The 221,627-nt window shown below is 43.4% G+C and overlaps 3 protein-coding genes across 3 annotated transcripts; all 3 read left to right on the forward strand.

The window, feature by feature from the left end:
* Positions 1–305: 305 nt before the first annotated feature.
* ZC3HAV1 (zinc finger CCCH-type containing, antiviral 1) lies at positions 306–55,905 on the forward strand. The gene is made up of 13 exons (XM_020878271.2): positions 306–1,108; positions 27,111–27,246; positions 32,074–32,326; positions 34,450–35,208; positions 36,263–36,361; positions 39,198–39,321; positions 41,199–41,373; positions 43,188–43,308; positions 46,298–46,400; positions 48,283–48,373; positions 49,947–50,077; positions 50,453–50,583; positions 52,570–55,905. Exons 1-13 carry the CDS (start codon positions 801–803, stop codon positions 52,830–52,832), a joined length of 2,694 nt encoding a protein of 897 aa, XP_020733930.2. The 5' UTR covers positions 306–800; the 3' UTR covers positions 52,833–55,905.
* Positions 55,906–59,656: 3,751 nt separating this feature from the next.
* Positions 59,657–73,503, forward strand: ZC3HAV1L (ZC3HAV1 like). The gene is made up of 4 exons (XM_020878276.2): positions 59,657–60,483; positions 61,613–61,748; positions 67,395–67,653; positions 69,277–73,503. Exons 1-4 carry the CDS (start codon positions 60,116–60,118, stop codon positions 69,411–69,413), a joined length of 900 nt encoding a protein of 299 aa, XP_020733935.2. The 5' UTR covers positions 59,657–60,115; the 3' UTR covers positions 69,414–73,503.
* A 21,764-nt stretch (positions 73,504–95,267) lies between these two features.
* On the forward strand, positions 95,268–218,535 carry KIAA1549 (KIAA1549 ortholog). Its single transcript, XM_070465181.1, has 20 exons — positions 95,268–95,663; positions 139,852–142,530; positions 143,759–143,847; positions 144,898–145,075; positions 147,188–147,318; positions 149,577–149,760; positions 153,143–153,202; positions 154,534–154,682; positions 163,489–163,666; positions 166,668–166,852; positions 174,886–175,082; positions 176,832–176,947; positions 181,366–181,568; positions 184,629–184,852; positions 185,721–185,874; positions 193,298–193,615; positions 200,642–200,688; positions 207,152–207,312; positions 210,270–210,415; positions 212,768–218,535. The coding sequence occupies exons 1-20, from the start codon at positions 95,504–95,506 to the stop codon at positions 213,017–213,019; spliced, it is 5,811 nt and encodes a 1,936-aa protein (XP_070321282.1). The 5' UTR covers positions 95,268–95,503; the 3' UTR covers positions 213,020–218,535.
* The last annotated feature ends 3,092 nt before the right edge of the window (positions 218,536–221,627 follow it).

Genomic DNA, 221,627 nt, shown 5'->3' on the forward strand with positions numbered 1-221,627 from the left:
TTGATGCGAAGAGCTGACTCACTGGAAAAGACCCTCATGCTGGGAAAGATTGAAGGCAGGAGGACAGAGAGGAGACAGAGGACGAGATGGTTGGATGGCATCACCGACTCGATGGACATGAGTTTGGGCAAACTCCAGGAAATGGTGAAGGACAGGGAAGCCTGGCCGGCTGCAGCCCATGTGGTCACAAAGAATCGGACTGAGCAACCGAACAACAAACAACTAATACCGGAGGCAGGGCGCGGGGCTCAGAGCAGGCGCTCTCTTGGGTCCGTTCTTTCCGGGGATGGGTGGGGTAGAGAACAGCGGGCTCCTCAAGAGGGCTCCCAAGACTCGCGTCATTCGCCGCTTCGTCTGTCTTATAAAAGCTCTGCCAGAGCCCAGAGGTTATTTTTTTCCCCCTCTTTTAGTTTCTCTTTCCGAAGAAGCCTCTCGGCGCCCAGCTGGGGAATCTGAGCCTCCAGGAGACTGGAGACGAGGGGGCAGCCGTCCGGTGGTCTCCACGGTCGCCTGCAGACAAGCTCTCACTTGTTCGCTCCCTTTGCACGAGGTGGCCGTCGCGATCGGCTTTGGCTCTGACGCAGGGACCGGGGTCGGTGAGATCTGGCCTCTCGACCCGAGCTTTTCGGAAACCGAAACCGCCCGGCTCGGCTAACGGGCGGCGGACAGCGCACGCTCGCTCGCTGTCCCCGGGCGCGCCCAGCCCGCGCGGCGCCCGCCCCCCGCCCCGGGGACTCTAGTAAGTTTCGATTCTCCCAGCAGCCGAGTCCCGCGCGGAGGTCAGGCCGGTGCAGCGCGCCATGGCGGACCCCGGGGTGTGCAGCTTCATCACCAAGATCCTGTGCGCCCACGGGGGGCGCATGGCCCTGGAAGCGCTGCTCCGCGAGATGCAGCTCTCCGAGGCGCAGCTCTGCGAGGTGCTGGAGGAGGCCGGGCCCGACCGCTTCGTGGTGTTGGAGATGGGCGGCAAGGAAGGGGTCACCCGGTCCGTGGTGGCCACCACTCGAGCCCGGGTCTGCCGTCGCAAGTACTGCAACAAACCCTGCGGGAACCTGCATCTCTGCAAGCTCAACCTGCTGGGCCGGTGCCACTATTCGCAGTCGGAGCGGTGAGTGCCCTGAGCGGGAGGGGCGGCTCCCCCGGGTCCCGGCTCTGGGAGGACCGCGGCTGCTGCTCTGGGAGGGGCGCGCCCTCGCTGGGACCGCGCGCCCTATGCCTCCGCCTAGCTTCTCGCGGAGCCCGCGCTTCTTCTCTTGGAGGTTTCCTCCCTTCCAGCGCCGTCGGACCTTTCCTCCAATATGGCTAGGGCGCTATTGCCCCGGTGAAGACTAACGATGAACTTCCCACTTCCATAAGGGTCTGTCTGCAATGCGGATAACCCGGGTTTGATCCCTGGGTCGGGAAGATCCCCTGGAGGAGGGCATGGCAACCCCCTCCAGTACTCCTGCCAGAGGACCCTGGAGGGGCTACAGTCCACGGAGTCACAAAGAGTCGGACACGACTGAGCAGCTAACACTTTCGCTTTTCTCTCAAGAATAAAGTTCTTTGGGGCATGCCAGTTTCTAGAGGGTTTGGAGGCAGGTTTGGGAAAAACCGAGAATGCCTCCACTCTCTGGAAACTAGAGTCTCTCCCTCTCGGCTACCTTACCCGCTAGGGGTTTTTGTGTGGTCTTCCCAGACCCCCAGGCGCGCCTGACCCGCGGGATCTGTCTCCATCTCGGCGCCTGAGGGGCTCTGCTTGGCCCTTCATTCCTAGCCGCCTCTCTCCCCTCTCTCATTATCCCTTTTCTGATATCTGAGTCTAGACCGCTCCACCGGACCAGAATGGTCCTATTCAAGGTTACCAAAGATGGGTCCGCTCAGAGATCCTTCCTCGTGGTCGCCACGGTGGCCTGCACTTTTGGCCAACCACCCTTTGACCAAACCACTCTTGGGACCACTCTGAGACAGTGCTGCAGTATCTCCCTGGCAGCCGCTTCTGTGTTTTCACTTGTTTTGTCTCCTGAATATAGTGTGCCCCAACGTTTGGGTTAACCCTTTTGATGGACCTGTCTTCCATTTCTCTCCCCGAAAGCCCTGACTCCATTGGGTTCCGTTGTCACATCTACAAAGATGGCTCCCTTGTGTACTTCCCCAGGCCTTTAGTAGACTCTAGGTTCTTCATCTCCAGGTGTCTGAGAAGTATCTGCTTCTAGATATCCTGCCAATTTGAGTCAAACCCATTTTCTTTCCCCCAGGGCAGGGTTTCTGACACTCCCCTCAACCTCTTCTTCCTCCTTCACCTTACCTTAACCATTAATCAGTAAGTCCTTTCATTGAGCACTCCTAAGCCTTCCCTATTTCATACTTTTCAATCTCACTTCTAAATGAATGTCTTGTTGAATTAGTGAATGATTGTCTCTGACCACATTATTTCTCCCCATCTTTCCTATCTGTATGTACTTCCGCTGAATTGTTTTTCTTGATGTAGCCCTTGTCACACTTCCTGCCTCCTTAAAAGCTTTTAGTGGTGTCTTAGTGTCCAAAATGGTGGTCTTCAAACTTTTCAGCCCGCACATATTCACCAAGAACTTTAGATTTCTCACTCCCAATATTTGTGTGATAAAACATACAAGACAGAGGTTGTAAATGGATGAGATTAGATGATTTTTTTTTAATTCGTTGAGCAGAATTTTCAAAATACACTCCATTGTTTTTAAAAAGAAATATTTATTATGTTGCGAGGCAACAATTTGAAAGTCTGTTTCTGAGTTTTAGGAAGGTATGAGTTTGGAAGAAGTCATCTAAGTCAGCAACAGATGAAACCAGGAAGGGGGAAAAGAGGGTAGAGATTAAGACCAAAAAAAAAAAAAAAGGAAGGAACATTCTAGTGCTCTACCAAATAACAACAGGGATGAAAGGCTTTGTGGTCTTTTCTGTTTTGTTGTGAAAAATTCTTCACCAGTTAGTGCTGGCTTTTAGTTTTAAATACATAGGCTTCTTGTCTTTACAATTTTTTTTACTATGAGTATTTTCAACATACACTAAAGTAGAGAAGAGAAAATGATGAACCCCTATGTACCCATAGTTTCAACAGTTTTCAAAGTAAGGCCAGTCTTGGCTCATTTATTCTCCCCTTCCCATCCCTATTCCCAACACCAACGTGTTATTTTAAGCCAAATGCCAGAGTTTAGTTGCTTTGTAAATACTCTAGTATCTCCACTAGTATCTCCAAAGATGAAGGACTCTATTAATATAACTGCAGTGTAGTGATCACTTTTTATACAATTATAATTTTAATATCATAAAATATCCAGTTGGTTTTCAAATTTCTCTGACTGCCATATATTCAGACTTGCATTTACAGGAAATAAAACCTGTGCAGACATAATCCATAATCATTTTAATGTTGCAATATATCTAATATATTTGAAACTTAGTTTTATTACACACAGTACATTTAGAAACTTTAGTTTGTTGCTTTATAATTATTATTCTTTGTTGTTTGAAACATCAAAACTGTTTTAAGTTCATAAGTTGGTTAGTTGACCTGCACTTTTCTATATTTTAAAGGGGGAATAGTATGTTCTATATAAATAATATGATCTGTAGGAATAATTTAGTTTATGCAAGTTTGGGTGGATTTTCTGGAGAATTAATGAAAGTCTTTTTTCTTTTTTTAGTTGAGTGATAAAGTCTTATTTCTTAAATGTATTGATCTAGTCATATTTTAAAATTGTTTTTATATAATTTTTGAGTTTGAGGATTAAAAAATTTTAAGCCATTAATGTAAATCATGTCCTCATAATAAGGACCATTGGGAGAATTCTTTTTCTTTTGCCTCAAAGCCTAGAAAATATATTATTCCCCCCAAGTATGTTTTAAAATATTCTCCTTTTCTTAGCAACTTATAAAACCTCATCTTCTAAAAGATGGGTTTGACACAAGGGAGTCTAAGGGCTTTCTTTGTGGATTACAGGGTGATGGACTCTGTTGACCAATTGATGCCCATGTTGAGATTACCATTCAGTTCAGTAACTGTTCTCTTTTTGTATGAGGACTTTTTGCCTTTTGCTGGACTTATAAATTTTCCTCTGTATTACTATTATTTATAGATTGGATTTCTCCTATAAATTCTGCAGTTCTAGTCTTTTCTTTTAAATTGGTTTTAGTTAGACATTTTAGTTGATGACAGGGCTTGCTTCATCGTTGGAAAATAGTTTAGGTCCTTTGTTGTGGATATTTCTTTTTGCTTTGCTGAAACAGACACCCACATGTGGAGTTCTAATCTCAGTTCTGACACAAGTAATAACCACCATGTGTTGAACAAATAACTGTACCAAGCACTATGATAAGCACTTCAGAGATGGTATCCAAGTCAGTCTCTGTCTTGACTCTTGAGGTAGGTGTTGTGAACTCCATCTAAATGTTAGGAACTTCCCTGGTGGCTCAAATGGTAAAAATCTGCCTGCAATGCAGGAGGCCCAGGTTTGATCCCTGGTCCCTGGAAGATCCCCTGGAGAAGAAAATGTCAACCCACTCCAGTATCTTTGCCTGGAGAATCACATGGCAGAGGAGCCTGCAGGGCTGTGGGCCACGGGGTCGCAGAGTCAGACGCGACTGAGTGACTAAGTTTCAGTTTCAGTTTAATGTAAGGAAACTCAGGCCTAGACTGTTTAGAATTTTACCAAAGGTCACATAGCAGCTAGCTGACAAAGTTAGTGTTGAACCCAGATCCACAGAACATCTTCTTTTTTAAAAAACATTTATTTATTTACTTTGACTGCAGTGGGTCTTAGTTGCGGCTTTTGGGATCTTAGCTCCCTGACCAAGGATCAAACCCAGGCCCCCTGTACTGGGAGCACAGCGTCTTAGCCATTGGACCACCAGGGGAGTCCCCTGTAGGACTTAACTCAGCTACTGGCATTGTCAAGTAGCTCTAGGAAGGGTGATCGTTCATTAATTCAGGTTCAAGGCATTTGTTTGGAAGCATGGTTTCTGTTTAACTGTTTAAACCAGGCTCTCCGAGTGCCTTCAACTAGCTTTGCGGTTTCTGCTGCTGTGGGTGTATCCTCTGGGCTCTTCCTGTTTGTGTGACTTTCCTGTTTGCGTAATTGAAAACTTTGGGTGGGGGTGGGTAGATAGGAAGAGAAAGAATCGATTATTTCATAAATTAAAAAAAATGCAAAGAATAGTATAACAAGCATCAGAGTCTATATATTCTGAGTATATTACAAAAGCTACACTATATAAAACAATATATAGTACAGTAAGCTTGTAATTCACCTCTCAGTAAATATTTATGATTTTTCATCTTTGCTTCTTTTATTTTAAAATAAAAACCATAATATGCCTAAGGTTATTGTTTTTTTTCTCTTCCTTAGTCTCATTTACCTCTTTCCCCAGAAACAATCTCAGTCATGATTTTGGTGTGTGTCCATGATTTTAAAATTTCCTCTCCTCTATGTTTTTATTCATAGACAAAATGTAGTGTTGCTTTATGTGTTTTAGAATTTTTACTCTGTTATGTTTTGAAGATTGATTCATGCTGTTATAAGGATCTAGTTTATTCATCTTAACAGCTGTATAGCATTTCATCATATGATTTGTACCTATTCCTGTAATAATGGACATTTAGAATATTTCTAAGTTTTTGCTACAAAGAAGCATGCTGCCAGGAGGCTACTTGTCTCTTGGTGCTTATGGCAAAAGCTTCATCAAGGTATATCAGTGTGCTGTGGTGTACTTAGTCATTCAGTCATGTCCGACTCTTTGTGACCCCATGGACTGTAGCCCACCAGGCTCCACAGTCCGTGAAATTTCCCAGGTAAAAATACTGGAGTGGGTTGCCATTCCCATCTTCAGGGGAATCTTTCTGACCCAGGGATCGAACCTGGGTCTCCTGCATTACAGGTAGATTCTTTACCATCTGAACCATGGGGCCAATTTACGTTTTCATGTTTGGTAGTCTCACTTTCCTGATTTTATAGACAATTAGCACTTGGTATTATCAGACTTTTTCTTTTCTTTTCCTGTTAACTTTTTGACTGCACCATGCAGCTTGTGAGATAAAAATCTTAGTTCCCTGACCAGGCATTGAACCTGCAGCCCCTGCAATGGAAACACAGAGTCTTAACTGCTGGACTGCCAGGGAAGTCTCTCTCTTTTTTTTTTTTTAACTTTTTGACTGTACTTCGAAGCATGTGAGATCTTAGTTCCCTGACCAGGGACTGAACCGCTGCCCACACTTTGTGCTAATCTGAAGGGTATACAATCATATCTCATTGTTTTAATTTTAAAATTATTTTCTTATGAAAGTTTTTAATATGTGTTATTTATTTGCTTATGACACTATATGCATACAGTGAAATATGCTTCAGAAATAACATATTACCAGTTAAAAGCCCCAGAATTCTCACCTTTGATCAGTTCAGTCCAATCGCTCAGTCGTGTCCGACTCATGGCGACCCCGTGGACTGCAGCACGCCAGGCTTCTCTGTCCATCACCAACTTCCGGAGCTTGCTCAGACTCATGTCCATTGAGTCGGTGATGCCATGGGATGGTTGGATGGCATCATCTTTGATTATCTCTGCCATTTTAGAGGTGATAACTAGTGATAAACATAACAGCTTTAAGTATGATTGACTAATAAACATTGTGCATATTTCGGGTGTACAATGTAGTATTTTGATATATGTATACATTGTGTAGTGATTCCCTCAATCAAGCTGATTAACCTATTTATCACTTCATCTATTTACACCCATTTTTAAAAAGTTTATTTATTTATTTGGCTGCACTGGGATCTTAGTTGCAGCACATGGATCTTAGATCTTCATTGTGACACGTGAACTCTTAGTTGTGGCATGAGGGATTCTAGTTCCTTAACCGGGGACTAAACCAGGGCCCTGTAAATTGGGAGTGGGACATCTTAGCCACTGAGGCCATCAGGGAAGTCCTATTTACCCCCAGTTTTTAAAATGATGAGAACATTTAACAACAACTCTTAGCAAGTCTCAAGTATGCCGGTATTTATTATCAACCATGGTCACCATGCTATACCTTAGAGATCCAGAACTTCTTCATCTTACAGGTGAAAGTTTGTACCCTTTGACCGATGTCCCTCCTCCTCCACTCAAATCCCTGGCAGCTACCATTCTACTCTCATATTCAATGTGTGTGACTTTCTTAGATTCCGTATATAGGTGAGATCATGCAGTTTTTGTCTTTCTGTGTCTGGCTTATTTCATGTAGCATAAGGTCTTTTAGGTTCACACATGTCACAAATGGCAGTTTCCTTGTTTTTATGATTGAATAACGTTTCATTTTATACATCTAAACCATATTTTCTTTATCCACGCATCTGCGGATGCTCACTCAGGTTGTTTTCATGTCTTGGCTATTGTGAATAATGAGGCGATCAACTCGGGAGTGCAGATATTTCTTCAAGATAATGATTTCATTTCCTTTGGATATACACCCAGCAGTGAGACTGCTGGATCATATGTTATTCTATTTTTAATTTTTTGAGGAACTCCATTACATTTTCCATAATGGCCATACCAGTTTACAATCCCACAACACGGTTCTGCGTTTGATATTTATTTTCCCCACGTTTATTGTCTTTCTACACATGTATTTATTTCTAAGCAATAGTTAGGATTGTTTTGCCTGTTTTCAAGGCTGTAGATTACATCAGTGATTGGGTATGCAAATATTGGCTTTATTTCGTCTTGTTTGCACAGTGTAATGTTTGAGACTCACTCTTGCTAACAAAGCCCTGTTTCTATACCACCTTGCGACCTGGGCAAGACAAATTTCTGCCCTGTGCCCTCTGCTGTATGGTCCTAGTTCTAGCCCAAGCGTATACCTAGTCACCTTTTGAGGAGTCGGTGGAGTTAAGGAATCGTGCTCATCTAGACCCTGTAACCTCCCTCCAGGGCCCTCTCCCGCCCCCTCATCGTTCTAGACTATGCTGTGGTTTCCAGAACCCTAGAATTCCCAAGCCCATTTCCAGGGCCTGAGTGGGCCTCTTCCCTGGGTCTTCCGCCATGCGGAAGGAATTTGGATGTTCAGGCTGGCATGTTCATTGCCTCTGTCTGATGGCACTAGCAATGTGGGACAGAGCCTGATGGGGAGAAGAGAAGTGATGGGCTGGAGGTGGGATCCAGGGCTGACTTTCTTCATTCTACTGTTAATATATTCTATCACAGAACTCAAAGGAGTCTGAGCATTCTAAATTTGAACTTGGCCTTCCAGGTCATTATGAAAGTGCATTTGTCAAGATAGGAAGAGGGAACATATTTTATTGAACCATTTCTTAGCTTGATTAATTACTTCTAAGTGTTTAGGTACTTGAGTCCTGGATTGGAAAGATTCCCTGGAGAAGGAAATAGCAACCCACTCCAGTATTGTTGCCTGGGAAATCCTGTGGACCGAGGAACCTGGCGGGCTACAGTCTGTGGGGGTCACAAAAGAGTCAGACACGATTAGCAACTAAACAACAACAACACTGGCCTCCAAACCCCATCATTTTAAGAGAGGGACTGCTCTAGTTCTTTCTTTTATAAACAATTGCTTTCTTTTGTACAAATGTGCACTATTTATGTATCGATTTTTTTGTTATTAAAATAGAGGTTGTTTTCAGTTTTTTGTTATTATAAACTAATAATTTAGAATATCTTTCTTTGTGTACACATGGAAGAATTACCTAGGTATCTAGTAGCAGAATTCCCATGCTTAAGTTTTAGGGGCCAATACCAAATCTCCAGGTGTGCATACCAAGTTTTAGTCCCACCAGAAAAATATGAACGTTCCTTTGTTTCATATCCTTGCCAATTGATGTCATCAGCCTTTTACAAATTGTGCCAATACAAGGAATGTGAAGTTGTACCTCATTATAGTTTCGACTGTTTATATATTGTTAGTCTCTAGCACTTTAAAGTCATACTGCTTGTTTCAAAATTTTTCTTAAAATTTTATGCAATTTTAAAAAGTTTCTTTCCCTTTATAGTTATTACAAAATATTGGCTCCGTTCCTCATTTTGTACAATGTATCCTTGAGCCTATCTTACACTTAATAGTTTGTATCTCCCACTGCTACATTGCTCCTCCCCCAACCCCCACGGGAAACCACTTGTTTGTTCTCTCTATATCTGCGAGTCTGCTTCTTGTTATATTCACTGTTTGTTGTATTTTTTTAGATTCATATATATGTGATATCATACAGTACTTTTCTTTCTCTGTCTGACTTATTTCACTTAGTGTAAAGTCCTCCAAGTCTTTCTGTGTTTCTGCAAATGGCAAAATTTTGTTCTTTTTTATGGCTGAGTAGCATTCCATTGTAGTATTCCAAAGTATACTAAATGTTCTTTATCTATCTGTCTGTTGATGGACTCTTTGGCTGCGTCCATAACTTGGCAATTGTAAATAGTGCTTCTAAATACTGGGTATGTGTCCTTTTAAATTGGTGTTTTTGCTTTTTTCAGATATATACCCAGTAGTGGAATTAATAGATCATGTGGTAGTTTTTATTCTTAGTTTTCTGAGATACCTCCATACTATTCTCCACAATGCTTGCACATTCCCACCAACAGTGTATGAGGGTTCCATTTTCTCCACATCCTTGCCAACATTTGTTGTTTGTGTTCTTTTTGATGATAACCATTCTGACAGGTGTGAAGTGCTATCTCATTGTGATTTTGATTTGCATTTCCCTGATAATTAGTGATGCTGAGAATTTTTTCATGTGTTTGTTGGCTACTGTATTTCCTCCTTTGAAAAATGTCTATTCAGCTCTGCCCATTTTTAAATTGTTTGATTTTGCTTTGATGTTGAGTTGTATGAGCTGTTTATATATGTTGGATATTATATACACTGGCCATTAATCCCTTATTGGTCATAGCGTTTGCAAATATTCTTTCCTATTCAGTAGGTTGTCTTTTCATTTTGTCGATGGTTTCCTTTGCTGTGCAAAATCTTTTCCATTTAATTAGGTCCCATTTGTTACTTTTTGCATTCATTCCCTTTGCTTCAAGAGACAGAGCCAAGAAAAATATTGCTATGGCCTAATGCTTGTTTTTTAAGTTTGTCTTATGTGGTATCTGATTCTTGGAAGTTGGTTCTTATTTTCATTTTTCTTTTTCTGTCCTCTTAGCAATCTATTTTTGCCTGTAATCGCTTTTATTGCATTTTATTTTTTATTGTAAACTGTACAGTTCAATGGCAGTAAGTACATTCATGATGTTGTGCAACCATCTCCACTTTCTGGTTCCAGAACATTTTCATCATCCCCCAAAGAAACCCCACACCCATCCATGGGCACACCTCATTCTTTCCTCTCCACAGCCTCTGGTAACCTCTAATCCACTTTCTGTTTGCATGGATTTGGCTGTTTTGGAAGTTTCCTATAAATGGAATCATACAATATTTTCCCTATTGTATCTGGCTTCTTTCACTTAGCATAATGTCTTCACAGTTTGCCATTTACTTCTGCATGTTACATGTCTTTTGTTGGGGTATATACCCAGGAGGAATCTCCCTGAAAGTTCCCTTTGTTACTAATTGTGCTCTGTCCATGGAGTCTTCCTGAAATTTTAAATAAGTGACAAAAAAAAAGTATCTGATAACAAAATATTTTCTGCCTTTTACTTAATGTAGAGGTGACAGAATTAAACATTTAAGGTAAGTATAGATTTGTTTACATAAAAAGGTTCTAATTGGATTACTACTCCTGACCACATTTATTTCCAAATTGGTATCTGTGACCTTTGGGCTTCTCTGGTAGCTCAGACGGTAAAGAATCCACCTGCAATGTGGGAGTCTTGGGTTCGATCCCTGGGCTGGAAAGATCTCCTGGGGAAGGGAATGGCTATCCACTCCAGTATATTTTTGCCTGGGGAATCCCATGGACAGAAGAGCCTGGCGAGCTACAGTCCATGGGGTGACAAAAGAATCAGTGATCTTTACCTACAGACTACTTTATTTTTTTATTTTTTAAATTTTTTTCACTTATTTTTATTAGTTGGAGGCTAATCACTTTACAATAACACAGTGTGTCTTGTCATACATTGACATGAATCAGCCATGGATTTACATGTATTCCCCATCCCGATCTCCCCTCCCATCTCCCTCTCTACCCAATCCCTCTGGGTCTTCCCAGTGCACCAGGCCTGAGCACTTGTCTCATGCATCCAACCTGGGCTGGTGATCTGTTTCACCCTAGATAATGTACATGTTTCGATGCTTTTCTCTAGAAACATCCCACCCTTGCCTTCTTCCACAGAGTCCAAAAGTCTGTTCTGTACATCTGTGTCTCTTTTTCTGTTTTGCATAAGGGTTATCATTACCATCTTTCTAAATTCCATATATATGTGTTAGTATACTAGAATGTTCTTTATCTTTCTGTCTTACTTCACTCTGTATAATGGGCTCCAGTTTCATCCATCTCATTAGAACTGATTCAAATGAATTCTTTTTAATGGCTGAGTAATATTCCACAGTGTATATGTACCAGAGATTCCTTATCCATTTGTCTGCTGATGGGCATCTAGGTTGCTTCCATGTCCTGGCTATTATAAACAGTGCTGCGATGAACACTGGGGTGCATGTGTCTCTTTCAGATCTGGTTTCCTCGGTGTGTATGCCCAGAAGTGGTATTGCTGGGTCATATGGCAGTTCTATTTCCAGTTTTTAAGAAATGTCCACACTGTTCTCCATAGCGGCTGTACTAGTTTGCATTCCCACCAACAGTGTAAGGGGGTTCTCTTTTCTCCACACCCTCTCCAGCATTTATTGCTTGTAGACTTTTGGATAGCAGCCATCCTGACTGGCATGTAATGGTACCTCATTGTGGTTTTGATTTGCATTTCTCTGATCTGAGTGATCTTTTCATGTGTTGAGCATCTTTTCATGTGTTTGTCAGCCATGTCTTCTTTGGAGAAATGTCTGTTTAGTTCTTTGGCCCATTTTTTGATTGGGTCATTTATTTTTCTGGAATTGAGCTGCAGGATTTGCTTGTATATTTTTGAGATTAATCCTTTGTTGCTTCGTTTGCTATTATTTTCTCCCATTCTGAAGGCTGTCTTTTCACCTTGCTTATAGTTTCCTTTGTTGTGCAAAAGCTTTTAAGTTTCATTAGGTCCCATTTGTTTATTTTTGCTTTTATTTCCAATATTCTGGGAGGTAGGTCATAGAGGATCCTGCTGTGATTTATGTCGGAGAGTGTTTTGCCTATGTTCTCCTCTAGGAGTTTTATAGTTTCTGGTCTTACATTTAGATCTTTAATCCATTTTGAGTTTATTTTTGTGTATGGTGTTAGAAGGTGTTCTAGTTTCATTCTTTTACAAGTGGTTGACCAGTTTTCCCAGTACCACTTGTTAAAGAGGTCTTTTTTCCATTGTATATCCTTGCCTCCTTTGTCGAAGATAAGGTGTCCATAGGTTCATGGATTTATCTCTGGGCTTTCTATTCTGTTCCATTGATCTATATTTCTGTCTTTGTGCCAGTACCATACTGTCTTGATGACTGTTCTGAAGTCCGGCAGGTTGATTCCTCCTGTTCCATTCTTCTTTCTCAAGATTACTTTGGCTATTCGAGGTTTTTTGTATTTACATACAAATTGAGAAATTATTTGTTCTAGTTCTGTGAAAAATACCATTGGTAGCTTAATAGAGATTGCATTGAATCTATAGATTGCTTTGGGTAGTATAGCCATTTTGACAATATTGATTCTTCCAATCCATGAACATGGTATGTTTCTCCATCTGTTTGTGTCCTCTTTGATTTCTTTCATCAGTGTTTTATAGTTTTCTATGTGTAGGTCTTTTGCTTCTTTAGGTAGATATACTCCTAAGTATTTTATTCTTTTTGTTGCAATGGTGAATGGTATTGTTTCCTTAATTTCTCTTTCTGTTTTCTCATTGTTAGTGTATAGGAATGCAAGGGATTTCTGTGTGTTAATTTTATATCCTGCAACTTTACTATATTCATTGATTAGCTCTAGTAATTTTCTGGTAGAGTCTTTAGGGTTATCTATGTAGAGGATCATGTCATCTGCAAACAGTGAGAGTTTCACTTCTTTTCCTATCTGGATTCCTTTTACTTCTTTTTCTGCTCTGATTGCTGTGGCCAACACTTCCAAAACTATGTTGAATAGTAGTGGTGAGAGTGGGCACCCCTGTCTTGTTCCTGATTTTAGGGTAAATGCTTTCAATTTTTCACCATTGAAGGTAATGCTTGCTGTGGGTTTGTCATATATAGCTTTTATTATGTTGAGGAATGTTCCTTCTATTCCTGCTTTCTGGAGAGTTTTAATCATAAATGGGTGTTGAATTTTGTCAAAGGCTTTTTCTGCATCTATTGAGATAATCATATGGTTTTTATCTTTCAATTTGTTAATGTGGTGTATTACATTGATTGATTTGTGGATATTAAAGAATCCTTGCATTCCTGGGATAAAGCCCACTTGGTCATGGTGTATGATTTTTTAAATATGTTTTTGGATTCTGTTTGCTAGAATTTTGTCAAGGATTTTTGCATCTATGTTCATCAGTGATATTGGCCTGTAGTTTTCTTTTTTTGTGGCATCTTTGTCTGGTTTTGGAATTAGGGTGATGGTGGCCTCATAGAATGAGTTTGGAAGTTTACCTTCTTCTGCAATTTTCTCGAAGAGTTTGAGTAAGATAGGTGTTAGCTCTTCTCTAAATTTTTGGTAGAATTCAGCTGTGAAGCCATCTGGTCCTGGGCTTTTGTTTGCTGGAAGATTTCTGATTACAGTTTCGATTTCCTTGCTTGTGATGGCTCTGTTAAGATCTTCTATTTCTTCCTGGTTCAGTTTTGGAAAGTTATACTTTTCTAAGAATTTGTCCATTTCTTCCAAGTTGTCCATTTTATTGGCATAGAGCTGCTGGTAGTAGTCTCTTATGATCCTTTGTACATCAGTGTTGTCTGTTGTGATATCTCTATTTTCATTTCTAATTTTGTTAATTTGGTTCTTCTCCCTTTGTTTCTTAATGAGTCTTGCTAATGGTTTGTCAATTTTGTTTATTTTTTCAAAAAACCAGCTTTTAGCTTTGTTGATTTTTGCTCTGGTCTCTTTAGTTTCTTTTGCATTTATTTCTGCCCTAATTTTTAAGATTTCCTTCCTTCTACTAACCCTGGGGTTCTTCATTTCTTCCTTCTCTAGTTGCTTTAGGTGTAGAGTTAGGTTATTTATTTGACTTTTTTCTTGTTTCTTGAGGTAAGCCTGTAATGCTATGAACCTTCCCCTTAGCACTGCTTTTACAGTGTCCCATAGGTTTTGGGTTGTTGTGTTTTCATTTTCATTCATTTCTATGCATATTTTGATTTCTTTTTTGATTTCTTCTATGATTTGTTGGTTATTCAGAAGCATGTTATTTAGCCTCCATATGTTTGAATTTTTAACAATTTTTTTCCTGTAATTGAGATCTAATCTTACTGCACTGTGGTCAGAAAAGGTGACTGGAATGATTTCAATTTTTTTGAATTTACCAAGACTAGATTTATGGCCCAGGATGTGATCTGATCTGGAGAAGGTTCTGTGTGCACTTGAGAAAAAGGTGAAGTTGATTGTTTTGGGGTGAAATGTCCTATAGATATCAATTAGGTCTAGCTGGTCCATTGTGTCATTTAAAGTTTGTGTTTCCTTGTTGATTTTCTGTTTAGTTGATCTATCCATAGTTGTGAGTGGGGTATTAAAGCCTCCCACTATTATTGTGTTACTATTAATTTCCTCTTTCATACTCGTTAGTGTTTGCCTTACATATTGTCGTGCTCCTATGTTGGGTGCATATATATTTATAATTGTTATATCTTCTTCTTGAATTGATCCTTTGATCATTATGTAGTGTCCTTCTTTGTCTCTTTTCACATCCTTTATTTGAAAGTCTATTTTATCTGATATGAGTATTGCGACTCCTGCTTTCTTTTGGCCTCCGTTTGCGTGTAATATTTTTTTCCAGCCCTTCACTTTTAGTCTGTATGTGTCTCTTGTTTTGAGATGGGTCTCTTGTAGACAGCATATATAGGGGTCTTATTTTTGCATCCATTCAGCCAGTCTTTGTCTTTTGGTTGGGGCGTTCAACCCATTTACATTTAAGGTAATTATTGATAGGTATGGTCCCGTTGCCATTTACTTTGTTGTTTTGGGTTCACGTTTATACAACCTTTCTGTGTTTCCTGTCTAGAGAAGATCCTTTAGCACTTGTTGAAGAGCTGGTTTGGTGGTGCTGAATTCTCTCAGCTTTTGCTTGTCTGTAAAGCTTTTGAATTCTCCTTCATATCTGAATGAGATCCTTGCTGGGTACAGTAATCTAGGTTGTAGGTTATTCTCTTTCATTACTTTAAGTATGTCCTGCCATTCCCTTCTGGCCTGGAGGGTTTCTATTGATAGATCAGCTGTTATCCTTATCGGAATCCCTTTGTGTGTTATTTGTTGTTTCTCCCTTGCTGCTTTTAATACTTGTTCTTTGTGTTTAATCTTTGTTAATTTGATTAATATGTGTTTTGGGGTGTTTCGCCTTGGGTTTATCCTGTTTGGGACTCTCTGGGTTTCTTGGACTTGGGTGGCTATTTCATTCCCCACTTTAGGGAAGTTTTCAGTTATTATCTCTTCGAGTATTTTCTCATGGCCTTTCTTTTTGTCTTCTTCTTCTGGGACTCCTATGATTCGAATGTTGGGGCATTTCACATTGTCCCAGAGGCCCCTGAGGTTGTCCTCATTTCTTTTGATTCTTTTTTCTTTTTTCCTCTCTGCTTCATTTATTTCCACCATTTTATCTTCTACCTCACTTATCCTATCTTCTGTCTCCGTTATTCTACTCTTGGTTCCCTCCAGAGTGTTTTTGATCTCATTTATTGCATTATTCATTTTTAATTGACTCTTTTTTATTTCTTCTAGGTCTTTATTAAACATTTCTTGCATCTTTTCAATCTTTGTCTCCATGCTATTTATCTGTAACTCCATTTTGTTTTCAAGATTTTGGATCATTTTTATTATCATTATTCTAAATTCTTTTTCAGGTAGATTCCCTATCTCCTCCTCTTTTGTTTGACTTGGTGGGCATTTTTCATGTTCCTTTACCTGTTGGGTATTTCTCTGCCTTTTCATCTTGTTTAGGTTGCTGTGTCTGGAGTGGGCTTTCTGTGTTCTGGAGGTCTGTGGTTCCTTTTTATTGTGGAGGTTTCACTCAGTGGGTGGGGCTGGACTATTGGCTTGTCAAGGTTTCCTGGTTAGGGAAGCTTGCATCGGTGTTCTGGTGCGTGGAACTGGATTTCTTCTCTCTGGAGTGCAATGGAGTGCCCAGTAATGAGTTTTGAGATGGGTCTATGTGTTAGGTGTGACCTTGGGCAGCCTGTAAGTTGATGCTCAGGGCTATGTTCCTGTGTTGCTGGAGAATTTGCGTGGTATGTCTTGCTCTGAAACTTACTGGCTCTTGCGCGGTGGCTGGTTTCAGTGTAGGTATGGAGGCTTTTGGATGGTCTCTTATTACTTAATGTTCCGTGTAGTCAGGAGTTTTCTGGTGTTCGCAGGGTTTGGGCTTAAGTCTCCTGCCTCTGGATTTCAGTTTTATTCTTCCAGTAGTCTCAAGACTTCTCCAACTATACAGCACTGATAATAAAACTTCTAGGTTAATGGTGAAAAGATTCTCCACCATGATGGAAACCCAGAGAGGTTCACAGAGTTACATGAAAAAGAGGAGAGGGAAGAGGGAGATAGAGATGAGCAGGAGGAGAAAAAGGGGGACTCACGAGGAGAAAGACAGATCTACGCAGTTGTTTCTTCCCAAAGTGTTCTCCATAGCCCAGACATCCACAAAGATTCACAGAATTGGATTGGGAAGAGAAGAGGAAAGGAGGAAATAGAGGTGTTCTGAGGTAGAAAACGGAGAGTCAAAAGTGAGAGAGAGTTATCAACACATTCCTGAGTAAAAATGGGAACTGAATATTGGATTCTTAAATGTCCAAAGTTTATATCACACACTGAAAAGCACAGGTTAAAAATCTAGAGTAGAGGTTAGACTCTTAAAAATACAATATTAAAAACAAAAACAAAAACACAAAAAATGTTAGAAATATATATGAAGTTCGGTTTAAAAATAGGGCTTCTCTTTTTTTTTTTTTTGCAAGGTTATAGTGAAATGAAAATCAAAATTAAGGAGTAGTAGAGGAGTAATAGAGGACTTTAAAAGAAATTAAGAGAAAAAGAAAAAAGAAAAAAAAATTTTTTTTCATAATTAAGAAAATCATAAAAATATATGAAAATGAAAGTTAAGGAGTAATGGAGGAGTAATAGGGAATTTTAAAAGAAAATAAAAGAGAAAAAATAAAAAAGAAAAGAAAAGAAAAAAATTTTTTTAATTAAAAAAAAAGGTAATATATCTAGGAATTTCTCTGGAGCTGTTGCAGTCAGTGTGGGTTCGGTTCAGTTTCAGATAGCTCCTCATTCCAGCTTACACTTCTCGATATCTATAGGTCCTTTCTGGTGTAGTCGGTGTTCCCTACAGGGATTTTAATCTGTTGCACCAGTCCCTTCTGAAGCGGTTCTCTTTGTTTATTTGGCTTCTGTTTGCCGGTCTCTTCAGTGCCTAATTCCCGCCCTGACACAACTGGGCAGAGGTGGTCTCTGGTTCAGGTTCGCTAGTTCCGTAGCTCTGCAGGGAACTGGGGGCGCTGTTTTCCCCGTGTATGCTGTTCAGGCTCCCGGCTGCTATATGGAGCGGGCCCTGTGTTGCGTGCGGTTCCAGTTTTCGGGTGTTCCACAGAAGTGCGGCCTCGGGTGGGCCCGCGTTTTGTGCCTTCCCCGCCCAAGCGGCTCAGGCAGCCAGGAGCTTGACGGGCGCACTCTCCCGGGTGCGGTGCGCCTTCTCCCCTCTGTGGTCCCAGCCTCAGTTTCCGCCCGCGCCAGTCAGGTGCGTGCGCCCTGTGTTTAGCCGCGACCCTCCCGGCGGATGTCGACCATCCAGAATCTCAGGAAGTCTTTGGTTATATACTCAAGGCCTGTTTGCAGTGCGGTAGGGGATGTGGTCCTTGGGGCCGAGCCTGCCCCTTTCCCCTGCCCCCTGTCTCCAGCCTCCGGCGGGGCTGGGTTGGTCTGCAACCTGCGAGGTCTTCTCTGGACTTGCTCGGTCCCTTTGTTCTGCGAACGGCTGGCAGTGTGTTCGGGCCGGTTAATTTTCTCTCTCTCTTTTGCTGTCCCACAGTTTAAGTTGGTAACTCACAAAAGCTCCCTCCGATTGTCCTCAGGGCACTCAGGCCCGGTCCTTACCCTAAGCAATGCCACCTGCTCCTCTCCGTTCCACCCCCACTTGCTGGTGGTGGATGCGGGCGTCTGGGGTACTTTTCTGCTGGGAGTTGCTTTTAGGCATGTAATCTGTGGGTTTTATTTATTTTTGTCCCAGTTAGGTTGCACTCTGAGATTAGAAAACTTCCCCCAGACCCGCCATTGCGAGGGTTTCCTGGTGTTTGGAAACTTCCTCTATTAAGACTCCCTTCCCAGGACAGGTCTCCGTCCCTAGCTCTTTTGTCTCTCTTTTTATCTTTTATATTTTGTCCTACCTCCTTTCAAAGACAATGGATTGCTTTTCTGGGCGCCTGATGTCCTCAGCTAGCGATCAGAAGCTGTTTTGTGGAGTTTGCTCCGCGTTGAATTGTTCTTTCAATGAATTTGTAGGGGAGAAAGTGGTCTCCCCGTCCTATTCCTCCGCCATCTTGGCTCCTCCTCCTACAGACTACTTTAGAATTAGCAAGGTCCCAAGATGGTTTTAGAAAAGGAATAAAAGAAGAACTTCAGATCTCAAGTCCAATGAGAAATGAATTTAACCAAACGGGTATAAAAGTTGGACTCAGTTTGGGAGAAGAAAATGGAGACCTCATTCATGATTTTTGAATGCTTCCTCACTGAGAAGAAATTTTAATATGCTTCAGACCTAGGACTTACCTGGTGGTCCAGTGTTTAGGACTCCCGGCTTCCTCTGCAAGGGGGAGCTGGTTTGATCCCTGGTCAGGGAACTAAGATCCCACATGCTACATAGTACTTCCTGCTCTTCACTGTCTTCACTTGCTATGCTTTTTCTTGGTCCTGATGTGGACTTAGGGCAATGATGCCAAACTTTTGCTGCACATTGGAGTCACTTGAGGAATGTTTTATAGATACTGGTGCCCAGATCTTACCCCTGGACATTCTGATTTAATTGGTATAGGGTATGACTTGGGCATTGGGTTTTTTTAAAAGACCATGGGTGGGGCTTCCCTGGTGGCTCAGTGGTAAAGAAACTGCCTTGCCAATGCAGGGGACAGGTGTTCAATTCCCAGTCGGGGAAGATCCCACATGCCTTGGAGCAACTAAGCTTGCGCACTTCAACTATTGAGCCCGCACCCTAGAGCCTGTGCTTTACAACAAAATCAGCCACAGTAATGAGAAGCTCTCGCACCGCAACTCAAGAGCAGCACCTGTTCTCCGCAACTAGAGAAAAACCTGCACAGCAACCAAGACCCAGCACAGCCAAAATAAATAAATGAAATTATTTAAAAAAAAAAAAAAAAAAAGGCCACGGGTGGTTCTAATGGGCAGCAGAGTTTGAGAAGCCCCCTAATTAAAAGGACCAGAGAAGTAGGTCAACCTGGGGAGCTGGTCTAAAGTGTTGTGGCACCTGTATGGTTTGCCTTGCTTTTGGTACAGTTATAGATTACAGTCAGTTCCTCCGCCCCGCACCACTCCCCTTCTGGGAAACTTGGCCATCTGCACCTGGGGCTCACCACAGTCAGCAGAAGGGGTGCCTCTTCTTTGCACCCAGTGTACCCTGCGTAACACGGTTGCGGTTAAAGCAGACCGGTTCCTTCGGCTCCACCCTCTCCCTTCCTGCACGCTGGTCCTTAGACTGCTCCTGTGTTCTCCGCTGGTCTACTCTGGTTTTCCCCCACCCGACTAGGGGTTCCCGATGTGGTGAATCATTCCTGCCTCTAGTAACCAGCAATCAAGTCTCAAACGTCAGAGGTACAGTCATATAGAGAATAGGAGTCTCATGACTTGGACACGTTTCAGGGTTGGTTTGATTGACGCCATTTTATTCTGTAGACTAATGTTCTCTAGATTTTTATCTTTCACAAGCCTTGGTTTCTTTCTCGCCTGGCTGGCATTGTGGTGAGCTATTTCCTGTGTTCTACACAAACTGGCTAGCTCTTTGATTCTGTCCACCCTCCCCCCATGAGGTGTTGGGGAGCAAAGCAGGTGAAAGGAAGAGGTATTTTGATACAAACAATAGTTGAAAAACAAGACTCTCTAGAGAGTGGACGTGTGGACACAGTGGGGGAAGGAGAGATTGGGATGGATTAAGAGAAGCACTGACATATATACACGACCACGTGTCAATTCGATAGCTAGTGGGAAGCTGCTGTGTCACACAGGGAGCTCGGCTCAGGGCTCCGTGATGACTTCCAGGAGTGGTCTGGGAGTGGGGCTCAAGAAGGACATGCATGTGGCTGATTCAGGCTGTTATACAGCAGAAACTAACACAACACTGTAAAGCAATTGTATTCCAGTTAAAAAAACAAACTGGGGCTCCCCTGGTGGCTCAGTAATAAAGAGCAGGGATCTTCCTGCTCTGGGAAGATCCCACATTGCCTCAGAGCCCCTAAGCCCTTGTGCCTCAGCTATTGAGCCTGTGCTCTAGAGCCCATGAGCTGCAGCTACTGAAGCCTGGGCTCTCTAGAGTCTGTCTGTGCTCCACAACAAGAGAAACCACCTCATTAAGAACCCCCCACAACTAGAGAGTGGCTTCTGCTCACAAGTAGAGAAAAGCGCTCGCAGTAATGAAGACCTACACAGCCCCCTCAAAAAAGAGAGAAATAAAGTTATTTTAAAAAGTAAAAATAAACTAAAACCAAGACTCTCCATAAGGTTTTCTTTTTCTCATTGGTCTGGTTGTGGAGCCTATGGCTGACCCTATGTTTACTGATTTGTGAAGTGCCAGAGCTCACACGTGTGAATATCTAGTTCAGGAACCTAGCTTAGAATTTCATCCAACAGGTCCAACCAGCAATTCTCAGCCCTGACTGCACACTGAGATCATCTGGGGTCCCACCTCTTGTCAAATTAAATAACCATCTCTGAGGGCGTGGCCAGGCTTAGGTATTTCTCAGCACTGCCCAGTTGGTTATTATGTGTAGCCAGGGATGAGAACCTCTCTGCAGGCTAGACCTCATCTGTGGTTGGGGGAGCACTTACTGCCAGGGTTAAAATAACCTTTCATTCCGTGGCTGGAAGAAAAGAATGAAAAGCCTTGTTTTTAGGCTTTTGGCTTGAGATTCTTGAGAGACCTTCTTGCCTCTCCCAAGGCCATCTTCGCTCTTTTTAGAAAAATTATCATTTCCTATCCCAACTCATGCTGTTTGAAGTTTATCTGCTCCAAGGGCAGGCAGCCTTCTGCAAATGCTTGTTTCCCCCTGGGCAGCTCATAAGGGCTTGTGGGTGAGCTTTTTTCTGTGCTGGGAGGTGGGGAGTCCCATGGTGAGTCAAACCTTTGTTGGAGAAGGTCACCTTGAGCATGCTTATCCAGGTGTGCTCTTTGGCCCAGCAGCATTAGCATCACCTAGGAGCTTGTGAGAAATGTACACTCAGCCCACATCCCAGACCTGCTGATCAGGAACTCTGGGGGTGGTGTCTAGCATTCTGTGTTCTAACAAACTTTCTCAGTGATTCTGATGTGAGCTAGAAAGTTGAGACTCACCCTGTAGGTCTGGGAGAGGGCCTGAGAATTTGCGTTTCTGACAACCTCCTAGGTGATGTTGATCAGAGGACTTCACTTCGAGAAACACTGGTTTTGAGAACCCCAAGAGGCCTTGGGGGATTTTCACACTGTTTCCTGGCTACAGCCTCGTAGCCAGTATTAGGGGCCTGGAACTGAGATAGAGTGATCAGAAGACAGTGAGAAGGAAGCTTCTGCATCTTAAACCTAAGCATGACCTCCATTAAGCCCTGACCATGACAGGTTCAGCTGAAGGTTGAATCAGTCAGCTGCTGAACTTGTTTCCTCAATGCCAATCATGAGAAACAGTTTTTTTCTTTTTAAAAAAATAATTTATTAAATGTTTATGTTTGCTTGATGAAGTACTAGACATAGCCTTTATGGATCTGGGAACTGCCATAGAAAATAGACTAGTATAAGTGAGTGTGCTCAGTCGTGTCTGACTCTGCAACCCTATGGACTGTAGCCCACCAGGCTCCTCTGTCCATGGGATTTCTCAGGCAAGAATACTGGAGTGCGTTGCTATTTCCTATTACAGGGGATATTCCTGACCCAGGTGTCTCAGTGGTAAAGAATCCTTCTAACAATGAAAGACAGTTCCTGCATTGGCAGGAAGATTCTTCATCAAATGGCACTACCTGGAAAGCCTGAAATAGTTTCATTTTTTCTTTTGGCCTCGCTGTGATGCCTGCAGGATCTTAGTTTCCTGACCAGTAGTTGAACCTGTGACCCCTGCAGTGGAAGCATGGAGTCTTAACCACTGCACTGCCAGGGAAGTCGCAAGAACCAATTTCTATCATTTATTGTGTTCCTTCTACACCATAGTCTTCCCTGGTAGCTCAGATGGTAAAGAGTCTGCTTGCAGTGCAAGAGACCCAGGTCCTATCCCTGGAGAAGATCTCCTGGAGAAAGAAATGGCAATATACTCCAGTATTCTTGCCTCCGGTGGACAGAGGAGCCTGGTGCGATACAGTCAATAGGGTTGCAAAGAACTGGACATGGCTTAGCTATTAAACAATAACAGCAACAAGGGAACAGTAATTGGGATAATAATCTAGCATGGCTTTCTTTTTTTTCTTTTTGGTTTGGAAAATTTTCAGTCTTGTCTGTTTTTATTTTTCCAGATTATGTTTTTTATTTTCTTATTTTGCATTCTGGGTTCAGTTATGAGCTCTTCCTCTTATTTGAGTAACCTTTTATCTCTCATTTTACCTAGCCTCAGTTTCCCAAAATGTAAAATATTTCCTCAGAGGTTATAAATAACAGATCCAGTTCCTGTCACTCAGAAAATGTGTGATAAGTGTTAGTGTCCGTACTTCTGGTCTTACTTGCACGCGCATGGGCTAAGTCACTTCATTTGTGTCTGATTCTGTGGACTGTAGCCCACAGACTCCTCTCTCCTTGGGATTCTCCAGGCAAGAATGCTGGAGTGGGTTGCCATTTCCTCCTTCAGGAAATCTTCCCAACCCAGCAATCCAACCCTAGTCTCTTATTATGTCTCTGGAATTGGCATGCAGGTTCTTTACCACTAGCGCCACCTGGAAAATCCTTGGTATTATTACTCCTCAGACAAGTGAGTGAGAACTGCCCCACTTTTTTGAAATTAAGGTGGAGATAAATCCTCTAAGAAGCTTGGAAAAGTCTAGGAAATGTGGGAAAACAGAACAGAGCCTCCCAGGGATGGAGCTGAAGATCAGAACCCAAGGCTAGATATGACATGTTGTTGACTGAAGCTGGGTTCAAGGTGAGGATATAGAATCGAGAGGAACGAGTAGTTTGCCTGAGGATGGAGATGAGAAATGAAGAGTGATCTGAGCCCTCAGACAGGCAGCATCAAGGACCCAGCCAGCACCACGTGTGCTGGAAGGGCCCCTCCTATGGGCGTGAGTGTCTTAGGGGGGCTGGGAAAGCCCAGACTCTTGGGACTCCAGGCAGAGGGCTTCTCCTTGGCTTGCCTGGCTGCCTTTAGTTATTTAGAGGAAATGCTGACTTCCAGGACCTTGGAAATGCCCCACTGTCCTTTGGCAAGGGCAGAGCAGGTGCTAGACAGGTAAGACTGAGGCTGTATCTTGGGCTGGAATCTGGAGAGGGGCTGGGTCTTCACGTATGACCGTAATCTGGCCATAGGTGAGGTATGATCATCTTGGCACTGTGACCACAGCATCTGGACTGAAGCTCAAAGGAAAGAAAGATTCTTAATTCCTCCCCTCTCTGAGCCAGAGGGTAGAAGCTGCCTAGGGGTGGGGTGTTTCAGTGAGCTCATTTTCTGCTCCAGATTGAGAGGGTCATTAGTGGCAATGCTCAGGGGAGTGAAAGGTCTAGAGAGGTAAGGAGGCTCACACATGTCTGGCAAAAGCTGTACTGGAGGGATTTCCTGCTTTGGGGTGGAGGCTGGGCCCCTTCCTGCTGTATAATCTCATCATAGATGCCCCCCTCCCATGATGGCTGGGAAAAAGATAAGGTGTAGTTTTGCTTAGCCGCTGAGAGCTCTGGGGAGTGGGGGCTGTGGGAGAGCAGTTATCTGAAACCACAAACCTCAAGAGCAAGCAGAGAGCTGATGTCAGCTCTATCAGGGAGTGCCAGAAACACACTAAAAGCCAGGACTCCTGGTGAAGAAAACCAGGAGAGTGCACGCCCTAGAAAATAGCTAGGATACAGGCTGTCAACAGAACCTGACCACCTGCCCTTGACTTTTGCATGAAGCAGGGAGTGTGGGAAGGCTGGCTGGGTTTTAAGGGCTCGGGAGGTGACTGCCATAGTGGTTGACTCTGACTTTTCTTTTGGGGTTCCTACAGTTAGATCCAAAAACAATGCCAGAGTGTTTCAGAAATGCCTTACACGCAGACAATGGCGTTTGAATAGTGACTTTCAAAGACCAATTCTTAGAGAATAACTTTTTGTAGGTGTTTACATTACAAAAATCAGTGTCAATTTCAATAAGATAATTTTGCAGTCAGTTGCATTTCTGTCTACAGTGACAACAAAAAACAGTAGTGACAACTGATTTATGTTTAATATTTGGGAAATGAAAGAGAACTGTGAAAAGAAAGATTTTAATTCTCAGTAAGAAAAATAGAATAAGACTTGAATAAATGAAGAGATATTTTCTGTCCTAGAATCAGAAGATTTAAAATAGTAAGATGACATAATATCTAATCTAATGTATGGAGTTAACACAAATTAGATTCCATATGATATTTTGTGGAAATTGACAAAACAATAATACAATTTCTATAGAGAAAATAATGGTTAAGCACATTAAGGAAATTTTTGAGAAGAAATGAACCAATAATAGGATAAATTATTCTGTTAATATTTAAAATGTGGTACGAAGGACATTTATATTGTATGGTATCAGATGCAAAGCAGAGTAGTAGATTGATAAAAACATAAGGATTCCCTGCATTCTAAATTTGCTAAAGAGTTAACAAACAATCATTCTGGACAACAAAATAGTAAGAAAGGAATCCTATTTAATAGATGTTACTGAGAAAAGATATAAAGCACTTCTCTCTTCCTCTGATGCTTGTTGTCAAAATGAGCTCCAGATATTTTAAAGTTGAAAATATCTCTTTTAAAAGTGAAACAAAATGATATATTATAGTTATCCAGCTGTGGTGGAGGAATTAATTCCTTGAGTATTAAAACAGTGGGCTAAATTACAAGTGGTGAATTGGAAGGATCTGATTGTATAAAAATTGAGCAACAGCAAGCTTAATAAGTTCTTGATAAAAGGGAAAAGTGCAAAACTATTTGAAATAAACAAGGCTGGTAAAGATTAGTATTAAAGATATAAAGAACAATTATAAATCTATAGATAAACTGTTAAAAGATATGAACAAATAGTATAAGAGGAAATACGAGCATCAAACCTACGTTCGGAATATTTCAGTCTTGCTAATAATTAAAGTGCAAATTAAAAGTATGAATCTATTTCTTAGTTAAGTAGCAAAAGTGGTAAAACTGTATGTTCATGTGCTTGGAGGGAAATAGACACACTCTCTAGATTTACGAGTATGTTTTCTGCAGAGCAGGAGATGAAAAATGAAACACTCACCACTTAGGCAGTATTCTCAAATAAATCTCAAGAAAATAATGTGAAAGAGGAAAGGCTTATAAAGATTATATAGTGAAATTCTGGCCATTACCTAACCACCTGACAATTTGTTAATGGTTGTACAAACTGGAAAATATTAACGTCCCATCACATTAGCAACTGTTAAAACCATAAACCTCAGGATGTTGGTGATATTATAGGGAACGTATGTATATAAGTTAAGAAGTAGAAGACATTTGTTAGGTGAACACTGGTAATTGTCAAATTATGTTTGTCTAGTGAAAACATCAGTGCTGTCAGCGTCTCAATGCTAGGTCTAATAAGTCAGTGCTTGTGGGATGTCAGTGTGATTATAATTTGGGGGTCTTATTGAAAGGCAGATTTTGATTCACACAAACTGGGGTGGAGCCTGGGATATTCTAAATTTATGATAATGGTAAAGTTACTCCTCCCACCTCAATTTTAAGAGCAAATGCTTAAATCTCTGCCATGCAGTCTCATGGACACTAGTCATATGAGGCTATTCAAATTTAGATTAATTGAAATAAAATGGAAAATTTAGTTTCCTAAGTCTTATTACCTATATTTCAAGTGTGCATTAGTCATGTATGGCTTACATCTCAGAAAGCTCAGATTATAGAACAAGTCCATCATCACAGAAAATTTTGTCAGACCTAAATCATCAGTCTTAAAGTGAAGGAGATTTTTATCAGTTTTTTGGTAAAGTTGTTTGAAATATGCGATTACAAGCTTGTTCCATTCCTTTGTAGTCATAAACCATATAGGTATACATTCATAGAAGTGATGAAGCAAGGGACAGTTTTATCTAGTTTAGTTTGATCAATGAAATTCTTTTATCCCATTGATTTTATTGTCATTCCATAGATGTGTTATCCTAATTATTATTTGCCTCTCAATGGGCAATCATTTCCACTAAATTGGTTTCAGTTTCTTTGCTATTTTTTCCTCATCTTACATAATTAACGTATACTAGAGGAGATATTTAAAGGATTGCAATAAATTAAAGTATAACGTGTATGTTGTTAATCAGCTATACCCCAATACAAAATAAAAAGTAAAAAAAAAAAGAATACATGTGTATAATTTATGAAGAGATCCTCACATTCTCTTTTCCTATCTAGGTGTTTCATCAATTTATATTTTTAAAGTGTATTTTTGAAGCTGGACCAACCTTGTGTTCGTTACCCAAGGATGTGGGCATTGATTTTCATTTGAAAGGTTTCCTGGATGGTTGCTTTTCTTTATTTTCTGTGAAGTGGAAACGCTGACCATTGTTATTTTCTTCCAGGAATTTATGCAAATATTCTCACGAGGTTCTCTCAGAAGATAACTTCAGGGTCCTGACAAACCATGGGCTCTCTGGACTGAACCAAGAGGAATTAGCTGTGCTCCTTCTCCAGAGTGACCCTTTTTTTATGCCCGAGGTAAGTTCTGATTCCTCAGTTGGAAAAGCAAGGAGAATGCCTCTGGCAGTGTGGTGTCATGTGTGTGTTGGAATGGGAGCAGAGAAAACCCAGCACCGGGGCTCTGCAGGTGGCAGTCAGCAGGTGGCTGTTGCTAAGTGATCTGGAGATTCCAACAGTTTCCTTCTTATTTGAAGTTTAATAAGTATTTGAGTCTGGAATGCCTCCTCCCCTGGACTGCTCGGGAACCCTGTGTGAGCAGTGTGATCTGAAGAACTAGCAATAAGACCTTACAGCCGAGTGACTTCCTGGAAGAGGTGGGCTTTGAAGCAAGGTTTTGGAAGATGTCAGGGTATATTGCTTGAGGCTAAGTTGTAGCAAAGAGATCTCAAAATGCAGGGATTCAAATAAAATATTACTGTTTCTCCATCTCTTGGTAGTCTAGATCTGAGGTCACTATAGTCCATGGACCACATCCCACCTGCCACCTGTTTTTGTAGTTTAATTGGAACACAGCCACACTCATTCATTTGTATATTGTCTATGGCAACTTTCTCATACAAGAGTGAGTTGAGTGTTCACAACAGAGATCGATGGCCTGCCAAGCCTAAAATATTTACTATTTGATCATTTATGCTAATAGTTTGCTGACTTTTGGTCTTGCCTAGAGGTAGGCAGGCAGGTAGTCTGATGGTCAGGCAGCTGAATTCCATGATGTCATGTAGGCACTCAGGCCAGCAGGTCAGCCTTGTTATCCTATATATAATAGATCTGTTTTATTACTGGATCAGTAGATATCTCTGTTCTCTTTTAACATATGGCTTCCTCCTCACGGTACGAAGAGGCTCTTTTCAGCATTGTCATTTTTCTAGCCAACAGGAACGTAGAGAAGGAGTAAGTAAAAGGCAAGCTGCTTCCTTTTTAAAAAGATGTGACTTGGATATTGTATCTCATTCATTGTATGCTCCATCTCATTCACCAGAACTTATCACGTGACTGCACTTAGGGAGAAGGCAGCCTGGGAAATGTAGTTTTCTGGCTGGGTAACTGCATGTCCAGCTAAAACTTGGAAGCTTCTATTATTAAAAGAAGGATAAGAATGATCTCAGATAATGAACAGTCTCATCCATATAGGAATATTGACTTGAAAATCAGAGGATGCTGCTTTAAAAATGGTATCTGAGAATGATCTGAGAAAAATCCTTGGGTAAAGAAGTTAGCCTAAGAGAGGCCCAGAAATGTAATGGAAGCCTCAAGTTGAGAGGATGGAAGGGACTGAGATAAGATAACAAGGTTGAAATTTGGTCGTGCTTTTATGTATGACAAGATAGCTATTAGGGACATCTGGAGGGTTAAACATCTTTTGACTCTAAGTTCAGTGTGTTTCCCTGAGGACTTAGGAAAACTTAGGACACGTGGGTTGATTTTGCGTTGATTACTGAGCTCAGGCAAGATAGGAATGCAAGACACTCTGTAAAAATGTCTTCAGAGAGGAAGGGTGGGGAAGGAATATTTAACTATATGTAACTCACTTCCCCAGGCATTCTTTCATTTATGTACTTGAGTTTCTCTCTCTCTTTCTCTCTCTGTTTCCAGGAACCCAAGGTTCAGAGGTCTTATCTTAGAATCTCTGTGGCCCTTGGCCTATGTGCCAGCCAGCCCAGTCCCTCCTGGCTACCAGTATGGGGAAAATGCCTTACACCCTAACTCTTTAAAGGTCCCATTGACTAACAGAGGCACCCTCTCCTTTCCCTCTCATGTGAAAGAATGACGACAGCTTGTTGTGACTCTTGAGAGAGTGTTGCCCGGGGTCCAACCTGGTGTTAAACTTGCAGGGTTGGAAACGTCACTTACCAGGTCAGCTCTCTGCTGCTGCTCTCCAAATCACCAAGGACTTGCTATATCGCGTCCCTGGAGAATAAGAGAAGTGGCGGCTCTTCCTTTCTCTAGGAAAGAACCTACTGGATGGTGCTGTTGCTGACTTAGCCCAGTAAAAGCCCATTGACAAAAGCGCTGGGAGGCTTCTCGTAGGAGGATGCTGACCTTAATCACACAGAGAGTCTAAAGTGTCACCTGAGGCTCCCTTACAGTACCCATGGATTTTAAGAATTTGGTACCCGTGATTAGAGGGTAGGGTGGAACGGTTTGTGCTTGAAGTTTATTTTTAGCTGATAACTTAATTGCCTTTTACCACATGTAGGGGTAGGATCACAGACTAGCAGACTGCACTCCTTCCTGGGACCAGAGGTCTGAGAAGCTGGTTCCTGTGATAGGAAATCAACTAGAGCATGGATGACATAAGTCTCTATTTGACCATTCTGGGCAAGAGTTGTCTCAAGTGTCTTAACTTGGGAGAGGAGGGTGGAGTATTTTCAAGGTTTTAGCAGGGGAGGGGAGTGGTCAGCCAGAGTTCAGCTAGTTCCAAGGATAGTTGATCAAGGATGGTCCCTCCGTGTCTCTAAGTTCTGTCTTTGCCACCAACTATCTATGTGATCTTGGACAAGGCATTTCATCTTTCAGGGTCTCACTTTACTTACTGTTTGCTTTGCAGTCATTCAGCTAACACTCAGGAGTGCCTGCAAGGGTAGCACTGAGTTAAATCCTGAAGCCAGTGGTGGGCAAGGCACACGCCTGCCCTCAAATACCGAACACGTTCACGCTTTTCCACTTTGCCTTAACCTGTGAGAGCATAAAAGCATGAACTTCCTGGTATATAAACATGGATAATTGAAGTGCATTTATTAAAAGGGAGAAATGGGTCTCATTTGTTCTGGCAGGAGCAGTCTTTCTTAAACATCAGTACTAGGAATGTTAACCGAAGTATCATCTGTGAAGTTGCTAATAATCCTTGTTTCACTCGAGCCTCAAGAATTCTGGGTCTCAAGCTTTAGTGTGGGTCAGAATCACCAGGAGTGATTGTAAAACCCAGATTGCTGGGCTCCTCCTCTGGTCATTCTGACTGTAGATACAGGGAAGGGCTCAAGGATTTGTATTTCTAGTTAGTTTTTGGTTGGAGCAGATGCTGTTGGTCCAGGGACCGCACTTTGGGAACTGTTGGCCAGGAGTCTTGATTCTGACTCATAGACTCTATCACAATGATATGTATTTGCGTCAGGTTTAGAAGTTGTTTGTATGGCTCAATCATGGTTTAATCCTTGTCTTTTCCACCTCAATACATCACAGAGGCCCATGTTGATCTGGTTTGCTCAGAGTCTGTTGAAACAACTTACAAACACTTTCGTGTTTAAGCCTCTTTGTGTAATGATTCAAACATTTGCATCACATTTTGTATTGTGCACATTACGCATTTTATTATTTAACCTGCTCCACAACATGCTTAGGTGAGGGGAGCAAATATTTTTGTCTTTTACAGCAAGGGCAAGAGGCTGGGAGTAAGTAAGTAACTCAGATGTGAAGTCACGTATAGCTGCTTCTAGCTGCAGACTTCAACCAACATCCCCTAGTCTTGTATCACAGGGTCTGGCCTCCCTGACGATGCTTCTCCTGCTCTCCTTTCAGTAAGAATTACATCTCCGTAGAGCTAGATATGTAGATACACCTGTTTACATATAAAAATGATCAACTATCAGTTGGTCTTTTGAGAAATTGCCACATTCTGCCTAGCTCCCAGCAACCGAAGGTAAGACCTCACATTGTTTTTTTTTTTTTTTTTTTCCTTTTTGACTGCACCACGTGGCACGCAGGATAACCCATGCCCCCTGCAGTGTTCTTCTAATTGAAGATGGTCTTTTAATTGAAGATGTGTTGATATCCAAAGGTGGGCCTTCCTCTTTGGGATTCCTTTATATGAAGGGCTCCCTTTGGGTCCTGTTTTGTTCTATCTATAGCCGGCCGTCTTATATTGATTCTTCCCAAAGAAATTAATAAAAGTCAAGTTTCTTTTAGTTAGTTTGTAGGCCTCTTCTACCCCAAATAAGTCACTGATCAAACATAACTCAACAAAGATTATAGAGTCATACACATACATTTTTTTCCTGAGATATATCTCTGCTTGTGCTCACGTGCTCAGTTGTGTCTGACCCCATGGACTGTATCCCACCAGGCTCCTCTGGCCATGGGATTTCCCAGGCAAGAATACTGCAGCGGGTTGCCATTTCCTTCTCCAAGGGATCTTCCTGACACAGGGATTGAACCTGCGTCTCCTGCAGCTCCTGCATTACAGGCAGATTCTTTGCCAGCTGAGTCATCAGGGAAGTTTATATCTTTGCTTCTGTTTTTTTTTTTCCTTTCAAGAAATAAGAAAATATGCATTTTTTTCTTACCAGGAAGTAAAAAAATGCATTTTTATTTATTTAATCAATATTTATTGGAGTAGAGTTGATGTACAATGTTGTGTTAGTTTCAGGTGTACTGCAGAGTGAATCAGTTATACCTTTACACAGATCCAAACCGTCCATCCTAAGGGAAATCAGTCCTGAATGTTCATTGGAAGGACTGATGTTGAAGCTGAAACTCCAATATTTTGGCCACCTGATGCAAAGAACTGACTCATTTGAAAAGACTCTGATGCTGGGAAAGATTGAAGGCAGGAGGAGAAGGGGACAACAGAGGATGAGATGGTTGGATGGCATCACTGATTCAGTGGACATGAGTTTGAATAAACTCTGGGAGTTGGTGATGGACAGGGAGGCCTGGCGTGCTGTGGTCCATAGGGTCGCGAAGAGTCGGACACGACTGAGCAACTGAACTGAACTGAACTGATACATAGATCCATTCTTTTTTAGATTCTGTTCCCATATAGATCATTATATTTACAAGAACTTTCCTTAACACGTGGCATATAGAGAAACATGTTTTCTTTCTGGCTCTTGTTTCTTTCTTCTGTAGATATGCAAGAATTATAAGGGCGAGGGTGGAAGACAGGTTTGTAACCAGCAGCCCCCGTGTGAAAGACTCCACGTCTGTGAACACTTTACCCGAGGGAACTGTGGTTATGCCAACTGCTTCCGGTCCCATAACCTGATGGACAGAAAGGTGCTGGCCGTCATGAGGGAGCACGGCCTGAGCTCAAGCGTGGTACAGAACATCCAGGACATCTGCAATAGCAGGCACCGCCGGAAGAAGCCCTCAGCGTGGAGAGGTAAGCTTGGGGGCCTTCTTAACAGGATAAACGGAAATAAACAGAAATCACAAGGAGAGGGAATCTCTACTTATACTCACTCTACCTCATCATGTAAAACTACTTTCCCTTTCAGACCTTGTCAATACGCATACACAATTTTTACATAATTATGATCATAGTATATGTGTGATTTTGCAATTTGATTTCATGCTATTCCATGCATCCACACCACACAGACACACTTCACACTTGGGCACGTTGCCAACATATGCACCTCTCACTAAGGGACATGTGTCACACACTATATGTGCAAACCTCACGTACACACACATACACCCCTCACATATCCACTGTGTATGCATATCACACACACACATGCACACACTTCATATAAACATATATGAACCCACATATAAACATCACATACAAGCACACCACACTTTTTGCACACATGAACACATGCTCACTCCATCCCTTCTCTCTGCTTCCTGGGGCTGTGACTTAACATGTTTCTAGAAAGAGGTCAATTTTTTTTTTTTTAATTTTGGATATCGTTGACTTAAGCTTGGGCATTTGGGGGCCAGATGAACAACTCTGGATAATTCCAAGCTTCAGTGAAATCAGACCTTTCCTTATTTTCTTTTTTTGTTGTTGTTTTAAGTATTGTGACTTCTTAGCTTAGGCACACCTGTGTCACAATATGGGTGAACTCTAAGTGATTTGGGGCACTCATCTCTGATGAGTCCTAGTCTGTCTCTCCAGACTTGAACTTGAAGTCTGTCTCTCTGGGACTTGAACTTGAGAAACGTGGACAGCCCCACCTAAGACAGCGGGCATTTAGGAGCTGCATCTAAGTCCCCTGAGAGAAGCCTAGAAGAGCCAGGGTTGGCTCAACCTTTATCCTAGGCCAAAGGTGGTGTTTTCTGCTGGGCTGGCAGGAAGGGGGGATTCTTCCATTGTCATAACAACCTTGTCAGGATTTTCACACAAATTGATTTTTTTTAACTTTTTATTTGATTTTGGAGAATAGTCAGTTAACAATGTTGTGATAGTTTCAGGTGCACAGCGGAGGGACTCAGCCTTATATATACATGTATCCATTCTCCCCCAGACTCCCCTCCCATCCAGGCTGCCGTATACCATTGAGCACAGTTCCCTGTGCTGTACTTGTTCCTTGTTGGTCATCCACTTTAAATACAGCAGTGTGTGTATGTTGATCCCAAATTCCCTAACCATCCCTTCCCTCCATGCTTCCCCCGCTGGTAATCATAAGTTCCTTCTCTAAGTCTATGAGTCTTTTTTTGTTTTGTCAATAAGTTCATTTGTATCATTTCTTTTAAGATTACCCATAGAAGGCATGTCATAGGATATTTCTCATCTATTTGACTTATTTTACTCTAGTATGAAGTAGTATGACACTCTAGGTCCATCTGTGTTGCTGCAAATGGCATTATTCATTCTTTTCTAATGGCTGAGTAGTATTCCATTGTATATATGTACCACATCTTCTTTATTCATTCCTCTGTCAATGGACATTTAGGTTGCCTCCATGTCTTGGCTGGGCTTCCCTGGTAGCTCAGCGGGTAAAGAATCCGCCTGCAATGCAGGAGACACTGGTCCGATTTCTGGGTCGGGACGATCCCCTGGAGGAGGAAATGGCAACCCACTCCAGTATCCTTGCCTGGAGAATTCCCATGGAGAGCAGCCTGGTGGGCTACAGTCCATGGGGTTGCAAAGAGTCAGACGTGGCTAAGCAACTAATCACGGCACAGCACGTGTCTTGGCTGTTGCAAGCAGTGGCAGCGTTTGACTCTGCAGGATTGCTGAATGATAGTGCCAGGTTAATTCACCGCTTCTCCAGCGTGAAAGTTTAGGGCTCCGAGGTGGAAAGAGTGAGATCCCTAAGAGTGGTCATGGGGAATTCCTGAAAAGAGATTTAGACCTCCAAATATACTTACCCACGAAAACGTCTGAACCTCTTTTGCCCGCTGACGAAGTCCCTCCTTTTCTTCTCTCCTGCTGATACTGTTTCTGCTTTACCCCACTCTCATTTCACCTGGCCCCTCTGAGTCCAAATGGGAGGCGGGTACAAAGTTAGTGACGTTAAAGCTAACTTTTGTTGTTTGGTTTTTCTTTCCCAGCTCCTCCTCCCCATCGTAGAGACCCGGCCTACAGAGGGAGGAGTAGGAGCAGAGACCGGGGCAGCGAGGAATTTCATCCAGCAGCTTCAGCTCCTGCCCAGAGGTCCTGCCCACCCAGCCCAAAGCCTGCCGGCCACCGGGGCTCTATCCCGAGTGATGGGCCTGTCGAGGATCTTGCCCACAAATTCTCGCATCTGGAGAGTCAGGAGTGCCCCCCACCTGCCTCTGTCCCGTCTGCAGCTGCCAGTCTTGGAGGAACCAGTCAAGGAGGAGGAAGCCAGAGTCTTGCAGAGAACGGCAGTGCAAAGGATCTTCTCTATGGGAATCATAGCCATGGTTTCTTCAATACTGATGTGAAACCAGCCTTCAAATGGGGGCTCCCTGCATCCTGGCAGAATGACCAGGACACCGGTAAAAAGAGTTGGATTTCCTCCAGTCCAGCCTTCTCCTTCTCTCCTGGTTCTCTGCAAACACCTGAAACCATCACCACCAGAAAGAGCACTGCTGTCCTTTCCTCGGACCATGTGAACGTGGAGCACAGAAGTGGGAATCAAGATGGCCAGCATTTCCAGCTTTTTAATAATAACACTGATGGCATGGCCATAGATACCACTTCCACGAGACTGGCGAATTACCAAACCCCAAGCAGTAGACAGAGAGAAAAATCGTTACCTGGGAATCCGGACACTGGAACACCTCGGAGTCATCTGCCCACCGCTGGCAAGATGACTGGGGATGCAGCCGCAGCCTTTGTTAATGGTAAACACACAGAAGAGACCTTCTGGGCTAGTCAGTCTGTCCACAGTGCCACTAGAAGGATGGATTAAGTGATGGATAAAACTACTGTTGTAGGTAAAACTGGTGCCACTGGGTTTGGCTTCATGGCAGCAGTCAAAGGGAAGAAAGATGTGTTACACTCTGGAATTCGGGGGTTAACAAGCAGGTCCTGCCCACACGTGGGGAACCCTCTGCCCCCACACAAGGCAGCACTTGCTCTCCCCAGGGTCCCTTCTTTTTCTTTTCTATAAACAAAATATTTTATACAAGGATGTTAGAATGTTATTATTAATTGATATTAATGTAAGTAAAGACACTGCAGTTAACATAAAGAAATGTACAATGAACATTTCATTTATATTCTTTAACAATTTTCTATATTTAGTTTGTTCATAGTTAAGATGATATTGCACAAGCAATTTTTTATGTTACAGTAAGTTTTTACTAATTTGTAATTTAACATGTCTCACCTTGATACAAGGATTCATAAACATCATTTTTACCAAGGTCCTTTCTTTTACACCTTCCTTAAGCAACAGGGCTGCAGCCTAGGGGACCCATGGTCAGAACTCTGCTCAAATCCTTGTTACCCCCTCCAGTGAGATGACAAGGGGGGCTCCAGGCTGGGTTCTGTGTGATCAGTGAGGGACAAAGAGGGTCTGCATGGAGTGGCCACGGCTGGTGGTTTCTCTTTGGGTGTTCCTTAACACTACTAAACGGTTTTGGTTAAGGAGTGGTACTGATGAGGACATACGAAGACAGAAGGACCAACCCTAGAACTGTATAGACTAAGTTGCTCCCCTTATTGAGAACAGGAATAGTTCAGCCATGGTTTAAGAAAGCAGCGTGACACTAAGGAACCCTGACTTCATGTTTGTTTTCATGTCTGGGCTCTCATGAGCAATACATGAATCGTAAGAATTTTCTTGAACCTGGCCCCCATTTCAGATATTCTTTCCCGCTGTTAGACCAGGTATCTTGTATTTTTGGTTTAAATGTTACAATTCGCTTACATGCATCCTCTTCTGTTTTGTAGATTCTGTACCTGACGTTGCGAGTCCCACATCTTCCACGATGAATGAACACAGCTCAAACGAAATTTGTCTTGACCATCTGTATAAGGGTTGTCGACTTAGTGAGTAACTACCTTAAGGACTTTCTAGAAGCAGAAACATTATTAATAGTAGTATGGCTAGCATTTATTGAATGTTTACTATGTGTTGAGTGCAGTGCTGAGAATCTTACATGCATCTTCTTTAACCTTCAAGTCAGCTTTAGGTTCTTTTGTTAATTCATTTTACAGATGCACAAATAGAAATTGAGTTTTCACCCCAAACCACTTGACCACTGCATGATATTATACTTTCTCCTTTTACAGTTCAGTTTTAGGTGAACCTAATTATTTAATTAATTAAATTAATTATTTACCTTTACACTTAATCAGGGACCCCTCTTTTTACATGTTATGTTTCACATAACATAGATTTTACCATCTTAACCATTTTAAGTATACTGCTCTGTACTGTTGATTACATCATTCATATTGTTGTGCAACTAGTCTCCAGAACTCTTTTCACCTTTTGAAACTGAAACTCTGTACCTCAGTTCAGTCCCTCAGTCATGCCTGACTCTCTGCGACCCCATGGACTGCAGCACGCCAGGCTTCCCTGCCCATCACCAACTCCCAGAGCTTGCTCAAACTCATGTCCGTTGAGTCGGTGATGCCATCCAACCATCTCATCCTCTGACGCCCCTTTCTCCTCCCGCCTTCAATCTTTCCCAGCATCAGTTCAGTTCAGTCACTCATTCATGTCCGACCCTCTGCAACCCTGTGGACTGCAGCACGCCAGGCTTCCCTGCCCATCACCAACTCCCAGAGCTTGCTCAAACTCACGTCCATTGAGTCGGTGATGCCATCCAACCATCTCATCCTCTGACGTCCCTTTCTCCTCCCATCTTCCATCTTTCCCAGCATCAGGGTCTTTTCAAGTGAGTCACTTCTTCGCATTGGGTGACCAAAGTATTGGAGTTTCAGCTCCAACATCAGTCCTTCCAATGGATATTCAGTACTAATTTCCTTGAAAACAACTCTGTACCTATTAAACAACAACTCCTCATTTCCCCCTTCTGGCAGGGAAGCCCCTGAAGACTGCCATTTTGCTTTCTGTCTACGAATATGACTTCTATGTCCCTCATATGAGCGATCTCACACAATATTTGTCCTTTTTCTGACACTGGCTTATTTTACTTAGTACAATATCCTCAAGGTTCAGCCATATTATAAGCTTTGTGAGGATTTTCTCCCTCACGAAGGTTGAACACTATTAGATTGTATTCTATCCCATTTTGTTTATCCACTCATCCTTCTATGGGCACTTGAGTTGCTTCTACCTCTTAGCTATTGTGTATAAGGCTGCTAGGAACACAGGTGTACAAATATCAGTTCTTGCTTTCATTTCTTTTGGGTATATACCCAGAAGTGGAATTGCTGGATTATGTGGTAAATCTATGTTTAAGTTTTTAAGAAACTGTCACACAGTTTTCTATAGCAGCTGTATCACTTTACATTTTTATCAGCAATGCACAAGGGTTCCAATTTCTCCATATCCTTGTCAACACTTGTAAATTTATTTTTGTTTATTTATAGCAACCATTCTAATGGGTGTGAGGAAGGTTATATTTTTAAATCAGTTAAATTCCTGGCAGTGACATTTCAAAATAATTTAAACAATGCAAATTGTGAAAAATAGAACTGTTTTCTGTCCTCCTGTATTATGAGCTTCGAACATTAATTCATTATTCAGCAAGCATTCATTGAAAGGGCATCCTTTGCATGCCTACCCCTCTGCCAGTGAAGCAAGGAGACATAAGCTAAACAATGATGCAGGCCTTTCTTCAGTAAGTTTGTCATTAAGTGAAAGTAGCTCAGTTGTGTCTGACTCTTTGCAACCATGGCCTGTATAGTCCATGGAATTCTCCAGGCCAGAATACTGGAGTGGGTAGCTTTTCCCTTCTCCAGGGGATCTTCCCAACCGAGGGATCGAACCCAGGTCTCCTGCATTGTGGGCGGATTCTTTCCCAGCGGAGCCACAAGGGAAGCCCAAATTTGTCATTAAAGCTGGGCATCAAAACATCCACAAATTCGGAAATTCCCTGGCAGTCCAGTGATTAGCCCAGTCTGTGCACTCTCACTGCCAAGGGCTTGGGTTCAATCCCTGGTCAAAGAACTAAGATCCCACAAGCTGTGCAGTGTGGCCCAAAACAAATAGAACATCCACAAATTAGAGAACTGCATAAAGTAAGTAAATACATAACTAATAAAGCACAAACTGTGTCCAGAGCACTGGTTGAGGGAACATAAAACACAAGTCAGGTCAGAAGAGCACGAGATCAGTGAGAGAATTCTGGCAGAGATGAATTCTAGGCCAGGGCTTCCTAGGAAACACACAGGCAGTTGCCTCCAGTAGAGAGCAGTTTGTCTCAATACATACATGTAGAGGGAGGTGCAGAAAGGATCGTTGTAAATTTCTAATGACCTCAGATTTCCATGTGGGTAATATGGCTCTTTTTTTTAAAGGTGAGAGGAGAAGGGGACAACAAAGGATGAGATGGTTGGGTGGCATCACCAACTCAATGGACTTGAGTTTGAGCAAGCTCCGGGAGTTGATGGTGGACAGGGAAGCCTGGTGTGCTGCAGTCCATGGGGTCTCAAAGACTCAAACATGACTGAGCGACTGAACTGAACATGGCTTTCGGGGGAGTGGGGAATTTTGTTTTTTGACGAGTCTCCATGGGTAGTAAATGAATCTGGAGATAGGAGCTTGAGACAATGCAGGTAGGGGCCGGCATGAGCACAGGTGTAGCTGGAAAATGTGCCTACAGGGCTGGCAGGGTGAGAAATGCAGGCCTTGATGGGGAGAGTCAGCAGTGAACTTGATCAAATTGCTTAGACCTCTTTTCTATCTTTGTAGAGAGCTGCAACAAAGTTCATTTCCACCTGCCCTACCGGTGGCAGATGTTTCTTGCCAACAGCTGGATGGACCTTCCATTCATGGAGGATATTGAGAAGGCCTTTTGTGACCCCCAAAACTGCAGGTAAGTTGGTGGTGGGTCTGGCTTGTGAAATCTACAACATCATCAAAGGAGACCCTAGTGCTGTGCTTATGGGAAGAAGAAAAAGCAGTTCTCCTTCAGAATCCCATTCAGGTTAACTCTTGAGATTAAAATGGCAAATGACTGCTGAGTTAATAAAGACGAAGGAATAAGTGGGGCAGATTTGAAGTCACCCAGAGCCTGGCTAATACGAGAGACTCTGGGAATATTTGCTAACTCAGGTGAAATAAACAGGGACACAAATATTTGTTCAGTTAATATTTGTCTGAACAACCAAATTCATAGGTTGGTTTGCAAACCTGTGAGCTCAGAAGAGCCTTTGGCTTAATTAATCTCATTGTTGGAGAAAATGATTTGAGTCATTTCATATAGTTCTAAGGCAGAATTTTGTTACATACTTTAGCATTTTATACCTGCCTCTATATTTGCTATTTTCTCTATCCTGGAGGTTTCTAAAAGGCTTCTTTATATTTCTGTTTCTGTTAGGGCTGATATGGGTGATGCTACCCATGACCATATTTATAAGCTGCATCCTACTTTATAAGGAAATACTTGAGGAGGGAAAATACAGACTTGTCACCGTCTTCAAATTTAGTGAATGTCTGGTGGAGAGTGTGTTGCTATATTTTGCCACTAGAGGGTGGTGTCAGCCATTTTGTTTCTAGGTGTGTTTCTCGCACCAGGTAAATCTGAAGCAGGGTTTTTCAACCTTAGCGCTGTTGACTTTGGGGCCCAAATAATTATTTGGTTTGCTGGAGTATTTCAGCATCATCCCTGGTGTCTACCCACTACACGCCAGTTGTGAGAAACAAAAATGTCTTTTGACATTGTCAATGTTTCCTGGGTCTAATATCACTCCTGGTTGAACATTGCTGATCTAGGAGGTATTTTGTAGAGCAGTAACTCAAACTTTTTGGTTTCTGGAGCCCTCGATACTCTTAAAATGTACTGAGGATCCCAGAGATTTCAGTTTATGTGGATTTATAGCTATTGATATTTACCATGTTAAAAGTCACAACTGAGAAAGACTATTTATTGATTCATTAAAAATAATGATAATAAACTCATTTGTGTTAACATAACATTTAAAGATAATTATATATAGTTACATGCAGACATGAGCGTATGTAAGTATAACTATAAAAATAACTTCTCCAAAACCAAACCAAACCAAATTCACTGAGAAGAATGACATTGTTTTATATTTTTGCAAATCTCTTTATTGTAAAATCAAACATTGTGTAGCCTTGAAAAACTCCACTGTGTACCTGTGAGGGTATGAAAGTGAAAAAGGTGGGTAATGTCCTGATATTATTATGAAAATAACTTTGACCTTGCAGGAGACCCTGCAAAGGAGACCCTGCAAAGGGCTCGAACTACGCTTTGATAATGGAATTCTCTGGGCAAGGATACTGGAGTGGGTAGCCATTCCTTTCGCCAGGAATTCTTCCTGACCCTGGGATTGAATCCCAGTCTCCTACATTGAAAGCAATTCTTTACCATCTTTGCCACCAGGGAAGCCCAACTATTTAAATAATGTATAATAATTGAAAAAACTGACCTACTGTGAGTTTCAGAGTTTCTGACATTGAGCTAATCAATTGTTTTCTTTGGGGGATATTTTTTGAGGGAAGAACACATTTTGTGATTCCATTAAATATGTGGCAGGTTACGTTACCTCTCTGTATTTCAATTTTTCTTTTGTGTGTAAGACCGTAAGCTGTATAAAGGGAATTCAGAGACCCCTTTCAACTCTCAGTTTTTAATTCTTCCCTCTTATTAAGAAGACCAGAGTAGAGAAAACAGAACCATTTTGCTTCAGAGAAGCATTTTATTAATGCCAAACTTTTCCCTCTCAGCGTTTCTGTTGGCAATTATAACATCAGTTTCCAGAAGATGATTTGTGATCTTAATCCTGTCCGACGTATCTCCACACCTTCATCCGTCACAAAGCCGGCCAGTTCTCTCTTTACCACAAAATGGATTTGGTATTGGAGGGATGGAACTGACAAATGGGTTCCATATGGGGAGAGGGTGAGTACCATTCCTTCTTGTGGATACTCTTGTATAAACTTGACAACTTCAGAAGAATCTAGTAGTACAGTGCCTGACACCTATGTGATTACCCATGGAGCATGGATGTGGTAGAGAAAGTGGTGTTTTTTAATATTATACTCAGCAAGCATGTATTCCGACTGCATTATAAAAAATAACTATTTTTAAGAAACTCCTTGATATATGAGCCAGCCAAATATCCCTCTTTCTTCATTACCGGGGACTGTGGCAGAACCTTGAGATAGCTTTCTATTCACTAGTCCATAAATGGGCAGAGACTACCCGTTTCAGCCAGAAAAGTAGGCAAGAGTGAGAAATCAGAAAACTGATACATATGGTTGCTAGGATTTAGTCAGAGTCTGTATTCAGATGAACTAGAAGGTTTAGACTAACCCCCACAAGGACATAGTAATAGGGGAGAGAAATTTAGACAGGCAGAGGTTCCGTCTAGTGTCCCTTCTTCCTTTTGATTCAGATGATTAAGCAGAGAGGGAGGTAGCTAATGTAGGCAATGAAATTTGAGTGATGAGAAAGAGAAAAGAAAAGCAAAGCAAGAGATGGAAATGAAGCCAAAGGCAAAAAAGGGATGAGGATATCCCAGCATAAGTTGCTGGGCCATACATTTGGTTCTGAGCTCCCAAGCTGCCAAAGCAATCAAAGAAATACAATCTATTACAAGATACCTGGGGCTTCCCAGGTAGTTCATTGCTAGAGAACCTGTCTGCCAGTGCAGGAGATGCCGGAGATGCCAGAGCTGCAGGTTCGATCCCTGGGTTGGGAAGATCCCCTGGAGAAGGAAATGGCAATCTGCTCCAGTAGGAGCTTGGTGGGCTACAGTCCATAGGGTCACAGAATCAGATACAACTGAAGCGACTTTGCACGCAGCACACAGTCAAGCTTAGTAGCACGCCTTGAGGGGCAGGAGTGTATGACCTGAAGGAACTGCCCAAGATCAGGGCGAGCCATAGCTCTAGAAAGCCAAAATCAAGGCTGTCATGTAGGCACAAGGCAAAGGTAACAAGACCTGGTTACTGAGACTGAGGTATAAATTCAAGTCTTGGAGAATATGTAATTGAAGGCTCTAGTGTTCAATCATTCACTCACTCACTCATTCAGAACTGGAGTTCTGAATGGGCTAGAGGAAGGTCCTGGAGATGGCTGGAGATTATATCTTTACATTTTGGGGGTGTTCCTTGCCCTATCACTCTCATTTGGACAGCGATACACCTATTGGATGGAGAAGGAAATGGGAAGCCACTCCAGTATTCTTGCCTGGGAAATCCATGGACAGAGGAGAGTGGTGGGCTACAGTCCATGGGGTGGCCAAGAGTCATGACTTAGCAACTAAATAACAATGCATCCGTTGGAGTTTTATGTGCCTTCACTCCAGCTTTGAACTGTTCTTTCTCATTGTGTGATGAGACGATAGCTGTGATGGTCTACTTCATGACAACGTTTTGGATGTGGTTAGACATCTTGTATTGGGTACAAGTTGCTCTGTACACTTGGGTCATATTTTATGGAATATGTAAATGGACTATTGCAAAACAGCTCTATTTTTCAGGCCTCCACCTAGGGTATCATCAGTTTCAGTAACATAGACTCCATACAGTGGAGACTAAAGAAGGGTGTGACTTGACTCCACCCAGGAAGCCTTTACAGTCTGGTTTGGGTGGCAGGATGCATTCCTGTCCAAATCCCATGGCTGAAATAAAGTTAAGAAATAAGATATCATGATAGGAGTTTCTTAAAACCCTACCCTGAAGTCTTTACCCTTTTATTTTTTTAAATAGAAAGACAATGAGCAGATTTCAAACATTGACTCTTCATACCTGGAGTCTCTTTTTCTATCCTGTCCAAGGGGAGTTGTGCCGTTTCAGGCGGGTTCACAAAACTACGAGCTGAGTTTCCAAGGTAAGTGTCTGCATTTGGCAGTGGTGCCTGTCCTTTGAATCTGGCCTGTGGCATCCGCGCAGGAATGGGAATAGAGCCGCGGGCATGCTGCACTCAGGACTGGGTTCTTTCTAGCACGGCAGGACCGGCAGGTGGGAGCCGATGGCAGTCCGAAGGGCTGCGCTCTAAGCCTTGACTGTGACACCCAGTAGCTGGGAACAGCACCGGGCACCCTGTAAAATGTGGGGGATTGGATTACATAGCCTCTGTGGGCACTTCCGGTTCTGCCATTCTAAATTCCTTATTCTAGGTGGGCTGCTTCCCTGAGACAGATTTTAGGTGTTAACGACTGCAGGAGAGACCTTGGGACTGTGGGTCCTTCAGAATTTTAGAACCATGCTGTTCCTTTTAGGCTTCATCATCTAGGTCAATGCTTTTATCTTTTCTAAAGACTTTGAGTTCTGCCATGTTTATTGGAGCCCCCATAAAAAGATTTGGTTACCTTCTGCCCATCTGCCTGTTGTGTTTAGTAAGAAACCAGGGCAGAAACTGCTCTCCCTCTGAATGTACTGTCCCATTGGCTGCCTCTGTGCCCCCTGCCCCCAAATCCCGCCCCCACCCCCACACCCCCGCCAGCCCCGTATATGGTCAGATACGTGCCCTTTCAGGACTATCCTTATAGATGCTTTGAAAGAGATGAAGGAGACTTTTTCAGCTCCTTGACATTCCCAGGTGGTACCCGAGATTTGGACCCTGTACCAATTACTGTGTTAAGTCACGTAACTTTTCATACCTTTTCTTTTTTTCTGGCTGTACCATGTGGGATGTGGGAGCTTAGCTCCCTAGTTAGGGATTGAACTTGTGCCCCACGCATTGGAAGTGCAGAGTCTTAACCACTGGACCATCAGGGAAGACCCCAAGTCACATAGCTTTGAGGGAGCATTATACTAACTACAGTGGAAAGCATCCTGGCAGTACATATCAAGAGATATTAAAATATGCTTACTATTTTATTCTCAGGAATCTTTCTAAGGAAATAATTCACAACAAGGAAAAAAATAAGCTATAGACATAAAGGTCTTTATTAAAGCCTCCTTATAGTACTAAATAGGAATAGCCTGTGTACCAGTAGGATTGTGACTGAATACATTAAAGTATTACATTTCAGTGGAGTATTAGGTAGTTGTTAAAAATTATGATTGTGAAAACTGTGCCTTAAAAGCAAAATTTGATACTGTTAAATGAAGAAGGCCAAACCCCAAGTTTATGTTTCTGTAATTAAAACAGAAATGAATATTTTTTCAGGAATGAATTTTTTAAAAATTTAATGTGTGTGGTACGTGCAACAATGTGTGCATATGGACCAAGACTAGAAAGCAATAGACGAAAATAAAAATTTCTTCTATTGGGTGGTCAAATTAAAAATGGACTTAAATTAAAATTTTTTGCAGTGGTATTCTATTGTTCTGACTGTTTAAAAAGGTGGTGGAGAGATGAAAACCAATATATCTTGTTCCTGAATCTGGAGAAATTTTAATCCCATATATTTGTTCCCTTGGTTCATAGAAGCCAGTCCAGAGAAGTTTTCAGTGTTCCAGCCTATTTCCTTTCTATTTCTAATATGCTGTTTGTTCATTAAACTAATATTTGAGCTGTGTTGCCAGGCACTAATCTGAATGCTGGCAAACCAGGCACCTTCTGAAAATAATAACAGCTTCATACAAGATGAAGCAATGTGATGAATCCCCAAGAGAATGGAGGGCTTGTGGGAGGGTGCCTGCTTTTATCTCAGGAGGACACTTTGGAAGGGAGTGGGCAGCCCATGCATGTGAAGGAGGTGTGTAAGAACTGAGAGTAGACATTGAAACTTAAATACTTTACAAGCTGGAAACGTCCAGAAGGTTTTGAGCAGAGTTGAGGCAGGATCTGAGTGTTCTTTTCCTTGTTGTTTGTTTTGTTGATGTGGATGTAAACCTATGGTGAGGCATAATTGGTACAATCAGGTATATCCATTTAAAGTGTCTAGTTGGATGAGTACTGACAAATGCATGCAGCTGCTATCCTAATCAAGATCTAGAACATTCCCATCAATCCAGAAAGTTTTCTCATGCTCCTTTGTAGTCAGTCTCCCCTCTGTAGCCAATTTACTTTCTGTCATTATAATTTAATTTAATCTATTCTAGAACTTCATATAATAGAACTTTGTGATGTGTACTTTTCATATGGCTGACTCCTCTCAGAATACCGTTTTTCACTCATCTATATTATTGCATGTAAAGTGGTCCTTTTTCATAGCTGAGTAATCTTCCATTGCATGGATATACCATAGTTTGTTTAACCACTCACCTGTTGATGGATATTTGGATTGTTTTCACATTTTGCTTATTATAATAATGCTACTAGGCACAGTGAAATGTAAATCTTTGTGTGGATGTAGATTTCTCTTGGATAAATACTAAGAAGTGGATTTGTTGGATTGTATAGGTAGTGTATGTTTAGCTTGGTAAGAAGCTTCCAAATTCTTTTCCAAAGTGGTTGTGCCATTATATACTTTTACTAGCAATGTATGATGATTTACTTTTTAAAGAACTCATGCTGCAGTGTAGACCCAGGTGTACAACCTGTTAAAAACAACATTTCACATTTGAGGTAGGAAAGTATATAGCTACCATGTTCCAACCCATAATCACTGATGCCTGGTTGAGGACAGTGGTCATGGGTGATGTAATCTGGCTGCCCTAGTTCTCTTTCCCACCTGACTTTGATTGAAAGATTTGATTAATTGCAATTTGCTCATTTACCTCTTTGTTTTCTGGGTCTTATACTAAGGCCAGTGAAGGATATTCATTTTTATCATGAGCAGTTTCCATCTAAAAGGATTTTCTTGATTCATGCATGTATAGTTGAGTCATGAATATTAGCTATGTTAGTAGTCTCTGAAAAATAATGATAAATCATTTCCTAGGACCAATTCATGATTTGTGTTTTCTCCTTGTTTTTCTGTCTAAAGGGATGATTCAGACAAACATAGTTTCCAAGACCCAAAAGGATGTCATAAGAAGGCCAACGTTTGTGTCTTACTGGGATGTGGAGCAGGCGAAACTCGGACAAGAGTGAGTGTCTGAACACTGCTTGCTGGCACACATAGCGATGTTCAAGTCACTCCTGAATCTGGACCCTGGTTTCTGAAATGTTCATGCTCACATACACTGCAATTTCCTTTTGCTTTGACTATGAGTAAGGTACTGGCTAAGTAGTACAGTGTGACTAAAAGCATTCTAGAGTAGGAAGTTTGTCTTTCCCTTAGGTTCATGAGGGACTTTGAGCAGACCTCTTACTCTGGGCTGTTTCCTCAGCTGAGAATGGCTGGCTGTGCCTAGGAAAGAATCAGATGCACCGTTAACTGTGTTTTTGTTCTGCTCTGGGTTCTTCTGAGTATCTTTAGTTTTGTGGAATGGATTTACAGGGGGTGGGAGGTTGAGGGAGAAATGGAGAGAAAAAGGGGATGTAGCAGCTGCCTAGTAAAGCCTTTGAGGAAAGATAAAGTTGATGAAAATGGACTTTTTGAAGGAAATTTTGTTATAAGGGATTCAGTGTGACAGCTCTGTCTGCTCATGAAATCCAGTCAAAAACTACATTGCTGGGACTTCTCTGGGGGTCCAGTGGCTAAGACTTATGCTCCCACTGCAGGGACCTCGGTTTGATCCCTGGTCTGGGGACTAGATCCCACATGCCACAGCTAAAAATCCTGCATGCCGCGACTATTTGGTGCAGCCAAATAAATGTAAAGTTAAATGAACTGAGAAAACTGTTTGTGGGTGGTTGTGGAAAGAAGTAGCTTGAATACAATACTTTGGCCACCTGATTCGAAGAACTGACTCATTGGAAAAGATCAAGATTCTGGGAAAGATTGAAGGCAGGAGGAGAAGGTGACAACAGAGGATGAGATGGTTGATGGCATCACCGACTCCATGGATGTGAGTTTGAGCAAGCTTCGGGAGTTGGTGATGGACAGGGCAGCCTGGCATGCTGCAGTCCGTGGGTCACAAAGAGTCAGACATGACTGAACTGAACTGAGCTTAAATCCCGCTATCACATACCCAGAGGAGACACATGGCTTTAGGATAGAATAAAGGCTGTGAGTGCTACTCTGAACAATCTGAAGAGAAGTGAATGATAGCATTTTTGATGAGCACCTTACAACATATTACTTGAGTCTGTTTTGCACTATACCAGTACAGTATGATGGAGAAGGCAATGGCAACCCACTCCAGTGTTCCTGCCTGGAGAATCCCGGGGACGGAGGAGCCTGGTGGGCTGCCGTCTGTGCAGTCACACAGAGTTGGACACACTGAAGTGACTTAGTAATAGCAGCAGCAGCAGCAGCAGGACAGTATGAAAATCAGAGCTTAACATATAAATTGGGACCAGCTTCTTTCATTCCAAAAGAATTTTCATTTTATGAAAGGAGGTTTTTAAAGAGTTTTTTTCCTTAAAGCATTTTTTAAAATGTAATTTTCTCATAATGGAAAATATCAAACTTAAAGAAAATTATGTGATAAACCCCTATGTACATGTTAGGGGTTTTCTATTTCAGGGTGGAGAACCCTCAAATGTATGGTTCCTCTGAATACAGTTCATACAGGAAAGACAGGATTCTTTTCCCTATACCACTAAAGTATTTAAATATTTATCATTTGGCAAAGAAGCTGTAAGACAAACTTTACTTTTTTTTAAATATTACTTTTTGGCTATGCCTCAGGGCATATGGGATCTTAGTTCTCCCACCAGGGATCAAACCCATGTCCCCCTTGTATTGGAAGCATGGATTCCTAACCACTGGACCACCAGGGAAGTCCCCTAGCCTTACTTAACGCTAACACATTAGGACTTAGAAAATTTCCAGAGGAACCTCAGCTTAATCGAAGCACAGAAAATCACTTGGGTGTGTCAAACAGGGAGCCAGATGAATTTCTTTCTCTCTCTTGTTTCTAGCCATCCGCAGGGGCAGACCTCGTCAGAACCTTACATCAAGATATATCTTCCCAAACCGGACACAAGCGTCTCATTCTCAAATGACTTTGAGGTACTGGCTTTTTACTTTGTAGTGGGTGAATTGTTTAAAGATGGAACAAAGTACTTCGCTACAAATGTGTGTAGTTGAATGAATGAATGAGAGAAAGAAGTGAATGAATCACTTCTGCAAAACTCTTGAAACAAGATTCAAAGGCTAACATCCAAATGGTGACTGTGTCATGTACCACTTTTCCCAAAGGAGAAGGGCACCTCATTGTTTCCAGAGTTCTGGCACACACGATCGCCTTGGGACAGATGCTCATGACAAACTTGTAAAATAGATATTTGCTTCTCTACCTTACAGACGAGCAAACTGGAACTCACAGTAAGAGCAACTTGTCCATTAATTGGAGTTAAAAAACAGGTTTCTATGGCACTCAAAGTGGGCCTCAGCTCATCACCGTACCTGGTTGGGGCAACTCTTTTTTAAAACATTTTATTTAGTTATTTATTTTTGGCTGTACTGGGTCTTTGTTGTTAGTTTTCTCTAGTTGTGGCAAGCAGGGGCTAATCTCTAGTTGTGGTACACAAGCTTCTCATTGCAGTGGCCTTCTCTTGTTGCAGAACATGGGCTCTAGGGCATGCAGGCTTCAGTAGTTGCAGCACACGAGTTCAGTAGTTGTGGTGCCCGGACTTAGTTGCCCTGCAGCATGTGGAATCTTTCTGGACCAGGGATTGAACCCATATCCCCTGCATTGGCAGGTGGATTGTTAACCACAGGATCACCAGGGAAGTCCTGGGGCAAGATTCTTCCTGGATCATTTCGCCACATCAGAGGCTAGCTTCGGGTGCAGGCAACTCTGCTTGGGTTCCTTGGGTACCTGCATTGCTTCTCCCCCTGCACTGCTTTAAACAAAGAACTCACCAGGTCACTGGACTGAATCACACACCTGGGGGTTGGGGAGGGGAGGAGCGTGTGCTCCGTTTGCCTTCAGGCAATGCTCTGTTAGCCTTGGACAGAGGGGCTCTGGGCCATCTAGTTCATCACTGGAATAAACTATCAGATGTGGAAACTCTAAGCCAGCTTATCCTACTTGATGTCAGAGGCCTGGCAAGGATACTCCATGGCATAGATGGCCACACATATGGACATGTGCTGTGCTAAGTCGCTTCAGTCGTGTCCGACTCTTTTCGACCCTATGGACTATAGCCCTCCAGTCTCCTCTGTCCATGCGATTCTCCAGGAAAGAATACTGGAGTGGGTTGCCATGCCCTCCACTAGGCGATCTTTCTGACCCAGGGATCGAACTCCCAGTCTCTTGGATCTCCTGAATTGGCAGGCAGGTTCTTTACCACTAGCACCACCTGGGAAGCCCACAGAGGGACATGATGTGAAAGTGAAAGTTGCTCAGTCGTGTTTGACTCTTTGTGACCCCATGGACTATACAGTCCATGGAATTCTCCAGGCCAGAAGACTGGAGTGGGGAGCCGTTCCCTTCCCCAGGGGATCTTCCCAACCCAGGGATCGAACCCAGATCTCCCGCATTGCAGGCAGAGTCTTTACCAGTTGAGCCACAAGGGAAGCCCCATCATGCCTTAAATATTTCCTGCTTCACATTTACATATTTTTTAATTTCTTTCAGTTGATTGAAATCCATAACAATACTCCAGAATATGTTGAAGTAAGTGATCATTTTAAAGCTTCCATGAGAAATTTCAGGATTGAAAAGATAAAGAAGGTCCAGAACCTACAGCTCTTGAAGGCTTTTGAAAGGTGAGTGGCCACCTTATCAGGCTTCCCTTGACATAAAGTTTGAAAGGATTAGTGAAGACCTGTCTTTGAAGATTTATATTCACTTTTTCATTGTAGTGGTCAACAGTTTCTTCAGTCTGTAGTTGTGTTTTTATAGTGTAAGCTCAAACGTCTCTCTTTCAGTTTTAGCTTTACAATTAATGCTTTCATGTGTCTGTCATTTAAAAGTTTGTATGTATTTATTTTTTTATAACTATTGCCTTAATGTTAGTAGCTCCATTCTGAAAGCTGATGGAATACAATTTTAAGATAACTAGACTTTAGTTGGGATTTACATTATTAACTGGAGTGGGTGAGGAATGTTCTCCGTGTTAAGTCTCATGTTTTCCATATTAGCAAGAAAAAGGAGATGAAGAGAGACGAGCAAATCCTATTTTGTGCAGCAAGACGCAGCAATGTGATGTCTATCTGTAAGAATAATTTTGACTGGCTCTCACATGGAAGTCATGATGCCAAATATGGAAAAGGTTTGTATGGAATAGAGAAACTTAACTAGTAGAGCCAACACTCAGCTCTACTATACACGATCCTATTATGAGATATATGTAATTATTTTGTATTAACCAGCACCTCCAGGCTTTTGCATTCCTGGAGAAAAATATGCTCATGTTAATCTGAAATTTCCAAATTAGAGTGGGAAATCACTGTGGGACTTGATTCCTGCACTTTAGCCCTGCTTCCTTCCTGTCTTCTGTGTTTTATGGGAAGGGTGGAGTGCAGAGACCAGAGCACCTCATATATCTTGCAGAGTCTTCCCTCTTGTTGATGACTTTGTCTACCATTGCTACTCAGTTCCGGCCATGGCTCTTCTTGACCTATGTCCATCCCTTCTCTTGCCACTGATGGGTTCTAATCAAAGATGGAGATGAGGTCTTTTCCCATCACAGGCCATGCTGGTTACACCAAATCTTTTCAGCTCCTTCTTTTTGTTCCTAAATTTCTTCATGCAACTCAAAATCCAGAAACCCAACCAAACAAAAACCAAAGAATCACTCACCTTAAGGCAACAAGTAATAGTTTATCAATTTCAATTAATTTTTGCACAGAATATCAGATTTTGCAATATAGACTCCTTTCCTTCAAAGGGCAGAAAGACATTTGCTGTTGTTCAGTTGCTAAGTCATGTCCAATTCTTTGCAACCGCATGGACCAAAGCATGTCTGGCTCCTCTATCCTCACTGTCTCCTGAAATCTGCTCACACTCATGTCTATTGAGTCGGTGATGTCATCCAATCATCTCATCCTCTGTCGCCCCATTCTTCTCCCTTCAGTCTTTCCCAGCATCAGGGCCTTTTCCAATGAGTCAGAGCTTCACATCAGGTGGCCAAAGTAGTAGAGCTTCAGCTTCAGCATCAGTCCTTTCAACGAATTTTCAGGGTTGATTTCCTTTAGAATTGATTGGTTTGCTTTCCTTGCAGTCCAAGGGACTCTCAAGAGTTTTCTACAGCACCACAATTGGAAAGCATCAATTCTTCAGTGCTCAGGCTTTTTTGTGGTCCAACTCTCACATCTATACATGACTACTGGAAAAACCATAGTTTTGATTATATGGACCTTTGTCAGCCAAGTGCTATCTTTGCTTTTTAGTGTGCTTTCTAGGTCTGTTATAGTTTTTCTTCCAAGGAGCAAGCGTCTTTTAATTTAATGGCTGTAGTCACCATCTACAGTGATTTTGGAGCCCAAGAAAATAAAATCTGTTACTGTTTCTTTTTCCCCATCTATTTGCCATGAAGTGATGGGACCAGATGCCGTGATCTTAGTTTTTTGAATGTTGAGCTTTAAGGCAGCTTTTCCACTCTCCTCTTTCACCCTTGTCAAGAGGTTATTTTGTTCCCTTGGCAATAATAAAAATAGGAAATTTTGTCAGGAAATGGTTGTTGCTCTGGTGAGTGTGGTGATATCATTGATTATCAGAGGTTGTCTTGTAGTTGAGGACGATAGATTGAGTGTCTGACCAGTTCTGCCAGGGTCAACTGTTGGCTCACGTCACATCTCTCATCTCTCCCTTTTCCTTTCCCCAGGACCTTCCCACAGTAGTAAATGTGTTTCTTCCTTAAATTGTACACAATATAAAATGGCCTCTGTTGGAGTATCTTTGGTTTATTAGTTACAACTCAACTTGCTTGCATGAACTGGACCACTGTGATATCAACAGTTGGTCATTCTACCCAGTGGCTCAACACTGTACCTGTGAATTCTGCAGAGTTGCAAATGTTTCTGTTAATTCAGTAACAGAATTAATTCAGGTTAGTTAATTCAGGTTATACACTGTATTCAAGTGTACTTGCATAATAAAAATTTTCCTAAGTACAAAGAAAAGTTATTAGTATCAGTAAGGTATTGCTGACATATACTTGGTCAATGCCTGTCACCTGATTATGTGTAAATAATCTTATAAATTACATACCTTCTTTTATAATAATTCTTAACCTTTTTCTTCTGATTATTTCTAGGAATCTACTTCACAAAAGATGCCATTAGTTCCCATAAAAATTGCCCGTTTGATTCCAAAAACATCGTTATGTTTGTAGCCCGAGTCCTGGTTGGAAATTTCATTGAAGGCCATATGAGTTACCAGAATCCCCCTCCGCGGTATGACAGCTGTGTGGATACAAGATTGAATCCCTCTGTTTTTGTCATCTTTCAGAAAGATCAGATTTACCCAGAATATGTGATTGAATATACCGAAACAGAGAAACCCTGCGTGATTAGTTAGAAATGATGGCTACAGCGTCATAAAGGATGCCATAACCACTCTGTTCACTTACTGAACCCAATCTCCCAGAAGGATAATAGTTAAACTTACGTCTTCTCTCCTCTAAATGCCTTGGATTAGTGGTTCCCAAACTTTGCTGCACATTTGAATCATCTGGTAAGCGTTAAACAACTCCACTGTCCAGGGGACTTCCCTGGTGATCCAGTGGTTAAGACTCCGCACTCCCAATGTAGGGGGCACAGGTTCAATCCCTGAACTAAGATCTGGCATGCTGCACAGTGCATGCAGCCTTTAAAACAAAAATTCCGATGTCCAGATTACACCCCACTCCAACTAGATCACTTTTTTGGGGTTGACAGCCAAGAAGATGATTGAAATGTGTCATAAGTTTGGGAATCACTCATTACCTTAGATGTAACTGGTCAAGACTCACTTCTACAGCTTCTGTTAATGCAGCAACCTTTCTCCCCCAACTACTCTTAGTTGATTGCATGATTTGGTTTTGTTTTGGTTAAATTAAAAGAAAATTTATTTGGGAAATTTAAGTGAAATCTAAAAATTCCTATTGAAATAAGGATATAAGACAGTACAGCCTTGGAAAATTGTGGAAAGCTGGGGGAAAATACATAGGAATATAGTTGCAGGGGGAGGAAATGTAAGGGCAATTTAAATGCTAGCAAGATATAACTGCAGTACTGTACCTTATCTCTGTGGTGAAACTGATTTGAGGGCATGCATTTCTTTATCTCTACGTTTATTTAGGGTACTCCATCCAAGTTGACGCTTTATGAAATGCAATAAAAAGAGCTGCTAAGTATGGCTCAGAGCGCAGCAACCAACTGTAATTAACTGCCCATTTGGGCAAAGTAGACATTTATATTCTAACTAACAGAGAAGGCTTTTTTTCAGGTCAGACATACATGAAGTGCTGGTATTTTGGGTGGACCGAGTTGCAGTAACCAGATTCACACAATCACGACTGATAAATCCGAGTGCTGTTGTAGTCGTTCGCTATGTTAGTTGAGGCTCACCAAGCAATTAGGGCCATTCTACTAAAGGATGGGCCCCCTAAGGAGGTGAGGTTAGTTTCCTAGGGAGACAGAATCAGAACGAAGGGAACAGTGCCGCAAACAAGCCTTGCGCCTGCGAGGGGCTTCTTTTTCTAAATATAACAGATTGTGTGGAATTGTAGCACAATCAGTTTTTAGAGCAGCTGAGGTACCTGGACCAAGAGTTCCTTTCTTATTATGAATGTGGGTTTTCCTTCCAATTTTCAACATTCCATACCAGTCGCCAACATTTCATGTTATAATTACTTCCAGCAGATACGTTATAAAAATTAATTAGCATTAGGGTTGATTTTATATTAGGTTTTAGATCGGTGCAAAGATCTCTACAACTCTCTGACTTAAAAGGGCTCCAACAGGGACTTACTTCCCTGGCAGTGCAAAGGTTACGGCTTCAAGCTTCCACTGCATGGGGCACGGGTTCAAACCCTGGTCAGGAAACCAAGATCCCACATGCCATGTGGCCTGGCCAAAAAAAGTTAAAAAACCTTAAAAAAAAAAAAAAAAAGGAAATCTACAGATTGTCGAATTGGAGAAAATGAGGAAGTACTATATTCTTGCAGGCGAGCTGTAGGTCATACACGAATGTCTAGTGAGACATTCTACATTCGTATAGGGTGCAGAGTAATTCCTTATTGTGAGCAGCTGCCCAGTACTGCCAGATAGTCAGCATACTTGGCTCTCACATACTACATGCCAGTATCGCCCTCCCCCATTATGATGGCAGCCACAAACCTTATCAGATCTATTCACCATTTTCAGAGCAAGTAATTTGTATGATAACATTCCCTTTGCTGTCCTGAGATGATTTAAATACTACGATCTACATGAATTTTTTTCTTAAGAAATCAATTTATTGCCCTCACTATTATAATGGAGAAACAGAAGGCAAGAAGTTTGTAATAATGATAAAATGAATATCAATATGTAAATGCTCCAGATGACCACGCTATAGGACATCATGAAATAGATATTTATTTCTACTGAAAATGAACAGGTTTGGATTTAAGAGTCGACTGGAGGCTACTTTCTATAAAGAAGTACTGGAAAGATTAGAAGTATAGGTGACACCAGAATGAAAACCAGTATTAGGGTAAGTCATAACAGGCCATATACCTTTTCTGCATGTAGTTAGGGGAAGAACGAAATTATCTTAATTGAAATAAGTTTAGCAGGACAAGACAAATGACAGATTGTCTAAGAGGAAAACAAGAATTATATTCTCTCAGGCGAGCTGTAGGTCCTACATAAGTGTCTAGTAGGACCTTAAAAAGTCGTATAGAGTACCGAATAAGTCTTCTTTGTATGGGACTAACCCATACACCATAGGGACATCTCTTATCCCTAGCCGGATCCACCCAATGCCAGTAAAAGTCCGCAATTATTACAAAACCAACAACCCATCAATTTCCAAAAGACCACAATGAGACTCACTCAGTTAATATCTAGCATCTTTAGATTAGCTTACTAGCCTTCATAAGGAGTCCTCCTATAGATTAAATTGGATGCTTGCCTCCCAAATCCCTGGTTTTTAAAACACTTTGCATCTTGCTTTGATCATTTTTTTTTCCATTTATTTTTATTAGTTGGAGGCTAATTACTTTACATCATTACAGTAGTTTTTGTCATACATTGAAATGAATTAGCCATGGATTTACATGTATTCCCCATCCCAGTCCCCCCTCCCACCTCCCTCTCCACCCGATCCCTCTGGGTCTTCCCAGTGCACCAGGCCCGAGCACTTGTCTCATGTACCCAACCTGGGCTGGTTATCTGTTTAACCCTAGATAATATACATGTTTCAATGCTGTTCTCTTGAAACATCCCACTCTCCCAGAGTCATTTTTAGCACCTGTCTGACTTAAAGTTGTCCGCTTTTCGCATTAGAGTGTAAGCTCCATGAGAGCCGAGTCAACCTGTCCTGTTCACTGTACCACGCATACCCAGCTGAGTGCTTGATACACTGGATAAATTTTGTTGAATAAAGCTCAGCTTCTTATAATTCAGCAGCTGAATTGTATTTCTTCTTGTTCTCCTCCCAGCTCCATTTGAGATTGTCTAATACAAGGAAATAAATATTAATTTTGGCTCCACTGCGTGTACTTGCTCTATTTCCAGGTATCTCCTAAAATGTAATCACCTGCAGACACCTGTTTTTTCAGTGGGGGGGTAAAGGATGTGTGTTGCCCCTTCCAGCTTCATCATTCCAGGACTCAATGACCAAGGAGCCTTTAGCACACTGCCAGGGGAAGACTGGGTGGTGGTGATGGAGAAGCCTGCAGTGGGTTGGTACATCTTGTTTAGGGGAGAGGGAGACAGTGGGAACTGCTGACACCCCTTAGGAGTGGGAACAGGGCCAGTGGGAGGCAGCTAAAAATGTAAATGATCAGCAGAGTTGTCCAATTAGTAACGCCTTCAAAAGTCCTTCTCCACTTTTTTTTTTTTAAGGAAGGAGTATTTGTATTTATTTTGGTGGCACTGGGTCTTTGTTACTGTGTGTGTGCCTTCTCTAGTTGCAGAAATCGTGGGCGTCTCATCACATTGGCTTCTCTTGTTTCAGAGCACCAGCTGTAGGTGCATGGGCTTAGTTGCCCCAGGGCATGTGAAATCTTCCTGGACCAGGGATCCAACCCATGTGCCCTGCATTGGCAGGCAGTTTCTAGGGCTTCCCAGGTGGCGCTAGTGGTAAAGAACCTGCCTGCCAATGCGGGAGACAAAAGAGACATGGGTTCGATCCCTAGAGAAGGAAATGGCAACCCACTCCAGTATTCTTGCCTGGAGAATCCCATGGATAGAGGAGCCTGGCGGGCTGCAGTCCAAGGGGTCGCAAAGAGTCGGACACGACTGAAGTGACTTAGCACTAGCACTTCCTAACTGCCAGGAAGTCCCACCCATTTGTTTTTAATCACAAAGCTTTGGATGGAGACAGAGAACATCTATATGGCAGCACGTGCTGCTCACTTGTGTCTGACTCTTTGTGACCCCATGGACTGTAGCTTGCCAGGCTTCTCTATCCATGGGATTTCTCCAGCCTAGAATACTGGAGTGGGTTGCAACTTGCTCCTCCAGGGGATCTTCCCAACTCAGGGACTGAACCCGCATCTTCTACACTGGCAGGCTGATTCTTTACCACTGAGCCACCTGGGAAATACGGTAGCATTCAGTTCAGTTCAGTTCACTTGCTCAGTCGTGTCCGACTCTTTGCGACCCCATGAACTGCAGCATGCCAGGCCTCCCTGTCCATCACCAACTCCCGGCGTTTACCCAAATTCATATCCATAGATATGATTAAAGTGAAGGTAAAACTGCCATTTGATTTGGACGTTAATGGAAATAAAATAATATATAGCCAACCCATCGCTGTTAAAGTGCCCACACTAGAATATATAGAAGTGATATCAAACCAAGCAAATGTTTTGAGTTTTTTCATTTAGATGTATGTTTTATTTATTTATTTGTCATAGCAGGCTCTCAATTTTTCAGAAATGTTTGATGTTGCTACTCCCCAAGGTTCGATCCTCCCACCTCTGCTTTTCTTTATTTGTGCTGAATGAGCTTATCAACTGTCAAAGCTCCAATTTCCTTATACTCTGATGACACTCAAATCAATATTCTCTTCAATCTTTCTTAAGCTCTTGACCTGTAAATTCAACTGCCCACTGAGCATCTTGCCATGGACCATCCACTGCAAACTCAACACAATAAAAATTAAGATAATAATCCCTCCGCTGTTTCTCTTCTGTTTTTTTCTTAATCCTGTCTTGGTTTTCTAGAAATCCATTCTTTATTACCGGTAGAGATCTTTCCAAAACATCTATCCCACATTAGAAGTGTTCAGGAAAATGACAGGTACTTTTGTTAATTATGAAAATAATGTTAGGATTATGTAGGGAAATCTACCATTTTTAAAAGTCATGCCTAACGAAATATTTAGGATTGAAATATCTAGAAATATCTACAAATTGAAACTTACAAATTCTCAGCCAAAACAATCAGGCACATAAAATAGGACAAAGTGTTGAGATTTTATAACTTGAGGAAATCGATATATATGGGTGCTTATTTCACTATCTTCTAATTTCCTGCTTGAAAAATTGTCTACTACTAATTAAAAAAAAAACACCTATCCTGGGACTTCCCTGGTGGTATAGGGTTTAAGAATCTGCCTGCCAGTGCAGGGGACAATGGTTGGATCCCTGATCTGAGAAGATTCCACTTGCCAAAAAGCAACTAACCACATGTGCCACAACTACTGAGCCTGTGTGCTGAAATTATTGAAGCCTGTGCTCCGCAACAATAGAAGCCACTGCAATGAGAAGTTTGTGCACTGCAACGAAGAGGAGTCCCGGCTAGCTACAACTAGAAAAAGCCCTTGAGTGGCAATGAAGTGCAGCCAAAAATAAGTATTAAATCAAATAACATTTATATGTAATATTATATATGATAATTTTATAATATAATATTAAATCATCATAAAAAACACATCCTACAATATAGCCAAGCACTGTTTTGTTTTGTTTTTTTTTAAAGATTTATTTATTTATTTATTTAATTTTGGCTGTGCTGGGTCTTCACTGCTGCGTGAAGGCCTTCTTCAGTTGCAGTGTGCAGGCTTCTCATTGCAATGGTTTCTCCTGTTTCAGGGCACAAGCGGTAGGCGCATGGGCTTCAGTAGTTGCCACATGTGGGCTCAGTACTTGTGGCACATGGCTTAGTTGCTCGTTGGCACATGGGATCTTCCTGGACCAGGGAGAGAACCTGTGTCCCCAGCATTGGCAGGTGGATTCTTTGCCATTGGGCCACCAGGGAAGCCCCTAGCCAGGCACTGTTTTTTTTTTTTTTTTCCAGGCACTGTTTTTAAGCACTGGGGATATAGCAAGGAACAAGACACACAAAATTCCTACCTTCAGAAGCTTGAATTCTACAAATACATGAATAAATAAGAAGAAAAACATGAGTTATAACTTCCATCCAGAGACCAGGGTGCTACTTTAGAGTGGGAGGTTAGGCAAGGCCTTACCGAAGAGAAGACATTTAAGCTCAGTGTTGAATGACAAAAAGAAGACTTCTAGATGGGGATGCCGAGGAGCATTCTAGCCAGAGGGATCACTCCCCAGCTGAGATTCCTTTAGTTGCTTCCCAGAGTCTTCTGGAAGTCCAACTTTCTTAACATGGCAGAAAAGATCTTCGAGGACCTGGCCAGTGGACTTCTCTTTAGCTTCTTCACATGCCATTAATTTATTTAATCTTCACAACCACCTTGCAAAACAGCAACTCGACCAGGTGAGATCCTCAATCATGTTTTATCCATCTCAGTACTGCATTAAGAGTTGGCTCAAAAAATGCTCATTAAATCAGCATCGCCTTGGGCAAAAAGCTCTTTAACAAACCTTCCCTGGTGGCTCAGACGGTACAGAATCTGCCTGTAATGCAGGAGACGAGTTCAATCCCTGGGTGGGGAAGATCCCCTGGAGAAGGGAATGGCAACCTACTCCAGCATTCTTGCCTGGAGAATTCCATGAACAGACTGTATTCCTGGCAGGCTACAGCCCATTGCATTACAAAGAGACACACAGGACTAAGCCACCAACACTTAACAAACCTACAGGTCTAATCCAGGGCTGTCTAACAGAAACATAAAGTGAGCCCCGTGTGTAATTTTACATTTTCTCACCGCTGCCTTAGAAGTGAAAGAAACAGATGAAATTATAACATTTTATTTAAATATTATCAGTTTAACATCGTTACTATAAAATTTTAGTTTCTGCATTCTAAAGCTTCCAAATCCAGTGTGTGTATATTTCACACATCCCACTTCAAACTGGTCAATTTCAAGAACCCAAAAGCCACCTGTGGCTAATGGCTAAGTCCTGAGATCACCTCCCTAAGGCCTCCAGCTATTCACCTTCTACCACATTACCTGTTTCATCTTCTTTGCAGCCTTTCCTAGTATCTCCCAATTCCCTCCGAGTATACAAGTCCCTCGAGGTGAGGACTTAACCTTGAAGGGTGCTGACGCAGAGCAGGCGCCGGATCAGGACTGTCCTCGCCTGATCTGCGCCCTGATGGACCCGGGCCCCGGGGCTGTCCTCTTGCGCGGCCGTCCCTCACCCGCCCTTTCTCAGGCCCTTCCCGGGAACCGGGTTTGAAGTCGTGAACGTGACTGGGAGGAGTCTGCCCGCCTCGGATTTCCGCACAGGGAGCCGGGCCGCGACCATGGCGGAGCCCACCGTGTGTTCCTTCCTCACCAAAGTGCTGTGCGCCCACGGCGGCCGCATGTTCTTGCAGGACCTGCGCGGCCACGTGGAGCTCTCCGAGGCCCGGCTGCAGGACGTGCTGCGCCAGGCCGGGCCCGACCGCTTCCTGCTGCAGGAGGTGGAGGTGCGGGAGGGCCCGTGGGACGCCGAGGCCGAGGTGGCGGCCGGGGCGGGCGGCGGCGGCGGCGGCCCGGCGGCCTGGCGGGTGGTGGCCGTGTCCTCCGCGCGCCTCTGCGCCCGCTACCAGCGCGGCGAGTGCCAGGCCTGCGACCAGCTGCACCTCTGCCGCCGCCACATGCAGGGCAAGTGCCCGAATCGCGACTGCTGGTGAGGCTGCGGGCCGGGCGGGGCGGGACGGTCTCGGCGCGGGGGCCGCGGGCCTGACCCGTCCAGCCGGGAGCGGGACCCAGAAGGAAAGGAGAACGGGGGTCGTCGATCCGGGCCGGGCGACCCCCTCTGGAAGGGCAGAAGGGAAGCCCCGGGAAGGGGCCCCTCCGCGTCCTTCGGGCGGAGGCCTCCCCCGCGCACCCAGCTGCGGAACGGGACGGAAGATCGTCTCAATTTGGCATTCTCAACCACCTCTCTCCGCCTCCCCCCGCCCCAAATTTGCAGCTTTCTCTCCTTCCCCGCCCCCCATCCTCCACAACGGGGCAGGGATAAATCAGGACTTTTGAGTTCGTTTCCTCCAGGGGCCCTTTTGCGGCCATTTGCCCACCCCGTGGAATTCACGGATCCTTTGTTGAAAAGATCGGCTCTTCCCACTTAAACACAGTTTTAGCAGAAGAGAGTCTGTGCTCTGTGGGTTTAAAACGCGCGATCTAGGTCGACCCCCGTCAGGAAACAGGGTGGGGTGATTTGTGTGAGGTCCTTTGAGTCTGCCTACTGACTCCAGTCTTCCTCTGTCGACTCTAGCGCCCCAAAGTGGGTGGGGGAGGAGGCAGGCATTCTTTTTAAGGTTGGGGGATGGTGGGCTGGGCAGCCGTTTGGGGTGGAGAAGGCCAGTGCAGATGTCTGCCGACACCACCCGCTGGGACCCTCTGTTAAAGCAGGTGACTGGGGGAGAGGGTCCCCTTGGCCGTAAAGTGTCTTTGTTCAGCGTGAAATGGCTTTGGGAGGGGAGTTACTTTATCCCAGCTTTTTTATTATCAGAGCTTACTAGACAATAAGGGGGTCCAGGGCTTCTCTTGTGGCTCAGACGGTAAAGAATCTGCCTGCAATGCAAAATCTGCCTGCAATGCGGGAGACGGGGATTCGATCCCTGGATCAGGAAGATCCCCTGGAGAAGGCAATGGCAACGGGCTACAGTCCATAGGGTCGGAAAGAGTCGGACACGACTGAGTGACTAACACACAGGATACACACACTAGATTGTAGTTGAAAGCCACCCTAGCATAGGGATTTGACAATCTGGCTCCATCCTCATCTGGGCCTCTGATCCAGACCTTTGTGGTTCTAGGTCTACCTGCACTCTTTCTCATGATATCCACACACCTGTCAACATCCAGGTTCTGAAAAAACAGGGACTGTTTGGTCTCAACGAGGCCCAGCTTCGGATCCTGCTTTTACAGAATGACCCCTGCCTTCTACCAGAGGTGAGTCACCAAGCAGTTGCCCTCATATTGCCTGAATCCATGAAAAAAGTCAGGGAAGAACATCAAATGTTTGCTCGCCCAGGGCGGCCTGAGGGGAAGGGGGCAGGTGTGGACAGTGGTGACCTTCCTGGACTCTCTGATTTTATTGGGCTTTAATACACTTTGACATGCAAGGAGTGATGGACCTGTGTGGGATAGAAATAATAATAATAATAGTTTATGGATTTTTTTTTTTAGTTCTTACTGAATGCCAAGTATTGATAGTTCAGTTGTCTTAAGCTATTAGTAACCAGTGAGTGAAGTATGCCTATCCCCGTTTTACAGGTGAGGCAACTGAAGTTTGTTTAAATAACTTGCCCAAGGTCACATAGTAAATGACAGATTTGAATTTAGTTTTGTCTGATTATGAAGCCTTGGTTTTGTAAATTACCTGTTTATACTTCTGCTGATTTTTCTATCCAGGCATTTGTCTTTTTCTGTTAATTCATAAGATATCTTTAATGACAAATCCCTTTTTGGGTCACATTTGTTACAAGTATTCTCCCCCATTTATTTTGGGCGGCTTTAGATATTTTAACTGCTTTGCACCTCCATAATGTAGTTTCAAATGCTTACAAAGTACTCATTATAACTGCTATAATGGCAAAATTAGCACACTTGTATCTGTTTAGCTATACACAAAGAATTTTCAAACAAACGGATTGGAATCACCAAAGAAGATATTACAAGAGGCCTCCAATTAAAAGTAGAGTTTTCTAATCTAGCCCAATGATTCTGTGATAGACACTTTTTATGTTGGTGGCGCTAGTCGTAAAGAACCTGCTTGCCACTTTAGGAGACATAATGAGACACAGGGTCCATCCCTGGCTTGGAAAGATCCCCTGGAGGAGGGCATGGAAACCCACTCTAGTACCCTTGCCTGGAGAATCCCATGGACAGAGGAGCCTGATGGGCTATAGTCCATAGGGTTGCAAAGAGCATACATAACTGAAATGACTTATCACGCACACACCTTGCCAGAAAGGGGATGGGAAGAAGGGAGGATGTTAGGAAAACAGAGTAGCTCATGGTTGTGGTCACACTTTAACTCAGAGAAATTTCAGTGTCTACAGGGAAGAAATTCAGAAGGCGAGGGGTTTGAGCTAGATACTTTGGTAGCTCAAAAATTGGTAGTCGGTAGAGGCTGCCCTCCAGGCAGCAGTCTATACTCAGAAGTCTGGAGTCAGCCTTAGGAGCTGACAGGCTTCTACTTGGCATCCATGTGCTTCCTGACTTCAGGTTCTGAAGCCAGGTTTGGTATGTCATGAGCCAGATTCATTCCAGCAATGTTGCCTGATGCAGTCCCAGCAGCAGCTGGAGCAGGTTCTTGGCAGGAAGGGAGAGGAGGATGCGGCACCTGCAGGACAGGGTCCAGTCTGTCCTGTGTCCGAGAGAAGGGACAGTGCCATTTCTATTTACCTTTAGTGTTCATGGATTTTTTTTTTTGACTAATAGAAACTTAGTGTTTTTATATTCTTAAACTTACTGAATTTTTTTCTTTGTGGCTTCTCCCCGAGTGTCCTGGGTCCAGCCTCATTTTGTCGTATTAGTCTGTGTCAGTGTTCTGTGAACAGGTGATGGGTTGGCTGCATTTATGAAGGGAGCCTGCCTTCAGGTTGATCATCTGAAGCTGGTGGTGTGTATCATGGGGGCTTCCCAGGTGGCGCTAGTGGTAAAGAACCCGCCTGCCCATGCAGGAGACATAATGAGACACAGATTCGATCCCTGGGTAGGGAAGATCCTCTGGAGGAGGACATGGCAACCCACTCTAGGATTCTGGCCTGGAGAATCCCATGGACACAGGAGCCTGGTGGGCTAGTGTCCATGGGGTCGCAAAGAGTTGGACACAACTGAGCAACTTAGCACACAGCACAGTCATGCGGCACAAAACACGGCCACTTAGACAGCAGGGACCGTGGATAAGCAGCTGGGTGAGGCAGAAATGGTACCTCGCGTCTCATGTGTGAAAATACATGATGATCCCTTTTACCCTTCTCCCAAAGATTCAGTACATGGTGCAGGTCCAGTGTATGTAAGACATCAGTAAGGGGTGGGACTTCCCCGGTGGCTCAGTAGTTAGGACACTGTACTTCCACTGCAAGGGGCGCAAGTTCCATCCTTGACTGGGGAACTAAGATCCTGCATGCCATATGCCCCCCCCCCAAAAAAAAAACAGGGGGGCACATATCACAGTGTGTACAGACATGCTAAGTTGCTTCAGTCATGTCTGACTCTGTACAGCCCTATGGACTGTGGACCACTAGGCTTCTCTGTCCATGGGATTCTCCAGGCAAGAGTACTGGAGTGTGTTGCCATGTACTCCAGAGATGGAGCCTGCATCTCTTACTTCTCCTGCACTGGCAGGCAGGTTCTTTACCACTACTGCCACCTGAAAAGTCCACATATTGTGATATTATGATTTATAATAAGAAATATATATTTGCTCTTCATCTCTGCCTCTGGCACAGAGTTCCTAAAACTCTTGAAATTTCCTGAATGTTGAGAGCAATGAAACATTACTTTTGTTCTGTTCATGTGATGACTTTTGAAACGTCCCTAGGTGACATGGGGACTGGTTCCCCTAAGAACCAATTACGTGATTAGAGGGTTGGAACTTTCAGTCCCACCCCCAGTCCTGGGAGAGTAGAAGGCCTCGAGATTGAGTTCAGTTACCAGTGGCCAGTGATTTAATCAAGGAAGCCTCCATAAAACCTCAACAGGATGGGCTTTAGAGAACTTTCAGGCTGGTGAACACGTGGAGGTCCTGGGAGAGTGGTGGCCATAGAGAGTCTGGAAACTCTGTACCCTTCCCCCAAGCCCTTTGTGTCTATTCCATCCAGCCGTTCCTGAGTTATATCCTTTTATGCTTCCCAGCTGGTGCTAGTGGTAAAGAACTGGCCTGCCAGGAGACGCCAATTCGATCCTTGGGTCCGAAAGATCCCCTGGAGAAGGAAATGGCAATTCACTCCAGTATTTTTGCTTGGGAAATCCCATGGACAGAGTAGCCTGGCAGGCTGCAGTTTGCAGGGATAATAAACTGGAAATTTAGCAAGCAAAATGTGTCTTTGAGTTGTGTGAGCCTTTCTAGCAAATTAGTTGAACACAGGCAAGGGGTTGTGGGAACTTCTAATCTGTAGCTGGAAGATCAGAAGCACAGGTGTCAACCTGAACTTATGATTTGTATCTGAAGTGAGGGCAGTCTTGTGGGTGGTAGTTTAGTTGCTAAGTCGTGTCTGAATCTTGCGATCCAATGGACTGTAGCCTGCTAAGCTCCTCTCTCCATGGGATTTTCCAGGCAACAATACTGGAGTGGCTTGCCATTCCCTTCTCTAGAGGATCTTCCCAATCCAGGGATCGAACCCGGGTCTCCTGCACTGCAGGCAGGTTTTTTTTTACCAACTGAGCTTCCAGGGAAGTCCTAGGCTTGTGGGACCAAGCCCTAGCCCTTAACATGTGCGATCTGATGCCATTCCAAGTCTGTCTCCTGGAGATTATGTCAGAATTGAGTTAAATTTGTGGGATGCCTCTTCAGTGTCAGCTGAGAATCACTTGGTGGTGTTGGAAAACACACACGTTGTAAATATGAAAATATACTTTGCTGATACATTTGAAAACTTTCATGAAATGGGCAAATCTCTAGAAAAATATTGCAAGTCAATATTAATTCAAGAATAAATAGGAAACCAGAATCATTTTTTTTTTAAATAAAAACATTCAAATAAAAATGTAAAAAACTCACAAAATCAGAATGTTCGGTAAGTCTTCTACAAGAGAGTATTAAGCTCTTACGGATCTATTGCTCAGCTTTAACATATCTTGAAGGAATAGATTATTCCGATTTGGGGGCTAGATCTGGGATCTGGGATCTTTGATCTCCTGTACATTCTGGAACCAGTATTACACTGTTTAATGAAAGTATGTTATATTTTAAGATATGGTGGTATGAGTCTCTATGCCTTTACTCTTTTTCAAATGTTTTCCCTTTAATCCATTCTCACTTGTTTCCTTTTTCAGGTAAGCTTTTACAATCATTTAAATTCCTAAAACTGTTTTATAGGAATTCTTTGGGGGAAGTAGGAGTTGCACTAAAATTGTGTGTTCATTTCAGAAAATTGGCATCACAGTGGCAGGTAGGAAGCCATTAAAAAAATTTATTGATTGAGATATAATTGATGTACAGTAAGTAGTATGTTAGTTTCACATGTATAATGTTTAAATACATTATGAAATGATCACCATGGTAAGTCCAATAACATCTGTCTCTATACAATTTTTGTTGTTGTTGTTCAGTCGCCAAGTTGTATCTGACTCTTTGTGAGCCCGTTTGCCCAAGTTCATGTCCAGGGAATCAATGATGTGTTGGATGGCATCACTCCATACAATATTGACCATATTTTTCTGCTGTATATTATGTTTGTGTGACTTACTTTATGATGGGAAGATTGTACCTCTTAATTCCCTTCAGCTATTTCACCCATCCTTCACCTCTCTGTCCTTGGGCAACCACCCCCTTGTTCTTTGATACCATTTGTGGTATCAGTCTCTGGTCATCTGGTCATTTGTGTCCAGTAGAATTGCCCACATTTTAGGTTTGGCTGTGTTCCTCTAGTGTCATTTAATGTGTTCCTCTGTCCCCTGAATTTACTGTAAATTGATTGATCTGGAGCTTTGATTGGATTTAGGCTTGAATTATGTAGCAAGAATTTTTTGTACACGTGGTATATTGTTAGGGTGACTAATGGTCCCCATTTGCCCGGGACTGAAGGGTTTCCAGCCTTGTCAGACTTTCCTGCTAAAAAGTCATATTTCCTATTGTCAGGAGGTATACAATGTCTGGTCCCAATGCAAATATTAATAGTGCTCCTTTAAAAATGCCCTTGTCTGGGTAATAAATTATCTAATCATGCTGCCTGTCCAGATTGGCTTCCCTGGAGACAGAGGCTGACATAGGGATTGAGGTGCATGAGATATATTGAAGGTTGGATCCTTGGGAAAAATCTGTAAGGTAAAACAGCGGGAGGGGAGAGCTACAGGCAAGATGGAATGGCCCTGACTTGATTCACACAGAGGCTTGGGAGCAAATATCACTAGCTTTCAGGTTCTAGCTTTGAGGCAGGGTCCGGCCTTTAGTACCTGCATAGAAGTCACTCATTGGCTACAGGCTTCGGGAGAGGAGGGCAGGCCAGCTGAAAGTCAAGGTCAGAGGGGGGCAGCTGAATGTTAGTTGCAGCTAGGAGAGATGTGGGCCTTCCAGGTGGCTCGGTGGTAAAGAATCTGCCTGCCAGTGCAAGAGACGTGGGTTCAATTCCTGGGTCGGGAAGATCCCTTGCAGCAGGAAATGGCAACCTGCTCCAGCCTGAAAAACCCCTTGGACGGAGGAGCCTGGTGGGCTGCAGTCCATGGGGTGGCAGAGTCAGACACGACAGCCCTTGAGTACACACAGGAGAGATGTGAGTGGAGGAACTATCACATACCCGTCTGCCTTTCACCCGTGGGGACTTTAACAGCCATCGATGATCAGAGGGTGCCATTTAGAGATACTGCCCTTTACTGTCTTGAGATACAGTGAAAACAAACATCCTGAGTGTTGCTTCATTTCTGTACCAGGTCTGTTTGCTCTACAACAAAGGTGAAGCCCTCTATGGTTACTGCAACCTCAAAGATAAATGCACCAAGTTGCACGTGTGCAAGTCCTTCGTCAGGGGAGAGTGCAGGCTGCAGAAATGCAAGCGGTCCCATCAACTCATTCATGCTGCATCCCTGGAGCTGCTGCAGGACCAAGAACTGGAGATCTCAAGTGTCGTTAATTTTCAGATCATTTCCACCTACAAGCACATGAAGTTGCACAAGATGCTAGAAAACAAAGGTGAGACTATCAGAGATGAACAAAACACTATCCACAGTGTAGTGCTGAGCTGGAAGTGAGTCTGGGGAAAAAGCACTTCATAGGTTGATGGCTCCTGGGTCCTTGGGAGGCTTCATCAGTCAGTGTTCTATGATATTGAGCTGTGCTTCTAACCAAAAGAGGGAGGATTGGGTTCGAGTTTATTTTCAGCACTGCCCCCAGGTGTTTGGACAGTGTAGCTTCTTGGTAAGTTGGGGATCAGGAAGTTGGAATAATAGCCTTAACCTCTTTGTTAGGAAAAAAGAGGGCTTCCCTTGTAGCTCAGTTGGCAAAGAATCTACCTGCTGTGCAGAATACCTGGGTTCGATTCCTGGGTTGGGAAGATCCCCTGGAAGAAGGAAATGACAACTCACTCCAGTATTCTTGCCCGGAGAATCCCATGGACAGAGGAGCCTAGTAGGCTACAGTCCATGGGGTTGCAAGAGTTGGACATGTCTTAGCGACTAAACCACCAGGAAAAAAGAGGAGGAAGGTGGGCTAGAAACATACATACTTATCCATACTGGAAACATAAGGATAATGTAGAGATGGCTTTCTTTTTTTAAATTGAATTGAAGTTTTTTTTCTTAAATTTTTAGGAAATTTTAAGCACGCTACAGAAGAGTTTGGAAAATAGAGAGTAGAAATAAAACTTACATATGACTCATTCTAATCCACAGTAATTGCTACCATTTAATTACAGGCCCTTCAGTCCTGTTACTAGAAAATACCAGTCCTGTGGTGGTCAGAGTCTGTAGCAGTTTAGTACCTTTTGTTCTCATGTTATACAGCATCATATATATCATCCCATATTGCTGCACAGTCTATCCTTTTTTAAGGTCTATAAAGTGTGGGCTTCCCTGGTGGCTCAGCAGTAAAGAATCCAGCTACCAATGCAGGAGATTTGGATTCAATCCCTGGGTCGGGAAGATCCCCTGGAGAAGGAAATGGCAACCCACTCCAGTATTCTTGCCTGGGAAATCCCATGGACAGAGGGGTGGGCTGCAGTTCATGAGGTCAAAAAGGAGTCGGACACAACTTAGCGACTAAACAACAGCTAAGTGTGGTTTGGTCTTCTTTTAATTATAGTGTGAGGGTATTTATATCATGAGATTTGCTTATAGCTGAAAATCAGAGGGTAGTAGGCTTGGAAGAATTGCTGACGAAAAAACCAGATATCCAAAATCAGAATCTCTAAGCTTTAACATGGAAGTTCCTTGTGTTGGGATGGTAGAGACTGACCTGACGACTGGTGGCTTGAAGGTAGGGGGGACTCTGTATGTATCAGTGTCGGAGGCTGTGTCGGTGGGTCCCTAAATGGTGGCAGGGACCTCCCAACCTATATGATGAGTAGGGCCTGTCCCTGTCTTCATCTGGTCTTATTTAATGGGTCTCTCCTAACTATGAAATGTGACTTTCTGCTTGCTGTTGAGATGTATAAGTACATGTGTAATTTTTTCAATCCAGAAGACTTGAACTCTCTAAATCCCCAGCGTTGGGAGTTTTATCACAGATCTGACTAGCTTGGGCTGATGCTCCCAACATGAAATTTTGAGTGATACAGGAATATCTTAGGAAACCTCGTCTCTTTCTTCTTCATTTTAGATGGTTCAGCTTCTCCTGCTGAGCATCCCCAGGGCCTTGAGAAACGAGGAGGGCACGTAGCTGGGGCTGCAGAGACCCGACCTCTGGTCTCTGGCCCTGCTGCGTCGGCCAAGAAGCCGTGTGCAGGCAGACCTTAAAGGACGTCGGCAGGATAAGAAGAGTGTCCAATCAGAAGGTCTGAAAACATGGCTTCTGTTGCCATTCAGTTTGTAACTGTTCATTCACTTAATTGTTGATTAATAATAGCCATAATAATACCTACCTCACAGGTTGTGATGAGAATGAAAGAAGATGGGAAAGGAGAAAATGTCAGATTGGGAGGATGAAATTGGGGCTGAGTGGTTAGGGGTGAGGTTGGACATTAAACAGGCTAAGAGAGGGTAAAACCTGGAGGGAGATGAGGTCAGTCCTGGGCAAATCCTGCAGTTCTGGAGAGCTTACCCAGGCTAGCTGGCCAGAGCCCTTAAAGAGACAGACTCCTGCTGACCTGTTCTGGAACCCACCCAAGTGCCTATCTACACGTCCGTATACAGAGTTCACCTTGTGGTGTTCAGAGAGTACACACACTTTATGCTGCTTTTTTTTTTTTTTTTCTAATAGTCCATTAGCATTTCTCCATATGTGTTCACATTTATCAAGCATCATCATTTTTATGCACAGATACACTCATATATCATCCTTTGCTTCACTAGTTCCATTATTCTGGGATATTTTGATTCTTCCCAACAAATTTTGAATACAACTCTTCTTAAAATCCACATAATATTAATTTTTAAGTTGTTCTTTGCTTTTGCTTCACCTATATAGTTGCTGAATGATACTATTGATTTTCATTTCTTTAAAAATATATGCAGGAATTCCCTGGTGGTCCAGTGGTTAAGATTCTGTGTTTCCACTGCAGGGGACACAAGTAAAAAATATATTATCTATATCTGTATGCCAGTAAATACTTTTCTGTGTGTCTTCTTTCTCTATGTCTTTATTTTGTACGGTTTGTATGTGCCCTTGAATTGCTGGAGCCCTCCTCTGTGCTGATGTGAGTTGGCCTTTAATTAGGCTCCTTAAAGTTTTTGTGAAAGGATGATGACTGTATATGATATGATATCCAGCCCTTGCGGATCCACCCTCAGCCAACTCCACAGAGAATTTAACTTTTGGGTGCTCACCAGAGATTTCTACCTCACTCTGTTTACTTTCCATTTTTTATTAAACTTTTACCAAAGCTCAGAATCCTATAGTGTGAAGGAAGTATAGCTCATACATTCCTCCTAGTTGTGTCCATTCTTTCTGTGATTAAGATGAACCATCAGAAATCTAAATACCTCGCCCATTCTGTACTGACTTCCTGCTTCGTCCTTTCTGCCCCTGCCTACCCAGCTGTCTGTTGAGTTACACACCATGTTTAATTCTTTGTTTTCATGAAGGGGTACCACAGAGATCAGCTTTGTGAATTTCTTTCCTGTGTTTGTTGTAGTAATAGCCCAAATATTGGTGTGTGAAGTTGTTTTCTTTCTTTTTTTTTTTTAAATTTAACTGTCTGGCAACAACATAACATTTGAGAAATAGGCCAAAGTGGTGCACTTTTCATCCATCTAAATATATTTAATTTAGAAAATTTTTAATCATGAAAATTTTTCTTTTCCATTGAGAGAGATGAGTAAATATGTCCTTTTTAAAGTGAGAAAGTGCTGTGTTTTCTTCTGATGGACAATAAGAGCCATGCAACTTATGCTAATCCCTTCACTTTGATTGCCAACAACAGTATTTCTGAAAACTCTTAGGTTTTGCATATCTAGTTTCTTTTTTCTTTGTTGTGATTTCTCCTGGTGATAACTTTTTAAGAAAAATCTTCACATTTTATTATCACTTACATTTTATTATTTTACTATTTCTTTTGTAAGCCATGTTAAATCCTTAATGGAAACAGTGTAGCATGTAAAAGCATATTCTTTACATCTTTGGTAGGTTTTTACATTATTGTGTTCTTTTTGTATATCTTTTTAAAATTTTATTTTTGTATCTCTTATAATTATGCCTTTATGTACGAAGTTATTGACTCTCTAATCTTTGTTGCAATATTTTATTCAATTCTATAATATTCCATTTTAATCTTTGTTCCATTAGTAGTCATTCTCTATAAACATTTTATGTACTCATACCTGTCTCTCTTATTTTATCTTGATGATTCAGCTGTTGGAGAGTTATCAGGTTAGAGTTTTCTTTGGCAATCCATCAGGGCTTATGAGATGAAGCTGCACATCTATAGGCTCCCTAAACTCCAAATACCCTAAATTGAATGACTGACTTTCCTTCAGACTTGTTCCTCCTTTTGATCTTAATTTTGAAGCGTCCCCACCAAATGACTTAAGCGAAAACCCTGCAAAGTGTCCTATACTTTTACTTTCTCCTTATTCCATGTCAGATTGATTACCCTATGTTGGAGAATTTTCCACCTTAAAAATCTCTCAAATTTTTGCCCTTCTCTACCCCTTTCTTTGCATCCCCAACCCACTGCCTTTTTCTAAGCCCTCATCACTTCTTGTATTTATTTTATAGATGGATAACTCCGTGGTTTTTAAGTCATGTCTTGTTAGAATTTTGTGGTAGGAGTTGGTAGCCCCATTGTAATGTGCACTTCGAGGATGGTAGTGCCATTGTAATTTTTCATATAGTAGGCCTTTGCTGATGTCGTTGAACTCCTTACCACCCTTCTCTCCCTTTGCTGTCTGGTTGACCTTTTGAAAATGCAGACCTAATGGTTTCGCTTTTTTCTGCCATACCCTTCATCGGTCCCCATCATGGAGGATAGAAGTCATAAAACTCAAATCCCTACAGGGACTAGACAGTGAAGGTAAATGGACAAAGTGAGATGGATGTGAGAGGAATGGGAGGAGAGAGGAAGTGCTGTGGCATATTGTCCCATCTGAAAGGGGCGCCTGCCACCTGCTTCCACATAGGAATGCAGGACCTAATTTGACATATCATCCAATTTGTTAAAAGAAACCAGAAATCCAGAAATTCTTATGAGCAGTTTGCTGATTTTTAAATATTGACTTTCAGTTGAGTTTTTAAAATGCAGGTCAGTATCGTGTGAATTGACCTACTTGCAGTTTTTGGAATGTGCCATTTTATCTTGTGATTCTGTTTGTAAGTGATGCTCCTTCTAAGTAACACTCTTTCCTTCCTCCTGCCCCCAAACCTGGCAAAATCAGGTTCTTTAAGATTCCAGTTAACCTTTCCTGACCCCAAGACAGGCAGTTCTCCTCGTGTTCTCCAAGCTCTAGTGCTTACTACATTACACTGCGGTGCTGGTGTTTTTATTCCCTGGCTTTGAGCAGACATTATTTATTCTTCTTGCAAATTATACACTTGATGGTTAAATATTTTTGCCATATAATGAGTTAAACTCTGCATTTTAATCTGTTGAATCAGTATCATATGGCTCTTCATTGATTCTCTTTCTCCTCACATATTTTTAATATTAAAAAAATATTTTTTCCCAAAAGGAATGTCTTATATAAAGTAAACATCCTTTTGATACTTCAGTTTGAATTGTCTAGGTCTAAAATTAACTCTTTATGACTTATGTTTATGACACTAATTCCTTCCTTCAAGGACTAAAGTCTACATTATTGACATATTTCTTGATTTCTTTCTTGATAATTTGTTCTTGTTTTTGTCTAGATCTTAAATATCCCTTATTGCATGAATTCTGTTCTGGCTAAATATATCAGTATTGCTACTCAGTATGGGACTCTCTATCATTAGAATGCTGTTGATTTTCAAAATATTTGTCTTTAGATGAATTGTCTTCATCCTAACAGTATTAGATGGTTTGTATTTATCTTTTCTTCTGTATTTCTGTTATATCTTTGGTGAAATAAAATTGTAATAACATATTTTGGATATTTCTTTATTAAATATGAAGTTAATTGCTGGCATTAAATAAATATTCTGTATTATGATAAGGGAAATAGCATCTTTTATTCTTGTTTATTGGAAGCTTTTGGTAGGAATTGGTATCTTTTGATATAATCATAATTTTAATCATTTAAATCACCTAATATGATTATATTAATGGTTTTCATGATATTAAAACATCTTTAAATTCTTGAGTAATCTCCACTTCATAATGGTATATATTCTTTTAATGTATTTTTTATCTTATTTGGTAATTTTCAAGTATACACATCTAAACATTCATAAATAAAGTTCATTTACATATTATGTGTGTGTAGTAAATTCCTTTTATTGCTTTATTCTGAAAAAAAATATTCTAGGTACTGTTTTGACTTTTTGTAAATTGATATGTAATGTTATTATAATTTTTATTAAAATTTTGGTCGAGCTTTATTGAGATGGAACTGACATATACCATTGTGTCAGTTTAAGATATACAAGATGATCTGATTCATCTGTATACATGTATATATTTCCAACTGTTTACCATGATAAAGCTAGTTAGCACATCCATCCCCTCACATTCATTATTAACTTTAAAATAATGTATTACTGTATCGTTGAATTACTGTATTATTATTTAGGAATATTTTTCCAAAAGATTTTTTGGGGGGAAAATATATCATTGTAGAAGTTTTGGAGAGTACAGGAATTGAGTAGTAGGAGAGAAGTCATAAGCACCCATAATACAACTGTGTAGAGACAATCACTGTTAATAATTTAGGATATGTTTTCAATCTTTTTTCACAAACATTTTTTAAAATAGTTGTTTATTTGACTGCCTCAGGCCTTAGTTGTGGGACATGGGCTCTTTGTTGTGTAGCAGGGGCGTCTCTCTAGTTGTGGCACGTGGGCTCAGCAGTTGTGGCTTGCAGCCTTAGTTGCCCTGCAGCATGTGGGATCTTAGATCCTCCACCAGGGATTGAACCTGCATCCCTTGCTTTGGAAGGTGGATTCTTAACCACTGGACCACCAGGGATGTCCCTGATGTACCTATTCTTAAATATTGAGAGTATACCATAAGTGTAACTTCATATTATGTACTTCTGGATTGATATTATTTTGTCCCCCACACAATTGAAAGCACTCATATTTGATAGATGCATTATATTTTTAAGGTATCATTTATTTAATCATAGTTCTATGGTTGGGCATTTATTATTTGTTACATTTTAGTACATGATTTTTTTTAGAGTAGGTTTATGAGAGAAAGGTAGAGATGTCTCATATACCCTCCACTCCCATACATGCATAGCCTCTCCCATTATGAACATCACTTACCAGAACAGTATATTTTTTAGCAAGAATGCACCTACTTTCTGGAAAAGGAAATAGCAACCCATTCCAGTATTCTTGCCTGGAAAACCACATGGACAGAGGAGCCTGTCAGTTTACAGTCCTTGGGATCGCAAAGAGTTGAAGACAACTGAACAACAACAAAATTTACATCATTATCATCTAAGGTCCATAGTTTACCTTAGGGTTCACTCTTAGTGTTGTATATTCTATAGGTTTAGATAAAAGTATAATAGCACATATCCATCATTATATTAATAATGTGTGTGTGTTTAGTCTCTTCAGTTGTGTGTGACTCTGCAAATCCATGAACTGTAGCCAGCCAGGCTGCTCCCTCTGTGGGATATTCCAGCAACAATACTGGAGTGGGTTGCCATTTTCTCCAGGGAATCTTCCTGACCCGGGGATTGAACCTGCCTCTCCTGCAGCCCCTGCATTGCGGGCAAGTTCTTTACTGTCTGAGCCACCAGGGGCCGTACAGAATATTTTTACTGCCTTAAAAAGTCTCTGTGCTTTGCCTATCATCTCCCTTCCCCAACTTGGCAAACACTGATCTTTTGGTTATTTCCATGGTTTTGCTTTTTCCAGGATGTTATATAGTTGGGATTTTACAGTACATAGTTTTTTTAGATTGGTTTCTTTCACTTAGTAATATGCATTTAGGTTCCTCCATGTCTCTGGGAGCTCGTTTCTTTATAGTGCTGTATAATATTCCAATGTCTGAAGGTACCACAGTTTATCTATCTACCTACTGAAGGACATCTTGGTTGCTTCCAATTGTAATTATGACTAAAACTGCTAAATAGGTCCATGTTGAGGTTTTTGTGTGGACATACTTTTTCAACATCATTGGGTAAATACCAAGAAGTATAATTGCTAGATCATATGGTAAAAGAATATTTAGTTTTATGAGAAACCACCAAACTGTCTTCCAAAGTGACTGTATCACCCTTGCCTTGCCTTACCACATTAGCAAGGACTTCAGTTCTATGTTGAAAAGAAGCGCTGAGAAGGGACATTCTTGTCTTAAAGCTTTGAATTTCTCACCATTTAGTATGATGTTAGCTACAGGTTTTTTGTAGACAGTCTTTATCAACTTGAGAAGGTTCCCTTCTACTCCGGTTTACTGAGAGTTTTTATCACTGAGAGGTGGATTTTGTCAAATGTTTTTTCTGCATCTATCGATGTAGTATGATTTTTCTTTTTTAGTCTGTCAATGTGATAGATTATCATAATTGATTTTCAAATGTTGACCCAGTTGTCTTGTGTATCTGTGATAAATCCCACTTGGTCATGGTGTATAGATTCAACTTGTTAATATTTTGTTGAGGACTTTTGCATCTGTGTTCACAAGAGATATTGATCTGTGTGTGCTAGGTCGCCCAGTCATGTTCGAGTCTGCAACCCACTGGACTGTAGCCTGCCAGGCTCCTCTGTCCATGGGATTCTCCAGAGAAGAATACTGGAATGGGTGCCATTTCTTTCTCCAGGGGATCTTCCCGACCCAGGGATCAACACTGAGTCTCCTGTGTCTCTTGCATTGCAGGCAGATTCTTTAGCTAATGCGCCATCCAGGAAGTTTTCTTATCTTTATCTGGTTTTGGTATTGGGTTAATGTTGGCTTCATAGAAAAAGTTACTAATTATTTTCTCTGCTTCTATTCTTTGAAAGAGACTGTGGAGAATTGGCGTCATTTTTTTCTTAAATGTTTGGTATAATTCACCGATGAACCCTTCTGGGTCTCTTGCTTTCTGTTTTGGAGGACTATTCATTATTGATTCAATTACTTTATTATCTATATGATTTAAAAAAATAATAACAATGATTACTTTGATAAACACAATAAAAGTGTTTTTTTTTTTTTAATGACATGAAATTGGAAAAAAGAAACCAAACCCAGAACAATGCCGGCAGTCACAGTCTACTGAGCATAATGAACTACGATGTTCACAAACAGGACACAGAGATTTATCTTAATGATTACCCTTCCACAGGTCAATAAGATCAGTCTGATATTTGGCCAATTACTGGTGAAACTTCTCAGTAAGGAAAAGCTCTTGTGCAAGTAGGTGGCACCAAGAGCTAGTTCTCTGGAACTAAGCCTGTTCTTAAAAGGAAAAGAGCTGAAAACATTTCCCTTAATATTTGCCTCATTCAAATGATGCTGACTGATAAACTGTGCTTCTTGGTTCATATTCATTTAGTTAAAATACTTTATAAATATATTGATAGAATTAATTATGTCAATATTAAGAAGAACAATACAGTAATGATTCTGTTTGTTACTATTTTATTTATTATTTTTTTGTTACTATTTTTTTTAATCTCAAAGGTTGATCACATGAACTGAAGGCTTCTAACATGGTTGATGCCCTAAATGTGAATTTACATTTTTTTAAACTTGTTTCTGAGATATAATGGGTGCCCTACTGATAAAATGCAAGGACACTTTTTTTTGTGGTATCTGCTGAAACTGACAAGATCTCCTCTAAAATACCAGTGAAAGCATTTGAAACAAAAACCTCAACATCAAAAAGCAGTAGAAAAACACTCAAAGAATGAGGGAAGGGAGAACATAGCCTGAGGGGAAAAAGTTATCTTACAAAAAGAACAATACCCAAACTAATTGTAGAAGTATTAAATTTTAAGCAGAATGTTAGATCTACTTGGGATCTCATGAAAATGCTAGAGGAAAAACAGATTAGGATGAAAAATATATGAATGTATTTGTAAGTGCTATAAAAATTAAGATAATACTGAATTGTTTTGTGCTTAGTAGAAGTATATAACTATATAATTAAACCTATACTATATCTAATCAGCAATGCTAAATATTAATTAAAAATCAAATTCAAGACACAGAGGGATTGAGTAAGAAGAGTTATAGTATGACTAGCAAAATTAGGCAACAGGACACAGAAATACAATTGAAGGTTCAAAAGAATTTCTGAGAAAGTGCTAGTCTAGCTGCATAAACAGCATTGTAATAGAAGAGCATTTCCTAGGACTGGAAACAGAAATAAGTTGTACTTGAAGTTCAAAAGTACACCTGGGGTCCTGTCAAGTATTATCATTTAAAATAAGAAACCTGAATAAATATTTTAACTTACTGAACTTATAAAGAATGCTTTAAGCAACCAAGAAGGGGTAGATAACATTGAAAGAAATATCAAATAGAATTATTTTGGGACTTGAAATCCAAATAAAAGGACACAGGGACTGAAATCAGGATCTTTAAGGTACATTGAGCTAATGGGTCTCATTGGTGATAAGAAATAGTGATACTTATAACAACTTCCCTTCATTGTACCTTTCCTGTGTGACAGGAAAGTCCTAAGTCCTTTTTAAAACATATTTAATTGATTTATTTTTTGGCTGCCCAGCATGTGGGATCTTAGTTCCCTGACTAGGGATCGAACCCTTGACCAAGATCGCCTGGAGGAGGGCATGGCAACCCACTCCAGTATTCTTGCCTGGACAGAGGAATCTGGTAGGCTGCAGTTCACGGGATCTCAGAGAGTCAGACACTGAAGTGACTTAGTGTTCTCACACGCCCTTGCTTTGGAAGTGCAGAGTCTTAACCACTGGATTGCCTGGGAAGTTCCCTAAGTTCTTTAAATAGGCGACCTTATTTAATTATCCAAACAGAGATGAGTTAGATCAGTACTGCCCTTAGACCTGGGCAAGGGGGTCTCTGCGCTGGGCCTCGGCTTTAGAAGTTCCTCTCTGCTGACGATTTACATCTTTTTAGGTCCCAGGAAAATCTTTCTCTACATCTGTTAAACTATGTCCTCAACACAAAAGGTGATCGCTGGACTTCCCTGGTGGCCCAGTGGTTGAGAATCCACCTTGTAAAGCAGGGGACTTGGGTCTGATCCCTGGCTAGGGAACTAAGATCCCACATGCCGTGGAGAAATTGAGCCCACACGCCACAACTAGAGAATCCGGGCGCTGCAACTAAAGATCCCTCATGACGCAACAAAGATCCTGGATGCAGCAACTAACTTGTCGCAGCTAAAACAAAGTGATTGCTTCTGAACACTGTACAGGTCTGTGGGTTGTATTCCTGCCAACAGTGGAGACAGGTATGGTTTTAGGCTTTGCAAAGGATTTCACTGGTGCAAACGTGCAGGTAAGCAAAAACAAACGAACTTGTCAAGTCCTGCTTGTCAGAGTGGATGCGATAGAATCTTTCGAAATAAAATAACATTTCCCAGTAGTTTCCAGTGTCCATTTCCCTTCCTCTTTGTGTTCCAATCAGCAGCTCTGCAGACACAAATTAAATAGTATTTGCTGCTAGTGCACACAGAGGTTGGGGAACATTTTGCATTATTAAACAATTCATACTACTCTTCAACATTTATAAAGTAGTTTTCCATGTAATATATGAGACAAGATATTGAGTCCTTAGGCATTACACGCACACTGAACTGGGTATTGAATAGTTTGATGTTTTATTTTTATTAAAGGATCCTTAATTGAAACATGTATATTATCAAGTGTGAAACAGATCGCCAGCCCAGGTTGGATGCATGAGACAAGTGCTCAGGGCTGGTGCACTGGGAAGACCCAGAGGGATCGGGTGGGGAGGGAGGCGGGAGGGGGGATCAGGATGGGGAACACATGTAAATCCATGGCTGACTCATGTCAATGTATGGCAAAAACCACTACAATATTGTAAAGTAATTAGCCTCCAACTAATAAAAATAAAGGAAAAAAAATAAAGGATCCTTAAGATTTAACTAAATTTAACTAAAAATTGAATGGGGAGTTTCACTTCACCTCATGATGCAGAAAGTCACAAGAAAAAGCCAGATCACCTACAAAATCATAACTTTTCTCTCTTTTTTTAAGTTTTCATTTCTTTTTTTGACTGTGCCACGCAGCTTGCACGATCTTGTTTGCCCAAACAGGGAGCGAACCTGGGCCCCTAGCAGTGAAAGAGCTGAGTCTTAACCACTGAACCACCAGGGAATCACCATAACCTTTCTTGAGCTCGTAAGAGAGCTATGGTCACAAGTCAATCAACTTCACTGAAACCCAAAGAGTGACAAGATTCTGCAAAGAGAGACATGACACAAAAACAAATTCACCTTTGAAAGAGCACGCGGCAGAAATGGCCCCCATACAAACGGGTAAGATGAAATCACATACATTTTAACAAATTCTTAAAGGCCGATTGTGGGCTAGCATGTCAGTTTATAGTAGGTGTAGCAGAGGGAAACACAGAAAGTTACATAAGAACAGCCAAAACAAACAGACTGGGATGATTAATAGGCAATCTCAAACCCCAACAGATACTTTCAGAGACAAGATGACCTCCATATTATAGAAACGTTTATGAATGCAGCAAAAGATAAAGAAATTATAATACCCAGTTGGACAAGGGGCTTGAAGGCTGTCACTCTCAGGCACTGCAAGGAAAGGGTCCACTGGAAGACAAGTTGGCAAGCTCATAAAAGGTCTTAAAAATACACATGTCATTGATCAAATAATTTCAGTGTCAGAAATTTGTCATGTGATAATAATAAAAAAATATGTAGAGGGATTTACTGACAAAGTTGTTTATGTTTGTTAGGGTCATGGTGAGAAAGACATGGCATGCTTAAACTGGATAAGTGGGGCGGATTTAGTGAAGGACTATTTACAAAGACATGGGTCAGGTGAAGGGAAACCTACCAGGGTTGGTGGGGTACATGGGCCAGCGGTGATGAGGGTACCCACCTGAGCATGAGGGTGCGGGACGAGGCCTGTTTACAGGAACCCAGGGAGAGTAGCCCCTTGAGAGAACCTCCCGCCGGGTACAGTCAAGTTCTTTCACTCATGGGCGCCAACAACTAGCAGCCCTTTAGGGAGGACCTGGGGATATAAATACCCTTGTCTCCCTTTCCTCTGTTGTCTAATTTCTTGCACCCATTGATTGAACCCACAAGAGGCCAGAGAAAAAGGAAAGTCAACGATGCAGTCTGGCAAAGGTCAGCTTCCTGAAGCAAATAGCATGGTGGAGAGGGAAGGATGGACACGGGCTAATAAAATATCCACCACAGTGTCTGATGCAGCATTGCCTATAATGGTAAAATGTTGGAAACCACCTATATGTCCAACATTAGGGAACTCCTGAACAACTTAGGTTCATATCTGGGAATACAGTGCCACCATTAAAAATTATGTCTGCAAGTATTTACTAAGGCGGGAAGATATTCATAATATACTGTTGAGTGAAACAAAGTTTTATCTACAGCATGATCCCAATTTTATATTAGTATTGTGTGTGTGTGTGTGCGCACACACATGTGCGTGCATGCACATATGCATTTGTAGTGTCTGGAAGAATATTTGGTCTAATGCTAACAGTGCTTCTTTTGGAGTGGTGAGATTACAGGGCATAACTTTGCTTTTTGGTATGTTCTGCCTTTTCTGCAATGTGTAATAAAAAATTAAAGTTATTTTTTGAAAAGTGAGAAATATGGCATAATCCCAAATTAATTCTGTGAGTTAAATAGGTGCTATTCTTAAAACTGATAAGGAAAATTCATTAAAAATTCTATTAGAAGCCAATTTCACTTTTGAACATGGTTACAACATTCTTCAATGAAATTCTAGCACAGACTTGAGCAACAATAATTACTGTATAAAATTAGATGGTGGGAACAATGCTCTCTATCTTTTTCATCCAACACTATGAAGTAGGTATTAACATTTTCATTTTTAGGCAGAGAAACCAAGGCTCAGAAAAGTCATTCTCAAAGTTATGTGGTTATTAAATAACAAAACAGTATTCAAAGTCAGATCTGTCTTCATCTAAAATCTGTGTTGCAGGGAGCCCAGCCTGGCACTCTATGATGACCCAGAGGGGTGGGATGTGAGGAGGAGACAGAGGTTCCGGAGGGAAGGGATATATATATAAATATTTATGACTGATTGTATTGTTGTATAGTAGAAACCAACGCAAAATCATAAAGCAATTTTCCACCAATTAAAAAATGAAAAAATAAATGAAATCTGTGTTGTTAACCACGCTATGACTAAATAGAACTTATCTTCAAGTACAAGATGAGCAGATCGCAAAGAAAACTCTGAATACATTACTTCATGGCAACAACAGAATGATTAATGAACATCAGAAGATTATAAACATTGCACAGTCATTGTATAATATTTAAAAGACTCTCCAAAGCTAAAACCAGGTAGATACTTCATTAACTTGGCATCTATATCTTTAAAACAAGTTAAAGAGAGTCACAGACTTAGTAAACAAATTTACGGTTACTGGGGGAGAAAGGATACTTAGGGAGTTTGGGAAGGTCATATACACACTGTTATATTCAAAATAGATAACCAACCAAGACCTACTATATAGCACATGGAGCTCTACTCAATGTTATGTGCCAGCCTGGATGGCAGGGGGGTTTAGGAAAGAATGGCTACATGTGCATGTATGGCTGAGTCCCATACATATGTATGACTCCCTTTGCTGTTCACCTGAAACTACCACATCGTTGTTAATCGGCTATACCCTAATGCAAAATAAAGAGTTTAAAGTTCGGAAAAATAAAAATAAAAACAAGTTAAGATGTGTGCATCAACTATACCTCAATTACAAAAAAGGTCAACATCAGATTAACCACAAATTAACTGGTCAATGTCATAATTATTTAGAATATTTTTAGGGATTATTGTCATTGCTTTTAAGATGGCAAGAGTAGTTAGGAAAAAAACCCAGAACATTCATATAGTATGGAAATTCAATCAGTAAATATTTACTGGGAACATACTATGTGTCAGGCATTTCCCAAAGAGTGTCAAAGGATAATAACAGCTGACATTAATGTAGAGTTTGCTATATGCTAGACTAGACTCTTTTCTAAGCAGTTTAGATACACCAACTCAATTCTTATACAACCCCACGAGATAATGACTGTTACTATTCTTCCATTTTATAGATGAGAACACTGAGGCAGAGGGGCTAATGCATCATATAGCTAATATGTGGTGGGGCTGTGACACAAATATAGGTAACCCTGGCCTAAGAGTCTGAGCAAATAACCATTATGTAAAACTCTCCTCTCTAGACATGGAGCAATTCTCTCTGTCCTCAGGAAGATTAAGATTTAATGGCAAATACAGGCATAAAACCAAATACAAAATTAAATATGTGGTTTCAAATAGTAAATGCTAAAAAAGGTAGACGAGACTAAGAGGAATGGCTTACTTAGATGGGGACAGGGCAGTCAGGGAAGGCTGGAGTGAAAAGCCCATCAGAGGAAGGGTGGGTGATTAGCCAGGGCCAGTGGGAGAGCCCGGGAAGGGGCCCTGGGGCGGTGCCTGGAAGGATAGTCCCAGACGCTGCACATCCCTGAAGGAGTCTGTGAACATTTGCTGGTCAGGCCAAGCAACTGGTTTTATTTGAAGAGTGATGGGGACATTTTGAAGTTTGGATTTTTTATTTATGGAGTGTTTTTGTTCATTACAGATGCTTCATCTGCAGGTGTCTTTTATTTTTTATTCACCTGGTGGCTAAGCCATCCTACCCATGGGACTCAGGCCAGCATCTTCTGTGGTCACAGGTGACAGTGGCTGAGTTCCTTTCTGGCCTGAGCCTCAGGCAGACACACATTCCAAATGTGGAACTTCAAATTGATTCTTAGAAGGTTAGAGAAGCAAAGTGCTGAGGGTGGTATGAGGTATAGTTACTTTTATGATTATTCCCATTTTGCAGATGAGGAAACTAATGTACAGAAAGTGGTGTTTGCCATAGATGTCAAATACCCGTCATGGACCAGTGAAAGTGAAAGTCGCTCAGTTGTATTTCACTCTTTGTGAACCCATGGATGAATTCTCCAGGCCAGAATACTGGAGTGGGTAGCCGTTCCCTTCTCCAGGGGATCTTCCCAACCCAGGGATCAAACCCAGGTTTCCCACATTGCAGGTGGATTTTTTACCAGCTAAGCCACAAGGGAAGCCCAAGAATACTGGAGTGGGTGGCTTATCCCTTCTGCAGCAGATCTTCCTGACCCAGGAATCAAACCAGGGTCTCCTGCAGTGCAGGTGGATTCTTTACCAACTGAGATACCAGGGAAGACAAAAAAAAAAAAATAGTGTATATCATGTGCTGTACTGTGCTTAGCCATGTCCAACTCTTTGTGATCCCATGGACTGTAGCCAACCAGGCTCCTCTGTCCATGGGATTCTCCAGGCAAGAACACTGGAGTGGGTTGCCATGCCCTCCTCCAGGGGGTCTTCCCAACTCAGGGATCGAACCCAGGTCTCTGGCATTGCAGGCAGATTCCCTACCATCTGAGTCACCAGGAAAGCCCATCATGGACCAAGTCCAGGATTTATTAGAGAATTTGAATAATGAGTTATAAGTTGGCAGTTTCTATATTCCACTTATCACACAGCAGTCAGTGTACTTCATTCATGATCGAGCTGTTTCATCCAATATGGTGGCCACATAGATATTCAACTTTAAATTCATTAAACTGAAATAACATTAAAAATTCAGCTCCTTAGTCACACTTTGGATGCTCATAGCAGCTACTTCATTGGACAGAACAGATTTATAGAATAGTTCCATCATCGCATAAAGTTCTTCTTGACAGCACTGGCCTAGGATTTCTTAATTTGCTCTTTTAAATGGTGGAGGAGTTCCACACACAGCTGTTTGTGGGCAGATAATTTTATCATCCAGTTTCTCACAATTTTCACCAGAGCCTATGAAATTCAAATTTTGTAAGCATATCTTATTGTTTGGAGATTGTCATCACCTAAAGGGCAGAGATTGTGTTCTTTCTCTTTTTCTGTGAAGAGCTTTTAAAGTCATTCACTAAATTTAATAAGCTTTTGCTGATGCCAATGACTGTAGCTCTACACAAGGCCAAACTAATGTCATGTCTGAAGTGAACTTTTATGTTTTTTAAGCAATCACTGGTTGACGGTTCATGGTGTAGAGCAGAGGAATCCAGCATTTCTTTCCTTTTTAAAGTTTTATTTATTTTTGGTTGTGCTGGGTCTTCATTGCTGCGCATGGGCTTTCTCTAGTTGCGGCGAGCGGGGACTACCCTTTGTTGCAATGAATGGGCTTCTCATTGCAATGGCTTCTCTTGTTGTGGAGCACAGGCTCTCGGCCCACGGGCTTCACTACTTGCAGCACGCAGACTCCAGAGCTGTGGCTCATCTGCTCTAGAGTTTGGGCTCAGTAGTTGTGGTGTGTGGGCTTAGTTGCTCTGAGGCATGTGGAATCTTCCCGGACCAGGGATCAAACCTGTGTCCCAATATTGGCAGGTGGGTTTCCACCCACTGTAGCACCAGGGAGGTCCCCAGCATTTCTTGATATACTTTGAAGTCTGAGAAGTTACTCTGTCTGTGTAAAGTTGGATAAGAAGATGCCCTGGTACATTTTTCTGGCTCTGGTACCCAAGGACCATGGACAAACTCATGCTCCCCTAATTAATTGATTAGGTTAATTGTTCATGGGGGTCAGGGAAGGGTGAGCTTGGAGCTTAGTTCTTGTACATCCAAGTATTAACTGAGCCCTACAACCTGCCAAGCACTATGCTAGGCGTCCAGGAATGAAAGAGGTGGAAATGAGCTGGTCTCTGCCCTTGAAGAAATAGCAGGCACATGTAGATTTACTCCACGTGGTCAGAGCGCTGACCGAGGTATCCCAGGGGCTGTGGGAGCACAGAGGGAGGGCAACAGATCCAGGTTTGGGGAGATGAAGGACCAATGAGTGGAGAAATGAAGGATACAGCTCAAGAGCAGAGATCTCTCCTAGGAAGGGTATCCATCTAGGGATGTGAGTGAGCAAAGAGTTTTTTAGAAAAGCAGGGAGATTAGGACATATCCACAGAGTGGGTTTGGCTTTCCTTACTCAGGTCATCGATTCTCACTCAGGCCCAGATGGAAGAATGAAGAAGAGAACTGAGTGATCATCATTCTCCTTCTCTGAAGTGGAGCCAGAGTTGATGAGTTCTAGAACCCAGTCATATGTGAGTTGGAGTTAGTAGAATGCCAGAGAAAGAGGGTGATTCTAAAAACAGCTTTTACCAACTGCTGCCACAGTTCTCCTATGGGTTTTTTGGCACGTCTTAGGGGAGCTGCCCGTGGGTTTGGGGCTATAGTGGGAAACGGCCGAGGAGAGCGTGGGCAGAGAGTTGAGCTGATTGATCTGTGGTTTGTGTGCTGTCGGGAGGGGACTGGGGAAGGAGGTAAGGGAAACTGCAACAGACAGGGAGGCGAGGCTGGGAAGCTTGCTTCAGGAACATTCTTATTGTCATTATGGCCAACAAATAGTGAGAGAGAGACAGAAGTCTCTGGCTCAGTCCATCTGAGACCAGGATCCTGGTTTTAAACCTTGTACCCTTGGTCACTGGCATTGGAGGATCTGTTTCTCCACTGGCTTCCCTTTAGATGGGCAGGAGGTCTTTCCTAGAGACTGAGGTCAATTTAGGTAGTTGTTTGGCTTAGACCATGGTAGGTCTAAACCCTGCTTGCTACAATCTGACCATACCTATTTGTTCTCCCCAAATTCCTCTAAATAGCTCTTCCTCCAGTTAGCAAGTGGCCCATCCTGTGTCCACATTCTATTCATTTCTACCTTCTTGCATTTAGAATTTCTACCTTGCCTTTCTTTGCCTTGTCTTCCTACCCTTGTTTTCTCTGCAATACCCTCTCTCCTTTTTTTAGAAAAACTTTTTGGCCACACTGCTCAGGCATATGGGATCTTAGTGCCCCCACCCCCACTCCCACCCCCACCAGAGGTCGAACTCTCACCCCCTGTAGTGCAAGCGTGGAGTCTTAACTGTTATTAGGGTTTTTTAAAAAAAAAAAAAACAACCAAAAACCCAAATTTATAGTCCCAAACCTGCCATGTAACACTGAGACTTACGGTGTTGGAAAGGGAGAAATCATGTTAAAGACCACCAAACCCTTCATCTGAACTTATCTTTATCTGTCCTTTCTTCTCCTCTCTTGGAGGAAGACATTTCTAAACCTTTTTTTATTGAAAACACAAATATGACAGCATCTAAAGAGAGAATACCCTTAATCTCATCATCTTAATGCAACAATTATAAGTATTATACCATTCCTTTCCAGTCATACTCATTGTTTTATATCATCTCATAAACCACTTTATATTTAGCTTTTCTCCATTTAACAACATAACCCAAACACATCTTTAGTTTCCTCACAGTTATTATAAGAGAAGCATAACATTGCCTCTTGTTACTGTAATGTAATTATATCAAGCCACTCTCCTGATACTGGACAGGGGTTGCTGGCTCATTTTGTCATTTTTTTTTTTAATCACAAATAATGCTTCTAATTATTTAGCTTCTTATAATATTCACATAACAGAAACTGAAAAATCTGTGCTGTTGTTTAGTCACTAAGTCATGTATGACTCTTTTGCGACCCCATGGACTGTAGCCTGCCAGGCTCCTCTGTCCATGGAATTTCCCAGGCCAGAATACTGGAGTGGATGCCATTGGCTCTATTTTTCAAAAGAATTACATGCTGCTCTTAATTCCATCTCCTCTGAATTCTGAGAATTTATATCAATTATCCTTCCCTCGTATTTTTTTTTGAGGTTAATTTGTGTTTTTATTTGCCAGTATAATTTAACTACTGTGGCCTGCAAAGTTTTTGACCTAAGAGATCAATTTTACATCACAATCCAACAAACACACACACATATAATGTATATACATGTGTAAAAGTGAAACAAAAGTTTTGCCAAAAATGTCTACCCTGAGTGTTAATTTTTTTTTGAGACTTTTTTAAAAAGCAGTTTTAGGTTCACAACAAAAATGACAAGAAGATAAAGAAATTCCTCATATACCCCCTCCCCTGGAAGAATAGCCACTATCAACCAGGTGGTACATTTTTTTTAAATCAAGAATGAACTGTATTGACACATCGTAATCAACCAAGGCCCCTATTTCATCTTAGGGTTCACTTTAATGAAGTCAGTAGTGTTAAACATTCTAAGGATTTGGACAAAAGCATAAAAATACATGAGCTTCCTCGGTAGCTCAGCTGGTAAAGAATCCATCTGCATTGCAGGAGACCTGGGTTTCATCCCTGGATTGGGAAGATCCCCTGGAGGAGGGCATGGCTACCCACTCTGGTATTCTTGCCTGGAGGATGCCATGGACCGAGGAGCCTGCCAGGCTACAGTCCATGCAGTTGCAAAGAGTTGGACACGACTGAGTGACTAAACACAGCACAGCACCATGAAAACATATATTCATAATTATAATGTCATTCAAAGTATTTTCCCTTGCATTTTATTCTCTCCCTGTTTTCAATACCTTCTCTTCCATCTACAGAGATGTTCAGGCTTATCTAACCTAAAACATATTTCAACCCTGCTGATTCCATTCTCTGTAGCCTCCAGTGTTTTCCAGTCAGCTCATTCTTTTAGTTACCCTTGTTATTACCCTTCTCCATCCCCATTTCAGCAGTCTCCTTTTAATGACCACATCATCAAGCCCAAAAAGATCTCAGTCCTCATCACCCCTGACATTGATCCTGCCCTTCTGAAACAGTCCTCCAGGCCCCTGGTGATGTCACTTTTCTGTTGTTCTCTTCAGCTTTCTCTCAGTCTTTCTCTGCTTTTATCGAAACCTCCTTTTTAGTTTTTCCAAAATGAAGGTCTTTCTGAAGCTCTTCAGCCCTCTTCTCTGCTTTCCCCTCTTCCCAGGCAGAGTCATTTACTTTCACATCTTTAGCTAATACTTCTGTGCAAATGATTTCCATATGTGTCCTTTTAACCCTACTGGCCTAATCCCCCAAGCCCGAGGCTCACCTTCACCACCCACTGCTCATGCTAACATCATTCCCTGTTAGCACTGGGTGCTAACCCAGCTCCTCGAATTTAGCTCCCAACCTTCTTCATCCCCCACCCCCAAGCTTCCTTTGGCTTACCCTTGCACATATGACCTCAAAACCTCTGAATCATCTTTTATTCTTTTCTTTCCTCATATTTCATCAGCTGATTTAACATCCAGAGTGGTGTGGGGTTGTTCAGTCACTAACTCGTGTCCAAGTCTTTGCGACCCCAGGAACTGCAGCACGCCAGGCTTCCCTATCCTTTACTATCTCCCAGAGATGTGTGTGTCTCATCTGTTTTCTAATCTCCACTCAAACACACAGAGATTTTAGTCAAAATACAAAAGCATTATGCTTGTGTTAAAAATGCAAGTGATCCAACTAATAAAAATAAATGGAAAAAAAAATGCAAGTGATATAATTTTATTATACTATAATCAGATATTTTAACATATAGAGTAACAAATGAATGCTCCTCTCTGTAAAAGTGAACATTCCTCTTCAAATATGTACTCCTCAATCCCTTTCCAAATATTATTTCTTTTCCCAGTGGGAAAGTGGATTTTCAATCAACATACTTTTTCCCATTAATAGGATTACACTATACTGTGTCTTGCTTTCTCTCCTTCATTATGAGGTATATAGATCTTACATGGAACAGAATAGAAGGTCCAAGGAAAGACCCACATATATGTTGTAATAAATTTTTAAAAAGTATAAAATTGGACTTCCTTTGTGGTCTAGTAGTTAAGATTCTACCTGACAATGCAGAGGACACGGGTTCCATCCTTGCTGTGGGACAATTCCACATGCTGCAGGGCAACTAACACCATGCACCACAACTACTGAAACCCATGTGCTCTCGAGCCTGTGCTCTGCAACAAAAAAACCAACTGCAATGAGATGCCCATCACAACTAGAAGTAGCCCCCAATCACCACAAAAAACCAGCATGTAGCATTGAAGACTCACTGCAGTAAAAATACATATTAATTAACATGGTAATATTATTACATTAATAAAATAAAAATTAAAAAAATATAAAATTGATTCTTATGGAGAAAGGATAGTCTTTTAACAAATGGTGCTATAATAACTGGACATTGTATGCGAAAGGTTAACAGCAACTTCTATCTAGCAAAATAAGTAGAAGTTGACTCAGATGAATTGAAGAGCTAAACATAAAAGCTAAGCATTATATTTCTAAAAGAAAACATAGGGGAAAGTACTTGTGACCTCGGGTTAGACAAAAATTTTCTTAGGACATAGAAAGCAAAAGCAAAAATATTTACAAATTGGACCTCATCAAAGTTAAAAATGTCTGCTTTTCAAAAGATATTGTTAAGAGAACAGAAAGACAAGTTATGGACTCAAACAAAATATTTGCAAAAATAGTTGTCTGAAAAAGAATTTGTATCCAGGATAAATAAAGATACTTACTACTTGATAATAAGAAAACAGTGCAATTATAAAATGAGTAAAAGATTCACACAGGCACTTCATCAAAAAAGAAATATTAATGGAAAATAAACACCTGAAAGGTGTTCAATAACATCAGTCATCAGGAAAATGCAAATTAAAGACCATAACAAAAAGTCACTACATGCCTACTGTGTGTGTGTGTGCTCAGGTCGATCAGCTGTGTCTGACTCTTTTTCGACCCCATAGACCATAGCCCACCAGGGTCTTCTATTCATGGAATTTTCCAAGCAAGAATACTGGAGTGGGTTGCCATTTCCTTCTCCGGGGGTCTTCCTGACCCAGAGATCGAACCCACATCTCCTGCATTGGCAGGTGGATTCTTTACCACTGAGCCACCTAGGAAGCCCCACATGCCTACTAGAATGGTACAAATTAAAATGACTGATAGAAGCAAGTGCTGACATGAACAGGGAACAACTGAAACTATCATACATAACTGGTGAGAATGTAAAATATTATATCCACTTTGGAAGACAGTTTCATGTAAAGTTAAATATATATTAGCCACATGACCTAACAACTCAAATCCAAGGTTTTTACCTAAGAGAAATGAAAACATTGTCACACAAAGACTTGGAAGCAAATGTTTATAGCAGCAGTATTCATAACAGCCAAAACAAAACAAAATTGAAAACAAGCCAAATGTCCATCAATTGGTGAGTGGATTAACAAACTGTGGTATGACCATTCAACGGAATACTAGTTAGCAACAGAAAGGGACAAATTGCTGATATACGCAACAACTTGAATGAATCTCGAAGTAAGCAAAAGAAACCAGTCACAAAAGGCTACATACCATATTATTCCATTTATATATGAAATTCTGGGAAAGGCAAAGCTATAGAAATAGAAATCAGATTGTTGGTTGTTAGGGGTTGGGATGGGGCAGGGGATAGACTGTGGGCTGGCACAAGGGAACTTTGTAGGGCAGTAGAAATGCTCTGTGTCTTAAATGTGGTGGCAGTTACTTCTTTGTCAAAATTCATTGAGCTGTAGGTATACTTTAAAAGAAGTGAATTTTATCTGATTGAATTATTTGACTGAATTTACCTGTCTGAATTAACCTTGATTAAAAAAAGGAAAAGCAATGAAGAAAAAGAAAGGAAGAAAAAGCAGCAGGAACAACAGCATATATATTCCGAGGTGGCTCAGATGGTAAAGTGTCTGCCTGCAATGCGGGAGACCCGGGTTTGATCCCTGGGTCAGGAAGATCCCCTGGAGAAGGAAATGGCAACCCACTCCAGTACTCTTGCCTGGAAAATTTCATGGACAGAGGAACCTAGTAGGCTATAGTCCATGGGGTCACAAAGAGTCGGGCACGACTGAGTGACTTCACTTCACTCTCTCTCTCTATAATATATATAAGATATATATAAATATATATAAATATTATATAATTATATATATAATTATATATTTATATATTAATATATATAATATATAATACTATATATTAATATATATTAACATATTAATATATAATATATATTATTAATATATATTGATATATTAATATATTATATATATTATATAATATATATATAGACGTATATATATATATAAAATTTTCTGTACCAGATGGTGAACTGATCTTAAATTTTGATAGATAAGGCTTAATCATCCTCCAAAATGGATATACCAATTTACACCTCCACCACTAGAATCTGAGAGTGCCTGTTTCCCTACACTCTGACACAAATGGATATAATCAATTTTTTTTAAAGGTCTATTTGATGGTGAAAAAAACCTATGATCCTTTATACTTGAGTCATGCACTGTTAAGATCTTGTCCTAATCAGTCTCTTCACTTGCAATCTTTTTTCTCTCCAGATCATCTTATATATTGTTAAATGAGTAATCCTTCTTGTGTTTAGTTGTAATACTACCTCAAAAAAAAATCATTAATGATACCCCAATTGCTTACAAAGTTAAGTCTAGACCTTCTAGCCAGGTGTTTGAGTCCTTAGTCTATCCCAGCTTCTCTACTAAGTTTCTGTCTTACCATTTTTAGTAGAAAGCTGGACTCAGACTTCTAGCTCAATGGTTCTTATCCCCTCCAGCTTTATTGAGGTATAACTGACATATGACATGGTGTAAGTTGAAGGTGCACAAAGTGATAATTTGACACTCAGGTATATAGTGAAATGTTGACTACAATAAAGTTAACACAACTTCCACCTCACATAATTACTGTTTTGTTGTTGTGTTAAGACTATTAAAGCTCTGTGCTCACAACTTTAAACTATTATTGATTACAATGACTTTGCCGAACATTAGATCCCTGCAACCACTCATCTGTTAATTGAAAGTCTGTACTCTTTGACCAACATCTCCCCATTTCCTTCAGTCCTTGGTAACCGCCACTCTACTGTTTCTATGAGCTCCGTGTTTTTAGATTCCACAAATAAAGGAGATCATACAGTATTTGCCTTTCTCTATTTCACTTAGCATAATGCCTGTAAGATCTATCCATGTTGTTGCAAATAACAGGATTTCCTTCTTTTTCATGGCCAAATAATAGTCCTGTGTGTGTGTGTGTGTGTGTGTGTGTGTGTGTGTGTGTGTGTGTGATTACTTTACCATTCACTTTTTGGTGAGTGCTTAGGTAGTTTCCATGTTGGGTCTTAGTTTTGACACACGGGCTCTCTAGTTGTGTCTTGCAGGGTTAGCTGAACCATTGCATGTGATGTCTTACTCCCCAACCAGGGACTGAATCCACATCCCCAGCAGTGAAGGTGGATTCTTTTTTTTAAAATTTTTGGCTGCTCTTCCTTGCTGCTTCGGTTTTCTCCAGTTGTGGCAAGCAGGAGCTGCTCTTTAGTTGTGGGGCAAGAGCTTCTCAGTGCCGTGGCTTCTCTTGTTGCAGAGCACGGGCTCTAGGGCTTGAGGGCTTGAGTAGTTTGGCTCACAAACTCCTTATCTACGAAGGGCTTGGTAGTCGTGGCACATGGGCTTAGTTGCTCCTTGGCATGTGGGGTCTTCCCTGACCAGGCATCAAACTTGTGTCCCCTGGATTGGCAGGCAGATTCTCAACTACTGGACCACCAGGGAAGTCCTGGAAGGTGGATTCTTAACCACTGAATCATCAGGGAAGTCCCTGAATATTGAGTTTTTTGCCTTCAGAGCTGGGAAACTATGGGACACTAGGAATCTCATTTTTCTTAGACAGTTGGTGACCTTGCCTCATTCCTATTGAAGTTGCAATTTCTATTTCCAATTGATGTTGATCTTTTCTTAATGGCTGGGCAAATATTTCATTTTTCTTGAATTGACTTGTAGTTTGTGAGGGCACCTCCTTTCTCTCACACCCTGTCTTCTGGGGTAGGTGGAAGCCTCCTGGAGGCTAGGGCCAGATCTGAAAGGTTGAACTTCTTCACTGGGCAGGTGGATTCTCTGATTCAAATCAACAAATGGATAACAAGGGTTGACTGGTGCTATGGGCAGTGCTAAGCAGGACGACATCATCTTTGAACTTCCTATTAATTTGGCTGGAGACACAAAGCATAAATTCATAAAAGATAACATTAATAGGACAAGACAATTTAAGAATCACCCAAGGCAGGGGTCTGTGGTTAAATGAGGTGAAATCGGAAAATGAACATCTAGGGCTGATATCCAAGGACCAGATGTGCACGGATAGGCAGTGTCTCCATCTGAGTACTAACCTGCAGATTATGAGCTAAAAGCAAGGTATGCAAAGCTCCTTATCTATGAAGGGAGGTGATCAAGTGCTAAGAACAAGGACTGTTTATGATCAGGAGGGATTAAAAAGTACAAAACCAAATAGGAATATCAACAAAAGTTATCTTTAACCTTTATTCTCAATTATCTTCCTCCCAATTTTTAGTATATGTGCTGCCAAAGCACTCAATTATCTTCCTTGAAACTAACAGGTAGGTACCTCAGCCTTATTCTGAGCAAGGGCTATTACTAATTCTCCAATACTCTCACCACCAGACAGGAAGCCTAGTTGGGCTGGAGCTGCAAGGCTGGGCCTTGCAGGGAAAGCAGACTGGAGAGCAACCTGCATCCTTTGCGGGTGATTCACACTCTCCACAGTCCATTGTACTTTCCCGGGGCAATACAGTGTCCCCAACTCACACCTTTCATAATCTGACTGGTGCAAGCATTCCAATAGGACGCCAAGATCGAAAACTGTCAATTCCCCGTTCCAAGACCTTTAGTCCACAGGGTGTCCTTGGAGTTAGACACTCCGTGCACAGCAGGCACCAGACAAATGTTAACTCATATCCTCGCATTCCTGATCCTCGCACCCAGTCCGAACTTTTCAGAAGTCTGGCATTCTCTTCCCCTCCCAAGACCACTGCTTTCCCTAAGACGGCCTGGGCGTGCTTGGTTCTCTCCCCAGTCAGTTCAGTTCAGTTCAGTCGCTCAGTTGTGTCCGACTCTTTGCGACCCCATGGACTGCAGCACACCAGGCCTCCCTGTCCATCACCAACTCCCGGAGTTTACCATAACTTATGTCATTGAGCCAGTGATGCCATCCAACCATCTCATCCTCTGTCGTCCCCTTCTCCCCCCGCCCTCAATCTTTCCCAGCATCAGGGTCTTTTTCCAATGAGTCAGCCCTTCGCACGAGGTAATGGAGTTTCAGTTTCAGCATCAGTCCTTCCAATGAACACTCAGTCCTTTAGGATGGACTGGTTGGATCTTCTTGCAGTTGAAGGGACTTTCAAGAGTCTTCTCCAACACCACACTTCAAAAGCATCAATTCTTTGGCGTTCTGCTTCAATTGATTCTGTAGGCGCCTTCTGCAGGCCTACTAGGTGCGCGATTTGCGGGTTTTCCGGGCCCAGAGCATCCTGTCTGTTCGTTTCCCAGTCACCTGGTCCGGAGGCAAGACCTGCAAGCGGGAGACAGGATGGGTAGGGCGGTGCGCGCGCTTTCCTCTACTGCACGTCGGACTCTTGCAAAGGGGCCGCTGATTTCTCCTTTGCTTTGTGCCCGCTGCAGCCCCGAAGGCTGTCCTACCAACGCAGGAGCCCCACTCACACCTGCAGCCCCGCACCGACCGGAGCCCGAGGAGGCGCGAGAGGCCCGCCGCGCTCGCGCGGGCCAGGTTTTCCGGCTCTGGCCCCTCCTCGCGGCGCCCCCTCCCTCCGGGCGCCCCCGAGGGGCTGGACGCCGGGCCACCAGGGCGGCGGGACCCGGCATTCGGTGCGGGTCGGGGCGGCGCCGGCCGCCGCCTGGTCCCAGGCCTCCTGCGTCCAGCGCGCCCCTTCCCAGGAGGCGGATCCCGGGGGCGGGCCGGGCCCCGGCCTTGCGCCGCGCAGCCCCCGCGCGCCCGCGCCCGCCGCCTGGCCGCCCCTCAGGCAGGTTCCGGGCCGGCCGGGAGGTGGTGCTCGCCTCCCCGCGCCCGGGCCCGCGCGTTGCTGGGCAGCGCCTCGGAGGCTCCGAAGTGGGCGGAGCGGCGAGGCCGGCGTGCGGCTGGCAGCCCCCGTCCGTCCGCGGTTCCGGCCCCCGGCCCGCCCCCGCCTAGCCGGCCTCTCTCCGCGCCGGTGCGCGGCGCCCCGTCCCAGCCGCCGCCGCCGCAGCGGCCGCCCCTCCCGGGCCTGAGAGCGCAGAGCCGCGAGGCCGGGCCGGGGCGCCGGCCGGGACTGCCGGGGGCGCGGCGCCGACGCCGAGGCGCGGCCATGGAGGGGAAGACCCGCGCCGGGGTCGCGCTGGTCCCGGGGCCGAGCGGCCGCGGGCCTTCCGCCCGTCGCGCCCGCCGCCGCCGCCGCCGCCGCTCGGGGCTGCTGCTCCCCGGCCTCTGGCTGCTGCTGCTGGCCCGGCCGACCTCGTGCGCCCCAGGTAAGCACAGCGGAGACCCTCCGGCGCGACCCTGCCTTTCCTTTATCGCTGCTCTTTTCAAAATCCTGCTTTCCCCGCCCATCTTTTATTCTCCACCGCTCCCTCGCCCTCCTTTCTGGAGATGCTTTTCCATTCTCGTTGGGCCCAACAGATAAAGGCACGGAAAAAATAATACGAAAAAGCAAGCAGATTCTGGCCAATCTTGCCAAAGGTCTGCAAAGCTTATTCTGCTATCCACGGAACCCGAGGCGGGTCTGGCGGCTTCATCTCAAAATGTGTCTTTATTTTTCCCTGCAAAACGCAGGCACTGGAATTGTGTTTGTGCATGGCTGTATGAATGTGGTTACAGCGAATTTGGGGAAATACTTGATGGTCGGGGCGAAAGGGTACATTCGGTGAGTGCTTTAAAGCAGTGTTGCATTACTCTGGGTGGCCCTGCGTCCCCCAGATGCAGGCGGCTGGCCGTGTCCCCCAGTGCACCAGGACACAAAGAACATTCAAAGAATATCTCTTGGAAAGCGCCCTGGCCATGGATCTTTCCAGGGAAATAGCTATTGCTATTACTTCTGCAAAGGCATTAGTACAATAGAGTGTGAAAATATTGTGATTCTTAAGTGTCAGGGCATGAAAGGAGTAAGGGTTGTTTTTATAATAGAGGCAGTTTAGTGACTGTTAGTCAGCGTGGAATTAAGAGGCATGATTTATGAAGAAGCATGTGGGCGGGTTTTGTTGTTGAGGAAATGATTTAATTCATATTGCTCCTCTGAAATGTTTATTTGTCCACCCTGAGCATACACGGAGGATGGTCTGCAAACCGTCTCGGAACTGACATGATGCAAGCCTGTGATTGCCCCAGCGCGTGCTCGTGCGCATGCACACACACACACACACACACACACACACACACACACACAAGCGCGCGCACACGCACGACCACTTTGGGGGCAGGAAAGGTGGAGTGAGCAGTGTGCAGAGCGGCTGAATGCTGAACAAAACCAGAAAGCTGTGGAAGCAACTCCAAACCTTCCCTTCTGGTGGGATCAGTGCCAGAGGACCGCCAAGTGGCTCTGGGAGGAAATGGAACACGTTTGAAGGTGTCCCTGGACCTCACTGTCGGAATTATAACCAGTGCCACATAGAGGATGGGACACAAAAGCACAGGAAGGGACTTGAGGGATCACAGACTGGAACTGCTCCTCTTACTGAAGAGGAAATTGACACATAAGTGACTTGCCCAAGGTCACAGGCTAGTTGGTGCAGAGTCCTCTGTTTTCCATTCGCATTATGGCGCTTAACCTGTGAACTTAGGCACACCTGAGACCACTTCATAGCTTTCCCATAGCTGGGTGGAAGCCTGCTCAGGGAGCCACAGCAGAACCAGGGGGACAAAATGGGTCTCTTTCGAGCATTTGGAAGAGACAGCATTGCCTGACCCAGTGCCTCAGCTCTCAGTCTTGCTCCTGTGTGTTCTAGCCTGTGTGTCGAGAGAAATGGAGATCCTGGGCTTTTCGTGAGAAGAGGTAATCATGGTAGGCTCTTGGCTTTAGCCAAGCAGTAAAGCCCATCTGATACTAATGGATTCATCTGCTAAGGGACACGGCAAACTGATTGTTTCATTTACTGAGTGCGTCCTGTGTGCTGGGTGCCACATTTTATATACATGATCTGTTACGCTGTGAGTTAGGCATTGTTATCCCCATTTTACAGATGAGAATACTAAGGCTGCAGGAGTTTGGGTTAGTTTGACTCCAGACTCCATGTACAGTAACCTCTGTACAGCTTCCTCATGTGAATATGGCCTTCTGGATGTGCTGTAGATGTTGTGGGTAATACAAGTAATTCTCTTCATAAATTTAAAGTAAATGGAGCTGTTTGTACTGTCCCTCCATAATTTTCTCTTCTCTAGTCTTTTCCTGTGCCGCGTAACCTCCATTAAACATTAAACGCAGAGACTTGAAAGTCGTTTTATATACACTCTAGAACCGAAATCACGGAAGCAGAGACCTCATCCTTTTCGCTGGTTGGTGTATTGGGCCCCTCAGGTTTGTATAGCTGCTTCTAGGCTGCATCATGGATGGGAACTGAAGAAGGGGAGGACACGGCGCCTGTCCTCAGGGATCCTGTTGGGGCCCAAAGCAGCTCATAAGCAGGAGCAGACCCCACGTGGGCTGTCCCCGGGCAGGAAAGGCAGCAAGGGAAACAGCTTCCCAGGGAAGATCTCTCTTTTTTGGAAGATCTCTTAAAAGGCGGCTCCGATCCTCTGGAAGGCTGAGAGAGTGATAGTGGCGGAGGGTGGCTTCCTAATGTAGGACCCCTGGGCATGGTGAGTGGCATGTGACCCCAAGGAGATGCTGCGTTTCAGCTGTCTGGCCCATGTCTTGTCTCTGTGCCACTGGGACCCTCAGGCTCCTCGTCCTGAGAGTTGTATTTTCCCCATTGGAGTGGGGCTTGAGGAGGCTATGCCAAGCCCTGCTGTGCTGGTTCTCTTTCTGAAGAGTAAGTGGCATTAGAACGTGTCGTGTCTTTCTCCTGCCTTGGGTCTCCTAGGTTAGGCACTTGTTCCTTCTGTGGCTGCCTGTAGACTCTCTCCTTCCACAGGTTTGTCTTTGCTTGGTAACTTTGTTAAATGGAGTCTGCCCTCCAGTTATCCCCATATTTCAGTCTTTATATAAATTTCTCTGTCTTATTGATTTCTTGTCTATTTCTGTTTCATTCAGCATTTTGAATGTGCCCCCCCCCCCCCCGCCTTTTTTTTGGTTTGTTTAAACATTTATAAGTTTGGTCTTGATAGTTCACTGTTGCGGAAACAAGTTGTAATGCTTTGGACTTGTTTTTAAATGGAGTGCTTTAGGAATCCTACATCAACCATGTGAAAAGAAAAGATTGTACCCCCATGTCTTCATTTTATTCAGGGGTAAGTCTTTCTTAAGATAATAGTTATTATGAAATTGAAACTGAAAATTATCGGAAGGTACAGATAACAGGTATCCTTAATCCCACAACCTGTAGCTAACTCTGTAAGTAACTTTGGCTTTGCTTTGTTAACATAAAAAAAATTTTTTTGAATTTATGTATTTACTTTTTCACTCAATATTTAACTTAAGCATTTCCCTATTCACGAAAAATTCAGTTTCCATCATAATAATTTACTCAATTATCCTTTTATTATTTCCAGCTTTTTTTTTTCCTGTTATAAATAATGCTGTGATGAATAGGTATATAGGTAAGGCTTTGTCTAGATTTCTTTGTGTGTGGGCTCTTTTCCCCCCTTAGAATACATTTCCAGAAGAGAAATTAGACTGCTATTTAGATCTAAATCCACCAGCCTGGATCTTTGCATATTTTGTTTGGTGTGCTGGGTGTCTAATACGTGTCTCGGTAGGTGGTTGTTAAAGGAATCAGCTTCTTACATAAAACTGTAATGCTGAAATTACCCCAAGCAGTCTATGCAGTTTACTGTTTTACTTCATCACTGCCAGCATTGAGTGTTACTTTTAAAACTCTAGTTAATTTGTAACACATTGCTTTAATTTTTTATTACTTTTGAGTTGAATATTTTGTGTTTATTTTGTATTTGTAGTCTGTGAATTTTCTGTTTTTTCTTATTTATCCATGATATATACATATAGTTTAGTCACTGAGTCGTGTCTGACTCTTTTGTGACCCTGTGGACTGTAGCCCTCCAGGCTCCTCTGTCCTTGGAATTTCCCAGGCAAGAATACTGGAGTGGATTGCCATTTCTAGGGGATCTTCCCAGCCCAGGAATCCAACCCTCATCTCCCATATCGGCAGGCAGGTCCTTTATCACTAAGCCACCTGGGAAGCCCTATATATATATATAGGGCTACACACACACACACACACACACACACACGTAAATTTTTTTTTAAAAGATAGCAACTGTTTTTTTCCCCTCCTTTTTGTTGTACTCTCCCCCTCCTAATGGGTTTTCCTTTAAATTTTATATAATCTTTAAATTTGATTATTTTGGTTAGCAAAATCTGCCATTTTGTTTTTTCATTGCATGTATGCTTAATGGCATGTTAACTTTTTATGTTATTTAATGCACTGTTTTATTATGAGTGTTTTCAGTTGAATATTTGCTATACTTCTTAAGTGGTGTAGTAGCCTATAAACAAGACTTAGGTAAACATTCTGAAGGTGTGATCCCTAGACCCCTGCAGGTGTGATCCCTAGACCCCTGCATCATCACCATCCCTCAGGGACTTGGGGGTGTTTGTTAAGAATTTAGATTTCTGCGGCTCTCCCTTCACCTACATTAGAATCTTTGGTGTTAGTAACTGGGAATCTTCTTTTTTTCACAACTTATTTTTAGGCACTTTGACCTTTGGAACTGCTGATCCAGATACCATAAACCCATAGTTGAAAGTTGATGGCATTTGGGGGATAGTCCACTTAATATCTTGCAATTGTCTTTTCACTGTTAGAACAATTGACTTAAAATTTGAAAAAAAAAAAAAAAAATTGAAACTGATTGGGATTCTATCTTGTTTGCTTGGTTGTCTCTGGGTTGAGAATCAAAGGGCATAGAGGAAATCATTTTAAACCCTCACCTCCCCAGCCCCTTGGGAACAGCTGCTGCAGTCTTTGTCAGGAAATGCCTCATTTAATCCTGAAAACAGAACCCAGCCAGGGGTTGTGAAAAGTCACGGGGGACCTGGGAGCCACAGGTTTTTCTCTCAGTGCCCTGGGTGCTAGAGGCAGCTAATTACTGTAATTATCATTACACTAGGTTGATTTTCCCAGCTAGAAAGATGCTGTTCTCACTGATCTAATTTGTTTCCAAGTTGTGACCACCCACCTTTCATCTTCGGGCTTGCAGTGACATGATTTCTCTTTCATGTGCTTAGGCAGCATGATTTGTTGGAAAGCACACCGAACTGTGAGTTAGCAAACCTGAGTGTGTTCTTCGCAGCCGATGACTGTGTCTGTGGACAGGTTACCCTGTGCTGGGTTATCTCATCAGTGTAAGAAGGGTTCGCTGAGATGATCTCTGAGTACCCTTTAGCTCTTACATTTCAGGTCCACAGGTTGGATGCATGTGTTATAGCAACTGTCCAGCTTCCACCGAATGTCTGTGAGTGTCACCGTCTCACTGTCCTGTAGATGTTCTAGCCCAGTGACCTACCGAAGGCCATTGTGTTCAGTTCTTAAAAAAAAATACTCTTTCCTCCTGCATCCCCGCCCCCAGTACACCCACCATGTTCATTTTCTCATGAGCCCCTGCATCCTAGGTCCCTACTCCCACCCCACCTCATAAACCTCCTACTGAGAGCACAGGCTGTGGACTTAGACTTAGGGGATCTTGAAAAAAACGGGAGCCCTACAGATGCAAGGAGGGCGGGAGGTGACCAGATTTGCCACTTACTGACTTCATGGGGTTGATGGAGAGTTTGAAAACATATATGTTGACTTGGTTATGTTCATAGGCGTCATGGAAGAGTCAGTAGAGCAGTGGTTGAAAATTTAAGAACGAGTAGAAGCACATAGAATCCCCAGTGGCTCAGATGGTAAAGCATCTGCCTACAATGCAGGAGACCCGGGTTCGATCCCTGGGTCAGGAAGATCCCCTGGACAAGGAAATGGCAACCCACTCCACTACTCTTGCCTGGAAAATCCCATGGACGGAGGAGCTTGGTAGGCTACAGTCCACAGGCTCTCAGAGTCGGACACGACTGAGCACACAGAAGTAACTGAAGGATAATTCTCCAAAGTGAGAAGTTCCTTTGGGCAGGCAGGCTTAACATAGCTTGCGTAGGAGAGAAATAATAATGGGAGAAGGAACTGGAAGGGACTGGTGGGAGGTTGGGAGTGAAGCCTGAGGCGACGGGAGATAGCTGTGGTCTTGCCAGGGCACAAGTGATGGCATTTGTCCTGTAGCATCTGACAGGCTGTGCGGGGCCAGGGGAGGTGGGCGATTGGCTTGAGCCAGGGTTGGGAATCTTGGGCAGACGTGGTCAAAAGCCAAGGGGAGTGGGGGGATTTGTGAAGACATGGTCAGGTGGTGCGGTGCAGAGTCTGGGCTGGATGAGGAAGGAAGGGGAGGAGGAGGGGAGAACGACTGAGAAAGGGGGTCTGGGGAGATCCCAGATAGCAGCGAGGTGGGAGGCGGGCTGGAGGGCTGGCAGTTTCAGAAGTGAATCAGCGCTGCTGTTGGTCTCGGTTAAGGGTGTGGGGTGTGGGTGCAGGAGCCGGTTGTCGGAGTGGACCATGAATGCAGGCTCTGGGTGAATCCTCTGTGGGTGCCAGATTCACCAGGAGTGAGGTGAGAGGACCGGGAGCTGGGCACTGAGTCTTCAGTAAATGAAGGGCCGTGACCGCCGTGGTGGGGAGGAAGCAGCCCTTTAGTCTCTCCACCCCTCTCTCCATCACCGCTGCCCCTGTCCAGGCTCCCGTCCTCTTCTCCCCCGTTACTGCTCTGGCTCCAGCCAGTTCATCTCCCCGCTTCAGCTGGAGGTCCTGTGGAAACCAGGCTGCTCACATCACATCATCACTTTTCTCGCTGACACAACTGGGGGGCTCCCACAGTTTCATGCTCCTTCAAGTCCGAGTCCACAGCCTGGGCGCTTAGGATGAGGCTTGTGCCAGGGGTGGGAGCTGGGATATGGGAGGTGGGCGCTCACGAGAACGTGGACACGGTGGGTGCAGGGTCTCCAGAGCACTTGTGCCAGAAAGGGCCAACGAGAGGGGGAGGTGACAGGATCTGACGCCTGAGGGTCGCCTTCCTCACATCCTCCATGGTTTCAACCTTGGGATGCACTTGACGGTGACTGGCTGGCCGGGGGTGGGGGGTGGCAGGGGGAGGCCGAGTCCTGCTTTGGGGGTCCTGTGTCTCTTCGGGGTGTTAAGTGGGCCGCAAGTTCGCGGAAGGCGAAGAAGGGGCAGGTGGGGGCCCCCGAGTGCCGGTGAGGAGGGGGTGGGCTGGAAGAGGAGATGGATGGTGCTGGGAGCGAAGACTCCAGGGCTTTGGGGGGAGGGGACGCAGGGGAGAGCGGAGGAGAGCTGGAGCTAGGTGGTGGGGGGACAGGGGTGGGCTGAGGAGCGGGTGACCATTCCTGGGGATGGCGGACGTTAGCTAGGTGGTGGGGGGACAGGGGTGGGCTGAGGAGCGGGTGACCATTCCTGGGGATGGCGGACGTTCTCAGCCCTCTGCTGAGAAGAAGGCGGGTGTGAGAGGGGACGGCGAGTGTGCGGAAATACGCTGGCTTGTGGAAGGAAGCCGAGAGGAGGTGAGTGGGTGAATTGTCAGGTCTTAGATGGTGTGGGCAGCAGTTGGGGGGCCATCTCGGCAGTGGGCGAGGCGGGCACCGTCCACTTGCCTTTCCTGGGAGCCCCGGCCGGATACGTGCGGTGACAGCTCCCCTGGGCAGTGGGTGGCCCGTCCTGCCAGGGGGTCGGGGCCGGACGGGGGCTCCCGCTCTTGGTGCCGGGCCGGTGTTGGCGGCCCTGTGGAGTCCTGGGGAAGCCCTCTAGCTCCTTTCTCTGCTCTCGTGTCGGGGCCGGTGGAGGGAGCCCTGCCTCACCGTGGTGCCGAGATTCACGTTGGAGCCACACAGCCTGAAGGGCCGTGTGAACACAGGACGCCTCGCACACACACAGCAAACGGGGAGCCCAGGAGACAGGAGTGAAGGGCGGGGGGGTTGCTAGGCCTTTGTTCCTGCAGGTTACGGGGCATGGAGCGGCCCCCAAAGCTCCCCGGGAGTGTGTGAGGAAGGCCCTCGCCGAGGTCTGCTTGGATCTATGGAGTATACCATTTAAGTCCAAGTGGTGCTAGTGGTAAATAACCCACCTGCTGGTGCAGGAGATGTAAGAGTCTCAGGTTCGATCCCTGGGTCGGGAAGATCCCCTGGAGGAGGGCACGGCAACCCACTCCAGCATTCTTGCCTGGAGAATCGCATGGACAGAGGAGCCTGGTGGGCTGTGGTCCACAGGGGTTGCAGAGAGTTGGACACGAGAGGGACTTAGCACACTCAGGTTTGAGAAGCTCTGGCCTCGGCAGTGTGTCCTTGAGGATGGGTACATTTCCCAGACCTGGTTTCACCTATCAGTAGGGAGTCTAACTGGTAAAGATGCAGGTTTTAAGTTGGTTGGGAAGCAGGGAAGGAGCAGCAGCAGGTTCAGAACTGGGCTGGTGTCTGGCAGGTCGTGTAGCTCAGAACCGCCCCTGCTCCGTGTTTCCCCTCAGCCTGGGCGAGTTTGGAGGCCTTTTGCTGCATCCTAGGTTGCCCTGCACTGATCTCGAACCCCAAGATTACAAGAGTGCCTGGAGGTAGCTGAAGCAAAGTGTCAAAAGCGAGGCAAAGGTGGAAGCAACTCAGATGTCCATCAACAGACACAAACAAAATGCGGTCTGTCCGTACAAGGGACTTAGTATTCCTTCTTAGAGCAAAAGGGAAGTTCTGACTCAGGTTGCAACATGGATGGATCTTGACATTAATGCTAAGTGAAATAAGACAGTCACAAAAAGGACAAAGTATTATGCGATTCCACTTGTATCTAGTTGCCAGAATCGCGGAGACAGAAAGTATAGTGGAGCTGGCCGGGGGCGGAGGGAAGGAGGGCAGGGGAGCTGTGTTCAGTGGGTGCAGTTTCACTTTTGCAGGATGAAAAGCGTTCTGGAGATGGGTTGTACAACCATGTGAATGTAGCAAACGCTATGGTAAACTGTATGATATGTGGAGTTTTTAAAAATTGCAATAAAAAAAAACCCTAAAGTGAGGCTGAATGGGAACTAACTGGTCAGGTAACAGGAGTGAACATTCGTCAGAGCTGGGATCCACAGTGGCCTGAGGGCAGGGCCGGAGCACAGGACGGGTGCTGGCTGTGGGAACGTGCCGGCTGACACAGGTGACCAGCAAAGGCCAGACCTGATGGGGACGGCGGCTGGTAGCTAGGACAGCAGTCACATTCCCTGCTCTTAGGCTTCTCAACTTCAGGACTGATTCACCTCACCTCACGTTCCTAGGTGGCGCTAGTGGTAAAGAACCTGCTTGCCAATGCAGGAGATGTAGGTGTCACCGGTTCCAACCCTGGGTTGGGAATATCCCCTGGAGGAGGGCATGGCAACCCACTCCAGGATTCTTGCTTGGAGAATCCCATGGACAGAGGAACCTTGTGGGCTTCGGTACATAGGGTCGCAAAGAGTCGGGCACGAATGCAGTGACTAAGCACGCACCTTCACCTTATACTTTATCTCTCACCTCACCTTTCACCTCTCACCTCATTTCACCTCACCTCAAAGCTTCTTACCTCACCTGTCACCTTCCTTTTTCACCTCACTTTTCACCTCTCATCTCACTCCACCCGTTTTGTTGGAGGATAGGCTGGGGACAGGGCTGGGAGGGGGTTGAAATTTTCAGCCTGGGCCAGGATAGAGTCTTTAAGAATTCATAAAACCAGATTCTTCTTCCTTGCCCTTGCCATTGGGCTTTTAAATATTTGGATGCATTTTCAGACTTACAACAGCTTTATTTTTTTCCCCCTCTATTCAGATTATACAAATGGTATGTGTTTATTGAACTAATCTGTACTTACTGTTCTCTGTGCCTGGAACATTCTTATCTCAGCTGTGATCTCCATGGCTTTACGGGCGCCCCTTCCTTCAGGTCTGTGCTCAGATCTCACGTCATCAGAGACGCCTTCCCTGACTCTTCCCTGACTTTTTAAAGAAACCGCAGCCCTTCCCGACTTCCTTGCGCCTGACCCTGCCCTGGTGGTCTCCACGGCGCTTGGCACCACCTTCTCCGTGTCTGCTGCTTCTGTCTCCCTCCGCTACAGAGTAAGCTCGGCCGGGCCAGCCTTGGTCTGCTTTGTCCTGTGTTGTTTCTCTGGGTAGCAGATCCTTCTTGAGTGCGTACTCTGTGCAGACCCTGCCCTGGGCCCTGGGGATGCCTCCGTGAACAAAGGTAATTTCATGGCCTGTTACTTGTTGGTAAATGCCGTGAAGAAATGGAGCAGGTAGAGCGCTTGGAGCGAGGGATGGAAGCGGGAGTCCAGTGGCGAAGGAGGCCTCGTTGAGCCCGTGGCTGTGTTAATTGCTGGGGCCTCCATCATGAAGGGCCACAAAAATGGCAGCTTAAACAGCAGAAATTGATCGCAGCCCCATGCTGGATGCTAGAAGTCCCCTGTCTGCAGCTCCGTGCTCCTCTGAAGGTGCAGGGTGGGGAGGATCGGTCCTGTCCTCTCTCCTGGATTGTCTCTTGGCTTGTGGCAGCACCCAGTCTTCACGTGGGGCTCTCCCCGTCTTCAAATTTCCCCTTTCTGTAAGGACAGACATTGGGTCGAGGGCCCACCCTACTCCAGTATGACTTCATCTTAGCTTCTTACATCTTCAGTGACCCTGTTTCCAAATAAGGTCACATCCTGAGGTACTCAGGGTTAGGACTCCAACCTGTGAATTTGGGGATGGGGGACATGGTTCGACCCGTGACAGTCGCATTTACTCTTAAGATTTGAAGGAGGCCAGGAGGCCAGCCAACTAGGTCTTTGGGGGACAGTGTTTCCTGTGGATGAAGCAATCAGTGTAAAGGCAGGAGTGTGCCAGTGTTTGGGGAGGGATGGGAGGAAAGCTAATGTGCCCAAAGAAGAGAGGGTGGAGATGGGGAGTTGAGACAGGGGCTCAGATGTGGGAGAAAGTGAGTGTTGGGTGGAGCATCATAGGTGTCATCATCACCCCCAGTAAGGTGAGAATTAGAGGAGTGATGTGATGAGGCTTAACACGTCAGATTTATGGCACATTAAATGCATTCTGATAGTACAAAAAGATGAAAGAAAGTGAAAACCACCCCAGATCCCTCTACTCAGAGATGACCATTATACCACTCTGGTATCTCTTCTTTCAGACTTTTTTAGCATGTGTAAGCACATACACGTGAAGAATGGTACTGTCTTCTATGTGTTGTTTACTAACTTCTTATCACTTCACACTTGCTCATAGAACCTTCTTGTCGGGAAATATAGGTCCACATCATGATTTTACCCAATGCTGTGGATGTTCTATACTTTATTTAATCGGTTCTCTGTTGATGGATAATTACATCTCTTTCAGCTTTGGTGTGATTAAAAAACACTGCTATGAGCGTCTTTGTGCGTCTATCTTTATACACTTTTCTAATTATTTCCTTAGGATAAATTCCCAGAAATAGAACTGCTGGACTAGACAGCATTCATATGTTAAATTTTAATATGTATTACCAAATTGGTCTCTCAAAAGGTTGAAGCAATCAGCGTTCTCCCTAGGAGTGAATTGAGTGCCGGTTTTACTCCACCTTTCTATAATACAGACTATTTCCAATCTTTATTATCTTTGCCAAAATTGTAGGTAAAAAACATCTTTAAAGTTGTACCTCCTTGTTTGTTAGTAGGCACTTAGGCCTTCGGTTTTTTGGTTTCGTTTCTTAAAGCCTTTTTTTTTTTTTGATATGGACCATTTTTAAAGTCTTTATTGATTTGTTATAATATTGCTTCTATTGTATGTTTTGGTCTTTTGGCCATGAGGCATGTGGGATCTTAGCTTCCTGACCAGGGATTGAACCCTCACCCTCTGCATTGGATGGGGAAGGCTTAACCACTGGACCACCAGGAAAGTCCCCTCAGGCCTTTGATTGAAACCCCCTTTGCGTTCCTTTCTCTGGTTTCCCTTGTAGAAAGCTCAAGGCTAACCTGGGAGTAATAATACCCAACAATTGTAGAGTGCTAGCTGCGTGCCAAGCATTGTGTTAGGAACAGTGTATCTTGTTTAATGTATATCAGAACTCTACGAGGTAGGCACTGTTATTATCCCCATTTTACAGATGAGGGAAATAAAGGTTAGAGATGGTCACACACTTGCTCAGGGTCATACAACTAGTAGCAGTCCTCCTCACCCTGGGGGTTTCTTTTGCTCAGGGTCTAGTTAGAGAATGACTCCATGATCTCTGCTGTTGAAATGCCGGCTCACAGGCTTTGCTTGCTTGGTCGAGTGAGCTCTGTGGACCCAGAGCTGCGGTCACAGCCAGCTGTGGCCCTCACCAGCCCCCTGCCTGTGTCAGATGTCCTGGCTCTGAAGGCCAGCCCAGGGCTCAGCACATATGGGAAGGTGCTCATCAAACAGTGGTTAAGAGAAATGAAGGAGGCAGGCTTTTGAAAGTTAGGATATTCTGTGAAGGTGCCTTTTTTTTTTTTACTTTAGCATATTAAAATTTTTTAAAAGTTTCAGAAAGTTAAAATTCACATTATGAACCCATATTCCGTATCCTCCAACAGAGAGGATAATTGTTTCCTTAATACCAAGTGACATTTTCTTACTGCATTTCCTTTTGTATCATGTCCTGGATCATATCCTTGTGGTTTTGATATTTCTACTTTGTTTTCGACTATACTATTTAGCTGTGGCTTGTTTCTGATAGCAGAGTGTGTGGGTTGTTATACATCCTCTTTGTTAATAAATTGGTGTATGCCACTGGTTTAAAATCAATTTCTCATTAACTTTGAAATTTTGGTGGGAGGAGGTCAATGCCTTAAAATTAATACATTTTTGAAACCCAATCTGTGCACCAAGCTCTCCTACTTTCATTGTTTTATATGCCCCCTGAGCCTTTTTCGTTCTTAATAAAACACAGTGTATTCATACCTTGAGTTCTTGTCTGGATCTGGCTTTAAAGTTTAACCTTCTAAATAATTTCCAGAAATCTTAGGCCTGAAACTGTTTTACCTATTTTTTAATCAGAGTTTATATTGATTTTGACCATTGACATCTTTCAAGTTCCTCTTCTCCTTCTTACAACTTAGGGTTCAGCTCCCCATGAAAACAAAACAACATATACTTGTAGAAAATGTATTCCGCCAGTCAGGATAAACTAGTTGCGCTGCAGAAACAACCCTCAAACTTCAGTGGCTTTCATTGACTCCACCATGCTGATTTTACCCTTTTCCTCTTTCCTGCACCTTTTGACTTTTGTCTGGTTCTAGAAATTTTGCTTTCTTGGTTCCTGTGTTTGTTTTCATCTTCATCTTGGGTTTTCCAGTGCATGTCTGGGGTAAACCAGATGTATGGAGTTTCCCTTTATTTATACATGCATACATTATTCAGCTAACTTTTTTTTTTTTTTCCGTGCCACACAGCTAATGGAATTTTAGTTCCTCAACCAGGGATTGAGCCCAGACACTCGGCAGTGAGAGGGTGGAGTCCTAACCATTAGACTGCTGGGGGAATTCCCTCAGCTAACATTTTTTTTTTTTTTTTCTGGAGCACTCACTACCACTTGCTGAATGTGCTAGACGTGAGGATGTTAAGAATAACATGACAGTCAGTCATGGCCCCAAGGAACTCCATCCAGTAGGAGAGCGAGTCCTATACATAAATAACTATCCAGCAGTGTGCTAAGTGCTATAACAGAAGACTGCAGTGGTGATACAAAGAAGTCAGTAACTGGTGGCAAACATAGGGTTGAAGAACTGTGGGATATTTTGTTTTAAGATGGGATGGACGATGGAACATTCTTTTAGTGCTGAAGGGGAGCATTGTTTCAGTTATCTCCTGTTGCATAACAGATCACCCCAACATTGAGTGGTTTTAGACAGTAATGGCATTTTATTCCTAGTGACTCTGTGGGTCAGGAATTTGGACAGGGCTCAGACGGGCGATTCTTCTGCTCCATGTAGCCTGGGCTGTGGTCCCTGACTTGGCTTGTGGCTGGTACTGGAACTTCCAAGAGACTTCCCTCCCCTGTCTAGTGTTGTTATGCCCTTCCACATACCCTCCCGCTCTCCTCCCATGTGGCTGTCGTGGGCTTCCTCAAAATGTAGTGGTCTCAGGATGGTAGGACATCACATTTGGCTCTCAATAGGGATAAAGCAGAAGCTACCAGTTCACTTCAGATCTGGGGCTTGAAAGTTCCCCTGCTGCATTCTTTTGGTCAGAGCAAGTCACAAGGCCAGCCCAGATTCAAGAGGAGGAGGGAATAGGAGCTAACCATTGGTGGATGGAATAGCATATGCTTATGAATTGATGGTGATCATCAAGATTATCTGCCACAAGCACAAATTGGTTGAGGATAAAGGAGGAAAAGGTGAAATCATCAGGGCAAGTTCTCAGAAGAGACACAAGTACATTATAAAAGCAATAGCAATTATAATAACTTGTTTGTTGTTCAGTCGCAAAGTTGTATCTGACTCTTTGTGACACCCCATGCAGCACGCCAGGCCTCCCTGTCCCTCAGTGTTTCCCAGGGTTTGCCCAAGTTCATGTCCACTGAATCAGTGATGCTGTCCAACCACCGTGTCCTCTGCTCCCCTATTATAATAACTAACTCAGATTTAATGTGCACTCACCATGTGCCAGGCATTCTTCGAGCCATTTGACATGGATTAATAGTATTATTTTGTCCTGGCAACAACTTTATCAGCTACAACTATTAACTCCATTTTACAGATGAGGAGACTGGAACACAAGAAGATGAGGAACCTCGCCTTAGGTCACACAGCTAATAACTGGGAGAGGAAGGATTCAAACTCCGGGGCACTCTTGGACAGGAAGAATGGTGCTGCTTCCACTGAGACAGATGAGCTGGAGGGAGTGATGGGTACAGGTGTGGGTGCAGGTGAGGGGTGTGGAGATGATGCTGTGGAGGAACTTAGTGTTGGATTGCCTCTTTTTTTCTTTTTGATGGTAGGATGGTCATCACTTCAGTGTGATGGGGCAGGGGCAGGTTGAACTTTGTGCAAAAAGTGGTTTTTAAGTGTACTGTCTGTGGATCACAGCAGAAAGAGCAGAGCAGGAAGCCATAAGGCACATTGTCTGTACTCTCTCTCATGCCGTGGAGTTCCAGGGGTCAACTCTGCTTCTCCTGGACCTGGTAGCCCCATCAGCCTTTGACAATTGAGGTTGGGACACCACTCTAATTCCTGCTTTGATTCACCGTATCCTGGATTAACTTTTGAAGCCTCTGACCAGACCAGATCTTATCCATGTCAGGGAACTGGCAGTCTTTTCCGTCTTTGCCCTCTAGTCCTGAGCACTGACCCGGTACAACACAGCCGTGATGTTTGCTGAAAATTGTTAGTACTGGAGTGTTTAAAGACGGGTCATGTCAGGCTCAGAGACACAGTTCCCACCCAGGTGCCCCGTGATCATCACATACTCTTTGACCCTGCAGTTTAGCTCTCTGGAATTTACAAAGTTATAATTCTTTGACAGTAACACTTACATAATTTATAAAGAGGTTTGTTAATGCATCCTGTAATCAAGAAAAAGTTTCTAATTTAACATAAGTTTAAGTCTTATTTTGTAAGCAAGCATTCAAGACACATTTCATGCTGAAATAATTGATAACCAATGTCAGGGTTAAAAATGGTCATAACAGTGATCACATTTTCTCCATTTATAAAATCTGGGTTCTAACTGCAGGCTTTTTATGGGAAATGAATACAAAGACCCTTTGCCCTGTGCAGTTTGGGCCTCTGGGCCACACACCCTCACTCCCTGTTTCCCACAGTGGGATCCCTGTTAGAGTTAGTCGTCTGTATTCCACAGGGCCAAGTATTAGTAAATGAATGAGGACTTATCATCAATAGTGCTTATTTATTTATTAACTTTTTATAAATTTTTTTTTAATCACTGGTACTTTTTCTAGTTGTTTATGGTCATGATTTCTGGTAGTCTTAGTTTTGGTAGGTGGTTCATTGCCAAGAGGGAATAAATGAATCTACACCAGGTTTTTTTTTTAACACTACTTAAGGTTGTTTGGTTAAAAAATAATGGATTAGAGGGACTCCCCTGGTGGTCCAGTGCAGGGGGTTGCAGGTTTGATCCCTGATCGGGGAACTAAGGTCCTACATGTCCTGTGGTGTGGCCAAATGGAAAAAGAAATATGAATGAGAACTTTTGGCCACTGAAAAAACAAGTCTGTATTTCTTTAAATAGTGGAAAGTGAATGTCTGCCTGAAGAGGAACAGTTTCTGAGCTCCACCATGTTGTTTGGGTCGTATCGGATTGTTGCTGAGTGAGGCAGAGTGTCTGCCGTCCACATTAGTTAGGGGCAAGTAGGCAGAAACTGGGTGTCTCCGGACCTGGGAGAGAAAGAGTAGCTGGTGGGACAGTGAGGCAGCAAGAAACTAAACCGGGAGGGAGAAATACAAGTTTTAAAAATAATTCCAGGCAAAACTGTTGTCATGGGTAGTATTTGTCAGGCTGTTAAATAGTTCCTGAATCATAGAACTTTGCAGCTGGGAAGGTGCGTAAATATTCTTATGTGTGTCAGTTTCTACTTCTGTGGCCCTGACAAGATGCTCTGGGACCTGCACCTTGGGGATCCAGGCTGTAGGAGACAGAGACTGTTCTTTAGGGCACAGCCAATTGGGTGAATTTCAGCCTTTATTATTTTTCTGTTCAGGATTCCAGTTCTGAGGGGAGAGCCTGGGGCTTGGGCTAGGTGCCCGTCCCTTGGCCGTGAGCAAATGGGCATCTTTAGTGACAAAGGCATCTTGATCACGGTGGAAGGATTGTTCCCCAAAGCCATACTGGGGGAGTGGGTGCCAGGTGGGCTGAAACTGCAGGTGTCCACTTCTGCAGCCTGCACGTGCATCACATCCCCACTCACGCTCAGCACATATTCTCATCTGTTTACATACATACATGTACTCACAGATAAATATGCATGTATGTACATCCAGAGGAAGACACTCAAAAGGTGAGGAAAGACAGAAGTATGTATTAACAGACATTTTCACAAATAACTACATTCACAGATGCATGAGTACATAAAAAAGCACCCTGTGTCCAGGTACATAGGTTAATAGTAGCACATACAGAAATACACATATATAGATACGTGGACATACACGACTAGTTAGACAGACTGGGGAGTACGTCCCTTGGCAGAGTGCCTGGGTGCTTGGAGAGTGAACGTGTGGGGCAGGAAGGCTGAATAGTAGAGGGCGGATGAGGGAGAGTAGAGGGGACAGCCGAGATAAGGAGGGGACAGCAAGTGACATGGCGTGTGAAAGGGTCCACAGTTAACATGCGTTAACAACGTAGTTGGCTGCAATTCTTTAGTTGACTTTGGGTTTCTGCTTGCCTTTTCACTCTTGGGGCTCTTGGCTCTGTTCCCAGGCAGCATGTTCACCGAGCTCATTGGATCAGAAGGGCAGTGGGAGGCCGCACATGGCAGCGTTCCTGGTTTGTTGTCTTTGTTTTTCTCGGTCTGCCTTTACCAGTGCAGCAGCCTTCCTTCGCTATCCTGCTTCATTTCCTGCCCTCTGTGACGCCACTCAGGCCACATGTTCTTTCCCCATAAGGGGACCTGTGTTGAGTTCTTTGTGTCTCAGCGCCTTTGCACATGCTGTCTCTATGCTGTTCCTTCTCCTGGAATGCTCTTTCTCTTCCTCATTTCCTTGATTTTCCTCCATCCTCGAAATCTCAGCCTAGATGTCACCTCCTTCAGGAAGCCTTCCAGAAATCCCGGAAAGGTTTCGATGGTCTATGTACACCATGTGATAGCACTGACCACTCTGTGCAGTATTTGTTTTTAATTAGATTGGAAGCTTCTTGGGGGTAGAAAAATGGTTCCTTTTCCAATTCGTGTCCTCACCACCTAGCCCTGTGGCTGACCCTCAGTGAATGTTTGTTGACTCATTAAGTGGATGATTGAAGAGAGGAGTGATCCTGTCAGTGAAAGATTGGATGGATATGTGATTGTGCTGTGTGCGCTAAGTCACTTCGGTCATGTCTGATTCTTTGCAACCCCATGGACTCTAGCCTCTCAGGTGCCTGTGTTCATGGCGTTCTCCAGGCAAGAATACTGGGGAGGGTTGCCATGCCCGCCTCCAGGGGATCTTCCCTACCCAGGGATCAAACCTATGTCTCTTACATCTCCTGCATTGGCAGGTGGGTTCTTTACCACTAGCGCTACCTGGGAAGCCCCATATGTGATTATACAAACGGTTGATTGTATGAGAATAATGACTCAGTGAATGTATCAGGTGCTTCTTAAAGCCAGACTTCCTTTTATCTTTCACTGCCACTTACCATCTTCCTCATCCTGAATCCTAACTCAGGACTCTTTTTCAGACCCTCTTTCCTTTCTTGAAGATTTTACTCAGTCTCTTGGCCCCAGGAGTCACCTCTATACTTTTGGGCCTCAAAACTACATCTTTGTCCTAGACCTTGACTTGAATTTAAACCCATGTGGATGTTAGATATCATTTTAAATTTAATCCTGTCAGTGCCTGAGTTTCCTGCATGTCATTGATTCTTTCTTTCATGGGGTAAGAGAAGTTTATGTTCTGATTATAAATAATACTTAGTCACAGGAGATGCAGGTTCCATCCCTGGGTCAGGAAGATCCCCTGGAGGAGGGCGTGGCAACCCACTCCAGTATTCTTGCCTGGAGAATCCCATGGATAGAGGAGCTTGGCAGGCTACAGTCTATAGGTTGCAAAGAGTCAGACACGACTGAAGCAACTTAGCACTCATAAATAATACTTACTTATATATTCTTTGGAAATATGGAAATATATTTAGATGAAAATAAGCACCTTTATTTTTACCATCTAACAATAACTATAGTATTTCATATACAGTTTGATATGTGTCTTTCTTATCTTTTAAAAAACATGTATACAGGTATATATAATAGACTGTTTTGTAAAATGTGGTCATACTATCTGTATAATTTTCCTTACTGCAATTTTCATTTGCAATGAAATGCAAAATATTTTCCAGGCTGTTACATATCCTTTAAAATATTTTTGATGGCTTCATCAGTTCAGTTCAGTTCAGTTCAGTTGCTCAGTCGTGTCTGACTCTTTGCGACCCCATGAATTGCAGCACGCCAGGCCTGCCTGTCCATCAGCAACTCCCCAGAGTTTACTCAAACTCATGTCCATCGAGTCGGTGATGCCATCCAGCCATCTCATCTTTCATCCCCTTCTCCTCCTGCCTCCACTCCCTCCCAGCATCAGGGTCTTTTCCAATGAGTCAACTCTCCGAATCAGGTGGCCAAAGTACTGGAGTTTCAGCATCAGTCCTTCCAGTGAACACCCAGGACTGATCTCCTTTAGGATGGACTGGTTGGATCTCCTTGCATAGTATCCCTTTATAGAGCAGAATTTTTCAAGCCACTCTTAGTTTGATGTCTACATTGATCCTCATTCTTGCCAATTTATACATTTATGCTCTGATGAACCTCTTCATACATAGATCTTTGGGCTTCAGGTTATTCCCTTTAGAGTTAGATTATAGGAGAATCACTGGGTCAAAAAGGGAAAACCTGTGTGTGTGTGTGTGTGTGTGTGTGTGTGTGTGTGTGTATGTGTAAACCAGAATAATTTCCAGAATAACTATCCCAAAATATGCCATTTGTTTGGGAATTTAGAAACAACTTTATAGTTTGTATGAAAGTGAAGAAAGTGAAAGTTGCTCAGTTGTGTTTGACTCTTTGCGACCCCATGGACTATACAGTCCATGGAATTCTCCAGGCCAGAATACTGGAGTGGGTAGTCTTTCCCTTCTCCAAGGGGATCTTCCCAACCCAGGGATCAAACCCAGGTCTCCTGCATTGCAGGCAGATTCTTTACCAACTGAGCTACCAGGGAAGCCCATAGTTTGTATAGTTCAGCAATTTTCCAGAAAGAGAATCCCTGGCCGGGACTAATATTTCTTCCCAGCTGTGTTGTCTGATTGTCTCCGGCATCTCATTGTGAACAGGAGTTTACCCATAAAGCAGTCACTACCCTGTGCACTCCTCTCGAGATCCAGAGCCCAAGAGTCAGAGGGTATTTGGGAATCTTGGCCACACCGGGGATGTGACCAGCCGTTGCCGTTACTTCCTGGGGAGTGGGTGTGGGGGTATGATCTTGCAGTGAACCGATGGGAGTGGGAGGAACACTTGATCTTTTGGGAGCACACTTTCTGCTTCTCCTTCAGGGTTCAGCCCCAGCTGTCTTTCCTTTGTTGAGCACCTCTTTCCTGATCTTACTTTGTGCCACAACTGTGTCCGTTGTCTCTATTTGACTGTCCTACTGTGTGTGTTACAGTACTTCACTGGCTGGTTATCATGGTAAAAATACCTAAGATTTCCTCTTTCGTCGTGGTTAAGCGCGTAGGTTTGCAGGGTATTACATGCATTCCCATTGTCATGCAGCCATCGCTCATCCTCTCACAGCGAAACCCTTACAGTGACTTATTTTTAGTTCTGTTTTTACTATCAGACTAGCGGCAACTCAGGAACAGGGACAGTGCCTGCAGCTCCCGGAAGCCTGGTGCTGTCTCTGGCACATAGTGGGGGTGGTGACTTGAGTCCTGGGCGATCTGTTGGGGGGAGTCTTTCCTGTGCTCAGCCTCTGGGGCATCGTGCCTCGAATGCTCCATGGCTTTGCTGTCTTCTTCTTGCCCTGGGTCGCTGGATCTGCCTTCCAGATGCCCCCTCACATCTGCGGCTTCTCTTCCCCACCTTCGTTCCCATCACCTGGTCCTGACAGTGCTCAGTTTCACCTACACTACACGACTCTTCCTTATGGTTCTTGCTTAAGGCCACCTTTCCCCGAAACTTGAGTAGCTCTGTATGATTCATTCCCTTCCTGGAGAGGCAGAAGCTTTAGTGAGCCAGCAAGGATGGCCGAAGACAACTTCTGGAGGGGAAGCCGAGGTGGGAAACTGACTCTGGCATCCTTTGGGAGTAGAGGGGCCCAGAGGCAGAGAAATACCCTGAAAGATGTAGGGGAGGAAGCAGACCATTTTTGGCCAGTGTGCAGGCACCCTGGGGAATTTCTTTTGGCTGTTGCAGAGAGCCTGCGCCTTGGCAGGGGGTGGATGTTCAGGATGCCAGGCCAGCTTGTTCGATCAATTTTTAACTGCTTAGTCTGGCAGTTCAGGTCCTCAGGAGTCTCATCCCGTTATCCACCTATCTCCCATTACATGTCTGAACTGCCCACCTGACCCAGGTTAATTATGCCCCAGATGGCCCCTCTGTGTTCTGTCTTTAACATCTTCCTCATGCTGTTTTCCCCAAAGGCAGCATCTGTCCAGGCTTTGCCAGTTTGCTAAATTCTCACCATCTTCAGAGCAAAGTTCAGTACTTATGTTTACTGACAGAGTTCAGTTGCCCGAATGCCCTCCGCCTCATATTCTTTTAGCAGTTTCTCTGTCTATAAACACCCATACTACATACCGCCCCTTGTTTGGAACTAATTTTAATGATTATTCATCTAAGTTTCTCTGGATCCTATCTCCATGACTATATTATTGGCCCCTTGCTATCATAAAGCCTTGCGTGTAGTAATATTATTGTCGATGACTAATGTAACATTTCATTGGAACTAGGATGCCACTGAGAGTGAGATGGACTAGTTATTTTCTGTACTCTGAGGAGGAAAAATCATGAAGAAAAAACATTGCCACTTACATGACAGCACACCCTTGGTTGCAAATGCATCCTAATTTCTTATAGATGTGAAAAAAAGATGTGTTTTTGAATGAATGAGTCATAATAGATGTGAAATAAGTGTTTATTTTGTTTCATGTGTGTCTGTTTTCTGTTCTTGTTGTGTGGAAGATAGATGAGAAAGTTTATGAAATTACAGGGTAAGGTCTTAAAATTTTATTTCTTGAAAATTTTAAACTGCCATTCTTTCTCTTTTTGGGAATAGGATTCACATAACCTCCTCTTTTGAATGGAGCACTACTGCTTCCTTTCCTAATGCAGCTTTCCTCATTTTGTTTCACTCATGTTTTCTTTCATGTTTTTTTGTTTTTCCCTATAGATTTTTTTTCAGATTGATGTTTTTGTTTTTGTTTTTTTTTGGTGGGAGCAGTGCTTTATGGAGGAAGGTGACCCTTTTTAAAAAAAAGCCTATAGAACCTTCTAGAACACTTCATCAAGGAACCAAGAATCTTTTTAAGATTATCACAAAGTGACAGAAATGATCAGAGTTAGTGTCTGTGATGCCAAATGCAAATTTCAGTGGGTGAAAAATGCATTTTTGGACTAGAGTATAACTACTTTGCTAAAGTGGCCCATTAGGTGATCATAATACTAGTGACTGGGTAGAGCTTCAGGCCCTGGGGATTCACACCAACAACATAGGTTCCGTCTCATTCATTCTGAGTGATATTCATGAACATCACTTGATGTGTAGAGTCCTTAACTTATTCCTGGGAATGACATCTTTCTGATTTTACTAACCAAGAAGAGCAGAACAAACTTATTTCCCCTGAAGGTTCTTGGTTATTAAAATTCTCACTTGCCTGAGCCTGATTCTTTTAAGTGCCTCATCTTGTTTAAACCTGGAACCCCGAATTCTTCTTTTCCCAGGCCATATTATGAATGATTATACTAAAAGCTGGCATTTTGAAGGGATAGCTTTCCATATGTTTGTTCAGTTTTTCTGGATCTTATGCACATTAGAATCAATATGCAGAGTTTCAGAATTCCAGTGTATACCCAGACAGACTGAGTCAGAACCGCCGGGAGAGGGACCAAGCACTAGTATTCTGTTCAGTGCTGCAGACGATTCTGATTGGCAGCCAAGGGTCCCCTGTGCTATTTTAATCTATCTAATGACCCTCTGGAGCATGTATTTTCCACATTTTATGTTTGGAAACACTGAGGACAGGATTGATCAACCTAGCATTAGTGGAGATTCACACCCAGTTTGTCTGATTCCAGAGACTGTTCTTTCAGTACTTATCAGTTATGTTTTGGAGCCAGACTGTTTGATTAAAACAGAGCAGGGGCATCCTGCAGTATTTACAGAGGTCCCTCTGTAACATCAGTTCAGGAAGTACTTTTAAATTCCTGGTTAGTGTGCAGGCATCTATATTGTGTTCTTTTCTCCTGTAGTCTGCACATCAGGACGTACAGAATTTCTGTCGGATCAGGGGTGTTTGCTGACTAGCATTTTATTATTGATCACTCAGATAGTCCATGCACGATCCCAGGGGGATGAGTTGTTAAGTTTTAGGTACTTTATTAAAAGGTGTGCTGCTCTGGAGTCAGTTGTTCTGGGGGAGAGCAGGTGGTAGCATCTAATGAGTGGGTTGATAGCTTAAGCCTGAGCAGTTGTTCACCTGGGAGCAGCTCTCGCAGAACTGTGGAGACGGACATAAACAGTCCCCTGGGCCAGCCCCGTGGGTGCAGAGCTAACAAAGAGGACACATACGGGGAGGAGGTCAAGGGTGCATTCCAGGTAATGCCGAGGGAAGGGAAAGGAAAAGAGAAAGAGTGCTGGGGGCAGTAACAGGGTTAAGGAGAGGGGTCCAGGGAGAGGAAGCCTGTGATGTTTGCAGGAGAGAAGACCGTGAGGAAAAGGGAGAGAAGAAGTCAGTTGGTGGAGGGGTCCTGCGGAGCCTGCCTTCTGCGATGCTGTGTTTGGGACTCAGGTTATTCAGAGGAGGAGATGAGTGGGTGGGCGAAGGGAGAGGTGCACCTGACCTCGGGGATGAAGGAACGATAGGGCGGTAACTGTGGTGACGGAGCGGGCGGAGGTGAGGGTGAAGGTGGCAGGGGCCTCGTGTGAGATGGTGCCGATAGTTTCAGCAAAGTAGGAGAGATGATCCGATGGGAGTGTGAGGTTTCAGCCCCAGGGGAGAGCAGGAGCATGGCAGCTGCTGTGGCGATGGAGAATTCTCTTGCCTGAAGAATCCCATGGACAGAAGAGCCTGGCGGGCTACAGTCCATAGGGTCGTAAAGAGTCAGACACGACTGAAGTGACTTAGCACACACATTCTTTATATATGTATGTGTTTTTTAGTTGATGGTGCCTGGTCTTAGTTGCAGCATGTGAACGCTTAGTTCTGGCACGTGGACTCTAGTTGCCTGACCAGGGTTCAAACCTGGGTCCCCTGCGTTGGCAATGTGGAGCCCTAGCCACTGGACCACCCAGGGAAGTCCCTGGAAGTGATTCTTCTTGTGCTGAATAGTTTTTAAATGACAAGTCCCCTAAGGCATTTCATATAGAATTTAAAGATTCCAGAGGCAGTTTTCATACAGCTTTTCGAGAATTCATCTCACAGCCCAAATTTAAGCTCGCACAGTGTATTCTCTTTTCTTGAAGCCTAGTAAGGCTAGAAAGAGGGAAGACTTGTAGGCAGCCTCTCCTTTTCCAAACAGTAGTTGAGTGGCTTTAACTAAGTGAGCAGCTTATTGTGGGTGTTTGGATCTGTTAGAAGTGTCTTAAGGATTTTTCAAGTTTCATAGAAATTGAGCTTTTGAAATTTTATGTATTTCTCTACTTATCTGTCTATACCTTCGCATGTATATGTAGAAAAGTGCTCTTAAGTGTTTAACCCAGTGAATCTGCACAATGTTGTTGTTTAGTCTGTCAGTCTTATCCAACTCTTTGCAACCCCATGGACTGTAGCCTGCCAGGCTCCTCTGTTCATGGGATTCTCCAGGCAAGAATACTGGAGTGGGTTGCCATTCCCTTTTCCAGGGGATCTTCCAGGAATTGAACCCTTGTCTGCTGCATTGGCAGGCAGATTCTTTACCACTGAGCCGCCAGGAAAGCCCTGCACAAACAATGCAGGGTCATAATAACACTGAAATCAAGAACTAGAATGTCACTTGCCCTTCCAAAGCTCCTCTGTGTGTCCTCTTCTTCCCTGGTATAAGAGCTGAAATGGTAAATTAGCATGTGCAGTCATGTCATACACAAACTTGTCTACAGCTTGTTGCCAGGGTTAGGGTTAGTTTTGTGCAGATCTTGAAGTAAGGTAGCCTCAGCCATCTTCCTGAACATGTAGTGTCAGTTAGGAGGCTTGTGGCTTGGCGTGGGCTGCTGACTTCAGATCTGTTCGTTGCACTCGTGGACTTGCACAGACTGCCCCAGACTGGCTCAGATGTGTTTGCCTGGTGTGTACGACACACCCGTGGGTCTCTGGGATCCTGGGCTGTTGCATGTGGTTCTGGATCTCTCCCAGGTCCTGGGTATCCCTGGGCCTCTGCATTCATTGCAGGGAATGCCGGCGGCTCCTAGGTAGCTTTAGGGCCTCTTCATCCTGGCACAAACATCTCCTCTACTCTGACTTCAAGCTCAAGCCTGATGAAGTGGTTTCATTGACGTGAAGATTATTTGTAAATGTCAGAAGATTTGCCAGCATTTAAAAATCGGGAGATTTCACATCAAAATGTAGATGTATGTCTTCTCTTGGAATGAACTAATACTTGGCCTCACCAAGCCTGCTTTCCTCAATTGGGGCCCTGTGCCGGGACTGAACTCTGTGACCCCCTTTCCTCCACCCTGTCCCCTTTATTTTGTGAGGTTCACTCCTGAACCTCTTCTCCTTGCATCTCTAAGCATTTGTGTGTGAGAGTCTCCTGAGATTGCAAAAGGAGAACCTTCAAAGTCTCCGAAACTTTGGTATCTTTGAGGTTTTTCTTAGTTCCAGTAACTTGACTGTTTTCCAGCAAGTTGAGAGGTTCACTCCTGAACCTCTTCTCCCCCTTGCTTCTCTAGGCGTTTGTGTTGAAGAGTCTCCTGAGATCACAGATGGAGAACCTTCAGACTCTCTGAAACTTTTTGTATCTTTGAGGGTTTTCTTAATTCCAGTAGCTTAACTATTTTCCAGCAAGTGTATCATCTAAACCCTGGGTCACAAGCTTCTAGCCAGAATCAGCAGGCATGGTATTATACTTTGTTTAAAATTTTTTAAAATTAACCTTTTATTGAGCAGGTCATACTTTCACATGGTTCAACACTTACTAACGGAGTGTGTCACCCCGTCAGTTTGGAGAGCACCACCTGGGCTGTCTGACCAGAGGGTCAGGTGCTCAGGCCTGGAGGCTTGCAGGAAAACCCCAATTCCATGACTTCTAGCAGCCAGCCTTTGCAAGTTCCCTGACCTCCCTAGCTTTAGTTTCCTCCTTTGTAAAACACCGTATTGGGGAAATTAACAATATAATGCCTGCAGGGTGCTTGACACAAAGCAGGCAGTCAATAAATATTAGCATTGATTCTCCAAGTGAATGCACTGCTGTGGCTTTCCTGATTCTGCTGTGGGTTTTCCTACACTGGATGGCAGTGGGGGCACCAGGGTGATTTGGGGGTTATTTTCTGCCCTCCCTAGGCCTCCCCAGTGAAGATGCAGCACGTGGCTGGGGTTCTTCGCTGGGCCAGTATTGTTGCAGGGGCGTTTGTTGTCATTGTCAACAGTGGGGTGGGGATGAAGACTTTACAGCCAGTGGGTTGGGAGTTCAAAGAACTGGGGACCTCCAGGTGCCTCTAATAGGACTGCTTTAAGGCCTGCATTTTCATTTTTTAAAAGTTCTGTTTTAAGGTATTTGGGGACTTCCCTGGTGACTCACTGGTAAAAAATCCTGTTGCAGTGTAGGAGAAGCAGGAAATGCAGGTTTGATCCCTGGGTCAGGAAGATCCCCTAAGAGGGCATGGCAACCCACTCCAGTATTCTTGCCTGAAGGATCCCCATGGATAGAGGAGCCTGGCGGGCCACAGTCTGTGGGCTTGCAGAGAGTCAGACACTGACTGACTGAGCACGCACAGGGTATCTTTGGTCTATGAGGTCCTTTTCTTTCTGTCTCTGTAGCCAAGCAGAAGAAGGAAGAATTGTATCATGACAGTGGGGTGGTTTAAAATTCTCACTGAGGATGCCCTGTGTTCCTTATTTAAATAGCATCAGCAATCAAGAGCCTTTTTCTTAGAGGCCACTGATGCCTCTCGGGAGAAATCAACCAAGGCTTACACACAAGCAGGAGGAAAAAAAAAGTTTATTTAAAAGAACAAATTGTAACCAGTGTTTAAAAGCAGAGAATAGAAACCTCCCTCAGTAAATGTAACAATGTATATACTTAATTATTTGATTCCATAATCTTATGTTATTCCAGTTGAGGAAAGGGAGAAGATGGGAGGCAGATAAGAAACACAGGACTGGGGAGAGGCTGGCAAAGGATGGAGAGAGACTGGGGGAGTGGTGGGGGGGGGTTAGTGAGCTCAGAGAGGGGCAACCAGCTTAAACATGTTCTTTGACAAGCTTGCTGTTGACCTAGACTTGTGGATACATTTTAAAACTGCCACTTAGGTTAAAATTGTTGTGTTTTGAAGGAATTTTATTAATAATATGCCTAGAAGAAAGCATGTTAGCAGTCTGGTTTTGAAGTGGGAATAGTCAGAAATCAGTCTTTGGGTAAGATGGCACGCGTGAGTTCATGCTTTAAACATTGGTAGGTGAAATGCAATCCCTTGTGGCTCAGCTGGTAAAGAATCTGCCTTCAATGTGGGAGACCTGGGTTCGATCCCTGGGTTGGGAAGATCCCTTGGCGAAGGGAAAGGCTACTCACTCCAGCATTCTAGCCTAGAGAATTCCATGGACTGTACAGTCCATGGGGTCACAAAGAGTTGGGCATGACTGAGTGACTTTCACTTCACTTCGTTAGTCTCAAAAACAGGATAACCACCTCTGTGGATCAGAAGTGGAACAGAACTTCGAATAGTGGGGCCAAGGTCAGCTTCTCTCAGGTGGGGGGGGGGGTTCACTTGGAAAGTGTAGCTGAGAGCTAAACGCAGCAGATACTAACAGCTCAGAGGTGGTACCCAGGCATCCACGGCCAGCAGGTGGGAAGAGGTTGATTAACACTTTTCTTTTGATAAGCTTCAGTAACTGGCCCACTGGCTAGAAGAACAGGGATGGGAGTCTTAGAGATGATGCTGAGGCACTGGGGCAGGTGTTAACCTGTGCATTCCTGCCCCCTTGGAGAGTCTGGAGAGAGGCCTGGAAATCCATATTCTTAAAAGGTCTTCAGGTGATTCTGAGAGCAGGACCACTTTGAGCAACACTGCACTGGTAGAAAGAAATGACAGCTTGAGAATAATGAGAACTTACCAAAAGTTGGGTTAAGGTTTACTTTGCACCTAGGAGTTTTTATATTCACGCCCTGGGACTGGTGGCTTAAAAAAAAAAAAAAAAACTGTAAGACTTCCTTGGTGGTACAGTGGATAGGAATCTGCCTGCCAATGCAGAGGACACGATTTCAGTCCCTAATCTGGGATGATTCTGCATGCTGCAGAGATGTGAAAACCGGTGAGCCACAACTACTGAGTCTGTGTGCTGCATCCACTGAACGCCTGGAGCCCGTGCTTTGGAACAGGGACGCCACCACGATGAGAAGGCTGTCCTCTGCCGCGAAGAGGAGCCCCATTCACTGCAACCAGAGAAAGCCCCCAGGCAGCAGTGAAGAGCCAGTGCAACAGCGCATAGACTGTAGGAAACCACACACAGCCTGAAATTACCATCGAAAAACCTACTGAAAGTGTGCCGTTCTGTGGCACTAGTACATTTGCACTGTTGTGTGTAACCACTATTCACTGTCTGGTTCTGTTGTTCCTGCCCCCAGCCCTTAGCAACCACTAATCTGTTTTCTCGCTCCCTGGGTTTGTTGATTCTGGATATTTCATGTAAATGGAATTGTACAGTATATGTCTTTGTGGGTGTGTCTGGCTGCTCTCACTGAGCATAACCTTTTCAAGATTCATCCGCGTTGAAGCGTGTTTGAGTATCTCGTTCTTTTTTATGGCCGGATAAAATTGCATTGTATGGATACACTACACTTTGTTTATCCAGTCGTCTGTTGATGAGAGTTTGAGTTGTTTCCAGGGGTTGGCTGTTGTCAGTAGTACTGCTAGGAACAGTCCTGTACAAGGTTTTGAGCACCTGTTTCCAATGGTTTTAAGTATATATCTAGGGATGGTATTACTGGGTCATATGGTGATTCTCTGCCTAACAGCAAACTCTTTACCATAGTGGATGCAAGAGCAGTATATGAGCATTACAGTTACTCTACATCTTCCAGAACTTTTTTTTTCCTTTTTATTTTAGTTTTAAAAAAATTTCTGGCCATCCTAGTGGGTGCGAATTGGTGTCTCCTTGTGGTTTTGACTTGTGTTTTCCCAATGACATGGAGCATCTTTTCTTGTGCTTTTTGGCAATGGTATTGCTTTTAAATAGTCACTATGTATTGAGGTGGGTGTTGTCTTCTTAATGCAGGGTAACAGTTTTGAATGTTGTTGGTGCTGGAGGCAGACAGCCCAGAATCCTAGTCCTGACTCTTGCCAGGCTTTGGGCAAGCTAGAATTCTCTGAGCCTGCCTGCCTTGTTGGTATAACAGCGATGCTAACAGTAGCTTCCTTGGAAGGCTTTGTGAACATCAGGAAGGACCTGTTAAAGCATCTGGGCACAGAGTGAGCACTCTGGAGCCATTGTCCTCATCTTTGTCACAGACAAGGAGCTCTGTCATTATATCTGCGCTTCTTTCCTTAGTGTTGAGGATGGCAACCTGGAGGGACACGTTGTAGTTGTCGTCTGCTGTGTGAGGCCCTGGGGGACCATGTCTAGGTTGCCAGGGATAGTGAACTTCTATATTCATTGCTTGAGTTTTCCTGCTTCTGGCCCAAACTCTAGTTTATCTGGGTTGTCAGGGAAGTAAATGTGTTACCAGCCCAAAGCCCAGGAAAGCCCATTTCCTGGAAGGCTCCCGTGTACCTGGGCAACTTTTTACCAGTTACAGAGTCCTCCTGGGGCAACACCCCGTGCGGTCCTGATGCAGGACCGCTCCTGAGACAGGAGCCAGCTTCGTGCCTCTTTGGATTTAGTGTTGAGATGTTATTTTTACTGCATGGTTCTTTTAAATATTGTTTAATGCCTTTCAAGTTGGTAGGGCTGTATGGGCATGTGAGGAACATTTGGGAAGCCGTTTTTGTTATATAGAACTCTTGGGGCGTCCCTGGTGGCTCAGTGGTAAAGAACCCACCTGCCGATTCATGGGTTTGATCCCTGATCTGGGAAGGTCCCCTGTGTGCAGAGCAGCCAAGCCCGTGAACCACAACTATCGGGCCTGTGCTCTAGAGCCTGGGAGCCCAACTACTGAACCCATGTGCTGCAGCTCCTGAAGCCTGCGAGCCCTGGAGCCCATGCTTGACAACTAAGAGAAGCCGCTGCAGTGAGAAGCTGCAGCTGGAGAGTAGCCCCCATTCGCCACAACTAGAGAAAAGCCCGTGCAGCAACTGAGACCCAGTGCAGGCAAAAATAAATAAAAATTTTAAAATCTTGAATATATATACATAATAGAATTCTTGTTTGCTGTATAATTATATAAGAAGATTTTTGTGTATAGCTCTTCAAGAATGATAATCTAGAAATGTGCCTTGAAAACTTTTGAGTGCATTTCAACACACCGTCCCCAGAGAGGTTGTGTGGTGTTGTGAGAGAGCAAGGGGCGTTGGTAGCTGATGGATGCGTGTTCAGACCTGAACCACTTACTGACCGTGGGCCTTGAACAAGGTACTTCATCTTTTGGGCCCTCATCTCCTTCACCAGTAAAGTGAGAAAGATCATGGATCCTAGCGGCTGGCAGAGTGGTGGTTACTGTTGAGAAGAGCCTGTAAACCTCTCAGTTGACCATTGCAATGTGTGTTTTTTTTTTTTTTTTGCTATGGTAAAATATACATAATATAAACATTTGCATTTCACTGATTATTAAGTATACAACTCAGTGGCAGTCATTGCAACATTTTTATTGTTGCATTATTTCTTCTCTTTGCAGCATTTAACCTCTCTCATCATCATACCTGGAGGTCACCCCTGGCGACAGGTGCCCCTTCCCCTTCCCCTCCCCTCCTGCTTGCCCCAGGCTGGTGAAGTTCAGTGAGCTACAAGTTCTCTAGCGCAAGAGGGAAATGCAGGTGTCCGGGGAGGCTTGGCTATTGATGGAGGCTTTCTCAGGGTCATTAAATGGTTCTGCGGGTGGTATTAACTCTCATTGCCAGTTTTGGAGGCAAGGTCTCCTGCTTCTGTCCACACAGGTATTATACTGTTTATTAACATCTGACTATGGGATAGAGAAGAAAAAGGTTTCAGGTTCTTTTTGGCTGTTTTCTAGAAACTCTAATTAAGAGCTTTGGGAAGAAGTAGAAATTGAAACTGTTTAACCATCATGTCTTAAGGTTATTTTGGTACTTCATTAATCTCTTCTTTGGACAGGGACTAAAATAAATGTACTGCTTTGGGAAATATTCTGCCATTTCTATTTCCTGCTCCCTTGCTCCTTCATAATTGGCATAATTTCTAAGATTTCCTTGATTCTTTATTCACTGTCTTTTTGGAACTTTGAACTCCAGAGAGAGAGAGAGAGAGAGAGACAGACAGACATAGAGCTTTACTGTATTACATGCACAGTCAGTCATTTATAAGTAATCTTTCTAAAGAAAAGTTTAGGAGTCAGCATCTTTGTATTGAATTCCTAATTAGGTGACTTAAGAAATGTTCTCAAACACACACAAATATGTTATTGTTTCAGATACCAAATAATAATTATTCTTTCTGTAATTGTATCTGTGAGTGTTAGGAATATCTTTAATTAAGGTAGAGTTAAGAAACTCAACCTTCTTAATGAAATAGCAGATGTAAGCAGTGATCTTCTTGACTGCTTCATTGTTTGGTGAGACATTGATGGAGAGCTTTATGATGGATAGAGCAGGCTGTCACGACCTAAAGCCCCGGATGAATGTTGGTATCACTCCCAGTGGGACAGCTAGGGATCAGGCACCTCCTGATGTGATTCAGTGGACCACCTGGAAAGTATTCTTGCCAAAAACATTGGTCTTGAATGTAGTAAAGCCTCTTGATGTAACACCCAGTTTATAGAAAATTCAAGGGTTGGAAGAATATGTTTAAATGACACCATGAGAATATAGTCAACTAAATATAGCACATGGGCTGTCTACAGGGACAAGTGACCTTTTTCTCTAGCAAGTGAATAATGAGAGATTTAAAAAAGAAAAAAGGTAGGGGAGACCTGTTAACCAAGTAAAAGGGACTTGGGAGACACATCACCCTAAGCAGTTGTGCACCTGTTTTCAATCTTGCTTTGCAAAAAGCAATTATACAAAAGTATTCTGAGGCCATCAAGGAAAGCTAAGTGTGGGATGGATAATTAGATGATATTAGGAATTACTTTTAATTTTGTTGGCTGCGATAATGATTGTGGTTATGATTTTAAAAGCTCTTATCAGAGACCCTGAAGTAGATACTAGTGAAATAAATGGTGTCTGGGATTTGCTTTACTTTCATTTACAAAAAAAGCTGCGAGGAGGGGTAGATGAAGTGAGCATGGCAGAAAGCTGGTGTTCACATTGGGTAATGTGTTCCAGTCTTTTAGCTTCTGTATGTCTGAAAATTTCATAATAAAAAGTTAAAAATGCCGAAATTGGTTTATCGGTGGCATTTAAACACTTCCCTTTAAATAGTGAAAACAAATACAGAACTCTCCAGGCTGGTAGAACCTCAGCTTTTGGAAAATTGCCTTTTGGCTTATCTGCATATTTGGTCTGGTTGGTTTCTTGGCAAATTAGTATTTACATTAACTTCATGTTATTCCTCATCCTGAAGTCCCCAGGAACCCTCAAATAAACCAAGAGAAGTCATAATTACAGATACTTAGAGAGTTAACGCTATGGATAATTGCTAATCAGTAGGCTGTTCATACCAATAAACAGGCAAAAGAGGGGGTTTGGGGAAGATTGTCAGTGAATGGAAATAAATTAAGTCAGGAGGAGAATAATTTGTGTGCTTGACTGAGTTGGCTTGTAGAAGTGTCTGTAAAGAGCACTCTGTATGGTAATGATTGCTAAAGGTGGTCTCTTCTGACTGCTGTAGAATCTGGGGCTCTCCCACCACGCCTTAAATGAGCATAGCACTGTAGAGTGTGGGGTCAAACTTGTCTCTCTCTCTCTCTCTCTGCCTTGTTGGAGTCATTTGACTTCAGTTTGTTACCACCTCTCTGTAGAGGATCACCAAATCGGTATCGTTGGCCCAAATGACTCTGTTGGGCGCTAGAATCACATTTCCATCCACCTGGACTCGGTTCCCTGCCTTCCATGCCAGGCTCACCCGAGCCAGGCTCCCCGGGCTGGCTCAGCACCATTCACACCAGCTCTTGGTGCTCTGCCTTGGGTGCCATTCTCACCAGCCTTGCCTTGTTTCCTTAGCTGTCTTCTCAGTTATAATGATTGTCTCCTCTTCTCCACTGTGAGGTCCCCGAGCAGGACTCCTTTCTGTCTCGGTTGACACTTCATGCCCTGCACTTTGCTTCCATCATCAGTAGACATTTGTTGGATTTACGAGTGAATGATTGATGAATGAATGGACATGTCTGGCTCTGGGCTAAACCTGGAAGGCAGACTGGTGAACGATACAGTTTTTTCCTCTAAGCATCTTGGTCATTGGCTCGGGGAGGGAGATGAGTAAGCCAAATGTTACAGTTTTATGAGAAAAGCACACACAGGTTCTGGAAGTGATGGGAACAAGAAGTCTGGGAGCATGATTGGAGTTGGGGAAAGGAGGAGGGATGGGTGTTTGTAGGAGAGGAACCAGTCTTTCCAAAATTAGGGCAGTCAGAGAAAACATTGCATGGTGGGAGTGTGTGGGCTGGTTGTCAGGGAGGTGACACAGCAGGACAGGATGTGACCGGAAGATAGGGGCTCTTGTGTCACAGCTGAGGACTTTGGATTTCCAAAGGCTGTTAAGGATCCCTTGCAGGATCTTAAGCCTGGAATGTCGTGGAAGGATTATTTCTCTTCTTGCTTTAGAGAAACCTCAAATGCCCAGAAATGGATGGATCAGATCTGTGTGTTAGAACACCTTCTAGATGGGTTGAAGGTGCTAGGAGAGGCTTCAGGAGTTTAGGGTGGGTTGTGGCTGGTGGGGAGAGACCACAGCCCCGATGGATTTCCATGGGCAGGAGCACACTTCTGATCAGGCTGAATTTCCTGACGATTACAGCATTTCTTAGCATGGCTCCCCTTGAGTCTAGAGCCCCAGGGGCTGGGACACATGGGAAGCAGGTAGTCACACAGCTCTCGGGAGGCTGTGATGAACAGGAAACTGTCATGTCGGGGGTGTTTACCCTTACTGGGCCACCACTCTTTGTACTGGTGGTGTGTGATACCACTCAGAAGCACTTGTCACCACAGCCGCTTCTTTGTCATCAGAGGAATGTTAAAGGATCCTCTGGGTTCTCCTGGTTCTTGAACCAAACTCAGGGTGAGCAAGGAAGCAGGGTTTGTGTCCAGGGCGTCAGAACATCCCTGCCTCCTGTGTCTCCAGGCCCTTGGAAAGCCTGTTTCGTCACAGAGGCTGATGATGATCAAGCAGTGGTTAAGGGCCCAGACTCAGTAGTGGCGGGGGTCAAAGGATTTGAGAGTGAATTACAAGATCCTGACTGTGAGAAAGACTTATTAATATCCAAAGAGGAAGGATCAGGTTTTTTTTAGGGGCCTGTTAGATACCTATTAGATACTCAGAGCTTCCCAGGTGGCTCAGTGGTAAAGAAACCGTCTGCCAATGCAGGAGACACGGGTTCGATCCCTGGGTCAGCAAGATCCCCTGGGGAAGGAAATGGCAACCCTCTCCAGTATTCTTGCCTGTGAAATCCCATGGACAGAGGAACCTGGAGGTTTATAGTCTGTGGGGTTGCAAAGAGTCAGACACGACTGCATTAGATAACCAGGTGGAAGAGTCTGTAGTGGGCAGTTGAATCTGTGACTCAGAATTGCTTTGGACTCTTCTTTCCTGCCCCATCCATGTCATCAGTAACTAACTTTATTACTGGCCTTCTGTGCAGTCCCTCTTGTAACTTCTCTTGCGTTCTCATCTGTCACACAGTCCCCTCTCCTTGCCCCTTCGGCTGTGTACCTGTGGGTGCGGTTGATGTTTTGTGCTTCCCTCTGCTCTGCCGGTTGTTTTTTTTTTTTTCCCCTGCTGCACCATAGCTTTGATAAGAAGCCCACTTTGCTGCAAATATCCAGTGGCTCCCCCATTGTTCACTGACTTTCTCACGCTCCCCAGCCAACTCTCCTAGTGTTCTCTCCAACCAAGTGGAGCCACTACTGTTTGTTAGCAAACACACCCCACATTGTCCAGACGTGGAGCCTTTGTGCACGGTGCTACTTCCAGCCAGCATGGCCCCCCACTCTCTCTCTTAAGCCTCTGGCTCCCTTGGTGTAAAGTCAAAACTCAATTTAGAGGTGAATTAAAGTATTGAGCCTGTAGCATAAGCTCTTGACTGTTGGGAGGAGAGCTACCCAGGAGGCAGATGTGTCTCCTGGTCACTGGGTTTCAGGCACGTGTGTTTGTGTGGAGACCGATGACCTCGGGCTCCCATGTTTGGGGGTGAAGTGCCTTCTCATGCTTAGTCACAGGACGTCGTCTGCCAGTCCAGCCCCAAGTGTAATTGGAGATGGAAGATTATCTTGACGCTGATGGTGTCCTTTTCCCTGTTGTTCTGGGACTGTGTTTTGAATTAAATTATTTTAGAAACAGATGGCCGACTGAGAGTTTTTTCGCCTTTGTTCTTAGTGAATTGAGTATTTAGTTGAGTTTGTTTTGGTTACTTGAAGTGCTGACAGCCTTGCTTTCCAGGTTGATAAAAGAGGATTGCATTTTATTTAGGAAAAAAGTAAAGTGCGACCGAATATCTCCCAACAAATACTCTGGAACATGCTTTGAATTAAACCAACATTTTAATATCCTTACTTCCTCAAATGAGAAAATTGTGCAGAGAGAGAGAGAGAGGCCCAGATCCCAATGGGAAGCTATCCTGGTGTTTTAGCTATAATAGTATGCATTGTGGAAAAGCTTCATGGACCCATTATTTCAGGATTGTATGGTTGCAGTTGTTGTTTTCTGAAGTTGCTCGTTAGTTCTCTTCTTGTTTCAGTGATGTCACTAATTGTTATCTGTATCTCCATCTCTAGAGGAGGAAGTGGAAGGTGTGACTAATTACAGCAGATTTCTTCTGGGGAGCTGAGCAAGTTTGATACAGAATGGAATCCCAGAACCCGGTTCTGTTATCTGTGGAAGGTTCTGGAGCTGTCGTCTCCCTCTCTGACCAGGATTGTATTATGCCAGTGCTGTGCTTTTTATTAGCTTTTATGTCTCCAGTTAAAACCGAAGCCCCCACTACTGATGCAGTAGCCATTTGCCAGTTTGGGGACCACCCCTTCCCTTTCTGGGGAATCCATACTATGTTAGGGTCCAAGGGCTGCCGGGAGGACTGGCAGTGTGGCCTGTGACCTGGGCGTGGCTGGTGGGACACTCCTGGCCGGACTTTGAACTTGGCGGGAGTGAGGTCCTGAAGCAGAGGCCCAGAGGGTCCGCTGACAGTTGTGCCAGTGTTGGTCCCGCCGGGCGGTGTCGGCTGCCACCCGGTGCAGAGACCCCAGCCGGCTCCCTCACTGCCCGGCTTCACTTGTCTCTCAGCTGTGTCCCGAGCCACCTTGTTTGTTCCGTGGACCCGCTGGTGTCTTTCCACTGAATCCCCTCCTGCTTATGTGGCCAGAGCTGTTTCCACTGCGAACAACAGAGAACCCTGACTGAGAAACCCTCACAGCTTGAGGAGGCAAGCAAGCATAGGGTCGCATGTCAGGCCTGGACAGGGCAAGTCCACACTTTCACACCCATTTTCAGGAAACTTGTATCTCACGAGGAAGAGAGGGAGCTGAGACCCAGAGATGCGAGGTGAGTTGCTCAGGGTCAGCAGCTCCTGAGCTTGTGAGCCGGACCCCAGACCCACAGGTTTCCCGTCATCTCTGCTCCATCACAGGGCCTTTTGCTTGAGCCAGGAATGAATGGTGGTGTCTTGGTCACTCGAGCCGCCCTAACAAAACGCCAGACTGTGTGACGTTAACAGGAATTGGCTTCCTTCTAGTTCTGAGGCTGGAGTCCACGATCAAGGTGCCGGCAGGGTTGGTGTCTGTCGTGGCTCCACTCGTGTGCTTGTGGATGCTGCCTTCTCGCTGTTTCCTAACATGGCCTTTCCTCCACACCCAGGCACCTGGGGCCGGCGAGCTCTGGTTTCCCTCTTCGCATAAAGAGGCTGGTTCTGTCGGATCAGGAAGGACCCCACCCTCATGACCGCCTTTAACCTCCATCACCTCCGTGAAGGCCCCATCTCCAAACATGTCACAGTGAGGGTTAGAGCTTCAACACGGAGACCTGGGCAGCACTGTTCAGTTCATGACAGATGGGAACTATGGCGTTTCAGGCAGTTTACTGTTGTTTGTGATTTAATAAAAGTTGAGAAACAAAGGATATCAAAAGAAGATTTCTAAAAGATTTTACATAGTACTGAGGTCTTAAAATACCCAGGTTTGGCCGGCATGCTCAGTCGCTTCAGTCGTGTTTTACTCTTTGTGACCCCATGGACTGTAGCCTGCCGTGCTCTCTGTCCATGGGATTCTCCAAGGAAGAATACTGGAGTGGGTTGCCATTTCCTCCTCCAGGGGATCTTCATTTCCCAGGGATTGAACCTGCATCTCTTATGTCTCTGCATTGGTAGTTGGATGGTTTACCACTTGGACCTCCTGAGGTCTTTAAAATCCTGAGGACTGGCCAGCAGTTACTATTTATTCACCTCGAGGTTGAGTCTTTTCTGTGCAGAGAGCTCTTCAGTGATTGTTCTTTGGCTGAGCCCCCAGATCCACCCTGAAACGCAGAATTGGGAACCACAGGTTCCCAAACCACATGGGACCTGTGAAGCCGGCCCTCTGGTTTCAGACTGTAGCTCCCCCAGCAGAGCCTGGCCATCTCCTTTGGTGTCTGTTTCAGCATTCTCCACTGACCTGGTTGCTGTTGTCCCCACCCCTCCCCGCCCCGCCAGAATCCCTTTCAGCACTCCCCAGCAGGTCCGTGCGTCATGTTCTGTCTGCACTCACCTTCTCCTCCAGGTGAGGGCCAAAGGCTGCTTCCCCTCTGGACCCCGTTTCCTTCTTCCTTCCCACCCCCCCCGGGCTCTTCCCTCATCCTTTGCATCTTCCACTTCTTCCTCTCTTATGGGTTGTTCCGTCAGCATTATTCCTAGTCTGGTCCCCACAGAGAAGGGTGTTTGTGCTTGGCGTTAGTATTACCCAGGGTGTGGTTTTCAAAACACAGGTTCCACCACAACAGGAACGGCAGCAAACACAGACACCCACACCGAGTCCTGAGCCCCAGGCCCAACCTGCTGAGTGAGAACCCGACTTATTTTAGTTTTTATTTGGAAAGCATCTTAGACATCAAGCAAAGCTCCGAAATTAACAGAGTTCTCTTAAGCCCACTTACTCAGCATCTCCTCTTGGCCCTGGTTAACCTGTTCTTCACGCTGTAGTAGGAGGGACTTTTAGATCATTATTCTGATCGTGTCATTCTTGCTTTATGCTTTTAAAGGATATCATGATGGCTTTTACTCTAGGGAAGAATTTAAGCTTTCCATCTTAAGACACAGACACACAAATCTCAGACAATTCCAGAAAAGATTGATAAATTTAACCACATTAAAACTGATAATTTCTGTTCATCAGAAGACCACATAAAACTCAGATGTTATTTATGTTACTATATATATGTGACCTGATAAATGTGTCTTTATAAGTGGTATTTCTTATCTACTCAATATTTGGTAATAAAAACAGTACCACTTGGAAGAGAGCGTAGAAGGTAGGAGGTAGCTGGTTGAAGGTATTAATAGACAGTTGGGGTTGGAGAAAGAAAGAGAAGAGACACATTTTTTCCTAAACCAGGGAGAGAAAAAGGTAGGAAAAGGAGAGATGGTTTTAAGAATGGCACTAAAATCCTTCTTAGGACAGCCTAAGAACTAGGATAAAAGGTGCTGAAGATTTGCCACATTCGCTATTGGTTTAGTTATCTGACTGCTTTTGTTTTCAAACACCTAGAGATTCTAGCGGGCTCTTGTTCTGTGGCGGACTTAATAGCCACGGAGTGGAGATGACTCACCTGCTTTGCAAACTCCACAGTTCAGCAGAGAAGCAAAAGTAATGGTTCTATTTGGATGAAAGCTCTTTAGAGGTTTTTGATGTTGTCGTCCCTTGGGTTTTCCAGGCCAGCCCTCAGAGGATGTTTTGTTTTCTGAGCGCCCGTGCCTGCAGCTGTGAGCTGCTCCGCTTGGACGGTGGGACCTCAGAGCTCAAACAGCATGCCTTGGCATAGGTTTCAGGGGCACAGAATTTAGCATGTGCTTTCAATGCATTTATAACACAACTTAGCATATTTTTCAATGTAATTTCTTCACTAGCAATCTTAATGAAATAGGCTGATTTGCCTCAGCCTGGTGTGGTGTGAAGAGCATTCAACCAGTGGGGGCTTAGGAACCTGCCTTTCTAGGCTGGCTCTGTCCTGATGCTATTTTGAGCAAGTCAGCTTAAACTCTGAGCCTTATTTGCCATGCGAGGGGGTTGCCAAGGTCTTAAAGGATCCATTCAGCTTGAAAAGTCCACGATGCCATGTTTGACTAGTGTATTTAGGGAGGGTTTCCAGATGGAAAAATACAACTTTCAAAAAGGATAAATACCAAATTATGCATGTGTGAATGAGACCAGCAACTTCCTAGAGACTGGCAGCTCACACATGAGTTTTAAGAAAGTTTTATTTTTTACAATATTTATTTATTTGTTTTGGTTTTTTTGGCCATACTGCAGCTTGTGGTATCTTAGTTGCTGGACCAGGGATTGAATCCAGGCCCTCAGCAGTGAAAGCATGAAGTCCTGACTAACCGTTGGATCACCAGGGAATTCCCAAGATTTTATTTTATTTTATTTTTTAAAGAACAGTTTTAGGTTCATTCATGTAGCAAAATTGAGAGGAAAGTAGAGAGATTTCCCATATATTCCCTGCCCCCACCCACGCATAGCCTCCCCCATTGTTAACATCCCCCACCAGATGGTACGTTTGTTACAGTAAGTGAACCTACACTGACACAGCATTGTCACCCAAAGTCTAGTTCACTTTGGGCTTCACCTTTGATGTGCTTTCTATGGGTTTGCATTGTGAATTTTTCGTCACTATGAATCTGCATGGCACTTGGGCAGCTTGGCAGGCACCTACAAAGGAGAAGGGGGTGTGAGGTTGTACCGTCTACACAGGAGAAAGTGGCTTAGTACTTGTTATGCAGAGTGTGGTTGGGTCTGGACCCACCTGGGTGCTGTGCAGAAGCTTAGCGGGCCCTCTCTTGGCCTGGCCCTGCCCGACAGTGCCCATATCTTAACAAGATCCCCCACCTCACGTGTATCATCCCCATTCCTTTCTCCGTGTTGTCCAAGAGAGAACCTTGCACACTTGTGTGAACTTGAGAGCTTGAAAATTGATCTCCAGGGCTTGAAATTAGAGTCTTGGAAGCTTTTTCTGCTGGGAGAGACTCACCTGGGTTTTCTAACCTCTTCCTGAATTAACTACAGAAGTGATTCCCATGGCATTTCGGCGGCTGTCTCTTTAGAGCTGATTTCTTTCTCCTGGGACTTGGCCAAAAGGAGGGGGGAGAAAGCACCACGGCTTGGCTGACCTCACAGTTCTTAATAGGAAGTTTTTGTTCCTCTGTTTTACTAGCCAGGAGAATTTTTCATTCTTTTGATCACTTTGCCTTCCCTGTTCCCTGTCCTTTGTAGGCAGAACTGATTGAATTCTAAGTTGCATCAGATACTTGGGCTCATAAATTAGCCACTAAATGCTTCGCTCTTTGCTGTTTTATCTCTTGCAGTTTTCCAGTGCACTTATGAGTATGTTTCTGATTCAGTTAAAAAGGGATCTTGCTCTTTCTTCAGGTCATCTATTTAAAAATAAATCATAGCAGAGTTTTCGAACACATAAAATAATTTATTCTTAGGAAAATTTTTAAATCTATGTGCTGCATAGTTGCACATATTATTATTTTATTACTTCTCAAATTTATCACTCCTTAACCTTTACTATGGAGGAGAGCAGCTGCTACTTTACTGTATTTGTAGTAAGTATTGTCTTTACTTTTACTCATGCTTGGAATGTGGAAGGTAAATAGTAAAAGCATATAGACCAGAAATGCTAGAGCCTAGTTGTATGAAAGACAACAGATGCCTAATGTATATTGCTATGAAAAAACCTAAAATCGCTGGGAAACAGTTTTCTTCTTTAATTATCTATTCATTTTAAAAGTCATATTCCACAGAAAGTGAGCAGCTTTAAAGTAAGCAGCTTCTGTCTGGTGTAAATTTGTAACTTTCAGATGCTAACCAAACCAGCTAGAAATAGTTCATCTATATAAATATATGATTGAATATAATTTACAAATTTTAGTGTGTACACACAAGATCTATTCAGTTTTGTCTAAATGCTGCTCTTTCAACTTCTATGCCATGTAGCAAGCTACTTTAATTCTGTATTAGGTCTCTTATAACCTTACAGATTAAATAGCATTTTTATTGTTCATTTATAGTATCCATGCTTGTTTAGATTTAACCACATTTTATCATTCCTTTATTCTCTGTTTATGTTCAGATCTTCCCTTCAGGATAATCACCTTTTCTTTTGATGTATATCCTTGTTTAGAGAGACTCTTCTATTGGTCTTCTGTTAGTATAACCATTTTTTAAAAAAATCTGAAACTGTCCTTATTTTTAAAAATAGAGAGTACTGCTGGTTATTCAAGTCTAGATGTCAGATGTTTTCTCTCAGCATGTTGAAGATATTATTGTTTCACTGTTAGTTGACTCCTAGTTCTGTGAAGTAGTTATGTGATGGTTAATTGCCATTCCTTTTCTCTTAACTACCTGCACAATTATTATCATTTATTTATTTGGTGTTTGGTGTCCTATGGTATCATAATGTGTGTCGGTATGGGTTTTTAAAAAAATTCACCTGATTTGTGATTCTTTGTCTTCCTGAATTGAAGGATTCCTGTCTCTTATTGAAGAGTTCCTAGCACTATCTCTTTTAATATTGCCTCCACTCAATTCCCTCCATTACTTCTTTTAAAACTTTGATCCAGTGTGTGTGGTACTATCTCGTTCTGCCTTCTATATGTTCTTCACTGCTTTCTTTTGTACGTCTCCTCCTTTTGTTTCTCTGTGCTCCATTCTGGATAATTTCCAGGTCTGTTCCCCAGTTCACTAAACCTCTCTTCAGCTGTGTCTGAGTTGCTGTTTATTGTGTATTTTATATTGTATATTGAGTTTAAAGGGCTTCCCTGATAGCTCACTTGGTAAAGAATCCACCTGCAATGCACGAGATCCTGGTTTGATTCCTGGGTCGGGAAGACCCCCTGGAGAAGGGATAGGTTACCCACTCCAGTATTCTTGGGCTTCCCTTGTGGCTCAGCTGGTAAAGAATCCACCTGCAATGCGGGAGACCCAGGTTTGATCCCTGGGTTGGGAAGATCCCCTGGAGAAGGGAATGGCTACCTACTCCAGTATTCTGGCCTGGAGAATTCCATGGACTGTATAGTCCATGGGGTCACAAAGAGCCAGACATGACTGAGCAACTTTCACTATTCACTATTGAGTTTACAATGTTTAATTATTATATTTTTTCATTTCCAAATGTTCTTTTGGTTGTTTTTCAAATCTTTCTGGTCATTTTTTTTTTCATAGACTCTTGCTCCTTATTCATGTTTTCAGTTCTTTCTTTATTATTTAAATGAATTAGACATACTTTGAAAAATGTACACCATCATTCCAATATCTGAAGTCATTACAGTTCTGATACTGTTTGTGTGGATTTCTCTTTTCACTTTTGGGGGAGGTTTCTCTTGACTCTTTTTCATAGTACCTGAATTCTTATGTATTTTGTGATTTTTAACTTTGCACTCATGACTGAGCATTAAGCTGACTGGTGCAGTGTCCCTCTAGGCTTTCTATTTAAATATTCCTCTAAGACCTGTGCCCTGGGCCTTCATCACGGGTCTGGGCCATTGTATTTCCTGCCTCTCTGTACAGTATATCTGAATCATAGGTGGAAACACCTCAATCACTTAAATGATCATGACAGCTATCCAAAGGATGAAGAATATGAAAGTTTGAGAGGATGATAGAATGCTTTTGGTACATACCAGAACTTGGTCCTCAGACACATTCATTCATTCATTTATTCATTCATTCACTTAATAGCTGTTTATTGAAACTTACTGATAGCTCAGTTCTTAAAGATTTCGCCTGCAATGCAGGAGATCTCAGTTCAATTCCTGGGTTGGGAAGATTCACTGAGAGGCGATAGGCTACCTACTCCAGTATTCTTGGACTTCCCTTGTGGCTCAGCTGGTAAAGAATCCGCCTGCAATGCAGGAGACCTGCGTTTGATCCCTGGGTTGGGAAGATCCCCTGGAGAAGGGAATGGCTACCCACTCCAGTATTCTGGCCTGGAGAATTCCATGGACTGTATAGTCCATAGGGTTGCAAAGAGTTGGACACGACTGAGCGACTTTCATTTTTCACTTATTGAGCTGTTAGTATAAGTCACTCACTGTGCTAGGCACTAGGGAGAGAGATCAATAGTTTCTGTCCTCAAAATGCTCAGAGTGTACTGAGCAGACAGTTCATTTCAGTGGGATGTGATCAGGGATATGACAGGTAGAAAACTAGGGAGAGACACTCACCTGCCTTTAGAGCATTGAGGAGGGAGGTGGTACCTGGGCTGTACCTGCAGGGCCGGTAGAAACAATCCAGGTGGAGAGCAGGGGGAGGCATCCAGGCAGAGAGAGAGAGGAATGTGCAGATCACTGAGCCACAGAGGATCTGGGCTTGGGGAACTGCAGGTAGCTCATTGGGCCAGAGCGTGGTTGGGACGGTGTGAGTGGAGCAGGGAAGGATGAGAGGTGAGCCTGGAGGTAGTCTGCAGCCTGGATGTGGAAGGTCCTATAACCAGGAAACTGCTGAACTCTCTTCCCTGCTTTGTGCGTGGTGCTGTCAGAGTAGTCATGTTCATTTCTCATAAAAGCCAACTCTTCTGAAAGAATAGGAAAACGGGCTTGGGCATCAAGGCACGCTTCTACTAAGATTCCAGCTCCACCTGCGTCTGGGTGGTCACGTAACTGATTTAATTACCTTCTCCGACCTTCTCTTTCTCAGCGATAAATGAGCGTCCTCCTCTATTTATAGTATTCTGTGGGGGTGTGAGAAGGCAAAAAGAACATGTCAGTGTGTATACAGACAGACAGACCCAACATGCTTAAGTAAAAAGTGGTGCTCAAATTTATGAATGTTTGCAGGTATTATGCTGACAGTTAACTCTGGCAATTTCTGGCTTTCAATTGGTTGTTTAACTTTTTTGAATCGTGGATATTCAGTGAGTGGGTATCTGTTGATGGAGAACATTTTCATATCTGAAACAAAATGTTAGCAGTGTGACTTTTCATTGCCTTTCAACTGAACTCGGCTGTTATTTTCTTAGATGAGCTCCGTCTGGAACAGCACAATCTTTCTTTCTCCTCCGTGGAGCTCATGCCAAGGGAAAGCACTGTGCCCAGCACTGCATACGTGGCCTTAACAGAAACCGCTCCAGGGTCCCCGCAAAGCAGCTCTCTCCACGTCACATCATCTCCATCCACCACGGCTTTTGATACAGCCTTTTTTAACCAAGGAAAATGGACCCAAAGTACAGCAGATTCCAGCATCTTTGCGGCAAATTATGTGGCAGTGACGAGCAACGAGGTCCTAGATGACGATGAAATGGACAACTTCTTGCCAGAGACTTATTGGACTGCCTCGCGCGTGGTTTCGCCGGTACGATACGTCACAGTCAGCCCGCCAGAGCTGCCCAAGGAAACCTTAGACTCCGTGCTGACTCCATCGTTACCCGTCATACCTTTACAAGATGAAGAAGTGACATCAGCCTGGCTAAACACAGTGAAACAACCAACCACGTATGCTGAGCTCCCTGGTCATTTCAGTGCTTTTCGGTCAGCTTTTCCCACTTCCGAGGGCGTAATTCCAATGCCTAGTAGGAATTTGGCATTTTATCCTTCAGATGCTTGTGGGCACGTGTCAAGCAGGACTTTGCCAGAGATCATGGTTTCAGGAGCAGAGGGCTCAGGAACCCTCCTTCTTAGCTCACAGTCTTCAGAGTCCTGGCTACCAGACGATGATGTTACTCAGCAGCCATCTCCCCCATCAGGGCAGGTCTCACCGCCTCCAGGGGATGCTCTGGCCACAGATACAGACAGGTACCCTGATGTCACCGCTGATTTGGGTCAGAGCCTAGACAAAACCATCTCTCCAGGCACACGCCGTTCTGCAGCTCTGTCGCCGAAGGTCCTTGCTTTCAGCAGCAGCAGTGCGCACTGGGCTTTGTTTCCAACTCCTCTGGCATCTGGATCCTTTTCTGCTCAATCCGCCGGCGTGTCACATAACCCCTTTCTTCCCGGCGACTCCCTTGAGGCATCAGAATTGCCTGGCCACTCAGTGGTCCCAAGTGGTGCGGGTGTCCAGAGCCCGGTGTCTTTGTTCAGGCCGTACACGCGGTGTGTGTCCTGCACTGAGGTGTCCTCCCGGCCCGTGCTGTCAACGAGCCTCACGGAGAAGGATGCTGGATCGGGGGATGGTGCTGAGACCCTGTCCCCCACCCCCTTGGGAGCCAGCAGCATCTCTCCACTGAGCAGCGTCATCACAGACTTCCCTGAATTTGAGGAAGAGTCTCAAGAGTTCAATACACTTTTCCCCTCCAGGCCGATGGTTCCCCTCTCTTCTCCATCTGGGGAAATCTCAGCCACCGGCGTCAGTGTTTCAGCCGAGGGGGAGATGAGTGGTGTTGTAACCGTGCGGGTGTACCCTCCCCACGGCCGCCTCTCGGAGTCTGTGTCACCCGATGCTGCTCTGGGCTCCTCCTCTGTCGCTCAAGTGATGCCATCCAGTGTGACAGCCGTGCCGTCCTCGGTCACCCCCAGCGTCCTTCTCGACTCTTCTTTCCCCGTCACAGCAAACAGAAACACACCGTCACTTGCCGTCAGTGGCCCAGGTGTTTTTCCGTCTTACAGTTCGGACCCACCAGCAGAGTCTTCGCTTTTCCCGGACCGAGAACCTGTCAGTTTTTCCCAACATGAAACTGCAAGTATTTGGGGTTCTGCGTCCAGCTTTTTCTCTACTCCACCGCTGGAATACAGCAGCGGGGTCCCTCCGCCTTCAGAAGTATTTGCTTCTCCGTCTCTGAGGTCAAGGGATCTGTCTACCTTTGTTTCTCAGGCGTTTTCCAGCTTGGTTGAGACACCTGCGTTGACCAACGCGATCAATTCTCAGTCACCGCAGACCTCTGTTCCCGGCTCCACAAACCTGGAGTTTTCTCAGCCCTGGCCAAGCTCAGACTCTCTTTTAAGCACGTTCACTCTCCTCCCTGGTTACTCTGAAATGTCACGACACTCCAGCTTTCCCTCTGATTCTCTGAAGTTTTCTGAAGCGCCCACAGTGTCGCTGACAGATACTGAAGCTCATTTTACCTCAGCTTTCACTGAAACTACCTCCTCTGTTGAGTTTTCACTCATGTCCCGTGAATCCGCAGTCACCACGCTGGTGCCCTCCAGCTCCGAGCCCGTTTTGACTGCTGACTCTCACTTCATGTCACTTTGGACTGCTGTCCCTACTTCAGCTGTTTTAACTGAACCTTCTCTCTTTTCAACCCTGACACATTCTGGTGATATCAGTGCTATAAACGATCACACGTCTGTCTTAACCTCTTTCTCAGAAGTCACCCCTACCAGCACAGTGCTGGGCACCGCCGGGTACCTGCCGTCAGCATCCTCGTCTGTTCCTGACGTGACCCCCTCGCCTCTGCCTACAGAGTCTACCGGTGGTCTGCGTGGGCTGTCCTTCACACCTGCGGATTTGCTGAGGAACACCTCCACTGAACCAAGCACATCTGATACTAGTGTTGCCCCTGAGAATTCTGGTCACACCACCCTGAACAGCAGACCCGCCAGTCAGGATCCCCACGAGGGCAGCACGGTTCTCCCCGCACTGTCCCTTCAGCCCGTGACCACCCCCACTCCCGAAGCATCAGTTCATACTCCAGCGCTGGTCACCACCAAGTCGCCATATGTGTGTGATATTACTGTTCCTGATGCCTATCTGATCACAACTGGTAAGGTTCTGCTTCAAGTCCCTTCTCTCAGTTGGGATGATGTTCTGAAGGTGCTCATAAGAAACACGTGTATAATGTGTAGCATTGGGGCAAAGTATAAGCTCTGGACCCAGACAACTCCTCGCTGCTGTACCAGCTCTCATGAGTTCTTTGGGCAGTTAGCTTCTCTAAGCCTCAGTTTCCTCAACTGTTAAACAGGGAGGATGGTGGCACTTACTTCTTTGGATTGTTATAGAGATTTCAATGCGTTAATGCATATAAAATACTTAACCCAGTGCCTGGCCTATATAGTTAAGTGCCCACAAAATATTACAGATGAGCAGCAATGAAAACTGATTTAAATGAGCCTTAGAAGTGTTTGCTAGGATCTTTGTCTTTGGAGCTCATAACCCATTGGATGCATAGATGACACAGGTAAACACCTTCATGTTTAGTTCAAGCAGTTAGTTGGGCAAATGTGTAAGGGTCTCTACTGCAATTTCTCACTCATTTACTGTTCTCACTTTTCCTGGAAAAGAGGGGGCACTTTGTTCTTACATGAAAGTGTTAGTCACTCAGTGGTATCCGACTCTCTCTGACCCCACAGACTAGCCCGCCAGACTCCTCTGCCCGTAGAATTCTCCAGGCAAGAATGCTGGAGTGGGTAGCCATTCCCTTCTCTAGGGGATCTTCCTGAGCTGGGGATCAAATCTGGGTCTCCTGCATTGCAGGCAGATTCTTTACCATCTGTGCCACCAGGGAAGCCGAGGAGAGCAACATGGGGTGACTTAGTATCCTCTGAACTGGGTCACAGACCTTGACCTTCTCCCCAGCCTGCTTTGAGTTACCGGCCAGCAGGCAGCAGCTTCTCTTGCAGCTGCTCGGCCACTTTAGTTGCAGAAAACTGGAGTACCCCGGAGGTCATGTCTGAACAAGTCTGGCGACTGTGGCCTCCCATCAGACTTTCCCACTTGTTCCTCCTGAGAAGTGGCAGGTGTGCATTAAGCCAGTGTCCTGTTCATACGCACTGAAGTACAAAGTGCGGTTGATCAGCAGCCTGGTTCTGCTAGTTGGTTGGGATGGGGATGAGGGATAGAAAGGAAGAAGATGGCAGGAGAGGTGGAGCAGGCAGGGAGCCGAGTGGTCAGGGAAGGTGGAGCTGGGAGGAGGGAGGAGAACGCACTGGGTCTTTTTTCTCCACACTGAGACCAAGGGAGCCCATTCATAATGACACTAACCTGCCTTGCAGTGCTGGCCCGCAGAGCTGTGCAGGAGTACATCATCACATCCATCAAAGAGGTGCTGAGGACCCACTTCAACCGTGTGGTGGAGCTCAAGGTGGGTCCGCACGGTGTGGAAATCTGCAGGGGGAGCTTGGCTGGGTTGCACGTCACAGTGGGAGCAGGACATTTGCTTTCCTCTTTCCCCCTCCCTCCTCCTGGTGGACGCCTTCTCTGCCTTTGGATCGCCCCTCAAACATCCAGTTCTCCAAGGAAGCCTTTCTGACCCCAGACGAGGCCAGGTTTAGTTCATCAGGGGGCGTGTTGGCAGAGTGGGGACAAAGGGCTGTAAGACTTGAGTCTGGGAAGATGCCCTAAGAATCTTGCTTCCCTTGATTTACATGAAAGGGCTTGGATGAGAGTTTAGAGTGAGTGTGTATGTATGTTTCTGTGCGTCGAGTGAGATGGGTTTCTCGGTGCTTTATGCTGGATGCCTGCTAGTGCCTCCTGTCCCCTGCTGAGCTCACGAAGCCACATTCTAGCCTGGTGCCATCCTGAGCAGAGCCACGAGCCATGTGTGGCTGTTGAGCATGTGGAATGGGGCTTGTCCCGAGTGAGATGTGCTGTCAGCAAGATACACACCAGATTTCAAAGACTCAGTGCAAAAGGGAATGCAGAATATCTCATTAATCATATTTTTGCATTGCCTGCAGTTGAGATGACATATCATATATGGTTTAAGTAAAATGCTTTAAAAATTAATTTCACCTGTTTATATTTTTTTAATGTGGCTACCAGAAATTTAAAAATTACATATGTGGCTCATGTACTTCTTGTGAATAGCTCTGCTTCATAGAGTAAGTGCTCCTTTTTATGTGGGTTAAATACAATAAAATACCTTGAATTTTTCTTAATTCCTTCTTTGGTTCCTATTATTAACTATTCTTCTTTTTCACAGTCCTTGCCCTTGTAATTTTGTGCTTTTGTTGAGAAAGTTGGCAGATATGTGAGAGGAATAACTAAAATAAAATTTTAATTATCTCTGAAGCCATACCCCTTCATTTAAAATTATTTTTTTAACTTTATTATTTTTCTACTCAGTACAACTTCCTTTAGTTTGAATTATGTTACCCTCAAATTTTCTATTTAATGTCTTTTGTCTTTGTAGGTTTATGAACTATTTGCTGACTTCACTTTTCTGGTAACATCTGGTCCCTTTGTTTACACGGCAATATCCGTCATCAATGTACTTATAAATAGTAAACTTGTACGAGACCAAACTCCTTTAATCTTGGCTGTGAAACCCTCCTTCCTTGTGCCAGAGTCCAGGTTCCAAGTTCAAACAGGTAAGAAGACTTAAGTATAGTTTTTCTGATTTGTAAATAGAGTTTCATTTTATTTTTTATGTTTTAAAATACTTTGGGGAGGATTGTGTCAAAATATGTTATTCAAAATTTCAAAAAACTTTATAATGATGGAGAATTTCCAGCTTATATGAAAGTGCACAGAATAATATAATGAACCCCTAGGTGCTCATTGCATGGCTTCAACAACTGGTGGCTCAGACGGTAAAGAATCTGCCTGCAATGCAGGAGACCTGGGTTCAGTCCCTGGGTTGGGACGATCCCTGGGTTGTGAAGATCCCCTGGAGGAGGGCATGACAACGCACTCTAGTATTCTTGCCTGGAGAATCCCCAGGGACAAAGGAACCCGCAGGGCTACAGTCCATGGGGTTGCAAAGCGTCGGACACAACTGAGTGACTAACACACAACAATTTTCAACTCCTAACCAGTTTTGTTACATCTTTGTCCCCATATAAACCCCCTCCTCTCATGTTATTTTGATATGGCCTCGTGTCATCTCATTCATAAATATTTCAGCCTGTGGCTCTAAAAGATAAGACTATTAAACATATATACACACACATAAAACATACACATGCATACTTACACACATCTATTCACAATATCATTGTTATACCCCCTGAGATTAGCTGTAATTCCTTAATGTCATTTAACTTTTTATTATGGACTTCTAAAAACATACAGAAGTAGAAAGAATACTGCAGTTAGCCCACATATGTGTATACAAACTTAAAACATTATCAGCATTTTCCCAATTTTGTTTCTTTTATCTCACACAGATTTTTTTGAGGGAAGCTAGAGTGTTTTAAAACAATATCAGATAACATGTCATTTCACCCATACATACTTAAGAATTCATCACTAGTGAATTTATTTATATTTCAAATGTTCAGTGTTGTATGTTTTGATGCCCCAGTTATTATCTTAGATATTTTTCCATTTTAAAATGGTATGAGTCACTTCACATTGCATGTAGTCCTTTGGTACAGTTGGCTTTCCACATTTCCGTGATATGATACATGTAAATAATATATCATGGACCCTTGTACACTGTTGGTGGGAATGTAAATTGGTGCAGCCACTATGGAAAACAGTATGGAGGTTTCTCAAAAAACTGAAAATAGAACTACCATATGACCCAGTAGTTCCACTCTTGGATGTGTATCCAAAAAAATGAAAACACTAATTTAAAAAGATACATGCACCTCAGTGTTCATAGCAGCATTATTTTCAATAACCCAAGACATGGAAGTACCCAAGTGCCTATCAACAGATGAATGGATGAAGATGTGATGTGTGTGTGTGTGATGTGATGCTCAGTCATGTTAGACTCTTGGTGACCCCATGGACTGTAACCCGCCAGGCTCCTCTGTCCATGTGAATTTCCCAGCAAGAATATTGGAGTGGGTTGCCATTTATTCCTCCAGGGGGTCTTCCTGCCACAGGGATTGAACCTGCATCTCCTGTGTCTCCTGCATTGGCAGGCAGACTCTTTACTGCTGAGCCACCTGGGAATCCCTATATATATATACTATTAATCCATAAAAAGGAATGAAAATTTTGCCATTTGCAAGAACATGGATGGACTTAGAGGGTATTATGCTAAGTGAAATTAAGTCAGACAGAGAAAGACAAATACTATGAGATATCACTTATGCAGAATCTAAAAAATAAATCAGGCTAGTGAATATAACAGAAAAGAAATAGACTCATTGACAACAAACTAGTGTTTACAAGTGGAGAGAACCAAGGGTGGGGACAATATAGATGTAAGAGATTAAGGGGTTGCAAACTACTATGTATAAAATAAATAAGCTACAAGGATATATTGTATAGCACGGGGAACATTGCTAGTATTTTATAACTATAAATGAAATACAGCCTCTAAAAATTGTGAATCAGTGCGTTGTACACCTGAAACTTACATAATCATGTACACCCACTATCCCTCAGTAAAATAATAATTTTATAGAACTTAACCATGTACTGTGGGTCAGAGTTCATTGATTTAGACACTGTTTTGTCCTTCTCCTCATTTTAAATACTCAAGAAACGCCTGGTTCAGGGGACTGTGTTGCTGTCCTTCTTTTCAGTGCTCCAGTTTGTGCCTCAGAGTGTGGACACCGGCTTCTGCAACTTCACCCAGCGCATCGAGAAAGGCCTGATGACAGCTCTCTCAGAAGTGAGGAAACACCGGCAAGGGGGGTACAACCTCACAGTGCAGGTGAGCACAGCCTTGAGTGCAGAGCAAGATGCTCTATCTTTTAAAGAGGAACCCGTTTCGTAATGGTTTGTTTCAGACACACTTAACTCTTACCAATTCCCTACGGCAGAGGAGATTCGGTTCTCATGGATTAGAGAGCATCTCTTTCCATGGCGTTGAGCCCACAGAGCATGAATAGACTAAAGTATATTTGAAAGTTTACAGAGTGGCCCAATAACCAGGGAGCTCAGATATGGTGAGCTGAAGAGAGATGGGCCTATGTGGGAAATGTAAGAATGTTCTAGAAAAGAACAGTATCAACTTAAATATCCAATGAGGGGAATGCCTGAATACACCGGAGTTTCATATTATGAATTTCATTTTATTTCATTTTATGGAATTTCATTTTATGGAATACCATGAAACGCAGTGCTTCACTGTATGAACAGAATATGGTCCTAATCAAAGAACAGGCTTTGTACCACATGGAAACTGATGTTTTTACATTTCTTTGATATTTATTCCTCCATATTCTTTGTTTTCTCTTTTTTGAATTCATGTTAAAAAGATTTTGGTGATCCTGGATTCGCCATGCATATTTGTTACTTTTTCCATCTCTCTCTCTCTTTAATATTTATTTATGTATTTTTGGCTGGGTCAGGTCTTAGTTGCAGCATGTGGGATCTTTCGTTGCGGTGTGCAGGCTCTTCATTGTGGCGTTAGAGCTTCTCTCTAGTAGTGGCACAGGCAGGCTCAGTAGTTGAGGCACATGGGCTTCATTGTCCTTCGACATGTGGGATCTTAGTTTCTGACCAGGAATCAAAACCAAGTCCCCTGCATTGGAAGGTGGATTCTTAACCAATGGACCACCAGGGAAGTCCTTCTACCTCTTTTTGAAGTTCCCTGCTTTTACAGATTTCTAAATCTTGGCCTCCAAGTTGTTGATGTAGTCTTCAGCTGTGTTCATTATGTTGTTCATTTCCTCTATTGAATTTTCTTTTAGATATCATTTCATTGTTATTTGTTCTTTGTTTCTTTGCAGGCTCCCTGTAATAATGCAGGCTTGTCTTGAATGATGTTACAATATTCCCTTGAAAGTTTCTGAGGATGTTAATTAGAATTTTTAATTTTTAATAAGTTGTCTTCCATGTCCTAAGTTTTCTCTGCATTCTTTGCCATTGTTCTGTGTTTATCTTGGGTCTTCACTTTCATGCTAATAGTTTTCTGTAAGCATCTGCTGACTGTTAGTGGTTGTCTTTAGGAGTGAGGAAGAAGGTGGTTTTAGCACCTCGTTCATCTTTCCCCTTCAGCTGTAGAGTCTGTGTCTACATCATCCCTCTCTCCTGATAGGAGAGTTCACTGGAGCCTTGGGTACCAGGCAGTATTTGGTCAGGGGCAGGCAACCATCGTATGAGATGAGGAGGTTGTATCCTGGGGATGGGGAGTGTTGATGTATTTTTCATGGTAGAACAGCTCCTCCTTTTCACTCCTTTTCCTTCTTTGTCTCTTGTGTGCACTGTGGTTATTTTCACCCATCTTCCTGCTTAGAGGCTGCCCCACAGCAGGTCTTGGGCCCTCTCAGACCAGGAGCTCATCTTCCTCAGGGAGCAGTTCTTCAGCTTCCTGGGGTGAAGCTGGGGCTGCTAGCCCTTCTGAGTTGGCCTGGGTGTGACGTGGGAAGGGAGAGGGGTGGGAGATACCCGAATCAGTTGTTGGCACCCAGTCTTTACCTAGTGACTCCAGCGGCTGTCCTGCAGCCCACTCTGGTCTCAGTTCCTGCAGATCTCTGGGAGGAGGCCTCCTGGGGCCCCTGGAGGAGACCTGTCTCAGTCCACTGTGGTCTGTGCATGTGTGTGTTTTGGTGTCTTGGTTCCCTCTGTTTTGGTTTGTTATCAACATGATTCCCACCCTGTCTCCAGCTTCCAGTAATTTGACAGAATCTCTGGTTTTCTTCTTTTCTCGGTGTCTTTGTAGATTTATTCCCCTTTGTTCATCTTATTGTTATATCAGTGGGATTTGGGATGGGAACGAAAAGGGGAGGAACTATAAATACATGTGCTCAGTTCTCTACTTAATGTAAAAAAATGTTTTCAATAAACTGAGGGTTTAAAATTATTACAAGAAGGAACCTGGCTGTGAAGCCAATTACTCTTCCTTTAAAAATATTCTTTTTTAAAAAAAAATTTGGTGAGGGAAATTGTGAGAGAGAAATCATAGTCAAGCTTTTACCTGGACGTTTTAATTTATCTTAGAAACTTATTCTGATTTCTTTCTTTCAGATCTTGAATATCACTGTGGGATCTTCGAGGCTGGCTCCTCGCCGGGGCCCTGTGAACATCGTCTTTGCTGTCAGAGGCTCGCAGGGGTTTCTGAACGGATCTGAAGTGAGCGAGCTGCTCAGAAACCTGAGCGTGGTGGAGTTCAGTTTCTACCTGGGGTACCCCGTGCTGCAGATCGCCGAACGTGAGTGGTGCTCTCCTGGGGAATGTGGCTGGGAGCGCTTGCATGGGTGGACCTCTTCAAACAGAATAGCTAGCAGAAAGGCAGAATATAAATCAGATAAAACTGGAGCTCCTCAGATCACGTGGAGGTGGGCCTCCAGAGCCCTCCTCTCCCACTATGCTTGCATTGTTATTCCCTTTAGAGAGCCAAGGGTGCCATCCAAGATTATACCAGTCCTGGAAAAGGTGAAACCAGAGGGACTGAGTAACAGATCTGTGGTTACCAGGGGTGAAGGGTGTGAGGAAAGCAGCTTGGAGTAGGGGGAGGGGGTAGTGATGAGAGTGTCTTGTATATTATGGTGGTGGTTACACACCTCTATGCACTTGTCAAAACCCATAAACACAGGTTGGTGTAAAAATAATTGCGGTTTTGCATTGTTGAACTTCGCCATTTGATTTTGGAATACCTTCTTAAATAAACTTGGTTATGTTATACATCATTTTAATGCCCATTTCTTGCTTTATGTTTTTTTTTTTTTGCTAGTGACTTGTTACTGGCTGTGTATTTTATATTTATTTTAGACTATGGAAATGATGTTAAACAAAAAGGAAATTTGAGTGATTTCCTTATTTGAGTTCAAAATGGGTCGTAAAGCAGCAGAGACAACTTACAACATCAACAAGGCATTTGGCCAAAGAACTACTAATGAATGTGCAGTGCAGTGGTGGTTCAAGAAGTTTTGCAAAGAAGAGGAAAGCCTTGAAGATGAGGAATGTAGTTCGGAAGTTGACAATGGCGTTGAGAGCCATCAACAAATCTGATCCTTTTCCAACTACACAAGAAGTTGCTGAAGAACTCAATATTGACAATTTTACAGTCATTTGGTATTTGAGGCAAATTGGAAAGGTGGAAAAGCTTGATAAGTGGGTGCCTTGTGAGCTGACTGAAAATACAAAAAAAATGGTCATTTTGAAGTGTCCTCTTATTCTAGACAACAAGAGTGAACCATTTCTCAATCAGATTGTGTTGTGGGCTGAAAAGTGGATTTTATATGACAACTCGCAATGACTAGCTCAGTGGTTGGACCAAGAAGAAGCTCCAAAGTACTTCCCAAAGCCAGACTTGCACCAAAAAAAGGTCACTGTCACTGTTTGGTGGTCTGCTGCTGGTCTGATCCACTACAGCTTTCTGAATCCTGGCGAAACCATTCCATCTGAGAAGTATGCTCAGCAATTTGATGAGATACTCTGAAAACTGCAACACCTGCAGCCAGCATTGGGCAACAGAAAGGGCCCAGTTCTTTTCCACAATAACACCTGACCACATGTCACACAACCAATGCTTCAAAAGTTGAATGAATTGGGCTATGAAGTTCTGCCTCATCTGCCATATTCACCTGACCTCTCTCCAACTGACTACCACTTCTTCAAGCTTCGTGACAACTTTATGCAGAGAAAATGCTTTCACAACTAGCAAGATGCAGAAAATGTTTTCCAAGAGTTCATCAGATCCTGAAGCATGGATTTTCACACTACAGGAATAAACAAACTTATTTCTCATTGGCAAATTGTTTCGATTCCTATTTTGATTAATAAAGATGTGTTGAGCCTAGTTATAATGAATTAAAAATCATGGTCCAAAACCGCATTTATGCTTGTACCAACCTAAATATACAGCAAAAAGACCAAGATTTACTGTGTGTACATTTAAGAAGAAAAACAAAGCAGAAATGAAAACCAACAAAACCTTCCTTCCTGGTGGAAACAGTTCAGTTCACAGTACAAAGGGAGTGGAGTCGGGATAGGGGAAATATTTACTTCAAAAAAACAGTAGATTCCAGAGTTGAAGTCAAGGGAAAAAAAGGATATCAAATTCTTTTTTCGGAATGGAACAGCCAAATGGCTTAATGATTATTACCGTGTTTTGTGTGTTAGTCGCTCAGTCGTGTCTGACTCTTTGCAACTCCATGGACTGTAGCCTACAAGGCTTCTCTGCCCATGGGATTCTCCAGGCAAGAGTACTGGAGTGGGACTTCCCTGGTAGCACAGTGGAAAAGAACCTGCCTGCCAATGCAGGGGACACAGGTTCGATTCCTGGTCCGGGAAGATTCCACATGCCTCGGAGCAGCTAAGACTGGGTGCCACAACTATTGAGCCTGCACTTCAGAGCCTGAGCTCTGCAACAAGAGAAGCCACAATAGTGAGAAGCCTGAGCACCACAACTGGAGAAAGCCCTTGCACAGCAACGAAGATCCAGTGCAACCAGAAATAAATAAAATTATTAAAAAAAAAAAAAAGTACTGGAGTGGGTAGCCACGCCCTCTTTCAGGAGATTTCCCGACCCAGGGACCGAACCCAGGTCTCCTGCATTGCAGGCATATTCCTTACCATTTGAGCTACCTGGGAATCACCTGGGAAGCCCTTATTGTTATTTTAGTGTAGTGTTAGTTAAATGAATTTTCCAGTGGTCATGTATGGATGTGAGAGTTGGACTGTGAAGAAAGCTGAGTGCTGAAGAATTGATGCTTTTGAACTGTGGTGTTGGAGAAGACTCTTGAGAGTCCCTTGGACTGCAAGGAGATCCAACCAGTCCATCCAAAAGGAGATCAGTCCTGAATATTCATTGGAAGATGCTGAAGCTGAAACTCCAATACTTTGGCCACCTTATGCAAAGAGTTGACTCATTGGAAAAGACCCTGATGCTGGGAGGGATTGGGGGCCGGAGGAGAAGGGGACGACAGAGGATGAGTTGGCAGGATGTCATCACTGACTCGATGGACATGAGTTTGAGTAAACTCTGGGGGTTGGTGATGGACAGGGAGGCCTGGTGTGCTGTGATTTATGGTGTTGCAAAGAGTCAGACACGACTGAGCAACTGAACTGAACTGAGGTGAATTAAATGAAAAAGGATAACTTGTAAAATGCAGAAGTAGACAGGGATGAAATTGTTATTTACGAATAGCAACTTTCAGTGATACATTGTGCAGGTATGGATGAAATAATAAGTATGCCAGACATTGGGTCACTTTAGCCTGTCTGAGTCATTGCTGGGAATTTCCAGGGCTCTGAGGAGCACGGAGTGAAAACTGGTTGCTCTGGAATTGTGACATTTCAAGGGGAACTTACGGGTGAGCTCTGTGAAACAGTGTCCCATGATGTCGCCCTTTCTTTCCTTTTCTCCCTCTTTCTCCTGGAGGCTGATGTGCTCAGGACCCTGTCACTGTCTCTGCCTTCACCCCAGCCTGGCACCCTAGCCTTGAGCCCATAGGCAGAGCTGATTAGTGAAGGAGAGGTGGCATATTGTGACTTTATCCCTCACTCCCTAGAACACTCACCTTTCTGACTGTTGCAAACATTTTTTTTTAATGGATCTTTCTCCTTTTCTAACTCTTTCCTTCTTATAGCCTTCCAGTACCCACAGCTCAACTTATCTCAGCTGTTGAAGTCCTCCTGGGTAAGAACAGGTATGTTTAACTTACATAATGTTTTGAGAAACTGTAATAGGAAGAAGCCTGTGCTGGGGTATTGAGAGGGACACCGCCTTTCCTGTTTCTGAGCCCTAAATTCAGGGCAGCATGTACCTTAGATTCCTGGCAAAGAATGAATGAGAAAAGGGATTCAGATTGGACCGCGAGAATATGTCCCACTGAGTTATGGCACAGAAAGGATTGGCTTTCTTTAAAATTCATACGTCAAGTCCAGGACAAAGTCTAACAGGAATTGACAATCTTCTGACCAGAACAGGACAAGGTTCCAAAGCAAGGATCTCTTCTTTTCCCCTAAAAGCCTCATATATCTGGTTTGATAAGGACAAATAAGGTAACTTGGTGAGCAGTTAAGAAGCATGTTTTAAAGTCTTGTGGGCCTGGGTCAGATATTCATAGCCATGGAATTGCAGATAAAGGCTTTTTAACTTGGGACACAAAAGAGTAAAAGATGCCCAGCCTACGACAGTGTGGAAGCAGCCTGGTACCTCACCGGTTGTGGGAGGAAGCTTGCAAAGTGGGGATCATCATTATGGACAGGTTCCTGGGCCCTGCAAGTTCTCATTGCTCATGTACAACATGATGCCTGATAAAGGCCCCACGTCTTTGCATGGTATAGTGGCCTTATTTTCAAAATAATTTTCCTAGTGGTTAAGTGACTTGCACGTGGTCCTATCTTAAAGGGGATTTGAGCCAGTTTTGGCTGAAAAACTCAGACTTTTTCCTTCTATACCATGCTAAGATGCCGTTCTCTGTTTAGATAATCCAGATATCTGAAGACAGGCCTCCTTGTCTCAAGTCAGTTAATGAGTCTGAATCTTGAGTCAAGATAGAATATGAGCTCAGACCATTTATAGAAATTTTGAAATCAGTGCAGACAAAACATTTGATCTTGTGTAGGAGCTCTTAGTGGAAAAGGAAATGGCAACCCACTCCAGTGTTCTTGCCTGAAGAATCCCAGGGACGGCGGAGCCTGGTGGGCTGCCGTCTATGGGGTCTCACAGAGTCGGACACGACTGAAGTGACTTAGCATCAGCAGCAGCAGGAGCTCTTAGCCCCAAAGCTCCTGCATTGCTGAACTCCTGGGACTTCTGGCCACCAGTCTTTGTGAACTTTAGAGATAAGACCCGTGACCTATCCTCCCTGGGGCTCTCCCGCACCCCATTCATCTTCCCTCTTTCCCCTTTTAATGTCTCCTTCCTAGGGATTGGCATTTTATAGTAAGCCTGTGTTAATTTCCTTTGCACACACTCTTTCCTCTCCACTGTTAACTTGTTTGGGGGCCTGTGTGTGTTTCACCTTGAATGTAGTCCTCCTGGGTGTTGTTGAGAAGCAGCTCCAGAATGAAGTGTTTCAAGCTGAGATGGAGCGCAAGCTGGCCCAGCTGCTCAGCGAGGTCTCCGCCAGAAGACGGATGTGGAGAAGGGCCACCGTCGCGGCTGGGAACAGCATGGTGCAGGTAAGGAGGAGGCCGGAGGAGGGAGGGAAGGGGGGAGGAGCCGTCTAAGAATGCGTCGTGTTCTCACACAAATGGAAAATGCCAGGAGAATCTTGATAAATACACTGATTGCTCTCTTAAGTGGCAATGAATGCGTCAGCATTTCAGTTCCACTAGAGTCTGGACAGATACTTCCCGAGTCCTTAATAACTGGTCAGTGCAGCAAATCGCCTTGTGGGGACCACAGCAGAAGAATGTATAAGTGGATTGCCACTGGATGATCTGATTTTTCAAAGAGTAGTTTTTTAGTTACCAAAAAAAAGTTTTATGGAATGGTAAGCATTATTGATAGCATCGTAGAGGTAAATCATTCAGCTATGAGAAACCTTGAGAGATGGGAAAGAGGAAGATGTTGTCCTTTATTCCAGCACTCTGTCTTCCCCGCCTCCCGCCAGCCCTGGTTGTCCCTTGTTACCCAAATTGTCTTCACTACATAAACTGGCAGAAAGGTTGCAATGACTGATCCTGAATAGAAAAGTGACCCATTTAAAAATGCATGTACTCAAGAGTTGAGGGTTGGGGCTGTAATTAATTCCCATCTCGATATGAATTACATTGTTTTGGGTTTTTGTCTTTACCAATGCTGACTTGTAAAGCTAGGGAAATGGGATATTTGGAGCTATGCCATTTCAGAGACGAGAAGCCAGGGTGAAACCCCAGCGTGCAGAGATGTGGAGGCTGGTGGTTTAGAGGCTTTAGAGAGAATGATATGAAGCTGACACTTGGGTGGGGAGCTGGGCAGTTTGCCGAGAACTGGCATCACCATTATCCCTCAGCTCTTTTACCGAGTTTTTCCCTGTAAATGTTGCTCTTTATTTTCCCTCCCAGAAAGGTGGTTATTAGGTTTCTAAACTAGTTACTTTGCCTGATGCTATAGAATATACAGAAATTGAAAAACTAAAAAAAAAAAAAAAGAGCAATATTAAGCAAATAACTATAATACTAAGAATAAAAATGAACATTAAAAGCCTTGCCTTATTTAGCAGCCTTGGCTTCATAGAGCTCAAGGTCTGGGTGGAGGTTAATTTATGCACATAAAATAGCAGTAGAGGACCATAAAATTCCATAATGATATGTTTAATTAGTGTGCAAGTTCCCTAAGATAGAAATGTGGAATCTTTGAAAGTTAACCAAGTCATCCTAGGCTCATGGTGCCATCTGATGAACTGCTTAGAAAACATGCCCTCTGTGTCTTCCTCTTTAGAGTGACCAAACATGGAGATGTAGGCAAGGGTTTATGTACAACCAGGACTCTTCATCAAAACATAATGCTATGGCTGATTCATGTTGATGTTTGGTAGAAACCAACACAATATTATAAAGCAAATAAATTAATTAAAAAAACCATAATGTGTAGAGACCCTATTGTATAGCACATGGAACTCTGCTCAATGTTATGTGCTAGCCTGGATGGGAGGGGAGTTTGGGAGATAATGGATTCATGTTTTATATGTATGGTTTAGTGCCTTTGCTGTTCGCCTGAAACTACCACAACGTTAATCTGCTAAACCTCAACACAAAGTATTTTTGGTGTTTAAAAAAAAACACAAACCCATAATGTGCAAAAGTGAAAGTATTAAAACAAGCTCAATGTCCAGCAATTAGAGAATGGGCAAATAAACTAGTGAAATCTTTATGTTAGAATGTCCCATTATCATTTTTTTTAAATTAGTGAGGGAATATAGAAAAAAGCTCAAGTAAAAAGAGGCTATAAATGAATATATGCAATATAATCCAAATATTAATGTACATATGAAAAAATGACAGGAGAGAATATGCCAAAATATTTGCAATGATTTTCTTTGGTTGACTTGAGTTTCAGGTGATTTTTGTTTTATTCTTTATCCTTATTTTTCTTGTTCTTCAAAATTTCTCCAATGAGTGTATAATTTGTATAGTTGAATATGTGATTTTAATCAGAAATTTTTTTTTTTTAATAAAATAGAAAATGTTGCCCCAAATGATGACTGTCACAGCCTGGTTTTATGGATTTCATATATGAATCTGATAAGAAGTCATCTAGAAAGGATGTTGGGATTAGATTTTACAGACTGTTACTTTCAGATTGGAGAAGCATGTAGGATTTTTAATCAAGGTAGATGTCACTGGATATTTGGGTGTATGGTTTCTGCAAGAAGAAGCATTTCTAAAACTTATCAGAACTTTAAAGTGGAATAAATAGGCACATAGGTAGACAGGCAGGTGGATATAATCTATTGCATTTCAGTAGCCCTTTATAGTGTTCCATTCTAAAGGCTAATGAAAATCAACTATTATAGCACAGTTCTGGGGGAGGAAGTAGGTGGTTAGGGAGCAGAAGTGGTCAAGGAACTAACTTAGAAACAGCAAATGAAGGCCTAGAAACAACAAATGAAGGCCTGGACAGGTGAGCCGTTCTTAAGGTGCAGAGGTATAAAGAACAGATTCTCCAAGGATGAGAGTTTGGACCTATGTTAAGGATCTTTATATATGATCTGGAAATAGGCGTTCACAATGAAATCATGGAATAGTGGCCAAAAGTTTGCCAAAAGTTTCCAGTGGTGAAGAAAGAGGCCAACAGCCATGTCCAGAGCACAGGGCACTGTTACAGTTCTGTACTGTGGCTAGCAAAGTAGCAGCTACATTTTGCCAATGGCAAATGTAGAGCCCAAACACTCAAATTATGTGTCTGAAATAGAGGGCTTGGGATTACCATTGATCATTCTCGCAGAATGTCAGTCCACTATTTTGCTGGAGTCTAAAGGGGCCATAAAGTTGTATATTACTAAGAGAAATAGCAACAAAATAGAAAGCTATATTTATGCAAAATTGTGATATATCAAGTGTCCTCGATTCTGAAGTACTAATGTAACAGGACTTCCCTGTTAACACCAGAGAGATACAAATTTTGGGACAAGTCAAAGTATTGTTTGACCCAGCAGATAATGAGTTTATGATATTTTCTCAACTTGATTGTGAAGTAATTGACATATAACATTGTGTAAATTTAAAGTGTACAGTGTGATGATATTATTTACGTATGTTGTTTAGTTGCTAAGTCATGTCCAACTCTTTTGTGACCCCATGGACTGTAGGGGGCTCCTTTATCCATGGGATTTCTCAGGCAAGAATACTGGAGTGAGTTGCCATCTCCTTCTCTGTTGATTTATATATACATTGTGAAACAATTACTAGTATAAGATTAGTTAGCACATCCATCACTCACATACTTACTTTTTTTGTGTGTGTCTGGTGAGAGCTTTTAAGGTCTATTCTCATAGCAGCAAGTATGCAGTACAATATTATTAACTGTAGTCACCATGCTGTACATTAGATCCCTAGAACCTGATGACTGGAAGTGACCCCCTTTGACCACCATCACTCCATTTCTCTTCCCCTCCACCCTTGCAACTGCCAATCTACTCTTTCCATGAGTTTGACTTTTTTAGATTCCACACATGTGTGAAATCAGACAGTATTTGTCTTTGTTGGACTTACTTCACTTAGTGGAATACATTCAAGGTTCATCCCAGATAGTTGCAAATGATGGGATTTTCTTCTTTTTTGGATGAATACTATTCCATTGTGTGTGTACACACATGTGTATGTATCATGTCACATTTTCTTTATCCATTTGTCCATAGATGGACACTTTAGGTTACTTCCATGTCCTGCCTGTTGAATCTAGTGAACTTGGGGTGCAGATATCTTGTCAAAGACAGTGATTTCATTTACTTTGGATATGTACCCCAAAGTGGAGCTCCTGGACCACATACTAGTTCTAGTTTTAAATTTTTGAGGAACCTCCACACTGTCTTCCATGGTGGCTGTACCAACTTGTATTCCCACTAGTAGTGCACAAAGGTTCCCTTTTCTCTACATCCTCACTAGCATTTATCTCCTATGCTTTTGATAATAGTCATTCTAATAGATATGAGGTGATATTTCACTGTGGTTTTGATTTGCATTTCCGTGATATTGAGTTCTTTTCCATGTACCCATTGGCCATTTGTGTATCTTTGGAAAAATGTCTGTTCAGATCCTATACCCATTTGTTTCCAAGGGAGATACCAAGGGAACATTTCATGCAATGATGGGCACAATGAAGGACAGAAATGATATAGACCTAACAGAAGCAGAAGATATTAAGAAGAGGTGGCAAGAATACACAGAACTGTACAGAAAAGATCTTAATACCCAGATAACCATGATGGTGTGATCACTCACCTAGAGCTAGACATTCTGGAGTGTGAAATCAAATGGGCCTTAGGAAGCATCACTGCGAATAAAACTAGTGGACGTGGTGGAATTCCAGTGGAGCTATTTCAAATCCTAAAAGATGATGCTGTGAAAGTGCTGCATTCAATATGCCAGCAAATTTGGAAGACTCAACAGTGGCCACAGGACTGGAAAAGATCAGTTTTCATTCCAATCCCAAAGAAAGGAAATGCCAAAGAATGCTCAAACTACCGCACAGTTAGACTCATCTCACACACTAGCCAAGTAATGCTCGAAATTCTCCAAGCCAGGCTTCAGCAGTATGTGAACTGTGGACTTCCAGATGTTCAAGCTGGATTTAGAAAAGGCAGAAGAACCAGAGATCCAATTGCCAACATCTGTTGGATCATTGCAAAAGCAAGAGAATTCCAGAAAAGTATCGACTTCTGCTTCATTGACTTTGCTAAACCCTTTGTGTGGATCACAGCAAATTGTAGAAAATTCTTTAAGAGATGGGAATACCAGACCACCTTATCTGCTTCCTGAGAAATCTGTATGCAGGTCAAGAAGCAACAGTTAGAACTGGACATGGAACAACAGACTGGTTCCAAATTGGGAAAGGAATATGTCAAGGCTGTATATTGTCACCTTGCTTATTTAACTTTTATGCAAAGTACCTCATGCAAAATGCCATACTGGATGAAGCACAAGCTGGAGTCAAGATTGCTGGGAGAAATATCAGTAACCTCAGATATGCAAATGACATCACCCTGATGGCAGAATGTGAAGAGAAACTAAAGAGCCTCATGATAAAAGAGGAGAGTCAAAAAGTTGGCATAAAACTCAGCACTCAAAAAATTAAGATCATGGCATCCAGTCCTATCACTTCATGGAAAATAGATGGGGAAACAATGGAAACAGAGACAGACTTTATTTTCTTGAGCTCCAAAATCACTGCAGATGGTGACTGCAGCCATGAAATTAAAAGACTTGCTCCTTGGAAGAAAAGGTATGACCAACCTAGACAGCTTATTAAAAAGCAGAGACATTACTTTGCCAACAAAGGTCCATCTAGTCAAAGCTATGGTTTTTCCAGTGGTCATGTATGGATGTGAGAATTGGACCATAAAGAAAGCTGAGCACCAAAGAATTGATGCTTTAGAACTGTGGTGTTGGAGAAGTTGGAGTCCCTTGGACTGCAAGGAGGTCAAGCCAGTCAATCCTAGATGAAATCAACCCTGAATCTTCAGTGGAAAAACTGATGCTGAAGCTGAAGCTCTAATACTTTGGCCACCTGATGTGAAGAACTGACTCACTGGAAAAGACCCTGATGCTAGACAGTGTGTTAAAAAGCAGAAGCATCACTTTGCTGACAAAGGTCTGTGTAGTCAAAGCTATTTTTTTTTAAAGAAAGCTGAGTGCCGAAGAACTGATGCTTTTGAACTGTGGTGTTGGAGAAGACTCTTGAGTCCCTTGTACTGCAAGGAGATCAAACCATTCAACCCTAAAGGAAATCAGTCCTGAATATTCATTGGAAGGACTGATGCTGAAGCTGAAGCTCTAGTACTTTGGCCACCTGATATGAAGAACTGACTGTTTGGAAAAGACCCTGATGCTAGGAAAGATTGAAGGCAGGAGGAGAAGGAAACAACAGAGGATGAGATAGTTGGATGGCATCTCTGACTCAATGGACATAAGTTTGAGTGAGCTCCAGGAGTTGGTGATGGACAGGGAAGCCTGGTGTGCTGCAGTCCATGGGGTCGCAAAGAGTCAGACATGACTGAGTGAACTAAACTGAATTAAACTGATGCTTGTTTGTTAATCACATTTTTTTTTTTTTTTTGCTATTGAGTTTTATGAGTTCCTTAATATATTTTGAATATTAATCCCTTATCGAACACATGATTTGCAAATATTTTATCCTCTTTCATAGATTGCCTCTTCATTTTGTTGATTGTTTCTTTTGCTGTATAGAGGCCTTTTTGTTAACATGTAGTCCCATTTGTTTATTTTTGCTTTGTTGCTTGTGCTTTGAATGTCTCATCTAAAAACCATTGCCAAGACCAATGACAGAGCTTTTGTCATATGTTTTCATGTAGGAGTTTTGTGGTTTCAGGTGTTTCCATTTACAATTAATTTTTATGTGTAAGATGGTGTCCAGTTTCATTTTTTTGGATGTGAATATCCAGTTTTCCCAACTCCATTTATAAAAGACTTTCTTTCCCCCATTGAGTATTCTTGGCTTTTTTGTCACCAGGGTCTTTTGTGGTTTCATGTGAATTTTAGGATTGTTGTTTTATTTCTGTAAAAATGCCATTGGAATTTTGGTAGGGACTGTGTTGAATCTGTAGATAGCTTTGTATAGTATGGACATTTTAACAGTATTCTTTTGATCCATGAATATGGGACATATTTCCATTTATTTGTGTAATCTTCGGTTTCTTTCATCAGTGTCTTATAGATTTCAGTATACAGATCTTTACCTCCTTGGTTAAATTTATTACTAAATAGTTGATTATTTTTGATGCTATTTTGAATGGGACTGTTTGTTTCTTTTTCAGACACTTTGTTATTAGTATATAGAAATACAAGTGATTTCTGTATGTTCATTTTATATCTTGCAGCTTTACTGAATTTACTTATTCATTCCACTAGTTTTTTGGGTTTTTTTTTGGAGGGTCTTTAGGGTTTTCTGTATATAATTTCATGTCATCTACAAACAAAGACAGTTTTTCTTCTTCCTTTTCAATTTGAATGCCTTTTATTTATTTTTCTTGCCTGATTGTTCCACTTAGGATTTCTAGGATTGTGTTGAATAGGGGTAGTGAGAGTGGAGAATCTTATCTTATTCCTGATCATAAAGGAAAAGCTTTCAACCTTTCATCATTGAGTACAGTGTTAACTGTGTATTTGTCATATATAATTTTTTCTATGTAGAGATATGTTTCTTCTGGACTCAATTTGTTGAGAGTTTTTATCATAAATGAGTTTTGAGTTTTGTCAAATGCTTTTTTTTGCATCTGTTGATATGCTTGGATGATTTATTGTTGAATTTGGTTTGCTAAGATTGTTGAAAATTTTTGTATTTGTGTTTCTTAGAGATATTGGACTGGTCTGTAGTTTTCTTTTCTTGTAGTGTCTATACCTGGCTTTGGTATTAAGATAATGTTAGTCTTATACAATCAATTTGAGAGTGCTTCCTCCTCTTAAATTTTTTGGAAAATTTTGAGGTTTAAAATTTTTCTTTAAATATTTGATAGAATTCATCAGTGAAACTATCTGGTTCTGAGCTTTTTTTTTTTTTTTTTAGGATGGGAAGTATGTGATTACTGATTTAATTTCCTTACTCATTATTGGTCTGAATCGATTTTCTATTTCATCATGATCCTGTCTTGGTAGGTTGTATGTTTCTAGGAATTTATCTATTTCTTCTTGGTTGTCAAATCTGTAGGCATATAATTGTTCACAGTAGTCTCTTTTGATCATTTATATTTCTGTGGTATCTAATGTAATATCTTCTCTTTCATTTATAGTTTTTGAGTCCTATCTCTTTTTATTGGTTCAGTTTCAGTTCAATTCAGTCACTCAGTCATGTCCAACTCTTTGTGACCCCATGGACTGCAGCATGCCAGGTTTCCCTGTCCATCACCAACTCCCGGAGCTTGCTTAAACTCACATCCACCTTGAGACTTGTTTTATGCCCTAATGTATGATCTGCCCTAGAAAACGTTCCATGTGTACTTGAGAAGAATGTATATTGTGTTGCCATTGGAGGGAATGTTCTATGTATGTTTGTTAGGTTCATTTGGTCTGCAACATTGTTCAAATCTGCTGCTTATTGATTCCTGTTTGAATGATTTATCTCTTGTTGAGAGTGGGATATTAAAAAATTAATGAGATTTATTATCTCAAGAGCACTGGTTCTCAACAGGGGATGATTTTGCCCCCCAGGGTACATTTGGCAATGTTTGGAAACATTTTTGGTTTTCACAGCTGGTGAGGGAGGACATGGCTATTGCTACCGGCCTTTAGCAAGTTGAGGGCAGAGATGCTGCTAAACATCCTATGATACTTGGGGTAGTCCCACATCAAAGAATTGTCTGGATCAAAAATGGCAGTAGTGCCAAGGTTGAGAAATTCTGCCCTTGAAGAACAGGGAGAAAATGCTAATAGATTTGAGAAAGGATTGGCTAGAACCACTAACAGTTTGAGAGAACCAGGGGTGTTGGGAGGACGACAGCACTCTCCCGTGACCTGTCGGAGCTGGTTGATAGCAGTTCTAGACTGGACTTGATATATTCTATGTACCCTCCTTGCTCCTTTGTCTCAAAGGAGACTTTGAGCAAAACAAAGCACACTTGTTATTTCTGCAGAAAGGAACTTTCATTTTAACTGTTTTTCTTCTCATCAAGAGAGCATCTTGGGGATTCTGGGATCTGGAGTGGTGTAATGACCTTATTAGGAGGATAGGAATAAATCCTGAGTAACACAGTCAAGGTTGAGTGCTCCCAAGAAAGGGCATCTGGAAACATGAGCTTCTAAAATGCTAATGGTTTCTGTTATCTTTCAGGTGGTAAATGTGTCAAGGCTCGAGGGAGACGACAATCCCGTGCAGCTCATCTACTTTGTGGAGGATCAAGATGGAGAGAGACTCAGTGCAGTCAAGTCTTCAGATCTGATTAACAAGATAGACATCCAGAGAGCAGCCATCATCTTGGGTTACCGAATTCAAGGCGCTGTTGCCCAACGTGAGTGCATGAGGCTTGGCCCCTCATAGTCATCTGTGCTGAGCTGGGGTCAAAAGTCTGTCTTTTTTTGATGATAATCTCTGAATTTAAAGCTTTCTTATGTGTGCATAGTAGATTTATGTCTTATATCTTTATTATTAGGTGTCACTTATATAAGAGGTCAGTCATTAAAATTAGTTTGCCAGGACCTTCTTTATTTTCAGTTTCATGTAGTTGTAACATTCACTGTTCTTTTTCTTACCTAGCATTTTATATTCATAGTGTTATAGTGAGTTTTAGTAGCTTAAGTTAACTTTAATATTTTTCCCTTCTTCCTGTACTAAAAAAAAAAAAAGATTTATCCTAGGTAAAATACTGTATTTTCTCTGTATTTATTCCAAAATCTTATATGTCACATTTTGAATGTTGGGGTGGGGACAGTGAGTCAAACAGGAAGCTGGGAGTTACCTTCTGAATTTATTGGCTTCCTCCTGGGTCTTATAATACAAAGAAGTCCTTGATCCTTAGCCTTTTCAATCCTGTTTCTCTCCCACCCTGTCCTTACACCACTCATAATTTAGGGGTGTTTTGATATCTCTTTATTATTGCTGGAAGAGTCTGGGCTCCTGCCCCTCCTCGAGATGGCTATTCTCAATGCCTTTTTTTCCCCAACTCACAGATTTTGGTTATTTAAAAGTAAGAAAAGGAGAGACATGAAAGAGTATATTTTTCTAAATATGGCTTTCTGAATCAGACTACTATTTTAATGTGGGTGTTTTTCCTTTATGTTCCTAGGAGCAATCCTCGTAAGAGCCCAGAGATATTTCCTCCCAACAACAGTAAAGGGATAGCTAAATGTTTAGAAGGAATTTAGCATCAGAGAGTGTTGAAAATCTCCCCCCAAATTTCAGCAATGAAGGCAGTTCTTAAAAAACGACAGCTTTGAAATGATCCTCAGTATGGAATGTTCTTTGTAAGAGCTGGCCTTGGAAACTAACGAGGAAGAGGGTCAGTGGGCACACTTGCTCCATTTTATAGGTGATCATGGGAGAGTTGAAGCAATTAACCACTGGTGGTTTGTGTTTGTGTATTTGAGAGATGATTGTGTATTGGTGTGTTCTGTTTCAAAGCAGCCAGAGAAAATAATGAAACACTTACTTACATTTCTTCATAGATGGTATTTCTGACTGTTGGATGGGTGCCCCAGTCCAGCTGAGCACTCACTTTTTTAGAAAAGATGCATTGCAGTAGACTCTGGGCACTTTTCAAGGCTACTTCCATCTGCTTTTGCACCTCTCTTGGCTCATTTTTGTGCTGAAGACCACAGGGGTAGCAGTCCTGGGATTGGAAGCTTCAGCCAAGACTAGAGCCAGCCCCCAAAACAGCTGTGGACCCCGTGTCAGGCCCTCATTTTGACGAATCTCAGGGTTTTACTAGGTTAGAACTAAGAAGAGTCTCTAGTTGTCCCAGCTCCTCAGTTTGGTTGTGTAACTCCAGTATTGTCAGTTGTTTTCATGCAAGATAAACTACGTGTACAAGCTATATTCATGGCAAACTAAAAGATCCAAACTGTTAACACCCTGTCACTTTCCCCATTCCCTGCAGAGTCTTTGCTTTGTAATTTGTGCTTCTTTCAGAGTACACGTGCTTTAGAGGGCTTGCTCCCCTCCCTGGCCACTCAGGGGCCTAAACCCAAACTTAAACCAGCACTAAGCATCTCTTTTTATTGTTACATCTTCGAGTGAAAACATTCTGATCCCTAGCATGTGTTAACCATTACAGGATATGAAAAAAGTATGAAACTGAGTCCCTGCTCAAAAAGACTGAGGTTGTGTTTGAACAGACAAGGCATAGAATCGTGACCATATTAATGAGCGAAGTAGTATTGTATATCAAGATGATACATTTATGTAATAACATGCATCGTGAAAGAATAGCACACTACTGTTTATAAGACAAAGACATCCAAGGACAAAAGAAGTTAGACAAGGGGAATCCACCATTGTCATGGAGAGGTTGTTGTGAAGTGACCGTAATGGATGAGAGAGCTGGGCAGAGGGGAGGGGGCGTTTTGGTTTCCAGAGCCTGGTAATTGGAACCTGAGCTTTAAAAGGACCAGAAAGACTTGAGCTTTTAAGAAGAGCTGAATCTTGCAAGAGAAGGAATATAAAATGAAGAGCATGAAGGCCCAGTACTGGGAGGCTGGGTTAGGGAGAGGAGCCCGTGAAGGAAATTGAGGACCAAGTAATGACAGCATGATCATCCAAGGCCATGCGAGATGGGGGGTGGGGGGTGCTGCGGTGGGAGGTAGGGGGGCGGAGGGCGGAGGGCGGAGGATTCAGAATGTGAGTTGAGGGGACTTCCTTGACGGCCCAATGGTTTAGACTTTACTTGCCAGTGCAGGGAATGCTGGTTGGGGACCTAAGATCCCACATGCCAGCAAGCCAAAACATAAAACAGAAGCAATATTGTAACAAATTCAATAAAGACTTTAAAGATGATCCACATCCAAAAAAAAAATATTTTAATGTAATTGTAAAATTGACAACTGTACCTTAAGTAAAGCGGTTTCAATGCAAATTCCTATTTCAAGGGCTTAGAGAGAGACCCAGATGAGGAATGAAGACAGTGCTCACAGACCCCTTACTGGGATTTCTCATTTTTGGTGAGGATTAGAAATCTTGCTGCAGTGAGAATTTAGAGAGGGACCTGGTAGAATAAACTGGATGTCAGGAGAATAAGCTGGACGTCAGGAGACCTGGAATCAACCTCACTTGGCCATTGAATTAGCGATGTTCCTTTAGACGCGTCATGGATGTCACTGTGATAGCCCGTGTTGTAGCTGGAACATCCTGAGTTGTGTTTACTGCGTCCCGTTTTTTGTCTTCAGGGGGTCATCATCTCTCCCCAGTTGGCTTGAGCTGAAATGACGTGGGGGGGTTTCTGCTGGTAGAGGGGGCATTCACTGTCCAGTAAAGGCGCGCAGAGGACTCACCGGGAGACCTTGCTTCCTCGTGTGCAGCTGTGGACAGGGTGAAGAGGCCGTCGCCCGAGTCCCGGAGCAGCAACCTCTGGGTCATCGTGGGTGTGGTCGTGCCGGCGGCGGTGGTGCTGGTGATTGTCGTCATCCTCTATTGGAAGCTCTGCCGCACGGACAAGCTGGACTTCCAGCCTGACACCGTGGCCAGCGTTCAGCAGCGCCAGAAGGTAAGGGGCGGCCCCTCCACCCCCACGTTCACACGAGCGTCTTGTGGGCTGGGCTGGGGCGAGTTCGGGCTCCTGGTACTGAAGGACGGGGAGAGGGGCTGGTCAGGAAGTCTATCGGGCCTATGGGTGGTGTCCCTTCACTTCCGTGTTTGTTTGCTGAAAGCCAGGTCTTCTGTAGTGTTCAGTACCTGCCCAGAAAAAGAAGCTGTGTAAAGACGCAGTAATGCTCTGGGCTCTGAGTTCCACTGTGATTTTATTTTTGAGATATTCAGTTACAAAATCATATCCATTCTGTGCATGAATTCTGATCTATTTTAACCCTGGACGCATTCAGAGAGCAAGAGCCAAGGTAAGTTTTCTTTGATCTACAACCCCGCTGGGGGGCTCCTTTATTTTCTGTCTACCTTATTGCAAGCCTACTTATCACCTTGATCAAAAGCACTTAATCATTAAAAAGTGGTAATATGTGCCTTTTCATTTTGATTATATATATATATATATGTATGTATGTACATAATGAGTCTTTATTTGACAACCTTCAAAAAAAGTTCGGAGTACTAGTCAACTAAAAGGAATTCTGTGTGGTCTTTCTTGTTAGCAACACCCAAAATGCATCAGCTGCAGTTTCCAGATTGGGATACTTGAGGGAAGAACAAAACAACCTGAGTACAAAATTTTCTGTTTTTTTTTTTCCATATCCCCCCTACCCAACCCTACTCTACAATCTTTTAGAGTTAATTAACTTACACCTAATTTGACAGCAGTTTCTTTCTTTATTAGCAGCTCTTTTTCCATGTCTTTCCAAGGCATTCCTTGGAAATTTATAATAGCAGTTTTTAGTTTTTATAATAGCAGTTCCCTTCTCATACTTACGTTTCAACAGTATCTGCAATATTTGTCACATATAAGTGTCAGAGCGAAGACACAGCATCTTGGTCAGTATCTAGCTCCTCTGGTGAAGCCTGAACATGCCAAGTAAGAGAAGAGCTGGTTAGGTGCAAATCCTGAGCTCAGCACACCTGTCAGCCCCACCCAGGGCATGAGAAGTGGTGGCTGCCGACTCTAATAACATGTATCCACTATGGGTCACACATTTAGAGGACTCGATGGACTCTAAGAGTTTAGTGAGAAAAAGAAATCAAGAGGCAGAAGAACAGGAAATAAAGGACCACCCTATTAACCTTCTAATTTTACTCTGATTTTCTGGGTATTAAAAAATCCTGTACATAATAAACCTAGACCTGATGGATGAAAAAAGTGAAAGTGAAAGTCACATCCAACTCTTCGCAACCCCATGGACTATACAGTCCAGGCCAGAATACTGGAGTGGGTAGTGTTTCCCTTTTCCAGGGGATCTTCCCAACACATGGATCGAACCCAGGTCTCCTGCATTGCAGGTGGATTCTTTACCAGCTGAGCCACCAGGGAAGCCCAAATTAATTCAGCATTATTTAGAGTCATTTTTGGGGTTGTTTCTTTGACCACACTGTGCAGCATATGGGATCTTAATTCCCAGACCAGGGATCGAACCCACATTCCCTGCATCAAAAGTGTGGAGTCTTAATCACTAGATCACCAGGGAAGTTCTGAGGGATGAAAAAAAGAATTTAAAATGTATTTTGCTTGTAAAAGTAAATGAAGAGCATTCTTCTTCTTATGATTTAACGAAGAAATGAAAACTCTTGATTAAATTGCAAGCTTATGCTTATCCAGCATTTTGGAAGCAGTTTATACATTAAGGTTATATTTATTACCCATCTTCATTTATTATTGACATAATCTGCTAAGGTTGTTTTGTTGTCAGACTGGTGAATAGCATGGAAAAAACCTGGGGGGTAAAGTCCTTGATGTACTAAATGATTCATCGTGTGACTTTCACTGTGGTGACATCAGCAATTGGTTTGGAAATGTTTTGGGTTCTGGTGAAAGAGCACTGTTACAGAGAGATTTAGCCAGTGTAGACAGTTCTGTATTTGGGTCTGTACTGTGCTGTAATTCCTCACATAAACACTCCTGTGGAAACCTATCCATTGTCTCTCACTTCAGTAAACTGTCAAGAGAACCACATCCCTGAAGTTCACAATGGACTGTTCTGAAATATTCTAACCCCTGATGCTGCTATCCCTCAAATAAACAGTCTCCAATAGAACTTTCCGCCTTTGGAGTTGTGTTCTTCTGCATGTGCTGCCTGGGTTGGCGTATTCACTTTTACAGCATCTTTTCAGGAAAGGTTTTTTGTACCAAGGATTCCGCAAGAGAACAGGTGTCCTTGACTTGGTTAGAAGCGTAGCAGGGTCTTTGTTTTGCTGGCATAAGAGCCCATCGTTTGGATCTTGTCATGTTTTTCTAATAAGAAGATGATGCTCTCCATTTAGTTCAAAAACAAGCATCTCTGCTTCATAAGTGTTTCTTCTAAGATTATCTGACAATAGTAAAGTGCCTCTAGCCTATTCTTCAGGGCACTTTGCAAGGATGCTGTCTTCCCTGTGACTCAAAAGAGCAGAGGCTCTTTTTCCTTCTTGTGTGGCTGTTTTCACTCTCTACTCTGCTCACCCCACCCCCTGATGCTGCTTCACTGCTATTCTCTGAAATCTTTTAGCAAATCCCAGAGCTGCAAACATCTGGAAACAATAAATCTGCTGACCCCAAATCCACACCCCTTTCTTCTTGTAACCAGAGGGAAACCTCTTCCTATTGTCTGGGAGTAGATTAGTTTTGAAATATGATAAGAGAGAGAAGCCATTCTGTCCTATTTTGAGGCAAAGTCTTTTAAAATTTTGAATGATAAAAAGAAAAAACACAAACCCTAATGCATGTCTTTCTTTTTATCTGTATTCTCTTTAATCTGTAGCCCAAGGGCATCACTTTTTACTGCTACCAGTAAAATTACAGCTTGGACCCGCCTCGCCCTGTTGAGGTTCTATTTAAAGACATGAACAGCGTTGGCTTAGATGTTGCCTGCTTGGTGAAAACTTGTTCCTTCTGATGGGGACGTTCCACACCCCGTGGTTGGCCTGGGACCTGGTTCTTGGCTTGCGGGCTCCGTGGGCGGCCGGATGGGGCTGCCTCAGATGCCGCGTGTTCATTCACCAAGTGCTGAGCCTTTGCTCTCTGCCAAGCAGGGTCGGGCTGGGTGACCAGCGCAGATAACATGTGGCCCCTGCCTTTGAGGGCTTTGATGAGGGAGGAAGCGGCTCAAAGCTGACACACAGCAGCGTGTCTGTCCAGGGCTCTGGGGTAGCTCAGATAAGGGGCTGAAGCTTGGAGGTTGAGGAGGGGAAGCCAGAGGAAGTGGGCCCAGGTGGTGGGGGAGGGCAGGTGTGGACGGCCGGAAGGATGGGGCGAAGGTGAATGTAACGAAGGGCACAGCCAATACCGAGGTGACAGGTATAGGCAGGAGCGAGGCTTGGAGGGTTTCTGGGACTTGTCAAGGGGTGGAGGTGATGCTCTCGGCTTGGGAGAGCACTGAGGGTTGTCAGCGGGGAGAATAGCTTGGACGCATTGATTTGTTTTTGTTTTCAAATTTAGTTTCATTGGGTCTTTTGGTGTGTGCGCGGGCTCTTTGTTGTGGCTCCCAAGCTTTCTCTGGTTCCAGTGGGAGCTTCTCTTTTTGTGGTGCCCAGGCTCTAGAGCTCGTGGGCTCAGAATTTACAGTGCTGCATGGGCTTAGTCACCCCAAGCATAGGGGATCTTAGTTCCCTGACCAGGGATCGAACCCACATCCCCTGCATTGGGAGGCAGAGTCTTAACCATGGGGCCACCAGGGAATCCCCTGGACACACTGATGTTTGAAACAGTTCCTGAAGAGGGCAGTGTGATCAGCAGGTTGAAGTGAAGCTGGAAGAGTTTCTTCCATCTGAGCAGAATTCGTCTTATCCCTTCTCTGCAAGGATTGTGTTAACAGCTAAAGTGTTGGTGGTTCCAGGGTGTTCTGGGTCAGCTGACTAGGACTTGCCAGGGCCTGGGGGTGGGAGGATCTTGGAGAACTGCTTGCCCACCTCCTAGACCTTAGGGTGAGCCGTGGCCCCACCCTGGGCTGCAGGGGAGACCCGGGGTGGCAGTAGGCTCGCCTTGTCTTCACCCCCTCAATGGAGAGAGCATGGTGGCCCTGGTGACTCCCCCCCCGACCACATGCATCAAACAGCAAGCGCTTAAACAATGGTGCTGTCTTGGAGGTGGTGCGTTTTTGTTCAGCCACTTTGGGGGTCGGCTGTGCGGTTTCCCTTGTCATCTCAGCTGCTCCTTCCTAAGGTGGGGCTCAGGCTAACCCGAGTCCTGGGGACTTCACTCTGCGTTGTTCCATCTGGGTCATATTATGTTTATGGCTCACACATTTTAAAATTCACCCGGCATCTCTCCTGTTACTTGGCTGACCTGCCGTACCAGCCCACCCCAACTTGTCAGCGACATATTCCAGTGAGACACAGACAGTGGAGTTGTCCCCTCTGTGATACATTAAAGAAGGAACAAAAGAGCTGTCTGCTTAGAAAAACTGGGTCCTAATAGGAATATTGAAAGCACTCGTGAATCTTGACTCTCTTATAAAATGCTGATTGACGCTTTTTTTCTGCATGTGAAGGCTGGAAGCACAATATGCCAGACTTAACTCTATAGATTTTTTTAAGACATAGAAAAACTAGAAAAAGTGTTCTGGGAAACAGGGAAGAAACAAAGGGAGCTAATAGTTCCATAAGTGAGGGGAGCAGTGTTTTTCTCTAATTTTTTCCTTATGTGTGGAGATGGCCTTTGTTTTGTGTATAAGCACAGACTGGTTGCCAAATTTCTATTGTCATAGGAGGAGGCGACTCACCCAGCCTGAGAGAAGTCAGGGGTCTAATGAACGTATTTAAAGATGCTAGTTGGAATGAACCAAAGCCAACAGGACTTTAAGGCTGTAATGGATGTATATTTCATTTATGATGTATACCCTTTTCTTGGTTCCCCACAAAACCCAGTAAGTTTGGTGACCTTTCTTAAATTTGTTCAGTCATCAGATATTTATTGGTGGTCTACCGTGGGTCATGTTGCTGAATTAAAACATTTTGTATCTAAATTTATAGCTGTAGTTTTATCTGGTCTCTGAGAACTCTCAACTGTCTATTTATATCAACTTTCATCGACCAAGAGCAATACTATTGCTGTCAGTCTCATTTGTTTGGTGCCTTGGCATTTATGAAGCATTTTGATATTGTCGGGGAGGAAGGAATTTTATAGGCTGGTCTACAAATTCAATCGACCTGAGACAGATTGACAGGAGGAAATCACAGAAAGGTTCAATAACATGGGTTCATAGGAGAGACCCATGTATGGAACTGAGTAACTCACCACAATGGCCAAAGTGCCCACCTTAAATACCACCAGCAGCTAAAGACAAAAGAGGATGTCAGAGGCAGTGGTTTGGGACTTTAGAGGGGAGGAAGGCAGTTCACAGGGAGATGGAAAAGCTAAGGTTTGGTAAATAAATGCTTGGTGAGTCTTGCAGAGATGGGGGACCAGAGAGGAATGGTGATAGCTCTCTTTCTGGAATAGGTCCTCTTGTCTGTATTTTTTAGGCAGTTAGATGGGGGAATATCAGAGTTTTTCCTGAGTCTTTTGGGCCTTGCTTGTTTTCATCTTGAAATAATGCACCTGCCAAAGACACATCATTGTTCAGTCGCTCAGTCGTGTCCGACTCTTTGTGACACCCCCACCCCCCCCCCCACCCCCATGGACTGCAGCACACCAGGCTTCCCTGTCCTTCACTATCTCCTGGAGCTTGCTCAGACTCATGTCCATTGAGTTGATGACGCCATCCATCTTGTCCTGTCTTACCCCCTTCTCTTCCTGCCCTCATTCTTTCCTAGCAACAGGGTCTTTTCCATAAGTCGGCTCTTCGCATCAGGTGGCCAAAATATTGGAGCTTCAGCATCAGTCCTTCCAATGAATATTCAGGATTGATTTCCTTCAGGATTGACTGGTTGGATCTCCTTGCTGTCCAAGGGACTCTCAAGAGACATTTGGGGGTAGCAAATTTTGTTCCCCTATGATGTATATATATGTTTCTTTTTTTCTTGTCTAGGTTTTCATCTTTTTTTTTTTTTTCAATTTTTTAAAAAACTTATTTTTAACTAGGGGACAGTTGCTTTACAGTGTTGTGTTGCTTTACAACCGTGTGAACCAGCTGTAAGTGTAACTATAGCTCCTTCCTCTTGAGCCTCCCACCCACCCTCTGGGTCATCACGGAGCACCGAGCCGAGCTCCCGGTACTATACAGCTGCTTCCCACTGATGTACGTTTCTTATATAAACCTAAGAGTATATCAGGGCAGGCATTTAGTTCCTAGACCTGGCTACACAGGCTGTACCAAGGAGGCGATGCTGTCTATCTTTTTCCCTTATTCACTTTAGAGACCTTTGCTTAGAGGAGGCAATCTGTGGCTCTTCCTTCAATTTTGATAAAAGCAAATCATCTGACTTTCAAAAGAGGAGATTTTGATGGTTATGATTAGATGACTATTGATGATATCTGTTACTCTCTCATTTAGAGGAAACTTATGGAGCTAAAATGAGGTGTAGCTGGGGCCAAGCACCCCATGGATGAGAGATGTGCCTCTCTGTAAAGCAGGAGAAGGATTCTTGAGAAAGGAGGAACCAGAAGTTTATCTACAGAGGTTGTCTGTTTGGCGTTTGATTGCTTTAAATGGAACACGTGCCCCCAGGAAGGTGTGTGTGTGTGTATGCATTTTCAGTTGTTCCTGACTCTTTGCGACCCCATGGACTGTAGCCCACCAGGCTCCTCTGTCCACGCAATTCTCTAGGCAAGAATATTGGAGCGAGTTGCCATTTCCTCCTCCAGGGGATCTTCCCGACCCAGGGATCGAACCTGTCTCTTGCATTGGCAGGCAGATTCTTTACCACTTGCTCCACCTGGGAAGCCCACAGTCCCAGAGATTTGCAGAGCCCCGGTGAAGATGGCTGGGAGGTAGGGGGAGTCATGGAGATGCAGGTTTGGACTCATTGTTTGGGAAACAACGTTTTTGAGCCAAGAAATGTGCACCACGCACAATCTGCCTGTGTGTGGTGAAGTCGACTGCTGGTAACAAGATGTTATTAATTTAGAAAATATAGGCATGCCAGTCTTTGCCTTTTGTTTCCAAGCAGCGTTTTTGTAAGCATGATTTATATCAAGTTCTGTCCCCCTCTGCTGGCGTAAGTTGTTATTGCAGGCTGCTTTCCTTCTACCCATCCAGCCTAGCTTTTTAGTGCTGAAAGACCTTAGAGATCACAAACAGAAGCCACTGATGTTGTCACTCACCTGTGTGTAAAGTTAGTGCAAATACCGCAAAACCTTTCACTTCCACATGCAGTATATTGTGTAGAACGGCTCCTTAGATGAGTTGGACTTTGTCTTCTGACTGATGGCACTCTCTGTGAGTGTAGAATTCTGCCTGATGGAATTGTATGGGGGACTCCTGCCAAAGAGACCCTTGGGACCACTACTAATACGTGGTTTATTTTCCTCTACTTTGCAAGCGAAGCAAAGGGAACAGTTAACACCCACCCCTGGGTATTACAGTCTGGCCTCTCATTCCCCTCTGTCCTGACCCTTGTAGTGCAGCTAATGTGATCTTTTACCAGATCTCAGGTCTTCTCTGGTCCCTGATGCAATTGAGGACATTCTCTGAGTAGCCACCTCTTTTTATTTCTACATTCAGTCTGTCCTCCGGGTCCTAGCACAAGTCCCCATTCTCTGAGAAGAGTCTCGCCCCATGCACTATCCAGGCTTGGGTCATTGCTGTGACAATGGTCAGCATTGTCTTGTGATGTCTTATATTGTGGTCTAACTTTTTTAATCTTTGTATTTTAATCTGTAGCAAGTATCTGTCTTTCCTGAAAACTCAAGGTATAATTCTTGCACGGGTCAGTGTTCTAGAGATGCATGTTGAATTTAATGGGTAAGACTGCAAGCACGCTCTTGGGTCAGAAGCTGGCACTCACCATCCTGCCGGCACTCACCATCAGCTTGACTGTCTCACTTGTGTGTGTGTGTTTCAGTTGCAGATCCCTAGTGTGAAGGGCTTCGACTTCGCTAAGCAGCACCTGGGTCAGCACAATAAGGACGACATATTGATTATTCATGAGCCAGCACCACTGCCGGGACCCGTGAAGGACCACACCACACCCTCTGAGAACGGAGATGTGCCGAGCCCCAAGGCAAAGATCCCTTCCAAGAACATCCGTCACAGAGGAAGGTTCTTACTGGGCTTTCTGTATTGTTCGCTATCGCGACTCGCGGTTCTCTTTTCCATTTGTCAGTTTCCAGTAGCAGAAGGGCTGATGGTGAGTGTTGCCCGAGTCTGCAGCCTGGAAGATTGATGAGATTGGCCCCCCAAATCAGCACACCCAAGGGCCCTTGATCCGCTCTAATGGACTCCCAGAGGAGGCCCATGTGCTTTCTTTCCCCAAAGTGGGTAAGATTATGAATCACCAATCCGTATGGTTTGGTGGTCCCCTTGGAACTTCATTTGGGATTGACCAGCTCGAGGGTATATATTCTGGGGTGACCACACTAGGCCCTCTGGAGGTGATGTTAGGAATAATGTACAAAAATGTATAAAAAGTGCATGGCTTATGATACACACTTGGCCAGGATTGGCTCTGCCCTTGATTGTTATGCCAGTGGCTGGAGCCATGGCTTCCTCGCTTGGTCTGCAGGTGACCTTCATCACACCCTGCTTTCCTTGCGTGGCTTTTCTCCATCTGCCCCTGCTGTTACCCTCGTTAGCATGTGTACATGGATTCTTCATCGCCCTGCGCCCAGCTCCCCTTTCCCAGTTAATTCCCATTCCTCTTACCAACATTAAGCACACGGGGCACTGCTGCTAACAGACTACTTACTGTGACCCTATGACCTTGTGAGACGGGCTGCCCTTCTCTAAAGAAGACAATGTTCAGGGTTGGGTTTTATTAAGTTGCCTTTAGGTCAAAGCGTGATCAGGCTTTGGTATTGAAGCCCCCAATTACCAGCCTTCTTTTGAGCTTTGGAGTGCCAAATTCTGGTTTTCTGTTGAGAGGGGAAAAGTGTGTGATCATACCAACATTCAAAATGACATTGTAATTTCTCATTTATCAGAAAACATACCCCAGGGGTTCTGGCCTAGTTTTAAGAATTTAATGAACGTTAGAACATGATCTTTACAAAAGAAGATGAATAATGTAGAGAGAGATCATTTGCTTAATTATTTTGCAGAGTAAGAATAAATCAAATCATTAAAGATGATTGAATATGCTAGTACAATTTAACAAAGTCTTTTTTTCTCGTCTGGAAGCCTCAGCCTGGACACTTAGTCACAACATCTCAATGGTCTGCATGGTTAATATCATAGTTTAGCATTCCTCAGGGGCACTAGAATGTCTGGGCATTTCAGAAAGTTCAAAGAGAAAGGGTGTTAACTGATTAAGGCTTTTCAGTGGATCCTGGAGCAACTTGGGTTCTATGACACACTTGCTTTTTTACATATAGAATCAATTAACAGCGATAATCATTGCCTTTGTGTTAGTGTAGGCTTCCTCCAAAGATTTGGAATTATATGGGGTGACTGCAGAATGACCCTGGCTTCCTAGAAATTCTGCAGGCCCAGCTAACTCCTAACCAAGCTTGAATCCCAGATCCTCTGATCCAACCCACACCAGTCCCAGATTGCCAGGTTTCCCCTGGGAGCTTGGGGGTGGGGGGAATGTCCTCCAGCGACTACTTGGTTTCCTAGCATTTGTTGAAATGAGTCTGCTGAGCCATTTAGTAAGGCATGTCATGCTGTCCTCACAAGGTAACTGTGCTATCAATGTGGTCCTTGAAGATGCTGCACCTCGAAACAAGGTTTTGGACGCTTTGAGTTCTCCCAGTTTTGCCCAGAAGCCTGACTTCCACATCCAGATGAATGTGACCTTTCTACCTGCTTTCTTTCTCTTTCCTAACATCTGCATTTGTTTTGTGTCTGCAGAGTTTCTCCCTCAGATGCCGACTCCACCGTAAGTGAAGAGTCCAGTGAGAGGGACGCGGGGGACAAGACTCCAGGAGCCGTGACCGATGGCAAGTCCCACAGAGCCCCACAGAGTGGTCTGTGACCCTTCTTGTTCTCCACTTTAAAAGTAGTAACTATGAGGGACTTCCCTAGCAGTCCAGTGGTTTGGACTCTGCCGTTTCATTGCAGAGGGTGTGGGTTCGATCCTTGGTCAGGGAACTAAGATCCCACAAGCCCTGCATTGTGGTGAAAAAAAAAGAAGTCATTATGAGGTTCTAGTAGGCTAGACTCTTATACTGCTTCAAATGCAGAACATAACAATACCCTGTGCATTAGAATACTCATCATTCATACAGTGGATTTCTCAGATTAGTTGTCACCATCTAACGCTGTATCAGTGTCTGCATTGAGCTGGTGGGCCAGGCTAGAAGTTAAGAGATTCACTGATGTGTGTTTTGAGGTTACTGGTCATGTTTGAATCTAGTTTGGGGTCCTAACAATTTTCCTCTTCAAAGGACAAGGAGGAATCCAACTAAAACTGCATCCAGGGTTCAGTGACCTTCTTAAGAGCCCATTTAAGTATTTCACAGCTGTCACTGTCAGAAGACTGATTATTTACTTATTCTAGGTCCAAGGGCTTTATATTTGATCCTAGTCCTAGGTCTGTCTTCCAGCAGATAGTTGAGTGTGGTCAGATGGTTGCGTGTGTTGTCAGATGCTGTTGCTTCTTAGGCCAGGTTTGAAATGTACCGCACTCCCCTTCTGAAGAGTATTGTCATAAAATTCATATGTCTTGCAGTAGAACTTAGCTCATCGGTCTTACTAGACTTGGAACCTTTTTTGGCCTGATGACCGGGTAGCTTTGGTGTTAGTTTAATAGATTCTGTTAAATAAATGCTCTTCTGTTAATAATGCTCTGTTAAATAGAAATGCTTTATTTATATTTCAGGGTTGTGTTTTAGTAGTGCAAAGAAAATGGAAGTGTCTCTGGATATCATTTTATTATTTTTTTATTTGGCTGTGTCACGCCTCTCTTGGGATCTTAGCTCCCAATTAGGGATTGAACCCAAGCCCTTGGTAGTGAAATTGCAGAGTCCTAACCACTGGACTGCCAGGAAATTACCAGGATATGATTTTTAATAGTAATTTTTATACTTAAATTTTCCATTACAAATATCTCTGTATAAAATTGCAGTACAGAATGAACCATCTTCTGTAAATGAATAGATTATGGACAGAGTTGGAGAGCCTATTTTATCCACTGTCATGTTTGTGACCTTGTATGTCCCTTAGTTGTGGGAACTCCTCTGGGACTAAACCAGCTGATTTTTGAGATGCCTTCCAGTTGTTTCTTTTTTGGTGTTAAAAACAAAAAAGAAAAACCTTAGAATAAGGGAAGAATTTTTTTCTTTAGATCTAATGATCTAATTTCATAGAATCTTAAAAATTAGTTAGCACCATGGTAACAGGTGCACTGTTTCAGGTAGACAGGATTAAAATCTAATTTTGATCCTGGGAAAGAAATATTTGGGGGGAAAAAATCAGCTCTGGAGCTTCTTAATTTCTGTTAGTTGTATGTCTGAGTAAATCTTCCTCTTTAGTTCCTGTTTTAACTCCTTCTATGTTTAGTCGCTCAGTCGTGTTAGACTCTTTGTGACCCTTTGGACTGCAGCCCACCAGGCTTCTCTGTCCATGAGATTTTCTAGGCCAGAATACTGAAGTGGGTTGTGATTTCCTCCTCCAGGGGATCTTCCCAACCCAGGCATCAAACCATCGTCTTCTGTGTCTCCTACATTGCAGGCAGTTTCTTTACCCACTGAGCCATCAGGAAAGCCCTTTAACAATCCTTGCTAATAGTATTCGAACCAGTATATTATACATGACTAACAAAAGTCAAATATCACTCTCAACATATATTCAAAATCCAGGTTGTAATAAGCATGTCAGTGTTGGGGCTTAGAGTTGACTATGGAAGGAGACAAGTGGCCTAGACATTCTTGTGGGTCCTAGAAGGCTCACATGCCACTATTTTGATTTAAAGCTGTACTTACTTATTGATAATGGAATTAACATTCCTTTATAAATGTTCTGTTGCTTTGGTATTTCAGTAATTCAGATTGCCCTTCCCTGTGTCATTCTGTTCTGTGGACATCATCTTACACTATAATTTCTATCCTTATTTTTTTTTTGTTTTATAATTTTTAAAAAGATTTTAATACCTACTTGCCTTAAGGCAGTATTTGCACAGCATTGATCTGTGTAGCCCTTGTACTTTCCATTGTCATTATTATCCAGGCAGTTTTTTAAAAAATTGTGCAGTGGATAGCAAATGATAAAAATATGTATTATGTGTAAAATAATATGTGTGTTACATATGTATACTAATCCAGTTTGTTTATATGTAAGGAGATTATATATGTCTTTAATGTATGAATATAGCAAACGACATATCGCATTTTTTAGCCTTTTGGAAGGGCTGAGTTCCAGGCAGTCTAGAAGTTGAGGGTTTTCTGTGCATCTCCTGCTTCTCCTATTGCAGCTGGTGAATTATAGAGCGAGGATCCAATTGAGGGGTGGGAAGGGCCAGGGCAGGAGTCAGTCCCAGGCCTGCAGCCCCAGGACTCAGGCAGGCAGATGACACGAGCGGAGGGGCCTTTCTTCCTGTCACCTTTGCACTCTGTTTTTTTTTTTTTACCATCCTGGAGGAGGCCACCTCTGCCTTCAGTATCAGTGACTTAATGGGACACCCTTTGTGACATTTGCCGTTGGTTTAAAAGTTTGGGTTAGCAAGGCTGGTCTTATCTGGTAGAGCTAATTATCTCCTGCTAGGCTTCATGCCTGTAATTTGAGTAGCTCCCTGGTGAATGGTGCTGTCTGGCTGTGTTTGCATTATACAAAGGGTCAGGCTCCCTCCAGGCAGGGAAAGAAAGCCCAGGAATAGCCTGAATGCAGACAAGTGTGCCTCCTCGCTAAGAGACATCTTCATTCACAGAGTTAAGTATGTAATTTCTAATTACTTGGGATGAGTATTACTGAACTTAAATGAATATAATTCAAATTGAGAGGAAATACAAAGATCTGTGTCCCACTACTGTGCATTCCTTATATAAAATATCAACTACTACTCCTTACCGCTTTGCTCAACACTTTTTTACACTGAGAAAAAACCTCTACATTTTTCACTTATGATTGAGGTTTCAAAACTCAGGCTTTTGTTTAGAAACAGTTTCTACATGCCCTTACTCCTTCTCCTGGCCTGTGTGTGTGTGCTCAGTCATGTCTGAATCTTTTGCAACCCCTTGGACTGTAGCCCACCAGGCTTTTCTGCGCATGGAATTTTCCAGGCAAGAATACTGGAGTGGGTAGCCATTTTCTTCTCCAGGGGATCTTCCAGACTCAGGGATGGAACCCCATGTCTCTTGTGTCTCCTGCACTGGCAGATGGATTCTTAACCACTAGCGCCACCCGGGAAGCCCCTCTCTTGGTGTTTGGCCATTTATTTTCAAGCAATGTTAGAGTAGCCCAGAGGTGACTGTGGCTTAGAGGAAGGGCATCAGGGATCTTAGTGCATGTAACTGGGAATTCTTTTCATCTATTTGGCCCTTCTTAACCTCTCTCTTTGCTTTTTAAAAATAAAAGTTTATTGAGATTATTTCTGTTATAAAAGTAATACTGACTAGAGAAAATCCTCATTATAGAAAATACAAAAAAGTGGAGAAAGTGCCCATTATACCAAGATCCAGTCTCTATTAACATCGTAACGTGTTTTTCTTTTTTCTATACATTTAAGTGTCTTTCTTCTTTGCAGTTCCGATTACTAAAAAAAAATTCATTGTGGTGAAATATATGTAGCCATAGAATTTACCCTTTTAACCACTTTTTGAGTGTTATCTGCATCTCTTTGTAAAGAAGAAACTAATTCCTTGCAGCAGCAGCTTTTTCTTCTCTTTGACTCTTCAACTTCATTTTTTGCTGCATTAGAACTGAAAAGCCAGCAGCATTCACCATTAATCAGTACTTGCTAGCAGGTCCACAGTCCCCCTGGTCTTTTTTTTTTCGACGGTAAATTGCCTTGGCAACTAAATTTATATCATTCTCACTCCAGATGAGCATGGATGTTCAGAGCTGTTATAAATGTTGTCCTCCACATTCTGTAAATCGCTCCTGGCCGGCCAACCTCAGGCTCCTCTTACCCTTTACCCTGTCTTACTGAAGACTTTGAAACACCTTTAGACAAAACAGGACCATGTGGGGCACAAAGTGTCATAATGATTTTCTTATATTCCCTACAGATATTTGTAATTATTACTGAGGTTGAAGGAGACACTATTTAACCCAGACAGTTTAGGCTCAAAGAGTGACATTTCAAATATTCTGCCATGGAGTTGTGGATGTGTTTTTGGTCTGGGACCCATCTAAGGATCCTTTAGGAAATAATGCATAATAATTGTGATGGTTTGCTCTTTTCTTAGGGTGACGGTGTTTACTAACTCTGCTCTTCCCTCTGTTCCAGGGGCAGCACCCAGTTCAGGGAACGAGCAGCACTCATCAGCCTCCATCTTCGAGCACGTGGACAGGATCTGCCGCCCCTCAGAGGCCGGTCGGCGGGTCCCCAGTAAAATCCAGCTGATTGCCATGCAGCCCATCCCGGCTCCTCCAGCCCCGCACCCCGCCTTGGCCGACCGCGGGGCAGAGACCAACAGGATTCACAAGGAGGTATCTGCTTTTATGGAAAAGTACAGTAATTAAAAAAAAACACAAAGCCCTTAGATTCTGATTTGGTCAGTGCTTAAAAACGAGTGAAAGTTAGTGTCAAAAGGTCACTAACAACGTGAGCTCCTCACGTGTGTGTGTGCATGCAAGTTGCTTCAGTTGTGTCCAGCTCTTTGGGACCCAATGGACTGTAGCCCACCAGGCTTCTCTGTCCATGGGATTCTCCAAGCAAGAATAATGGAGTGGACTGCCATGCCCTCCTCCAGGGGATCTGTCTACCTGACCCAGGATCGTGTCTCTTATGCCTCCTGCATTGGCAAGCGAATTCTTTACCACTAGCGCCATCTGGGAAGTCCCATGAGCTGCTCACGATGATTCTTAATTTTAAATCTGCTACTCAGTATTTTTAGGTCAGATACTGATCATGGACACTAGTGGGCACATTGGGAGATGTGCAGACTAAAGACCAGGGCTGGCTATCCTTAGAAAGTCCGCCTTAGCCCGAGGCTGGGGTTTGGGAATGAGATTTTGGAAAGATCCCCACCATTCTCAGAATAGAGTGGCTCGCTGTACCTAAACTGTTTCTGTACCAACAATATGATGTATGCTGAACAGCTCTTTCTGGAGTCTGGAATTTTGGTACATGCTAGGCAGAGGGTGCCTATGTGAGCCGTCTCCAGTAAAGAGCCTGTGAGCATTGAGTATCTAATAAACTTCCCTCTTAGACGTTTTGCACATGTTGTCACAGGTCACTGCTGGAGGAATTCAGCACACCCTACGTGACTTTACCAGGAAAGGACTCCTGGAAGCTTGTGCCTGGGTCCTCCAGACCTCACCCTATGTGCCATTCCCCTATGCTGGTTTTGCTTTGTAGCCTTTTGCTGTAATAAATTGGACTGAATGCTGAGTCCGGAGGGTTCTCCTAGTGAATCACTGAACGCTGAGTAATCTTGGGACCATGGTAGATTCTGTGAACTCTGATAGAGCTGGTCTGGCCCCAAGATCTAAAGCATGATTGGTAAAATACCCTATTCTAGTGACTCCTGGAAGAGTGAGTTAGATCTGCTTTCTTCCTAAGATTCTGGAATCAGAAGGCCAGCTCCAGTCACTGTTAAGCTGAACTTGAGAAGTTTGACCTGGGCTGGACCATGAGTGCAGTGAATAGTATTGAGGGCTGCACGCATGACAGCATCGTGGCTGTCAGTTTCCTGCTGCTAAGAAATGCCTGCTGCTCTTGTGAGTTCTGCCAGGTAAAGTAGTAATTGATACAACTGAATCCTTAAAGTGGATCATCTTATAGAAGTCTCATCAAGAGTTCTTACACTGTCTCCTCTCCATTGGCTCCTTGCCAAGGACGTGACCACAAGAACGTGCATCATGGGTTCAAGGTGGCATGTGCTGTCCCTTCTCACCAATGCTTGGGAGCCCTGGGGTTGCTCACATGACCCCCATCCTAGCCTAGACCTGTTTCTATCAGTCTGGTGTTGCAGATGTCTCATACCAGCCATGAGTAAGCACTCTTGAGTGGGTTCTCTGTGTGACTGAAAGAAAGATGAGAATGAGCTCACCAGGCCCATGGCCTCACCACTGGAAAGTGTTCTTCTCCACTTTGTTCTTTTACTATCTTTTAAAAATGTATCTGATGGGTACATATGGTATAGGAAACATATATACTGATTATGAAGCATAAAATGAAAACCCAACTTAAGAGCATTATCAGTTCTGGTGGACCTACCTGGATGGTAGGTACAGACATCTCAATGGAAATGTTTTCTTCATAGGAGGTTCTGGCGCAGATCCAGGCATATCTTAGTCCTCCTGTGAGACCTCATGTATTTTAAAGAACAGATCCTGAAAGAGTTAGAGGGGCTTCCTGAATTCTCCTGCTGGGAAGTTTGTCGAGACTCTCATCTAGCTGACCCTCCTTCTCAAAGTCTCAAGGAGGACGTGGCTTCTGGTCTGCTGTGGTGTTGCAGACCATGTCCTGTCTTGGTCTGTTGTCTCTTTCCAGCTGGAGTCCCATCTTGGTTTCCTTTTTCCCCCTCTGTCTCCCTCCATCTCACTTGCTATTAAGTTCTCTGAAGCAGGGCTAAGGGCTTTGAAAATGAGGTAATGTTCATTGATAAGGCAGGCATTCCCCCGTCTGCTCTCCACCAGAGCCCAACAGGCTGACCGCTCCCGGAGTCGTGGCCTCCTTCTCCTAGACATGCATCTGCATTCCTGCTTCTGGCCCTTGCCCTCTGCCCACTACCCTTTCTCCGCAACACTTCAGACGTAGTTCACGCCCCATGGAGCCAGGAGGATGTGTTTCCATACTTGCCTATTTTCTTCTTTGAGGAGAGGGGTCTCCTGTCAGGGGGCTTGTTTCGGTAACACTGAAACATCATTAGTGAATGGCTATTTTATTGTATAGTGCAAATATCTTCTTTGAACTGTTTTAATTTAAAAACTTATTAAGTAATGATACTATTGGGTATAGAAAATGTTTACTTTTTTCTCAGGGAGAATTACATCTAGGAATCACTGCCCCTCAGCATCTTCAAAATTGCCACTGGACAATTTCCTGTGTTTGAGTACTTTTGCCCTTCCCAGGTCTCGCAGTGGTACAGAATCTGCCTGTCAATACAGGAGATGCTAAAGACATGGGTTCCATCCCTGGGTCGGGAAAATCCCCTGGAGGAGGAAATAGCAACCCACTCCGGTATTCTTGCCTGAAAAAAATCCCATGGACAGAGGAGCCTGGCGAGCTTCAGTCCATGGGGCCGCAGAGTCAAATAGGACTGAGCGCATAGGCACGCATGTCCTTTTTGGGGGCCGGTACCGAGGCTTCTCCGCTCACACGCACCACGTGGAGGGCGGGGACGCAGCTAGGGGACGGTGGCAGGCTCTCCGCGGCTGGTGTCCCTGTCGCCCCTTTGGGGCCTCTTGGGAGCCTAGGACAGCTGTGTGTCGGGGGCGGGGGGTGTCGGAGGGAGGGCAGGGGAGAGACACAGGACGCCTCCGGACTACTTTGTGCACGGGTCCATGGAACCGTGGAAACGGTCGGTCTGTATCGCTCCCCAGATCCAGACAGCGCTGCGGCACAAGTCTGAGATCGAGCACCATCGCAACAAGATCCGGCTGCGCGCCAAGCGCCGCGGGCACTACGAGTTCCCGGTGCTGGACGAGCTGTCGTCGGGCGACACGCGGGAGCGGCACCGCGTGTACCGCAGGGCGCAGATGCAGATCGACAAGATCCTGGACCCCACGGCCAGCGTGCCCTCCGTGTTCATTGAGCCCAGGAAGAGGTGGGCGTGGTGCCGAGGGGGAGGCCGACCCCGCCTGGCGGTCGCTTGTGGGGAAGGCTGCTTCCACCCCAGTTACCCCAGGACTCGCCATTCCCGGGCTTCCTGTCTCCTGGCATTCAGCTTTCTGAAATGGGGGCCCCTTCCTTGTCAGACGCTGAGCCCTGGCTCCCCCTGCCCTCTGTCCTCGTCCTGCCCTCGCCCCCCGTGTCATCACCACCCTCTGCTTGCTGGATGCTCATTTCTTTTCCCGCTGCTGCCCTCAGCTTCCTGTCCTCTTGGTCTCCGAGACCCCTGCTCCTTCAGGGAGGGGCGTTTTCTGTAAGGCCGGCTCTCATTTGTGTCTTGCTCTGCCCACCCCTGTATTGGATCAGGCTGCCTGTGGGTGGACCCTGTGCCCTGTACCTGGTGGGGCCCCGAGTCTCCACTCAGCTGCTCCCCACAGATGGGCCTGCCGCCCTACCAGCCATGGCCTCATTGCCCTCTAGACACTCATCTACATTCCCGTTTCTGGCCCTGGGCAAGATCCCAGCTTCACCTCACACTCTCCCCACCTCCCTCCTTATTTATTATTTCTGTTGGATAAATTGGACGTATCCAAAGCTCCTCCTCCCTCTTCAGGACCTAGGTCAGGTCCCAGTAGCCAGCGATGATGTTATTCTGTGTTGTTCTGTGTGTTTAGTATTGTCTGTCCAGGTGGACTGTGCCTTTCTTAGAGCAGAGACTGTGTTTTACACGTTTATATCCTGTGGTGTGTTTCATACAGTGGCCAGCAGGGTCCTAGGTGCTCAGAAAATCCTTAGCCTTTAGTTCATGAGCCAGGGCAGGAAAATTATTTCCTATGAAGGATAATGTCTTTTTCTCCTGGCAGCTCCAGGATAAAACGTTCCCCTAAGCCACGCCGGAAACACCAGGTCAACGGCTGCCCTGGAGATGCTGAGAAGGACAGACTTATCACCACAGACAGTGACGGCACTTACAAAAGGCCGCCTGGTGTCCACAACTCTGCCTATATTGGTTGCCCGGTGCGTACGCCGACCCTTGCGTCTGTTGGCCAGTGGGAGATGAGTGAGCAGTGCCAGCTGCGGCCGCGTGTGGGTTGATGCTCCAGGGCCAGCCGGGCCGTGGCGGCGCATGTGGGTGGGGGCGGGGATGGGCCGCTCATTTGTGGAGAAACTTGAGTCCTGGAGACCAGGGGACTGCTGGGGCGCCCTCTGGAAACATGCTCAGTGTTCTTCTTCCCTATGTGCAAGCCCCATCCTCTCGGGCTTCAGGACGGGCACTCTTGGGGATTCGCTGGAAAACAGAAATGTCCAGAAAGTTTTTTTTTTCCCCTTCCCCTGGTTGAGGGAACTGTTTGGATTTCTTGGTGGTAGGAGGGATATTTAGGGTTTTGTGTCCCGTTCTGCTCTTAGAGTGCTAAGATGTTCCCTCTGTGTGTGTGTGTGTGCACGCGCGCACATATATATATATATATGTATATATATGTATATATACACATGTATGGCTTCCCAGTGGTTCAGCTATAAAGAATCCACCTGCAGTGTAGGAGATACAGGTTCAGTCCCTGAACTGGGAATATATCCTGGACAAAGGAAGTATTCTTGCTGGAAAATCGCAATCCATGGGGTTGCAAACGAGTTGGACTCGACTGAGTGACTAAACAACAATGTGTGGGTGTGTATATATATACATGTGTGTGTGTGTGTATATATATATATTTCTAGTTTTAATGGAAGAAAGAACTTAATGGAAATTAAGAAATAGGGACTTAATTTTTTTGGAAGGAAAAGGACACAGAGTTGCTTGATGTGTTAAAACAGATGTTGACAACATTAAGACACATACAGACCCCACTAAATAGAGAGGAAATGGCTAGCCTCCCCAACGGACCGTGAGAAATACAGATATAAAAACACCCCAAGATGGCGAGGAGCCCCAGATACCCAGGTATCTTCTTGTTAATCCGTTTTTATCCACTGTGTCCGGCAGCACTGGGGCACACAGTGGATGTCTGTGACTCTGTGCCAAGGTGCAGCCCTGACAGAACTATCTTTGTTAAAGAAATGAGCAAAAAACATGCCCTCGGAGAAAGAGTTTATGATGTACATGATCACTTCAGATAGAGCTTATGAAACCAGTGTTTTATTTGAGTTTTATATTTTAATCCCTCAAATTACACAAATATCTAACACTGAGATACTAATTACACATATGTGCCAAATGACATACTGACATTGGGACTAAATATAATTGCATCATGATTGAGAGATAATCCCAGGCTTCTTTCCCCAGGCTTTTCTTTGGAATCTTATTGTGATTCTGGTTTCCTAAGACTGACTGTCCCTTCCTAACCGGCTTGTGAGGGTTGATATGATTCCTGAGGGCTGGAAGGTCTACAAATTAGGCTCCTTCGCTCCTCAGCAGGATGAATGAAAGAGTCTGAAGGCTGTGAATAAATTCCTCCGGTGGGGGAACCAGCATTGGCAGTTCTCACGGTAGATGGCGATCTTGAGCTGCCGCTGTGTTTTTGGACCAGTGTTGGGGCGTCTGTGGTGTCTGGCTTGATCCTGGAAGGGATGTATCCTTGGCTCCCCAGGATGGTCCCTTGGAGCTTTTGTTTTTGTCTAATCTGGAATCTCAGAGACCGTGTTGTGTGGAACTAAAGAATAGATTAGTTTGCTGGGAGAAATATCAATAACCTCAGATATGCAGATGACATCACCCTATGGCAGAAAGCGAAGAAGAACTAAAGAGCTTCTTGATGAATGTGAAAGAGGAGAGTGAAGAAGTTGGCTTAAAGCTCAACATTCAGAAAACTAAGATTGTGGTATCTGGTCCATCACTTCATGGCAAATAGATGGGGAAACAGTGGAAACAGTGACAGACTTCATTTTTGGGGGCTCCAAGATCACTGCAGATGGTTAATGCAGCCGTGAAATTAAAAGACTTGCTCCTCGGACGAAAAGTTATGATCAACCTAGACAGCTTATTAAAAAGCAGAGACATTACTTTGCCAACAAAAGTCCATCTAGTCAAAGCTATGGCTTTTCTAGTAGTCATGTATGAATGTGAGAGTTGGACTGTAAAGAAAACTGAGTGCCAAAGAATTGATGCTTTTGAACTGTGGTGTTGGAGAAGACTCTTGAGTCCCTTGGACTGCAAGGAGATCCAACCAGTCCATCCTAAAGGAGATCATTCCTGGGTGTTCATTGGAAGGACTGATGCTAAAGCTGAAATTCTGGTACTTTGGCCACCTGATGTGAAGAACTGACTCATTTGAAAAGACCCTGATGCTGGGAAAGATTGAAGGCAGGAGGAGAAGGGGGTGACAGAGGATGAGATGGTTGGATGGCATCACCGACTGAATGGACATGAGTTTGAGTAAACTCTGGGAGTTGGTGATGGACAGGGACGCCTGGCGTGCTGCAGTCCATGGGGTCTGCAAAGTCAGACACGACTGAGCGACTGAACTGAACCTTCAGGGCAGGACTGAACCTGTCCTCCCCTTCCTTTCTTAATGATCCTAAATTAGGCTTCTTTCATGGTGGCCCAGACCATCCTTCCTCTCTTTGCTTTTTTTCTTAGCAGAAAGTGCAGAGTTTCCTCCCTCAGCTGGAGGGAAGCTCTTCCCTGGTGAGCACCACCTCAATCAGCTGCTTCGTCCCAAGTGGCTCCGATTTGCAGAGGTACCCTAAGAAGTCATTCTTCCTTACATGGACTTTTTACTTTCTCTCCTTAAAATTATGAAATGTGTACTTTATTTTTTATTTTAATACTTAAATATTGTATGACTTTATTTAAATTTTTATTTTATATTGGAGTGTAATTGATTTTGGGCTTCCCAGGTGGCGCAGTGGTAAAGAATCTGCCTGCCAGTGTAGGAAATGCAGATTCAATTCCTGGGTCAGGAAGGTTCCCGGTAGAAGGAAATGGTTATCCACTCCAGTATTCCTGCCTAGAGAAGCCCATGGACATAGCTTGGAGGGCTGCAGACCATGGGGTTGTAAAAGAGTGGGACAAAGCTGACCACATACACACATAGTTGATTTACAGTGTTGTGTTTCAGGTGTATAGTAAGGTGATTCAGTTATATGAATATCTTTTCTTTTTCAGAGTCTTTTCCAGTATCGGTTATTACAGAATGTTGAGTAGAGCTCCCTGTATTTGTTACATAATTTATATGTGTGCATGCTCAGTTGCATTTGACTCTTTGAGACCCCATGTACTGTAGCCCACCAGGCTCCTCTGACCATGGAATTTTCCAGGCAGGAGTACTGGATTGGGTTACCATTTCCTACTCTATGGAATTTTCCATACCGAGGGTTCAAACCCTATCTCTTGTGTCTCCTGCATTGGCAGGCAGATTCTTTACCACTGAGTCACCTGGGAAGCCCGTTTTATATATAGTTGTGTATATATGTTAATCCCAACCTCCTAATTTATCCCTCCCCCAGCCTACCTTTCTCCTTCGATAAAACCATAAATTTGTTTTCTAAGTCTGTGAGTCTGTTGAAATGTATACTTTCAAACATAATGCCTTTTTGAGCACTCACCTTTTTAAAGGTAGTATTTCATCTTGAAGGTTATACTACACATACATGCTTTTGAACTATCTTGAATTTTGTGCTTTCCCCTCCAAATATCTTCTTGAGAGCTTTCTTCTTCTGAAGTAAGAGAAATATTCCTGGATTTCTCGTAAATAGGGTTACCATTATAAATCAGGATTCAGCAAACTATGACCCTCAGGCCAAATCCAGCCTACTGCTGGCTTTTGTAAAGAAAGTTTTATTGGAACACAGCCACACCCATCATTTTTGTGTTATCTATGACTGCTTTTGCTAAGGTGGCAGAGTTGAGTAGTTATATGACTCACAAAGCCTAGAATATTTACTCTCTGGCCCTTTATGGAAGTTTGTCAACCCCAATATAATTTATTTTCCAAGTCACACCCTTGTGAGGGTGACAGTAGATGGTATTAATTATCCTAGGATAACAAGCATGAACTGAGATTGTCCTGGACCAACCATAGTACATGATCACTCTCTTATAATATGAAGCATTGCAGAGAGGCACCAGAATACATCATAAAAATAACATACCTTTTTTTTTTAACTAAAGGTAAAAAAGTTCTCATTTATTTCTGGGGAGTGATAGGTGAACATGTATTTGTGCCAAGGAAACAAACTGAACATCAAAGTCATCAAACTTGGATTCAAGAGAATGAAATTCAAATTCCAACTCCTGGGTATCCTAGGTAGATCTCATCTTCTGTTGATCATAGTACCATCTGTTAAGTTCCATCTACATGTGAAACACTGTGCTGGATGTTGGGACACAGGAAAATGAATAAAACCTCCTCTTGGCCTGCAGGTTGCTGAGAGTCTAGTCTGTGAATTTGGGGGTTGGAGGCAGCAGGAAGACCAGAGAGCAGGAAGCTCTCACATCATCGCTCTACGGCTCTTTGCCTTCATGGCAGGATTCATGGGACCAATGAGACTCCAAGGGAACCTAACTTCACATCTTTGCAACAGGTCTCTCTTGCTATAGAAGTTATACCTTCTTTAAAGTGACACCCACTGATGCTGAGATTGGCAGTGGCTGTAGCTTTTGGGAACCCTCCTCAAATGTAAATAGGGTTTTTCCCCCATTTGAATCTCAGTTTGCACTGTAGCTAAGCTGTAGCCAAGCTGTAGCCAAGCCACAGTGCTCGCTTCCATGTGGTGCAGTTATTGAAAACCACCACCGGGAACATGGCTTCTGGTTTTAGAGAGACCCTTTTAGTTACCCGTAGGACATTTCTACAGATATGCTTTTCTTTTTCGCCATGGGGTGTTGGGTTGGTGGCCCTCTACTCACCACATTCTTCCTGATCTGCTCCTCAAGAAAACTAAAAGCAGGAGAAGGTATGAGTGTGGGCCATTTTCGTACCTTGTAAGGAGAAGAACACAGAGTCTTTCCAATGTTGTGTCACAAGCCGGAGACCTTTGGAGCCCCAAATCCTTCCTCGATGATGAAGCCACTTAGTGGAACTTTACTGGGATATTGTAATTTTGGAGAAGCAGTCTTTGAGGACCCAGTGTCTATTATACCTGGGAGTGAGACCACCCACTTGCTGTTGTGAAGGACGGAGCACTGGCCCATCCCAGGAGCCGTCTCTGCCCAACAGCACTTGTTTCTGTGGAGGACGAGGGCCCAGTGGTGCCACAGCTTCCGAGTCTGCCAAGAGAGTCCAGAAATCTGAGTTTTCGTAGGAAATTTTCTGATTTTTAAAATATTGACTTTTTTAAATACTGCGTGGGCCAAGCGCAATAGGTTTGTGAACTGTTGGTGGGTTTGCCAGTTTGTAGTCTGTTTTTCTCTTTGTTTGGAATTACACAACTGCTGCTCTTAAGTGTTTGATGCTGGTGTGAATAATAACTGATCGTCAGTGTACAGACAGTAGTCATTAGGAAGTGTTTCAGACAGTTGACTAAAAGTAAGGATGTGACTCTGAAATAGAGATTTTCTTTGTAAGAGATTCACTGATCCAAACAAATATGGGAATGCCTTCCTTTGGCCCTTCTGTGGGATGATCCAATCAGCGAAGCTAAAACTGTGGACCTGTAGAGTAAGCAGAGGATTCCAGGAAAAAGTACCCACCCAAAAAGTGGTGACAAAGCAGAATTTATTTTCTTGGACTCCAAAATTACTGTGGACTGTGACTACAGCCATGAAATTAAAAGACACTTGCTCCTTGGAAGAAAAGCTTTGACAAACGTAGACAGTGTATTAAAAAGCAGAGACATCACTTTGCTGACAAAGGTGCATATAATCAAAGCTATGGTTTTTCCAGTAGTCATGTATGGATGTGAGAGTTGGACCATAAAAAAGGTTGAGTACTGAAGAACTGATGCTTTTGAATTGTGGTGTTGGAGAAACTCTTTGAGAGTCCCTTGAACTGCAAGGAGATCCAACCAGTCAATCCTAAAGGATTGAAGAATCCTAAGGAATATTAATTGGAAGGACTGATGCTGAAGCTCCAATAATTTGGCCACCTGATGTGAAGAGCCGACTCACTGAAAAAGACCCTGATGCTGGGAAAGGTTGAAGGCAGGAGTAGAAGGCAGAGGATGAGATGGTTGGATGGCATCACTGACTCAGTGGACATGATTCTGAGCAAGCTCCATGAGATAGTGAAGGACAAGAAAGCCCAGCATGCTGCAGTCCATGGGGTCACAAAGAGTTGGACACGACTGAGCAATTGAACAACTTTTTCTTTGAGGACATGGAGTCACCAGCCCACTGAGTAGAACCTCTTCTCTTCAGTGTCAGTTGAAGTAATTTTAATTAAAAATTTTTAATTGTTACATATGTCCCTGCCTCATAGACAGTATGTCCCTGCCTCATAGACAGTGGGTATAGGAGTTAAACTTTTCTTGTTGGCTCATGTTATCCAGGGACACCTTTATTTTAAGAAAATAGTTTCTGAACAAATAGATACTATTTACTGTTTATAAAGAGTTGTCGCAATAAGTGTTAAAAAGGTTTATACGCATATAGTTGTAACATGGTGGTGACTTTGAATTCTTTGGGGTGGTATAGAACTGTTCTGTTATTAATAGACTGCTTTAGTGGGGGGTTTCTGTATCTATGGAATGTCAACTAGGTATTTTAGTATGTAAACTCTGACACATCATTTTTGATTGTTAGGGGCTCTCAGGAAAAACATGAACTTCCAGGTACTGAGATACCTTTCAGGGAGTTGATTGAGTTTTGCCTGACAAATGGTTGTTGAGTATTTTTACTTTTTTTCTGATTTCAAACTTTTTGCCCCGATGAAAGGTAACACATTCCTCGGCTGTGATTTGAAATATTTTTATGGTAGACCCATTCCTCAGTGGCAGTGAAAATGGTTACAAATTCTGTCTTGGTCCTAGAATTTTGTTCTCCACAGAAGCTCGTGTTGGATTCATCTTTTTTTTTTCTTTAATATAATTGCTCTACAATGTTGGGTTCGTCTCCACTGTTCAGTGGAGTGAATCAGCAATATGTATACATATGTCCCCTCCCTCTTGGATCTCGCTCCCACCCATCCCACCCCTCTTGGTCGTCACAGAGCACCAAGCTGAGCTCCTGCGCTCTATAGCAGCTTCCCACTAGCTATCTGTATCACACACGAGAGTGTGTAAATGTCAGTGGTGCTTCCTCAGTTCATCCCACCTTCCCCTCCCCTACATGTCCACATGTCTGTTCTTTATCTCTATCCCTGCCCTGCAAATGGGTTCATCTGTACCATTTTCTAGATTCCATCTATATGCATTAGTACACAATATTTGTTTTTCTCTGACTTACTTCCCTCTGTATGACAGACTCTAGGGCCACCCACATCTCTACAAATGACCAGTTTCGTTCCTTTTTATGGCTGAGTTGATGTGATTCTCCACTTTGCTGTTTCTCCTGCTGTAGTCTGATCCTGACCTCCCGGCTGACGTGCCCACGCCGTCGTCGGCTGAACTGGGCAGGTATCCAGGCCTGCCCTTCCCGGCCTCCCAGTACATCCCGCCCCAGCCGTCCATCGAGGAGGCACGCCAGACCATGCACTCCCTCCTGGACGATGCTTTTGCCCTGGTGGCCCCCAGCAGCCAGCCCCCCAACGCTGCAGCTGCAGGCCCTGGGGTCCCAGCCGGCCTGCCCGTGAACAGCACCCCTTCCCGGGAAGAGAGACGAGCCACCCAGTGGGGGTCCTTCTACAGCCCGGCTCAGACGGCCAACAACCCGTGCAGTGTAAGTGTGGACCTTCTGGAATTCTCTCATGGGCAAGATGTTGGAGCTTTGTTGCCTGACTGCCTCATTTTCAGGATCCCTGCAATACCCTGATTGGATTCGACTGGAACTAAAGCTTGGATGAAGAGTCTTAGTTTTTATTATCTTCTAAGTTAATTCTCAATGTTGAAAACATTGTTTTATGCAACTTGGACATTTCATGGAGGTACCTTCCTGAATTTGCCTCCATGAAAGGTATAAAATTCATTGTCATAAAATATATGTGGAGTAACTGTCAAAATACATTCTTGTTTTTTTTTTGTTTGTTTAGTTGTTCAGTCTTGTCTGACTCTTTTGTGACCCCATGGGCTGTAGCCCACCAGGCTCCTCTATCCCTTGGATTTTCCAGGCAAGAATACTGGAGTGGGTTGCTGTTTTCTACTCCAGGGGATCTTCCCAACCCAGGGATCAAACTCATATCTCCTTCAGCTCCTGCATTGGCAGGCAGATTCTTTACCAGAGGGAAAACGTGGCTCTGTGGTAAAGAATCCAGCTGCCAGTGCTGGAGACATGGGTTTGATCCCTGGTTCGGGAATGTCCCTTAGAGCAGGAAATGGCACCCTACTCCAGTATCCTTGCCTGAGAAATCCCATGGACAGAGGACCCTGGTGGGCTACAATCCGTGGGGTTGAGGAAGACTCAGACAGGACTTAGAGACTAAAAAAAAAACAACCAGAAAATGTTCATTGATGTCTCCATAAAAGATACGGTCAAGAATGTCTTAGCGTCATTCAGCTTCTTTTTGTAGGCCCCTGGGACTGGAGAGGTGAGGTGAGGCTCTGGGAGTGGAGGCATCTAGTCCTCCAGTAGCCAAACATAGTCATTTTCAAATACCAGGTTTCCATCTTGGGAGCTGACATTTCAGTGCTTCATCTGTTTTGTTATCCTTTATTTGTTTATTTTTATACTCAATCAGTGCTTTCAAAGGTGCCTTCTCAAGTCAAGGACAAGAAGTAAAACTCAAAGATGTAATATTAAATATTATCTTTTGCTAATTTCAGAAGATGAAACATTTGATTCTGTAAAGATGTTAATAGGTTACAGTTTAAATTTGTTCTTCAAGGAGTGTTTATACAGGGTTCTTCTAGTTTTGCTAACCATATTAAGGTTAAATTGGGTGGTAATAAGCATATGTTAAAAGAATTTTCAGCTCTGGGGACTTCCCTGGTGGTCCAGTAGGTTAGACTCTGTCCTCTCAATTCAGGGGACCCAGGTTTGATCCCCACTCAGGGGACTAGATCCCACATGCTGCAACTAAGACCCAGCACAGACAAATACATTAAAAAAAATTTTTTTTAAAGAAGAATTTTTATCTCTGGAATTTTCAAAGTAAGCTCTTAGATAGTTTCTTTCAAGGCATAGTGAGCACATGCCTGAGTGATCACAACCACCACACAGGAGAAAAATACTATCCAACCTAGTCATTGTTGGTTTACATATTAAAATATAGATTGTTTCAGCAATAAAGGTTAAACCATTTCATAATTATAGGTGATAGGTAATTATAAACTAGTAGTTTATAATCTTTAAGGAAATGGATGATACAGAGCAAAACTCAGCAGTGAAAATGAGTTTGACCATATCTGCTGTCTGTTTACTTTAAGCTTGTCTCACCTGTTTATTCATTCAGATGTATTTATGGAGCACCCACTGGTTTTGTTTGTTGAGTGTTCTGCGAGGTGTTGGGGTTACAGAAGTGCACAACATACAGCTCCAGCTCCTGCATCCCAGTGGGGATATGTGGCCAGTGGAAAAAGTGACTCAGTGCGGCATAGGGCAGGTGTCAGGCAGGAGGAGAGTATGTGGGGGAGCCCTTGACCCAGAGTGTTTGGGAAGGATTTTCTAGACAGAATGACATCTAAGTGGAATTAGTGGGGGCAATTAGTGGTTTCAGTTAAAGAAGAGAGGTAGTGGGGAAGCTAGCAGAGACCCAGAAACAAAAGCATCTGGAACAAACTCCCTCTTCTGGACAAAATGGAGGAAAGGCTCAGGATTTATCCTCCCTCCAGAAACAAGTAAAAATAACTGAACAAAATGTATGGGTTTTCACCACATTGGAGTTGAGGCAACAAAGAAGAGGGATCACTGAGAGATGCGTAGAACCCTTCCGTCACCCCAGCTCCTGTCTTGAGAGAGTTTCTAGCTATGGTGCGGGGAGGAAGACTCCAGGGAGCGCTCCATGGTCTCCCCGAGGTGAGAGAACGGAGTGGAGAGTGTGGGGAAGAGAAGAGAGCTAGGGTTCACAACAGACAGTGCAGGAAAGCAGAGAGAAACACAGAGAGATGCTTCCAGAGATTGCAGGGAACCTCATTTGAGTTTTGATCAGTTTTAAGGTGTGAGGAAACTACCCCAGACGAGGGAAAGAACTGCCCCAAGAGATTAAAGGGAACCATCCTCAAAGCTCACAGAAATGTGAAATTTCCTCATGGGGAAATGTTCCTGCTGTGGATTGAATTGTATTCTCCCAAAATTTGTATGTTGAAGCACAAGTCCTCATGTACATGTATTGGAGACTGAGTCCTGAAGGGGGAAGTAAAGGTTAAATGAGGTCATATGGTTGCATCCCTGATCTGATAGAACCGGTACTCTTAGAAGAAGAGGAAGAGACACTGGGTCTCGCTCTCCACCGTGTGAGGACACAGCAAGTAGGCAGCTGTCCACAAGCCAGGAGGAAAACTAGCAACAGCTGAACCCTGCTGGAAACTTGACTGTGGATTTTCCACCTCCAGAACTGTGAAAAAATTAATTTCTGTTTTTTAACCCACCCAATCGGTGGTGTTTTGGGATGGCAGCCTGAGATGACTATAGTTTTTGTGTGTGTGTGCAGTGTAGAAGACCTCATAGTTCACGGAGCATCAGTTAGAGTACTCAGAAGAGTTTTGCCTCAGTAGTGGGGCAAATAGCCCCAGGGTAAAGCTGCTCTCATTCTACCTAACACAGAAAAAGTCAGACCTGAAGCTGAACAAAGTCAGGAATATTTATGTAGAAAACCAAAAATATACAGCATCCAACAAGGTAACTGAATAATGTCTGGCATCCAATCAAAACTAACCAGACAAGCAGAGAAGCAAGAAAATGGTACAGATTATAGCATTAGTAGACAAAGATATTAAAAGAATTATTATAGTGGAGTTTTGTATGTTTAGGAACCTAGAGGAAAGATTGAACACATTAATTAGAAGCATTGAAAAATTTAAAGGATACAGATCAAATTCAACCTTTTAAAAATATTTGTTTATTGGTATTTATTTGACTGCTCTGGGTCTTATTAAATAGTTGTGGCGTGCAGGATCTGGGATCTTTGATTTTCATTGAGGCATGTGGGATATTTAGTTGTGGCAAGACCCTGAATGCAGCGTGTGGGATCTAGTTCCCTGACCAAGGACTGAACCCAGACTCCCTACACTGGTTTCTGTTCTCACAGTAGAGAAAGCAGAGTCATCTCTTCAGAATGAGAGAAGTGTAGCAAGGCAGGAGGGTTGAGGGAGAGTAGAAACATGAAATATAGAGGAGAATGAGAGAAAACAGACTAGGGACATGGAAGTAATCACTTAGCCTTGAGGCCACTGTCGAGACTGATGATCATGAAATTATAGTGGCACAAATTAAAGTTTTGTAGTTTACCAGCATTCAGATACCCAGGTGTAAACAAGGAGGGAATGGGCAATTGGATTGATCCAGGACTGGGGCTTTATCAGGCATGTGTGATGATAAGACAGCTGGGAAGAGATGTACAGGTCAGACGGTACAGTTGAAGTGATGGTAGATTAGCACTGAAAGGGGAAGTGGAGGAAGTTGAGGTTGATTAAATGTGCTAGAGCGTTGGAGACTCTTGCTCTCAAATCTGTCCACTGTATTACACTGGTGGAGTCGTCATCATCTCTCACCAAGATTATTGAAAGATTTCCTGTTCATCTCCTTGCCTCTGGTTTTGAAAGGAGGATGTCAGGGTGGTGGCTGACAAGTACAGTGCTGTTTATTGGTGTTGAGGAGCTGAGAGGCTAACACAGTAGATGCATCTATGAGGGACAGGAGGACTTGAGTGAAGAGGGAGACCTTCCAGGAGCCTCTTGGGCTAGTCTCATGTTTTCCAAAAGGAGAATTCTCATCTCACTTCCCAACCTATACTTGGTGGCTGCTGGCATCTACGTGTTGCTTCTTTCTGCTCCTTGAGTTGTTCAGTGCAGAAATCTGTGGTCTTCTTAATTGCTCCCTACCTGATAGAAGATGTACGTGTCCTGTCCTCTGGGAAGCATAAATAGTTCTTGGCATTCAACCAGTTTTTCCGAATCATTTTCCCCCCTGAAAACCAGCGTCCATTTAATCTTCATATTCATTTCTTTCATTCATGTCAGGGAAACTTCCTTTCATTTCTGAAGCAGTTTTCTTTGTTGGATTGAAGATACCAATTATTTTTATGTTGGCTCATCTTTGTCCCTTTTCTGTATCTGTCAGTTTATCTGCAGCTTTAGCTACTTTGTTCTTTTTTCTCTGCCTTCAATTATGATTGAAGGCAATGATTTGATTATAAGTCATATCTATTGTTTTCCCTGCTAGTTGATTATCCTTAGTGTTTTGATGGGAGTGGTAGCAATTTAATCTAATGGAAAACCAGATCATTGGTTGTATTTGGGCATATCTAATATAACTTAAACATAAATTGGTTGTAAAGTTACTGTTTATTGCCAGGAGGAACCTGATCACCTTTTATTTGCTTCTTTTGGCTATAGTAAAAACCACTGAAATGTGGATTTCAGGATGCCTTCAGTTACCTCATGAATATAGACCATCTGATGACACTTTTATACCTTTCTTGCCAGTGTAAAAGTGTTAGTTATGCATTGGTGAGTCAGGCCACTTGACAGGTGGTATTTCTGCTTTCCGAAGTAAAGTTAACCTCCTTGAATTTGTCCTCCAAATGGCAGGTGTGAATACCTGAGATTTTACTAGCTCCTTGCCATCTGGTTGCTTTACCTCAGGCCTCTCCCAGGCTCCACCCATCACTTGTCTTTCTTGCTTTGTTGGCTTGTTTTATACTGAACAGAAAGAAAGAATGCATTAAAATGGGATTTTTATTCACCTAGATGATTGCAACCTTAAAATTCTCTTTGTCCTCCAGACTTTTTTTTTAACAAGTGTGACCCACGTAAGGGAAATGCCTGCCATCATTGGGGGTATGTAGCCTCTAGAAAAATAATACCTTTTTTCTAACTAAAGTAGAGTAGAAATGCCTAGCACTACGGTAATAGATCAGGTAAAGAGTGGTCAGCTACTTTGCATTGTTTTTCTTTTTAGTTTTTCACTTATTAGACCTTGTGAAATCCCAACAGATAAATTGTAAAGTCTTGACCTTTTTTATTAATATTATTTTGCATATGAATAGGTTTTTTAAAAAAGCCAAACTGTGCTGAAAGCACAGGGGCCATTTTATTCTGTAAAGAATAATCTTGATCCAGTCTCAGATTTCTGTTTAATTATTTGGAAAATAAATAGACTCTCCTTTTCATCCTGTTCCTCTCTTCTTCCATGATCCCCTTTTTTTAATTTTACCTCAGTTATGGAAGTCTGAAGGGTTCTAAATCTCTCTCCCTTTGCCAAGGGAAGGGAAGCAGTGAGGGTCAGAGGTGAAGTAATTTGAGTACATTTTCAAGTCTAGTAGTCCCTTTGGGACTATATGAGGTGCAGAGATTGTTTTGTCCTTCTTGGCCTAAGGTAATAGACCAAGGGAAATAGAATGAATTGGTCAGTATGTCTGAGGCCAAAGCTGCTACTCCTTATCTGACCCCCCCACCCACCAGGCCCCCCCGCCTCCTACCAGTAGAGATTTATTTAAGAGGGAAAGTCTGGTTTTAGAAATCATGGGTGGTGCAGCCCAGTGATTAAAAGCATAGTCTTTGGAGTCAGAAAGATAGATTAGGAGGACATTGTTTAATTTCTTTGTGTTTTGGTTTCTTCTGTAAACAGCAGGTAATGAACCCTTTTTAGCATTGCTGTGGACCTGAGTCAGTGTTCATACGGTGCATAGCAAAATAATAATTCAGTAAATGGCAGCTTAAGAAAAAAAAGATCTCATATGAGAGCAAGTCCAGAAGCAAGGCTGATTTAGTAACTTAATATGGAACTCCTATCCTGGAGCCAGTTAATTTAAACTGAGTGGAGTTGGGTGGATGCTGTCCAGAGTTACTATCCTATTAAAATATCTGACTCCAAAATCATGATTCATAGTTGTCGAAAAAAAGTGTTAAAAGTCCTAGTCCCAACTATGCTAGGGTTAGGATATATTGATTTCATGAGGAATGCAGCATAGATCTAGATTTCTTTAAATCTGGTGCCATCTTGCTTTAGTCAAAGAGTATTTGGTTAGTGCAGATTAGTTCAAATAAGAAGAGTGGATTGAAGGATACCTGGACATCTTATGGAATTTAAGGGCAGGGAGTATGGCTGGACCTCCTTGGTATTAGTCAGAATGGATTGTGTTTACTTCATCTTTTAGGGTCTCTCTCAAATTACGGTTCTTCTTAAAGTCTTTCTCTTTTTATAGCATTGTACAACATGGAACAACATTTGCATTGTTTAGTTTCTTGAGTGTATTTGAATTGCTGATAGGCACCCACTAGATCTGGTGACCACTGTGGTCCATGTTGATGGAGTCATTTACAGTAAGTATGGCCACGAAGGCCCATCTTATTAGCAGAAGATACAGGTTTGTGGAGGATAAGCTGCAGGGAAGGGCAGGTGCAGGAACCCTGTCTCTTGTTAATATTTTTACAAAAGAAAGAAAGGTCTGGAAGCTAGTTGTATATTAGCCCAGTTCCCCAAACTGAAGCTTCTAGCATTACATGGTGGCGGAATGCCGTGAAAGCATGCTAACTTTTTATGAGAAAATAAATCTCTTGGAAGTTGATCCTGCAAATCTAAATTTGTAAGTTTGCTGTTGTCACTTCATAATAAGGACTGAATGTTAATCTTCATTTGAATTTCTTCCAGAGATATGAAGACTATGGAATGACTCCCCCATCAGGCCCATTACCAAGGTAAGGTTTTTAGGAGAAAATGTATCAGGACTTTTTCACCCAGGCTGTTTCTTAAATTTTGCAGCTTTGTTTCTTTTAGCTAATATGAACAGATACAAAACTCTGAGTTGTGTTTTTATCTTGATGTAACCAGAAGAGGAGGAAGAAAGTTAGAATTTTAAGTCCTGCTTCCAGTAATGACAGACTAGATAATTTGCTCATGATAACTGGAAAAGCTGGACAAGATTTAAGAACAAAAACAAAACACCCAGTAGCCATCAGGGCAGTGAAACAGAATGGAGCCAGGATCCAGCAAATCCAGAGAAGTGAGCCCTGCTTTGGGGTCCACTTTCTCCCACGGATACTGCTGATTCCAGACAAGGCGGCTGAGAAGCTGAGCAAAACTTTTGACAAGATTCATGAGATTTGAAGTCTTGAAAATGCACTGTATCAAAAGTTTTGGGGGGACTTTCCTGGTCGTCCAGTGGTTAAGGCTTTGCCTTCCAATGCAGGGGGTGCAGACTCATTCCCTGGTAAGGGAGCAAAGATCCCCTGTGCCTCATGGCCAAAAAACCAGGTCATAAACAACAGAAGCAATAGTGTAGCAAGTGCAGTAAAAGACTTTTTAAATGGTCCACATGAAAAAAAGTCTTAAAACCTAGGGAAGTAGAAGGAAGGAAATAATAAAAATAAGAATAGAAATTAATGAAGTAGAAAACAAATGCCATACTAGAGAAGATCAGCAAAGCTGAAAGTTAGTTCTTTGAAAAACTTCTAGAAAGGAAAACATGAATAGTCTTATAACTATTAAAGAGATTAAAATCATTATTAAAATTCTTTCCACAAAGAAAACTTCAGGGCCTGGTGGCTTCAACAGTAAATTCTACCAAACACTGAAGGAAGAAAAGATACTAGTATCATACAAACTCTTTTAAAGAACAGAAAACAGGAAAATACTCCTTAACTCATTTTATGAGACCAGCATAACCTTGATAACCAAAAACAGAAAGGACAAGGACATTGTAAGACAGGAAACATTAAGGGCCAGTTTCATTTGTGAACATAGATGCCAAAAATTTAAAACTGTATTTTAGCAAGTACATCCAGCAATATAATACAATAGGCTATCATATCATAATCAAATTGGATTTTTTTCCATCAGTACAAGAGTAATGTAATATTTTAAAAAATCATTGTAATTCACCACTTTGAAGTGAATAGAGGAGGAAAATCTTCTCATTTCCATAGATACAGCTTTTGATAAAGTTCAACATCCGTTCATGGCAAAAATCTTTGTAAACACAGGATAGAAGCAGATAGGAATCTGATAAAAAAGTATCTTGGCAAATACTGGTTAATGATGAAATGTTAAAAACTTTCCCTTTGAAAACAAAAGCGAGACAAAATTGCCTGCTTGCATTACTTCTATTCAGCATTGCCCTGGCCATCCTAGCTAGTATAATAACACAAGAAAAAGTAACAGAACGATTAAGGAATTCAAATAGAGAAATAATACTGTTATTATTCACAGATGATATACTTTTGTAGTAGAAAAATCCTAAAATGTCAATACATGAATTGTTAGGATTAAGGAACTTTAGCAAGATGGCTAAAGAGCAAGATCATAATAATTAAATTACAAAGTAGTTGGATACCAAGATGAACAAGATCAGCATACAACATTATAAGACCAGTATACAAAAATCTGTTCTGTTCATGAGCAATGACAGAAAAAAAAAAAAAAAGGTACTATGTAAAATAGCATTAAAAAATATGAAATACTTCAGGATAAATCTAACTGAAGATATTCAAGCCTTCTAAAGAAAGGTATTCATGAATTGTGCAACTCTTTTAAAATGTCAAATCTCTCCAAATGATCTACAGATTCATTGCAGTCCCATTCAAAATCCCAATAGTTTATTGCATTTTTAATTTATTTTTAAAAAATTAATTCATTTATTATAATTGGAGGCTAATTACTTTACAGTATTGTGGTGGTTCTGGCCATACACTGACATGAATCAGCCACGGATGTACATGTGTTCCCCTGTCCCAAACCCCCCTCCTACCCCTCTCCCCATCCCATCCCTCTGGGCTGTCCCAGTGCACTGGTTTTGAGTGCCCTGTTTGATGCATTGAACTTGGGCTGGTCATCTGTTTCACATATGGTAATATACATGTTTCAGTGCTGTTCTCTCAAATCATCCCACCCTCGCCTTCCCCCACAGAGTCCAAAAGTCTGTTCTTTATATCTGTGTCTCTTTTGCTGTCTCTGTTGCATTTTTTAATATGTGGAAGTTGATGAACTCACTCTAAAATACATGTGGATTTGCAAGGGGCCAAGAGTAGCCAAGACACTTTGAGAAAGAAGAATAAGATGTTAGGACTATATTCTAAATGTTGCAAATTACTGTCAAGGAATGAGGAGTGTGGTGTTGCTATAAAGCAAGACAAGTAGACCAGTAGAACAGAAAAGAGCATTCATAATCAGACCCACATGTGAATAGACAATTGATTTACTACAATGAAGGAATTGTAATAAAGAATTAGTCTCAGAGATCACATTCAACTATCCCTTGAATGATTCAGCTATCCCTTTAGTCACACAGAAGTATGAATGTTATCTGCTTTCTCCTTACTTTCTCTTTATTTGCCCTCATTTTCAGAAGATTTTGTTTTATTTTTCCCCAACCCTTCTCCCCCTCTCCAGGCACTGCTTTGTGGTCCAAAAGCAACAAAGTTAAGGGAACAGGTGGCGATTAGATGATCCAGGGCAAAAGCTAATGCTAGGGGGACCACATGATCTGGTTTCGCCTGGTTCAATCCTAATTTACACCTGTGGTTCAGCATAATTGTAAATTCCACTCTCAAAAGTGTTCTGGTTTGGATGCTAAATTTTACGGTCACCCAAGGTAAATTAGAATGTTTGGATCAGACAGAACTCTCTGAATATACAGTTTAGGATGAAAGCAGTGTAGATATAGGCAGGAGGGTGCTAGTTGACTGGATAAAGCAGAAATCATTAATAAAATGCAAGCTCTTGTTCCTAGGTGAATGGTCCAGAAATTATAATTAACTTAGGTGAGCTCTAGTTTACAGGGCTGGATGGAGGAGTGTGCATTGGTTAAGCTCTTAGATCTGTAAGGTCAGGGATGTCAGACACCTCTTTCTGAGGTCAGTCGGAAACAGCAGCAGTTCTTTAAAGAGAGTAATACAGGTTGCCTGGGTTTTAGTTTATGGACTGTACTCCAGAAATGACAGTGTAGAATCAGAGCAAGTTGGTGTACTTTCTCATCAAACTGGTTTAATCTATTAGTCAGTTCAGTTGCTCAGTCATGTCCGACTCTTTGCGACCCCATGGACTGTAGCATGCTAGGCTTCCCTGTCCATCACCAACTCCTGGAGCTTGCTCAAACTCATGTGCATCAAGTTGGTGATGCCATCCAACCATCTCATCCTCTGTCATCCCCTTCTCCTCCTGCCTTCAGTCTTTCCCAGCATCAGGGTCTTTTCCAATGAGTCACTTCTTCATATCAGGTGGCCAAAGTATTAGAGCCTCAGCTTCAGCATCAGTCTTATATTCAGAACTGATTTCCTTTAGGATTGACTGGTTTGATCTCCATGCAGTCCAAGTTTTAATCTATTAATTACTGGTTAACTGTCATTTGCAAGGAATTATAACTAAACCATCATTCTTTTTTTTACTTTTGAGTATCTTTAAAAGAGTGAGGGTGAGATTCTCAGGGTGAGATTCTCAGATCCCTAGAGGGTCCTTGAGGCCCATTCAGGGAGGTCTGTGAGGTCAAAGCTATTTTTATAATAATATAAAGATATCATCTGACTTTTCTCATTGCGTTGACCTTTGCACTGAGGTATGAAAGCAGTGGTGGGTGAAGCTGTGGTGCCTTGGCTTGAATCCAGATAGTGACACCTAGCTGTTCAAGGATTCATTCCTGTCTTCTTCACTGCTGGGCAATCACAGATTTTTTATTTTTGCTTTTTACAGCATTTTTTAAAATGCCAGTTTTATGTTAGTATATCATTGAGGTAGTAAAAATAAATTTTGAAGATGTATTTATTTTTGGCTGTGGTGAGTCTTAACTGCTGTGCAGCCTTTCTCTAGTCGTGGAGAGCAGGGGCTACTCTTCGCTGTGGTGTGGAGGCCTCTCGTGCCAGTAGCTTCTCTTGTTGTGGAGATCGGGCTCTAGAGTATGCGAGCTTCAGTAGCTGTGGTTGTGGGCTCTAGACGCAAGGGCTCAGGAATTGTGGTGCATGGGCTTGGTTGCTCCATGGCATGTGAGATCTTCCCAGACCAGGGATCAAACCCGTGTCCCCTGCATGGGCAGGCGGATTCTTAACCACTGGACCACCAGGGAAGCCCCAAAATTAACTTTATTAAACCTAGACCTTAGAGTCTCTTAACAGTCTGGATGACAGGAGAGGAGACACATATAAACCACTTCTGCTGATTTTGGCCTTAGAGTTGAGAACTGATCTGACTGTTGCTATGTTTTTGCTTGAACAACCAGCCTGTGGACTTTTGTTTGGCTTTGAAAATGAGCAGTGGGCAAGAAAACAACTGACAGCAGTTATTGCCAATGATCAAATTGAGCTTTCAATTGGAAATTAAAATTTTACAAACTTGTCTGCTGCGGTGAAATGGACAGTTTCCTAGTACCTAAAGCCTTTTCTGAGAGCTTGATGGTGATATTAATGAATGTGACTTTGGGTTACTGTAAGATAAAATGTGTCAATATCAAGAAAGTCTGCATAATTCAGTGAACCAGTATTTTCCAAATGAGCAATGTCATACAATCATGCATGAGTCTATTCTAAGTGCAAGGAAGACCAGTAGTTTTAACATAACAGAAGATGAAAAGTTAATTGATAGTTTCAGAGTCAATATTGCCACTAACCTTCATAGGACATATTGTAGAGTTTTGGTATGGTTTCAGAGAAGAATGTTTAATGGAAATACTATTTGAATATTATTTGGAAAGGCTATTAAAATCTTCCTTCTTTTTCCAACTATGTATTTATGCTTTTCTTCATAAAATAACTGATGGAAACTGAATACAAAGTGTATGAGAATCCAGATGTCTGCTATTAAGGAAAATGTTTTAAAAATGTAGAACACTTCTCATTAAATTGGGGGGAGGGGGGCATGCAGGAAAATATAGGCTTCCCTGGTGGCTCAGATGGTAAAGAATCCACCTGCAATGCAAGAGCCCCAGGTTTGATCCCTGTGTCGGGAAGATTCCATGGAGAAGGGAATGGCTACCCACTCTAGTATTAGTTAATTCTGTGCAAATGTTATTTTTAAATGAATTTTTCATTTGCTCTGTTTTAATTTTGAACATGATACTTAGCTATAGATATGCTCCACATACACAAGAACTCTTGAAAGTGTTACTCAGTTGTGTCTGACTCCTTGTGACCCTGTGGACTGTAGCCTGCCAAGCTCCTCTGTCCATGGGGTTCTCCAGGCAAGAATACTGGAGTGGGTTGCCATGTCCTCCTCCAGGGGATCTTCTGGAGCCAGGGACTGAACCCCAGTCTCCTGCATTGCAGGCGGATTCTTTATCATCTGAGCCACCAGGGAAGCCAAATAAACAAAAGTTCTTGTGAGTCCTTCCCTTGTAGCTCAGTTGGTAAAGAATCTGCCTGCAATGCAGGAGACCCCGGCTCAATTACTGGGTCGGGACGATCCCCTGGAGAAGGGATAGGCTACCCACTCCAGTATTCTTGGGCTTCCCTTGTGGCTCAGCTGATAAAGAATCCGCCTGCAATTTGGGAGACCAGGGTTTGATCCCTGGGTTGGGAAGATCCCCTGGAGAAGGGAAAGGCTACCCACTCCAGTATTCTGACCTGGAGAATTCCATGGAATAGTCCATGAGGTTGCAAAGAGTCGGACACCACTGAGTGACTTTCATTTTCCCTTGTGAGTCCTTATTTTCATGAATGCAACTATGTCCTGAGACTAAATAGTTTGAGAACCACTGCTTTAAAGCACTAGTTTTCAGCCTTGATGAAACTCAGGAACATCAGTGAAGCTTTAAAAACTACCATGGTGTGGGTCCCATGTCTAAAGATTCTATTTTTGGGGGGTCTGGGGTGTGTGGGTTCCCCAGGTAACCTTAATGTACAGCCAGGGTTGAGATCCACTCCTTTAGTTGACTGCTGGAGATGAACGGGCCCTGGAGCTTGAGATGCACCCTTTTTGGGTCTTTAAACTAGAGCATTTTTTCTCCAGTCATCGGCAGATTGGTCGAGCATCAGCTGTGTTCTGGCATGTGTACTGGATGGTGTATATATAGTTTGTAGCACAGGAGATTTGTCAGGGAGCAAATGTTCTGGGAGAGGAGATGGCTCATAAGCCAGCAGACACACAGGTCTTACATTGCTTCAGGGCTGAGGGTGGACCTAGTAAAATACCAGAACCAGGCAAGTGTGGTCCTAATGTTTGGGTGTGCTTCGCCTTCAGACCTGGTTTCGGACCCGGTTTGCTGCAGTCTTCGGAGCTGGTGCCTCCCGAGACGCCACAGCCCCAAGCATCGTCTGAAGCCGCCTCATTTGCTGCCCGAGGGATCTACTCTGAGGAGGGGCCGTCAGTGGCCCGGCCTCGGCCTGTTGGGGGCACCACAGGTACACACGGGCATTTCTTTTTGGCTAAATTCTGCAGAGAACAGTTTAGACTGCAGGGTGTCAGCATCCCAGCCCTGGCCTCTTCTGGTGGTCAGCTGTGTTCCCTCGGATCCTGTTGGAGATGCATGGCCGGGAGGTGGGAAAGGACGGAGTGGCTGAGATCCCAAGACCCGGGGCCTCCGATTTGTCCCTGAGTCAGAGTCTCGAAAACAGTCCCTTTATGTGAAATTCCCAGCGCATGTCTTCCAGGGAAAACGTTTCTGAAAACTTACAGTAAACAGAAACACCTATTTCTGAGTGCTTACGATGGCATGAAAACAAGCATTTATTTTAGAGAAGGCAGTTTCTAAAGTTGATCCACAGTGACTACAAGGAGATTTGTGTTTTATTTGGTGACTTCTGGGAGGGTACAACCACGGTTCTCGTGGAGCCTTACCTCCCTCATTTTTCCCCATCTACCTTTATCTTCTCCTTTCTAAAATGTCCTTGTCATTTCCCCAGGCCTCTATGCCTGTCCCTTCTCTGCAGTCACTCATGGGCGGAGTCAGCAGTGGAAGGTCAGGGGAAGCTGGTGACAAAATGGAACTGCTCTAGGTTTTTTCTACCTACTCTTTCAGATCATCATTAAAAGAACAGTCTTAGAAGATAACAGATATAAAGTGCTTAAAATAGTGCCTGGCGTATCACAAATTGTAATAATATTAGCTGCCATTATTATTATTACTGTTCTTATATTATTTCTGGTGATGGTGTAAATCATTAAATTTTTGGAAAGCAGCTTGGCAGTATAACTTTATGAGCCTTTGATTTGGTAATTTGGAAATGTGGGCTCCTCCCTGTCCCCCGAAGAGATCCAAAATATTGGAGAAGAACTACATGTGCAAGGATGTTTATTGAAGCATTATTCAGAATAGCAAACAACTGTGAGCTCCCTCAATACCGAGTTTAAGGGCATCAGTGAGTAAACTTGTACAGCCTTTGAAAATGAAGAGCTCAGAGCCAGAAAAAGGGAATTTAAGATTTCCTGATTGCCTCTTATGCATTTGGTACTTGACCTATTTTCTCTCTTTTAATCCTTGAAATAGCACTGTGAGATAGTTTTTTTCTTTTTTTTAATCTCCATTTGAAAAGTGAGGCATTGAGTCTCAGCTGGAGTGATTACTGGGGTGTCCGAGGTCACAGGCTTGTCAGTGGTTGAGCTGGAATGCAAACCCCTGCCTGCTGGGGGGGTGATGGGCCACTTGAATCATGAGGGAGCCTGTGCTGTCTCGTTAAGTGAACAAAGCAAAATACAGAATCATGTCTCAACTACGATTTCAACTGCTGTTGCAAGTCCAACACAAAGGTATGCCTTTCTCCCTGTGCGGTTGTCTGAACCGTCACAAGTGATGACGAACACTGCTGCATTTCCGTCTTTGCAAGGTTTGCTCAAACAATGTCTGTTGGGCAATGTCCATTGTCTGATAGTTCCAGTAATTTTAATAGTGTTAAGAATCTTCAGTAACGAGTGCTTCAGGACAAGTGCTCCTGTAGAGGACATTTAATAAAAAGTATTTGATTAACAGAGGCTGTTAATTAGGTAACTAGAGTAGGAACAGCCTTGAAGATGGAGAGGTCTTACCTCTGGAAAACCCTGAACCTTTGTGGGACTAGCCTGAGCGTCCCAGATGAATAAGATGATCCTAGGTGCATTTGGAAATCGATGTTATATTTCACAGCATTTAAAGATCTGTTTTTTCTCCCTCGATCTGTTGAATAGGGTTATTTCCATATGCCAAAGTTGATGGGAGAGAAAAATATTTTATTCAAAGGCTAGCTTTCGCAGCCACACAATGCTATGGTGTGCCTAAGTGTAGAATGAGCGCTAGCGATCATCTGTCTTTGCTTCACTATACCTCGATGAAGAGGTTGGGTGGGTGGCTTTGCTGACTGAAAAAGAGGCACAGCTCGAGAGGTGAGTTTTATTTGGGGCAAAATGAGGACTGTAGCCTGGGAGACAGCACCTCAGATAGCTCTGAGAGACTGCTCCAAAGAGGCAGCGGGGGAAGGTCAGTGTATGATTTTTATGAAAGGGGAGTTCAGTGCAATCAGGCGCTTACTTTACAAGAGGTTTTCTGCTAGTCATCTGGAGCTGATCTCATCATGAAGGGATTTAGTGCTTTTCTGGATGCGAGGAGATGCAAAGATTGGGATCCTGAAATCAGTTCCTGAAAATACCTAACTCTCTAAAGACCTGTTCCACCAGATTCCCTGGAGCAGAGTGTCTCACTCCACCCTGAACTCCCTCGGGGTGCCGAAGGCCAGCAGGTGCAGCTGCTCAGGGCTCAGTCTCCGCAGAGGCAGGTGACAGATGCCCTTGTTCAATTGCTGGCACATGCTCTTGGCAAGTACCCATTTGTCATGGATAGTTTTAAATTTTTAATTTGATGTGACTAAATTATGAAAACAGTGTGAGTGTAACAAAAATGTACTTTAACATTTTGAACTCAAATACACACTCTGCCTGTTTAAAAAAAAAAAAGGCATATTGCATTTTCATTTCCTTGTGAGTCTGAAAGTCATAAGCAAGAAAGTACCAGGTTTCAGCTTCTTTATGGCTCCAAAACCTTTCACTCCTTTTTTTCTGAATGAATAAGGTCCCCGTTATCTGTAGCCTCTACAGAAATGAATGGAAGTGCCCTCCATTATCCCCTTTCTTCCCCGTCCTTTGATGTCTGACCAGGAAAATAGGAACATCACTAATAGCCACTGAATTGAGAGAAAGTAACAGCCCACAAGCCCAGAAGCTCAGGTCTGGTTTTCTTAGGAAGTGTCTTTTCTGGGGGTAGAGTTGGTGCCACATTTGAACAATGCTTGTGTCCCCAGGGGCGTGCTGAGGTCAGAACCAGAGTGTCTTCACTTGAGCAGCCTTCCACTCCCCTGCTGCTGTTCACGGGCCCCTCCCTGTGTTCCTCTAGGCTCTCAGATCCAGCACCTGACGCAGGTGGGAATCGCCAGCAGAATCGGAGCTCAGCCAGTGGAAATCCCACCGGGCAGAGGCAGCCAGTATGGGGGGCCAGGCTGGCCTGCCTACGGGGAGGACGAAGCCGGCCGGAGAGAGGCTGTGAGTATCTCGTGTTGGGATCATCGTTGAGAATTCAGACACGATGGGTATGGATTTCAGTTTTATAAGATGAAAAGAGCTATGGGGACAAATGATGTGAAGGCTGCATAATAGTATGAATGTATTTAAAACCACTTAAGCATGGTTCAAACAGTAAATGGTATAGCTGCTGCTGCTTCTGCAGGGCAGATCTGTTTCTAAAACCTGCATAAAGTTTTAACCTCCGTTACCTTTTTTCTCCTTGAGTGTATTTTTCTTTTCATACAGTCATGCATGCATGCTAAGTTGCTTTAGTTGTATCCGACTCAGTGTGACCCTGTGGACTGGTAGCTTGCCAGGCTCCACTGTCTATGGGATTCTCCAGGCAAGAATACTGGAGTGAGTTGGCACGCCCTCCTCCAGGGGATCTTCCCGACCCAGGGATTGAACCCGTGTTTCTTTTGTCTGCTGCATTGGCAGGCAGGCTCTTTACCACTAGTGCTACCTGGGAAGTCCTTCTTACAGCCTGTAGATGGTAATTCCCTCTGACCAGACTGGGAGACTACTGGCATTGAAATCTGGAAATGTATACTGTTTTTCTCGAGGTAGATTCCAGGCTTGAAGTAATGAGGTTTCTAAAATAAAAAATAACAAAAGCAGTATTCATTATGGAAAATCTGCATAGAGACCTAAGTAACAGTTACTTTTTCCCCCCAATTTTTTTCAACTATGGTAAAATACATAGAACATAAAATTTACCATTTGAACCTGCTTAAGTTTTTTAAAATACATTCATACTATTATGCAGCCTTCACATCATTCGTCCCCATAGCTCTTTTCATCTTATAAAACTGAAATCCATACCCATTAAACACAAATTCCCCATTCTCCCTCCCCCTAGCTCCAGGCACTACCTGTAATTTTGTCTCTGTAATTTTGACTTTTAAGTCATGAATTTGAAACTGTAAAAGCTGGACTTGATCTTTGGTATCATCACTATATAAATATTCTTGATCTTGTGTACCTCCTTGCTCGCATTTGAGTTTTATTGTGGGTTTGTTAATGTCATTTCCATTATGACCACCGTGTATGCATGCTGAGTCACTTTAGTCCATGTCTCACTCTTTTTCGACCCTGTGAACTGTAGCGCACCAGGCTTCTCTGTCCATGGGATTCTCCAGGCAAGAATACTGGAGTGGGTTCCCATTTCCTCCTCCAGGGGATCTTCCCGACTCAGGAGTTGAACTTGGTTCAACTTGGTTAAACTTGGATCGACATGAGTTTCATCCATGGGTCAGGAAGATCCCCTGGAGGAGGAAATGGCAACCCACTCCAGTATTCTTGCCTGGAGAATCCCATGGACAGAGGAGCCTGGTGGGCTACAGTTCATGGGGTCACAAAGAGTCGGACATGACTGAAGAGACTTGGCGTGCATGCATTACAGTCTCAGGTCTGCACTTTACCTTTGCTGACATTTTGCTTTTTCTGTGCCTGGCTTAGTTTCCTGAGTTGTTTTGAGTTTTCCCATCAAATCCAATGTGCACTTTTTGAGGGCTTCTTGGTCACAATTTGGAGAAGTGAAATGTGGAAGTTATTCCAGGGCTCAAATGTCAAGCTATCAAGTTGCTCTTACCACAAGTGAAATCACAGATGTAGTGTGTGCATATGTGTATAAAGAGATTTTTTTCACTGAAAAAAATATGAAAAAAATCACTGAAAAGTATAATTCTTATCAAAGGAATGCCCGGTTAATCCATATTTTGCCAGTGTCAGCAAAGCTAGTGTATACTTTTGTGCAGATAGCTTTAAAAAAGAAAAAGCTGTACAGAGCACTGACACGCAGACACACAGGCAGATAGGATGGAAGATGATTTTGTGATCTTGTTGCCGTTCCATGGGCCCAATATGTGTTCTCTTCACCCCTTCCTTGGGTCCTGGACTCAGAGCAAAGGCAGTTGGTCTTCCTGTCGGTCCGTCTGCCAGTTTCTGCTTATCCCTCTGAGCAGACATCCTCATCAGACCTTGCCCTCTCTGGGATGCTCCAGCCTCCCTCCCTGTCCAGCTCTGCAGGGCCCTTCCGGGTTCCCCAGTGGCCCACTCTCCTTCTACACATGGCAGCACAGGGATTAGCCAGTGGGGCCAACCATGCATTCATTCTTTCTGTCTTGAAGCAAGTGTGTATAGACCCTTGTTAAATTAAGTTCAGGGGCTTCTTTATTGGACTACTTTCCCTTGAAATTTCTCTGCAGTTACATCTTTGCATTCTGGTGGTGGGAGACTGAGTTCTTGGTTGGGAGGTGGGTGGAGGGCATCGGCTGCCAGTTTGCCTCTGATCTTCCCTCCTGTTTTCCTGTGTTTGCCATGGTTTTTCAGACACACGTGCTTGGACATCAGGAGTATTCATCCCCGCTGTTCCAGGTGCCAAGGACTTCAGGCCGGGAGCCCTCAGCTCCTCCCGGGAACCCCCCCCACAGGGGGCTGCCGGGCGCCGGATTGGCCTACGCCACCAGCTCCACGGAAGACCTCCAGCCCGGCCACTCCTCAGCCTCTCTCATCAAAGCAATCCGCGAGGAGCTCCTCCGGCTCTCGCAGAAGCAGACCGCTGTGCAGAACTTCCACAGCTGATCAGCCTCGCCTTGCACATTTGCCAAGTATCCGCTTCCTGTGGAAGCAAGACTAAAAGGAAGTCAACTGAGCAGGTGTTTTTAAGAGGAGGAGCATCTCTGGGGCGAGGGGCCCAACTAAGGGAACAGGTCGAAATTTTAGAAGATGCCCCAAGTCATGTGACAGCCCATGATGCTTTTCATACGTTGGCAGTTTTGTGACCACCTGGGTTCAGTTGAAATTTATGTACTTTTGGCCAAAAGCCAGCAGCACTTCACAAAAGATCAACCACAGTTCTAAGCTAATGAAATTCCTAAGTTAGTCTCTTTCTTTTTTTTTTAAGGTGAAAGATGATAATGTGTAGATGGTATAGGGATTAAAGGAACCTAGTATTTCCGTGGGAAGATGTGACTCAGACTGGTTTGTACGATGAACCTGCTGCTTTGTTTTCTGAGAAAAGAGTTTTGAAGACATTTTATTAATGGCTTGATTTTCACCCTCTTTTTCCTCCATAGGAACTTCTTTTAATAGTAATATTAACGACATGAATACTAAGACTGTTTGGGAATTTAAAAAGCTACTAGTGAGAAACCAAATGATAGATTGTAGAGCCTGACGGTTTGAAACAAAGCCATCAACTGCATCTTCCTTTTTCTGGTGCTACAGCTACAAGAGCCCCTTCACCTTGTCTGTGAAATGCAACTTTGGCTTTCTCAATAGAAGAACACGTGGAAGGTTTCATTTTGTTCTAGAAAGAGGGGAGAAAGCCTCTCCACAGAGGAAAAGCTTAATATTTATTTGGTTATTCAAAATACATATCAAAGTTTAGATTTACACTCTTAATTGTATTTGCCATTTGTTGATTGGCAGCGGCAACTGCCTATTGCATTTCATTTGAGTACATATCTTCATCAAGGCCAGTCCTATAGAATGAGGCTTTGAGGAGGTCCTGACGAATCCTGGCACTTTGCTGATAAGTTGCTCCCGACTTTGAATGAGGAATCTTACGTAAGCAAAAATGCTTTGTCACAGTTCCTAGGACCACCGAATGGTTAGTTATTCGTGAATGCATCTGTGGTAATTGCAGTCCCTGTGTTCGAGACCTGGAAACGAGTTCTGTTGAGCCTCTTTGTAATGAGCCAAGGAAGGAAGGAGAAGCTTTGAGACCACGAGGGAGAAAGAGTTGCTCCTAATTTCTGATTTTATTGTGTATAACTGTGCTGAGTGACTGAAAAAACCACCTTTGGGCCTGATGGAGGGGTCCTCTCACTTGAGATTGCCTCCTTAAGGGAATAGCTCTCCGCTTCCCGAAGTGGAGTAAAGAATAGAGTAACAAGGGCTGTTCTGTTTTCTGGGACCTGAGTGGAATGAAGAAGAACAGATGCAGATAACACTTTGCCATGAATCCTTTTTTATTAGCTCAATTAATATCTTTAATTAAACAACAGATACACAGGCAGAATCTGGGGCTCTGACTAATCAAAATCTCTGTATTTGTGTCAAATTTTAAGAACCCCGAAGCAGCTAAAATAGGCCCCAAAGTGTAACCACTGGCTTCCAGTGTTATGTTTCTGCGCTTCCTGCACTAAGCCTGTTATGTAGACTCAAGAGTCTCACAGTCCAGGGAGAGTCAGTTCTGGGAAATTAAAATGTAGGCATTTTTTATCTTTACGCCTCTGAAACAGGAGAGGTGCAGAAGGATGTCTGTTGAGAATGTGAAATAAAGTAACGGGAGCTCCTTTTCAGGTACCCTTCCCTGGCTCCAAAGAGCAGGGGAGAGAGGACCCTCATGTGGGCTTGATCTCTTACCTTTTAGTCTTGATTTAATACCAGACTTGCCCAGAGTGGAGGGGTCTCTTTGCCTGTCATTCAGAAATACCAGGATCCTGAATGTGTAAGGAAGAATTTCAGAGATTCACGCAAATTCTTATTTCGGACACCTTTTGGTGAATTCAGATTGAGTGCCAGCTGACAGCCCCTCCCCTCCCCTCCTGCTCAGTGTCCTAAGTGTTCGCACGTGGAGTGTACAAATGTGGTTACCTCCTTAGCACGTGGCAGAGATGGGCCTCTGTTTTAAATGGGGCTGCGGTAGCAGTTTTGATGCCTTTCAAGCTAGCATAAGGGGATTCTGTCTATATTTTTCTTCTTAGAAGAGATACACTTTTAAACCAACGTCAAGACCAAAAATGACGTGTTATAGACAACCGGTGGTATGTGGTGGGTGTGAGCAGGCTGGTAAGATCCCCAGCACTCTTGCATTGGTTGTAAAGCACACTCAGATTGCACTCAGTTTTACTGTCAACTGACCCAGAACACATCAGCTGTCGTGGGAACACCACCCTGAGTGGGGCTTCAGACACTCAGTCAATGGAATCTACTTCAACGAGAGGTCCTCGTGGCAGTTGTGTGGCTTTGGAGTTCCATTTATTGAAACACTGCAAAATGAAAACTGACAGTTTATGTCTGTTCTTTTTTTCTGATTTTAAAAGTTCTCATGGTAGTAGCAAGAGCTATACATTTGAGTCAGAGTTTTAGAGGAGACTGTTTGGAGAAATGGTCATTTTCAGATTCTGCACAGTCACTTCCTGGCTGTGTCAGGCCCCTTGTCTGAGCCTTATTCTCCTCATCAGCCTCATGAGAACCGGCCTACCCCGCGCACCCCCCCCCCCCCCCAGGATTTCTCATTGCAAGGATCAGGTATGGTCATGTGGGCAGACACCCCTTGAGGAGGGACCACAGAGCACTGTGAGAACGTGGGCTCTCTGTGTGATGGTGCTGGGATGGACCGTCTGATCTGCTGTGACCTCCCAGTGAGTGAGCTCACGTGGAGGAAACCAGAGCAACACCAGAGGCCCCGTGGGACTCCACTTCCTCCCTCCCTATTTGCTTTCAATTCACTTCCTTCACCATTAACTTTCAGTTCTCATGCATTGTTCGGATTTTCTGCTGTTTCTGGCACCAAACATGAGCCCTCCCTTCTGAGATGTTCGGATCTGAATCAGACAACACCCTCGGGTGTAAAAAACGGAAGAGATGGGAAAATAACATGGCTTAAACGTCAGTAAAATGCACCGAAGTACACAAGTACATTAGAAGGAGGAATGGAACTTACACGTTTGGAAACGGTGGGATCTTGGGGAGAGCTCAGCATCAGAAGCCACGGAAGACAAGAGCTTTCCGGGCATGTGGTGAGATGGTGTGGGAAGAGTTGAGAGTGGGCCTGGGGAAGGATGGTGAAAGTGGTGAAGCTGCCATTGAAAATAACCTTGAACCTGGTCTGCTCCAATATGGAGACCAAATCCGTAACTGCACCATTGAAGGAGTTTTGTAAAGAGGAAGAAGTGATGTATGAGGAAACATTTGTAGGAACCCACCAAGAAAATGACCAGGCCTGGGAGGCAGGTCTGTGGAGGAAGACGTCTGTTCTGGAGGGGACGGGAGAGTCCCAGAACTGCCAGAGGGCCAGTGTCAAGTGTGAAAGACGTCCACCGAGGTCTACTGTTAAGAGCAGATCTCAAGGGTCTGTCGTTCAGCCACATTTAATCCTTTGTGGAGTGTAGTGGGTTATAAGTAAATATATTTGACTTTATGGCTACCTACACTTTTTCCTTCAAGTTGTATTTAATTTCAGAGCGTCTTTTCATTTTGGTTGTATGTGGTTTTTGAGCTGCAGACTAAGCCAGTTTCTGCCAACCACAATTTTTCAGGGCATGAGGCCTGTGATGCAGGGCACAGGTGAAGGGATGCCTGGAGGCTGCGGGCTGAAACAGGTAATTCTGTGCTTTACAAGCCTCCCATTCAACTGCGTGACAGGGTCAGTGTTCACTGTGTTTGCACAACTTAGTGCTCCAGTGACCAAACCAATCACTCGGACACAGATTGGCATTTGTAGTTAATTCAGGAGTTAATCATTAAATACATCTCTCTCTCCCTTTCATATGAGATTCCTAGACATGAATGAATTTTCTGGTTGGAAGGAGAGCTGGTGAAAGGTTCTGGGTGGGTGGGGAGGGGGTTCCAGTCTTGAGTACCACACACGCTTTAGCTGTAGATGTTTTAGCCATTTCACTTCTACCTCCAGAGCAGGTCTCCAAAGCCAGACTCCAGGGCCCACCTAACCCACCTTTGTTCCAGGCAGGAGCGTGAGGAAGTCCACTTCTGCACCTGCATGTAGACCATTTGAACACACAGCATGTTTTTATGGGATGGTAACCTGAACTTCATTTTTACATTTACTCTAGCACCGTCACGGATATTCTTACAACAGGTGAGAGGGGTTTCCATCAACAGCTGCTGTAACACACTCATATACTGTATTAGGCCTACACTTGTTACCTAGTGAACAGGGAGTGTGTGCATTTCTGGTTTCTTTTGCTACCCTTGGAGGCAATTTGCAGTGTTTAAGATTCCTTTCTCTAATTTTATGAAAAAGACTTGAAAACTAAAACCTCACGGGTTTGATCCTAATTCCATGCTGTGTGTGTAACAGTACACTTGACAATTTATCTTAACACCCCAGCGGCATTGACATTTAGCAAAAGAGTATCAAATGCCTTGGAAACATGAAACAAAGTTGGGAACCAGGGAGCAAGAGAAAGAAGGAAGGAATGTCACCCTCTGAGACACCCTTCTCTAAATTACTTTCCCACGGGGTAGATCATCATGCAGACTCTTTGCTTTTCCTTCTTTCTCTGGGTTTTTCTGCTCTGGGGCCGCTTCACATTTAAAGAGTGGATAAGGAGAAGGGACAAAGAGAAAAACTGAAGTGATTTGGGTCTCACGGTCCCTGATTCCACAGAATCTTTCTGGACAACTTGGAACATCATGAATGCCCCTTCTCATGTCCACCAGGTTTCCAACGTTCATCACTTGACTCCTTGAGTGCAAGGTCAGAATAGTGCTGGGTCAGCGTCTAGCCAGGCTCCCCATACTGTTCCTCCTGCAAATGTGAGGAAGGAGGAGGGAACCCTAGGGGAACAGAGGCTCCACCAGTGGACTCCGTTGCTCTAGGCAGCAGAGGATTAATTTCAGAAAAGGGGAGTAGAAATTCTCCACTTTGCCCTCCTCCAGGGCTGGTCTCGGGAGCATGGGGGTGGAGTGAATTGCACCCTTCCAGGAAAGGCTGCCAAACCGAGCACTCTAGGGTACCCACTGGCCACCTCCAACTTTGTCAAGGTCCATGTTCTTCTAAATTCCTGCACTCTCATCCCTAGATTATGAGTGTTAATGTACGAAAAAATGCAGAGTAAATTGAGGCCACTTGTGGCATCAATCCTGCAACTTTGAACTTGACAATCATGGTTTGCTGGTCTCAAACGGGCCCTTAAATTTCATTATGGGTAAATGATTTTGTAATTCGACCCTCTCTTCTCTTTGCTGGCTATGTTTCTTCCCTTCAATTAGCTGCACTGTTTTCTAATGTGCTGTAGAGTTTTTGAAATAATTTATGCAAGTGTTTGGTTTCCATGTTTACAATTTATACAGCTTTCCTAGCATTTTAAATGGAAATGTCAATAAATGCTCTGAATTGGTGTCAAGTGATATTTTCTGTTTATTTCCTTTGCAACATGATAGTTCTCTCATGTGCAAAATGTGAAAGTTGAATGCAGTGTTTTTTGTTCTCTGATTTTTGTGTCCGTCGTGAGAACACCTGATGCTTTCATTTTCCAAGGAATTAAGTTGAAAGTAGTCTATTCAGTGCATGGAATTTGCAGAATTGTTGTCACTCAAGGTGGTTGGCACCACTCCTTTCATCTCACTATTTTGCTTTACAGGCTCTCCACTAATCAAATCGATGGTTCCACTAAGAGCAGATTCATTTTGGAATTAAAAGATTAGGACTATGATCTAGAAAGATAACTGAGAAGATCCTCATCTATGCAAACTTGAAGGGTAATAGGATAAACCTGGAGTTGTTTACGAAACTCAAGAAAATAAAAACCCCTTGAAACTGAGAAAAGCAAGAGGAACTGCAAAACACAGAGGCACACAACAAAGGAAGGAAATGTGGAAACCTGGATAGGATTCTGGACAACAAAAAGGTTATCAGTGGGAAAAAAGGGTGAAATCTAAATACAGCCTACAGTGTAGCTAGCAGTATTGTACAGAGGTTCCTTTATTGATTTTGCTAACTTTAGTATTAGGGGAAGCTATAGAAAAGGTATACAGAAACACTATTTTTGAAGTTTTTCTCCAAAGTTAATTGAAATTTTAAAAACTAATCTGGTACAGATAAAGCCCAAAGGTCCTCACAGTGACTATTAAGAGCCTGCCCTGGGCATCCATGAACCAGAACTTGCCTCGCTTCTCAAGGCAGTCGGCTCCCGGTGAAGTGGAAACCACAGTTAATGATTGCACGTCTTGGCAGAAAACAAGGCTTCATGACGGAGACTTCACAGGATCAACCAGCAAGGAGAACTTGAGCCTAAAAATTGGAGGGAGTAGACCACTATGAAGAAAGCTTTAAAGTATGTTTCTGCTGTTTACAGAGCTTAAAAAAAAACTAGTAACAGAAAGACAGTGTATCAGGAAAGTTTAAGCACACTGACAAAACTGAAAATCCATGAAAGAAAAAGGGATTTTTAAAAATACATATATACACCCTGGTAAGATATGCCAATACTTTAGACATACCTGAAGAAATAAATGTGATAGTTTTAAGATACTTTTATGTTCTCTTTTCATCAATATTGAGTTCAAAGTCGCTCAGTCGTGTCTAACTCTTTGCAACCCCATGGACTATATACAGTCCATGGAATTCTCCAAGCCAGAATACTGGAGTGGGTAGCCTATCCCTTCAGCAGATCTTCCTGACCCAGGAATCGAGTCAGGGTCTCCTGCTATGCAGCCGGATTCTTTACCAACTGAGCTATCAGGAAAGCCCTGTTATACTTCAGATTAAAACCAGGGGACTACCTGGCACGCCGTGTTCCCCTAAGAGATTTCACATGCTCTGATTGTGAAAAGGTTCAAAATAGTAGAACAGGGAATTAGGAGAAGCAGCTAAGGCTTAGGAGAAAGGTCAGGCTGGTCCCACACGCAGTTCCACTGGGTTGACTTAAATGTGGATTTAAACCAATTTGGCATTTTTTTCTCTCTCCTCTTCCATGTTGCACCTGCCATGCACAGTCTCAGGTAAGAAGAAAACAATAAGCAAAAACAAGAGATCCTTGGTCCAGTGCCTGGGTTAGGTGATTAATGAAATATTTTTATTGTTGTTGAGTTGCACACTATTTATTTAGTAACTTTCTTCCTCTAAAGATCTCCCTCACCTTCCTTGCTGGACCTTCCTAGGGGAGTAACTGGAGGTGGTATGTGTTTGATCTCTCTGGTGTTGGGAGACTGGAACAATTATAGTCACAAATCTAAGTAGCCCACATTCATGTAGTTAAACAACTATCTGTCATACTTGTGCCAAAGGATAGAATTACAGAAGTGTGGAACACAGAACCTATCTGGACAACTCTTATTGTAAAGTTGTTTTAGAGTAACTGGCTCATAGGTGGTTACATCAGTACCTTGAAAATACTCATTAGTGTAAGTATTTAGATTTTGATTCTGTGATACAGTGATATTCCTGAAATTAGTGGTTTCTTTCATTTCAGTTCAGTCGCTCAGTTGTGTCTGACTCTTTGTGACCCCATGGACTGCAGCACACCAGGCCTCCCTGTCCATTGCCAACTCCCAGAGTTTACTCAAACTCATATCCATTGAGTCGGTGATGCCATCCAACCATCTCATCCTCTGTTGTCCCCTGGTCCTCGAACCTTCAATCTCCCAGCCTCAGGGGCTTTTCCTATGAGTCAGTTCTTTGCATCAGGTAAGTATTGGAGTTTCAGCTTCAACATCAGTCCTTCCAATGAATATTCAGGACTCATTTCCTTTAGGATGCACTGGTGGATCTCCTTGCAGTCCAAGGGACTCTCAGCATCTTCTCCAACACCACATTTCAAAATTCTTCAGCACTCAGCTTTCTTTATAGTCCAAATCTCACATCCATACATATCTACTGGAAAAACCATAGCCTTGACTAGACAGACCTTTGTTGGCAAAGTAATGTCTCTGCTTTTTAATATGCTGTCTAGGTTGGTCATAACTTTTCTTCCAAGGAGTAAGCGTCTTTTAATTTCATGGCTGCAGTCACTATCTACAGTGACTTTGGAGCCCCCCAAAATAAAGTCTGTCACTGTTTTCATTGTTTCCCCATCTATTTGCCGTGAAGTGATAGAACCAGATGCCATGATCTTAGTTTTCTGAATGTTGAGCTTTAAGCCAAGTTTTTCACTCTCCTGTCTCACTTGCATCAAGAGGCTCTTTAGTTCTTCACTTTCTGCCATAAGGGTGGTGTCATCTGCATATCTGAGGTTATTGATATTTCTCCTGGCAATCTTGATTCCAGCTTGTGCTTCATCCAGCCCAGCATTTCTCATGATGTTTCTTTCATTTAGCATTTTACAATTCTGAGATTTTTCTAAAGAAAACATCAGTATGAAGAGTTTTTTGTTTGTTTTGTTTTGTTTAAGAATGACTTAAAATCTAAAATGGAGTTGCTGCATTTTAGTACAAATGTTGGTCTTCAAACCAAAGTATTTCTTCCTTGTGCCTGTTTTTGAAGAATAGTAGAGATGTT

The sequence above is a fragment of the Odocoileus virginianus genome, chromosome 1 (genome assembly GCF_023699985.2).
Source record: "Odocoileus virginianus isolate 20LAN1187 ecotype Illinois chromosome 1, Ovbor_1.2, whole genome shotgun sequence".
NCBI classification, from domain to species: domain Eukaryota; kingdom Metazoa; phylum Chordata; class Mammalia; order Artiodactyla; family Cervidae; genus Odocoileus; species Odocoileus virginianus.

Coding starts and splice junctions, on each gene's coding strand:
- ZC3HAV1 (XM_020878271.2), top strand. CDS start 801: ATGGCGGACCCCGGGGTGTGCAGCTTCATCACCAAGATCCTGTGCGCC. Junction 27,247..32,073: donor ACCCTTTTTTTATGCCCGAG/GTAAGTTCTGAT, acceptor TTTCTTCTGTAG/ATATGCAAGAATTATAAGGG. Junction 41,374..43,187: donor GGGTTCCATATGGGGAGAGG/GTGAGTACCATT, acceptor TTTTTTAAATAG/AAAGACAATGAGCAGATTTC.
- ZC3HAV1L (XM_020878276.2), top strand. CDS start 60,116: ATGGCGGAGCCCACCGTGTGTTCCTTCCTCACCAAAGTGCTGTGCGCC. Junction 61,749..67,394: donor ACCCCTGCCTTCTACCAGAG/GTGAGTCACCAA, acceptor TTTCTGTACCAG/GTCTGTTTGCTCTACAACAA. Junction 67,654..69,276: donor CAAGATGCTAGAAAACAAAG/GTGAGACTATCA, acceptor TCTTCATTTTAG/ATGGTTCAGCTTCTCCTGCT.
- KIAA1549 (XM_070465181.1), top strand. CDS start 95,504: ATGGAGGGGAAGACCCGCGCCGGGGTCGCGCTGGTCCCGGGGCCGAGC. Junction 95,664..139,851: donor GCCGACCTCGTGCGCCCCAG/GTAAGCACAGCG, acceptor TTATTTTCTTAG/ATGAGCTCCGTCTGGAACAG. Junction 193,616..200,641: donor CGGCCAACAACCCGTGCAGT/GTAAGTGTGGAC, acceptor AATTTCTTCCAG/AGATATGAAGACTATGGAAT.